Source organism: Uloborus diversus, chromosome 4, assembly GCF_026930045.1.
Source record: "Uloborus diversus isolate 005 chromosome 4, Udiv.v.3.1, whole genome shotgun sequence".
Lineage (NCBI taxonomy): Eukaryota > Metazoa > Arthropoda > Arachnida > Araneae > Uloboridae > Uloborus > Uloborus diversus.
The window spans coordinates 165,447,770-165,736,127 of record NC_072734.1 but is presented as its reverse complement, the minus strand read 5'-3'; the positions used below and the strand labels follow the sequence as shown (position 1 = coordinate 165,736,127).

The window sequence follows — 288,358 nt, the reverse complement described above, 5'->3', positions numbered from 1 at the left end:
AAGGGCGCAAAAGGCGGCCACATACGACTACTGCACACGCTTCACAAATCAAACTATTTCACACTGTGAACGAAGAAGATAGCACACTAGACAATGTGACGTGCAGCTATTCAGATGATGAATTACAAGCTAGCGAACCGTTACCGTCGAGCGAACTCATCTCCCCGTTTCCCGAGACTGATGAGACTACACAGCATATGAACGACGAAGTATATACATTCCGTAAGCAAAGAGCCAAGAAGTTGCCTAATCACTTGCAAGACTATATACTCTAGGTCGTGGACGACTAGATTGTAGGATGGCCGATTGTAAGCAAGAACTTGGGTTATTGAGAATGGCAACGATGGGAATTGGAATTACGATTTTTGTAAGACGTTGGATGTTTTTCGGAATTATCGGGTTTGAGAAAGAGATTTACGTTTGATGATTAAGTGATGTAACGTTTTTGATGTTTACGTTGTTATTGAATAAAAGCTCTTAAGTTTTACACAAGGTTGAATCCAGAAATTGTTCAAGGAGGAGGCGGTTGATTTTTTAACTTAACTCTACTACATATCTAATTTACATATTATTCGATGGGGGGGGGACATCATTTTCACTTAACACAACTAAATTATAGAGATTTATCCAAACAGGTCTGTGAACCGATTCCTTTACTTTTCGGTTGACAGAGTTATTCATCCGAAGGTGGTCTAAAATTGTTCTGTTTTGGAACGTTAATTTCGAAAAATTATCGGTGGAAAATTCACTGAACCGATTTCTTCCCCTAACAGTACCTCATATGTCTGCAATCACGTCATTAAGACTTGAATTTTGAAAAATACCAGAGGGAGGTCCTCTAATTTCTCCTCCTAACATCGCCAATGATCATTTGAAATTGCCTTTTTGAAACTTCAATTCCGGAAAGTTTCCGGAGGGTGATTCGACCCCCGCATTCCTTTCCTTAATGCCGTCAAAGACTGCTCACACTTGCGTTTTAGAACTTGAATTTGGAAAAATTGCGATGCAGGATGAATCAAGAGAGGGTCGATCGTCCCCATCGCCCGTCTCTTGTATCAGTCCTTGCATCAAACAAAAAATCTTGGAAAAATTCTCAAGTAATGTCAGTACCAGTCCTACTTCTTGGTCCATTTTTTAGAGCAATGAGCCAGTTTGTGTTTCTGTGGTGACAACTCCTTTATTTTAGCTGGTGTTGCATGTAATTTTTTCGCTGCCTTCTCCACGATCATATGTGCCCTTCTATAGGGGTACATGTGAACAACTGAAGACGTTTTTTAAAAATTCCATAAAATAGAGAAATAATTTTTTAAAAAATCTGGAAAAAAATCAGGGGACAAAGAAAAGAAGATATATATATATATATATATATATATATATATATATATATATATATATATATATATATATATATATATATATATATATATATATATATATATATATATATATATATAGAGCATTTTTGCGCTAAGAAATTGATAATATTTTTTTTAGAATTTAAGGAATGAAAAAAATTATTCACATGTGTGTCCCTCTTTTCCATGTATATGTTTATCAGGGCCGTAACCAGGTTTTTGTTCTGGGGAAGGGTTTACTAAGCACATTTATCGTGAAGTCTATATGATCGATTAACTTAAATTTCATTTGTATATTTTAATAATTTTTGTTACAGTAGGCGATTTAAATGAGGGGGGGAGGGAGGCTGCTTTAAGGGCATTAATATGAGCAAATGCAAAAAATTCTAAAATGCAACGCATCTATTGAATGAAAGAAAGAAATCTAATGTGTACACTACATAACTTCACTTCTATTAAATATTCCACGTCTTTTTAACTGTTGAGGATAATAGATGCGCGTACTCTTATACGCGCATTCGAAGTCATTATATTTTGGACAGTAATAATACATGTTAGATACAGAGTTTGGCGCTTTCAAATTTAAAGAATTTTGATGTTTTTGTCAGTGTTAATTACTTCAAATTTGAAAGAAAACGCTATTTTTTGTAAGAAAAGATGCATGCAATTAACACAATCAAAAGAAATACTGCAGATAAAGTATTGAGTTTGTATAATTCTTCAATAATAGTAATTTCATTTTTCAAGTGAAACCGAAAAATAATTTAAAATAAAATAGTAAATATATATATATATATATATATATATATATATATATATATATATATATATATATATATATATATATATATATATATATATATATATATATATATATATATATATATATATATATATATATATATATTTTTTTTTTTTTTTTGAAAAAAAAAAGGATTATTAAAAAGCATGTTCTGGAATAGTTTCGAAAAATTTGCACACCCATTAAATACGGCCCTGATATTTATATGTAATCAACTCTAGATAACTCGGAAGTCTCAAGGGACCAGGTAAAACCTTCGAGTTGTCTGAAGTTCCTTTTTCAGCCTTCTCAAGTGCAATTTTTATTTTATTTTCCTGGAATAGTGAATAATAGATTAACTCTAACAATTATTTCTTGGATAAAATTGTAGTTATTAGTATTACAAAAAAATATCTTAGCAGAGAAAACATTTTATTAAGACACTTCGAAAAAATAAGTTGTTTTTGATTGCTTACATTTTTTTATCCCATCTTAAAACGTAATTAAGTTTAAACACAATGGGGTTGTTTCCTTCAGTCAAAAGTACTTTTAGTCTCTGAAATTGATAGAATAAGCGGAAAAAAAAACATGGGACCAGAAAAAACTTTTATTTTCCCAACAGATATTTTTCATTTAATTACTTTTAATGTCCAATTTTGGAAATAAGGCGTGCTTTTTATGATGTCACAAGTGATGTACTTTGTTTTACTACTCAACTGGCACGCTGAATATTTATGCTTTGTTAAAGGGTTACGGTACCTCAAAAATGATCAAACGATGAAAAAAAAATATTACTTATTTCAAAATTTAAAAAAAATCCAAACACAGGAAAAAAGTTTCATTGCTTTAGTTCAAATATTTAAAAAGTTATGAATGGTTTAAGTTCATGCTCGCTATGTATTTTTATGCAAAAGAAAAATTTTAAATTGATTTTTCCCGATGATCATTTTTTTTTCATGTCATAAGAATCCCTAAGGCTTTTTTTTTTTCTATTAACGATATAGCTTTAAAGTAATATTTTTTGCAATTAGGATAATATATTTAACAGAATTGTGCATGGGATAAGCATTTTATAATTTAATCAAATGTTTAGAGCATGTTAAACTTTTAAAAAACATATTTAAAAAAAAATTACGATTTTTTACATAATTCATCACAGAAAATTTTCTAATAAACACAAAAGCAAATGAATGCACAGATTTTTAGAGATGATGATTGTGATCGTTTAGCAAAAAGTTTTTTCAATATTAGTTTAAAACAAAAAAGTCTTAGGGTTTTTAAAAAATTGAAATTTTTTAAATTTTTTGAATTAAAAAAAAGTAGACAATATTTTAAAATTTCGAAAGTAAATTATTCATTACGAAACAAGTATGCATGGTATGGTTTCGAAAAAAAATAAAATTTACTAAAATTTAAAAAAATGTTTGAAAGGTACTTTGACCCCTTAAAAAAAAGGTTGCCATCAAACATTAATACTAATTGCAATCATCATGAGCATTTTGAATGAAGGCTTTTCTGAAGCAAACAAAAAATTCATTGCAGTATCATTGCGCTATAATATTTTTACCTTTATTAATGCCAAAATATTGCACTCCGTGCTAATTGCATCAGTGAATGGCATTTCATTACGTGTGATGTCACGAGTAGAAGCGTACAAAATGAAATTGAATCAGCGCACTGATTAAAGTTTTTTTTTTTTTTTTTTAATGTTAAGCTTTCTCAAATCATTTAAAAATGGATAAAACCTATGTTTTTAATTGTGTTCTTTCAGAAAAAATTACTTTTAAAATTTCGAAAACTAGCCAATTCGATTTATCCACTTTTTCGAAATTTTTCAGTTACTGCAGAGTTATTTTCGTAAAATCGAATCCTTGCTGATTACTTTGAGGTGATAAGAAATCTTCCTAATCATCTTCATCAGAATCTGCACAAGCAAACTCTCAACGAACATTCACTTCGTAGAAAAAGGATTCACACGCGGTTACATTTTCTTCTATATTCAAGTTATATTTCGTTTCCACTCAGCCAACATCAACAAAAATTTCAAAATAACCCCATCGGTCACTACAGCTTCGATATTTATGAAACCAACCAACTCTTAGTGCAGCTATACCTAATGCTCCTGTTGTAGCCCCAAAAATATTTTTTCTTGACTTCAGTTTGAATTGCTTTGAAACGTTTTTTTGTCCCAAAAGCACAATTATTTTTTATATTTCAGAAAATAGAGATTACGTTTTAAATTTTTACGAAAGTTTTAAGTATTTCGAAGATTAGCCAGCAATGAAATTTTAGATCGTCAGCCACTACAAAAGTAGTTTAATTGGATACTTTTCATGTAATCCTGCACAACTGTGCACATTAAGGAACAATGCTGTAAATTAATTATCGGACTCATGCAAACTGACAACCAAATCAATGTTTTGACGGGGGGAAAACTTTTTATCTTCTTACTTTGGATGCATTGGTATGGTTAAACTGAAAACGAAACTTTCGTAAAAACTTCGACTTAAAACTAGTTTATTTGAGCTATAATTTGAAGCGGTATTGCGTTAAACTGGATTGGGTGGTTACCAAATGAGCTTGATCGCCTTTTGCGACGAACCTAGATTCAATTTGGGCAATGATGACAATCGTGTTTGTTTGTGGAGCACCCTTTTTGAAGGCTTAATAGGGCCTTCGCTTTTCAGCAGCACATTGTTGGAGTCAAAAAAGCGTTAGACTTCCAAAACTATTGTATGACTTTTCAGACTTTTCGAACCGATAATGGTAGTACCAAGGATCATGCTACCTTTTTTACCTCTACTGTTACTTCCACTACTCTTGAAATAGACTATAGCTTTGCTCATTTTCTTTTGTTTAGTCGATGCTTTTTACACTAACAATATTTCTCCAGTTTTTGTATTCGGAAGGAGTACAGTATTTGCCTAAGTACTTGCATGGTTCGCCACAACCGTACGCTGTACTAAAGCAAGTGCAGCGTATGGTTAGAGTAGTGTTTACATAGTCAGACATACTAAAGTTGATCATCTCTAACTATACCGTATTTGTATGTTAGCGATGCTAAAGTTGATCATCTCCAACGATACTACATTTATATAGTTAGAGATCATAAAGTTGATTATCTTTAACTATACCACATTTGTATGATTAGAGATACTAAAGTTTATCATCTCTAACTATGCCACATTAGTATTAAAGTTGATATACCAAAGATAATGACTAAATAATCAGTTTCTGCAGAAAAATCTTAAAACAGTGGTTTGTCAGAACGTATTCAGAAAGTATACAAACATTTTACGTCAAGGCATTTTTCTTTTTTTTTTCTTCAAAGGAATGAAATGCATCTGGAAATAATTAAAAGAACGTATTTCGGAGATAATATGCATTCTTATTGCAAATCATAATTACGTTTATCATCTAACTCGGATTAATATTAGAAACATTTTATGAGACTCTTTCTTAAAAACACCTCATAGAAGCTCAATTTCGTTAATAATTACGTCGGCATAACAGTTTATTTATTTGTGTATGGTCAAGTTGATGCATTTTGAAAAAGAAAGAAAAAGTAACTTTTTTAAGGGAAAACAATTATGTCAACAAAGGTTTAGAAATCATTATTTGATAGGAAGATAGTAATTGCATTACGTAAAAATTTATTTGGGTACGTAACATTGGCAACAAAAATTAGAAAAATCAAAATATAAGAAGTGTGTTGACATCCCTACTTCTACATTTTACTTCATATAACCAAGTTATTCTCACATATCCCGTTATAAATCGTCTGAAGAATCTTCAAGAAACGAATTTTGCGACGAAAAAAATCAACTTGAGCTCACTTTGAATTAAAAGACGTCTGATACTTAGTAAAATAAACACTTAATGCTTTTTCTTAAAAAATTGCAGACTCATAGGTTTGAATGACATTTTCCCAGAATTTATCAAATCGTCTATCATCGTTAGTGGTTTTAAAGTAAATACAGAAACAATATCTACCCTATTATCCAAAATAAAATAAATACATTTTAGCTGAATAAAGCAAAATACCGATATTAGCTGCTTCGTTAAAAAAAAAAAAAAACTGCTGATTTTGTCAGAGCGATAGTACTTAAGGAATATTCTGAGAACTCTTTTACTTAAAGATCGATATCATCTTCTATCAGCTAACTAAGTCTGGATACTATAATTTAAGGGAGATTTTTTGAGACGCATTTGGCAATTTTTATCATTTTTGTGTAAAATTTTTAATCATTTTTTTCATATTTCAACCCTATTTCGTAAAACTAAGATCAATGATAGGGGTCTTAACTACGCGGAGCTTTCTTTCTTAGCTGTCGATTTTTTTTTTTGAAAACTGTATTAGTACCAAAAAATGTGATTCAGTAATCTGATTATATTTCTGAGTGAAACACCCGGATATTTAGGGATAACTGGAGCACAGATTATATGCTTTTAACATTAAACATATCAATGCATAAAAATGGCAAAATTTTAAAATGAATGTATAATTATGGATTTTTTAATTGATTTTTCTTTTTTTAAGGAAAATTGAAAGAAAATATTTTCAAGAAAATCTAGAAGAACAAATTTTGGTTATTGTAGAAAAATTAATTAATGAGCATATCATTTTCAATATTAATAATTGCTTCAATATACCTTAAATGGCAGGCTGCCTTAATAACAAAATTCAGAAATAAAAAGGCAGAAAACTTTTAACTCTTAACTTTGGCAACTTTTCTATGTGTAGGAGATTAAACTATTAGTGCCCATTTTTAAAATGTTATTGCATATTTTAGGTATTTATTTCTCTTGCTAACACATTGAAGATGGCAACATGTAAAAAATTTTAATTAATGGAGGGTGGGGCACAGTTAGACAAGGCTTTTTTTAGATTTATAAATTACAATCGGTAAATGATGCTAGGTACACATGAATCTGCAGCAATTGGTCTTGTGGATACTAGGTTATGATGTTGTTGCTTGAGTTAACAATCAAATTATCGTTATTTTCCTGCGTTCAGACAAGCAACGTTTTTTTTTCAAACTCTCGCATGCATTGATTTATAACATTTTCTTCTATGAATAAAAATTAATCAATTGATCCCTGTCATTGTTCTACATATGCAGCTAATTATGATTAAAAACATTTAGGATAGGCTTTAAATGAATTCCTTAAACTGTTGAATTAGAAGAAAATGGTAGAGTGGGGTAATGAGAGAATCGTGGATGGAGCAGAGTGAGTCTGTCTTACTGTGTTTCATCCGAAATTTCGATTCGAAAGGAATGTTTTTTAAAATTTAATTCATAACTTAAAAGTTTTGAAGTTGCACTTTACAGGCACAAAAATTCTAAATAAACCACGATTCAATGAGAAATTCATTTGTAATAATCTTCTGATTCCAAGATGCATTTCAGATAAAGTAGATCATAATAATCCGCAAGGTACAAAAGAGCCCGCTTGCTCTAGTGTTGTCTTTGGTTCTTTGAGTTTCAGAGGATATTCAAAAACCGAGGAGGGAAAAGGTTGAGTAATGAAGAAAGAGCATCAAAAGGATAAAAGTATCATTGCAAGTGATACTCATGGAAAACAAATTTCAGAAGAAAAAAAACACAAAAACTAGAGAAATGAAAAAAAAAAGTCAAAAATATAGAAAAAAATGTAGGCTTAGTTGGCATAACTGATGAGGTAGAGAAAAAAATCAATGGGGGATATGATATTTTATGAGACTATAATGACATGTGCTAAAATCTAGCTTCTGGATTTGATGAGCTAGTTCGTGAGATACTTTAAAGGAGAATTTGTTCGGATAGAATTTGCATAATTTCTGTTGGAAATACTCTGATAGCTGATGACGATGCAGACTTGTACATTACATTTTTGTGCAAAAATAAGACCATTTTGACCGTTTTTATTTGACTATGTGTATCAGATGCTGCACACTTTCTGAATGCAACCATTAATTTGTTGGTAACTGCTCCTACGAAAATTAATGAGAAAAAGCGAAATTAACCCATTTTGTGGTCTAAAAATAAAATTTTTAATTAGATGTGCGATGAAACTTTTTTTTTCATTATGATTAAATTTTGGTTTTGAACGTCAAGATATTATGTTTCTCTCAACCCTATATGCTATCCTCTGTGCCTTGTATGCTGCCTCACTGTGCTCCTTATGCTGCCTCACTGTACCCAATGCATGGGGTACAGTGAGACAAAATTTTACGTCACAAATTTTTCTCAAAAACTTTATATGGTTATGAAATGTTTTGGATTTCAAAAGTTTGGATACATAAGCTGCATTACAAATCCACCTTAAAAATTTTCTCATTGAATCGAAGTTTCCAAATTCTATGAATTTCAAATTTTTCTTCTCAATGTGCCCCACCTTCCCCTATTGACAATCTGGCAACAGTTGTACCTTAGTAGGCTAGGAATTTCTTAAAGGTTTCTAAAAACAGTTCTAATTTCAGTTATATATAACTTGAACGTTTTAAACTGACTCTATCATATGCAGAAAAATCGCTCTTTCAATTGGCACCAATATTTTAAATTAATAAGAGTTTTTGCTACCGAATTCGTGAAAGAATGCTAATTCGGTTTTAATTAATAACTCTGGCAAACGTTCTACAACCCTGAAACCATGCCAAACGGAATGTTTGTCAAACATCAAATTTTCGATTTACTGTTTGATCTCTAACTCTTGAGAGTTCTGGAGGCAATCGACAGAAAAAACATTTAAATGCTATTCGTCTTTTACATTGTTGATTTAATTAAGTTTATTATAATTCGTTAAAAAGATGACACAAGTCTACCATCCTAACCAGGTAAATGACTGCTTGCCCTGATATTGCCGTCAAAATTGTGTCAGCGCCTGTTTCTGTGCAGGGTCACTTGAATTAAAATAAAATGTCTTGCTTCAATATCGAAGTCTACGCGAGGTGGTATTTCGATTTTTAAAAATAACTCTTTTCCTATTTCTTGAATTCAAAAAATATATAAACATATCCAGAATCTGCACAATTTTTCAATATTTTACAACCAAAAATTTTTTTTATTGCTGTTAGTTTCTTGGGTAAAAAGCTTTCAAAATATTGTTCAAAAAATATCCTTAAAACTACTTAATCAAAAAAACCATTTTTATGCCTGTTCTTTAATTTAACTAAGCATTTCCCATCAAAGTTTGTTTGGAGCAAATCTGTCTTTGTTCAGGATCCATGTTTGCCTTAAATTTCCTGCTTATGTTGATTTTTTTTTTGTTGAACTGGGCAAATTGCACAATAAATTACTCGGATAAAAAAGTAAAATTTAGGAATGAGGTGTCCTCAGCGAGATCTTTGAACAAAAAAAAAACTTTTGTTAGAATCTAACTTTCCATTTAAGAGTTATTGGGGGTGGGGAGAGGGGCAGAGAGACAGATGAACATTTTCCCATCGCAAAACAGTACTCCCAATTTTTAATTTGTCAATATTTATTTAATTTTGTATATTATTTCTTTCGAACATGTTTTTTCTTCTGTTGGAGTGATAGTTTTAAGATACATTAAGTCTTATTTCATGCGTTTTGGTTTCATTTTTAAAGAAATTAGGCTAAATAGACCGGGAAATGAGCAGCTGTGAGAATCAGTGAGATACTTTTAATAAATTAACATCTAATAGGAATGATTGACCTTTTTAGCATTTCTGGACGAGTATTTTTTGACTCAACGCACATTGGAAATTGTCGTTTATTACGAGTGCCTATTATAAATTAAACCTTTATCTTTTCTCATGAAATTGGAAAATCAATTTTCTATTTAAAGCAATACTTGTTCTGATTTTCTTCAATGTAATGCTTACGTCGCTGCAAAAATGGCATTGTAACGGAACTAAACAACAGTCATGAAAAGAATGCATTCCATACATATTCTAGCCACAGATCATTATATCAGTGAATAGCCGAAAATAAGAGATTGTTATATCTGGAAAATATTTTTTTTAATTTGTGGTTATGAGATACAGAATTTCGATGTCTTGATTTGAGATCATTTAATTTCTCAAAGATGAATTGGGGCACAAAATCTTGTGCGTTATGTCCTAGACTCTTTTCTTTCTACCCTAGCGTATTTCCTTTAACCCCCTAATGCAACATTCACACTACGTCCGCACATCCGTCACCGACGTATGCTTTTCTCCCTAAAACCAGTTTTCGACCGGCGTTGCCATGACAGCAAGCCGTATTGTACGGGACCTGTCGACGGGACGAGAAGCCAGATTTCTGACGGTCCGTAGAGTTGGGCGTCGCATTGCATTGGTCTCTACGAGATGAGCCCGCTCTCTCTATTGGATGAGAGACTGACATGTGACTTTTTCGCGTTCCGCAAAGTATGAATGCTTCTCCCTTTTCGGAAAACGTTACTCTGTCCGCTTTACGTGGCGAACGTGATGTGCGGCCGCTGTTTGAATGTTGCATTAGAGTTACCTTTGAGCGGTAGACGGAAACACCACATATATTCCCCCATGAGGTACATGTAAGTAGTACTATAACAATCATAATCGTACCATATACAATCAGTTTAGTAGCTTAAGAACTACACTTTCTATATCCGTGGCCTGTAGGTTGCATGCGACCCTCTGAATTCTCCAAATGTAATAAAAAAAATTAAAAAGAAAAATTCAATGAAACTCTGACTTCATGTGAAATACAAACAAAAGTGCAATTTACAAAAAAATTCTATCTTCAAAAAAAAAAAAAAAAAACGAGCTGATGTGTGCATCACATGACTTCCTTTTACTCCAATTTAATGTCATTTCCCCATTATTGGCAATTTTGATGTGATTCAATTGTTTACTATCTAAATATCACCAACAGTGGCCTGGCCAAATTGAAACCAAATTTAAAATTAAAAAAAAATTAAAATTAAAAACATCGCCAAATTTTTCGCCAAGTTGGCGACAAAACTTGGCGACCAAAAGACTGGCGATATATCGCCAAGTGTCCGACAAATTATAACACCACTTGAGTTTAAATCGAAATTAACAATGATTTCCCCATAAAAAGGGGCAAAAGACCCTCTTAGGAACATCTGAATGCAACCAAAAGGAAAGGTGCACAACTAGGCCCCACTAGGAGTCTTCGTACCAAATTTCAACTTTCTAGGAGATACCGTTTTTGAGTTATGCGAGATACATACGCACATACGCATATACGCACATACATACGTACATACAGACGTCACGAGAAAATTCGTTGTAATTAACTCGGGGGCTGTCAAAATGGATGTTTCGGATGTCTGTAGGTTCCTAGATATATATCCACGTATATGGTCGGGTCGAAAAAAAAACTCAACATTCATTCGGAGGTGAGAAAAATGGAAATTAAGGCCGATTTTTGAGTGAAAATTTTTTCGTGAATACAATACTTCCTTTTTCGTAAAAGGAAGTAAAAAATGTAAAGTGTTTCCATGCACCCAAGTGTATAGAATTTGTAGATAGAAGCACCTATATTGCTCGTCAATAATTGCTGGGAAGGTCAAATTCAAAAATAAACGCTACTAATGATGACACCTATACAGTTGTTCAGAAACACGGGGACCTCTCTGAATCTCTCCTACATGTTACCCAATCTGCCCTCACCAAGAGTTAAGTTTCCAAAATTACCATAAGTGCGCACAAGAGTTTGTTGTTTTTTACCTCAATTGATGTACCCATCTTTTCTTCGCATTTATTTAAAATCATTAATAAAAGCAGTAATTAGAAAGGCAAGCTATCATATATTCTAAGGCTTTCCTATTTTCCTACTACAATGGCCGCCGCTTATATCAATCACGCTTGTTCTAAACAGTTTTAGTTCCATGAAGCGGCTGATTCAATAAAGCAACTTGTTCAATAAAGCTGGGTTTTATTTAGCGATGTGCCGGATCGTTAAAAAAGTAAATCCGCGGATACGGACACGGATCATTAGTGTCAAGGATCCAAGGATTAGTAGTCATCCGTACCCACGGATACGGATCTGAAATTGTTTTTTTCCCCAACTGAACTGTCCAAGTGTAAAGTTTGTTACGGAAGGTATTCCCGTCAGAATAATGGCAATTTCTTCAAAAAATGCCAACTGCGGCAAAAATATAATCAAGACTATGATTTACTCTTTAAAGAAATCTCCGTTAAAATTGAGGGAGAGTTGGAAGGAATGGGCCAGCGCTGCATAAATGCTTAGATGGAGTGTGAAAAATTATTTCTAGCTTACTCGGTAGATGTAGGATACAGGAGAAAGAGTATAAAGCTTCTACTGGACAGGCTCGAAATAATTTTTCGCATTTTATTTCAGCATAAATGCAGCGCTGACCCATTCCACCGAACTTACTCCGACCGACGAAATACAGAGCCGGGAAAACCTTTACAAACAGTAAATAGAGAAATTAGTCTCACTATTTTTGAAGGATGCGGAGAAAAAACAAAAATGAAGAAAACAGAAACCCCAGATCAATAGCAAAAACTAATATTAAATTTAAAAAAAAAAAAAAAAAACATTTCCCAGAGAGCCGACCTCATATTAAGATGAATTTCGCGGGTCAGAACACACATTTGTTTACAAATATGAACTGGCAGCAGGTAAAAATGTTAAATCATTGATCTTTTTCTCCTTATCTTCCGACTATGAAATCACTACCAATCACATGTATAAAGGCTTAGAACTGCATTTAAAATTTACTTAAGATTATAGCTTCTACTGTATATAAGTTGGAAGTTTCAAATAAATATCAAACGCAGAAAACTTCGTTCTTTCTATTAGGGCCAACATTTTTAACGTACGAGTAAATATTTACAACCATAATTGTGAAAAATTTTAAGTCGCATTTTAATTAATATATCCGATAATTAAAGATCTACAAAAACGAGGCCAAGCTAAGAACACTTTCGATCAAGTCACCTTTTGAACAAAAAATGAACTATCAAAATCGGTTCATCTGTTTCGGAGCTACGATGCCACAAAAAGACACACTGATACACAGTTTTAAAACTTATTTCCCCTTCATTTTTGCAACGAGAGGGGGGGGGGTACAAATTGACTTCTGAAATAATACCGTATAATTAAAATAGGGAATAAAACCTAATTTAAACGGAATTTAAGAGTCTTTTATTCAAATATCTAAAAGTTTTTTAGAATAGAAATGATCGGTTTAAGATCCGTCAAAAAGTAACGGATACAGATCTTTATTTTCCCTCGGATATCCGCGGATACGAATATCCGGAACATCACTAGTTTTATTCCGTTTTTGACGATTTGATTCATTAAAGCAGTTGATTCAATTAACAGCTGACTCAATTAACCGGCGTCCACTGTAGCAATATTCTGTTACTTGAAGAAAAAAAAGCGTGAAATGAAACTTAAATCCACTTTCAAAGCATTCGTCACCAGAAAAAAAACCCCGAACTACATAAATTCTGAATGAATGAAAATCATGAACTAGTGTGCCAGTTAATTCAGCTCGATTTTCAGTGATGGATGAATGAATGATAAAATAACACATTTTCAGCCCGATAACGACCCGCAGGATTAAATCTGTCATCAGCGATCTTCTTATTTTTATCTAATGATGTATTAAACCCTCAAGTTCCAGCATTTCATCTCTAAACATTTTGAAATATGTTATGCAACGGATTTGAAATGCTTACGTTAACCCCAAATATTCACATATGAGCGATCTCTCAAAAGCGCTACGTAACGTTTAAGTTCTAATTTTGTCAGATCTGGTGATTTACTGCTTGTCACAATTTGGTGATGAAAAAAGTGAAGTTACATAAAGGAGATAAAGGATGGAGACCATGCAAGGGAAATGTGCTCTATGTGTATGATTCATGCATTAGAGCGTGTTCACATAGTGCATTTGCGATGCGATTTCTTTACATTAGAAACATCAATTGTGAGAATTAACTCATATTAGGGGAAATAACAAGCAATCTACGAGGGTGTAGAATTTTGTACTCTGTATGTATTGCAGGAGACGTGTCTTAAAACCAAACAGTTAACTCATATTGGTGAAATAACAAGCGATTTATGAGGGTGTTAATAGAATTTTGTACTCTGTATATGTTGCAGGAGACGTGTCTTAAAACAAATCAATTAACTCATATTGGTGAAATAACATGCGATCTACGAGAGCATTTATAGATATTTTTACTCCGTACGTGTTGCAGGAGACGTGTCTTAAAGCCAAGGATTTGACAACTCATATTGGTGAAATAAAAAGCGATCAACGAGAGCTTTTGTAGAATTTTGTGCTCCGTATCTGTTGCAAGAGACATGTTTAAAAACCAAACTATTAAATCGTATTGGTGAAATAACAAGCAATATACGAGAGCGTTTGTAGAATTTTGTACTGCGTATCTGTTGCAAGAGACAAGTCTTGAAACCAAATAAATTTATCAACGATATAATACATCTTTACTAATAATAAAGCTAATAATAATTTGGAGAGCAGGATGTCTGTCTTTCTGGATATCTGTCTGTTTGGATATCTGGATGTCTGTTTGGATATCAGGATGTCTGTCTGGATGCCGGGATGTCTGTCTGTTGCGCATGTAGGGTCAAGAGCGTTTGGTCGATTTTCTTCAAATTTGGCACAAAATTAGTTTGAAGAATAGGGGTTACCATATCGAAGCTTTTTTTTTTTTTTTTTCAAAAATTCAATTTTGTTCTTATTTCTATTCCAGTTTCAAGCTCCATTTTCACATAAATTTGATAATTTGGGGGATAAATATTTAATGCACGTTTTTGAATTTTAGTGCATTTAAAAACTTGGGATTTTTTGCATAAGATGAAGTTTGTTTACAGCTTTTACGACCATTAAACGAACCAAGAGAACTGTTTTTAGAAAACCAGAATCCGAGGCTTACCTCAAGCAACCCAAACGATTCTAAATGATGGAGCTCGAGAATTTTTTTTTAAATCAAAGATGAATAAAAGTCATTTTAGCAACTAAAATTTAAAATTTCTATTGAAGCTAAGATTTCGTCTTTTTGTAGCTTCCTTTTTTTTAACATTTAAAAAAAAAGTACGTAATTCCACATTAATATAAGCTTTTCTGCATTATTAAGAACGAACAAATTGAAATATTTTCACTACCAAATAAAAATCGTTGCGCTCCCCCCCCCCCCACCAATTTCAATGTTTAATTTATACTTTGAAAAGCATTAAAATAAAGTATGCGTATTTCGTTTTAAATTACTGAGTATCGGAAAAATTTATGATTTTGATTTTTAAGTTAGAAAATAATTAAAACTTTTGCATGGCCTCTGTATAGTTTTGTAAGCAACAAAATTTGTTTGTTTTTTTTCTTTTGTCTTACTTTTATACATTTAATAAAATAAAGCTTTTTTTATTATTTATTTATAAGATTCACAAAAAAACTCCTCATGCTCCACACAGTATATCATGAGGCTTGCAGATGTAAGTGATAAACAGCAATTGCAACATTGTAAAAACATAAGCTATGAAGATTAATGAAATAGAAATAAACAGTTTACAAATTTAAGTAATAACAAACCAGCGAAACTAATAGAATTACGGCATTTAAAATAACTTAAACAAAGATAAACCAGGAGGTACCATGACACAAAAATGAAAAGAACAAAAAGAAAACAAACGTTCGGAAGATTCCGAAACAAGAAGGACACAGCTTACAAATTTAAATGCGAATAAAATTACGAAAAGCATTAAGATTATGAAAGCTTTCAACAAATAAAGACAAAGGAGGTGGTCAACACCCCACCTGCTTTAAATTTTTCTTTGAAATTTTTCTTGGACCTGAGTAAATATTACAATATAATAAAATATGCTCAACAGCTTCAGCATCCTGTCCACAAGAACATAAATCATCACTTACCAAATTTAATATAAACAAATGACTTCTAAAATTTCCATGCCCTGTAAGATTTGTGCTAACTTAAAACCAGTAAAGAACTCATTAACGATGTTGTTTCCAAAATTTTAAAAAGATTTTTTCCTGAAAGAGCTTCCTCAAAAGCATTGGACTTAACCAGTTTTTAAATAATTTGAAAAATTTTAATATTTTTAAACAATTATTTTAATTGGTGCACAGATGGAAGTTCATTTTTTACGCTTCTGCACATGACATCACAAGTGATGAAATGCCTTTCATTGATGCCATTAGCGGACAGCGCAAATTATCATAAACTGGCGGCGCTGTTGATAGCAAAGCGTAAGCATTTTGCTCAGCAGTGGAGTAGCGCGCCGAAGTACATCACTTGCAAAGTCGAAAAGCCTACACCTTATTTCCAAAATTGGACAATTAAAAAAATATATATAAAAAATAACTGTTGGGAAAATAAAAGTTTTTTTTTTTTTTTTTTGGCTCCATGTTTTTTTTTTTTTTTTTTTGCTTATTTGTATTTTTATTTCGCTTATTTTATCAATTTCAGTGACTAAAAGTACTACTTTTGGCTGAAGGAAACAACAACATTGTGTAGCATCTGTTTATTACTGCTGATTCTAAAGTTAATATTTCTGTTCAAATACCAAGCCATTTTAATTTAGGTTAATTCCATTAACAAAATGTTCAAGTTGTCTTTAGTTTATACAGCTTACGTTTCTTTAGTGCTCAATTTATTATTCATTGAATCTGATAATATATTATACTCTATTTTCATGTAACCGAATTGTTGGAATGAATATAAATTCAAAAAAACAAAACCAACGTTTTTGAAATCCCCAAATGTAGAAGTTATACCGATTTTGTCCCGATGAAGGTCAAATTTCTACTTTCATTGGTTGTAAAATCGCGGAAATAATAGGACGTCGTGAAATGTGAGCATTTGATGACAATTTAGAGATATCTCGAAAAATGAGAAGGCGTGAAATGTTGCGTCAAATTCAAATGATGTGTCTTTTCCCCGCCACTGTGCAGAAAAGAGTAGTTGTCTGACTCAAAATTTAAATTTCCACCTCTTTGGATCTTTTTAAAACCCCAAAATTTCAATCATCTTTATAAGTTATCCAGCATCAGACCTGAAATTTCCACGTTGACATGGCCGTTAAAATGATGATGCATTTATGTAGCCTATGTTCCATTTTGCACCCCCCCCCCCCCCCCTACAATCGTATAAAAAAGTTCATGATGATCAGTTGAATAATTTAGGTGTAAAAGAACTACAAATAAACAAACATCTCGCATTTGCATCATTTACTAATAATAAAGCTGAAAGTCTCTCTGTTCGGAGGATGTCTGGATCTCTGTGACGCGCATAGCGCCTAGACCGTTCGGCCGATTTTCATGAAATTTGGCACAAAGTTAGTTTGTAGCATGGGGGTGTGCACCTCGGAGCGATTTTTTGAAAATTCGATGTGGTTCTTTTTCTATTCCATTTTTAAGAACAAAAATATCATAAGATGGACGAGTAAATTACGAAATTATCATAACGTGGAATCGTAACATGAGCACAAGCCAATTGGCGAGATACGAAATTATCATAACGTGGAAACTTAACATGGGTACAAGCCAATTGGCGAGAAATTTCACCATGCATTATTTGAAAATATACAGGCGAACCGAAAGATCTTTTAATTTTTCTATTACGGGCAAAGCTGTGCGTGTACCACTAGTTCATAATACACCGGTAAAGATTTGAATTGAAAATTGACATGCGGGGGGGTAGGGATGCAATAAAGAATGTAAAGCTTGTCATTTTTACTTTTTCGCCAATTCAAGGTAGTTATTGATGCAATTTAAACATTTCATAATCATAAACCGAAAAAATATGATTAGCATTTTCTTTTTCTGAATTCAACTGATTTAAAAAATATTATAAACTTCAATCCGCAAGTGATAAATCATGAAGTAAATTATTTCCCTCAAGATATTACAGCGATATTAATTGAAAGTAATCTATATAAATAAAACAAAGAATATATGTGTGTATGTTCTGTATACAAATCCACAGTTTACGTTAGATCTCGACCAAATTTGGCAGGGAAGTACTTGAGCACCCTAAGGGGCAAAGGGGGTGTGGGGGGGGGGGTTCAAAAGCGAAAAAAGAACCAAACCGTTCGAATTTAAATTTTAGAAACCGAAAAGGCCTTTTTCTATGTATGAGGGCGAAAAAATGGCTCTTAAAAATTAGAATAAAATATCCATAGAAACCTCCGATTAAAAAACAATTTTCAAGACTGGAAAAGAATCGAACGTATTTGTTAATACATTTCGAGATGTTCCGCGAACTTCCTAATGAATTCCGCCCAATCTTTTTCACATTCACTCTGCATGGAATTATTAACTACAACTTCAACAAAAAGGACGAACTGCAGCCATTTGCATATTTTCTTTACCTGCTTGAAATTTGGAACATTCTACTTAGTGTGGCATTTATTGATTACATATTTATAACAGAGCAAATGGATCTAGTGAATCTTTTTCTCATACTTTTATACTTTGCATCAAGGATTCTCCTTAAGATCATAATTTGTTTCCGTAGATATGAACTGAAGACGTTAGTTTCAAAATTATCAAAAATATATCATCTTACTTGTCCATCACATCCATTGAAACTAAAAAGAAACATCATTCTGAGCGTTGTTGTTCTTAATGTTATTACGACAATCAGAAGCATATATGAAACATTTGGTTCACCTTCAGCGCCATCTAGCCGTATTTATGGGCTTCTTTCCTCTCATTTCTTGCACAATATACAAGAAGTATTTACTATGTTCTTCTGCTGTGTATGTTACGTTTTCAAATTTACTTTAGAAAACTATGTCACTAGTATAGCCAGACATATAAATGAGCGAAAACAAAACATTAACAATCTGCTGCTTGTTTATAACAAAATTACAGACACCTTCTTCACTGCTAAGGGTGAATTTCAGAATTTAATATGTCTTGATCTAATCATAACATTTTTTGAAGTGTATACGCAATCATACAACATCATGTATGAAACATTTGAAGAAAGTTTCATAGAACGAGCACTTGCTAGTATAGCTTTTTTTCGATTGATAATAATGCAGTATTTTATTTTTTCACTAAACAATGCAGCTAAAGAAGTAGAATTTGCAGTCCACCACTTACTGTTAAACCAAAAAAATTGTATCAAGGTTTTACGTTTGTGCGAGAAAGTTCACAACCGATCTATTCAGTTCTGTATTTTAGGGAGCATATCATTGAAGAATAGTTTATTGTGCAATATTTTAGGAATTTTAATTTTGTATGGTATAAGGTTCACCACCTTTCACACCACTACATGCCAAGTTGGAATATCTGACTTATCTCAAAGCTTTAACATAAGCAAACACTTTTTTTCCTCTTGTTAAACTTTTTCCTGCAATTATACATTAAAAAGTACTTTTTCCGTAAAATTGCAGTGAAGCAATGTTTTGAAGGGACTGTATGAAAACGTACAATGAAAAAAACGTATACTAGGTATAGGTTAATGTATATTAGACTCTGCAAGGACCAATTTGAAAAACATATAATTGACAAAAACGTATAAAAGAGAAACGTAAAAACGGTGCTTCACATATTTCAATGTAAAGTTTTTCGCTAGAAAAAAAATTATAACGCTGTTGCGCTGAGTAAATAGAACGAGATGCAAACTGCTGAGTCCAAACCTTAGCCTCGTTCATTCACAGACCGGTTAGCTATCCCCTATGCCAAACAGGAAACGATAGGTCAGTGAGGATGGAGACATAGACTTCCGTGCTAAGTGCAAAAATAGTATCTGCAGCTGAGTTCAAAATAAGAAATTGCCGTTTAAAATAATGCGCCTTCATGTATTTGATTCAGATGCAACTTTTTCATTTTTTTTAAAGAAAATATTTTCCATTGACATATGACCAAAAAGCATTGTATTTAGATGAAGTAGGTGACAAAGAACCACCTGGTGACCGTAACTCAATTTTGAGAAAAATAACAGTTACGACTTTCGTGCTTAGCATGGCAGTATATGCCTTTTGCCATCAGTCATGTGGTGCACAAATTGGCGCTGCAATCATTTTATTTCAGTGCATTTTAGTATAAAAAAAATTTGCACTGCAAACGCTTCATTTTGTAGCACACTTAACCTGAAAATTTTCCTGAATTTTTAGCACTGTAGGTATAGGAATGTATCGAGTAAAGAGCGAAAATTTGAACTTAAGAGCTGAGTACTCGTAAGAAACTAAAAAACCGACATTTAAAATATAATTACCCTACTATTTTTATCTTGTTAGATTAAAGGATGTGTTTCTTTGCGTTATAAGGAGAAAGATCGAAATGATCTTCACGTTCAAGATTGTTATTTAAAGCTATTTATGTGCAACAAATAACCTTACTAAATTGTACTGAGTGCAAAAATTACTTAATTTGTAATTTAATTATTTTATGAGGAGATTCCGTCGCTCTTATTCAGAAGTTTCGCTGCAAATGCCGGATGTCGTGGACTCGATACTCACCGGTGCCCTGGGTGTTATTTCCTCTTCTTCTGCTGCAAGTCTTTCTTGTGTTGTCTTGTATGTAAATAAAGATAACCTATCGATGCAATGACACCCACTATTTTCATAGTGATTAATAAGTCAGGACGACTACCACATTATTTTATGATAGTTTCATACGTACATATCTGGCTACGACGCATCCTAGATGGGACCAGGCGAAGGGTTTACATAAGTTATCATGGGAAAATACTATATACGAAATTACTCAGATTAACACTAATTCAAACTCATTTAAGGATCGCCTACGAGTAATGCATATTTGATCTGATTTACATGTATACTACAAAGGCTGGCTTGTTTTGCTACGGACGGATTATATTGTGTTCATTAGTTTGTTAAAGTGTTCCGAAAAGGTGGTGCAGCAGCAAATTTTCTGTAACTACGCAGGCACTTAAAAAAGTAAAGTAACAAAAGCTCTCCTTTATATGAATAAAAATTGTACTGAAAGTAATGAAGATAAGAGTTTTCAAGCGGTGCCGGTGGGTATAGCAAGGTGTCCAATAACAGGACAAAATGTCAATTAGAAAATGGCTGCGGTGATTTCCATCTCTTTGGGCCTTAAAGTAGGAAACACTACAAGCGCAAATACTTGTGCAGTTGTACCACTGGATCTCGTTGCTCTTTTGATTGTTATCTGTAACGCGGAATATTTCATCACCCGTTGCATCCTAAGGAAGTTCTTTGCAGAAACGATAATCATATTTAATAAGGTCCACATCAGCAAGCCGCACAATGGAGATCAGTGTTAGACCAATCATGTCAGTGGATTTAATCAACTTGAAGTAAGCATTTCTCAGCTCCTCGCAGTTTAAGAAGTAATACTTTTCCAATGGCACTTTCAATATCGATCTGCTGTTAATTCGTCGTCTCCTAATGATGTCGTCCGGACGAAGGGTCACTCTGATCATCTCATTCAATACAACAAAACCTATTAATCCCCGTATGATTTCCTTACACTCTTGGTAAAACAAGTGTTTCACCCATGGTACGAATTATTCGTTTTGACATTTCATTAAACTAGAAACATCTAGTCTGACCTCTTGAGTCCTGTATGAATCTTTCCCGCGGGTGAAATACATCTACTTTCTTCTTTTTTCTACTAATCCGAAAATACAATGATACAACAAGTACCTTGTCGTGGTATACCTATGCGCTGGTGCATATCGGTTGAGCAGCAGTACTCCAAATAGGGAAAGTTATTAAAACTTATCAAAATTGAGGATAATTTTTAAACCTTATCACTAAAAGCTTTTTTTTTTTGCGATTTGACAATATTTTTGTTGTGAAAACTATTTTTGCAGTGCAGCTACTCGTGAGGTTTTGGACAATTGCTATGCATTTGTTTTGTGCTGCTCCTATAAACCGCACGAAAACAGGTTTGAGTGTATCAAAACTATCTTTTTTTAAAGAGAAAACACTTTCCCTAATTTCGCAGAACGTATCGTTGCCTCAAAGCAAGAGTAAGACATGTGCAAAAAGAGAGTTTCTAGTAAAATTCATTTGAAAGTTTGATGTTTTTTCAATGCTGAATATCTGATGTTGTAATACATTGATTTAAAAAAAAATTTGGGAACTCCCCTAGCTTTAGAGTACATTTTAAGGGGTGTACTGAAATATTCAATTAATCTTGTAGGAAAATAAATAAATTCACTTGTCCTACTGTTGCTCTTAATATTTCTGAAGACAACTAGAATATAAAAGCGAATAGAAACATATCCTAGTGTTTTGACTAAAAAAAATCATTTTCAATTAAGACACTGCTAAGATCTGGGTTGCGGAGTCTGAAAGAAAAGGACAGACTCCGACTCCGCGAACTTTGGAGCCTTTGACTCCAACTCCGACAGCACTGGTAGTTGCAGACTTTGAGGGAAAATGATCGACTCCGAGTCTTTGAATTTAAAACCTTCAATTCCTTTACCACAAAATGACCCCAACTCATTTACCACAAAATAAGCCCAACTCCGACTCCGCAGTCGTGGCTAAAATAAATATTGAGTTGTTGTTTTGCTGCTTCCAACTCATCAGTAATGTTGATTGAAAATAAGCAGTTTTGTGGTTGTGTTCAGAAATTTAAAAAAACCTAATGCTATTAAACATTTTTATTGGAAGTACACCCAAACTAGAAATTATTCTGAATCACAATTATTATTATTGTCATTAGTAGCAGATCCCATTAGAGAAGTAAAGAAGTATTGCTTCTTTAGAATCATATTTTGTTTGCGCACGGAAACCAGAACATTCTTCTTTTTGATTGTAATGGTTGTTTTTTTTTTTTTTTTTTGTATAAACTGGATTCGGTAGAACTTGTTCTCTTGCTTGAGTTTTTCTTCTAACGTCAATTATATGAGCATTATACTCTTTTTCAGGAAAAGAAGTCTTGTAAAATATTGAATTCGGAAGTCTCTTTTGTAAAATTGTTCAAAAAAAAAAAAAAAAAACAATTCAGACTGAGGAAACTTCAGAAATCACGTCAACAGATTTTCATTAAAAAAATCATCAAATTTAAACAATGCACCTCCCCCCCCCCCAAAAAAAAAACGCCATTCGAATTCAGATAATATTTTCCCAAAACCCTGATTAGAATAAGAACAGCAGTTCCGTAAAACCCTCATAAATAGAGCTAACAGTCATTATGAAGATTAGATCATAGATCAAGGACTACGATCATCATGAAATTTTTCAATAAAGTTAAAACCAAATTGTTATCTGCCTACTTCAGAAAAAACTATGAATCATGAAAAGAAAGAGAAAAAAGAATGATAAAGGAAAATGAAGAATGAAAGGAAAACTGACATTTATAAAAAAAAAAAAAAAAAAAAAAACTGTCAAGATGGCGCACTTTTTTGGATCGTCTGTAAAATGCATTTCCAGATATAAATCCTAAAGAATTAAAATTCGTTTTAAAACATTCATAAATCCAGAATTCGCGAAAAAAAATGAAAAAGAAAAATCAAATCATTTTTTCTATCGCCTTTGAAAAAACAAAATTACAGCTACATTAGAATTTTAGCTATTTGTTCACCTTCACAGTTATAACTCTAGAAGAAGAGGTTACAAACAGACACACTGACAAACAGGCAGAGAGACACAAGGAAAGATGCCCACATATTTTAATAGTATAGATTATGCATATAAAAATAGCCTTTTGAAGTGTTCCGCATTTTTTTACTAAAATATATCGTTTTAAATAAAATATTCACTAAACAGACACACAAAAAAATGAAAATCCCTATATAAAGTAAAATATTACTTTCTTTCCATCACTCACATTTCTATATGATAGTGAATAGAACCAACTCTGTTGAAAACTTTTCCAAAGAATTTCTTCTATAAAATCGTCCTTAGAGTTCTATAAAAAACTTTTCTAAAGAACTTTCTGATAGAAAATGTATAGACTTTTATACTGCAGTGGCAAGGTAAAGCAGGGCATCTGCAAAAAATGAGGTTTTGAGATAGTTGAAAAAAAAAACGTATTTTGAACTCCATGCTAACAATAGGAAAATGTTAGAATTCGATGTTTTTTTCGTGCTTTATTTTAGTGGAAACCAAATCAGCAAGCTTGTAAAATTAAGCTAAAGTACAATAGATGACAAAGATGAAAAAAAATTCACATTTTGCTCTTTACTTTCATAGAACTCTATAATAATGCTGTAATTGAACTAAGTATTCACCTTTTGATAATGGTGTCACCAACTGCGCATTTTTTTTTCACTCCTATTTTTAGAACGCAACAGAAGTTATAGATAGAAAATAAACTTCAAACATACTTTGCTTTAAATTGTGACAGTATTTCGATCAAATAGAGTTTTTCTGCTGCAGATCGGTAATTACTACTATACTATCATGCCTAACAGAGGAACAATACTGAAAAACTTCGGACAGCTTTTAAGAGCGTTTTATATTTAAAAATAAAATTATCACCAGCATGCTGAAAAAAAAAAACTATTAAACCATGAAAAAGAAGAAACTAAAGTTAGTGTGCGGTAATATGTTAGGGCAACATTTGCAAATTTAATACTGTGGTGCTCAGATTTTAGTGAAACAGAAGGGTTTCTGATTCAACATAGTGTTGCCCTAAACTAAGATGAATTTTGGAACTTCTGTAACACATAGTTATTATTTGCACATAACATATTTGAATGCATAAATTTTTTTCGAAAACTCCACTAAATAAAGGCACATTTGGTAATATTAACAAGTCCATAAACTCATTTTTTTTTTTTTTTTTGAAGATGTCTTACTGTTGCTCTGAGGCGACGGGATGTTTTTTTATTCTTTCTTCTAGCAATCTTTACAATTTTCTGCTGGACTAAGAGGATTTTTAAACCAAATTTTATTAGTTTTTTTTTCCTGTAAGAAACAAAACAATACTTATTACCACAAGTATTAAATGTTATTGTAGTTAGATGATTTAAATTTCTGCATATTTTGCAAAAGAAAAAAAATCTTTTTGTATTAATTTTACTTTTGCTTTAAATACTTCGTTTGAGTGGAACATTTTCAAACTATAGAGAATGTTGGAGCTTTACCAAATATTGTAATCACAAACAGGTCCTTGAGCAGCGAGCGATAAGGGATAGACGATGAATTTTTGTTCTCAACCTAGCCTTGATTTCCCCAAAGATGTTTCTCTATGCTATAGAAGATTTTTAAGTGGAAGTAATTTATCTGAAGGATTTATTTCTTTAAAAAGTAAATTATGAAAAGAGAAAAAAAAAGGCACTCTAATCTTCATAACTTTAAGAGCATCTTGAAATCTTAATGCGATACGAAGAGCCTGATATCAGAATATTCATACAGTAAAACCTGTGTAAGTTGACCACTTGCGGTGCAGCACTTTAGTGGTCAACTTAGACAGGTGGTCAACTTATGGAGGGTAGTAATGAAAACCTTTTTTTTTTTTTTTTTTGTCATTTCTTGTCCCACGCATTCTTTTTAACTAATTGGAATGTTTTAAACTCACTTTCATTGTTTAACATTACTTTAAAACAATAAGAGAAAATGTTATTTAAATATTTTTTGAGATTATTTACCAGAATGACTCGTAATGTATCATTCAAATTTAAAATTTCTGTGAATCGATCAAAAAAAAAAAAAATGCCTCATTACTAATGAAAAACAACTTACTTGATATTAACAATTTCTAAAAATTCATAAGTCAAAAGTTACTCAAATTCTTCATTTGATTTTTTCTTGAACATTTGTTAGCATGGTAATCTACTTTTCAACAAAATAACTCCTTATTAAAGTTTGGTGCATTTTCTGCGACCTAACATCAACCCAATGTGTTTTGATTGAAACATAAACATTCATAGGATTTTCTAAAATGTCTGGTTATTTATTTGAGGCATAACTGACGAAACCTTTAGCACAATCTAATGCTTTTGCCTAGTAGTCAACTTACAAAGGGTTTTTTGCAATACTCCAAATCAAAGCTGGTGTATATTAGTGGTCAAGATAGACAGGTGGTCAAGAAAGAGAGGTGGTCAAGTTACAGAGGTTTTCCTTCATTATATACGACAGGATAGGACTAATTCCGTTCCTGACAAAAGCGGTTAATTTAGACAAGTGGTCAACTTACAAAGGTGGTCAACTTTACAGGTTTTACTGTATACGGTTCTTAATCGGTGTATGGCTAGTAATGTATTTGGAATGGAATTAAAACCATAATTATGGACTTATTATGCTTTTTCACGTCATGTAGCAATGGGGTTGTTTCCTTCAGTCAAAAGTACTACCTACTTTTAGCGGGGCCGCCGTGAAAGTAACGGAGAGTAGCTCTGCTGCTTCTTCGGGCAAGGTACTGAGGAATGATGACTCATGCTAAGCGATGGAAGAAACGAAAACATTGACGATCTCTAGATATACGGCGCTTTCGCGTCAGGAAGAAAATGCTATTTGAAATACAAATTCATCAAGAGCACATATTAATTGATGACATTAACTCCTTTGGATCTAAAACCCTTTGCCTATCGACTGAATAAAAGCTTGTGCAATTGTGTAATTTTTAAAACAAATAACCACAAAATCTTCTTTCTGGTATGATGATAAGCTAATATATTCAATTTTTCTTTTTTTTTTCGGATCAATCAAAGTAACACATAGATTTAGAGAATACCAAACATTTTGTAGGTGGTAAAACATGAAACGTTATTTCAGTCAATAAACACGACAGTTATATTAAAATCAAGTTTATTGTCATGTACATAGAAAATTTACAAGTTTATAACAAACTTTTTTAAATTAAAGCTAAAACTTTACACTTCAGATGCACTAAATAATCTAGTTACTTTTTTATACCCCTTAAGGATAAAGAACCATGTCATATGTGTTGAGGAATAGATTAAGAAATGTGAGAATAGATTTCACACACCAATCAAATTCAATACAATGGCAAACCTTTCATTCCTGTGCACTATATAAATATCAAATTTTTTTGTCACTTTTAAAATCTAACTTTAACAAAATTGACTTTATTTTAGGAGAGTAGAATATAGCTTCGCACACTTCATTTCAAATAATAACAACAGTAAAAGTAAAGTATTACAATGAACAGCAGAAAGTTGTTTATAGATCTACAATAGAAATGTCAGCTTATCCCTGTAGAAAAACACAACAATTTTCAAGCATTAAATCTTTTTTTGATGCATAGCAAAAACAAAAAAGAAATAAAAAGTCAAATGAGTATTTAATGTAAAACAGCTCATTTTTAGCTCTATTTAACAGGGAGCTAATTAGTTTTGATCGATCAAAATTAAGTAGTCGCAAATGTAAATATATTAGACTTACAGTAGGTGTTATATCATGAAAGACTAGGCAAAAATACATTTAGATAAGGGCTTTTTTTTGCAATTATAAATACAAAAGTTATACAGCAATCATGCTTCTTCACATACCAGGAAACTAAAAAAAAAAGAAAAGAAAAGAAAATATTACAAAACCTCCTATGAAGGAAAAACTAAAGTTACAATGGGGTCGTTTCCAAAGTTTCAAAAGTTTTTTTTTTTTCTGAAAAAGCATGCTTAAAAACATAGAATCTGACCATTTTTTAAATAATTAGTTTAAGTTTAATATTTAAAAAAAAATACTTAAATCGGTGCGCTTTCATTGTTTATGCTTCTGTCGTGTGACGTCACAAATGATGAAATGCCATTTAGTGTTGCCATTCACGAGGCGAAATATTTGATTCGCATCTTTACTCACGTGTATTAGCAACGATATGGTTGATGGCAAGCGTAGAGCGCAATATTTAATTCGCTTCTTGATTATCATAACGTGGAAACGCGGTAGAAAGATGCGCCAAATTGCATCATTTGTGACGTCATCAAGACCACGTCTTTTTTTCTAAATCGGACATTTTAAAAAATTAATTAAAAAATAAATTTTGGGAAAATGAAAGTATTTGCTGGGTTTATGTTATTTTTTTTTTACTCATTCTTTCAATTTCAAAGACGAAAAGTAGTACTTTTGACTGAAGGAAACCCCGTTCAAATACGCTAGATAATAGAATGTCGTTTTTTTTCTTTTCATATCCCCTTTACACAGAAACAAATAAATAGAAATAAATAAAAGAATAAAAAACAACTTTATCGTTAAGTCGTTTAAGAAATACAGTACGTTTATAGCGTAGTCGAAGAATCGTATAAAAAATTCGCTATAGCTGTAATTTCATAATAGAAAGTTTCAGTAGAGCGTGAAGAAGGATTGAAGCTGTTAAGTTATAGCCTTAAATTTGCTATGTGCGGCTTCAATACAAACAAGAGCGAATGTATTAATATGGGAACAAACTGTATAAACAATTCAAATATTATTACAATAGCAAACCTTGTACTCCAGTGCGCTACTATTATTCAATAATATATTTTTTAATAACTAGCTGTGGAAAAAATAACTAATTTGTAGACCTGTTCTGGTACAACTCGAAGCATTGTATTTTAACTAAGTTTGTGAAACCAATAAAGAGTATATGGATAAAGAATCGTTATGCTTTTTTGGAAAGTCATTGCAGTATGTATATGGTCGAAATTGTGGGTTGTCGATTCGCTGGAGGTCAAAATCAAAATAAAAAACTCTTAACCAGTGCTAGTTTAACTTAATGTAATATTTAATATTAATTAAAATCAACTGTCAACCAAGTACTAGCTATCTTAGTTATTAAAGTTTGATTAGAACCAGTCGAGATTAACGGACCGATTTCATACACTATTTAATATTTAACAGCGAAAAACATAACTTAAACACTTCAACTACTAGAACGAATTGGTTCACTAGACATTTTTCACAAAAATTTATATCAAATGTCAATCATGTCTTAATTCGACACTATTTTATCAGAAACGAAAAACGAAAGTTTGAGAATAATTAATCGACAATCCACTATTGGCAACTACACTTAAGCCTATTATTGGAATTAATATAAATACAGATATAATATAATAACTTATCTGCATCAAATGAGTTAATGTCTTCAGTTGCCTGCGGATCTAGTGCACTCGAAATTACGAAAAATAAAATTTGAATCACATAATTTTTATCACATACTTCCCTATACAGCGTTAACAATCTCCGATGTAAACATCACGTTTTCCATTGCTTAGCGACACGGAACGCTAAAGCATCCTCTAGTAGCACCAGGCCCGAAGAAGCAGCAGAGCTGCTCTCCGTTACTTTCGCGGCGGCCCCGCTTTTAGTCACTGAAATTGATAGAATAAGCAAAATAATAATAATAATAATAATGACATGGACACAGATTTTTTTTTTTTTTTTAAACTTTCCCTGTCGTTTTCCTTTTTTTTCCATGTCCGATTTTGTAAATAAACCACGGTTATTATGATGTCAGAAATAATGTACTTTAGCACGTTACTCTATTGCTGCGCTGAATGTTTGCGCATTGTTGAAAAAAAAGGTAGCCATTAAACATGATAATACTAATAGCAATCATAATGATAATTTTGAATGAAGCTTTTTCTGAAGCAAACATGAATTTCATTAGTATGCGCTATAATATTTTTATCCTTATCTAAGGCCAAAATATTGTGCTCTACGATGATGGCATCAGTGAATGGCATCTCATCACTTGTGATGTCATGAGCAGAAGCGCAAAAATAAAATTGAATCTGCGCACCGATTATTTATTTCTTTATTTATTTTTTATTTATTTATTTTTTTCAATACTAAACTTTGTCCAATTATTTAAACAAATGGTTAAAAGCTATGTTTATAAGCATGTTCTTTCAGAGAAAAATACTTTTAAAATTCCGGAAACGAACCCATTCTTCACTTTTTATTAAATGTTAATTTCTTTTCTTTCTTTCTTTTTACTTCTTTCTACAAAAAAGGAAGTATTGTATTCGCGAAAAAATTTTCACTCAAAAATCGACCTGTATTACCATTTTGCTCACCCCTGAATGAATGTTGAGTTTTTTTTCGACTCGATCACACGTGGATAAGTGCCTAAGAACGTATAGACACGCGAAATAACCAGTTTGACGATTCCCGAGAAAAAAACATCGACATTTCTCGTGACGTCTGTATGTAGGTATGTATGTGAGTACGTGCGTATGTGCGTATTTATGTCGCATAACCCAAGAACGGAATGTCCTAGAAAGTTGAAATTTGGTACGCAGACTCCTAATAAGGTCTAGTTATGTACCTCTCTTTTTGGTTGCATTTGGATGCTCCAGAGGGGGTCTTTTGCCCTTTTTTGTGAGGAAATCATTGTTGATTTCGATGCAAACTCAAGTGGTGTTATAATTTGGCGGACTTGACGATATATACCGTCAGTCTTTTGGTCGCCAAGTTTTTTTCGCCAACTTGGCGACAAATTTGGCGATTTTTTTTAAAAATCTAGTTTCAATTTGGCCACTGTTGGTGATGTTTAGAGAGTAAACTATTGAATCACATTAAAACTGCCAATAATGAGAAAATGACATTAAATTGGAGTAAAAAGAAGTCATGTGATGCACACATCAGCTCGGTTTTTTTTTTTTTTTTTTTTTGGCTATTATTTCTTTTTCAAATCACAGAAAAATGGCTTAGATAAATACTGTTAAAATTTCGGAAAAAACCCAATTACCACAAAGGAAATTATCTTCAAATTCCCTTATATACGTTACCTACAGCCAGTTACTCGGACGCGGGCAAGTAAAGAGCAGGAACTGCAAATTTTTCGTTTTGCGTTTTTGTCATCTATATTACGTTAGCTTTTAAACTTGCTGACTTGGATTTCCTCTGAAAAAACAACCGTCTAATTCCAACCTTTCCCTATCGCTAGTGCTGAAAAATATTTACTTGTCCTTTTATTATACGAGTTCAACGCGCTGATCCAAATTCACAATTAATCATTGCGTCTTACGTAAAAGAGAAAGAAGCCACAAGTTCCGGATTCTTAATTTTCTATAACAGTATGGATAGAAAAATTTGGTTTTCGCTAAAAGTCTTACTTTTCAAAATTCAGTTGAAAGCAGTAAGAAGTTGTTGTATCTAAGATAATGAGGACATTCTTTTGTAACGGTTAGTGTTGAGGTGGAGTGTATGTAACCCCACTATTATACTTTTTGTGTGCTCCACAAAAGTTAGAAAATTAAAGTAGGAAAAATTCCAATAATTTTCATATTATTTATTTATGTAAATAAAATTGAAACGGTACAGCATGTGACACCTCTACAGATAAAAAGGCAGTCGAAACTCGTTATCAAGTCCCTCTTGAGACTGTCTACAGAAGTGTCGTCATAACCGGAGGGACGTATTAACCGGAATTGTTTTAAAATACATAATTAAACAATATGTCACAAAAAATTACAAATTTAACAAATTAATATTTTTATAATTGTATTAATTAGACTCAATCAACGCAGTTTTGACTTCTTGAGAGACAATTCTTAAGTAAGAAGGGAAAAAAAGTTTAATTCTAAAATACCTTACTCTAAAATGAAGTTTGGTTACTTTTTGAATAACAATTTAAGCAATTGTACTTCCAGTGAAATTGATTTTTGACTGAATGAAAAAAGGATTTCCCGCAATTAACCGCCATAATGTTATCGCTTTCCCTAATGGAAGAGACAATGTCCAACTACAGCTGATGGTATGGTTTTTCTCTTCTCCTGATACTTTCCAAGTTTGGTTTCAATATTCATCTGCATTGCATCTTTTTATATAGTCCTCCATGTCAAAGGCTTTAATAAGTCACTTTCAAAACATGTGTACACTCCGAGTCTTTCTTTAGGTGGCTTTCATGGGGTATATACACAAGTCTCTTATTACTTGACAGAAATCCCTACATTTTACTTTTAAAATGTTTTCTTTTTTTTTTACTGAATATACACTGGAATGCATAATTCAAGGTCGAAGTTGAAAAATCATCATATCAGCCGAAAAAAAAAGCAGAACAGACTGAAAGGCCAAATTGACTAGTGTTAGGTACCTTAACACATGTGAATACATTTAATTAGACATAGCGAGGGAGTGTCGGAGTGAGGTATATAACCCTGGCGGTGTGGGCTTAGCATCTTTGGGTGAGCGTTTGCACTTCGGGTGACGTTGAGCTTCTGCCTCAAAGTGAAATGTCGCTCAATCCATCTCTTAGACGACATCTGGACGATTTTGCCTGAGGTTGAATCATTGAATAGAATAAGGAATGTCGAACCATGACAATTGTGACTGTGGATTTCGGGATTGCTCAAAGCATTGTTTCACGACTTTAGAGAGCATTTCATACAACAAAAATGAGCGGCTCGATAGTGGTCGTCCACAAGCAACCAAGACAGTCCTAGAAATTGCTTTACAGGCAAGAAGGAACTAACCGCGGACAGCGGAAGAAATAGCAGAATACACGCAACAGACTATTGAGCGGCCAATATCACGTCTTACCGTGGTTAAGAGGGAGCACACTGTTGATCTGTTTACCCAATGACCAGTAGGGTGTGTTGTGTGTATTTGAAACCTGCGCATTGGACAAGGCATTCTATGCGGTGCCGGGAACTCTAAAGTGGGACAGATAACCAATGAATCTGTTACTATTTACGGATAAGGGTACATTTAATCTGGGTAGCAATTACGAACTCATATAGACCTGGAGAGAGCAGGGACCACGCAATAACAGCGCCAACGTCATCAAAACGGACCGGTCTAAAGGTCGCAGAGTTCTCTTTTGGGGAGGAGCCACGATCCGTAACCTTACAGAGCTTCACATCATTGGAACCTACTGTTGAAATACGGTTATCCTTCATTTTGTGGTTTTTTAGAAGTGTTATGGGTTCTCATTTCCTTTTCATGGAACCCCCCCCCCCTCACTTCCCATAACCCACGGTTACTGTCAAAGAGCTATTGAAGAATGTAAATACTGAACACTTTTGAATCGGCCGGCAAGATCTCCAGATATAAAACCAATTGAGAATGTATGGATCTTTCTATGGAGCAGCTTGGTAACAGTCAATTTACGGCTAGTAATGATTCCAAAGCTGCAATCGGCCCTACAAGAGGAATGGGCAGCAATGACTCAGCAACTCAATTGACAACAACCTATTCAGCATGATCAGACGATGTGAAACTTGCACAGAAATCAGAGGAGTTGATATCTTGCTGAACTCCTGCCACATGAATGTTTTGACTTTTAGTCGCATTGTGCTCTATGTTACTTTTTCATTTAAGTTTCTTTTTATGCAATGTGATTTTTTTTTTTTTGGAAATTGTTGCTTATATTACCCATGTTCATAAGTAGTGGGGATCGTATTGCATTATTTGCGTTGATTTAGAAAGCTTCTGATCAAAGGGTATTGATGAAACCGTCGCTCCCTTACTTTATTCTTACCAGGGTATTTCAATAGTTTAGAAAAATACGAGCCGGAATAAGCAACTCAAACTCTCGTGGTAAGGTGACCGGAGTTTCCCCAATAGGATCGTAAATATGACATAGAACGACATCCTAATAGGAATGTCGTGAAATCCGGAGTCACTTATTAAAATTATGTGCCATAAGTTCGGGATTGTGAAAAGGTGTCGTGACATCCAGAGCGTCGTGAAACCAGGGAATCGCTATAACGAGTTTTGACTCGCATGTAAACATTACACAACATTTGAATGCAAAAATTAGTGCGTACTTTCATATTCTGTAATGTTTTTTTAATGTTCTATCTCGGGACTAAGAACGTACTGTTAACATTGCTAAGGCTATCTAATCTTAACATCATGCCAAAAACCAATTTTCATTGATCAAAGCATATTATTTTGATTTCGTCATATTTTATAAACCATGACTCAAGCAAACTTCAAGCATAAAAAAATTTTGATTTCAACATATTTGATAAAACAGTACTCAATGAAACTGCAAGCACAAAAAAATGTTCATCAAAAAGTCAATAGATGTTTCCAAGCAATTAAAAAAACTTCATTTCCGAAGTTAAATACACTAAGTTTAAAGAACCTGAAGACCACGTGTATATTGGGTGATCGCATTTGCTAATACACACGATTTTTTTTTCTTTGCTATCAATGTCGTATCACATGCTCTATCTTTTCCCATCCATTGATATGCATATCATACTTCTCATGAATGTATAAATATGGCTGTGCTGCGTTATTTTCCTCGCGTTTTGCACATATGGTGAAAGCTCTGCAGGTCAATATACCGTAATCGTTTAACAATATTGCAAAGAGTAGAAAAAAATGTACTTTCTGTTGTTCGCTGACCTTAAGATTGGCCCTATCTTATCAAATGTTTGTATTAAATTGGTGACAAAAGACAAAAACCGTGATTAAACTTGAGAAGGTTTTCGACTTTCGATAAACAATCCTACTTTGATGTCTAACTCTTAACGTGGGTTAATGCTCCTCTCTCAGGTTCACTGAACCGATGTTTTGCTCATTTGCACACGGTAGAGCGAAACTTATTAATCAAAATGTGCACATAAAAGATCGAGGAAAGATACGAAGCACAAAATTATTCGGTTATTATCGTTGGACTAAAACAAACGCTTTAAACTCGGTTCAATTCAGAAAATCACATTTTAGACAACACGAGCTGAGTTTTCCACAATGGGGCATTGAAGAAAAGTTGCCGATATTTGTGTCTAGTTTCATAATGTATTTATTTGTAATCATAGTGCATTTTGTATTTTTGTATTATATTTTAATTAACATTCATCTTTCTGCTGTAAGTCTCTTTCTCTCTCTCAATGTTAATATAAGTTGTACCAGATTAAGGCATGAGAAAAGAGTTCACTATCTCATCACACTGAAATGTGGGGACGACAAATCTGTATCTAACGTTTTAAAAAATTCGGATAACTTCGCATTGTTCTATAACAAGATGACATTTTAAATATTAAAAAAAATCACAAAAAAATTATTTGTTTAATCTTGTTCTAGGCTTATAACTATATTTTATCTATTACTAGCTGCATCGCCCGGCTTTGCACGGTCTTCCTCAAAAATAAATATTATGTCAAGTGAAGCGTGTTCAACAATCAGGCTTGAGGAAAAAAAAAAACTGTAAAATTTTCCGACAGATTAAAGAAAAATAACCAAAAGAGGAAAAAATTTATAAGAGTTAGGCAGGTCAGATACATGTGACTTTTGATTTCGCTAAAAATTTTAGTGGTTTCTTCGAATGATTTTAGAAAACACGTATTTTTTCTTTTCTTCCAAAAAAATTTTTTGTGAACCACAACAACTCCGAAAGATGGCCCCGACTTAGGGCTTTTCTCAAATCGACATTTTTTAATATTCAATTATCTCTGCACATTGAGCATCAGCAAAAGTAATCGTTGTGATTACAACATGATATTTAGTGCCTCAAATGAAATCTATCGAAAATTTTATGTCTGACCTTCATGTGGACCCTGGGAGGCAGGCTTGGAGTCAATTATGAGATAATGTAATCGATTACGATTACAAGCTTGAGAAATCGGAGATTACGATTATAATCCTCAGTCAAAACGTAATTACGATTACAGCAATGATTATATTATTTAAAAAATGTAATCGATTACAATTATGATGTGCTGATTACGATTTTGATTAGGATTACAGACACGTGGAAGAAAAATACATATATATATTATTCTCATTACTCGGTAGCATTAACTACGTCATAGTTGAAAAATTATGTTTTTTGTTTGTGCATTTAAATACTACATAAATATTTTGACAATATATCCTGCATAGGTAACTAGATATCCCATACCTAAATGGTTCGCCCCATCATAACGCATATTGTGCATGATTTAAATATTCATTGTTATTTTTCATACAACCAAAATTTTAGAGGTTACGATTTCTAAAATTTACTTGCTATATTTCTACATTCTCTATTCTCTACCACTCAATATAATACTACTCAATTCAGCCCAATTATTGATGAAAAAAAACTATGTTTTTCTTTATGCAGGATTTGTAAAACATGCATAGTTTTAAAACACATTCAGATATAGTATAAATAAATAATATGAAAGTTAATGTTCAAAAGTAAATACTGCATTTAAAATAATCTTTTATTGCATTTCAATAGCACCAATGTTTCAAAACTGCCAGGTTTAATTCTCTGAGAAGTAAAATTTTCCAGCAATGCCGAACAAACGCTCAACTGGAGCAGATGATGCGTAAAGATGCAATTTTACTAAGCAATGGGTACACATGAATGTTTGATCCCCAGTATTTTAGGGAATCAATATTATGCCCATTTGGTGCGCTTTTTGGTTTCGTAAGCTTTTAGTTCGCTTTCAATTTTCTCTTTTATGAAAGACTTATCACTTTTGGAAGAGTGGGCAGGTTTTTCCAAAAATGCTAACAGTTCCTTTTTTTTTTTGGATGGCCGTGTTGGTGACACATCTTCTGTGAATGAAAGTAAAAAAACACCATGCAACTTTCTCGAACCGAAAACATATGCTAGTACTGCTCACATTGTTCTCTTTCCGAGGTGGTAGCTTCGCTTGTTTGTCTTTCATTGAGTGATGAAAAGGAAAAATGATGATCAATTCTTAAAACCCCGGGAGACAGAAACGTTCCTGCAGGGTCCCCGTCAACGACACCTACAGTGTACAAACGACTTACGATACGGCTCGTTTATAATCCTCATTTAAACAACCGTCATCTGTGCCTAAAGGCCCTCCTTTTTGCGTTTATATTGAAGTCTTATCTTCTTCTCTGTCCGGACCCCATATCTTTGCCATCTCCTTTATACCATTGTAGAATCTCAGCTAACAAGCTTTCACTTGCTGCAAGTCAGGATCAGGGCCATGGTCAAGATTACACGATTACAAAGCTAAATTACGATTATTGACTTTTCGTTTACAGAAACAGTTACGATTATGCAAGAAATAGTTGATTAAAATTACGATTACGAGATTATGAGTTGTCCGATTATGATTTTGATTACGCAAAAATGTAATCGATTACGCAGATTACGATTACGTAATCGGCGATTAATCCAAGCCTACTGGCAGGGGTGGCCAAACTGTGCCGAAGAAAGTGAAAATGTGTCATGTTTGAGTCCTCCTTTTTCCATGCACTGAGGTTCAGCCATAGTTTTTGCGAGTAATTAGTGTAATAATATAGATAAATTATTAAATAGGCTAATTAAATGCATGTTTAATGCTCACAGCTGCGAGAAAACAGCAGTTTTGTCATCGAAATAGAGGGGCCTGTATCTCGTTGCACTTAGGGTTAGTATAGAACTTGATGCCTGCATTTTAAACTAGAGTGTATGTTTTTTCTTAAACAAGGGACAGAACTACAGGCAATGGTTCTGTAAGCTCATAAAATGCACTTCAAGATGAGGAGATGGCATACGAGTTAACGACGCATCCAGTTAGATGTACTTAAGTTAAATGCTTTGTCTTGCATTCTTTTATTGTCCCACTAGTCAGAGGCAACCCTACCCTTGTTTTATAATGTCGTAATATTGTTTTCATCATAAGTAATAAAATATGACTCAGTAATTGTTTGTTATCATGGTAGTTTAGTGCAGAGAAAATAATTTTTGTCACTATAATGTGCACCCTAAAATGAAATAAGTCATTATCAAGCGAAAAAAGCTATCTTAATTAAAATATTTAACCCGTAACAGGGGAGGTGAAAAAGTAGGACGTAAAACGGGACGTGACGTCTCAGAGACCCTTCTATTTGAAAACTTTTAAAAAATCTTGTAATTTTGATATATTCCTCTAATTTTCCACAAATGTTCTTCCAACTTTCATTAGCAAGCAGAAAATATATTTTTGAATTTTTAATCGAAATATACCTTTTTCGAGGAAATTTTGCTAGAGTCTTAGGATTTTTCGAGAAAATCATATGCTGTAATAAATAACTATCAACTCGTAATAAAAACGAATCTATTATTCATTAATGATTTCATTTTAGTTCTTTAATATATGCAGAAATTTTAGTACCAGAAAATTGGTTATATCACGTTTGGGGAATTTTTGACAGCCCTTTAACTGTTAGTATTTTGCGTCGTATTTCGAGGAATAATTCAGCCTTTATTGTCCCTAGAACACCATTGCGTAACGTTTGTGAACTTTCAAACAACTCTCAACCTCACCTAGAATATTTTGCATCTCTTCCATATAACGCGGATAAGATTAAATGAACCTACGTATATCCGCGATTATAACGTTAAGAACCATGTCTACTACTGCCGAAAATTGTAATACTGAAGGGCAGTTTCATTCTCACAGACCGCTTCTAAGAATGCAAATGAAATATAACCAGATGCACTTGCCTAAAGATACTAACAAGCAACGGGGGTGTTCAAAGTCACAAAACAAAAAGCTATTGGGAAAAACCATTCAATTGGACTGAAACTGAAATAGGAGTGATCGGATGAACTTTTGAGCGGTTTGTGAGATTGTACCTCTCCTCTTAAGGGTTAAAAATATACCTAAAATACCTTCAAAAAAAGTGTTTTATATACATATACATAAATAACTTACGTTTTTACCGCAATAATAAGTTTTTTTTCACGTTGTTTCCAGTTATAATATTATAAAGTATGCGAGTATGCATAATCAGTCTATTTGCAAGTCTAACAGTTTTATGGTAAGTTTTTGATCATACTAGTTTTTTAAATAGTATCAGGAATATTTTATATGATATACTACATGGAACAAAGCAAGTGTAATGGCAGAATAATGGTTTAAAGGAAAACGTTTGAGAAATAAATATTTTTTTAAAAAGAAAGCAATTGTAATGGCAGAATAATGGTTTGAAGGAAAACGTTTGAGAAATAAATAGATTTTTTTTAAATAGAAGTATGGAGGAACACTGTATTTTTATGAAAAAGGTGATTGTGGATCTTCGAATAACTGAAAATTACAGGAAAAATTAAATTGTTCTTTCTTACCCAGAAAAGTTATTTTGTCCTTTTGAGTGCATTATAAAAAGTGCATAGTATTTAATTCTGTTATTTTATATGTTATACCTATGACAAAACTTTACTATTGATGCCAAAAACGAATACAGGCATCCCTCGTATAACACGGTACTTGTACAACACGGTTTCGATATTGCACAGTACCAAATTTGCGATTATTATAACACGGTTTCGATATTACATGGTACGAAGCTTGAATTCAATACTTCATAGTTTTGATAAAACACAAATGTTATATTTAAAAAAGATGGCATTTCATTTTTGCTTTACTTTCTGTTAATGCTTGATAACTGTAATAAGTTTTTACTTTGTTTTTATGATACTTGGTTTCGATATAACACGGTACACAGCCCTTGATTTATATTATTTCTAATCCTCGTATAACTCGGTTTCGATACAACACGAAACACGGTTTCGATACAACACGAAACACGGTTTCGATACAACACGATATATATTGACATGACTTTTACTATGTGGGTCATTCTTCAAAAAGTGTAACTTTTCTGTCACACGCCTTTTGCAGTAAAAATATTAAGGAACAATTCATTTAACAATGATTTTTAATTCATCTAAAATATATCTATTTAAACCTGCCAACAGTTTTTTAATAATAATTTTTATTTTAGTATATTTTTGGTCCACATCATGTGAATTCTCACCTCCGTGGCATGTCACACACCTTGTGTGGCTGTTTATGATGTTTAATATCTTGTTTAATTAAAAGTATATGCTTATTTATTTATTATTCCCTTCACAAGTGTCTCAAATACTAATCGTTTAAGAATATTTAATTTTTTAATATTGTGTTTTAGTTCGTCTTAGAAGGACAAGGAGGCGTGTCACACAATAAATTCTCACCTCCGTTACCTAAACACAAAAAGCCATTCCTCATTAACACGTGGCAGGAATGACATCAAATTTTATTTTCCATGATACAAGGGAGCTAGCTCCCTTGTTTATTTTCAATCATAGTTGAAGTTATAACATTTTGTCGAAAAACAAGAAGATTAATTTTGCTTTCGGGAGGGATCGTTCACAAATAATCCGTTCTTATCATGAATCACTCTGCAATGATAGCAGGGAAAGAGTTGCCAGTTTGCGAACGACCCCTCACCATTCATCGCCTATCCAAGAATTATAGAAATTCGGCTCATTAGATCGCTGATATTTTTTTTTTTTTAAAGATATTAAGGTGGAATTTTTTTTTAATGTGTAATAGGAAATATCTGAGCTTTGGATTATAAACGTTATAAATTGCTATCTTTCGCGCATGCGCAGTGAAAAATTAATTGCTTTAAACGCTCATATTTCATTAAATTTTCAATGTTTTAACTACAAATGTTGTTACTATGTTTCTCTAATATGCTGTCAAATATTCTGAAAGTTTAGTGACGTTTGACGAAATACTCTGCGTGATATGAGGCGAAAACCTTCAAAATAAACTTGCATTTTTGAAAGAAATGCTTTTATCTCCATGGGCATAAGAGATACTTTCACGAAAATATAAAAATAAATTATAAATAGGTTTTTAACTTTTTCTGAAATTTATAGCTTATTCCCAGCTGTTTATAATGAAAAATGATCAAAAGCCTCTTTATATTTTCTCAATTTGTTGCTGGTCCCCTAAATGAATAGCAGACTTTATTGTTATTAGAAAATAACACCTAGGGTATACTTTTTATTAAAAAAAAAACTACAGAGCAATTGGTCTTTTATTTCTCGAGAAATCCGTAAAAATGTGAATTTTTGAAAGTGTTCCAGTACTTTTGGTAATATAGTGTATATTTGATTAAAAACCTCCCTCTAGAAGGTATTTCTGGCTGCGCTAGTGTTTTAAATATTATGTTGCTTTTACGACAATTAAATGAATACAATCAGGAAAGTAGTTCTACAATGTTTTTGTTGTAGCACTAATTGTTGAAATTTATTCTTTTGGCGAAAGCAACAATCGAGATCTTAGAAGACCGACTGCTTGTTCGTTTACCCTACTATTTTTTTAACTTCTTCTGAAACTGTGGAAACATTTTATAACCGTTTAACCACTCTAAATTTGCAATAAAAACCAAGCATTTAAAACTTGCAAAAATGAAATAATTAATTTTTTTCTTTTTGATCAGTTAAAAGTAATACTGTTATTTTATATGGAAAAATATATTTAAAATTATTTAGTTATACAACGAAATTTAATTTATTTCCCCAAAATCGTTTAGCTAGTTTCTTTTGCCTCTGTGTTTTATTTTGAAGGTAATCAGGTCTCCAGCACTTAAACTTCATGTTGCCCAGCTTTAACTTTTTCATAAAACATGGATCAAAGGTCATCGAACAGAGTACAGGATTCGAATTCAAGATGGCGGATTACTTGTATCATAAGAGAGAAGTCCTATTTTTCACAACCCAGATTCTGCAGCGACGTCAAGAAAAGTTGCAACACTCTCACTTTTATCAAAAGGAATGTTTCTTTGCTAAACAAAGCAGAATGAGAAAAATATCACATGACTTCTAATTGAACTGCGTCATACAGTCTGTGATAGTTAGGAACTCACAAATGCAAAATCAACTACTTAAGCTTTTTTCAAAGAATCTTTCATTCTTTTAAGTTTTGCATAAATAGTACTTTCAAATCAGCACCGCAGCGGGGAGGGAGGGGGGGGTCGAACACACTTACGACTTTTGTTTTACCATATGTCTCAAATCCTAATGAAACAGTTTTTATCCATGTAACATTTAGGGCCTAATTTCTGACCCCCACTCCCCGGAAAGTAAATTGTGATTGCGTAAACGTGAAAAAGAAGCATTAGACTTTTAAACTTCCCTGTCAGTAATATTTTCAGCTATTCATTTTTAGTCAGTGGGGATACCGAAATTTTTTGTGGGGGGGGGGTAAGGGCGTCACAGCAATCTTATTGTGTGGACGTCTTTGTATTAACACATTTGAATTGGCCACATTACCCGAGGCAAAAGGTTCTCGGGATATCCCCACACCGTAAAACAATTTCGATCAATTGTTAATTGTACTTTTATTAATCTTTTCGTTTGAAAAGTTTAGTCGTTTATTGAAATACTAGAAAGTCGCCCATCACTGTATGACGGGTGAAAATTGCTTCTACATTTGAACGAAGCCATTGCCTGTTTGGTGATATTTTGATAGTTTAAAATTTAACCCTAACTCCAGTGGATTAACCCTAAACTCCAGTAGATAGCGTTCATCGTTTTCCGCTTTTTAGTTTCTTCGTTCTTCTGAAGTGACAGTCTTACTACTAAACAGTTTAGTTACCGGATCCAGTTCAGCCTTGCCAAAATAAAACTTTTCCCTGTACGTCAAACAGTACCAAAAAATATTATTAAATTATCACACTATGACGCCTCATTGTTGGTGATGTCAGGAGTGTTACTCGATTTGTGAATTCGCTGTTATATATATGAGGATGATGCGTAGACGGAACATGCAGCTGCAAAACTTTCTCTAAAAGCGATTAACTGAAGAATAATTTAATATGTGTGGCGCCTAAATGTTTTCCCCAACTCCTAAAAATATAGTTTTTGTTGGGGACTGTATACACCGGGAGGTAATAAAATAAGTATCAGTGTTTGGAGCTGTTAGTTGTACAGCTGTTGGAGTTGTCAGTAAATTGTTAATGATTTTCAGGATCTGTACAACAAGAATATTATTCATCAGGTTTAATGTTGTTAAAGGTTTCAAGTTTCATAGAAATTTAAGTCATTATTCGCTTCGAGTGGTACACTAAGCATGTATCTTGCTAATTTTTGTTCAATAACAATTTAGGCTCCCTCCAGTAATATTTTCTTTTACAGTTGAAAAATAAGAATGGTTAACAAATGCTGGGAAAAAGTTTTTTTTTTAAGTTTAATTCATTTAAAAAAAACTAGTTTTAAAATTTAAGTAGATGTTTTGTTCACCGATATTTTACTGTTTGGATTTTTTCAGTAATAAATGGCAACAAGGGTTGAATAAAATCAAGTTCCTCAGACTTTTTTTTTTTTTTTTTTGTGTATCCTTGTGTATAAAGGCCCGTGTCCGTGGAGTGAACGGGGTCTACTACCAACGAACAAAAAAGCTTTGAAATTTGCAACCGATAAAAATTGTCGAATTATATCACAAGTTGTACTTCTGGATACAAAATTTTTCCGATAGGTTATCCACAGTGACCAGTATAAATTGAAAAATAAATTCTGTCTGTGGGTACAGCAGCTTCCAATGCTAATAAATCAGCAACTTGATGTAAAAAAAAAATCAGTAATGTCAGTTCTTTTAAAACTTAAGCACTTCAGAAACTGAAATGCAAACAAAATTCACTATTTGTGACTGAGAAGCATTAACATAATAAATCATACTCTAGATAATAACTTATGCTTGAAAAAAATGGGGTGGCCTATACACGTAAAAGATTTACAAAATGATCAATTTTTATAAACCACTGATTTTTTCCCCACAATATTGATTACAAACTTGATATTGACAAAAAAAAATCTTGCCCATTTCTGGATAGCCGCCTAAGTTATTTACCATACATGTGTCATCCTGTCATGTCTTACATCCTGTACGGATTTTTCTCCTTATCAAACGGGGGAAAAAACGTATAAAATTTTTCCTCACACGAAAAAAAAAAAAAAAACTGTGCAATTTCTTTTATTCTAAATTATGTGAAAACGTTTTAATAGCTTCCCATACCACGCAGCTCAGTTCTCTAAACTTTCTTCATTTGTCCTGTCCAAAAGGTATAGTTAAAATTTTGAAGGAAAAAATACATTTCAAGTAGATACTAGATGGCAGCACTATGAACTACACATTTAAATTTTATTTTTAGTAGTTTATAATCAAAATATTCGATGGACGCAAACAAAAGATCATTTAGCACTAATTAAACTATAATTATGCAGGCTTTCGAGGGTAAACTTAGAACCACTAAACTCTCAACATAAATGCATATTATTTAGTAAGAACCAATGAGATGCCAACTATGCCTTACTGTGTAATTCATTTTTACTAATGAGTGAAAACAATATATTCTAGATTTTGTGTGTGTGTGTGTGTGTGTGTGAGCAATCACGAAGTGTGCTCTTTATGCTACTTTTTCATTCGAGTTTCTTCTTGAGCAATCACTAATTGCTTATTATATTCACTTCACCGAAGTTGATGTCGAACATTTATGTCTAATGAACTTGTCGTTTTGCCAGAGCAACTGACACGTCCACTTAACTGATAAGGGGATAAACAGGGTACCTTTTAATTAACCTACAACTTTAAATTGAAATAACTTCGCAGAGACTCGCTTCATGGCGCTGCTGATTAATGCAGCGGCGGAAGGCGCGAAAGGAAATTGTTTATTTGGTTTCACACCATTACGAAAATGTGTATGAGGAAATGCTGAGACAGTCGTTCCCCCCCCCCCCCCGATGGTTCTGGGTAAGGACACCGGTGCATATTGCCTCGTGCAGGATGGTGCCCCACCACATCAAACAGGCAGAGTGTGTGGGTTATTGCTTACCAATACCCGAACTACCATTCTGGTGCATTACATTGGCCACCGTATTCACCGGATAGGGATCCGTGCGACTTTTATCGTTGGATACAAGAAGACTTTGTGTACGAGAAGAAGCCGACTGGCCTCATAACCTCAAGAAGTCCGTAACTGACTCATTTGCAAGTGTTAAAAGAGAAACGCTTGAACGAGTTACTGATGACTTCTTGACTAGGTGGCGCCACGGTATCGCTTCTGAAGATTCTCATTTAAAAGAAAAATCTGATTGAATTTCCTTAACAATGTTTAATTCAATAAAAAAAGTTTCACAGTGCTATTTACAACGATTCTTGTGTTATTTCAGTATGAATTTGTAAGTTAATTAAAAGACACCCTGTATATTAATGTTGTGTTGAGTTAATTAACTACAATAAAGAAGCAGGGCTATGCAAAAATTGAAAGTATTTTATTTCAATAGATTAACATCGAGCTTTATTTTCTAGTTATTCTTCCAATATTATACATGTACGATTATTACACATAAAAGTTAATAACAAGACATGATTATCAGTAATATGTTCATAAAAAAATTACATATTTTTCCCCGGTTATTAAAAATTCCATAAAACGTTTTGAGTAAGTGCAAGTTGCTAGTATTTGCTTAGTGCCTCGAAACAGTTTATCATTCAAGATTAACCATCAGTTGTTCTTCAGTCATGATGCATTGCCGTGTTTTCAGCAGTAGTGTGTAAAAAAAGCGCTGGCGCAAATTATGGAAAGGGTAAAATCAATACTGAATTCTTGTTGCTATTAGAACGAATATATTATGAAATGCTTGACTCTGTAAAAGAGTGCGGCAAAATAAGCATAAGAAAATTACAATACGAAGGAGCACCGGTTAAGTGGCAGTATCGAGTAACTGAGTGTTTAGATATTAATTTGAATGATACAAAATAATTACAATAATAATCCTCAAAGAACTAGACATAGAATTGAGTTGTAAACTTTTTGAATTTCAGTAAAAGTAGGATTGAATGCGTAGGGGGCTAAACCTCAATGGAACCTCAATGGATGGAATTCAACGCCTAAAAATGAGAAAAAATATTCCCTTTTAGTGACCCATAAAAACATCATTGTTTTACCTCCTTTAAAATTTAAAAGACAAAAAAAAAAAAAGCTTTCTTTATCGTCTAGATACCTCTCGAGGTAATGGCAGCCCTTCTTCCGGTAGCCCCCTAACCATGGATTCTACAAGAACAATGTTTAGATAGGCTTTGTATTGTAGTTCAAAAGATATATATCCCCTTATAGAGCTTTTTTCTGAGAAAATATGAGTTATTTATTTTAATTCATTAACGTACGAAAAAAAAATATCGCCATTTTTTAAAACAACTGCTTCGAGTTTTGTGATACTTATGCCTTTTTTCTAAATGGACCTATTGTTGAAAAAAAATTAAAAATTCAATCATATTATTATTAGTATGGCTATTATATATTTATTGCTATTGCATTATTTTATTATTATTATACTAATATTATTGCAATTATATTATTATTATTATTATTATATTATTATTACTAAAATTTTTTATATTACTGTCATGAAATTTTTATTATTACATTATTATTAAATTATTTATTTTTATATTGTTAAAATATTATTATTATTATTATTATTATTTTATTATTTTTATATCATTATGTTATTATTTTTATATTATTATATTGCTATTAAATTATTATGTTATTATAATATTGTTATTAAACTATTCCAGTATTATTAAAATATTATTATTATTACTATTATAATAATTAATATTAATATTGCTATTGTTCTAGAAATCCAAAGGTGTAAAAAGTGAGCGAGGAGCAAATCAGTAAAAAGTTTAGCTCTGTCTTGGAAAAGTAAAGTGCAAAACCTGCAGAAATGAGTTTTTGAAAAATCTGAAGAAACGTGTTTTAGATTCTATGATAACAACAGGGAAATGCTGAATTTTGACTTAGTTTTCGTGTTTTTCTTTCAACAGAAACCAAACAAATTTGGACAATTAAGCTAGTACAATAGATGACAAATATGCAAAAAATGAAACATTTGTAAACACTGCACTTTACCTTCCCTCGACACAGCTAGCTTTTTTGCGTTTGACCAATAATTTAAAAATTGAGAGTAAAAATCAAACTATAATGCGGCATATCGGTATTTTAGTTCTTTAGAGATTCGGTTTTTAAGAAGTTCGGTTTGAAAAACATTTTGTTTCATCTCACCGCCTCAGGTTGCCTATACGTCACACACTTTAGGGCGCATGCGCCAGGCATCTTATTGATATCTGAAACATGCACACGTGACGTCAGAGTGACCCAACAAGTTGAGATAGAGCAAGACGTTTGATTAAGAACCGATTCTTAACTGACCCAAAAGTTTCGGCGATAACCGTTTCGAGCAACATTTTTACAACTAATTGACACATTACATTTTGATCAAATCATCAATATGCAGTATCAAAGGTTACAACTGATGGTTGGGTTTTACATAGTTTAATACAAAATTTTGATATTGCTTTTTTCACAAGCAATGTCATTTTGTTGTAGTGTATGTACAATGAATTCAATGTTGCACATACAAAGTTTTTATGTTCCAGAAAAAAAAAAAACACATTATGTGATATAATTTAACTAAAAATGAATATATACTTGATATTTTAATTCAGAAAACCTGAAAATGTCTGGTAAGGACCTATAAATGAAAAAAACAAAAGGCTTACATTGGCATTCATCAATTTATGAAAGTATTTTTCAAAAGCTAAGTATACGCAGTCAAACCCGCCTATAAGGAAATAAGGGAATCTATAATTGGGAGGATCCCACGGTAAAAATATAAAAAAGCAGGATCTCGTGGAAAAGATATCCTTGTAGCATTTACTTGTTATTATTATAAGCGTCAGTGTAACTGTCTCGGATATTATATGGTAACTAGTATTGTACATCTGCAGTACAGAATATTTTTACTTAAGGTGAGTTTACTATTTGACTTTTTAAGATATTTTACTATTTTTGGTTTCTTAAAATTAATATTGATAACAGAGCAAAGATGAAAATAAAAGATTAAAATATTTACAATGTTTTGATGAAATCTAAAGACATTCATCTCATTTTCACTTTTGAAAGCAAATATTTTTTTATCAATAAATCTAAAGTATTTTTTGCCGCTTTAACAAAACATTTCCCAAAATAAAAGGAGCTGCTTTTTACTTTCATTTGCTCATTCAAAATTAATAAATTTCTTCATTAGGACAGTTTAGCTCCATGCACAAAGTATTTCAAAAATCACAGTATATTTTCTTTACAAAATTTAGAAGTAGCAAATAAACAAGTTCGGAGGAAATTTTTTCTCTTCTACAAAGTGATTTGAACTAAACAAATAATGAGATGCGTTAGGAATATCACTACGGTTAGACACTAGTCTTAATATTTTCATGCTTAAATATTTGGGTGTTGTTGGTTAAAATGGACGGATAGCTCATTTTAGTAAGAATATTTTTAATACATTTTAAAATTCTAACTACTTACAGTTTTTAATTTCTTAAAAGTTAAGATAATTAACAGTTAAAAAAGAATAAAGTTGCAACGTTCTTAAAAATTTATTTAATGGTTTGAAATGAGTTTTCAATTGTTTTTATTTTGGAATGCATTGAAGTAAACAAAAAATTAAATGTATGAATAATGTAAGCGATTAGATGCGAGTGTAAAAATGTTTACGCTGAAACATTAGTATGATGTTGATTAAAATGGACGGGTAGCTCGTTTAATATGGAGGGATAGCTCGTTTAATAAGTTCTAAAATTGTAAATATATTTCAAAATTTATTTAAAATTTTAGAATTCAAAATGATTGTTATTAAAAGTAAAAAAAACATGATAATTTTATAGAATTCTTGAAAATCTTTATTATGATTTTAAATTGATTTTCTTTTAGAATGGATTGATATAAATAAGTAATTAGATGTATGTAGAATATAAGCGAATAGATGCGAGTGTAAATATGCTTATGCTGAAATTTTTGTATGATGTTGATTAAAATGGACGGATAGCTCACTTAAGTAAAAATATATTTTGAAATATCATGTAACTATCTGAGTAGAAGAAGGCTTAGTTAATTTATAAGTAAAAAGAAATTTGTTTTGAAAATATTTTAATGAGTTAAAATGAGTACTATTTGTGAATAACAATATACTTATTAAATCAAAAATATTAAAATGATACTATAGAAGACAAAATACTAAATGCTTCAAACAAGGTTTTCTAAAAAAAAAAAGCATGAATACATCTTCGTGACATTTTCTTTCTTCATTTTAATGACCGTAATTTTTCTTACTCTACAAAATTTGTGAACTAAAAATAGAAGATCTACATTTTTGGTTGCGAAACGAAAACGTATAAATTATACATCATAAGTTACAACAGATTTCGCTTTTCAATTTAATATACTATCATCGTTTCTACTGTTACTCGAACCTTTGGTACATTTATTATTTTTGCTTAAAAATGTTTTACTTGTTTTAATACCCATTTTTGCTCAAAAAATTATGCATAAATACGAATAAAAAGTTGATATGTCTTAAAATTTTTCAGTGTTCCATAATTTTACATTTTGAGGCAGTGACTGTTTTATGTTTATGTTCTTGGTCTTTAGTGTTTGCATTTTTCTTTTTTTTTTTTGTCAAACACTTTTAGCCACTGGAAACAATCAAAAATGATAACAAATTTACGTAAAATGAATTGAGTTCTGTTGTGTAAAACTTAGGATAGGGGATAGCCCAAGAAATGATAAACAGAACACACTACGGTCAATGAAAAGTTCGTTTTTTTTTCCTAATGGTTACAAAAGTTTTTTCTTACATAAATTTGTAACAGTAACTTTCCTCTCTGAAATTAAAAAAAAGGTTAAAAGAAAAGAAGAAATCGATTAAATAGAATGAGTAAAGGAAAACAATTTTGAAAAAATAAGAGAAATAATGTAAACAAGAAAACATTGAAAATAAAACAATAATAGTAAAAAGTATGAAATAGAAAAATGAGTATATTATATGAATGTTATAAAATGAAGAACCATCTATAAGACTTTGGTTTAAAGCAAAAATCCCATATATTTACTGACTAAAAATTTGTATGCTTTCTTAAAAAATAGACAAGTTTATGCAGAGGTTGCCCTACCCTTTTTCATTTAAATTCCCAAACATTATGAAGCAGAACCCCCAAAACAAGCATCACAGTTTTTGTTAAAAATAAGTTCACACTTGAATAAAAATACTGTTGCTCTCATGAAATAAGTGATAGTTCTAAATGATATTAATATTTTTTCAGTATGATAATGCGCGTAAGCGTTTATTTACAGGATAGAGTACCCCAATACAAATTTGTAAACAATTTCATAAACTAATAACACTTATTTAAAATGCTCAACACTCAAATAGATCTTTATTATTTGACCTCAAATAATGATGGTAAAGAAGCAAGCTGTGTATTTACAGCACGTACTTAAATGATACTGCAAGATATTCTCTCAAGTTAATGGAAGTTCTATTCATCATCATGAAATATACAAAGTACAAATGTGTCTCAAATGTTAGATGGACATCGTTAACATTACATAAGTTTATTATTTTAATTACAGGAGCTTTTCTCAAAGCAATCAAGTGTAACATTTTAAATTTCATACAACAATCACAGCACAAACAGCGTATAACTTCATAATTAAATTGCAAGGCAAACTTTCCTTTTTCAGTTATTTTCATGCAATTAAAAAAGTTTCTTAAAAAAGTTGCAAAAAAGCAGCACTTGATTTTGCTGCCTACATACCATTCAGCAAAGAACTTACAACCAAAACGATGCATTCAACCAATTATTTTTATTAATACTCGTAACTTAAAATATTCCTTCCACTCAATAGCAATTATTTAGAAGCAAATGTAACAATTAAATATATATGTGGCAATCACAAGGCATCATACTGTACATAACATGATGACTCAATAACTAAGTCTCTCTCAATCTTGATTTTTTTTTAAATCAGAAAATCTCTTCTTTCATTTTACAATATAAAAAGTTGCAAATCCCCTCGGGTTTGTCATCGATATATAACTTTTCAAAGAACTTAACTACAGCCAACGGCATTCAATCGAATATTTCACTAAATTACTGCTTAAAAAACTATCGATCTATTAATTAATTTTTTTCTTGTGGTGTCTCTCTTTTTTTTTTCGACAGTTTACACTTAACCATTGGTACAGTAGTAGTTATTTTGATATTAAAAAAGAAAAATTGAAAATCTATGTAAAATTTTGCTATATTATCCATTCTAAAAATGTATTCTGTAAACGTTTTAGTTAATTATGAGTACTCCTAATACTTAGAATTATTACTAAACATAGACCTTTGACCTTTATCAAGATACTCATAATATTAAATTTATGAAGTGCATATGGAACGAAACTTTGATTAAGAAATGTAATTAGTTTGAAATTCTGTAACAATAACAAACCATCAAAGATTTAAACATTTAATTAAAATTTTGACCTGAAATACATTGCTCTATAATATTGAGATAAAAGTTATTGAAATTAATTTCAGTTATTGAAAATTTTTCATTAATTGGATAATCGTTTGGTATTTTATCTAGATCAGAGCAACATATTTGATACATTTGATTTTCATATTTTTACCGTTATGCAAAACGAGATTTATCTTCAACTATTTTAACCTATGTGTAAAAGTAAAGCGGTTGTTTTATACTTAATACGATTAATAACGGTTGTAATAAGATTAATGTTTTCAAAAAATAAAAAGAGGCTTTGTTTTTAGCTTACTGAGTGAATTGAAGGACAATCCAGATTTAAAAGAAAACTAATATGTTTTCAGAAATATCGTATCGCACAGAAATTAGCTTTTCATGTAAATCGTAATGTTCATGCACTGGTAAATATAAGTGAAATATAATCCGTTCCCTTTTATCTTAACCTATGCATATTTTGTTTTTTGGGCATGTTAATTTTAGTTCAACGTGTTAATCTTTTGAACATTGAAATGGCTTAGAGAAAAACCACACAAATTATGTTTTAAGAAAACTATGTGTAAAAATATCAACTGACGTTTTGAATAAAACACCTTGATAAGGAGAATACCACAGTAACTTCATAGAGCAAACTCTTCAGTTAGATCATATATACTATTAAAAATTCACCAACACATCTGTCTTTTTAAGGACGCCCAACAGTACAAAAATTAAATAAAACTTACTACCAAACGGCACGATCTTGAGGGTCACAGATTTGGACAAAATTCTAGATATAGATCTATTCCCACTACGTATGAGCCCCGGTAAAGCGGTTTGACTGCAAAGTTCCTGGTTCGGCTGTATCGGGGGCCCAAAGTTGACAATTTGAGCCCAGAAATGCAATGGAGTTACCTTTAAAATTACCATTTTTATCCCTTTTTCTGCTACTGTTCTGCATTATGAGCCATTTGCTTGCTTACCTTTGAATTAAGGTGAATACTCATTTTTAAGAAGCGGTTCTGAATTTTAAATTGGCTTCTACTTTTAATTTCAATAATTTGAATACCAAATTAACTACGCTACAGGATTTTTGTTGTTTGCAAATGAAACTAATTATTTTCGTTTTATAGTTATCGTCTGCTAGTAAAAGTATTTACCGTTTACTAATAAAAACATTTACTTTAACTGGACATTTATCGTCTGCTATTCAAGATATTTCACATTGATAAGCAAAAAATGGGAGAGGAGAAAAAGCTCTGCTTTTCATTGCACATTGCACAAAAAAAATAAAAACACAAGATTATTTCGATTTTTCAAATAAATTAGATAATGTTCATAAACAAATACGTGTTCTCCCCCATACTCAATTTATAAACAAAGGATGCCAGATGTGTTGAGAGATCGAACATAGTGTCGAAGTCTGAAATTCCAGTGGAAACGCAATTGCATTTCTGGGGTCAAACTAGCAACTTTTAACCCTTGTTGCCAAACTAGAGCCTATGCAGTCAAACCGCATTACCTGGGCTCATATCCAGTGGGAATGGACCTATGTCTAGACTTTTGTTCAAATCCATGACCCTTAAGGTCGTGCCGTTTGGTCGTTAGAAAGAAGGAAAATCTTGTAATGCACGTGGCTAGTAAAGTATACAACTTGCAAAATAAAATAATTCAAGGCATCTGGGCTTTTCCATCATTTGAATAATTCACATGACTTCGCATCATATAAACTATTACATTCCTCACTCTGTGCTTGAATGATAGGAAAGAAAATGATAGGTAAAAGCATGAGAGTAATGCATATTTCTCTGAAATTATTTCACACGAAAGCTCTCGGCTCAAGAAGTATTCAAACCGCACTTATGAAATACTGCTGTCTCAGTCCGTTGCCTAGTGCTGCTTGCTCTTGGTTTCTTGTTAGCGTAACTTGTATTTTCTTCTTCAGAAGCTCTTCTCTTAGATTTCTAACATCTTTTTCTGCCATTGAGCGCAGCTATAAAGAAAAATTAATATATTTTAACGTTTTGAAACTGTAGGTATAATCAAAATTGCTGTTCAAATACTCGAGAGAATTAGGGCCTTTAAAAACAGTTTCACAGTTAATTTTTTTTTTTTTTTTTTTTTTTTTTTGAGCAATCACGATTGCTTATTGTTCTTACTTGACCGTCCTTGATGTTACGGTTCCTTTTTCAGCTTGAACCAGGGACCTCTGCAGCACCACCGCCTGTCGTCCTCCAGGCGCGGCTGTCCCCCGGTCCTGAGCTATCCACTTCTCTTGGTCGGAGGCGTCCATGTCCTACACACACGCACGCTCACACACATACAAACACACGACTTCACACACTCCTACACACACACATACACACACTCATGCCTACATACACACACACACACGAACGCCTACACACACACACACACACGAACGCCTACACGCACACGCGCGTACACACATGCATACATACACTTACACACACACGCACCCACACACATGCGCCTACACAAACACACACATGCGCCTACACAAACACACACGCGCATACATACGCTCGTGATTGCGAAAAACATAATTTGAATTCAAGATGCAAAAAACTCAAATTAATATTTTTTTTTCTTTTTTGTATTTAAAGAATATTTTTATAAGATCGGTTCGCGCTAAAAAGTATTCAATAAAATAAATGTATGATTTCTTGATCGCAACACCCAAAAAGGATTATTTCAGTTAATTCTAAGTTAACCGGTAATATTTAAATGAAAAATTAGGAGAAGCTGAAAGATAGACGGTATAAAGCTTTCCGAACAAAGCTGCATAACGCTTTTTTTCCGCAAATTTTTATTGGCTACTTTAGAGTTTCCCTAAATATTAAGATATTTAAATCAACTCCAGTTTTAGAGTGTTCCAACGAAGAAATCAGATACTTAATTTATTTCATGCTTTTAAGCACGACCAAGCTAATAGAAATAGACTTCAGATTAAAAAATATATATTTCTAATTTTAAATTTTTTTTTCCGATTTAAAATATATTTTATTTGAAACTTTTTGAGATTTAAAGAACACGTTCCCTTTCCTTGTTGAAAAAAGAAGAAGAAAATCTATTACCTCTCCTTATTTAAAAAAAAAAAAAAAAAAAAAAACGGTATTCACTTTGGTTGTAATATGAATTAATTGCGCATAAATAGAGAGTAACTTATGTTGTCCATACAATTATTACAAGTTCGTGTGCTCGAATTAAACAAAAATATAACAGGGAAAAAGCAAAAAAAAAAAAAAAAGCTTTTAAAATCCTTTCAAATCATACAGATTTTCGAAGCTTTCTTTGATTGAAGTCGAGTCCTCAGTTTAAAAGGTTTCGAATGCCGAAATTTCACAAATCTCTGCTTGATTAAGCTCAGTCTTCACATTTTTTTAAATATTTAGCACCGAAATTAACTTTATAATTACTACTATTTTTCATTGTTTTGACAATGGTTAAATTAACAGGCAATTTAACAAAGAAAGTAACTCAAGAAATATTCTTTAAAAAGGGTGTGATTTAATTTAATTTTGTTTTGCCCTTTTACTATTTAATTTAATGCACAACTTCACCGATGCCTTAATATGCTAATCAGCATTGAAAAGAAATCGCAAATATTAAAATATTGCATTATTGAGCACACAATATTTCCTTCATACAATGTTACCGACAATTTTTTTTCAATGTAGATGAAAACCTAACTACTTACTCCTTAAAATATTATCATAGTAGGAAAAAAATAAATATCTTTCGGCTGAAATTTACAGTGACCAATAAGCTCTCATACAACATTTTGAAAAAAGCTAAAAAATTATATGTGTTACTGTAGTCCCAATTCTTTTCAGGCAATTTAATATTAAGGCATATATAAGATATTACAAGTTTAAAAATGCTTCATTAGTTATATTTTTCTTCTACCAGGGATAAATGAAAAAACTTAAGGAAATTGTGTAAAACAAATTCGTCAAGAGAAAAAACCCGGGTAACATTTTCAGGGACATTATGAAGATGGATCGCATTTATATAACTGTCAGAAAGTATAATGAGATGTCATTTGTCAGTGAGAGAAGTTTTGACACACCGAGATCCACAGTTTTGTGTAAAAATCCAGAAAAAATCTAATATGATGACTAAGATACATACAACATCTCTAATAACTTATTTAGTTATATCACCTTAACTTCGGTGTGCAGTTTCAACCTCGTTGCTTCAACTCTTCTCGTAAGATCTTCAATTTCTTGTAGCAACCTTGCAATCATTATTTTGTAGCTCAGCTGGAAAGAAACATCATTCACACGAAATTAAAAACTTCGTTAAAAAAACCCCTAATTTAAAGCAACGATAATCTCAAACATTCCTTCACAGTAGGAAATAACCCACGCTTTGAAGCACAAATATACCGATTGCTGCATGCACGTGTTTCTCAGTTTCAACAAGCCTCCCCCCCCCCAGTGCAAAATTGGGAGATTTTCGGTGTAAAGGCTTCCGGTAAAAGACATCCGGTCTTGGATGTCTTTACAACCAAAAGCTCACAATTTTTGCATTGAACAAGAAGTTCCGTTTAGAACTAAACGAGCCTACTTTCCCGTATACCCATACTACTTTCTAGTACCTGATCAATATTCTCAAAAAACGAACAAATAAAATAGCAGCACCTTTATATAAAGCAGCTAATACACTTTTTCCATTAAAAATTTTTTTTAACTGCTTTCAAAACGAAAGAATAATAATTAAAATTAAAAACTCAATAAAATAAATACATCATATCAAAAAAAAATCGTTTCTTTTTCCCCTGCTACCAAAAATAAAAAATTTTAAATGAATTAATACACTTACCAAAATAAATAAAAACAGTAAAATGTCAACTTAAAGAAATAACTTTCAATGTCAAAAAAAAATCGTCTGCGCATAACTTTATGTAGAAACATAAATGATTTCGAGTTTATCTGCCGAAAACTGAATACCTAAATTAAAACTTTAGCATGAAAATAAAAACAAGTCATATCAACAATAATTATTTCACAGTTAAATCCATAGCTGTGGAGTCGGAGTCAATCTCATTTTGAGATAAAGGAGTCTGAGTCGAATATCCAAGAATCGGAGTCAGTCATTTGTCCTCCGTGTATAAATTTTTGCCAAAGCTACGAAGTCAGAGTCGAAGTCGGGAGTCGGAGTCTGATTAATTGTCGGGCACAGGAGTCGGATTCGGAGTCATGTGCCCCTAAATTCTCGGAGTCTGGAGTTTAGCGTCAAGAGCTATTTCCAACAAAATTTGTTTGAAAAAAATCCGCCTTCAAGTACGGAATCTACATTGACTTTCAGTTTCCCCGTAGGAGCTAATGTTAAGGGATTTGAACTTTTCAAAATTGAACGGAAAATTGTTCAAATCAAAAAGATATTTTATATACAAATTTTTCATCAAAAGCTTTTTCCTACAAAGTTTGTTTGAAGCAAATTCGCCTCACAGTTCGGAATTGCCTTGAATTTCCCTGCATGCGCTAATGTTAAGTTTTTTTGAACTGTTCAAAATTGAACAAAAAATAGTTCAAATAAAAAAATGAAATATAGGAATAAGGTGTCCTTGCCGAGATCTTTCGAACAAAAATTTTTTTTTCGAATCGGACTATTCACTCAAAAGTTATTAGGGGGGGGGGGGACAGAGACAGACCGACAGACATTTTTCCCCATCTCAATACCCTACTTTCCAATTTTTAATTTTTCTATATTTATTTAATTATTTCATTTATTTTTGACTTTTTTTTGTTTTTCGCGATATTTTTAAGATGCATTAAGCCTTCTCTCATGCTTTTTCTTCCTTTTCTGACTTTTACTGGGAAAGTAGGCTAAAAAGGGGTTCATTGAAACCCCGAAGCATGTGTATGCACTAATCTGTATGTTTGTGTTACGAATCGCTGGTTATGTTCTGTTACTTCTCGGCACAAAGGTGCTTATTTATATATTTTCTTTTATAGTAGCTAATCAATTTGTAGTACAGAACTAAATTGAACGTTGCATCCCCAGAAATGTAACCTACGCTTTAATATTAAATTATAAGCATACTTAATTTCATTTTTATTGTTTATTATATCTGTGAATGTAAAATGAATAAATATAAATAATGTAGGAATTCTTATTTTTTGTCCTATACCTTATTTTTCGTTTTATTTTTTTTAACTGCGTGAACAATTTTTTGACATGGGAATAAAACCGATACACTGGTTTTACACCGAAAAATAAGTGAAAAATTGAAGAATGAATTCCTAAAAAAAAGATCGCTTTTGTGATGACTTTTTTTTTTTTTTTTGAATTTTAGGAGGTAATACCCCGGATCAGTCTCCTAACTTGCCACAAATAAGGTAAAACCAGTAGTGATCAGTGCTTAAATAGTGGCTACTTCAAGGTTTATACTTGAAAAAAAGTGTTTCCGGTCTCTCAGTGGATCTAAAAGTGCATCTAGCGTGCAGGAGGTATTACGTCCTTCACGTTTAAATCCATTGGGAATCCTGGAATTCATTTTTTTCAAATGTAAACCTTGAAGTGGCTACAACTGAAGCACTAGCCACTACTGGCGTGTGTTTACTTAATTCCCGCTTTTGAACTTTTCACCTCTCTAGCCATTCAGAAGAATGCTAATGGTTAGTACAGTGGCCACCGCTTATATGAATCACGTTTCTTCTAAAGCGTTTTGATTCAATAAAGTGGCTTATTCGATAAAGCTGGATTTTGTTCTGTTTTTGACAATTTGATTCATTAAAGCATTGGATTCAATTAACCACAGATTGAATTAACCGGGGTCCACTGTACAATGATCCCTTTTCCTCCAAATAAAAAAATTGCTATGAAACTGTCGAAAACGGGAAAAATGGGGGATTCTTTTACCAAAAGACGGGGGAGGGAAAATGGATGAAGATGGCGGTTACGTCGAAGGTCCCAACATTTAAAATTTATCAAACAATGAAAATGTACAACACTATGAGCAAAAGGCCATGATTTAAAACTTTCGAATTTTAATTTAATATAGGTATATATTTTTTTTACTTCTCAAATTTTACAAGGTTTTTAACAATGTATTTCCTATGTTCATGCTTTATGAAACTTTCAGATCGATTTAGTAAAAATGCTGATTTTTATTGCTTGTACTCGAATACACCAAAAATCAATCGATGTCTGTGCTTTTAAGTTTCATTTGCTATAGTTCAAAGAAATAATAAAACCTTAAACAGTCGCTCAAAACGAAAAACTTCTGTCCAGATAGCCACTCGTAAATTTCTACATATTGGAACAACCTCTTTCTGAAAAACTTAATCTTGTCTTTGCAAATGTAATTTCATTATATTTGTAATGGTTTTTTTGCATAAACGTACTCATAGATGTTAGAAAAAAAAACCTTCCTGAAAATAAAAATCCCTGTGTTTGCAAATTCCAACAATTTTTCGGAAAGAACAAGTTTCGACAATTTTTCAGGAAGATGATTTTGCACGTCGGAAAAAAGATCTTAAGAAATTGAAGCTCTGGTCAGGAAAAAATAATGTTTTAAGCTTAGCAATATTTATACACATTGGAAAAAGATCACACTGAAAAATCCAAACTCAATCTGAAAATTTCATTTCAAATCAACACTATCTAAAAATGGCATTTCAAATTAGAGAGAGTTCCAAGATATGCAAAACTTTTTTTTTCAAAAGTCTGATTAACAAATAAAATGCATATTTTTAGATTAAGCTCCCAACATTATTATAATTATTAAAGTTTTAAATAGAATCATAGCAAATCTCAGATTGCAAGGCGCTACAAACTTAGTTACCTCCTTTAGAGTATTTTAGACCACACTTCATAAAGTAGGTCAATTGGCTTTGGTTGCTTGTCGTTGTTTTTTTCTCCAAAACCTGAGATTTCGTGCAGGTATTCTTACCTTATTGGAGGGCCTTTCTGTCTTGCCAGAAATTGTTAGAAGTGCCCAGACTCCTGCTTGGACTTTTGCCAGAAGCTCCCGGTGCAATTTCTCCAGTTCCTGTCGAAGCCTGGAACATTCTTCTTCTAAACGGGGCGTAATCTTCTTGGCTTCGAGATATCGTTTGCGCCACATTTCGCGGACTGAAAAGCGAAATGAAATAATCAAAATAAGGACATTTTAGGAAATATTGATCGAAAACCCCGCTCTAATGCTTTTGCATTTTCAATTTCAATATTAATTTTTTTAAAATTATATTTGGAAATATAGTAGTTAGAATTAAAAATCCAAATTTAAGTTATGATCGTTTTACTCTTATTGCGGATAACAGAATTTTTTTTAATGTGTTTATTTTAATTCTTAAATAGCATTTTATTATTTGGCGTCATACTGGTAATACAGTAGAAAAGCTTTGTTGCCTAAAATTTATCGGACTATTTCATTTTGAAACCTCAGCAGTGAAAGTATTTTTACTTTCTTGTTCAAAATGAAGGAAGCATTGTGATATTTGCGAAAAAAAATCCCATTAAAATTTCAGTCTAAATATTCATTCTAATCACCCATGAGTCAATTTTGACTAGTAACTTTGTGACTCTATGCACATTTATAGGTGGAAAATAGGCAAAAAGAAAAAAAAAAGCATTTTGGACATCACTTAGTTATTTGGAAGAATTTACCGATACGTCTGTTCGTGAGCTCGTGCGTATCTTGAGTAACACAAAGCGGGAAGTATTGGAAAGTTGAAATTTCGTATGTAGGACAGTGTAAAAAAAGTCTAGTTTTACATTTCCTTTGTGGTGAAATGAGATCTTCCAAAATGCTTTTTACTCTTTTTTTTTTGGGGGGGGGGGGAGTGTATCAAATCAAATCAATATTAATCTCAAATTATTTCTAGGATGAAATTATTTTTCTTCAAGGCATCGGTCAATCCATCTCAAAATAACATTTCGCACCCTATAAAAGATGTTGGCAACACGGGCTTCACTTTAACTTTTTGTTACTTTATTAAATGTCGTTAAAGAAGTTTTATAATCGCAAAAGATTCCAGGCTTCTGATTTCAATGAAGATATTTTTTTGTTAACAAAAGATATATAATAATAGGCGTAAGTCAAATTTAAAAAAAAAAATGATAAAGAGATAAAATTTTTTAATCAAATTAAATATGTTAGTTAAAATTATCAGCAAAATGTTTCAATAATTTTGGTAAAGAGGATGAGACTTCACACATTTCAAAGATAGGTTGTATGTCGAGTTTTTGGTTTTGTTTTGTTTATTAATTTCCTTAAAAATCGAAAGGAAATTATTTTGACAGTCGGAAAAATCTATTTATGAAAGACATAAGTAAAAATATAATAGAAATGTATACATTATATATTACGTAAGAATAAACTTAAAAAAACTTTTCGTTTCGTGGCAAAGCTTTTTTTTTATCATGCAAAAGTAGAGAAATATAATTTTAGATAAAAATAATGATTTTAATGGGATACAAGAAAGACACTTAACAAATTAAGCATGCCTAAAAACTTATTCTTATTTATTTTTCATGCCATTTGTGCACATTTTATTGCAATTAAAGTTGAACACTCAATAAATTAAACATGCCTAAGAGTAATTTTTCATGCCATTTGTTCTTATTTTACTTCAATCATATTTGGGTTTAATTTTAACAGGAAAAAAAATAAGGAATTTGCTTAAAGTATACAGCATGTGAAAAGACAAATGTAACATACTTCAAATAAAGTACATTGTTGATATATGGGACATTTGTTCAAAAAAATAATTTTAATTTAAAAAGTAATGCTTCTGGGTCATCTGAATAGGGAAATGCTTTATGGTTGCTAGTTTTAAAAATTGTATGTGAGAAAACGAAATTGGAAATCAAATCAGAGAGAGTTTCGCAATGCAACTGGACAATTCCAATGGAAATTCACGTGTTTAAGTCATATTGTTTTAACTTGAAGGTTGTTAATGCTTTAAAGTCCTTGTTTTTACTTGATTTTACAGAAATTATCGGAATTTATAATAGGTAAGACCTCAAAGCAACTCTCCATGCATTTTTTTTTTAATTCAAACTCTCGCTTAGTATTCAAAAGAGTAACATTGCAATACATTTGTAGGACATCAAGTCAAGCAATAATTCTTTATACTGCTTTTATTAAGAAAAAAAAAAGGTTTACAGATCAAAAGCAAAAAACAAAGAAAAAAGAATTTGACATGACCGATTTTCTTTTAATCTTCAGATTAATATAGCAATTACAGTGCTAAACAGAATCATTTATCCTTTTCAAAAATGTAATTTAATAATATGACACTTTTTTTAATCAGTTTTCTAGTGAACAGCTTGCTTTCAAACAGCATTGGTGTGCAAATTTCCTTTTTATAAAAAGTTTGCAAAGACTGAAAAGTTAATTTTCGTAACGATTACTTAATTTGAGTTTATATATTAATATTTAATTACATAACAATTCAAATTCATAGTTGACACAATGTAATGCTAATAAACATTCGATAACTTAGTAAAAGAGGCGATAAACCTTTTTAAATGACAATATCAATATAATAAATATCTTTAAAGTATCAAGTATCAAACATATTACATATAATCAAATGCAGGAGACAGTAAAACACTTACAACACTTCAATCTTAATGAATTTTGCTCATTCATTTGAATTTTTGAGTTTTGTTTAGAGTGTAGGTGTGGAAATGTGTGACATAATGTGCTGGATCATGTTTTGGTTAGAAAATAGAGTAGATTAATAAAATAAAAAATTCAAAGAAAAGAAAATTTAAATTTTTTTTTTTTAAATATATACTTTCCATATTGTGTTCTTACTTTTTGTGCGCTGTATACTAAAGTTTAAATGAACAAGATATAATGTTAAGGGAGGCATATTCTTATCACAATAGCAAGCATTAATTACAATAGCATGCTTTATTCAAAAAATAAAATTACAATCTGCTTCTTAGAACTATTTCAGGGCTTAACAAATTACTCATGTGTAGAACCGTGTATACGATACAAATTGCAGTGTTTTTAAGTACAAAGACAGCTATAACGTTTCAGAGTCGAAGTCTATTTGCACATAAATTAAGCATGATGAGGCACGTAGAGGTTATTAATTGCTCTTGATGAAGCTCTCAATGAAATGCTTTGCGGTAAATGCAAGTCTATTCCTAACTAAGTCCATAATGTTTTTTCAACTTCTAACTGCTAATTTGTGCCTACGTTAAAGTTTAGCAGCTGAAAGAATATGGTCACAGTTTAATTACCCATTTGTCAACAGAATGTAGAAATATGACCATATGGAAACGTTAAAAAAAAGAAACAAAATGTAATAAAGTACATAAACCACAACTAAGGAATTTGAATCACGGTTCAGTATAAAAAATCAGAAGTATGAACAGCTAAAGACGTCATGGAAATTCTGGAAAAGGTGCTGAAGATTAGATCTAAAAAAGAGCTGGAGAAAGTAGCAAATGAAACTATCACAATAGAAAAATAATAAAAAAACGAACAAGCAAAGAAGATGAGCAGAATTCCAAAAAAAGAAACAAATGAAGAGATGAAAAAAAGAAGAAAGTCAGAGGAGCCAAAGTAAAAAGTGGGTGAAGAGATCCTTAAACTTTTTTATATCTTCTGATTCAGATCCTAGGGAAACTAACGTTTACCACCCACCACAAAGTGATCTGGAATCGAAAGATCCAGAAGATGTGGATTATCTGACTTCAACAGAAACATATTAAAGCACAAATTTTTAAGTTACAAGAAAACAACCATCACAAGTATTTTTGTTTCATACACACCAAGCTGATGACGATGTTGTGTACCACCAATAAATGTTTAAGTTTTGTGAATTTAACGATATTTCAATGGTGTAAGCACTTATTGCGTCACTATTGCTCTACCAAAGCATGCTCAGGTGGAAACTAGAGCAAAAAGATTTTGCGTGTATATTGTGCTATTTTTTTAAAAACATTATATGGTTTAATATATACAGGATGTTCCGTTTCAACCTGCAAGACCTTTATTTTCGCAACAGTTAATCCAAGATAAATACTTCCAATTTCAAAAATGTTCAAAATCAGTTGCTGAGTTAAGATATTGAAAGTTTGAAGTGAAAATAACAATGAGTCAAAAAATACAAAATTTTAACTTTTTATACGGGCCCTAGATCTTCTAACTAATATTTAGAGAAATAATCTCAATTGAAAACTATTACTGACACAAAAAACCTGACGTTTGTGAGACCAAAACTCAAGGAGATATTAGAGTTTAAAGTTTTTAGGGACCATACAGAAGATGAGATTAGAACTTATCTCCCTTTCAGAAGAATGACTGGTTGTCGCAGTTAAAAAACCAAGTATTTATATTTTTCATTGCTATTCAAAAATTAATGCAAATGTTAAAAACACACTGAAAACCTCGAACAATTTGGAAAACCACACTCTATGCACACATATCATTTTAAACCATTGTAAACCGCTATATTTCCCCCCAAAAGGAGTTATTGACGGCGAGTGAAAAGTGGTGTAAGTCACTGAACGCTGCGTTTCATATCTCGGTGAATATTGGTCGTACCAATGTCAAACTTTTAGTGTTGGAATTATTTTTCAATGGAAATTCTTTCCCTAAATATAAGTTAGGGGACCTGGGGCCCGTATAAAAAGTTTAATTTTTGTTTTTTTTTTTGACTCATTTTTATTTTTGCTTCAAACTTTCAACATCTTAACTCAGCATCTGATTTTGAACATTTTTGCAATTGGAAGTATACATCTAGGACTAATGGTTGCGAAAATAAAGGTCCTGCAGGTTAAAACGGAACACCCTGTATAAGTACTCCAAATTATATTGACTTAATAACACTGCGGATAGTGCCTTTGGCGTTCTTTAGCATTGAAGAATAACAACTAACTCATATTAAACTATGTTATTTATTTTTTTTTTTATATTTGTGTCTGTCCTTTTGTCATTACGTTGTGTGCGTAACGTTATTGTTTGTACTTTTCGTTTATGTATGTACATGTGTGCTTGTTAATGAATCTTATCTTATATCCTATATCTTTAAAAAAAGTGGTTATAGTTCCTCCCCATGAGGTAAAGTTATCCCTTACTTTCATTTTTCGATATTATTGGTGAGGTAATTATGAAAACTCCTTTTAAGAGCCTAAAAACAACGTGGAAGGTTAGTTATTATTTATTTTGATTTTATTTATTTACTTTGTTACATTCTTATAGAGTCACCAAATCAACCTAAACTATAATTTTCCAATATGTATGTCAAGGTACATTGGGGTGCGACAGCAAAAGATTAGGGGGGCCACAGTGAACTTAAGATTATCAAATCTTGTTCAAAATAAAAAATAACGAAAAAAATAACTGCTGTAAATGCGATTAAAGTATTTTCATGAAATTTAAATACTAGATGTAATTTTTTTTTCTTCTTTAAACCAATTACTCCCAAATTTTTTCAAACTCTTGAAAAATATACAAGAAGTTTCTGTGTAGCTCTGTGTAGTTTATGTGTGTATGTTACTCATAGAATAGACACCATGCAATTAAAAAACATAGGATGCCGATAAATAATTAAATGCTTTTAAAATGAACGAAGAAAATGACTAGCCAAAATTAATTTGAACTTGCAAAATTTATTTGAAAAGTCTTGCAATGATATTGTTGGTGAAAGAAATAGAATTTTTTTCGTTGCACTTCATATTTGTTGTAAATTTTGTAAAATTACAAAGATGGAATAGATGAATTCTTACTGCCTACTAAAATGGACAGCCTGAAATAATATGGGCAGACAATTGTTTATTCTCTTATTACTATTATTATTCAGCTTATCATAAATATCACAGTGAAATAAATTACTAGTTTTAAAATTTTAAGCCTAAACAACTAAACAAAACATCTCTCAAAGTTTCACAAAATTTGATAAAAAAGCCAACCATACACATATTTCTTTTACTTTAAATGAAAACCTTTCGCAAAAAATAAAACTAAAATTACACTAATCCAGTGTAAATGAAGAATTAGTTGATTACATGAAATACACCGCCAGCTCAGTCATTTTCAGCCGAGTCTGAATAGTTAAACGTAAAAGATAAGCTTTTCTCCTTGTTTTAAATTGTTTTACTTGATCAATACATTTTTTTCCATTCGCGGTCTTGATACGCTACTGAAAAATCCAAAAAAGAAAAACGTTTTTGAAAAAATATTGTATGTGTGAAATAAAGTAGCTCCTTTTTTGAAGAAATAGAGTAGTATTTGTTGAAAAAAAATGGTTAGGATGAAAATGGAATGGTTGAAAATCTCTTTTAGATAGAAATGTTGTTTTGTTCGTATATCTTATGACTGGCCTAAAAAGCAACATTTTACTGGGCCAAACATTAGAAAAATTAGCAAAATCATTCCCAAGTGAATACTAAGAAAATGATTTGAAAAGCCCCGATTCATTTTAAGACACACCGATATGTATAAATACATGCACAGTCAAGAACGAAAAAATAACTGTCAAAAAAACTTCAAGGAGAAGAGCAGAGGAGAAAGAGCAAGAGAGAGGAGGAAGCACACACACACGAGGGGTAGAGAAAAGGGATGGGAAGATGTGGAGAAGAGTGTGCTTGCCTGCTGCCGATTCTGCTCTCCCACTGAATTTCGGTAGGTTGCTTAAGCAGGTGTGAGTCTCACCTTGTTCCCGCCGCTGGTGGGCGCGGCTCTGCAGCTGCTTGATGCGCCGGAGCAGCTCTTCCCGCTGCCGCTGCCGAAGCCGAGTCTCGCTGCGGACCTCGTTCAAGATCACCAGGAGACGCTCCTCTGTTGACAGACAACGAAACAAATGAGACAGTGTCACGATCTCCGTTTTTAGGTGCCTCGGGAGATTTATACTTTTTAGTGAGATGGGTTTGTCTCTTGTCAGGTGTAATTGAAATTGAAAAGATTTTTTTTCCCATCAAAAATACATTTATTATCAGTGGACACTTTTAAAGGAAGTCAGTTTTGGCGTATTTCCATCTGCCTGTGTAATATCAGTACCTCAAAAGCAGACTAACGTAAGAGGGCCATTCCATGAGACGGAACGGGGTATTTGGAGTAGTTTTGTCCCAAGATTTTGTGTCAAAAATACAAATAATACAAGCTAGAAATTTCATTTTTGATCGCAACAGTAAAGATTTGTCATAAGAACTATGTAAAATATCAAAAGTTTGTCAGTTTGAAGAAAATAATTGAACGCAATGCAATAAAATGCCTGTGACGGAACGGAACACAGACAGTCCCCGGTCTGTCACAGGCATTTTATTGCATATTCTTCAATTATTTTATTTAAAAACAATAACTTTTAATGATTTACTTAATTCTTATGACAAATCTTTACTGTTGCTATCAAAAATAACATTTCTAGCTTGTTTTATTTGTATTTATGTAACAAAATATTCTGAAAAAAGTACTCCAAACGTCCCGTTTCGTACATGGAATGAACTAAGTCACATTATCACTTCTTTTCAGCAGAACGTGAAAGCGTTTATCTGAAGAGGGTTGGTTCTAGTGCTGTAATAACACCAGTAAATAACATTAACGGAAATTTCTTAAGGTAGAATTTTGATGTTATTGCTCAGTGTGGAATAAGATGCTACATTAGAGGGGGAGCTGAAAAAAATCGAAATTCTGCAGAGCACTCAGGCGTACTATGGATAATGTATAAGTCTCGAACACAAATTACTCTAAATTTTCGTGACTTTGAGTTATGTGTTCCGTTCCAACAAAAGACCTGAATTTTAGAAATTTTTAGAAAAAACGAGCTGATGTGTGCATCACATGACTTCCTTTTACTCCAATTCAATGTCATTTTCTCATTATTGGCAGTTTTAATATGATTCAATAGTTTACTCTCTAAATATCACCAACAGTGACCAAATTAAAACCAGATTTAAAAAAAAAAAAATTCCAAAAAATCGCCAAATTTGTCCCCAAGTTGGCGACAAAACTTAGCGATCAAAAGACTGGCGATATATCGCCAAGTGTCCGCCAAATTATAACACCACTTGAGTTTGCATCAAAATTAACTAGGATTTCCCCTCAAAAAGGGGCAAAAGACCCCCTTTAGAGCATACGAATGCAACCAAAAAAAAGGTGCACAACTAGACCCCGCTAGGAGTCTACGTACAAAATTTCAACTTTCTAGGACATTCCGTTCTTGAGTTATGCGACATACATACACACATACGCACATACATACGTATATACAGACGTCACGAGGAAACTCGTTGTAATTAACTCGGGAATCGTCAACATGGATATTTCGGGTGTCTGTACGTTCCTACGCACATATCCACGTGTGGTCGACTTGAAAAAAAAACTCAAAATTCATTTGGGGGTGAGCAAAATGGAAATTAAGGCCGATTTTTGGGTGAAATTTTTTTCGCGAATACAATACTTCCTTTTTTGTAAAAGGAAGTAATAAAGAGAATATTTACAAAATCTTTTAAATCAGGCAAAACTTTCAGCCTTTGTGTGGGAATTTACTAACTTCCGAACACAAACTACTTCGAAACAATAACTCTATCAACTAAGTTAGCGCTGAAGATATTAACTCAGAGTCACAACTCAAATTCGTGTCAATTAGTGCTAGGAATCACAAATTTTTGGCAATTCTCGAATTGTAGCAATTCACAGAATCGAAATTCTGCAGAGGAGAATTTCGATTGTCCCACCCTATTTTACATACAATGCAGTGATAACCTGGAAATGGCCATTTTTGAACTCACGTTATTCTGGCCCTGAGTAACAGATATACTAGGTGTACCGGAAAGCGGTATCCGTTATACAAGAAGGAAGAAAAGGGTGCAATAATGGTGATATGATTTCCCTACCCATTTTTTTCTTACCAGCGTGGAGGCTATTTCTATTAAATCACGTTTTTGAGAAATGGCTTGGTTAAGAGGCTGTCGATAAGTAGTGTCCCACTTTTAGTCGACTCTTCCCCCCCCCCTAAACTTTGTCACAAAGTGTCAGACTTCACATTACCCCCCCCCCCCCTTCCCTTGTCATATGTCACGCTATATTACATTAAGATATTAACATAAGATTACATTTTGACCAGACTGTGATGTCACACTTCGTGTTGCCCGCTCCCTACCCCTTTCACAAACTGTCACAACTTCGTAATGCACCGTCTCCCGTCAAAGTACGACATCATTCGAGGGAATGAGGAGGAAAAGGATGTAAGTAGACAGTTTCAAGGTTTGAGCAAAATGCGTTTAAAGTTCCGGTTCTAGTTAGGCTGTCATTGAAAAGTTTTTCTAAATCCTGCTGTATAACAGCACCTACCAAGACTGCTAGTACCATCTCTTGCCACAAAACAGAGGAGAGGTTCACCTACTATATGTACTGGTTACCTCCAAATTAAAAATTTTTGCATTTACATTCCTTTGCTTCTCACTGCGTCAAATGTAGACCACCATTTTGGAAACAAACCCAAGTATTGCTGCTTTGAATCTCTTTTTCATTTTTTTGGTTTACTTCTTTCTCCGCTAAAACTTTTTGCAAATAGAAGAATAAGATATTGGAGGGTGCAAGGCTTCAAGAGGACGGTTGACGAGAAAGAATATCGTAGCCTACTTTTGCGATTTACTAACGAGTCGCCAAAACTTTATATGGTTATGAAAATTTTCGTGATGCAGTCTGATTTGACTTCTGATGAGCATCGCAGGTTTCTTATCAAATTCCCCAGACCTTGCACTCTCCAATTTTTACTTTTTAAATAAATTTCCTGAAAAGTTCAAAATTGCTTTGATCACTTTTCCCCCCAACTTCACATTATTTCGCATTGACATCAAAGTCATTCACACAAACAGAAATTAAGAAAGCCTGGCTATGCTCAACATTCTTGACATTTTACCCAAAGCATTCACCCCCCTCAGATGCTGATTTTATGGAGACTTTCATGTTTTGAGGAATTGGCGCAATTTGGTTATTGAGTCTGTTTTTTGGTCGAAGTTTTTATACATTTGGCATAGCACTTAACTTACTGAATTCTCTACAACTTTGCTTTTTATATTTATGTGTGTATATTTGGATTTCTCTTCAAATGTAATACTAGTTCATTTGCCTAGAGCCAGGGAGCTATGTAACAACTTTTAAACTATTTTATTTAGCTTTGTTGACGTTTAGACGTTTGTGTGTGGCTCATATAGATATTTGTTTTAGAATATTTTTTGTTTAGATTATTATTTTTTAAATCCTTTCTGGTTAGTTTTATTAATTCAAATAGTATTTCAATATTATTATTTTGACCTGTTTTCAGAACATATGAAAGGTTTTCATCCATGCTGGTATTTGTTCAAACTACTCTACCAACTTCTGGACAATTATTTTTCCTTGTAAACCGTTGAATATTTACTGGGAGCTTTTAATTCTATTTTGTCTCACTAATGTGATTGCTGCCTGGGTCCAAAGACTTGAGTTCCCTGAAAACCTTTTTGGGCTGAAAAAACTTTTAGGAAATCTCCTTTTCTTCCTTGCAATTTTGTGTATCAATAAAAAAAATAATAATATAGTGATGAATTCTAATATAGTAAACAATGAATTTTAAAAAATCGAGCAATTCTCGGAGAAGTGTTTCTTACAGGTGTATTTTATCTTAAGAGACTTCTATCGTTTGAAAAATAGTTTTGTTAGATCACTGAAATCTAAATTGGCTATTGCGTTTTAAACGCTTTTTTTTTTCTTAATCCATATCATTTACCCGGAACTTAAAAGGCTTTTTCTTTTCAATGTTTGAAAGATTTGGGAAACATAAAAGTACTGTTGCTGTGCATAGTTCCTAAATTCCAACTTAAAAACCTGATTTTGCCTGAACTGAAACGAAGTTCAAACATATGCAGTGATGTGGATAGGGTAAACGACTGGTGTGTAGGTAAATATTTTTGAGCATTTACTTTAAGCCTGGGAAAATATCCAAAGACTGGGTGTTTTGGAAAAAAAAAAGGAAAAGGTGAATAAATGATAAATTTTTGTCTAAATAAGAAATAAAATGTGTAACATTGATGTATATATAAATATATGTAGTGTACAGTTTATACTGTGTTTTATTGAAAATTGATGATATTATTAAAAAATAAATTCTGAATCGACTCATTTGCAGTCTAAAAAGTCGATAGTGGTTCAATTTTCCTTGCTTATTTTTAATCCAATGATGCAAGGAAATGGTCTGAAACATTCCAACTTACTTGATGATTTACCTTTTGCTTATAAAGGGCAGACGCATTTGAAATTAGACAGTGTTCAGCTGAAGACATTATTGAATTGTTCATCATAAGGTTGTAGAAAAATTAAGAGAACATGAGTTTACTAGTATAGTCGAGAAGTTTTTGAGGAACAAGTGTTGGATAAAATACTTTTAGCATTTTCCGTTACGGTTCACAATAAAAAAAGTTTTTAAGAAATCTGACACAGTAGCTAAGCTCGAATATCTATCCTATAATTGGAAGCAGCAACATTACGGAAGGGGACACAAAACAAAAGGAAATAAGAATTAGAAATGAATGAAACAGCTATTACACAAAAAAACTGAGCAATTATTTATAAGCACAGAATTTCTTAGCCTAAAAATAGCTATTTTGTGCAATTCAAAATCTAAGGAAATCTGAAATGTTTGAATGAATTCGTAGTTTTCTCTCAACGTGAGTAAAATCTTGTAATATGTTTTATTTATTACTTTCAGAAACATACTTTTTAAGTTCAGATGCAATATTTCTTGCCTTTACTTTATCTGCTTCTCTACTTTTTTAAATGTTATTTTAAGAATTTTTTAAACAGGACAGTTCCTGCAATGGTTTTAAGAACTTTTGAAATACCATCGCAATTCCATCTTTAACTCTTGCCATCATTGATTCTAGCTTCCTTTATATTGGTTTCCACTATCTTCGTATCTGGTTTCCACTCTTCCTTCCAAATTTAAAATCCAAACTTAACATTCTTTCACTTTGGATCGACCACAATTGCTCTTATTTTTAAAGTTGGCAATTAATTTTTACTAGAAAAGGGTAGATATTTAAATTAAGAATTGCATGAAAAATGCATGATGTTCTACATTATTTGTGTTTCCTCATTTATTATTATAGGTCTATAAAATTAAAAATTTGTAAAAATGTTTATTTTTTCTTTCCATTACTATATGTATATTTCAATATCAGTATATATAAATGTGGATGCTTTTTGTGAATAGAATTCACTTGGAAATAAATACAGTCGACTCCCGCTACAATGCGATTCGACTTACGCGAAATGGCTATAACGCGAGTTTTTAGCCAGTAATGAATTTTAGAGCTAACGCAAATTCCTCACCCGCATCACGAAAATTTTCGGAAAGAAGTATAAGCCTCGCCTTTTTTTTCATTCTAATTATTAAAGTGTATAAAATCTGATGGTGCTTTATCGCGCTGTTTCATCTAAAGTTTGTGAAGATGGAAAAAAAAGAGAGAAAGTTTCTGACAAATAAAGAAACGCTAAGATTTTCGATGTGGTTGAAAAACTAAAAAATGCGTTGAAGGCAGCACGACAATAAGTGTAAGTGAAACTTTCATACGCACATTTTAAAATCAAGAAAAAAGATATTCGTAAAAATGCAGAACTTAGTTTCAATGTTGAAACTCGCAGAGAAATGTCTAAGCAAAGTAAATATTATGAAAATGGAAGCTGCTTTTCTATTTTGGATTAAAGAGACCAGAAAGAGAGGTATTGTCCTAAATGGAAACGTTATACAAGAAAAGGCGAAGCAACTGTATTTAAAAATGAAAGAATAACGATCGGATCATGGTGCATAAATAATCATTTTCTTCCTTTTCAATTCATAAATATTATTACTGCATCTACTGTACAGTACTATTATAGTGCAGCGTTTTATTATTACTACATACTGTATGTTCCGTTCGGTTTTATTTTATGTCTCTCCCACCTATTAATTATTCATTTTGTGTATCTTTACAGTATTTTATGTTAAAAAATAGATATTTTTTTCTTTTTAAATACAGTAAACGTTCGGTTCTGTATGTAAGAAAGTGCACTGTTTTAGGAATGGTTTAAAGCAGTTTCAGGGCTTGCTATAAGGGTCTTTTAGAATTCGGTATGCTGAAAAAAATCGTATGCATACCTTTTTCTACAACGCGAAATTTCGACTTACGCGAGGAGCCTTGGAACGTATCCCTCGTCTAAGTCGGGACTCGACTGTACTCAGGTAAATACCCATTTTGGTATCTACCCGGGCATATATCCCCCTCAAAAATAAATACCCGGGTAATTTACATCACTGAACACATGTAGAAATGAAAATTACTAAGTTAAGCGTTTTGAGAAATCTTCAAAATCAAAATTAATGATATTAGCACAAAATAAAATGAAAACTGCAAATTGCTCATTTCATTTTTATATTGGGCTTCTGCCGTTGATTTTAATTTTCAACAGGCATTAATATTTTCAGCTACAGATTTTTAAATTAAAAAAATGGTATCTAAAACCTTAAAAAAGAACGTGTAAACAAGGACGGAAAAATTAGTTTTTTCTCTCATCTTTTCAAGCATACTACTATACGGAAAGAAAACATCACGTGTTAATACACGGGCATTTTAAATTCACGAATGTGTTTTGTAAGAATTAATATTTTTCTAATTATCTAATCCGCAAAAAAAAAAAAAAAAAAAAAAAAAAAAACCGCAAATTTAAAATAAGCAAAATTATTTTTTGTTTTAAACTTAGTGAAAGGACTCCATTCATGAAAAACACATTTTGAAGCCTTAAAATTACTACAAGAATCATCCTTATATTCTCATCTGCTTATCTTAATATGTATGTGACAATATCTTAATATGTATTATTTGAACTAGTTAAGATTATTTATTTATTTATTTATTTTGAATTTATCTTCGTTTTTAAGGTAATTGAACATTTTCTTACTCTTTTACCTTCACATTGTATGCAAACTTTTTTAAAGTAGTACTACTTAAATGGGAAAAAAGAAAGTTTTTCTTAAGTGCAAAACGTTAATTTAAGAGAAATGTTTTGCACATCATTTACAACTCCATTTTATGTCCAGCGAAAATACATACTGTTCTTGTTTTTTCATAATTTGGCTGCCAAAGGGATACAAAATTTTAATATTTTTTTTTTTTTTTTTGTAAATGATAAGAGTTTTGCAAAAATAACCTTGACAAAATCCGCACAGTCATAATATTGCTACACTGTATAAATTTAGCAACGTACTGAAGTTGTCATTCGTGCAGTAGGCGCAAAGCAATAAAGTGAAAAATCAATTTACCTGAAACCAATTCCGGAAGACATAGTTCGGGGGTTTGAGCTCTTATTATGCCACATATCCTTTTTCTAGCGCTACGATTTTGAGCTTGCTTTGCTGGATGGCGTATGATGGGCAGCGGGAAGATCGGAGTCGAATTCCGATCCGACCAGAGGTCGACATTCCCGAACACGCATCCTACCGAGTCGTAGGGCGGCGAGGCCGCTCGAGTCATGCCTCACGAGTGAGAGTGAATCGCTGCCCTCAGTAACCCACCGCCCTCATTTCTTCCTGTTATTGTTGATGAGGAGGCGGAGCCTACTTGCAGAAAATCGTTTCTTTTGCGGTTCACTCCTTTGTTTCATTCCTGTGGCCAGTAATTATTCTTCCTTCGCGGCTTCAGAAGGACCCGACAATGAGTTTTAAGGACTCGGGGCACGAACTTAATTTTGCACCCCAATCATCCTGTCACGTACTAAATAGTGTAGGAAAACCTATTTTAAAAATATACTTGCACTTTACTTCAACCAGGCTAAGTTTGGAGATACCTTAGATTCAAGTAAATACACACACACACACTTATCTATCGCAATGTATATTATCAAATGTGTATAGATATATATGTATGTATGTATATATATATATATATATATATATATATATGTATGATAACCTACATTGCAACTTTACTGTTACTTTAAATTTTATTTGTTTGCATGCGTCACGTGCGGCACATCCAAAGTCAACCTCTTGTAGTTTGCTGTACGCATTACTTAATATTTTTGCGGTATTAATATAACAATGAAAAAACAAACTGGAGGTTTTTGAAAGCTAACGTTCCAACGTAAAGGAAACATGTCTCAATTGTTAAGAAATAATAATTTAAACGTTGAAATAAATTATGTACATTCCTCTAAAACTGTCATTTTGTCCCGCACGTGAAGGCTACTATATTTCATAAAACAGAAATAATTTTAAAATCTAATGACGAAATATTTCGCTAAAGAAGTCACACGTACGTTTATGACTTCTTAAGCAACAAAATTTTGTTCATTACCTTTTAAACTTATAATTTTTAATGAAATGTAATCGTTACGTGCGGTACAAAATTACCATTTTCTGTGGAATGGCCCTTGATGTAACTACATCATCTAAAATGCCATCAGATCGGTCACCAAAGCTTTTGTCCACGATCTTCGCTTTTCTACTCGTATTTTAGAGTGAAGAGAAAAAATGATCTTCTCCCACTAATGAAATAACAGAGCCGCTTAGCGACTGCACTATACTTGAAAAAAAAAACACTGATAGTTTTTAGCTCAGAATTCCACAGACTAATGATAAATTTAACTAAATTTCAGTCAGAAATTTTAAAAAAAGAACTAAAACATAGAACAATGGGGTCGTTTCCAAAATTTTAAAAGTTTTTTTTTCAGAAAGAGCAGGTTTAAAAACATAGGATCTGACAATTTTTTAAATAATTTGACTAAGTTTAATAGTTTAAAAAAATTACTTTAGTCGGTGCACTTTCATTGTGTACACTTCTACTGATGACATCACAAATGATGAAATACCATTTACTGTTGCCATTCGCAGAACGTAATATTTAGTTTGCTTCTTTACTCACGTGTAGTGGCAACGATATGGTTGATAGCAAGCGTAGAGCGCAATATTTAATTCGCTTCCTGATTATTATAGCGTGGAATCGTGGCAGACAGATGCGTCAAAAGTCCATCATTTGCGACTTATGAAGACCACGCCTTGTTTGAAAAATCGGATTTAAAAAAAAAAAAAAAGTTAAAAACTAACTGTTTGGAAAATTAAAGTATTTTCTGGGTCCATGGTTTTTTCTTTTGCTTATTCTATCAATTTCAGTGACTAAAAGTGGTACTTTTCACTAAAGAAACAACTCCATTCTCTGAAGAAAGAAAAAATTACAAAATCTTCAAGACACTTGGAGATGTTGCAAAAACTGTTAAAAACTGCACAAAAACAGGGGGAAACTTTTAAATGTATTGTCTGGAGCGTGTCCATGAGGCAATGCAATTCAGTTAGTTCAGTTAGTTTTTACATTAGTCAAATTTTTAAACTATGGACTGACTTGTTATGAATGATGTTTTGTCATAGTGGTTTTTTACTTCAAAATCTAAAGATATCTACCGTAACGAATTACCAACCGAGAAAATGCTTTTTAATGGATTATTTACAATATTTATGAGGTGTCTTTTTTTTTTTTTTTTTTTTGTAATCAACTTAGAGAGTTCATAATGTTACCAAAATATTAACCCCAATTAAATATAGTAATCTGAAGCATTTATTCTTTCGTTTTCAACAAATTTTTTTTCCTGTTCTATTAGTCGATCTCATTAAATTTTACACTTATAATACATTTTTTACAAATTGAAGACAAAGAAATCCCGTTGCAACGAATACCAATACAACGAAATACCCGTTTCAACGATATACATTTCCAGTCCGAATGTAATTTTCCTTACGTAGTTAGAATTCAATTACAACGATATTTCCGTGACAACGAACAAAAATTTCGTCAGTTGAAGTTCGTTGTAACGAGATTTCTCTGTACTTGATTCAAGATTTCGCAAACATTCTATCATGAGACAATTTACTTCGTTTCCCAAATTTTCTGATTTAAATTTTTGTCTCTCGTCCTCATATGATTTCGTTCGGATGGACAAAAAATGTATTAGAGTCAATCCAAGAAAATGTCAACCCTTTTCAGCACGTGACGGTTCATATATTTCATTAAACACTAATAGTTTTAATGTGTCACGACGAAATTTTTTGCTTAAGAAATCACACATAAGTTGTAATTTGTTAAGCAGAAAGAATTTGCTCATTAATTTTTAAGGGTTTTTTTTTTTTTTTTTTTTTGTAAAATACATGAAGCGTCACGTGCGGGACAAAACGACCGTTTTCCGCGGAATGGCGCATTATATAATACTTATGTGGTAATTAAATATTTCTATTTTCCTAAAATTTAAGAATTCACGACTTTCGAATACATTACTACCATATCTATTCCATCCCTTAATCAGCTCGTTCAGTCGAAATACTGAAATTAGCATAATGAATAATTTTACCTGGTATTAATTGTGGCAGTTGAGGAGGGGTTGGTGTTCTAATTAATGCGCGCACTCTTTTTCGCCCGATTCGATTTTTACCAAATCTTGCTGGATGTCTGACAATTGGCAGTGGAAAGATAGGGGTTAAGTTCCGGTCTGTCCACAGATCAAAAGTTGCAACCCCTCTCAATGCAGCCGGAAGTTGAGGGGGGGTTCCCTGTCTGCTCGAAATGCCATTCCTACTTCGAAGACTGGACCGTTTAACGCTCTGCTGATGTGCAACTTTGTGGGCGGGGTGGGGCGTGGTTATGAAGGGAGCCAGCTTCTTATCAAGCCATCTGCGGTAAGCGCTGCGCACCTTTTCCTTTATAAAGAGTTCTCCAGCCTTTTTTGCCATTCGTATGATCTGGCATGGCCGGTAGGGTCGACGCAAGGGCAGATACACTGGCAGGAGATCATAACGTCGACAGGTGGACAAAAAATCATCGGTTGCACGATCTCCTACAACTGCTTGCCGTGCTTTGACGAATCGACTCAAGCGTCCACTGAAATAAGATGGAGGATAATAGACCGAACGATACGAACGACTAAAGCCAGTTCCATAAGGGATTCTTGCAGGGTGAGGTCGCAGTAGTTTTCGGTTGCCATGTTTTGTTCTCACATATCCTCCAATAGGTAGGCCACCATACATTTTACGGCGGTAGAACTTGGGCGCGTGGAGGATTCTATCTCTTGTGGCAAACATTTTGAAGCTTTAAACTCTTTTAGCCCGCTTTTGTTGAAAAGTGAAGTCGCCGCTTTGAATTCGTTGAAAGTGAACTGGAATCTCAAAATCGATACATTTCAAAAATAAGTTCAAATGCTTCACTTCAAAATACTGGATGAATATTTTTTCTCCCTTGCAATAGAAAATATGTAGCGTGAAGTAAGATATTTTGGACACAACACTCACTTCAGTTCACTTTTTAAAAATTTATGTGCATGAAGTATACATAATACTTACAAATTTAGACACACTATTTATCATTATCTTTTCATAGAAAAATACTAAGAAAAGCAAGCAAATGCTCTTTTTTTCTAGAACTTGATTTTTAACTCTAATTCTAGATAAGAAAAATTTTCAAAATACTTTTTTTTTTCAAAAATATGCAAAAATTTTGGCATCAAAATGTTTTAACTTATGAAGTTTAATGCTCACATTTCTGCTTCTGACGTAAAAATATGAACTACGAGCATTAAACAGCGATGTAAAAGATTTTTACTTGACTTTTACGAACAATATGATTTAAATTCACAAGCTTCCAGATATTTAATACTTCAAACGTATTTAAGTAAATCAAAAACTTCTTCACAGTCTTTCTCTGAAACTATATTTTAAAGCCTAGATTATCATTCGTCATATATCTGGCAAAGACATATGTAAATTCCACCTTTTAAAGTCAATCCATTCAGAACTCCATTTTCTAACGATTGTACAGCATAACAAAAATAGTGTCAATAAGATTATACAAAGAAATATAATCCCTTAAATTTTCACGAACCAAAGGTATTAATTAAATATTGATATACTGTATTAATTATATTTTCAAATGTAGCATGATACAATAAAAATATCGAAACAGTTCATCATTAATCACTTTAAAATTTCCATCGTCAGCGTAAGAAATCCTCAACATTTCTAAAACATAACTTTAGCACAAATAATACTGAACCAATTCAATAAGAAAATATATCTTCTGAGTTTCGCCTAATTTTCTCAATAACTCATTATCACAACTCATATTTGAAAATCCACAAAATATCACCAATAGCATGGGAGGAGAACAGGAGGGCAGCAATCCGTCGCATCAGCAACTTCGTTGTGAGCGATCTGAGATCAAACACCATCGTTTATAAATCCACCTGGCTTCGCGACACAAACACTCCCACATAACCCCCGCACTCCCAAGTCGTCTGCTCCGCTCAGTTCTATTGGGACGGAATGGAAATTTGCTTTTTCCGTTATTAAGAGTAGAGTTGGGCTGTGGCGGAGAAGGAAAAAGAACGATTATGGACTGTGTTGGAGGGAACGGAGGGCGGGGTCCTGTACGCAGATGACCTCGAACTGGAACCCGGGAGACTTTTCGGATGATCCAAGGTCGTTTCGGCGTTTGGCAAGGGTTATCAATGGTTTAGAGGCGTGGACGCGAAGTTGGACATGAAGTCCAAGGAAGGGTATATTTATGGTGCAGAATTAAAGGACGTTTTTCTTATTCATGTTCAAAAAAGAACACATCATTTTCAAAAGATACTCGAATAAAGTCTATGATTTAAATGGAATTTTAAGACGATTGAAAGACTTAATGGTGCTGTTAATTGAGAACTGGATAAAAAAAAGAGATAAAAAAAGATGGATCGCAAAATAATAGTAGTAAAAAATTAACCTTTCGCTAAATGCTTGAATTGATTATTTATTTTAAACAGAGAATTTTAGGTTTGCCCCCAGTTTCGCGGATAACTTAAAATCTCTTCCCTCCTCTAAATATTTCGAAAATGTGCATTGAAAGAAGGAAAAGGAAATTTCGTGTCCGCCAAACGGGGGACACCGAGTTTTAACTTGTATTAAATACTTAATAAATGATTTCTGGGAAGGAGAAAAACTTAAAATGAGAGATTTCACTTCGACTTCTAATTGAAAATGAAGGAAAATTGTAAAACGAAATAAGAAATAATAGTTTTGAAAGTTAAAAATTGAAATGTTTACACGAAACATTCCTTTAAAATGATTCGAAGAAATTTCTCAGATTCTAAATATATACATTCTTATTTTGTTAGATGAACTAAAGAGAAAAATATTGAGTAAAATATTGAAGAAAAAATGTATCGCAAATATAATATTCCTAAAAAACATTTTAAAGAAAAAAATCATTTACAATTTCTAAATTTAAAAAATACAATCAGTTGTGCTTTAAAAACAAAACGCACCATCGATTGCTTTTTAAAACACATTTTGATTTTTGTTCCACGAATATCTCATTTTTATCTTTTATTTTTTGTTTATATTTACTTGCGTACATATGTTTGACTCTGCAACGTTTAAAACGTAAAACAATATTAGCTCTTTCAACTTTAGACGAACAACTATCGAAATACGTAAAAGAAGTTGGTTCATGCAATTGTTTCTTTTTGTGTCTGTCATTAAACTTTAATTTTACATCTTTTTATACTTTTCTTCTCCCTCTTTCTTTCGACCTCCTGTTCTAATAAAAAATATAAACAAATCCCGATTCCTTTATTGGCTAATGATAAAAGATTTAATATACTTTCATCGGTAGATATTATCTCTTTTTATTTATTTTTAAACTATTATAAAAAGTTAAAAGGTAACACTACTAATAACACTGGTTTCTATTCTTCTACTGATTCCACTAATGGTGATGAATTAAAAGTTTGTGGTTATATTCCTCAGTTCTTAGTGATCCCGAAGTACGAGCGAAGGTTATTATAGAAATTTTTAATATTAAAATAAAGTTTCAGAAGCTAAGTCATACTTTGATTATGTAAAAACACCATGCTAAAGTACAGAAAAACTGTAGTCGGTTTTTACTGTGTAATATGTATGAAACTGGATAATATATAACGCATAATTTTTTGTTTCATATTTCGTGATTCTATTTAAACTTTGCATATTCTTGCATTCTTAATGTTTAAAATATCTGGCTTATAACTTGAAATATGCACTTGTAACTAAATCATGTAACAGTTTTTTTTAGTGGTAACAAATGTATTACTATGATAATTATATTTTATTTATGCATTTGTCTCTTATGGTTTATAAATGCTTGCAATAGTGTAATTTCTGTGTCTCTCTGTTGCTTCCTCTATTCGATTTTCGAATTTTAGCCTTTTTTTCTTGAAAGATATAAAAAAAATTTATATTAAAATTAATAATAACCTTTTTACGTTTCTTTTGATTAAAATCTATCAATCTAAATTTTTACTCGTGCTCAAATCCATGAATCTAAATTTTACTCATGTTCAAAACTATAAATTCAAATTTTCACTCATGCAAGTGCTGACACAGTATCTGTGAGGCAATTTTCCAAACTATTTTTTTCAATTTTGATAATGACACGAAGCTAATGACAGAAAACCCAAGAAATGTTCCCAGTGTTTGCATATCGTTAAGAATCATTTTCATCGACATATTTCACCAATTGTCACCATAGAACTAGGTTGATCGCATATATATCCTTCGCTTTTTCTTTCAAATCAACTTTTCCATTATATTTGGTGTTTCTTCTGAGAATTTCACCCCCACATGCATGATTAATTTATTTAATTTATCTCGGTGATTATGTCAAAAATGGGAAACGGTTCCTTCGCTTTCACGGAATTAATGAAATGAATGAATAAATGAACATGGAATAGCATTCTATTTCGCCCGCCCACGTAAATGATGATGTTTCATGAAAGATGAATTGTAACATACACAATCACATGAAAATTGCTTTGAACTACATAGAAATGTCATTTTTCGCCGATTTTGATTTCTTTTTAATGACGTACATCGACATGTATAATCATTTTCGCAATGTTTTTTCAGACGGTATTAGCATTTGGTGGGGGAAAAAAATGCATTTGTAATTTATTACTTTTAGTTCATCTTCAAGCGTAAAGCAAGCTGTCTATGCTTGTAATACGTATTTATTGTGTATTTTCTTTACATATATTTTTTGTTTTGTCAAAATAATGTAGAAAATTAAATTAAATCAAATTTAAAAAATGCTCAGTTTCTCTTTTTTTTTTCTTTTTTTTCTTTTAAACAAAGCAACAGACAATAAAGTGCAATTTATTAACAGATCTTGTTTGAACTAACTCATTTGGAGCTTTATAAATCAGTTTGAAAACAGTATATATCCTCTACCATTTATATTTTTTCATAGAAACAGCAACGTCATACTTTCAGCATCAATAACAGATTACATATATATTTTTTCTAGATTTTAAAGTTGCTATAAAGTTTTCCCGACTTCAAATCTATTTATTATTTAAATTATAAATTCAAAAAATAATTCAGTAGGTACTTGAAATGATTTGCTGAAATTAACAGAATGAATGGATTCTGTAAAAGCATTTTCTTTGCTGATGCTGAATTAATCAGAGAAAAAAAAAGAACTTTCACAGATACGCTACTTTGTTTAAGAGCAAAAAATAAGAGCGAAATGTACAAAGTGCATTTTTGAAATTAACAGGGCGAATGAATTTTGTAAAATGTTTTTCTTTACCAATAAAGTGTTAATGCAGACGAAACAAACTTTCCTTGCTAAGTTACCTAGTTTAGGAATCAAATATGACTTTAAACTGCGAGGCGTACAAAAACAATTTCAAAATTAACATAACGGATGAATTCTGTAAAATGTTTTTCTGTGCCAGTGCAATATTAATGCAGTGAAAACAAACCTTCTTGCGACGCCACCTAATTTACGAATAAAATATGATTTTAAATTGTGAGGCAACCAAAAGAAATTTAAAAATTAACTGAGCGAATGAGTTCTGTAAAATGTTTTTCCTTGCCAGTGCAGTATTAATGCAGGGAAAACAAGCCTTATTACGACGCCACCTAATTTAAGAATAAAATATAATTTCAAATAGTGAGGCAACCAAAAACAATTTAAAAATTAACTGAGCGAATGAGTTCTGTAAAATGTTTTTCCTTGCCAGTGCAGTATTAATGCAAAGAAAACAAACTGTCCTGCGACGTAAATTTACGAATAAAATATGACTTCAAATTGCGAGGCATACAAAGGCAATTTCGAAATAACGTAACGAATGAATTCTGCAAAATGTTTTTCCTTGCCAGTGCAGTATCAATGCAGAGAAAATAAATTTTTCTTGCTACGCTTCCTATTAAAAGAACAAAATAGAACTTCAAACTATAAAACGTTAAAACAAAAGTAACTTCGATTCCTGAAACTAATATGTGTGAGACCTTTTGAATTTCTCAACTTTATTTAAAGTTATAGCTTTGAGTGTAATGCACACTTCACTTTAAAATGTCATTCTCAGTGACCGAACACTTCTACAATTTACCAGATTTTTTTTAAAATTTGTTGTTGTTTTTGCTTATCCTCCAGTAGTCTGACGAAGTCAGGCGAGTCCATCAGAGTCTGAGAAAGTCGAGGCCCAAAAGAAGAGATGAATAAATGTTCTCTCTAGACAGTCCCAAACATTCGAGGATATGTTTAGGAGAGGTCTGCTCAGTTTTACGTTCAGTGCAGACCTCATAGATTTTATTGCCTTTGAAAAACGAGAGACCCTTTCTGTGACCGCTCGCTAGTCTTGAGATTGCAGTTCTAGAAGCTATGTCACAGTTAATGGTCCTACTTTTTTACTTGCGTACCAGTGATGGCAGGGAGGAATCATCCACGCATTCGATATTTCAGTATTTATTCTGGACTGATGTTCAATATAGGTGAGGGATGAAGAGAAAGGATAGTCTTGGTTGCAGCCCTCCTTGGTCAGTTCGTCCGTTCTCTTATTGCCGAAAATGTCTACATGAGAAGGAATCCATTGAAAAGAAATTTTATGAAACTCGGAAATGAGCTTGAATTTCTGAATTATAGAAATACTGGTTTGATCTTCTATTGCAATGCAGTTGCATAGGTGCTGAAGTGAGCTCCTTCTGGCCGAAAGGATCCAGAGATTTCCAAAATCATTGTCGTCAAGAACAGCTTCAAGACCTCTCTCAATTGCATTTAATTCACTTTTGAAACCAATGATGAATTAGGGTTACGAAGGCTGAAAGACAGTTCCCCTCCCCCCGTTTTTTCTTTGAATATTTTTTTTATTTCAACAACTTAAACATATTTTTAACATTTAACAAAACTGTTGTAAAAATAAATTATAAAATTGCGGGATTTGAATCGGAACAATTTAATATATGTTTTAACTAACAATTTATTTAAATAGTATTTGCCTTAACTCTTTTTCTTTACCTCAAACAGTTTTTATCTCCAATCTGAAACTATTTCAGTCTAAATAAGATTAATGTGGTTCAAGGAATAAGGTAGCTAACAAGTAACGACTTTCATAAATTAATACCATTTTTATTGCATCAAGGCAACGCAACCAGAAAAAAATCTCATATGTTTTAAATTTCGGCAGCAAAATTCATAAATCTTTGTCATAACAAACCGCTGTACCATAAAAACAAACGCAGGATGTTCCACAGCAGTAAAAACTGTTTTTCTCACTTGCATTAAGTCTCAGACTTTCTTCCGCTGACCTACATTTGACAGGATCTATTCGGAAATTTCTTTTCTTCCTTGCGTGTTTTGTTGAAGTTTCTTCGTGGCATACCTAATCTACAGACGATGACTAAGATGGTGGATGTGAATCACGCAATAAATCAGTTATATTCTTAATGACTCGAAATTTCTTAGATTATGGCGGAAAAGTCTTTTATTGTGTTTTCATCTCATTATTTAATTCAAAAATTAAGAATTAAAACTATAATCTTTGTTAATTTCAGCTAATTAAAACTTAAAACTTTTTTGCACCCACCTTTTATTCAAAGCTAGCCTACTTCATTCAAACCTTTATTCTAAACAAACCAATTGATTTATGGAAGATACCATCTAGTTTGTTTTTTTTTCCTTTTCTTTCTCCTCCTTTTAACAACCAACTGCATCAAATGAGCATTGAATATTAATTAAGGATTTAAATTTATGGAACGAACATTAAAAATGAAATTCAAATAATTGGCAATTAAAATTTGGATTCACCACTTTTTCAAGATTCGTTTTGAACTTTATTGAGTTTATTTTCTGAACAGTAAAAAGAATAGAACTTGTTTATTAAAAGGAGACTGCGATGAAAACATTTAACGAAAAAAAGCAAATATTTACGTGGCGTAGCTATAAATAAATTTTTAATTCTTACAACACCATTATAAGTTTAAATACAATAGGCATTTTTTTATTTCCGATTAAAATGCTTAAATTTGAAAGTATACCATGAACTGATGCATCCTCATATATATATATATATATATATATATATATATAGCGAATTCATTGATCGAGTAACGTTGATATCATCAGCAATGAAACTCGCGCCATGTCATGATAATTTGATAATATGTTTTGGTAATGTTTGACATGCAAGGAAATGCTTTATTTTGATGAGGCTGAACTGAATCCGGAAACTCAGCTGTTTTACTGGTAAGACTGTCCTTTTAGGAGAATAGAGAAACAAAAAAGTAGTTAACAATGATCGCTATCTATTGGAGTTTAGGATTAATCCACTAGAGTTAGGGTTACAATTTCAACTATCAAAATATCACCAACCAGATCATTGCTTCTACATTTGAACGAAGCCATTGCCTGTTTGGTGATATTTTAATACATGAAATTGTAAACTTAAATCCAGTGGATTAACCCTAAACTTCAATAGGTAGCGTTCATTGTTGACCATTCTTCCGTTTCTTCGTTCTCCTGAAATGACACAGTCTTAGCAGTAAAACAGTTAAGTTACCGGAACGACTTCAGCCTTGTCACAATGAAGCTTTCCCTGCATTTTAAACATTCATAAAACATATTATCATATTATCATGCCGTGGCGCGAGTTTCATTGTTAAAACTCGCTGGTTACTTAATCATTGCCTATTATTTATATGAGGATGGGTGTTCCCAAAATGAGTGTCGTGGCACACATGAATGGCAAGGTGCCCCGAAGTGATCACGGTATCAATAGATACGTAATGTAGAAAAAAACAAGCTTTTAAAAGACGCCAGCTATGACATTAAAGTTGTCATTTAACTATCAAGATAAAGCCATCTGGAAACAAATCTCACGTCTCACTCATAGAATACAAAACATTCAAATATCCTTTCGGGATACTACGGCAAGAGGAACATTTACTAATATAGGTCATTATTTTAAACAAGAAATAATAAATAAACTTTCTTCAATAATCGAGAATTGGTCATATAGAAATTTACCAAATCGGAGATTCGTTTCTAGACTGCTAAACACTGTTGAGTAAACGCATTCAAAGCACGTAATTAGGTGCGTGTTTAAAGCTAAAAAACACATTTTTATTTTTAGAAAATAAGTGCAATAGTGACTAAAGTCTTTAGTAATATATGGTTCCATAAAACTGGACAAAAGGCTGTACACGTCAATCTCGTTCTTTACTATGAAAACGCCTTGCATGAGAAAAATCGAGATGAGAATCGTAAATGTTTTGCTAAAATAGAAAAAAAATGCACAGGTTTTTAGAATTTAGAAGATTTGCGTGATAACGCAGTGTTAGGGTCATAATTACTGCAACTTCTTTTATACGTGATACGATTTGAATATTATTTCACAAGAAGTCTTATCAGGATGCAATATTGCAGGGCAGAGCATAACCTTGTCAAGCGAAAGATAAAGCTTTGGATGAAAAACACAGCTATTAAATCAAGTAACTCATAGCTGTTGGAAGTATAGAAGTAGAAATTGTAGATTATTGCGAAATAAATGATGGTTTTAACAAAAATTACCTTCGGTTGAGAAAAAAAAGCAATTTATCAAAAGTTTTCTGATAAATTTTTCATTAACTTCTTACTCTCTGGTTGGGTGTTACAAATTTAATGAGTTGCATAATAATATTAGTATTAAATGATTATCATTTATGTTACTTAATACGTATCCAATATTGAATTAAGTTTGAATACGTTGCACAGTAAAAAAGATCAATAACTAGGTTTTTTAAACGAAATTCAAAACTTTGTTTTTGTTTCCAAAATATCATCTTTCTATGCATAAGCTTATTAAGCTCTGATTTGATTCCAGGAGGTAAATATCATTTTAATAAATAATTAATTTTAAATTTAACGCTTTGACAGAAATAAAAAAGTGATGTGGTATGTGCCGATTCTTCCGGGAAGTAAAGTAAAGATTACCTAGATTACCTAAGAAGCTTCAGGAGCTATCTTTACTAATAATAAAGCTGAAAGTATGTATATCTGGATCTCTGGAACTCTATCTGTTACGCCCATAGCGCTTAGTCTGTTCGACCGATTTTCATGAAATATGGAAAAAAATTAATTCATAGCATAGAGGTGAGCACCTTGAAGCGATTTTTTGAAAATTGGATTTTGTTCTTTTTCTATTTTAATTTTAAGAACATTTTATCGAGCAAATTATCGTAACGTGGACGAGCAAACTACCATATGCGACCATGGGCGAGCAAATGAACATAGCAAATTAGCGAGAAATTCATCATTCATTATTTGTAAATATACAGGCGAACCAAATGACCTTTTAATTTTCTACTACGGGCAAAGTCGTGCGGGTACCACTAGTCATCTCATAAAAGTAATTTCTGATGTATCTTTTAGGCATTTTGCGCGTAGCATTCAGTTGATCAAGTGTAACGTTCATTTTGTTAATAGGAGGTTACAGGAAATTTTATGAACTAGTGCCTTGCCTAATATTCATTGCATTTTTTTTTCTTATTGGGCAATCAAGATTGCTCAGTATTCTTACTTTTGACGTTCCAATCATTTTCATAAAAAGTAGACACATAGTTTATAGCAAATTACGAGTAGTAATACGTTGCTAAAAATACCGCTAAGGAATTTTTAAAAAAATTATGAATCTGAAATTAAATAATATTATTTTATTATTACGTATATTTTACTCGTCCTACGCCAAACACTACCTATGGTTTTTTTTCTATCTAATGGGAAAATAATTTTGCTTATTTTTTTGAGAGTGTGGATGTAAAAAAAAACTGAAGTTTCACTTTTTTTTTGAGCAATCACGATTGCTTATTGTTCTCACTTGACTGTTTTGATGTCCTTTGATTTTATTTTCCCACCGCCACCCTCTGCAGCATCACCGTCGACCGGGTCCTCACGATGCTGCTCCTATAGCGAAAGCCTTCTCCAGGTTGAATCCATGTCCTACACACACGCGCATACATATACTACTACACACGCACGCACACATACAAACACACAAACACATACACCTACACACACGCACGCACACACATATACACACAAACACATACACACACATACACCTACATACACCTACACACACATACACAAACACATACACACAAATACATACAGACACCTACACACGCACACATACACAAACACATACACATACAAACAACTACCCAAATATTCATGCCTGCACACAGACACAAACACATATGCCTACACACTCATACACATACCCCCCCCCCCCCACACATACGCACACATTCATACACACAAGTACTTACGCACTTATGCCTGCACACAGACACAAACACACATGCCTACACACACATACCCCCCCCCCCCACACACACAAACACACACGCCTACATACACACTTTCGTGATTGCGAAAAACATAATTTGAATTCAAGATGTCAAAATTCAAATTATTATTTATTTATTTTTTGATCAATCACGATTGTTTATTGTTCTCATTTGACAGTCCTTGGCGTTGTGGTTCCTTTTTCAGCTTGGACCAGCAGCAGCACCGCCCACCGGCGGCGGCACGGCAGCTCTGGTGATAAGCACTGTCCCCCGGAGTCCACTTCTGCTTGGTGGTGGCGTTCATATCCTACACACGCATGCTCATACACCCTCGCCTACATGCGCGCGCCTTTACACACATACACAGGCCTCCGTACACACACTTAAGCCTACACACAAACAACTATACACACATAAACATCCAGGAGGAGGGACATACATGGAGGGGGGGGGCTAATTCTAGAAAAAAATAACTCTAATGAGTAGGGTCTTGTCGCCACTCGTGATTGCGAAAAACATAATTTGAATTCAAAGTTTCAGAATTCAAATTAGATTTAAGGAAGGGGGTCACGGTTTTTTATTTATTTATTTATTTATTTATTTTATTTATTTTATTTTTATTTTATTTTTATTTATTTATTTATTTATTTATTTTTTTGGTTTCCGATTAATCGTGTTGCATCTTTTCTTCTCCGCAAACATTATTTGTTGGCGTTTCGTTGAAGTCCGTAAACTGACGATCGAAAAAGTCCCTTTTTTAGCCTACTTTCACAGTAAAAGTCAGAGAAGGAAGAAAAAAAGCATGAAAGAAGGCTTAATGCATCTTAAAAATATCCCAAAAAACAAAAAAAAAGTCAAAAATAAATAAAATAGTTAGATAAATATTAAAAATTGGAAAGTAGGGTATTGAAATGGGGGAAAATGTCTGTCAGTCTGTCTGTCTGTCTGTTTGTCCCACACTCCCTAATAACTTTTGAATGAATAGTACGAATCGAACAAAAAAAATTTTGTTAGAAAGATCTCGGCGAGGACATCTCATTCCCATAATTCATTTTTTGATTTGAACAATTTTTCGTTCAATTTTGAACAGTTCAAAAAAAACGTAACATTAGCGATTACGGGGAAATTGAAACCAAAAATAAATCCTGAACTTAGAGCCGAAGTGGCTCCAAACAAACTTTGTAGGGAAAAGCTTTTGATGAAAAACCATGTATCGAAAATATCTTTTTGATTTGAACAAGTTTTCATTCAATTTTGAACAGTTCAAATCTCTTAACATTAGCAAGTACGGGGAAACTGAAAGCCAATATAGTTCCGAACTTAAAGGCGGATTTACTTCAAACAAATTTTGTTGGAAATAGCTCTTGATGACCTACTCCAGAATCCAACTCCGATAACTTTGGGGCTCCTGACTCCGACTCCTGCGCCCGAAAATTACTCGGACTCCGACACCCCGACTTTGAATCTGACTTCGTAGCTTTGGCAAAAATTTATGCACGGTTGAAAAATGACTGACTTCAACTCTTAAAAATTCAACTCTGACTCCGACTCCTGTATCAAAAAATAAGTCCAACTCTGACTTTGCAAAAATTGGTAGACTTGCGGACTTTTTGGGGAAATGACCGATTCCAACTCCGAGTCTTTGAATTTAAAACTTTCGGCTCTCGAATTTAACTCTTTTGTCCCAAAATCAGGTGGACTCTGACTCCGCAAGTGAAATAATTGTTTTTAATATGTTTTGATTTTATTTTCAAGCTAAAGTTTTAATTTATGTATCAGTTTTTGGCAGAGAAATTCGGAGTCCTTTATGTTTCTACATAAAGATATGCGCAGACGATTTTTTTTTTCGACAATGAAAATTATTTCTTTAAATTGACATTTTATTGTTTTTATTTATTTTTGAAAGTATATTAATTCATTCTTTAAAAAATTTTCGGCAACAGGGGAAAAACAAACGATTTTTTTTTTTTTTTTGATATGATGTATTTATTTTAATGAGCTTTTAATTTGAATTTTTTTTTCCTTTTTGAAAGCAGTTGAAGATTGTTTTTTTGATGGAAAAAATGTATTTAGCTGCTTTGTTTAAAAGGTGCTGCTATTTTATTTGTTCTTTTATTTATTTTTTACGTATCTAATTCTTTAGATGAGCGAGGCATACTTTATTTCTACAAATCAGCTTAAAATATTCAAAAAATATGTTTGAAATAATTCACGATTTTAGCTAATTTTGAGAATACTGATCAGATACGAGAAAGTCCATATTGGTATATGGGAAAGTAGGCCCGTTTAGTTCTAGACAGAACTTCTTGTTACATTTATTTATGATATTAATTTTCATTCAAATAACATAGTTTTTTTTTTTTTAATTTCATGTTTCATTTAATAGGCCGACTGTACACATTTTTTAGTGTACGGATTTTTTATTTATTTACTTATTATTATTTTTATTTATTTATTTATTTATTTATTTTTGATTACTTTGAGTATTATGTTATAACTTTAAAAACGCTCTGTATGTTTCATTTTGATTGTATAAATAAAATATCTAAAGAAATAGTTCCCAAAATTAACTCAAAACTCATTTTTTTTAAAGTTGTCGTATCAACTGTAGTACTATAGATCACTTAAGTTCGAAATTAAAAAAAAGAACATTCAAAAGATTTGTAAAAAATTAATAGAATTCTAAAAATGCAGTTCATGACTGTGCAAATTTCAATTTGCTAGAAACCAATTTAAATTTTACTTTCATTATCAATGGGGTTGTTTTCAAAAGTACTACTTTTATTCACTGAAATTTATAGAAAAAGCAAAAAAATAACATGGAGAGAGAAAACCTTTCATTTTCCCAACGCTTGATTTTTAAATATTTTTTTTAAATGTCCGATTTTTAAATTAAGGCGTGGTCTTTATGACGTCACAAATTATATACTTCGGCGCCTCTTTCTACCACGTTTCCACGTTACGATAATCAAGAAGCGAATTAAATATTGCACTTTACGCTTGCTATCAATCATATCGTTGCCAACATATGTGAGTAAAGACAAGAATTAAATATTGTGCTCTGTGAATGGCAACTGTGGAGGACAGTTCATCATTTGTGATGTCATCGGCAGAAGTGTAATCAATGAAAGCAGAACGAATAAAGCAATTTTTTTTAAATATTAAACTTAGTCAAATTATTTAAAAAATGGTCAAATACAGCATGCTCTTTAAGAAAAAAATACTTTTAAAATTTCGGAAACGACCCCATTGCACCATATTTCTTTGCAACAAAGTTCTGACATTCTTCATCTACTAGCCTATCAAAATATTGTTGTTATTGCACCTCACGCAAGTATTATTTATTCACATTAAAAATCTCCGCAAAGTCTTCCTCGGAAAATCAAATAGCAAAGCGAATATTAGCTGTTGACCGAAATCTCTCTTACTTGGGCGCGGTCATGTGATCGTCCTTGAGAGAGTATTGATCTGCAAGGTAAAAAGGTACGAAATTTTATTCTCGGGAGATCAACATGCAGACGATATTGAAACGTAACATTCCATCACTTTATCCGAAGCACTTAGTTAGCTCAAGGGAACCCACAGAGAAAAACGAGGTTCATCCCAATGCTAATGGGAAAGTTGGTTGGAATCCAGTTTTAGAATTGATTTTCGTCTTTTTTAGTTAATATTGTGCTTAATATGGATAAAAGGCTTTACTTCTTATATTTGAAAACTCTACTGCAAATGATAAAAAAACTGTAATTCAGTAAAAGTAATCTTAAAGAGAGAACTATATAAAGCATGATTTCAGGAATATTTGAATTATTAGGTACATAACTATCGGGATGACCTAATTTCTTGAGAAATTAATTCAACTTCTCACAAAACACTTTTAAAAGTTATTAATCATTAGTGCTGTGCGTCATAATATGTTATAGTCCAGTTAGTAATTAGTTAATTTGAGAAAATTAGCGTCGAGTTAATGTACAAGTATGGTGGAGGAAAAAACCTTCCTTCATTTTTTTTCTATGGTTTAACTTTGACGGTTTATTTTTTATTTATTTATTTTTTTTTTTTTTTTTTGTGATATGATTCAGTTTTGATCCTTCTGTCTGGTGAAATTTAATGTTTTCTTTTTCTTTACTTATTGCACTTTCCATCTTTCGTCTGATAGGTAAATTAGCTGGGGTTAATCATTTATATATTTATTTCACTTAACATTTTTCCGAAGGTCTTGTTAATTATTTTTCATGTTTTCCCGAGATTTTTTCTCTGCTGAGATTTATGAAATAAAAATGGCAATACTTTAAAAATTTCTTCAGCATTTAGAAGTAGCTCTTTCTACAGTTGAAACAAACGTTAGCATTATCAGAGACCATGATATTATTGCCAAGTGCTTTGTTTTCATCTGTAATGTTAGCGGCCGAAAAAAGGTTTGAGAACCAAATCATTATGATGTTCGTTTGCTAGCAACAATACTTTTATGCACCGAAAATCGTAAACAGACTGATGGAGGCGGTATAATGGTTTAAGGGGATGGTTTATAGGAGTTTTTACGTCATGGTTGCGGGAAAACCATGAAATCTTGAGTGAAGTCTGAACATTACTGAGACCATTCGCTGTCTTACATGAGCCTGCCTTCCCCATTGGGAGTAAACTCTTCCAGCAGGACAGCGAATCATATCACTAGCATGGAACAGTATGTGATTATACGAGGGCTGTTTTTTTTTTCAACTTCCGATCGTGCCGCTAGACGGCAGGGCGAGCGGCATCGGCCAGCAATGCGCGGCAGCCGACTGCGCACCTCTCCCACTACAACCTCACTCGTTTTCTGGGTTCTGGCGTCTGACGCCATTACCCGGTTTATCTAGCGACACATAAACATGGCTACCATGATAGAATCTCCCGTCAAGTCTCATTCACTTCTTGCAAGCTGAAGGGTTATCCGCACCAGAAATTCACTGTAGAATGAAACGAGTATACGGTGAAAGCTTTATGAGTGACAGTGCAGTGCGTGATTGGTGTAGGAAATTAAAAGATGGACGAGGTGACATTCATGATAAAGGGGGCCAAGGACGAAAGTCGGTCGCAAACAAAGACCTCGTTGATCGAGTTGACCAAACTGTAAGAAGCAATCGGGAGCTTTCGATTACGGATCTATCCGATCAGTTTCCTGAGACTTCAAGGTCAGCCCTATACACTATCGTAACTGACAAGTTAGGCTGCTAAAAACGCCGGGGAAAACCCATCTCAAATCATTGGCGGCAAACTTCTATGAAGAAGGTATTAAGAAGCTTGTACATAGTTATGAAAAATGCCTCAGTTTAAATGGCGATTATGTTGAAAAGTAACTAATAATGTACCTAACTTTTGATAATAAATTTATTTAATTACTCTCACTAGTTTTATTTTTATACCACATCGGAAGTTGATAAAAAAAACAGCCCTCGTAAAAATTCACGTGGCATTTGATAAGAGGGAGGGTTAGATGAAGTGTGACACTTGGTGACAAAAGGGATAGGTACGTTGATCAAAAATTTTGAAACAAAGTGTGGCATCAATTCTGGACAGCGCTTTATTCCCAAAAGCACATTAAGGGTGTCATGGATCCGCAGCTCAGAGCTCAAAATCCCTTCGCTCGCATTGTTTGGGAACCACATGTAACTTTTGTTTAAACATCTGGTGAAGTATTAAGCAGGAAATTACAGTCATTATATATATATATATATATATATATATATATATATATATATATATATATATATATATATATATATATATATATATATATATATATAAGCCAGGGCAAAGCTATAACTACATGTAAACTATGGCCAACTTACAAGGATTGATGATCCCTACGCCAATACAATTTGTATCTGTTTTATTTAAAACTACGAACCAGCGGGATATTTGGTGGTAGTCAGTATGCTTTGCCTCTTTAATAAATACTATAAAAATCTTTAATTTTTGTATTCGTTATTTATTTATTTACTTTTTTGTTTCTCAAAGCATTAACCGCAGATACTGAATTTAATGTGTTAACAAATATCGAGGGAACTCTTAACCTGTTATTTTTTGTTAGTTATTTATTTGTTTGCTTGTTTCTCAAAGCATCAGCCGCAGATACTGAATTGAATTTGTTGGCAAATATTGAGGGAACCCTTAATCTGTTAATTTTTGTAAGCAAAAATAAAATATAAACAACATAAAGATATAAACACAAAAAAACTGAAACACACCAAATACAACCGCCAGCTAACTTACTGAAAACTAAAAACTGAATTTAACTACTATTGTTTTTAAGGTATATTACTTTGTGCAAGCTTTAGCACTGCACTCATAAACACTAAGAATTCATAAACGCAATTCATTTCATTATTTCTTTCTACAACAATCACTTTGAAAGACGTCAGAAATTTGAATTATATTAAAATTCTGTGTTACAAGCCTTTACCTTGGTAAAAACATTCAGTGTATATGCTAACATCAGTGAAAGCTTGTACTGGAACTCCCAAAAATATGCACTAATGAATAGCATGTAAAACGACTGTACACTTTCTATGCATAAATTATCAGCAGCCAATGCTGATTCATTTATTTCCATGACAACTCGAAGGTTATCGATTTCAATAAAAGGCTATTCAGAAAAGCTCCTCTAAAACATGTGCTTTATTTGACTTTTAAAGTATACTTATTATAAATGCAACTGAAACAAAATTTTACTCAAAATTGATGGTTAATATGACTACAAACATTCAGCAACGTAACTTAATCTCATGAGGCAGACAAGTTAACGAAACACCTCAGCAGATCAACGCCATTTGCAATGTCAACAAAGTGAAAAAAATAGTTCTTTTTTTCGGCATCGCTCCAATTCCTTCGCTAAAAGATTCTTTGTAGCTTCAGAACACATTGCAGGTATGCTTCAATTAAAAAAAATGTGCTAAATAAGACTGGATTAGTCAAACCTTGCATCCAGTCGTTCTGAAGGTACAGAACTGAATTTGCATTAAAGACATCTACAGCTACTAAAGTAGGCATCTTCAAAAAAAATTTTGTAGGAACAATTCTCATATCTTACAAAAAGATATGAGTTGTTCTAACTTTCATTGTTTTGTTTAAACCATTTTGAGTACCACTTTGAAACTCTCTCACTGACTCAGATTGGCTACCTACCTAAGCAGTAAAATAAAAAAAAAAAAACTGTGTGGGGGAAAACGCATTTACGCGAAAATTGAAATGGAGTTGTTTCCATCAGCCAAAAGTAATTCCTTTCTTCAGTGATATTAACAGAATAAGCGAAAAAAATAACATGGACCCAGAAAATACTTTTATTTTTCCAACAGATTTATTTTCCCAATTTTTTAATTGATTTTTTTAAATGTCCGATTTTTCAAAAAAGGCGTGGTCTTGATGACGTCACAAATAATGCTCTTTAGCGCATCTTTCCACCGCATTCCCACGTTGTGATAATCAGGAAGCGAATTTCCGATTTCCGATTCCGAGTCACAACTGACTGCAACTGTATTTATGTCGAGGACTGCATACTAAGTGCCTTGCCTCCATCATTTTTTATACCGATAGATGGCAGCACCATCACCAGATCGTACAGTTAATGATGATTTAACACTAATCCAGGAGCTAATAGCTACCTGGTGCTAGCACCCCCAGAGGTATCGTTTCACTTGGAGGACATTGAGACCACGAGCATATTTAACGTCGCCCAGTCCCCTTTAATGACGACGGTGGGTGTTCGACCATCGAGGTTCGATCTCAGGACCCTCCGGCCCCGAATCCGACACTCTACCGATCGGGCTACCACGGCCCTAGGAAGCGAATTAAAATTGCTCTCTACGCTTGCTATCAACCATATCTTTGCCAATACACATGAGTAAAGATGCGAATCAAATATTTTGCGCTGTGAATGGCAACACGAAATGGCATTTCATCATTTGTGATGTCATCGGCAGAAGCTAAAACAATGAAGGCGCACCGATTTAAATAATTTTTTAAAATATTAAACCTAAACATATTATTTAAAAAATTACCAGACCCTATGTTTTTAAGCATGCTCTTTCAGAAAAAAATACTTTTAAAATTTTGGAAACGACCCCATTGGTCATACCTACTTTTGCTGCTATACGCTTGAAGTATAGTTCAGAATTAACTATTATAAGACATTTTTTCCTTACTTTATTGGAAACTGATAAGGATATATTATTATTTTAACTAAGATATAAAAAATGACACTACTGTCCCCTCAGGAAACCCTCAAGCATTTCTGGGGTTTAAGATCTTTCAAACAAAATATTATGATGAAAATAAATTTATTAGTAGACATTTCAAAACATTGCCTTAAAACTATTCTTCATGATTGACCCACTAAAAATTAAACAAATAATTCAAAAATGTAAGGATTTCATTTCCAGTTTTCAATTTTATTCTGAAAGAAATACATTTTAAAATCTAGTTTATTCATAATTTATAAACTTTTTTAACATAACCTGTACATTAGGGTGGTTCAAAAATACATGTAGTTCCTCCTAGATAACAGGACACCCCTCAATATTTTTATACTTGTGGATAGTAATATACTGGAAGAATTTTAGCTCCCTATTTCAACTGAAAGAGGGTGCTAAACCCCTTTCCCTTAACTTCATAAGTAGAGGGATAGGGGTTAAAAATTACATTGAACTGAAAATACAATGCTACATGTTATAATATACACGCGTAATATGCATATACATAGCAATAAAATAACTATTTATTAAAGACGGCTGGGGTAATTAAATATTTCTAAAATTGTGGTACTTTCTATGCTACGCTTAATTTTAAATTAAGGGGTCATTGAGTACCCTCTGAATATTTGATCAAGAAGCTAAAACTTTTACAGCATAATACTATTAGTAAGTCTAAAAAAATAGGGGGTGTCCTGAACTCTAGCTAAAAAAAATTTTTTTTTTTTTTGAACCACCCTAATGTACGTTTTTTTTCCAGACATTAATAATTAACTTTTTAATGAATAAAATATACAGTGTTCTACTTTTTTAAGGAACATTTGCAAAAACTATCAAGCGAATTCAATTTAATGACTTTGAAAAAGAACAATGAAACCAATTAGCCTCTAGAAGGAGAACGGGGCATACATAAAATTTTATCAAAGAAACAAAGTAAATTTTAAACTGCCTAACTATAAAGAAACTTAACTACTAGGATATTATTTCTTCAAACTGCTACGACGAAAGGAAAATATCCGATTCGATAATCAAGATTTCCGGTAGTCAATAAAAATACAACCTATGAATCATTAACTCTTTTTTCATTTGTAGCACCACAACACAAAAACTCAATCCTAATAGATTCGCATTCAAATCAAACAAAAGATTTTTTTTCAACATGAACATTTAACTTTTCTCGTTTACTAGGTTAATGATTTTACTGGGGATCATCCCGTGTCAAAACCTAAATTAGTTAGTCGGTCGTACCATCATGTCTCGGATATTGCTTATTTTCTTTTACAAAAAGAACATGAGAAAAGCTCTTTTTGGGGGGAGGAGTTTTTTTTTTCAGATTTTTTTTCAGTTAGCTTTGAAGAAGTTTTTCAAAAATTCGTTTTTTTCTCCGTTTTTCAGTCTCTTTTTTTGTGAGAATTTCGAAAAATCTCCATGATTTATTTATTTTCCAGGCCATTAAGCTGATTTAGGTTACAAATTAAAGATAATACTTTTTTCTTTCTATATAAGCTACAAAAAGTACCATATGGATAGCAGAATAGTGGCATTACACAAGTGAAGTCGGTTTTCATGTTTCTTTAATCGAATGATTTAAAAAGTCATATCTCCGGCGGCGCGGCGTATCAACTAACGTCTGTATTTGCGTCATGTATGAAAAATAATTATTGCTATGTTTGAAAAATTGGAACGGTGCTTTTTGTTTTGAAATAACAAAATAAAGTTTGTTTTTGAGAAAATTTACTTCTTAATTTAAGTTTTCTATACCTTTAAAACCCTTTTGAGCGTTAAAAATCCAACTAACTTTTGAGATTATTTAATTTTGGGATGCCGAAGAATATAAGGTAATTTATGTCAATCGTAAATCAAAATGTGTTCACTTTGGGAAAGACTTGAGCTACACCTGCATTACCGTCTTGGTAAAAAAAAAAAAAACATTTGCATAGAAAAGGTACTAAAGAAAAACAACAATAATAATAAGACAACTATAAAAAAAACTTTCTAAAAGCCTTATTTTACATCTTTCTCGACAGCAAGGGACAAAAAAAAACATTGAAACAATATTGAAAAGTCTTCATAATAGGGATATTTTTTTTTCATTATGCCCTATAATAAGCCTTCACTGTTACAATACTCACATAGTCCAAGTTTAGATTTCTCTGAGGAAGACATTTTTTTTTCTGATTGAAGTATATTTTGAAACATGTTGAAAATATATTTTAAAATATATCTGATTTTTGCCTATTTTGATGTAAAGTTAATGTGTCTCATCAGCCATCTTTTTAAAGAGACTACATCAGCTCAAACAGAAAGGAACGAAGGAAACTTTGAAAAAAGTAAAATAATTTTTAATTCTATTAAGAAATTTCACATTTTAAAAATAAATGCAGTCGGCATGAGAAGGCTTTTTATTCAACGTTTTAGTATCGGCAAAAGCTATGAGTCGATCCATTTTCAAAGTATGAGAAAAATGCGTACAATGGCCTACAAACTGGTGATTGCATTATTAAAAACCGTAAACAATTGCTTATACTCGTATTCTGTATCAGGTCAGGCACTTTTTACCCAAAAGAAAATTTGTCAATATTTTTCCTGAAAGTAGTCATAATAAATCAATTTTTCAGTTAATGAACTTTAACCAGATCATTTCGGTAACTATAAAGTCATTTCAAAACCATATGAAATCTCTGAACCCGTACTGATTTCCTTCTTAAAGTTAGAAAACGACCTGGTTTTGTACGTAGAATGAATAGGAAGTTGTTTACATTCTGTTCGTAATGCAAATAACACAGTTTTTAAGTCAATGTATGCATCAGTTTTCCTGTGCTTTGGAAGGCAGATCAATACATAACCTTTTTCGATTCCCAAACGGTAGGATAAGTCAAAAAACGTGATGCAGATGCTACGGGATACTCCGGAGAGATTATTTATTAAACCTAACAATTGGGGGAGAAAACATGAGAACTAAATTTAGATGATAAATGCCCCCCCCCCTTTACCTTACACGCGGTACGATGTATTGTTATCATTGAAAGAAAAAAATATTTGCTTCAAATTAATACCTAAATCAACTGTATTGACTGAAAAAAATTTAAAAATAGAGAGGTTTTTCATAAACTCATACCAAAAAGGCCACTCCCAACCATTGTGAAGAGATAAAATGGAGGGAGTGAAGACTTTCATTCACTTAGCAAAGACCCCACGTCATGTGATAGATTTTAAAGCAAAGCATTGGAAGAAATCAGGTTTCTCTCGTTAGTCACGCAAAACGTGTCAACCATTTGTTGTTGTTGAGCCACTTGACGTGGGGTCTTTGCCTCAGCTTTTGCTAAGCCAATGATTGGACTTGCTGCCTCCATTAAATAAATCCTGCTATGAGTTATAAACAGACATTAAAAATCGAAATTTTGAAACAAAACTCCAAATTTAATTTTTATTCAAGAAATCTAATTAAATTTATCGGTAGGTCAGCAGTCAAAGGATAAAAGTCACACACACACACACATACCATTATTTCGATCTTTCTATCCAGAAAAATAAAAGCTTTTAAACTAATTATGTGCATGAATATTTACTTACTGTCGTTGGAGTAGTCCCAAGCAGCCTCTCTGAGATCCCCCGTAGATGCTGCTGTCGAACTCCACTTCTCGAGCCTCCGCTGCCCACTTCGTCTTGGCTGGGATATGCTCCTCGACGTACCGTATCGTCTGACTGGAGATCCCCCTCCTACATAACCCACATTGTTCAACCCGTAGTCATTCGATCTGGAAATGTTCGAATGACTGTTCCTGTGTTCCATCCGCCTCAGGTAGACTCCCCTTGCTTCTTTTTGACGAAGTTTGGCCGCGCGCAAGGGATCGTTCCGGGGCATGTCGGACCTGCTGGGCCTCCTGTTGTATTGAGATATGTCGTCTGCAGGGGGAGCGTTCTGTTCCGAATAAACCCTGTAACTGTCGAATTCACCCGTGTCATCAACAGGTAAGGAAGTCAAATTGTGCTCGTGGAGTTCTGAAGATGGAGCTGGGGTTCCACTACTTTCCTCGCTGCTGCCCAGTTCTTTCACTTCGACCTCGATGGTGAATTTCCCGTTTCGGTTGACGAGGGTTCCTTCCTCCAAATCGTTTGGAGTGTTGGATTCTAAATTACTGTTTTGAGAGTCATCAGAAAGCCGGTAACTTTCGTTTTTTACTGTCGTTATGTTTGCGTCGTCGTTTTCTGAGTTGTTTTCCTCCTTCGCCTCGGTGTCAGATTGCACGTTCGACTCGCGAGACTCTTTTCCATTTTCAGAAATGTTTTCTAAAGCTTCACTGAAGTTTTCATGTCGCTCTGAAACTGAAAGAAAATAATTTGTCTGAATGAGATATCTTCTCATGAAATATTCTTTGTAGCGACTTAATTTCAATTAATTCAGAAGCTGTTCATCTGTTATAGGGATTCCTCACTTGCCGAATCGACTAACTCCATAAGACAAAAAGTAGAGAAATGTTATGAACAAGATGGTACTATCCATAGGAGTAAATAGACCCTCGTGTTACATTTTTTGCCATCACATGGTCAGAAGTGTACTGAACCAAAACTTGAATATAAATTCACATGCTAAGCGTTGATTAAGCACTATTAAAGCAGAAATGAGGATTTTTTTTTTTAAAGTGGAGTTAATCGATTTGCCAATTGAGGCTCGGATATATATGTCTCTGAGGAAACAGGTTCCTTTTTCTAGTATAAGAAAAAGGATATTCTCAAAAAATCTTTTAGAAGGCTTATGAACGAGCTCTCTGAAATAGCATGTGTCATCCATAAAATTACTGTTGAAGAAGTACAAATTAATATGGCCCGTTTGATAAAGTTAGCTATAATATTTGCCTTTTTTTTTTTTTTGGTCTATTAATGAAAAAAAAAAGACAATAAAGAAATTTTGAAATCATTATGAAATTCATTCTTGATGTGCAACAAATTTTATTCATGGATGGAACGCTTAGACAATATCCAAACATTTTATACTAGCTGCGTTGCCCGGCTTTGCCCGGTCTATTTCGAAAACAAAAATTGTGTCAAGTGACGTATATTCAACAATCAGGCATAAATAAAAGAAAAAAAAATCATCATGCAAAATTTCCCTTCCAAGCAATGACGACTGATATTAAAATACTTTTAAGAAATTAAAATAAAATGAGAAAGATGGATTTAAAAAGCGTAACCATGGAAACACAAAATAAAATGGTTAAAAACTTGAATAGAGAACAGATTTTTGAACTTCATTTAATTCGCTTGTAACTTTTTTCTAATGGAGATAGAGGGTTAAACTTCTGACCATAGGTCGAGTTAGATCTGGAGTAAAAAAGGTAGCTCTTTTCAATGGTGTTAAAAAAAAAAACTGTAGGACAATTCCTTCACTTTTTATTGATAAATTTAATGAAGAAAGTAGTGCCTAAATTTCAGCTAAGCCTAAGCAAATTCGAGATAAAAACGTAAATAACTCCCGCCGCAATTAAGTTAGAGCGTTGGAACAAATTGCGTAGAACGCGGAAAATTCTTCCTTTCCAACGATACATAATATTACTAATTGCGAGTAACTTTTCACCCCCATATACGGAAATTTATGTGAAAATTGGGCCTAAATTGGAATAAAAAAAGAACTATTGATCGAATTGTTTTCGAACTCGTCTGCAAACTCTCTCAGGACTTAAAGGAACAAATTGTGAAAATTTCAGCGAAATCGGCCGGGTAGTTCTCGAGTTTTGCGAGTTCAAACAAGCAGACGCTTTTTGGAGAATTCATTTTATACTATGTAGAGATTAACTTGTATTTTATACTAGCATTCCCGTACCCGGCATTGCTCGGGTAATGGAATTAGAAGATGTTAACAGTGCTTGGTGCACCTAGTTTCGAAAATCCCCTATAATAATTACTTATTACCTATAACTTTTTCTAATTTGGGGAGGATCCCGGGGCCCCTGGACTCCTTACATATATGCCCTTGTCCTTAACCGATCTTTAACTGTTACTAACGATCCTTTTAAAGTATTGATTATCTTTGCAAACACAGGCCATCCGCATTTTATTGTTATACCTATGTTTAAGCAAGAACTTCTTTGTATACAACATTTTTAGTTTTTTTTTCTGGTGCTAAAATTATTAAGCTGCTTGATGAACTGACTTTGGAGCAAGCTACATAACATTGGCCGTGTGAAAAAAGTCTTCTCTTAAATCGATCCCTGCTACTTTTAATGTCTGTCCTTGTGACTTATTAATGGTTATTGCAAAGCAAACTTTTACAGGAAACTGCACTCTTCTAAATTCAAAAGGATAGTCCGCCTGTGATGATGTTCTTAAAAACTTTGTTTCTAGTTTTGAAAAAACGAAAGCAAAAGACAGAAACATTATGATTTGACTTGAGAAAAGCCTCGAAGAATCACGTGAGAAACAAAAACAATATCAAATTTATAGTTCGCTACGACCAAAAGTTGAGATGAAGTACTGAATAATGATTTGAATGGAAGAAAGCCTTCGAAAATAAGGGATTTGAATTTCAATGACAGGTTTTAATTTCGCAGAAATTAAGGGGTTTTAATTCGGAACTCCAGCGCTCGAATACGCTACCTTGCGGTGATTTACAAAACTGCAAATGAAACTAAAACATTGCCACGTTGCGTTCCACGTGTGTCTGTTGACGTAAACACAGGCAGTTTGTTCTGAGTATTTATTAACGCAATCTATGTGTCTTAGTTTGCTTTCAGCTACAGAAATTAATTCGTCCCTTAGTAGTATTCTCGAGCTTCTCAAAATAATGTCAGTTTTCATTATTTCCTTAATAATTGGTGAAAGCGAAAATTCTGGATTAACAAACTTGGATAACGTTATACAAGGTAAAAAATTTTATTGTTTTGTATGAATTTGTAAGAATATGGGTTTTTTTTAATCTTAAATTAATTAAACTTACCATATTTTACAGCAGCATTTAGTTGGAATGGACAGTATGCAAAATATTTTCTTGAATATATTATCGTAGAACAAAATGAATAACCGAGAAAGAATTTACTTTATTCCTTTTATTCTCAGCTGAAAGGTTTCGCCAAATTTGTTTAGGGTTATAGTTTTAGTATAGTGCGAGCAAAGTAGCCTTGGCGAGATTTCGCGTGTTTAGTTAAACCATTTTTAATTTTTATCATGAGTGGAATAAAATGGTAGTAAGATTACAGAATTCGATAAGTGAAAAGAAATAATGGTCAATCAACTGAAAAGAAAACTACCACCATATATCCGTGAGAATTTCGTTGATGATTTGCATAACATGACACAATTAAATCGTAACTCAGAAATTAGAAAAATCGAAACAGAAAATTTTTAAATTAACCGATTCGGGAATTCGAGAGAAATAACTCAGCTACAAATGGAAAACAATAAGCGCTAGCCAAGCAAGGCAAAAAAGTATCATCTTCTTTCGATAACAATTTGTAATGTCATATTGAATTTTCTAGCATTAATTGTTATTCTTGTCAGGCCACAATTATTATTTAGTTTTATCAAGAATTGATAAATATCGAATTCAACATCGTGGAAATAGCTGCTTAGAACTACGAACTACGTAGTTTGCATTAATCTTTGACGTTTAGGAATGCTTCTTGAATTCTCATTTCTTTCTACGTGGGCCAGAATATCCACAAGACTTTGAAAATTAATTTAAAAAGAATAAAGCGAAAAAATCATACGTACGAACAAAAATCACAACACTTTTAGCATTTTCTTCGTTACCATGTGCGTTTGTTCTAGTTTTTAAGTCCGCCATTAGGCAGTGACTTCAGTGCCCCCTATAGTTCGTTGGAGTTGCGAATTAATTTCTCCCGAACTAATTGAGATTTCGAAAAATCCTTTCTTAGTGGTTACTTTCGTAATCATGCGGACATGTCTGCCAAATTTCAAGTCTGAAGCTTCAGCAGTTTCGGCTGTGCGTTGATATATATATATATATATATATATGTTATCTCAGGACATTGATTTTTATATATTACTAGCAAAAATACCCGGCGTTGCCTGGGTCAGTAATAATTATGAGAAAAAAAAATCGTTACTTGCTTTTGTTTTCTGTTTTAAGTGAAAGAATTTAAAACACATCTTTTTGACGTGATTTAAAATGGAGTTTCTTCCTTACCCATAAAACTAAAATAGCAATAAGTATAAAGAACAAAGTAGTATTGATTTAGAAACGAAAGCACTATATTTAAGCATATACAAATTTCCAAAACATGAAATTAATCTTCTCGTGTTTAAAAAGATTAATCTCTTGATACTTTTTTTTAAACGTGGAGTCTAAAACCTTCTCTGTATGGCTATTGAAGTACGAAGTTTTAAAAAAAATGTAGTCGCGCTCGTAATCCCCTTATACTTGCTTTAGTTATTTTGGGAAATTTCAATTATTGTGGGCTCTAAGTGCGATTTTACCGAATTTGCTTGAATCGTTTTGGGATACCTTTGATGATGCTCCCCCCCTTCTTTCCGTACTTTGTAAACCGATATGATATTAATTTTCGTTGAGATATTATCGCCAGGTGCTGAGATACTTTTGGTCACCATAAAATGGCGCTAAAGAGTTTCATCCGAAATGTTTCCAAAATAAGTAGTAAAATTTGGCGATTGTTTGACATTGTGCAAAAAGGAAAATTAATGGAAGTTTTTGTGCTGTTGATGGATTTGCCTAATTTAGTTGCTGGATTATTTTACAGTAAAAAAAGTTTTTAAAGATTCTTTGATTGAAGATATTTTGTTTACATGGTGAAAGCTGACAAACATTATTACGTAGTCTTCGGCTTCAAAAACAGCGACGTTGAAAAAAACTGCCAAATGCATCAGCTACGGAAATCTTTCTGCAAAATTTTTGGCGATCTGCTGATTGATTAGATAATGAGTAAGTGTTCAATCAGCATAAATAATAATAAAAACCATTAATTACATTAAAGTTCCGTTTAAATGGAAAATGATCAGCCAAATCATGTATTATTTGCCAATCTTGTGCAAAAAACTTACTTCAAGATTTGACTTGAGAAAAGCTTTGAACAGTCACGAAAAGAAAAGATAGCCAACAATACAACAATTGTCGCTATCGACAGGGAGTTGAGATGATACACTAAATACTGTATTGAGTTGAGGAAAGCCTTCGAACATGGAACTAAAAAGCTCATAACTCGTTTTTTATTCTACTAAGAAATTTCGAATAGGTGCCATCTTCGGCAGAAAAATCAGAGCTTTCGATGGACATATAATGTAAATATGTGCAAGTATTTTTTCATCCCTATATTAGAGAATTTATACGAAAATTGTATTTTATTGCCCCCCTAAGGTTGTTTTGCCCCCCATAACGGGACGAAAACTATCCTATGTGTTATTCTGATGCATATGCTATATTATTGTAAAGTTTCATAAAAATCCGTTCAGTAGTTTTTGCGTGAAAGAGTAACAAACATCCATACATCCATACAGACAAACTTTCGCATATATAATAGTAGTAAGAAGATAAAATATTATCACACGAAAAGTAATGTTACATAATCATATTTGGAAAAAAAAAACAAGTACATATGAAGCAGTGAGAAGCAAAAAGGTGTAAGTGGAAAAATTAAAAATTTGGAGACAACCAGTGCACATGGTAGGTGAACCTCTCCTCTGTCTTGGGGCAAGAGAGGGTACTAGTAGCCGCTATAGTTGCTGATATACAGCATGATTTAGAAAAAAAATGTCAATGAAAGCCTACCTAGGATGCTATCTTTAAACGCGTTTTACTCAAAACTTAAAAATGTAAACTTACATCCCTTTGCTTCTCACTGCTTCATATAATATAAAAAATTACTAAATATGTTATATTAGCGCTTATAGGTTATAAGTTAACTGTTCATTAGTTTAAACCATCAACTAATGTCATTCATAATCTGTGTGTTGTAAATTACACCTATTTTAAACCACTAATAGTAAATTATGACAGTATGAAAATTAATATTATAAACTAAGCAGGGTTAGTTTAATTACTTTATACTAGCCCTTAAAAGTTATGAATGACAGTAAAGAATTTTCATTAATAACCTACGTGCTATAAGTTACATTCTAAACTCCTTATTTTAAAACAGTTTGCAGCATGATTTTAACGGATTTAATCTGTAAAGGTTTTTATTTTTCACATCTTTTAGACACACCAAGATAAAGATGCTTAAAATGCGCAGACGTAGATAGAGAATTGCTTCCAACGATAAAGCAAATGTAAAACATCACAAAAAAATAATAATAAACAATTTTGAAGTTATAACAGAAAGCACAAGTACATCATGATTTTATGTATAAGAAACTACTGTTTGTAACAATGAATTGTAAATGCTGAATATTGAAAAGGAATTTTTTTAAAGTCCCTTAGATAAGAGTTTTCTGAGAAATAAGAAATATCGACTTTAAATAAGTTAAAATACAAGAAATATGAGGAAATATTTTGGAAACTATTTGCACAAAGATTGAGTATTGTATCAGTATAATTCAACTTTTATGAAATAATTATACGTTAATTGCTGTCTTTCTGTGTAGAACGAACGTTTACAACATAGTATTCCTTTTAGTAGTCAAATGTTATCGAGGGTTTCTATTTTAATCACATAACAAAAAAAATGTCATATGGTAAGTTTCTAGGTCTTCATAATAATTAACTTAAGTAATATTCATGATGGCAAAAAATAAAGAGAACTGTTAACCCATTAATTCTTCCATTAAGGAATGCGATTTATTTCTATCAGTTCTAGTTACTTTATTCGCAGGCTTGACACATTTTCTAAATGTATCTAGCACTTTCTCCTAATTATGTAGAACTTTATGATGGCAAAACAAAAGAAAAAGACCGATCGACTTTTATTACAACTTCACAAGCTTAGTGAAAATAAAAAAAAAAAATGTTATTGCTTAACTAAGTTCAAAAGAATTTTCAATTGGGCAACCATTATTTGTTTACATATTTTTCGCTTTTTTTATGTAATAATTAATTAATTATAGCTTGAACTATTAATAAAATACTTGGTTTGTATTTCTAACATTATGAATTCTGGAAAGAAAAATATTAACTACCTATATCTCTTATTTCAGCAAAAATTAATTAAGTAAAATACTTGCTTGTTTTTCCTTTTTTCACATTTTCAATTGATAAAACATAACCGCTATGTCTCCTTGTTACTTCGAAAACTCCATCTGAGAAACATGGAAATGTGGAACAAAATAAACGTTTCTGACGTCACCTATATCACTTTTTAACAAAGACGACTCTTGACAGAATCTTTGTAAATGGATTTAAATTATAAGTTTTAAAACTAACCGTGACGTACACTCAAATAAGTGTTTGAAAAGAAGTTCAAGTTATAGAATCTTGATTATAATTGTATCAGGGTCTCAGGGTCATATGCAAGGGGGTGGTTTATAGGGTTGAAACACCCCCAAATTTTGCATCCAAAAAAATATTTTCCATTACTTACTTTTTTTTTTTTTTTTGCTAGAAAGAAAACTATTATCATTACTACTTCAGTTTTACTTGAAAAATGAAATTAGTATTACCAAAAAATTTTATAATCTCATTGCTCATTTTTATAGTAGTTATTGAGAACATCATAAATAAAAACATGACGTTTTGGTTTATAAGATGTAATAAATCTCCCTCAATGTAAATAGTCTATTTCGACAAAAATTAATAGAATATACGATTGAAATCAAACTTGATTGAAAATTTGAAAATATAAATTTCTCAAAAAATATGCTTGGTAAAATCTCCTTCGATTTAGGGCCATAACCGAACTTTTGTTTCGAATTTTTTTTTTTTTTTAAATTATTGCTTCATTACAACATTTCTTTTGATTAAAAGAAGTTATATTTATCTTTTACTATTTTAAATAAAAAAAACCCAATTTATTTGGGAACAAAGCTGTGATAAGGAAAGGGTGAAAACCTGTTGGAAATGTTATTAGATCTCAAAAGTTCTTAAGATAATTTTTAAAAACCAGGAAAAAGGGAAAAAAATCACTTTGTCACGTACATTATTACTTTTGCAATTCGCCAAAGATTAATTAGGTTGAACGGGCATCTTTTAAAACTTAATCTCTAAGTTTTTATATCGAAAACTTTAAATTCAAAGTCCACTAAGTCTCTAGAATGTTGTATTTCACTCCAATATATTACAATATTTTTTTTTCGTAGTACAATTCGAATAAACACAAACTTTAATATGGCCTTGATTTTAAAACAATTGCTTATTTTACTTGAAGCAGGATATAAAAAAAAGCTTTGCAATCATGCTATTAATTACCATATTCTTCTGTCCTACCCTCTTGGCCATCAACATCTAGTGTATGATGATGAACTATATCTGGTTCTTCAGAGCTAGTCTCTTTTGCAAATGGTTCAGCTCCAGTGTTCGAAACCTCTCTTCCTTTTTCATCTAGTAATTTAACTGTAGTGCTTTCAATTTCAGCCAAACCGTTTTCGGAGCCACCAGTGTCTTCGAAACCAGCCGTTCCTCCTCGTAGATATTTTCTTGTGTGGACCGTATAGACACCATTAGGAACTGAAAAAAAAAGGAGTTTCGTTAGAAAAGTCTGATTTGTACAAAACGTAGAAACAAATTAGATGTGCATCTGAACAGTATCGATGATGTTATCGGCTACAATGCATAGGACTAACCATGAAATGTATAAATTTTTGTAAGTATTTCTTAAATAAGTTATTCATTATCATGGTAGAGATTCAAACAAAATGCTAGCAAGGAAATGCTGAAGGGCGATTCTCAAAAAATTGTCCTGTGCGTAACGCTAAGTTTTTTATTTTATTCAAGTAACTATTAATTAAATATAGGATTAACTGTTATGTTTTAATTGTATATTAAGGCATGTATTATTCCCCAACAGCATTATTTTTTGAAGGCTTTGGTTAGCTGGAAAAAATAAAAACTTAGCGTTACGCACGGGACATTTTTTTCGAGAATCGCTCTGCAACTAAATTTATTAAGGTTCAAATACATTAAGAAAGCTAAGGATACTTAAATGCAAATTTTGTGTTTCTTACGGTTCTTTATTTGATTATTGTGTAGTTTTTAAGCTGAATAGTGAAATAAGCTTTGCTTCGCTCGTAAAGGAGATTGGGGTTGGTTGAAACAAGGGTTTTTTACAACGGCAACGGTGGTTAAACAAATAATTCTGCAGGAAACTAAATGCTCATACCACAACAGAGAACACGTGCAACGCGCAAGTGACGCTAGCACTTTTAGAGAGAAGTCAGAGGAAGTGCTCTCAAAATTGCATGTTAGTAACGCTTTCATTTTCTAGCAAAATATTGATCTGCAATTTGGCTTCTTTATCTTTACTTATAATAAAGCTGAAAGTCTCTCTGTCTGGATGTCTGGATCTCTGTGACGCGCATAGCGCCTAGACCTTTCGGCCGATTTTCATGAAACTTGTACAAAGTTAGTTTGCAGCATGAGGGTGTGCACCTCGAAGCGATTTTTTGAAAATACGATTTTGTTCTTTTTCTATTTCAATTTTAAGAACATTTTCCGGAGAAAAATTATCATAAGATGAACGGGTAAATTACGAAATTATCATGACGTGGAATGGGAGAGCGAATGCACATAGCGAATTGGCGAGAAATTCATCATCCATTATTTGTAAATATACAGGCGAACCGAATGACCGTTTAATTATCTACTACGGGCAAAGCCGAGCGGGTACCACTAGTTAATAATACCATAGCCGACAGCCGGGTGTTAGTGTGATATTTACGCAGTAGATCGTAATACTCACTCGTAATCGCGCTAGATCGTATTCTTCCTGCGATATGTTTACACCCGTGGTGCTCAACCTACGGCGTAATACACTGCCGGAATAAATTATTGACCTCATAAAAATTTCTTTTTTTATTTTAAATAAAATTACATGTAACATTACAGAATTGATATAAAAGCATCGTTAGACATTTTTTTTTAGAATAAGAACTTATTCTAATGACAAGATTGTTTCTTTTTATTTCCCTAGCCATAATAGGTAGTTATGGGAAGAATAATAGAAATTTAAAATTTCATGATTAATTTTCTTTAGTTTATGTTTTTGCCGATTTTCATTAATTTTGAAAATTAATGAAACTTTCGATCACTGATGGATTGATTCCTGTTGTGTGACATTGAATTAACCTATTCTAACAAAGTGTTACTGTAGTACAAGATGTTTTTTTTTTCTTTTACATCTCTATGCACTCTTGTCCAGGTTTTCCATGATGAATAAATATTAAAGTCACGCGTTTTTATTTAATTTATAAGTTATACGGAATTTATTTTCATATTCTTCGACTTTCTTCTTAAAACCAATATTTTATAAAATAGAGGTTATAATTACGAATTTCAACACACTTTGAAAATTCACAGGTAAGCAACAAATTGTCGTATGAATATGCGGTAGGTGCCATTATACTTAACAGGTTTAAGCACTTTCTATGAAACCGAAATGAAAAAAGAAAAAAGTGTAATTATAAATAATCGCTACATCGTCACAGTAAGAAGACTAAATGCCATGTGAGATATTTAATCATTTTATTAAACAGAGAGCAATACCTTTCATTACTAGAGCTTAAAATACGTACCTTTTTGTGGACATGGGATGAACTTGAGTGCCGTGCCATTTAAATGTGGTTCGAGCAACATACGGTGCACACATTGAACTCTGGCAATGAAAGCTATTGCTTTCTGTTCAATAAAATGATTAAACACTTCTCCTGACTTTTTTTTTTCTTACGGTGACGATACTGCGATCTTACTTACAGTAAAACCCCTCCAATACGGACACTAACAGGACAAATCTTTTTGGCCGCAATAGAAGGGTGTTCACAGAACAGGGGTTTAATAATGTTATTTGCCTTGGAATCGAGGAAGTAAAAATTGTCCGCTTAAGAGGGGTTTCCGTCAAGAAGGGTCTTACTGTAATTACTTTTTTGTTTAAATTTTCATTTTTATTAATTTTTCCCCCTTTTATCTCTACTTTTTTTTTACAATGTCATAAAAAATTCTTTTACTTGTGATGTATCATGACGGAAACCACATATTCACACGACAGTTGGTTATTTTTCTTTATTTTTTTTTAAATGCGTCAAGGACTTTTAGGACATCCTATACACTAGGGTGGTTAAAAAAAACTTTTTTTCAGCTAGTGTCCAGGACACCCCCTATTTTTTTACACTTACTAATGGTATTATGCTGTAAAAGTTTTAGCTTCTTACTCAAATTTTAAGACAGTGCTCAATGACCCCTTAATTTAACATTCATAGAAAATATCATAGGAAATGCCACAAGTTTAGAAACATTTAATTTCTTCAGCTGTTCTTTTGTAAGTAATTATTTTATTGCAATGTATATGCATATTTCTAGTGTGTATTATAATATGTAGCATTGTTTTTTCAGTTCGATGTATTTTTTAAGCCCCCTCTCCGTACTAATGAAGTTTGGAAAAGGGGGTTGAGCGCCCTCTCTCGGTTGAAATAGGAAGCTAAAATGCTTCCAGTATATTATTATCCACAACTCTAAAAATATTGAGGGGTGTCCCGTTATCTGGGAGAAACTTTTTTTTTTTTTACATGTATTTTTGAACCACCTTACTGCACATGTGATTATTATATTGATGTTTCAGAACTTGTTCAATTGCTTACTTTTTCCATTCCGACTCTCGTGCCTTCTTTCCCTGGACAGATGATCTTTTGCTGCCGTTCCAGTGTCTGCCACGGTCCTCCTCGAATGATGTGAAGACAGCTGGGCTTTCAAGCACCGTGAATTGGCACGGATTCGTTCCATCAGCACCTTTCCCGGTTCCATTTCTTCCGCTTCATCTTCTGCGTCCGGTTCCGGACGCGGCCGGGTGTCTTTGATTGTTTCGGATTTTTTCGAAGATTTCCTCGTCTGGAATATGATTTAAAATAACTACGTGCAAATAAATTAGTTATGAGACAGTAACTAAGAGAGTAAGACCACAACTGGTCAAGCCAATGCAGTCCAATTTATTTCAAAAAATGTACACAAACTATAATTGATTCATTGAGAAGCAAAGGGATAAAAGTGAACATTTTCAAGTTTTGAGCAAAGCGGGTACTAAGTTGTGGCCCTAGGAAGACTTCCATTGAAAAGTTTTCTAAATCATGCTGCATAGCAGCGCCTACCAGGGCTACTAGTACTATCTCTTGCCCCAAGAGAGGGGAGAGGTTCACCTACTATTTTTAATGGTTATCTGCAAATTATCAATTTTGGGACTTACATCGCTTAGCTTCTCACTGCCTCAATTGAAAATTAATGAAAATATCACTCATGCAATTTCTAAGTTCTACACGCCGTTAAAAACAGTTTTTTTTTTCTTTTTTTTAAACAAACTAGAACTGTAACATTTGTATCCGTTTTTTTTAATAACAAAAAAACTTAAACATGCCCATAACTAGTCATTTATGCAAAATCTAAACCTTACTTAAACACGAAACTCACCCTTTGTGGAACATTTGTATTAGTATGTTCCCCGAGAGCCCGACTCCTCCTCAGACGTGTCGTTCGAGTCTCTGCCCACGTTGGTAGTTGGGTCCCTCCACGTTCTTTAGACGTTCCTCGCTTCTGCCGCCTAAGGGAAGAAAAATGAAGCCTTGAAGTCTGAATAAAGTTTCCAATGTGAAAGATTTTTTCTTTCTTTCATTCGTCTCTTTTCATTTTTTTAGAACACATACGAAACCAAATAGAATTCATTATGCAGCATGAATTTAATATATAGTACGTTCTTACAGAATAAGAAGTAATTTTGTAAAATTTATCTAATACACGAAACAATTCTTAAATTTTAATAACAGCAGAATGTATGCAAATGTTGGAAAAATTGTTCCGGGAAATATTTTTGAAAAAGTAAAACTGCAAAATGGTTACCCGCGGCATAAGATTTTCGCGCACACCAACAATACAACGATGCCATAAGCAGGGGTGCCCACCTCCCTAAGGGCAAGGGCGCACAACCCTCAATATGAGAAAATTACCCCTCAAAACAACCCCCCTAAAAATTTCAATAGCGCAGTCTTGTGGCACCCCTGATATAAGTTAAATCACTTATGAAATCGACACTTGAAAGTTTAACGAAAAAATAATGCCATAGCACAATAAATATAAACATTTGAAAAGAAATTATGCCAGTGTTTCTAAAAAAGCATAAAGTTATTAAATATCACTGGCAGAGGGTTATATACTTTTAAAACTTATAAACTATAATATACTTATGTTTTATGACTATTATTGTTACTTTAAATCTGTAGTGCAACTACTCACAGAAGCAAGAGATATTGAAGGGTATTAGTTAGGATTGATTACTATTTTTAACTTCAATTCAAATAAATACGAAGAAAATGTTTGTTTGTTTTTTTTATTAAGGGCATTTTTTTTTTAATTCCATTTATTTTTGTCATCCGTGTGCTAAAAACAAAAAGACAATATTCTTTGCTACCAGTACATGGTAATAAAATTCGCTGTAGTAGAGCTTCAATACGCCACGTTGTAATGATTTATGAAATTAGTAAAAGAGGTGAAAACATTTCAATTTTGATTGGACAATGCAAATGTCTCATTGGACAGCTCACATTCTACGTGCGTGGGTTGATCTTTAGGTTACCTCTTTCAGCGGCCATTAGCCTGAGACTGCCGCGCCTCCTATAGTTTATTTGAATTGCAAACAGCATGTGATTAAACAAAAGGAAAATTTAGCAAACGATAGATTAAAAATGTAGCAATAGCATAATTTTATTTCATTTTTTAAAGCAAGTTACTTTCAACTATCAGAATATATTACTCTATCTATAATTTATTGAACTGCTACAAATAAATCAAAATATACAAGACAAAACTGTCCTAATAAGAAAACAGCCGAGTCGTTAGCAAAAAAGCTTAGAACATATTCACTAATAACTTCATTAAGCTTCCTATTCTAAGAGAATGCTTTTGTCATTTACTTCAATACATTGAGATGCTCGAAGGCTTTTTATGCGAGCCTAATCACTATTAAATGCGGTCTTATATCTTTCCACTATCATACATTGTATTTTATTTTAAAATACCTCTCTCTCTTGAATTATTACAACCGCATCACACCTTGCCTAGGACGGTACTTAATTTCCCTAAAGTACCATTATTGCTCAAAAAACGAAAAAACCCATGATGACCATTTTGTTAACAGATCAAGCAAAACATTTAACTTGTTTTTGAGCGACAGAAGGGCATTAATAGTCTAGAGTTTACTTCGCAGTCCGCTAAGTACTTTCTATTTCTCTTCCACTAGAGACATCAACTAAATTGAATAAAAGCTCCTAGTTTGGGTCGTTAGTTTCTATAGAAACGGACGGAAACACAGGGCTTTTGTAAGAGGAGAGAAAAAAACTCAATAGAAAATGTGCGTGTGATGTATACTATCTCAAGGCTATTTTTATTCGTTTTCTTAGTTATTTCTTAAAACCAGGGGTGCCCACCTAGGGAAGTGGGGTCATGGCGCAGACTGCGTCATTGAAATTATTAGGGAGGTTGAGAGGTATTTTTCTCATTTCTTGGGGGGGGGGGGTTTCTTTGGGAGGGGTCCTTCACGATATTGAGGGGTGTGTGCCCTTGCCCTTAGGGAGGATGGGCACCTCTGTTAAAATTTAGACCTATTTTGAGGTTTGAGAATGAGATATGATTCCACCAGCTAAAGAAGTCATACACTGGTTGTTAAAGTTTTCATGACAAATATCCGAAATGTTGTGACCTTTTTTAAAGTAAAATAAGAAATAACAACTTCAAAGAGCACAAATTGCGGGTTACTGCAGACACATGTTTCGCCGTTGCAAGGAACGCCTTTTTCAGTGCAAAAAAATTAACTTATGGATGAAAAGACATCCGACGAAAGACAAGAGCCAGATAAGTAAGCAGCTTAAAAGGTAAAATTAGTGGATTAACCAAACACCAATGCATTCCTAATGGCTCTTTATTGGTTTATAATTTTTCTCATTGGTGTTTGGTTAATCCGCTATTTTTACCTTTTAAGATGCCTGTTTACCTGGCTCTTGGCTTTTGTCGTATGTCTTTTCATCCATAAGTCCATTTTTTTTGCAATGAAGAAGGCGTTCCTTATAACGCCTAAACACATGTCTACAGTAATCTCCAATTTCTGCTATTTCACGTTACATTCACGTCCTTATTTTGCTTTTCATGCAAAAAGATATTTATCTAACTTATGTTTTTATAGTTGTAAATATTTCATTTTTATTGAGGAAATACGGCATGATTATAAATTAAAAATAGCTGAGTTAAAATACTTAACACATTTATTGTTTAAAAAAAAATCCCTGCCCTAAAAAACTATTATTTGTGCATTGAATTTTATCTTTTATTTTGAAACTTTTTACAAAAAAAAAAAAAAAAAAAAAGAAAGAAAGAAAGAAAAAACACTATTCTATTGTGTAGTTGACTTAAAAGAAAAATATGTTTTGTAAGGTTAAAAAAATATTTACTTTAATCTGTGGTGACAAGAATAGCGCCGAGAAAAACTGCTGCGTTAAATTGTCAAGAGCATTTCTTGTTTAATAGAAAAAGAAAAATGTCATCTTACCAAGAATTTTTTTTTTTTTTTTTTTTTTTTTTTTAACATTCAAAATTTATCTTTCGCTTTGAATAGATAAAGTTTCACTCAAAACACGCTCTTCAAGTGACACTTTGGTGCTGTACCCAAATTACCTTGAAATCTCCATGTCTTCTCGAAAATCGCCATTAAAATAGAAAAATTTCTATATATACGACCGAAATTAAACTCATGAATGTGATTATATCTTAGTAAGATTTGTAGAAAAGCTGTAAGAAATGAGTTAAATATGAATGTTGCAATCGAAGAAGAGGATTTTATACTGCAGTGTAAAAGAATGTTATATTAATTCGCTGAAAGAATGATGAATGAAAAAAAATCTCAGAAAAAAATAAATAAATGGAAAACAACTCTGCACTATTATTGCTCTTTTTGAATAGGAGAAAGTTCCCCAACCCCCAATAAACACCCCCCCCCCCCCTGTACCACTTTCTTAGATCCTAACCGTAATTGTCTAACATCATATCTCGTCACGGAACAAAAAAAAAAAAGAACATAATAATCAACGTTGAGTTTAGTACAGCAAAGAATACAGCTGCTGAGGAAGACAAACTTTTAAGGAAGGTCAATTTTTTTTCTTACATATTTTTATTGCTCTGGAAAACAATGCAGCAGCATTTTTTAAATTTTTTTACTAGATCTTATGATAGAAATTTCAAAGGCAAGTTAGGTTTGATTCTTTTTTTAAGGAAAAGGTGATGGCAGGTATCAATTCTGCCTCCAAGAGCGATATAGGTTTAAATTCAACTTTGATAACAATCAGTCTTGACAATAAGTGCTGTTACAAATTCTGTAAATAGTAATTATTGTAGTACCGTAACCTGTAAATAGTTTCCCGTAATGAATATACAGCCTCTATACATTCGGCTGAAGTATATGGTACCCTATTTTTTCATTGATAAGATTTGTGAAAGAAAAGAAATAAGAAAGTGTGGGACGGTGTAGCATTTTCTGGAATAGTTGAGAGATCTCTTTCGGTGTATATAAAAAGCCGTTATGCATGATAAAGGGTTAGTTTCGATTGAGAATTTGTACTGAGAGTGGATTAGCTCTGTTTATTGCTAGGCATTTCGCTGTGTTGTTTTCGTATTTGGAAGTAAATACGTCTGTAACCGTTGAGTTTACGGTGTTGAGTGATATTTGCTTAATTGCTGATGATTAATTTAGCAGTTGTTAACGATTTCTCTTGTACATAGTGTAAATAAAGCTCCTGTGTTTGTATCAAGAACTGTGTCGTCCTTTCAAGAAAGTGGAAGTCGCACCGGATCCGTTACATTGCGAAGTTACGCCCAAACTGGTGCATCCAAAATTCATCCACCGCAAATCATTCGAGATTTTTTTGTTTTTTTTTTTCAAAGTTTTGAACTATCTTTGGGCAAGTTAAGAGAGTTCCCCACTCCGATGAATCGGAATTTATACGGAATGAATCATGAATTTTATTTTAATTAGTTTGGAGAAAATTGTGCTCATCAGAGCACTTTTTCATTTTAAAACTATTTTTTTCAAATGTATTATCTGCAATTTTTTGAAGACACTTCTTAGGAACTTTCTTCTGCTAATTCCCTCTACTCCAAAATCAAAAGTAATTCATGCTCATTTAAGAGTCATTCCATATAAAATAAGCAAGTTTTCAGAAAACTTTCGCGTCGTTTAGTTTTGGGAGTAAAGAATATTGGTGCATATGAGGGAGTGAGAAGCAAAGGGATGTAAGTGGCAAAATTAAAAATTTGGAAACAATCAGTACACATGGTAGGTGAACCTCTCCTCCGGCTTGGGGCAACTGATGGTACTAGTAGCACTGGTAGTTGCTGCTATACAGCATGATTTAGAAAAAAAATCAATGAAAGCCTACCTAGGAGCTAATTTTTAAACGCGTTTTACTCAAAACTTGAAAATGTCCACTTGCTGCCCTTTACTTCACACTGCCTCATATTACCTTCCAAATTTCATCAAAATCAAAAATGTACGGAACGGCCCGCCTGTGGATTTAATATAGAATGACCCGTGAATGACACGATAAAAAATATTAGACGAATAATCGTCTAAAAATAATTTAAAAAAAAATCTTATTATAATGTTGCTTTAATAAAAAACTGAAGCACAGAAAAGTGTTCAAATAAAATTTCTGTCTCGACTTCCGCACCATAAAAACACCTTCAGGTGAAGGATAAATACATGTATAAATGTTCAAAATTCCACACATGCTACACAATTGCCTAAAAAAAGTTGGCTATAATTGAGGCAAACCTAACCTGGCAGCATTATGAAAGATAGGCAGATCCTAAGCACAGCAATACGACGCTGCCAGGTTAGGTTTTCCCCAACTATACTTCTCGCTTTTGGGTTTTTTTTGTAAATCACTATTTCTTTAGATTTTGGGCCTCTTATTCTATCTAAATGAAATATTTATTTTTTCTCACACAGAAAACTTTCTTTCATTTTGTCTTCCGAGCAGGGTTTAATATTTAACACAAGAAATGCTTGAGCTTTTGTAATTATCAGAACCTATTATAAATGTGAAAGACCTTTGAATTTTGTTTGTTAAGAACTCAAATAAAATTGAAAACAATAGCAGGAGCTGAGCTGCCGTGAACTCTCACGCAAATTAAGCCCTGCTTTTGAGCATTGCTGCAGATCTCTTTTATTGAATTTCAGAAGGGAATTAATTTGAATTATTTAGCATTCTTCTCAAAAAAAAAAAAAAATCATTTGAAAATATTCTTATTTTGTATCCACCATCTGTTAAATGGATTATATACTTCAATAATCGTTAAAACGGAATGAAGTTCCGATTAAACTAAATTTCAATTTCACGAAATTATTCAAGGCAATTAGGCCTAAAAAATGTGGCAATACATCAATTCGGTTGATATTGGAGGCAACATTATTGTACTATTATAGAATCAAATCAAAGATGATAGCTAATAGCTGAAGAGTAACGAAAAATAGTTTCACCGCTCAACTTCCCGAGCTGTGCTGCCATCTCTTAGCAAACCTTTAAACCGTTATCAATTTTAAAATTAGGAAATTTTTAGCATAGCTTCGAATCGTAATACAACCAAACCTGTTTTTGTGCGGTATTTTTTTGTGCGATTTTTTTTTCTTTCTTTTCCTTTTCTTTTTTTTTCTTTTTTTTTTTTTTGCGTGTGTGTGTGCTGTGAATGAAAATTTCAATCCGATTAAGACTCAATTGACAAAGTTACCTTGAAAACGAACGATTTTTTATGCGATTTTTTTATGTGGTCCCTATCCACAACACAAAAACAGGTTTGGGTGTATTCGAAACTTTTATAATGACAGTAATTTCCATTAAATTTTACACTGCATTTAAATTTAGTTCAAAAAGCTAGCCCACAAAGTTATTAAAAATATTGCTTATAGAAACAACTACTAATAAAGTTATTTCATAATCACCAAACGTGATGCGAGTGAAAAAAAAATATTGTATATTAAACACTTTTCCAATCATTTTCTGATAGTCCTTCATAAAACATTGTAATAATGTTATGGGAACATCTGCTCTTTCTATTGGTGCTAAAAAAAGAAAATGGATTGTAGCAAATTTGAGTTAGAGCGCATTGAAAACCAGGTTCTTTTTGATGTGAAGATGATTTTGTTAGCCACTTTGACTGATAGTACTTTTTAATATTTAAGTTCTCCAACAGAAACACATTAACAGCAGCTTTTTTTTTTTTTTTTTTTTGGAAGTACAAGCTTTTGAATCAGTTTTGTCAGAAACTGATTCAAAAGCTTCAGGATTTATGGCAACTAAAATCCCGAAAAGAAATTCCTCACCGAGCTTTGCCAAGAGTTTAAACAAAAGCTAGTATTTTGTAGTAAGTTACCGCTCAGTTAACTGAGCTGGCGGTGTACTTTAAGTATTTCTGCCCTAGCCCTGGCTTTAGGGCGGTAACTTACTACAAAATACCATGGCTTTTTCATCAATCTTTGAGTTGAACCGCACCATTGCTGCGGTCGCTCATCTGGTTTGCTAATTCTGCATTAGCTACCAGTTTGTTTGGCTCTCTTGGCTCCCTTAAAAGGTTTTTCGCCTCCAGCTCATGTGATTCCTATTCCGGGTTGATGAGTGCTAAAAAGCACGAAACTGCAGTCCTTGGATGGAATAACTGAGCTGCCGGTGTATTTTAAGTATTTCTGCCTTAGCCCTGGCTTTAGGGCGGTAACTTACTACAAAATACCATGGCTTTGACATCAATCTTTGAGTTGAACCGCACCATTGCTGCGGTCGCTCATCTGGTTTGCTAATTCTGCATTAGCTACCAGTTTGTTTGGCTCTCTTGGCTCCCTTAAGAGATTTTTCGCCTTCAGCTCATGTGATTCCTATTTCGGGCTGATGAGGGAATAACTGAGCTGGCGGTGTATTTTAAAAGCTAGTAATCTTAAATTCATTAAAATGGTAAAAACAAAAGGTATTTTTCGCTTTTAAATTTTGAGATCTTCAATGTAATAAAAAAATTCTGTAACTTAGCTTAAACATAACAGTTCGTTTCACAAAGCTGCTGTGCCATTTTTGAGTCTTTATTTTGAAAGACTCCTGATCATCCCCATTTGGAATTCAAAGCTGAAAATTGCAAATATTAGTTTCAGTGGCATGGTTACATCACTATGAAATTTCATAAAAATCGGCGTTGGTCGGAGGGGACTACTAAATCACTTAACATGGATTGACTTTTGAGTTCTTTCAAGCACCGTTGGACGTAAAAAGCAGTAAATACTGCACTTTTAATACACTAATTTGTGTGATATAAATTAATTAGATTGGCCAAGGGACATTTTCGTGCTCATAACGGTTTTTTTTTTTCTTGAAAAGGTATCCAGAAAGTTTCGAGGCTGTACCAAGTGTTTTAGCCTACTTTGATAATTTTCTTATTCTGATAACTCAACCAGAAAATATGAAAAAATTTAACCTAAAACATTTATAACAACTGTTATCTGAATGAAACAACTACATATCATTCATTAGGTTTTTACCGTCATGCGCACAATGCTAGTTTGTACCAATGTCATGAATTTCTGAAATCGAAATTGTTCTTAAAAGTTCAAACAAAAAATATTTGAAATTCGTTGGAATCAGTTCAATATAGAAGAGGTTTTTTTTTTTTTGGGGGGGGGGGAGGGGGAGGGCGATGATTTTGAGTAGATGCAAATTTCTCTATGACCAAAACACAGTTCCAGACAGAAATGTGTCATTACCTGTTAAAACTCCCTCCTCTCGTCACCTGCCTGTAATCCTCGTTGACCACGTCCACGTTTTCCCTGGACAGTAGCAGTCCTTTTTCGATGCTGTGCTCCCGGATTCTTCTGGTGTACCGGACGTCCTCGGTGCTGTATCGGTGGTTGGCATGCTGGAGCGGCCGGATCCGGGGCATCTCCTGGCCCTTGGCGCCCGGTCTGGCCCGGTGGAAGGCGCTCGGGGACGAGAGGTCGTCTGCCGACATGGAAACTGTCATGGCGCCGGGGGGCATACAGGCCCGGATTTCATCGAGGTCCGGCCGCACGGGGACGTCCAAGAAATCGGCTAATTTGGGGAGAACGAGCTGCTCATCGGTCAAGCTCTCCGGGGTAGCTGAAAGGGGAAGATTAATGCTGTGAATGCTGTAAAAGTTTGCTCAATCACAGGAAAATACTTGGAGGACTCTTCCGATGCATGATTTATATGCAAGAAAAAAAAAACTATCTTGCATTTGGTAAAGATCGGCAAACTACTATCTCTAGTTTTGCCACTGACCATTGAGGCAGTGAGAAGCAAAGGGATGTAAGTGGAAAACCAAAAAAAATGGAGATAACCAGTACACATGGTAGGTGAACCTCTCTTCTGTCTTGGTACAAAAGATGGTACTAGTGGCCCTGGTAGTTGCTGCTATACAGCATGATTTAGGGGAAAAAAATCAATGAAAGCCTACCTAGGATGTTACTTTTAAACGCGTTTCACTCAAAACTTGAAAATGTCCATTTACATCCTTTTGTTTCTCACTGCCTCAATGGACGTCGTTTAGACATGAATTGACCGCAAGTTTTTCCACCTGAACGAAATGCAAATTTGAATTGCCTTCATCCAGTGATATTCTAGCATGTATGTTTTTAGCAAAAGAGGGTCTTTTAAAATGTCCTCCTCCTGTTGCAGATTTTCCGAGTACTTTTGGGCTTATGAAACTGGCCGAAGTAAAAGCTAGTCCAGGTAGGATTCGAATTTCTGAAAACATCCAAAATTATTGATTTGAAACAAGAAATCTTGAGAAACATTTTGTGTTATTCGTGAGAATCTTCACTGAACCCTGATGGCTCAACATGTCATGGGAAAGTTACTGAGATGTCGCAATAGTCACAGTGACATAACTTTGAAGACCTCACAGAAGTCATGATAAGACATATTCGTGACATGTTTCATGTGACTTCACGGCATCAATTAATTTTTACCAGTCACTTTGACAATTTGAAGATGTCACTACAATTTCCCTTTTTGACGTCGCAACGGAATTGCATTCATAAGTTGTTGCAACCTGTTGATGACTTTACTGTGACGTTTCCCCACCATTATATCCTACCACCAGGGTATTCTAAAAGGACCACCATGTCATTTTCGCATCAGGATTCCATTTCAGTCATTGTTTTATTAGGAAAGATCCCTTTAACTTTGAAATTTCTCAAAAATTCAGAGCGTGGTATTATTAGCGATAAAATGTGATGTTGTTCGGAGATCTTTTCACTAAAAGTAAACCAAAAAGGTTTTATACTACAAAATAGTAGATTACTGTATACACGCGTTTCGTTGTTTCAGGGAACCCCTACTTTAATGCAAAATATTGAGCTTTGGATGTAAAGACATCCGGTAAAAGCAACAAAAATGTACAACAGACAGCGTAAATAGTAAGTCTAGCAAAAAAAACTCACATTTAATGATTCACTGAGAGATAAAACTAAATTGAACTCCATGAGATACCTGACGATTGAAAGTACGTTTTAAAAACAAAACTTTACCTGTTTGTCTCGTTAAATTTAACTCCAAATTTGACGAGAAAAAGCAAATCTTTAGCAGTGGGGCACATAAAACATGCAAGATACAGTCGAATCTGCATAATGGAATAGCCAATTTGCCCCAAAAAATTATTCTAATAGGCGAGATATCCGATTATCCGGGATCAAATTAACAAATTACATTGGTTGGTTTGATATTTTTTAAACCGATAGGGCAGCAGCAGACCGTAGTGTCGCGGAAGGAGGAGGAAGTCATTTTCAATAATTCAAGATAAAACTAAATAACATTCTCAATGGTTTTAGATAGGATTGCCAAATCTTGAATATTCCCCAATTTATAAGAATTGCTTACTGTCAAGAATATTCTCATTTTCTTGTAAGTAGATGATATTTTGTGCTTCTGATTACAGCTTATCATTTTACGATGCATATATTCAAAATATTAAGAGAGGTATTTTAGGAAAATTCTCTGAGAAATTAGAAAAAGGAAACCTTGAAACAATTCCCATTATTTCAACCTTAATCACAAGGGAAGTATTATGAAGGATCTCAGAGCTAAGCAATGTAGCCTCAACAATTATGAATAATTACATTCCTGTCTCATTCAGAATTTTTTTTCGATTATATTGGTTAAGTAAGACATATCTTTTAATGTAAATTTAATTTGTTTTAGACTTAATTAGTCTAATAGATCACTGGTGACAAAAGGGGCATTGGTGAAATTTAAGGTTTTACTCAATACTAGTGGTAGCTGATCTGTAAGGTCGAGGTGGCCTGATCGGTATGGCGCCGGGCTCGTAGCTTAAGAGTTACGGTTTAAGGTCAGCAGGCCAAATATTCTTTGTGTTATCCACTGAAGATGACCGGGGCAAATAAAATATATCGTGGTTATTAAGTCCTCGACATAAATCAGTATCTATGGCTCTATGGGTTAAGGACGGATACAAGGGAGGGGCGATGGGGGCGATCGCCCCTCCCTTGAGGAACCTTGCACAGGCAATTTTTCTAAATTGAAGTCATAAAACGCAAAGTTAGGTTTTTTTTTGAAGACGATAAGGAAAGGAATGGAGTTCCAATCTCCCTCTGGGAAATTTTTCGACATTGAAGTTACAAAAAGACAATTTTAAATTGTCTTTCATGATGTTAAGGGGAAAGGTTTTTGAAGAATTTCAACGGAAATATTACGAAATTGAAGTTCTAAAACACAATTTTGGAATATCTCTTTCTGCGGAAAGTTAAAGAAATAGGTTCAGAGACCTCCTTGACTAAATTTCGATACTTCAGTTGCTTCTGGTGAAAATTCTGTGGCAGTCCCTCTTTCCCCCAAAGCACTATTAAAAACTCAACCGCCCCCTCCTTGAAACATTTCTAGATCCGTCCTTGCTATGGGTTTGCTGAACCAAGAATTGTTCGACTTTTGGTTAGGCTCTAAAATTCAAAATGTCGATAGATGGTGCTTCTATTCTTCGTGTGCTGTCTGAGATAATTCGGAAACAGTTTCTCATTGCCTTGAACCGACTAGCAACTGCTATTCAGGCTCGATAATCCAAGTGGTATTAGTAACAACAACAATAACAACTGATTTGCTCTGAAACACTACAATACGCGCATAATATTAGTGACGTTATGCTTAGTGGTTGACTTTTGCAACCCAAATAGTTAAAGTTTGAAATATTCTCTTCCGATAAAATTTTAACGATGTCTCGTTATACTTCATATCATTTATACGCCACTACACACTATTTATGAAAATTTATTTAGTGCAAGTTTTATGGCAAAGAATTGCATTACTTTTTCATTTTAAGTCAAAAACTTTTTTTTTATATTCAAATGTTTGAGATGTGCCAGTATTGTCGCCATTAAACGTAATTTAATGATGAAAGCAGAAATTACTTTTCGATTCCGCACACTTCTTCTTTTAATAACTTACCTCTATCGTGCGATCTTTGACTGTTGCTGTCCGCGAGACTCTCCTCGAGCCCACTGTCCTCCCCCTGAGACCAAGTGCTGGGGCCAGTGTAGTGGCCCTCCTTCAAGTACAGTTCCGGTTCTGGAGCCTGTAAAGCAAATGTACGCAATTTCAGCCATCATGAAAAGCAAAAGGCGAATGAAAGAAAGAAGCAAAAAATAGTGTTCATATCCTATTCGAAAACTTCGGGGGATTTTCTAACAGTTGCACGCAGCCTGTACACAACGTATACATAAGGTGCACACTACGTCAGTGACGTATCCAGAAATTAATCTTGGGACGTGCATATCTAACAGGTCGGAGAAAATGAAAAGGTATGTTTTATCCATTTTATTACTTCTACTATAAACTGCTCAAAGTTTGAAATTGTGGTTTTGAACTCATAAAAGTTACAAGGATAAAGATTGCTTATGAATTATAAAGAAACCATGCAGACAAAAGTTAATGCGAACCAGAGTCGGTAGAATTCAACTTGAAAAAAAGATTTTAAAAACTCACCGATTGAAAACAAAAGATTTGTTTTGATACGGTCGGCTTGTGAAATGATTATTTATAAGTTTGCGGAAGAGAGCGGAAAAATTGTTAAACTGCTCATGAAGTTGGATAAATCTCCAGCTTTGGTGTCATAAATTTAGTATTTACAAAAAAAAAATCAACCACAAAATAACGTGTAATAAACATTACAAGTAATGGGCATTCAAAATTTCAATTCTTTTTTGGTAAAAGAAAGTAAAAAGGTTGAGAAACCGAGACCACGTCCATTGGCTCCTCTCAAAAAAATCGTATTTAAAATATAGTGCTGCCATCTATGAACGAAATTTTTTTCTACACGATTGCAATAAGTGAAAATGTTTCAGCTCCTCGATAAGTATTTAGGCAACAATTACGCAAAGAATAATTTTTACTGAATAATTAATTTCTAATTTATTCAAGCAAGTAAAATGTAACTGATTACTTTGAAACCTGGAAATTGAAATCGAAATATAGACAACATTCACTTATTTTACTTCTGGCTATGGTAAAACGAATCTAGACGGAAGAAAATAAAACTTTGCTCTTTTGTACTTATATCACTTCCTTGAAATGCTTTTTATGATCGTGAATAACGGTTTCAGTTAAATTTTAAAACTTCAATTTAATTCATGGAATAAAAATGTAGAAGAATTTAATCACCATACCTTCTTATTTGTCGTGCAATGCAATGGACAATATTGCTCTATGATGCAGGAAGTTCAAATAAATCAAGGTCTGTACGTTAAGCATTTATCTCACTGTACTATATTTCGACCAGAAAAAGAAACTATGAGGCTACTCATATGTTTATCAAGTAATTATAAACTATTGTAAATGTAAATAGCAACATATTTGTAAATGAAGTCTGCAAGTTTTGTGCAATAAAATGTTTTTCTTTTCAATTTTACCTTTCTGCACAAATGTATATATTTATGTCGTAATGTAACTATGTTTATGATCATATTTTCAATAGTAAAAAAATTGCTTTTTGTGCTCATGTACATACTTTAGATGCAATACTTTCTTTAATTCATATTTTTAAAATCAGTTTCATATGAGAATAAAATTTCAACATGCAAAGCAAAAAATAAGCGTAAATGAATTTGTTTTCTAAAGTTGAAAAATTCGAAAGTAAAATGTTTCCTTAAAATCAGTCATGAAAATAAATATGTTAGTATTTTTAAAAAGTTGCGTTTACTTTAGGAAAAATTGGGTGTCGTTTATTAATTTCATTACGCAATTTCAAAAATTTGTTTTTATAAAGTAATATTTTCAAGAAAAAATACGGCTTTTTTTTTCCTGTTTGGAAGAGATTTTTTTTTTTTTTTTTTTTTTTTTTTTGAAGTTGAAATGGTTTTTGCTACTGAGGTTTATTGAGCAGCAAAAAACATAACCTGTAAAAACAGCAAAGAAAATTAGATTTTGAATTGTTATTCAGATATGCTTTGAAAAGCAGCTGAAATTAACATCTAAGGACTACTAAACGTAGGAGGTTAACTGCGATTCAAGCATTGTTTGATTTTAATGTAGGGGAATGTGGGGGCAAAGAAAAATAGCGGGGCAAGGTGAAATGGTGAAATATTTACTTTGATTTTAGTGCCACCTATCTGGTAATATTTTGACTATGAAGTAACAGATGTAGTCTATTTCAGTCAAAAAAAAAGCCTCTGATATTCAAATAATTTGATAATACAGGCAATTTTCAAAAATTGATACTCATATTGTAATATTTTGATGTAAGCCAGTAAGTATTTTTGTTATAGTTAAATGATAAAGTCATTCTTATAAACATTTGAAATATTAATTGAGATCTACAAATATTTGGTACAGTGAAATACACCGCCAGCTCAGTCTATTCCAGCCGAGGACAGCAGTTTCGTGCTTATTAGCACTCATCAGCCCAGCACTGGAAAGTGACTGAGCTGGAGATGGAAAACCTTTTATGGAAGCCAAGAGGGCCAAACAAACTGGTAGCTAATGTAGAATTAGCACAGACCAGCCGAGTGACCGAAGCAATGGTTCGGTTCAACTCGAAAATTGATGGCAAGGCATGGTATATTCAGCAAATTACCATACCCATTAGCCAGGGGTCCTCGGCTGGAAATGACTGAGCTGGCGGTGTATTTCATGTATTTCTGCTTTAGCCCTGGCTAATGAACGGTAATTTACTGAATTTGGTACAGTGTTCATTATTTTTAATATTAAGCTTATTTATTTTTTAAAAGCTTTGTACAGTAAGTCAAGTGCATGCGGGACAAAATGGATGAGGCAAAGTGAAATAGTTCATTTCATTTACTTATTCAATCCTTTATCAAATCTCATTCGTTATTTATTTATTAATTACTATTTCATTTACGTTCCTTCATTAAATTATTTCCATTTTTGTTCATTCGTTCACTTATTTTCTTATTAATTTACTATTTTATTCACTCATTTGTTTTTCCGCATAAATTCAAATATTTGCTTATTTATTCGTTCATTGTTTCATTTCCTTTTCATTTATTCATTTATCTTTTATTTACTCATTTCTTTGATCAAAAAAACTTTAATAATCGAATAGAAAATATTTCATTAGAATAATATCTTATTTTTCACTTTGCCCATGAAGAAAAGAAATGAGAAATGTTTTTTTTTTTTTGGAGACACACATTTACCTGCCAAAAATAAAAAATAAATTTTCAATACTTTCAAAAATATTGTTCTTTACCGTAATTTTCAAAATTAATTTTTGATTTGTTCCTTTTGTAAAAAGTAAGTTATTTTAACTATTTCACTTTGCCCCATTTTCCCTTACTAAATATTTCATTTTTTCAAATCTTTCTCTTCTTTCAGACAAAAAATTTCATGTAGTGATCGCTTAAAATAGAAATGAAATACACCACAGTTCAGTCCTCTCAAAAGTAAGAAATTTTGCGATAGATTCGGAGCAAATAACATACCTTTTTTCTTTTGTGATAACTTTATTACCTGAATGAATGAATTTGTGCCTGTAGGAGATAAATAAAATCCTTTTCCATACTACAAAATTATTTTACGAGACTGAAACATAAATCTTCATCTTTTTTTCATTGGAGTATCTCATTTTATCCAAAGTTATGTAATCTGGGAAATTGTAATTTACAGTGGAAAGTTCATAATAAGCTAAATGAATAAATATTTCGAATCTGTGCATCTAAACTGAATAAAATCAGAAAATACCTTGTTTTAAATAATTAGTGTATAACTAATTAAACGAATACTGGTATAACAATTTGTAAAATGCCAGATGAAGGAAGACAACTGGAATCCATACCATTAAAATCTGTTCGCGTCTGTTTGTCTGTCCATCTGAAGATTGAACTTCTCGAGAATCACTGCAAGCCAAGAGTCAAACCAGGTACCAATCGATTCAAAATTTTCCAAAGAAAACAATAAGATTAAGCTCTCGTAATTGTCTGACTTTAATTAGTGGAGATATTAATTAAAACGTTAATTAACATTACGTTATTCAGGAATTTTTATTTCTTTCCTGTTTCCATTTTGCATTAAGCAAATAAAATTCTAATAATTGTTTTAAAAAGGAATTTTTTGGCTGCAGTCAAAATCTTAAGACAACGTTTCCACTTAGAATTTTATTTGAAGTTAGTTTAATTAATTTTTATTCTGATATATGAATTCTAAAACTACTCTTTAAAGTTTTTTTTTTTTTTTTTGGTTTAGAAATTTATTGTAAACTAGCAAAAATACCCAGCGTTGCCTGGGTAAGTAATAATTTCGAACTTCTTCCTTACCCATAAACGTAAAATAGCAATAAGTATAAAGAACAAACGAGTCTTCATTTAGAAACGAAAGCAAGAATTTAAGCATATAAAAATTGAAGAATTTCCAAAACATGAACTAACAAAATAAAAAAGATCACTAAAAAAACCTCAGCTTTATTTAATTAAATAGTACACACACACACAAAAAGGAAAAAAAAGAAAGAAAAAAGCTCTCTATGTTTCCCTAAGTGTGCAAAAAGTAGAGTTTCCAATGTTTAAATGCCTTTAAACTCATGTTTGCTCCGGGGAAGCCATGATTCAAAATTTCATTTATAATTACTTTTAATATTGCTGTTGTTTGGCAACAAATTTTTGTAACAATGTGTTTTATATTTAATCATTTAATGGGGGTAATTACATGAAATTTACTGTATTTTCCATCATAACTTTTTTAAACTAAGTTTTTTAGGAATAAATTATAGCCAATGTTGCTCCCTGATAATGTAGCTATCTGTAGTGAAAAAATGGTTAAAATCTGTCCAGTAGTTTTGAAGTTTACCTCGAACATACATACATACATACAGAAGTAGCCATTTATGTATATAGAGAAATTAGCTTCGTTTCTCTTTTATTCTAAGCAATGATTTCTATTTCTTTCTGTAGCCATTTTACATTTGTGTTAATAAGTAGTATTTTAACAATTGTTTCAGTGGGACGGGCGTAATCAAAGCAACCAACTGGGTCGCTCTATTCGGACATAACCTTTATTTATCGTCTGCCCTTTTTTATTTTCTACCGCCTATGTTTTTAACTCTTTTCAGCACATGAAAGTTATTTCTTCAGTTATATTTATTTATTATAGTGTAAGTTTATCATTACCAGTCTCTTATTTTGGTAAATTTAGGATGTGCGATTAACTATGTTTATTTTCTTGGACTTTTTCCCTTCACGTGGGCCAGTTTTCGAATTATAATAACTCTCTTTTTCCTTTCTGTTTTTACTTCTGAAATACATTTTGTATAGTGAAAAGAACACGATAAATTAAGATTGTGTGGATTTCTTTAAATGAAACAGAGTTGAACAAAAAAGCTTGCTTTTAATTATTTTAGCTAAAGCTTAGTTGGAATCTCATGACTTGGTATTAAATTAATGCCTGTTGGTATTTTTTAAGTCCTGATGCATTAGTTTCACGTAATAAACCAAGCAATACGTGTCATTTTATGAAAAGATCTGATTGTTATTGTACATAAATATTTCAGATATAGTCTATCAGATGTAATTCAGTTTAACGTGAGCACAGATTATAGTTGATAATGCATATATTTTCATCTTTTGTGCTAATCGAAAATACTGATAATTTGTATATTTCATATCTATTATTAGCGTTAATGAGATTTTTGCCAAAAATATGTTTTACTGGTGTTTTGCAAACCCTGCATTACGCCCATTTATTTGTTCCTTAACGCGTTAGAAACTGATGTCAGAGTGCTACAAAAACATCAACAGGACATTTCTTTCATTTTAAGGGAGCCCGTGCAACGCCGGGCTCGCAGCTAGTATGTTTATAAAAAGCAGTGTGAATGTGTGATGTATAGAAATAAAAGTTCAGTTAGTTAAAGAAAACTTGTTTATCACTAGTATATTCTTGTACTAACATAAGTTTATCAAACTAAAAACCATTTATTTATTTTATATTTCAGACATACAGGAATATAAGAAATAAACAAGCAAAACTGTCTACAACAATGTTAAAAAACTTATCTGCTCATCTATAAGCTCAGTCCTTTTTTACATTAAAAAGTGGTTCCTTGTAACTCGAGAAGAACTTTCTGCATTTTTTTTTTTTTTTCAATTTGGGCAGTTGACGAGATAATATTATACATATATGTGAAGATAAACTTATTTAAAATCACCAAAACACTTACTTTTCGAGCTATGATTTAAAAACCATCAACAATTTGTTACCATAAATATTTGCATTAAATTATTTTGAGCAGCTACATAGATCAACATTCATTGTTTCCATACCTTTGAAATTGCAGGATTGTCCGCTCCATTAAGAAACTTAGAAATTATTTTAGTCTAATATCTAAACATAAACCATTTGCTATGCAACAGAAAGTTCTGAAACTGACGAATTTGGATAAATCATGTCATAAAAATGACGGTAATACATGTACTTATGTCTCTAATGAAGATATGAACGAATGCTCTCTTTTTAGTTACTATGCTTATTTGCCTAAAATTGAGACGATAATGAAATGAAACAAACGGTAGCTGAGGGCAGAAAATAATCAAATAACGAGCAACTGAAATCGTGGTACCAGTAGAAATTTACAGGGCACTGAACTTCTAGCTCTCGTGGATTGCATTTGTAATGAATTTCCTTGTCCGATTCACGGCTCAGCAGAACACATTAATAACATTCCAGCTGTCACGTGAAAGGGGAAGCAGTGATGACTTCGGGTAGGATTGTGTTGGGGCAGCCGAACCAATCGCAATGTATCGATTTGTTCGGTGGAATGACAGAGAGGAACCACTGAGATTGAAATCGTGTGAAAGAAAAGTTACGTTTGATAATATGTAGTTGTTGATTTTTTTGTTAACAAATTTTGACTAGAAAAAAGTAAGATGGTTGAGGAATTAAACTTTGACCTTATCCGAACATTTAATAATAATAATGATAATAATAATAATAATAACAGTAAAACAACAATAATAATACCAATAAAACAATAATAACAATAATAATAATAAATTAATAATAATAAATAATACATACTAAATGATGATCATAATAATAGTAATATTAATGATAATGATAAAAATCATGCAATAATAATAGTAATAATAATAATAACACTAGTAACAATAATATAATAGTATTAATGATTAAAAAAATGATGGATAATAAATTATCCATAATAAATAATACACGATAAATAGTAAAAAAATAACAACAATATCAATAATAAATGATAGATATTAAATAGTACATGATAAATAATAATAATAATAAGAAGATAACAATGTCAATAATAGATGACAGATAATAAATAATACATGATAAATATTCATAATAAAAATTGTTATTATTATTATTATTACTATTATTATTATGATAAGAATGATAATTAAAATATAAGGCCCAACAAAAGCTTCTAACAATCATAAAAAACAATTTGGCATCAGTGAAATAGAAAATTAAAATGATGTGTGCTATGTCTTCTATAATTCGGAAACGAATATTCTGTAACCAGACATTAGAAAAAGTTAAATGACAAAATCTCATTTCATCTAATTTACTGGACCTAAGCTCCCTCCTTTAAATTAAACATCAACGAACTATTGAATGCTTAATTTACTGGAAAACCTATTTTAAGGTACAATGCTACAAATTTCACAAAAACATTTAACGGCGTTTTTTCCATTTCTTTTAATAATAGTGTTTTACAAAATTATGTAATTTTACTTATTTGATATAATTTAAATGAAATCGACAATCTATAAATTTCAACCAAGTTTCAAAGACTACTTTGATAAGAAATATGAAACACGGTGGTTTACAAAGTTTTTCCAATATAAAATAAAATAATCAACACATTTTTAAAAAGTGGAATTAAAATGAACTTTACTAAAGCGAAGGGAAAATTTTTGGGTATCAGATAAAGGAAAAATTGAAAATTCCAAAATAGAACCAAAGTAGAATATCATATGTTCGACAAATATTGAGAGTCGGGAAGAGTTGTATTCTAATCAGGGGCATCTTTGCTTGTTCTTGATTCAACATTGCTTTTCTTCTGAAAATTCTATACCTGATCTGGGTGACAGCACCGAATATAGAGAACTTTTTTTCCCGCTACAACTATTGTGATTAAAGAAAAATTAACAATATTGAACGAAAAATGAAATACATCATAATGGGTTTAGGATTATTTCAGTTTAAAAGCTTAAACTAATAATTTCGCCGATGAATTTTAATTTTTTCAAAAATCCGGGAAAATAATTGTTTATACGCTCAGGCCATTATTATGGGGTACCAAAAAAGTTGCTGTTTGCATTTAATAAATCAATTACAATGGAACTCCAACTATCCGAGCTCCTACTATCCGAAATACTATCTAAATCGTTTTCAGAGTTTCAATTTAAAAAAAAAAATGGAGACATACTGCAATTCAAAAAATAATGATCCTGTCTATGCGCTGTTACCCACGTGGATTGCTTTCACCGAGTTATGAATTTCAATTTAAAGTAATGTACCTACATAATATACTAATGTGCAACACTTGTAAGTACGAAATAAATAAATACCTTTTTGCGGAAAAGTAAATGATAATCAACAACGTTTTCACGCACAAATTTAGCAGATTACTGCAGGCACGTGTTTCGAGGTTTCAGGGAAGCTCTTTTTCAATGTAAATAGGGAGCTTTTGGATTAAAAGATGCCCGGTAAAAGCAACGAGAATAATCAGTAGACAGACTGAATAGCAAAAATAGCAAATTAACAAAATAAAAAAGAAAAATGGAAATGAAAGCCGAAATTTATTACATGATTCATTTCGAGAAAAACCGTTAAACAGTAAATTTCATCAAAAATCCCATAATAAGAAAGTCTGCTGGCAAAATGAAACCGCTAATGAATAAATTTGCAATAAATTTATGTTAGAAAAAATTGCAAACATTTAATTGCAACATTTAGCAAAAGGCAAACAAACAACAGAACTAACAAACTAAAGCCAAAACCTGAAAATGTTTTGGAGACAGCAAAACAAATTGATAAATATTTGCGAAATAAAATGAGAAATGGAAAGACAAATAAAAATAATTAAGAAGAATTAAATTTTTACAATTTTTTCTAACATAAATGTATTGCTAATTTATTCGTTACTGATTTCATGTTGCCATCAGAATTTCTTATTATGATATTTTTGATGGAATTTACTGTTTTTCCTCGAAAAGAATCATGTAATAAATTTCGGCTCTCAATTCCATTTTGTCTTGTTTATTTCGTTATTTTATTATTTTTGCTATACACTGTCTACTGTTCATTCACGTTGCTTTTACCGAAAGTCTTTTCATCCAAAAGCACACTATTTGCATTGAAAAAGAGGTTCCCTGAAACCTCAAAACACGTGTATGCAGCAATCTACTAATTTTGTGAGTCAAAACGTTGTTGATTAGCATTTACTTGTAAGTACGTACTTTCTTCTTAGTACTTTCTTTAAAAAGGCTTTTTTTTCTCCCATTTTCTACATACTATATGCAGTAATTAATAAAAATACACCCCTTTTTTTTACAAAAAAAAATCCAATAATTTCGAATGGGATCCGGTTCAATTGATTCGATTAGTAGAGTACTTTAATTGCACTCTAAAGGAATGATATTCTTTTTCTGACTACCAGCGCATTCTATATGAGCCTATTTAAGGAATTTTTGATACCTCAAACTTACCATTTGACTCTTCCGCCGATCATTAGAAAAGAACCCAGCTCAGATGTAAAAGACGCACAAATTGAAAAAGACACTCAAAATCAAAAGGACCAGTGCACATACACAGCATCATTTCACTTTTACTTCACTTCACAAGTTTCCTTTTCTGACGAAAAAAAAAACTTTTTCTCCCAATATTACATATTTTGCTCGATATTGCGCCAACCCCCATATTGCGCGCATCTCCTACCTCATAATTATTATTTTAATCACATGCAATTAAATACACGAGCCTGCGATGAAGTTGTTGCCTACAAAGTTTGAATGTTTTGGGGATATTTCTAGCGTGCTGAAATCGAATTCGAAGACTAAAAGTTACCATCACGCACCATTTATTTTTTAAAGAGAGGGGGTGAGCAATGTTAATTCGATGCGAATAAAGCTTATTTCTGACATTTTTGAACGACCCAGTTAATCTATATTTATTTCTATAAGCACTACATAATCAGGTAACATTTGAAGAATATTCTATGTAATTTTCAAGAGTTTTAGAAAGAAATGAGTCATTGACGGCGACTCTCCGTGGACGTCTCAAAGAAATAAAAAAAAATTTCGATGCCCCTTATAACTCATCAATGGATCATTTAAATCAAAAGGCTAAAATGTTCTTATTGGTTAATAAGTTTCTGCACGTAACAAAGTCGATCTCGTTTTCTTTAATTGATTTTGCAAAATTTCACAACACTTAAAAATCCAAATGCCGATCGCTCGTCAAAAAGTTTTTAAATATCGTAATTTTAAAATTACATTAAAATTTCGAAAAATAATAATGAACGACGCTGCTTTGTTTCTGCAATCTGCAGAAACAAAATATTTCAGATGATCATTTCTGCATAAAAGTTCTTGAAATGTTCAGATTATTCCTGAAATCTGACTTTATTATGAAGTAATTCATTCAAATGTATGTTTATTCTTGAAATGTTACTTTATTATGTGGTAATTATAGAATGAAATATTTTTTTACTGTGTCCTCAAAACAAATTATCGAAATATATTTTTTGTTCTGCATTGAATTTATTTTATTCCTCCCCCCTTAAATTTATTTTATTTTCCTCGCAGCGTAAATTCTGTATCTTCAAAGAGCAACTACATAACTAAATTCAGCAAATTGTGTACATTAAAAATAAAATTATTTAAAAAAAAAACTTTCTTAATGCGTTTGTGAAGAAATTCATATAATTATACAATACATGTACACAGATTTTGAGAGTAAATCTGAAGTAGAGATGTAAACGGATTGAAATTTCGGATTCAGCATATCGACATCATTAAAACCATTTAAGATTCCACAAGCTAGGGGTTCTCAACCTGCCTGGATCTGCATTCCACCTAGAACATTGACGGCACGTCTCCTCCCCCACACCCACCGCCATATGAGGTCAATACAAATTGGACAATCTGAAAGTGGGCCCTGGAGACTAAATTAAATGAAAATACAGATAAGTTACACAAAATTTAGTATTACTACACATAAACTTCTTTTGAGCATGTTATTAAAACATGAAATCAAACAATTCAAACAGTTAGAAACGTCAATTAAAAAAGTATTGTATATCTATGCAGAGGTCGAAACGACATGTATTATATATTTCATTCTACATTGTTACACTTGAAGTTGCCCATGGAATTAATGCTTCATTATGAAATATTTAGAAATTTTTACATACATTAGACGATCATCAAATTGCATTGATTCTATACACTATTCTATACACTATTAACTGATTTGCTTCATCAAAAAATATCAAGAAACTAAAAGACACATTTTGCAATGCACAAAAACATACCAGTTTTAATGAGATCCTAACCGATCAAAGAGAGAAAATATTACTACCTTCCATTATGGACTGCAGTCCTTCAAGGAAAATAACTTCCGATCGCCAAGAGGAAGCTTTTCCTCAAAAGCGCAAATTCCTGTTAAGATCATATAGGTCACCGAACCTATCTACACCGATGTCTCGTATCGATTTTCCTCCAATAAAAGAAGCTCTGACATTCTTCGGAAAAGATTACCAAGAAAGCCCATCCTTAATTGATTCGTTTGGAACATTGACTCCCTTGTCAACTATCCGTAGCGAACGCATCACTAAAAATGGTTAATTTCCTAGCAACCAGATACACCAGGGCCACGGCCTGAATACAGGACCTCCCATGAATATTTTTGCAAACAGGTAAAACCGAAATCGATTGAGTTTTCTTCGAAACCTGATTTGACCAGAACTTGGTGACATTGACCTTCATCTATTAAAGAGGTGCGTAAACAAAATCGTTATTTGCAGCGGCGATTATCATTCGGCGACGTGCTGGGAAATGAGTGCGGCAAGTTTATGGCGGTTTTCCAAAACCTTTGTGATGTCAATCGTTTTAAAATTATTAGCTACTGTAACCTATCTTGATCTATTTGCGTAATTGCCGCAATAAATTTGTGGTATGTTTTGTAGTGATCGCTTTCTTTTTCAGCTTTTTAGCGTTTGCCTTTTTCGCTTTAGCAAATGCGTTAAGCAATAATTTTTCATAGTTAAAGCAAGTTCGCAGAAAAACTTCAAAAACCGAGGATTTTTTTTTCATTATGTTAAGCACACGCCTGAGTGTACATTCTTTTACAAAAAGTTCATATTTAATCCTTCAATGCCGCGTTAACGCATGTGGCAACATACCCAATTAACGCTTTCACACTACTGTAAGAGGAGAATTGAAGCTATATTGTTTTCTATGATTGAAATTGTTTTCACAGAACAGGGGATTATATCAATTTTTAACTTGAAAAAAGCAGCTCTAGTTCCGATGAAAATGAAAAAAAAAAGTTTTTTTCTTCAGCATTAGCTGCAACTGAACGTTTTGTTTAGTTTTGTAAGCTTAAAAACTCTTACTTTTATTTTTCTGAAAATTAAACATTTACTACATGAACAGACATTTCTGCCAATATTTTTCATTTTTCAATGACTTAAAAAAGTGCTGATTGTGTTTTCAGTTAAAGCTCAGTGTTGGCAAAAGGTTATTTGAACCACTTAATCTTACTTGAACTTTACTTAAATCAAAATATACTTTTTAAAGCCATTTTTCTGTGATTTAAAAAAGAAATAAGGGGAAAAAAACAAAAAAAGAAAGAAAATAAATATATACAAAAGAGTGATGAACTGTGATGGGTTAAATTAAAACCTATCGCTTCTTTGTTTCTGAAATATATGTCGCCCCCCCCCTCCCCCAAGTGAAGACATGCATCTCTAGCAGAAATTACTTGGAGTTTGTAGTAATGACTGTTTTAGAAGTAGAAAGGAAATATGGATCATAGTGTAATAGTTGAGAAAAATTACATTTTAAAAAAATTAACAAATTGGAAATATAATTTAAAAATTACAGTACATAATGAGCGAATTGAATATTTTAAAATATAGCTTGATCTTTTTCATTTTTATCAGCTTATTTCAACCTTAAAATGCAAGTGAAAAAATTTAACTTTGCCTCATGCCGTGGGGGAAAGTAATAGTTAGAATATTTTTCAATATTTAATTTATTTTTTTTCAGAAAAAAAAACGAGTGAGTACAAGACAAAATAAATTAAATAATAATTAATAAATGAACAAAAAATAAATAAGTTAATGACTGATTAAGTAAATGTATTAATAAATTAGTAAATGATGAATAATAAATAAGAAAAAAAGATGTTGAAGAATTTATTAATAAATGAATAAAGAGCAATGGCTATGTAAATAAATTCATAAATAAATGAATAAATAAATGAAATAACTATGTCCCGTTTACTTTGCCCCGCACGTACAAAAAAAATTGCACTGCACAACAAACATCAAAACATGTTTCATATTTAACGAACAAGTACTTTACTGAACATCTGTATGTTAAAATTAATATTTTAACTCGAAATAGCAAAATCAACCCATTTAGGAAGAACAAAGAAACACGAAATAATATTCTACACAATATTACATTTTCAGTATCAAACTTTGAAAATGGTTTGTATGGTTTGTATTATCATGTATTTTGATCTTCAAAGGTATTAACGTTTTTTTTTTTTTTTTAAAGATAAAATTATTTGCCGTCATTAAAAAGATTGAAATGATTTTCTCATTTTATTAAGCATTTCAGTATATACTCTAACTATAAAATTTTCTGAGGGACACTAAAGTTGAAAAACATCAGCATAATTTGAATTCTAAAACAGTTTGTTCAGTTTGAATTCTGAAACAAAATGAAAATTTTTAATTATTGCCAAATCAATCTGTAAGAGTAATAATAATAGTAATACCTATGACGATTATAACGGTAATAGTAAGAGTAATAGGAAATGTATTTACAAATGCCAAATACTTAATTTTTATCGCCCTTCAGCTATAAAGTATTTTAAACTTTTCAAGCATTATTTGGAATTTTCTGCGTGAGTGTTTTCCTCCTTCTTTCTTAGAATAAACATGAAATAATAGTAAAAATTTTAAATTTGATTCTAAAATATTAAAAAATTTCTCAAATAAGGATCGCATATTTTAGGGAAAACAATTAAATGCTAACCAAAGTACAATTAATTTACAATATTATCACCATTCGAAACTAAGAAGATTCTCTCAAGTCTATCAGAAATAACAAGCATTATAGTCAAAGACAAAGCAAGATTTTCAAACTAGTCCACCATGTTGTAGATGAGGTAGTTATAAAATAGTCCAGTCAAATTAGGTCATGACCCGGACATTCAAAAAAAAGAATGTGCACCTATACCAAGTTGTTCAGTATCATGAGGAGATAACGTACCAAAAAGTCCCAAGAGTTTGAGCATCGGGTTTGGGAGTTACAGGGGGGCAAAGAGGGGGCTCAAAATGCAGATTATTGATTTATTTCAGCTGTATCTCCAACACTATTCCTTTTCATGAAAGGGTAATTGAATAGAAGTTGAATATGGTATATATAACTAATATTACAAGTAATATTTTTTGCAAAGATCTGTCTTAGGAGGGGATTCCCCCCCCCTTTTGAGATATACATTGTACAAATGAAAAAGTTTCCTTGCTCGTGTTTTATTGTTTTTAAAATAACATTTTTTGAGTACATTCCCTTTGCTTCGCCTCCTCCCCCCTCCCTCCATGTTAAAGAAATGACGGGCTTGATCGGGTCAAAATACAAATTTTTGACGTGTTTCTCAGACATTTCAATGTCTACTTCTGCCAAATATTATACTAGATTAAATTGAATACAGGGAAGTTCTTTGGAAACATGATCCAGATTTAGGTTTCATGCGGTTTTTAGCTTAGTCTAGTTCCTCACCATGTGTTTCAATAATTTGAACGATTTGTTCAAAAATGTTTAGTTTTGATAATAGAAATACTTTACTTCCTTATCATTCAGTCTTCAAAATTTCAAAAAAGGTTTTAATTTCCTGGTTATTAATTGATTAAACCACATCTTTAACTCTTCATTGGCCGAGTTTATAAGACGCTGGATTTCGTATAAATGATGTTTAACTTCTTAGTTAGAATTTCATAATTTCAATAATGAGAAATATATGCTTGTGACAAAAACACATATAGTGTGTCACTTTTTTTCCGATTTTATTTCACGTTCAACATTTTCTGTCATTTTAGCTCATTTTTCTTTTGCTAACATTATAGTCATACATTCGGGACAAATTTTTTAGGACACGGAGGAATGTACCGCAATGCGGCTTTTTCAACAATTTAGTTTTGTTCTTCAATTTCGTTTGTAAGCAAAACTTTCACAGAAATACCTTAATTTGGAGACAAAAAAAGTTTTTACATTCTTTTAAAATAGTACGTTAATGGAAATGCAAAATCAAAAGTGAAAACCTACATTTTTCTTGAAGTAAACAGAAAATATATTTATGTTATGCCCCCAAGAAGAACGGAAACGGGTCGGATTGAAATGTAAAAAGATAGGAACAGACGTTAAACACACTTTGTCGTATTTTGTCTGTACAAGCGATACAAGAATTGATTATTCATCAGCATTCGATTGATTGTTATAGACTGAAATACTGAAAGATTATGAACGATCTCAATTAAAAACGTTGAGCGAAAATTTTACAATGAATTTCCGTAAAAGATCGAATTTAAGTCAAAAATTAGTGGCTACTTTTAGAAATGAAGCAGCACCTCTAGTGATATACTTGTTAGTATTTCAACCACAGGAAGGGAGAGGGGGGGGATATTTGCAAGTATAATCTTTGCTCTTGCTAAAAAAAAAGGTTTAAAAAAAATCAGATTCTTTGTCATTTCCTTTTTTAAATGAAAGTAAAATGTTTGTAATTTTTTCTTAAACCTTTTCAAAAACATAACATATTATACATTTGGCAGCAAAAATCTTAGTTTTTACTTTTGAAAATGTTGCAATTAAAAAAGCAATTCAAACTCGAAAAATGCCAAAAATTACGCTTGAAAAATCAAAACAAACATCGTTTAAATTAGTTCTTTCCTATGGTGCATTTACTTTTTTTCTGCACTCAACAGAGGTTATAGAAATAGGAACGGAAAAACTGCAAAGTGAAGAGAAAACAAATTATTTTTATAGAAGACTTTAAGCAGGCCCCGATTAATCTCTGAAGTGGGAAAGCTCCTTCTCATTTCAGGGCTTCACAAATTCTGTGTTTGAAATTTTTCTAAAAATTCCACGCACATTTAAATAAAATTCACTGTTGCTACAGGTGTTATTTTTAAAAGTGGCACAGCAAAATTCAGATGAATGTTTAACCTCTCTTCCTACCCGACAGATAGAATTTTTGTAAATTACATACCTTTTCACTGAAATTCTAAACAATAAAGGGTGGTTAGTTGATGAAACAGATTTGTCCTGTCACAAATTTGTTATGAAAGTGCATTGTAATAGTTTGGCCAAATTTGATCGAACCAGTTCTAATGTTTGCAGTACCTTTAAAAGCTGAATCTGGAATTTTTAAGCAGTTTTTCAGTAATTTTTTGGCTTCCTGAAAATTCTGGTTGGAGCTCTAGCTTTCTGAGCCTTTTGGGTAATCAAGCCCTGCGCTTAAGGTCTTACCTTTCAGATTTCAAAAACTACCCCTTTGCTATACATTCAACATTCATTCCGACATTCGATTCACACTGAGAGCCAAAAACAGACGTACAGAGCAGTACAATGCAAAACTGCAATCGTTAGACCACCAAATTTTCTTTCTGTTTTTGTTTTTCAAACTTTTACAACCGATGTGTGTGTGTGCTTTCGTTTCTATATTTTAAAACTTTGAGGATTCCTAATGATTATTTCTGTGAATAGTATATTGTTTTATTATTGAAAAGAATTTGTTTCAAATTTACAACTTGGTGACTCCTGTTAAGCTATTTTTATTAATTAAGATTCGCTAAAGTTCATAAGTAATACTATGTGTTGATTTTCTATAGTTCCTCAAATTTTTACTAAAAGTTTACAAAAACATTTTCAGCTTTTAAATTTGAAGTATTGGTTTTTATTTAGTTTCTTCAAGTTTTTTGGTTTCATAGGCCATGGAACCACCTAAGTGGTCTGAACCCCCCCCCCCCCCAACAGACCCCCCCGCATTGCTGGGTCAGCAAGTACATAGATTCGAGCCTGCGTACAGGAGAATTAAATCTCAATGCCATCTCTACGCCATTTTAACTTAAAACCGAAAAAAAAAACACTTCAAATATAGGATTACTATTAAGTTTCTTAGTATAACATCCATCGGCAAAAAATCTATGAAATTTCATATTCTATAGCACAGCTCTAAAAAATCCAAAGACTTCCACTCTTCCTTTCCAATCCACTTCGGAATTTATTTCTTATTCGATGAACAAATAAGTGTCAACGTTATTTTGGATTGAGATACGTATGATTAGGCTCATCATTTCATTTACTCATGGGAAGGGGGGTGGGGGGCAAGGGAATACGCTCGAAAAAGTCATAAAAAAACAATGAAATACCTGCAATGAAACTTTCGCAATTGTACAACGTATATATATAAAAATCCGAAGGGGGGAGGGGGGTCAATTCTCCCCTCCCTAAATGACGGATGTGTGTAAAACTAGTACTTGCAGTGTTTGTAATTTGTTAAATATTCAACTTTTATTCTATTACCCTTTCATGAAAACGAAGTGTTGGAAATACAGCTGAAATAAAACAATAATCTGCATTTTGAACCCCCTCTTTGCCCCCCCCCCCCCATAACTCCCAAACCCGACGCTCAAACTCTTGGGACTTTTTGGTACGTTATCTCCTCATGAAACTGAACAACTTGGTGTAGGTGCACATTATTTTTTTTTTTGAATGTCCGGGTTCGGCCCTTTTTCGACCTAATTTGACTGGACTAAAACCTTGATTGGAAAACTTCGTTTTAGGAAATGCGCCAATTTGTTTTACAAAGCTGTGATATTAGGTACAAAATCGGGGTTAATATTTCAAGTAAAAGTCTGACACTTTCTTCTTGAGCACATGATTATTTAATTCTCAAGCACTTAAGTTTAAGCATATAGACCAGCATATGTTAATCAGTAACTGCCTGTTAAAACCTATTTGTCACTTCTTTTTCTTTAGCACCAATAAGATTCTCGTCCTTTGTTACAATAATCCGAATATTACCAGCATCAAACAGTTCTCTTTTTGAACTGAACCAAGGTCAATAGCAATGGATTTTATTTTTTACGAGTATGAAATAGAGTTACATTCTTTTGTTTACCTAAGCGAATGTCGGTAAGTAATTACTAGAACTATTAAAGACTTTTTGTAGAGATTTCAGGATTTCACTAAATGATTTGCTTAATCTTAAGGTACAACTTTACGCTAAAAAATTCAATTCCGAAATAAAATTATTATTTCGGTTAGGACGGAAAACAGCAAATTTAATGTAATTTCCCCCATTAAATGTTTAAATATAAAACCCATTGCTACAAATTTTGTTGCCTTACAACAGCAATATTAATAGTAATCATAATAGAAATTTTGGATCAAGGATTCTCTGGAGCAAGCTAGAAATTTATCCGCTATCATTGCTTTCTTAGGGTTTTTATTCTGATCTATGCCAATAATCGAAAACGGGGCTAAGTAAAGACATATATTTGATTTTTATCACGAGTAACTTGTATGTTGTGATACATGAATTAGTTTCGCAAACCTTTAATATTTAAATGGTTCTAATTAAATTATTACACAAACAAATCCTTGAGGGGAACAAGGATTAATTTTTAGTGCCAAATACTTAAAGTTATAGTTTTTTTTCTTTTTAGTATCGAGCAATGATATGAAAAAAAAGAGGAATTTGTATGATGGTAACATTATTCTATTTCTGAAATACATTTACACTAAAAATAATAAAAGAACAGAATTTTTTTAAAAAAAAAAGCACTTTTCCAATGCGCTCAAAAGAACAAAATGAATTTTCTTACTTAAATATTGTCCTTTCTGACCCAGAAAAGTTATTTTGTCCTTTCGAGCGCATTATGAAAAGTGTTTAGTATTATTTTTATCACAATACCCCTAACATATTCTGAATGTTTCAAGAAAATTGAAAATCTCAACTGACAGATCCTATTTACTTTGTACTGTTTTAAAAAAGACTCAAGTTGCATATAAGAATAATATTTGCGTAATAAAATATTTTTTTCTGTGAGCCTAATAAGTTTTTTTATTGACCGATGAAGTTAACATACGTTTTTTTTTTTTTTCTATAAACCACAGGTCTGAATATGTAACCAAACGTTTAACTGTGAGAAAGGTTATTTGTTTGGGGGGGGGGGGGGATATTTTCTTAATAACACAACACCGCAAATCTAAATGGATCCACATATATTGCAATAATTGGAAATGTAAGCAAGCATTTGAGCTATGATGGTTTGTTGTTGTGTGCCAGCTAGGCTGGCAATTTGAGGTGCGCTGCTCCAATTTTCCAACTGTACCGTAATTTGGTGTAAGTCCGACTTCTACAGTTCACACTTGCCATAAGAACCCGTTTATAGGATAGGCAACCATTCTCAGCATAACAACACATTCACACAAAGAAAGGACAAGGACAGGAGAGAGAAAGTACGTCCATGCCCGAGCCGGGATTCAAACTCGGGACCTCCCCATCGCAGTCAGACTTCTCTGACCACTAGACAAGGCAGGCGACGATACTTTATTTAATATCTAAATTAAATTATCTTTAAGAATATCTATTGTGTAAAGGACTAATGTAATACTTCAATTTAATAAAATCAATCAAAAATTTGGAAAGAATAATAATCCCTTTTACATTTTAAGAGAATAATTTTCTCTTTTTCATTTCGTATATGTCAAATGATATAGTACCTATCAATGACGGAATTGTGAAGTACTTCCGACTTTAACAGCTCTCCCTGAGATCCAGTAGAATCATTTTTATTTCCAATTGATGATTTTTGGCACCACTCATTGATGACATCAATCCCAAACACCCGTGTAATGAATCGTAAATAGTTTTATTCCAAGAGGGTGAACATCCTCAATTTCAAGCGAAAATAAAATTAGAAATTTTTTAGTGTAGGATTTCTAAATTTGCTTAAAATTAAAAACTAAATAATTATAATCAACGTAAGAGAACTCAATCATACCAATGCTCTATTTTCTTATACATTCTCAAATTTTAACGAATTGAAGTTCCAATTAAATACATGAATCTAAATGCTATGAAAACCCCATGTTGTTCACTTTTACAAAAGAAACCCGTCTCAACTTTATTTCACATTTCATTTTATTTTATATTTTTTTCTTCCTAACTTGCATGCTTCTCCGGGAATTTCATGTTGCTTTTTTCCCTAATTTCTGCGTTGCTATTTTTCTTTTTTAGCTTTTGTAATTTTCTTTTGTAAGCTTTTGTAATTTTAAACTGAGTTGCAATACATATCTTAAGAATCTTAATACATTTTTTTGCCAAAGTTTTTCTTGACTTACTGTTCAAATACTTTTTTGGTGTCAGAAAGGCACTTCAATAATTCCAATAGGGGGTGATTGAAGAAAAAATATAGAAAACGAGAGAACAGAACAAGAGAGGTCAATTGAGAATCACACGCAATCATAAAAAAGCTTAACTTATTATCAAAAGCAAACAAGGAGAAAATATTTTTTATGCATTTAAAAATGCATTACTTAAATGAATGTTAGCAAATTGAGTTATTGTAAGTAAACTAATCTCTAATTTAATGGTTCCTTTTTTTAGATTATAATAAAAAAAAAATCAAAATTTTGTCTGAAAGTAAACAAAAAAGCTCACTTGAAAACGGAAAAATCTCAAAACTTCTATTAATTATTTAGTTCCTTTTACCATATATTACTCACAAACATAAAAACCATAGATAACAAAACAGCCCTACTTTTATGTGCCAAAATCTGGTTTCTACATTAGGGGAGGGTGGAGCACAATGAGACGTGTGTTACAATAATACAAAGCTATTTTTTTTTTTTTTTTTTTTTAGTTATAATCGGTAAACAATGTTAGGTACATATGAGTTTGCAGCAATTGGTAGTGTGGATTCTGGGATATGAAGCTGTTGCTTGAGCTTGTAATCAACTGATCGTTATATTTCTGGAAAACAAGGGGTTTTTTTTTTTTTTTTTTTTTGAGTAATCACATTGCGTATTGTTTACATTTGGCCTTTGAATGGCGTTCCTTTGATTTTATTTTTCCCCCGCCTCCCTCTACAGCACCACCATTAACCGGCCCCTCCCGATGCTGCTCCTATAATGAAAACCGTCTGCAGGTTGCGTCTATATCCTAAACACACACACACACACACACACGTGCGCACCCATACATACACACACAATCATGCCTGCACACAGACACAAACACACACATACATACATACACCTACAAACACACACGCCTACATACACACACACTCGTGATTGCGAAAAACGTAATTTGAATTCAAGATGTCAAAATTCAAATTAATTTTTCCTCTTTTTTTTCTTTTTTTTTTAAACTTTCGCACGCATTGATATATTAAAAAAAAATCATGAATAAAAATTAGCTATTTGAGCGTTTTCCACTTAGCAGTTAATTTTCATTCAAAATATTTAGGATAGATAGGCTTGAAACGAACTCCTTAAAATGTTGGATTCGAAGAAAAAGTTGAAATGGGGTACAGTTAGACAGTCGTGCAGGGTGAGACTGTCTCACCGTGCCTCAGCTTAAATTTTAATTCCAAAGGTTTTTTTTTAACATTTATTTTATGATTTAAGAGTTTTCAACTTGCTGGGTTTTTTTTTTTTTTTTTTTTTACTTTACATGTATTTTCATCTCATCAGAAATTCGAATCAAACCACGTAAGATGAAATTAGGAATATTTTCTGACGATTCCATGAGCAATTCATGATTCTAAGTGGCATTTCAGATAAAGCTGATTATACCAATCTGTAACCTATAGATAAAACTGATACAAAAAACCCCTCTTGCTCTACTGTAGCAGTGAGTGTTTTCTTTGGTCCATAGAGTTTCAGAGGATATCCAAAAACCGAAGGTTGAAGAAGAGGTTGAGTAATGAAGAAAGAGCATCAAGAGGGCAAAAGTATCTTTGCTAGTGATATTCACGGAAAACAAATTTTAAAAGAAGCAAACGCAAAAAGTAGAGAAATAAAAAACAAAAATGTCAAAAACATAGAAAAATGTAGGCTTATTTGACACAACTGATGAGGGAGGAAAAATAAAATGGGGGACCTGATAATTTGTCAGACTATATTGACAGGGGCGAAAATTTACCTTCTGGGTTTGAAGAACTAGATCGTGAGACACTTAAAGAAGAAATTAATTTGATAGAATTTGGTAACTGATAATGATGGAGACTTGTACATTTTTGTCACGCAAAAGTAAAACCATTTTGAGTGTTTTTATTTGACCATATGTACAAGATATTGCGTAGTTCCGAATAAAATATTAAATTGTTAACAGTAGCTCCTACGAAAAAAAATGATACAAACCAAAATATATACTTTTTTTTCGTGTTTTAATTTTTATTTGGCTTGAATTTTATATTTTTTGTCTCCACCCTCCCCTATTTATCATAAAAATTAGCCTCCAAATTATTGCATTTAATCCTTGAAATATGAGTAAATAATTAGTCCAAAACAGAGCATTTTGCTTTTATGTAAATAAAGGACTGTGATTTTTTGTGAAAACGAGGTTAAATTCATTCTCTTAATTCGCTTTTTAATAAGGTTCAGTTACATGCAACTGTCCAAGTTTTGCTTTGAAAAAGTTAGTATTGTTTAATTTCAGTTTCGATATACCGAAAAACGGCAAAAAGTTACTTCAAAATAGAATATAAAAAAGTACTAAACAAATACCAATTTTAGTATATTAAATTTAACGAGCTCTTAATTTATAAAACCATAAATATTGTAATTGCATTCATGCAATTCATAAAAAATATTTACTTCTCAATAGTAGCAAAAAACAAACAAAAACTTAAATTTAAAATTGTGTAAAAGATTAAAATAATAATGACATTGTTAAAATGTACAAATTTCGAATTTCAGGCACAGTTTCAAGGGACACCTGTTTCAATACAAGACTATTCTGCTTTTGTCAGATCTCTTTTCATCCATAACATCGTTTTCCTGCACTGAAAAAGAGGTTCTTTGTAACCAAACACGAAATACACGTCTATCATTCATAATGGTATTAGTGCAATTTGCCGCTGTTAGTAGTTACATTATTGAAGTAATTATTCAATAATAAAGAAAGAATTAAAAAAAGCAGAAAGGATTAACCGGTCATCAGAAAGGCTAGAAATTAGAACATAAAAATGTAACTAAACCATAATAAAAAACTAAAGTAGAAAAACATCTAATAGAGAATATTCAAACGTCAATGTAAAAAAATAGTTATCACGTAAATAATCGACAATGGTCCTTAACATTAGCAAAATAATAAAAAATAAAAGTTACAATATCAAATCCCAATTTTTCGTATGGGTGCTAGTCATTTTGCTGGTTCTAAATATGAGGAAAAAGCATTTATTAACAGTACAGAAGGTGACCAAATTATTGTACTCAAACAAACTTTTCGTTTTTAAAAACTCGTTTTTACTTTCTTCTATATCTAATATATAGAAGAAAGTATTGGATTCGTGCAAATTTTCGAATTTCGAATTTTGACGGATTCGAACGTTTTGAGGTGTGCTGAGTCCATTTCGACCATTTTTGGAAAATGTCTGTCTGTCTGTGTGTGTGTATGTATGTGTGTGTGTGTGTGTGTGTGTGTGTGTGTGTATGTATGTGTGTCACGTCTGTGTGTGACCAGTTTTTTGTGGCCGCTCTACAACAAAAACTACCGCATGAAATCGAACGAAATTTAGTACACATATGTGCCCCTATGTGAACTTGTGCCCATTAGTTTTTGGCGCGAATTCCTCCAAGGGGGGTGGAGCAATGGGACGTTTTTCGAGTTACGCGTGCTTGCTATTCCTCTGGAAGTTACTGGCGGAATCAAACAAAATTTGGTCCATATGTTGGTATTAACAGGAACAGGTGCTGATTCAATTTTGGTGTCAATAACTCAAACGGGGGTTGAGCTATAGAACGTTTTTTGTCGTCAATTGTGACTGCTGTATCTCAAGAAATAATGAACGGAATGAAAGAAAAATTTATCGGCAAGTAGCCCTTAGTGGGTATAAGAACTGATTTTATTTTTGTGTCAACAGCTAAAAAGGGGGTAGCGCAATCACCCGTTCTTTTTTTCCATTTTGAGTGCCCTATCTCAAGAAGTAATGCTACGTTCTGGTTGAAATTTGGGATATATGTGAATCCATATGTAAACAGGCTTTGGTTCTATTTTGACGCCGATCGCTCCAAGAGGTGTTGATTTTTTTTTTTTTTTTTTTTTTTTTTTTTTTTTTTTGCGAATAAAAATATTTTTATTAATGCAACAATAAGAAAGATAAATCGTAATAGATTGTCGTCTGCGTATTTCTCGTGATTTTAATTGTATGGAAATGATAGGAAATATTATCTCAATGATTTAAAATTTTTAACTGTTGCCATCTTATGTTTGTTAACAAATAAAATATTTGTAATTCATTCAAGCAAGGCTTTTAAAATAACTTTCAATTTTCGCTCTTTGCTTTGCTTTTGCAATAATTCACACATTGGGTCAAGTTTTTGCATGTGTAATTTTGTTTTTGTTGGGAATATTGCTTCCTCGTCAAGCATGGGGAGGGATCAGAAAAAAAAAAAAAAAAAAAAAGAAAAATATAGAAGAAAGTTTCGTGATGGCCACAACATACTAGTTTATTGTTGTTACATAGTTTCATTATTTGAATACAATTTACAGTTTATTTAAAAGTTTAAAGTTTATTCTGGGAGCACTTTACTTTTTGTTTCTTTTAATATTGTAAACATGATAGATGTCAGTGTCAGTGTCCGTTAAATTTTCAAGTTAAAAAATTCTTCTTGTGAGAGTGATTTTTCGAAAAAAATTAACGATTTTATGTATAATACTAGGTAACTCGAGTAGCCATATCAAGCATTGAAAGCATGCCACACCGCATCCAACCCGTGATAGCAGCAAAAGGCAGAGTTACTAAATATTAAATAATAGCTTTTTTTTATCTGTTTATCTTTACTAATAATAAAGATGAAAGTCTCTCTGTCCGGAGGATGTCTGGATGTCTGGATGTCTGTAGGATGTCTGGATGTCTGTAGGATGTCTGAGGGATGTCTGTAGGATGTCTGTGACGCGCATAGCGCCTAAACCGTTCGGCCGATTTTCATGAAATTTGGCACAAAGTTAGTATGTAGCATGGGGGTGTGCACCTCGAAGCGATTTTTCGAAAATTCGATGTGGTTCTTTTTCTATTCCAATTTTAAGAAAAAAAAAACTATCATAAATTACGAAATTATCATAACGTGGAACCGTAACATGGGCACAAGCCAATTGGCGAGATACGAAATTATCATAACGTGGAACTGTAACGTCGGTACAAGCCAATTGGCGAGAAAATTCACCATACATTATTTGTAAATATACAAGCGAACCAAAAGACCTTTAATTTTTCTATTACGGGCGAAGCCGTGCGGGTGCCACTAGTAGTATATATAGTGAATTGCAGCGGTAACGGAAGGACAGTTTTACAAAAAAATTGATGCATTTCTGTCTGTGAGTCATATCAAAATACATATTTTTCCAAACACTGATGCATAGACTTTTATACACATCACAGTAGGTTGCTAAAAAAAAGCCAAAGCCAAGAATATTTTGTTTGTACTTTTTTTTTAACCAAATTTAACAAACTTTAACGGAAGCACACATTTGCGACATGATTTTCACGCTATCATGCTCGCCCCAAATGTTCAGCCAAACTATAAAAGAGAAAATTTTATAAAAAATTAGGGCACATACGGGAGTGTTCAATCATTACAATTTCACCTTTAGTTTTAAAAAATAATTATTTTAAGCATATGAATTTTGTATTTGTTAAGGGTAACGGAAGAACAGAAATGGAAGGACAAGAAGTTCAAAACAATTAAACTTGGTAAATTTCAACTTGCAAACATTTATTCAGCTAATGCAGCAGTCTGACATAATATTATCTAATGCCTGAGCCAACTGTTACAATTTTGAATTCTTTAAATCTTCAATAATTTTATCATAACTCATAGAACATTTATCTTCTTTCTCAGCAAACACGAAGATCATTCCCACATTATTACGCATTTTCAAACATGATACTTCTCTTTTTTCATCTTCTATATGAATTACCTGTGCAATATTGCTCTTTGTTAATTTCTTTCCCTTCCATTCAACTAGCAAAACTTGTCCAAACGTTTATGAATCCTTTGGCATTTCTGATGATTTGGTGTTTTTGATTCAGCTGTATCTTCATTTTCAACATTATTTATTGACTTTCAAAGTCAGTCTGTTGACTTTGAAGTGAAATCTCCTTCAATTTGTTGAAGATTTACTATATTCAATAACATAATTTGTTATAGGATTCAAATGGCGCATATTTTGTGTGTCAGGATGAGAATGGATCTTTTAGGATCCTTTTTTTCTCCATCTTTTTGAAAGTTGATCTATGAATTAAGTGATCTCTTCGCAGTACTCTTAACGGTTAAATCAATGCTCTCAACAATCCTTTCCTGTGACTTGTGACAACAAATCTAAAAGCAGTTTCAATATTGTATTGTTCCAATATAAATTTCAAGTTTTTAAACAAATATTTCAGATTGAATTCGCTTGTCATATCCCAAACATGTCATACCAAAATGATTTTCACATGCTTAGGAGTATTTAAGTGTACTTTTCATGATTTTCATCACATACAATATAAGAAATAAAATCACAAAACAGTTTTTAATAAATTTAAATAAAAGAACACATAATTTTCATACAAATATTACTTATATATGTTTTAAATGTGACTACTAACTTTATATAATAGTTTGTTTTGTACTAGCATTCTATAGTTTTAGCCTGTACCAGCTTATAGTTAAATGTCCTTCCTTTACCGTATTTTTTGTCCTTCCGTTACCATTAAAAACCATATAAATTAAATCTATATTAAAATTTTAACTATGCCTCAATGACAAGGGACATAATTCTGCTTTGCATAAAAAACATTAGTTTCTATACTCAATAGGTTCTTGGTGAACTAAAGAGATGCAGTATTTTCATGGAAGGACATCAAATTGTCACCTTAGTAATTGACCTATTTCATCTTTGAAAAGAAAATTAAATTACTTACCAAAAAGTTTAACTAGACATACAAAAGACAAAAATTAACCTAATTATTATATGATGACAAGTTTTTTCGCTCTGTAGAGACACAAAGAAAAAACTTGATTTTTCCCTTGATTTTCTGGAAGTCATCAAACTATTTGAGAAAAACAAGTTAAGGGGCCCTAAAATGACCATTTTTATCAAAAAAAAGTTGTTTTTTATTTTATTATATATTTAAAAAGGATATATTTTTAGGACTACAAAATTGTTTAAATTTTGTATTTACGATAAATAGAAAAGGAGTTAGAGCCAATTAAGTACACCGGAAGTGATGTCGTATGAACCGGAAGTTGAACGAACTTAAAGACCCCAAAAATCCCCAAAATCAGGAAAATAGAAAAGTTTTAAAAAGAGTACACATGTTGACAAGTATATTCAAAAACTGCATAAGCTACAAACATCGAGAATTTCAGTCTCAAAAATTATTTAAAACATAGAGACAAAAATCTTGAAATGCGTTTTCTGAAAAACTATTTTTCTCGATATTTTCATTTGCGATAAATCTCATAACTTGAAAAGTGTTATACCTACTAATCCAATTTTTTCAAGTAATGGTTCCCACATTACTAGCTATGTTTTGAACTATAATCTAAGATCCACGACAGTATTTGAAAATTTTACGGATATTTAACCACGAAAAATAGAGGGTTTTTCGGAAGAAAATTTGTAAAATTCAATAGAATTATTTTGATACTGGCACAAAGCTCTCAGTTCAGAACACAGTTAATTAATGTAGCAACTTACATTAGATAGGATTTTTAAATATATTGAGTTGAAATAAGTTTGGAGTGGTTGGGCGGAACTACAAAATTGGCTTAATGTTTGCTCAAATTTCCTATTTTTAAAAAATTTATGAGAAAATAATAATTTTTTTGCTTATTTTCCAACTATGAAACTTTCTTCATTTAAAAAATATATATATACAGTTAGTCAATATCTGAATTTTTGAAAAAAGAGTAATCCGACCCCTTAAGAATCAAGAAACTCATTTATTTCAGAAGAGAATGAATAGTATATGGCAAGCGAAAGAAAATTAGTTTTTAAAATTCAAGTGTCATATGTCTCCTTTTTCCTGGAATTCACCATATCAGAAGGTACTTTTACGTTTAATATGTTTAACTCATATTTTAAATGAACTTTAAAATGGGCTCAAGTAATAAAACTTTGTAACAACAATAAAAAAAACAATAATAATACAAAAACGTTTGTTTGAGTATAATAATTTGACCGCCTTCTGTAGTTATAATTCGTGTGATACAATTACATAAATGGATCCTTTAACCTTTGACAAGATACAATTACGTTCGGTCATTAATGACACCAAAGTATTGCAACATTAGGATAAATCAACTGTGTGTGTTACTTTTGAACTTAAGTGCTTTTTGGATATGGGACTAAAAAAGTTCGACGTTTTTCTTTCTTTCTTTCGATTTTTCCTTTTTTTTATTAATTTTTTTTTTTTTTATAAAATCACATTTTAGAAAGAATTTATTCACATTTTTGTATGACTCCGGTGGGAGTGCAAAAATCTAAGTGATAGAGAATTACGACGAAAATCATCAGGATTTACTCCGATATCAAAGCATTGAGAAGAAACAAAATGGAGGGAGTGAAGACTTTCATTCCTTGAAGGAAAAACCCCAAGTCACGTGATAGATTTTAAAGAAAAGCATGGGAAGAAATCAGGTTTCTTTCGCTTGTTTCACGCAAAACGTGCCAACCATTCGTCGTTGTTGAGTCACGTGGCTTGAGCTATTTGCCCAAGCTTTTGCTTAGCCAATGATTGGACTCGCTCTCTCCATTTTAATTCCTGCTCTAAGTATCAAAGTGTAGCTGATAAACGTTAAAAACGAAAATCATAATTGCTTTCAGTAAAAAGGAAAGTAGAAAAAAGAAAATAAAAAAACATCGTATCTACACCAAAAAAAAAATACAAATATTCCAAAAGTGATTTTTTGATGATCAGTTAATTTTTGAATTAGAGAGTCACACGGGGTGACCGTAAATAATTTTCAAGAAGCAATGATTTTAATGATGCATTTTATAACTAGGTATTTGAGATTTTTAAATATCAAGAATCTGATAGTTAACTTAATGAAGGATAAATGAAATATTATTTTTAAGACCATCAAAAATTGAATAAGAATAGTTTTAGGTCGCTAATTAAGAAATTAAAAAAACAAAATTTTGAAAAAAAATAAGAAATAGTTAGCTGAGATTCCTATACTTTTTATGAAGAAACCATGGTTCAGCTAAACAGTATGACCAATGCATTGATTAATTTTAAATACCCGAAAATTAACAAAGAAAGAAAGATTAAAATAACTCGCAATCCACATAATATCTTTCACTAATTGGTTCATTAACTAAAGGTTGCAACAACTCTACTACGCTTCTAACTGACAGCTGAGCCAAAAAATATAAAAGGGTAAAATATTTGTTCAAAGCATATTTCTTATATCAATTACTTTTCTGTAATGTATCAATTTACAAACATTCAAGTGTTATATTAGCCCCTCTAGTTGATCTTTTAAATAAAATTCTCCTTTATTAAGCCTAAAGCTATTTGAGTAAAACATACAATTAGCTTTTCAAAAATTTACAACAGTAAAACAAAATATGGATAATTTATATAGTGACAACGTATGCAATTTTAATTTTGAAGGTAACTTGTTTTTTTATTTTGTTTACAAAAACATCAGTGATGTCAGTACATTACAACTGCAGTTTAGGATTCTGATTTCAAAGCTTTGCATTTTTAGCTACGCATACATCAAAAGTTAAAAGTTTAAGCATTTAAAAAAATCATCTGGAAAGATTTTGAAAACTCATGACAACTTTTTTTAAACTACAAAAGATGCTACTGTGAAAAGATGCTTTGCATTTTTGTGTAAAGCTACATTTTCCGTAAAAGAAAAAACGTTTACAACTTACTTTTAAATTTAGATTGGATATAATTCCACGAATATAATCTTATAATGCTACTGATACGTTTTATACGTTTTTCAATTTTCTCACTTATAACGGTACATCTCAGCCTCAACGACTTTAAAAACAATACCATTTAAATCAAAACTTATGCTATCAGAATGGTACAGTATTTATACCCAGGCGATTTAGTGTCCTTAAAATACATATATATATATATGCAATTTCAATTTAATAAAACGCTAAAACAATTGTCTCAGGAATATCACAATATTATGTCGCAATAATTATACTTTTCCTCACTTTAATGAATTGCATAATCAATAGTCAAAGTACTATTAATTGTAATTACTCATGCCTTTGACCTTACAGGAACTGAAAATATTTTAAATAATCAAAAATGAATATTTTTACATTTTGAAACACAAAGTTTCATTCATAAAGACTTGTCTACTATTTGCAATACATTTTTCTTTGAAGGCTTTTTAATTAAACTGAGAAAGGAGGACTGCCGAGTTATTTAAACATATAAATTTAGTTTTTAAGTAAAAACTGCTTTTGTCGGTTGTTTTGCTTATTTTGCTTATTGTGTTGCAGCACCTCATAACCATAATACCCAAATGAGAGTTTTTGTTTTACTATGGAATGCTTTACATTTTTCCATTCATATGAGAAATGCTACATGTTAAAATATCATTCCGTTTGGTTATATGGGTCATTTTTCAAAAAGTGTAACTTTTCTGTCACACGTCTCTTACAGTAAAACCTTTAAGGAACAATTTATTTAACAATGACTTTTTATTTCGTCAAAAATATATCTATTTAAACCTGCCAACAGTTTTTTTAATAATAATTTTTATTTTAGTATATTTTTGGTTCACAACATGTGAATTCTCACCTCCGTGGCATGTCACACACCTTGTGTGACTGTTTATGTTGTTTAATAACTAGTTTAATTAAAAGTATATACTTATGTATTGGTTATTCCTTTCACAAGTGTATCAAATACTAATTGTTAAAGTATATTTAATTTTTTAATATTGTGTTTTAGTTCGTTTCTGAAGGACAAGAAGTCATGTCACACAATAAATTCTCACCTTCGTTACCTAAACACAAAATGCCATTCCTCACTAACATGTGGCAGTAATGACATCAAATTTTATTTTACATGATACAAAGGATCCCCCTTGTTTATTTTCAGCCATAGTTGAAGTTGTGAGATTTTTGTCGCAAAACAAAAAGATAGATTTTGCTTCAAAAACTTAGTATGGTTATTCTGACTTCTCACCTCCGTGAATTTGAATTTTAGGGATGTAAATTAATGTAAAAAAATAACTGAACATGTTTTCATATGCTTAATATATGCAGATTGTTGCAATGAAAAAAAAAATTTTCCCTGAAAAATGTATCTGTTAGGCCTATATTAATGGAAAATTCCTCACCTCTGTGACAGACCTTATCAATGTTATTATTTCTAAAATGAATATAAATGATGGAGGAGAAATACATCAATAATAGGCATTCTACCAAAATTATAAATGGCCAGTATATCCTCAAATTTACTAAATACTATTTTTTAACATTCATTTGAAACTACTTAATGAAGCCGTACTTTAATTAAGAGAGCTTAATATTATGTTCCCACTAAACATTAAAATAGCTGATTGTTTGCGCAATTAACAAAATTACTACTTTGATATTAAATTGGCATCGATTAAAGTTTTTTTTTTTTTTTCTATTTCTATGAACAAGGCATTTTTATTTATTTATTTATTTTATTTATGAGTAAAATAATTACAACTTAGCTGGGCCATTGTTTATGGTTACTTCTAATAGGTAACACTTTCATGTAAGAACGAAAAAAAAAAGAAAACAAAAGGTTTCGAAATTGAAAAGTATTTGCTTTCAAAAGCTACTTTTTTTGAAGAATGACCTATATCCATAAATATATAAAAGAAAAATGTCTGCTTAAAATCAAATAATGATCGCTAATAGAATAATAACTTCAAAGCCTTAATAATTACTTATACAATCTCATTTACAAAATCGTTTTGTCAAGCATGTTAATGTTTATATATTATTAAAACTAAGATTAAACCTACAAACCTTGCAATGTATTGTTTACAAAAATATTTTAAATTTGCTCGTATAGCAAATTTTAGTCCTTAAGTTCAGTAACGGGTAAAGTAATTAAAAGCTTTTGATAATGGATGAAATATTTATTCGATTTAAGATTAAAACAATACATAATTACCAAAACCAAGTCGGAACGTATGGACGAATTGGAGATAGCATCAACACAAAAAACAGCATGCTTAAACTACTTTATACTCCTAAATAGCTTCGATTCGGTAAAATGATAATAAAATTTGGCAATTAAATTTAAAAGTAATAACAAATATGTGTTATATTAATTCTATGCCCAAATTTATGCACAAAGATCTACCTCTCAATAAAAGCAAATGATAAACAAACACAAAAATTACGTCATTTTAATATTATATATTTGTGTTCTTGAATGAGAAAGCGGATTATTCATGTAAATAAATTCACAGAAGTACTTACATTAAAACGTAACGGATGTTTTTAACCCATTTCTCTGGTATAAGACAGCAACAAATCCAAATTAATCTGCGTAACAGATACTTAATACGATTGAGTTAGAAGAGATGAGTTACAACCGTCAATTTCGAGTGAAACTCGCAGACGAAATCCCAAACGATCGACATCCAGTGCGCATGTCCTGCGCGCAATCTCCCGCCAACGCATGCCTACTTTCTAGTAGCTCCCTATTTACTTATTTATCAGGCGATTTCCTACGGTAAAGGAAACTTTTCTAGTTATAACTTTGCAATGATTACTCTTTTTTTCTTCCGAAATAAAGAAAAAATCTGGGAACTGGGATGAAAGCAATTGTAACACTTTTGTTCTGTGAAAGGAGAAGTAGAGAAACATGTGCTAATTTATGAATGAGTTTTGTATTAGAAGAGTTAGCTTTTTTTTTTTTTTTTCTAAACTGTTCTACTTATTTTTCGAACTGTTTTCTGGTCAACGGGGCGTTCTTAATAACTTGGGAAAATACATTACCTTGTCTAAACTAGACACCTTTTAGGGGGGTGATTCTTTTCAAAAATATGCTGGCTGTTAACTTAACCAGAGCTGTTGTGAACTAGAAGTATATTTATAAAAGAAACGGTTTAAACTACTTACTTATTTATGGGACCACATATAGATTAGAATGTTTCTTTGAAATATAATAAGTTTTACATCTTCTCATATATTATTTCTTTCTAGATTAATACATGTAAGGAAAACTGGAATAATTATTTATTTTCCAGTGGACAGTGGTAACTACTGTCACGGTTAGATTAATTCAGAAGAGGGCGCCGTTGATGTAAAATATAGTAAAATGAAATTGGCAACGACAAAGGATAAAAACAGATTGCATCGGTCGAAATGTGCTAGTTTCAGTTGTGTTTTGAAGGCGCAAGCCTAATTTTTACTAATCCTTTTCAATGTAGATAAATTTTAACTTGACTTACCTCATAGTGTTTTTTAACTTATTTGAATTCTACAATTTACAACTACTCCATTAGTAACCACTCTTTCGAAAAAAAAATTTTTTTTTGACTCGAAATGCCAGGCGATATACTTTTTAATTTTTTTAAAGTTAAAATAATACAAAATTTACTAGTCAATGTAATAAATGCATTTTTAATAAATTGGTTCACAAAGGCTTAATTTTGATTTCGGTGGAAAAGAGTTTACCAATTATCTATCACCTGTTGTAAATTTTAAGGTCATTAATTTCTTCTTTTAGGTGATGATCGGGTAGCAATTAACACAATATTTCTGGATCTTCCTTTTATTTTATTTTTGCCATCCTGTAGTCAGTCACAACCATGAGTTTTGGCCTTCAAAATTAAATATTTGAAGTTAATTACTACTAAACTGAACGACTTAACAGAATTTTTCTAATCATTGATATTATCATGACGTAGGAAAGTTACTATGATGACGATGAACAGTGGTATGTAAAAGGAAAAACCTTATGATAACAGCCTCTAGTATAACTATCTAATTATAACTACAATTAAACTGCTGAAAAACACTTAGCGTAGTTGTATTTACCTTCTTTATAGTAAGGCTCATCCAAAACTTATCCAACTTATTTTTCCACATCATAAAATATATTTTGTTAATTTACTTTTATATTTCTCCCTCAATCAGCTTATTCTTTTAATTATTTTAAATATATATTCTTTACTATACAGCAAAAAATAGTTATTTGAAAATTTCCTTTTGGTCTGAAAGGTAAACATTAGCTGCGGAAAGGATATCATTATTATTTCTTATTGTCAAGCGTAAAAAAAAAAGAAATATATTTTTACTGAAAGGCAAAGGATAATTTAACAAAATGAAAATTCGGAAATTTGAGAAACATTTAACCAACTGGCAAATTAGGAGATTTAAAACGTTATTTAATTACCTTCTATAAGTTGAGTGGTAGATTTCAATAAAAGTTTACTCATTAGATTTCAATTCAAAACCTCGAATTTCCAGCACATTTCCTCAATATAGTAGTTACCAAAAAGTTCACTAATTGTTACATTCATCCTAGTCATTAATAGCTAATAAACAACTATAATAAAATGAAATTTTAATCCGATAACTTGATATTATTTTCTTCTTGAATATAAACTATTACACTCAGCAAAAAACTCAGTTCCGAAAGAGTTTTTAATAAATATTTACAATATAATTACTTTATGTCGTGGAGGGTGGTATGATATGAGTGTGAATTGTCACCAGAAACAAATGTAAAACAAAAAAGGCATGTGAAATAGAAGAAAGAAACTGCATGATGTACGTATGTTTAAATACTGTTACTGCTCACATTTTTCTAAAATTATAAATCTTAAAGGAATTGACAAAGAAATAGTAAAATGGAATCAGGGGAAAAGCCATCCCAAAAATCACAGAAAGTGGATCAATTTCTCGACGTTGTTATAGAGGTAAGCAAGCCAATTTCCCTCCTACAATAACAAACAGAAATAGCAAATGTATTTTTTGAAAAATCAAGAATGATATATTTAATGGGTTGTATAGGTTGATTTTTCGAAGAACTAATCGAAACACAGGATGAGATCCAAGTGGTTCACTCGAAACAACTATAGATAATTTTTATAAACTGTAGATAGTCTATATTAACTAGCTAGTCTATATACAACAGTCGTTCTTAAAATATTCAGATATTTTAATGTAATAGAAAATTTTGATGTAAATTTTTTAATAAAACTACGTTATAGGATGGTCGTTTTTTAAACTGCTAAATCATTTAACTGATAAACATTTAAACAATTTCACAAAGTTTGTAATGTCCAATATGGATCATTCTCCAGAATTTACTACCACTTATTAATGAAAAACGGCATTTTCTCTTTGGGTAACGGAGGTAAGAATTTATTGTGTGACATGGTTCCTTATCCTACTAAAAAGAACTTAAAAACAATATTAAAAAACTAAATATACTTGAACAGTTAGTATTTGAAGCAGTTTTAAAAAAATAAATAAATATATATATATACCTTTAATTTTAAACAAGTTATTCAGCAATATAACCAGTCACACCAAGTGTGTGACATGCCATGGAGGTGAGAACTCCCATGTTGTATACCAAAAATATATTAAAATAAAAATTATCATCAAAAAATTGTTGGCAGATTTAAATAGAAATATGTTTGAAGAAATTAAAAAACATTGTTAAATGAACTGTTCCCTAAAGTTTTTACTGTAAAGGCCGTGTGACAGAAAAGCTTTTGAAAAAGACCCATGCAGCTTTTCTACTCATTCGTTAATCCATTTAAATATTAAACATTAAAATAATTTCAAAAGCATGTATTAAAATCTACTTTTGAGGTAGGTGCTTTTTGTACGCGTTCATTTAGCCATTTAAATAGTAGTCATTAAAAGAAAAAATCAAATATATTCTAAACATTTAAGAAAGAAAACTTAAGAGTTTGATGTAACGCATGCATAGGATGTTCTGTATATGTTTCATAAAATTGCTTTCTTAAACAAAAAATAACCATTTGAAACTTTATATAATACAACTAGGGGCACCCGCGCGGCTTTGCCCGTAGTAGAATATTAAAAGGTCTTTTGGTTCGCCTGTATATTAACAAATAATGTATGATGAATTTTTCGCCAATTTGCTTGCCCATGCTACGGCTCCACGTTATGATTACTTAGTAATTTATTCGTCAATTTTATGATAATTTTGCTCGGAAAAATGCTCTTAAAATTCGAATAGAAAAAGAACAAAATCGAATTTTCGAAAACTCGCTTCGATGTGCACACCCCCATGCTACAAACTATTCTGTGCCAAATTTCATGAAAATCGGTCGAACAGTCTAGGCGTTATGCGCGTCACAGAGATCCAGACAGACAGAGATCCGGACAGAGAGATATCCAGAGAGAGACTTTCAGCTTTATTATTAGTAAAAATTAAAAGAAAATTGAACTTTAAACTCTTTTCTTAAGTTGTTCAATAATATTCTGTGAAAAAAAAAAAAGAGCTCCGTCAGCGACAAAACAATTGAACGTACTTTTTAAATTACCTTACCCCTTCTTCCCATTCCTCATTACTTTCAGCAGCAAAAACAAAATTAATTAAAATGCGAAATAAATACATCGAATAACAATCTATCAACATAGAAGTTCGCTGAGATTGTGCCACAAGCAAATGTTTCCTGAGAGCCGATAAAATACACATCAGACGAAATGTATCATTAAGTAAAACTGCACAGAACGATTATTATAGTGTTTGAAGGAGATCTTGCTCCAAAAAGAAGGCTTGCGCTCTTGGGTGGGGAAAAAGCACTTACCTTCGGCGATAAAGATATCTCTCTATTTCAAATGAACAACATTATTATTTATTAGAATTTATGCTGCTTTATTCATACATTATTATTATGTTTGAAAAATAGGAGTTTAAAGCTGATTTTGTGTAGATCCACCACTCATAATTCGATTTAAAAACAAGCATTTATGAAGTATAACAATCAATAGTAATAAAGTAGAAAAATAATTATGTTCTTCAACTAAAATTGAAATGAAGGACATCATTATTTATTATTATTTTTCTGTTTCATTAGTATATGATTATTTTTTTTTCCAAAATGCATATTTTCTGAAATATAATTTTTTTTTTTTTTCAAATTTAGCTTTAAACTCACATAACATTGGCCAAATGTATTTCATTTGCTATAAAATAATATATTACTTCAAAAAATGTATGAACTATAATGAATGGTGATGAATTAATGTATAACTTAAAAACCATAGGTAGGGGAAGGGTGGGTACAGTGAGACACAAAAATTCGATTACATGGTTTATTATTAAAAAACACAGAAATCAGTTTCTTTTAAATGGTATAGTATTTGTCACTGTAATAAGTTTTATGAAAAAGGATTTAGAAAAATCTACGAATCCACACAAACGATTAAAAATAAAAATAAAAAGTAATTTTAAATGAATGAATTACCAACGTTTTAATGCACAAAAATTGAAAATTACTGCAGACACGTGTTTCGGGGTTACAAGGAACCTCCTTTCTCAATGCAAAGAAGTGTCAGCTTTTGTATGAAAAGTCATCCGAGGAAAAAGGCAATTAAAAGGCAGTTTAGTTATTCAAAGACAATTTTGTCTCACTTTTTCCCCACTACGTGGGGACATTGAGACACATATTTTTTGAATTAGCAAACTTAGAAAGAATTTAAATATGCCAGGAAAAATACGAATGATCGTTGTTGTTTTGTTTTGGTAAGAGCTATTGCCTTTGACAAAGTAAATTGCTTGTTGTCTTGAAACACAGTAGGTTCATCTACCACGTATTTATTTGGGACTGAGACAGAATGATTTAGATAATTCTGAATTTGTAAATTGGCATTAAGTGACTTCTTGTGACGTAGCATTTGATAAGAATGGTAATATCATTCTTCTGTTTTTAATTTCACAGAGTAGTTTGACTACTTTCTGTCTAGCTATTTGCGGAATCCAATAGTTCTGAAGTCATTCTTGAATGCCGAATGGAGTCGTTTCCAAAATTTTAAAAGTATTTTTTTCTAAAAGAGTATGCTTAAAAACATAGGATCTGACCATTTTTTAAATAATTTGTTTAAGTTTAATATTTTTAAAAAAAATACTTAAATCGGCACGCTTTCAATGTTTATGCTTCTGTCTGATGACATCACAAATGATGAAATGCCATTCACTGTTGTCATTCACAGAGAAAAATATATAATTCGCATCTTTACTCACGTGTATTGGCAACGATATAGTTGATAGCAAGCGTAGAGCGCAATTTTAATTCGCTTCTTGGTAGAAAGATGCGGCAAAGTGCATCATTTGTGACGTCATAAAGACCAAAATCGGACAGTTTAAAAAATTAATTGAAAAATAACTGTTGGGAAAATGAAAGAATTTTTTGGGCCCATGTTATTTATTTTGCTTATTCTATCAATTTCAGTGACAAAAAGTACTACTTTTGACTGAAGGAAACACCCTATTGATGATGTTGACATTTCTGGACATACACTTCAGTATTCTATGCATTATAATAAACTATAGAAACCTTGCAATGCTCTAAAATAAAAATGTTTAGTTCTTAAACATTGAGAAAAAAAAATTCTGGTTCAAAGTGGCATACTTTTATACAAAAAGGAGTTGATGTATGCACCACATTACTTTCTTTTACGCCAAGTTAATGATTTTAATCACTACTTTCAGAAAAACACCATAACCTTACCTCATTTGGGCGTGTCACTCACTGTATCGTAACTGCATGTGCTATTTTCAGAAAAATTGTGATTCAGTCCACAACTCAAAAACTACATAAAAACATCTTTTATTTTCTTAAGATATTAAAAGCGATTATAACTAAAACTTTGGTAAATAATACTAACGAAATTAAAGTTTATCATGTCCCTTCAAGTTTTCAAGATTCAAGAGATAAAGTTCAAAACAAGACAAAACTGAACTAGGAACACGAACTCAGAATTTTCAAATAACAAAAAAACAAATTAAACAGACAAGCAATATATATCAGTTTCCCAACTGCTTCACCTACAGTTAAAGTTACATAAAAGCTTAAACACTCACATTAAGGTATCTAAAAACATTTCAAATATCAACTTGTTTGTCGCGAATCGATGCAAAAAAGCGTTTTTATACAGATTTTGATTTCTAATGTTGACAATTTAAACGAGATTAATGGATAACTCTCTAAATATCGCCAATAGCGAAAAATTGAAACCAAATTCGAAAAGTATTTGTTTCGTCAATTTTATCGCCGACTCGGAGACCAAAACTTGGTGATCGAAAGTTTGGCGACATATTGCCAAATGTTCACTAAATTATAACATCACTAGTTTTCATCAAAATTTACACTGATTTTCCCCCGAAAAGGTGCAAAAGACCCTTTTGAAACATCCGAATGCAATCCAAAGGGGAAGCGCCCAACTAGACTCAACTAGGAATCTACATACCGAATTTCAAGTTTTTACGGCATACCGTTTTCGAGCTATGCAAGATACATACGCACATACATACATACGAATGTCGCGAGAAGACTCGTGGTAATTAACTCGGGGATCGTCAAAATGGATATTTTCATATGTTCTTAGATACATATGCACGAGCGGTCGGGCCGAAAAAACCTCTCAACATTCATTCGGAGATGAGCAAAATGGACATTTACAACGATATTTGAGCGAAAAAAATTTAGCGAATGCAATACTTTCTTTACTATGTAAAAAAGTCTGAGATGGTTCAAATTTAACCCAATTGCTGGGACTATTTTTAACCGGGGTAATAAGCCACTTCAACTGATTTTTGTATTTTATAATGCTTAATTTGGGAAAAATTAAAAATTGTTTAAGAATTTTACTGCAGTTTAATGCCAATTGATTAATGATACTATTAATGTATAAGTGGGGCAGTTAAGGGGGAAGAAGCATTGTAAGAAAGCTCTAAAGCGTTACAGATTATTTCTTGGAAACGTTTTGGGCTTTCGGGAGCTTCCAGCAGACTCCTGTGAAAAAACAAGTATCTTACAAAAACGTTTTCTCAATCGCTACAATCTTCATGAGCCCAGACTTCTCAATCTTGTAAAAAACATTTTAACTACAAATTTAAAAATATATTCATGTTTTCTAGTACGTGTTTCGCCTTCAGTTTAGCTACGGCCCTTTTAGATTGACTGAGCTTCAAACAAGGGAAAAACGCAGTCTCAAAATAGTGTAGCTTTGCAAAAATTGGCGGGAAACTTTTCTGGTTTATTGACAATTATGTTACAGGCAAAAATTAGTTACACTAGCTGCCCATTATCTTCCTGGAACGATTTGGAACATTTTTTCATAATAGTGTACAGAAATTGGGGATTGAAGCTATGTAACTGTACGACGTAACTGTACCGACGGTGATGTTGATTCGTAAAATATCGTCTGGCGCTTAAAAATTACATTTAGTAAGCTATGTTCCTTGATTTGAAAACAAAAATAATTCCTCTGATATTCAATTGTCTTCCAAGTTTTGAACCCAGAAATCAAAGTTCCGGTTTATTTTCTGCATTTTGCCTATATTTTATTATAACAGAAGAAAACGACTAACTTTAAGTATTTTAAATATTTTTATACTGCTGTAGAAGTAATACACAAAATTACGTGTCGAATGTAAAAGGGCACTAAATGCAATACAATTTCCAACAAAACGTGATATAATGTTTTTTGGACTGAAGTAAGTCGCTGGACCAGAACTAGAGATGAAAAATAATTTTTTCCTATCAGAGTAAAAAACCGAAAAAGAAATTTCGGACATTGATAATGTTCATTTCTTTCCATTCAAGTAGCAATAAAAACACATTTCCTTCTGTAGTTTCTTTTGTTAAGTAAGTTATTAAGTGTTTTATTGCGTGCTCTGTTTCTTTGAAAGAAACTTCAGAAATAAAGATTTTTTAATAGTTTTGATACATTTAATTTATTTAGCTCTGTCACTTTTATCAACAAACCGCAATATTCATTGATTTTTAAAAGCAAATTATGCACTTAAAGTCTAACTTTTTGTCGTATGAAATCTAAAAATATTAGAAATGCTACATAAAAATGATTATTTGGAGAACAGTGACTTTCTATCGCTGCTGAGAAAAAATAATTTTGCAATACTGCCAAAGAAATGTAGAAATGAAAAATAAATTTATAATTTAGTGAAATGTTTAAATAAGTAAATGAGGTTCAATAAGCGTTCGTCCAAAAAGCATGCCTCAAAGCTTTGATACGGAAGAGAGTTCGTAAAGTTATGACAGTTACTGACAAGGGTGATAGAACAAAAAATGTAATAACACACTAATTTCTGCTTTAAATAGAAGTATTACAAATCAGCATATGAAATCCTTTTTTTTTCGTATGTTTATTTTTGAAAGTCACAAAAACACGGTTTTCTTCTGATGATTTTGTTTTGTATTCTCATTGATTTCATTTTGTATCGATAAACATCGATGCTGCTTAAACTGAAAATTATGTAATAATTGAAAGTTAAGGGGCAAAGGAAATATTTCAGGACCTTTTTTTTTAAAGGAAAATGCGGTCATTTATTCAAATTTCGAAAATTATAACAGAGAAAATAAAAGAAATAAAAGAAAAATTAATTTGAATTTTGACGTCTTGAATTCAAATTATGTTTTTCGCAATCACAACTGTGTGTGAGTATGTAGGTGGTGTGCTTGTGTCCAGACATGAGTGTGTGAATATGTGTGTAGGTGTGTAGGTATGCGTGTGTTTGTGTCTGTGTGCATGCATGAGTGTGTGTGTATGTATGCGTGTGTGTTTGTGTCTGTGTGCAGGCATGAGTGTGTGTGTGTGAATTATGTGTGTGTAGGTGTGTGTATGTATGCGTGTGCGTGTAGGTATGTACGTGTATGTGCATGTGAGTAGGTGTGTGTATGTATCCGTGTGTGCTCGTGTCTGTGTGCAGGTACGAGTGTGTGGGTATGTGTGTGTGTGTAGGTATGTGCGTGTGAGTAGGTATGTGTATGAATGCGTGTGTGTTTGTGTCTTTGTGCAGGTATGAGTGTGTGGGTTTGTGTGTGTAGGTGTGTGTGTATGCGTGTGTTTATGCGTGTGTATGTATGTGCGTGTATGTAGGATATGGACGCAACCCGGTTTTCGCTAGAGGAGCAGCATCGGGGGGGGGGGGGTCGATGGTAGTGCTGCAGAGAGAGCCGGGGGGGGGGAGGGAATAAAATCATAGGAATTCAAAACAGTGAAATGAGAACAATAAGCAATGTAATTGCTCAAAAGATGCAACTGAACCAAAACTAGACTTCAGCTAATTTTTGGCTTCTGGTCACTTCTTGCGCCGAAATGGAGAGGCGTCAATTCTTTTAGATTGAAGGCAAATAATACTCATATCCCCCTCTTCCCCGCCTCATATAATGCATGACATATGAAAAGATGGAAATAAGTGGTATAGTATGACATTTTGTGACAAAAGAAGGATGGGGGGGGGGGGTTCTAAAAATTAAAAACAAATGTGACATCATTTATGAACGTCCTAAAGAGTTAAACTTAAGAAGTAACTCATAATAATGCTCATAGTTTGACAAAAAAGAAATTACCTAATTAAAGAACATGTTCTACACAGCTTAGGAACCTTACTAATAACGCGAAGAGAGGATTTGGTTTTATGAGAAAACTTTTGCGCATCTAACCTCTTGAAAACATTATATTTGAAAAACATTCACGACGTCATCTAAATATTTGGATCAAAAAAGTAGATACTCCTATTTAAAAAAAGCAGTTTTACCCAGTTATTAATACTTCCATTTTTATAAATTTCTCATTTGTTACCCAAAATACTTCACAGTCTCCGAATAAGATAGATTCTTATTTCGTTGTGTGAATTTTATGAAGAATATATACTGTTGGTCTTGTTTCAACCACTCAGGTATCCGAGCCCGAGTAGACAATGCTACCCGGTTCAAGGCAGAGAGGTACGGCCTCCGTTCACAGAGTCCCACTAAGGTGGAAGTCCGGTTTAGCTCAGATAGATGGAAGCACAATCTATCGCCATTTCGATAATTTTGATCCAAACCAGAAGCTGAACAATTCCTGGTTCAGCATCCCCAGAGGTATTGACTCACTTGGAGGACTTCATGACCACGACATATCTAACATGCCCCAGTCATCATCAGTGAACATGGAAGATATTCGACAGGCTAGTATCGAACTCGGAACCCTACAGTTTCAGAGCCTGACACCTTACTGATCAGGGCAACATTTCCCACGAAAAAAAAAGGCGACTTCTATGCTATGCAATGCAATTAAATTTTGAAGATTTCCAGAGAAATTATTTTAACAATTCCTTTTGTTCAGCAATTGACGTACTATCTCATGCGATAAATCCAATGCAGAGCCCCCAAAAAAATTATCACTCAAATATTGTTAATGGAAACCTTAATCATATAGTTCATGCTATAAAACCAGAATTTAATTGATAAATCGTGTGGGATATCCGTTACACATATTTCAAAGTCATATTTCCAAAAATAAAGAATATAGAGAGAGAAATGCCGCACAAAATTAATAAGAGTATAGGATCTATTATTCTTAGCTATACATTCTTTTAAATATTTTCTCATAAATTGAGAAGGTTAAAAAGGTTTTTAATTTTTTGAAAATGACCAGTGCCAATATTCATTAGTTTTAACCGCGAATAACTTGAATTTGGCACGATGAATTAGCGCGCTGTGACTGAGCGTTTAGTACATGTAAAAAAACTACTCATGTATTTAAGTAATTAGTCTCTGCCTAGAAAAAAAAATCAAATGTTAATCGAAATTTATTAATCAAATTCACAAGGGAATGGGCACGGTTTTCAGAGTCTTCGCAGTTTTGGTAACTTTACAATTTACTTATATTTCATTATTGCTACAATTTTTCATAAATAAAGTGAAACAATTTCATTTTGTCCTTTGACAAACATATACTAGTGAAGTCATGACATGGCAAGTAGAGAGGTAGATACATAATTATTTTTAGAATTAGTTCATTGTTTTCCTTCGGCTAACTTTACAGATTATCTTCTTGGGCTTATTTCGAAAACAAAAGTTGTATTAGATAAAATAACAGAATTAAAAAAAAAAATACTAAGCATTTTTCATAATGCACTCAAAAGGACAAAATACCTTTTCTGGGTCAGACAGAACAATTTAAGAATTTCTGCAGTTTTCGAAAATTCCAAGAAAATGATACCACAAGCGAAGAAAAGTGCGACTTCTTGTCATTTCAAACCAAACTTTCCTAATAAGAAAAATATGCATGTTTCAACACTCAAAGTTATGATTGAAAGCTAGATAATGATAAGAAATTCTCTTCATGACTTGAGCCGTACTTTTCTTAGTTTGTGGTGTCATTTTCTTGGAATTTTCGAAAATTGCTGGAATTCTTAAATTGTCCTGTCTGACCCAGAAAAGGTATTTTGTCCTTTTGAGTGCATTGTGAAAAGTGTTTAGTATTTTTTTTTTTTTTAAATCTGTTATTTTATCCTTTTTAATGTAAATGTATTTCAGAAATAGAATAATTTTACCCTCACGAAACTTCCCCTTATTTTTTCATATAAATGCTCGGTACTAAAAGGGAAAAAACCTATATATGTGTTTAAAACTTTAAGCAGTTGGCACTAAAATTTAATCCTTGTTCCTCTCTGGATTTATGCTTGCTAATTTCATGCGTGCTTCAGGGAAGCCTTGATTCAAAATTTTCATTATGATTGTTTTTAACGTTACTGTTGCAAGGCAACAAAATTTGTAATAATGGGTTTTATATTTAAACATTTAATAGGGAAATTACATGAAATTTGATGTTTTCTATCCCAACTGAAGTAATAATTTTATTCTAGAATTTTAATTTTTTCAGCTCTAAGTTATACCTTAATGGTAAGCAAATCACTTAGTGAAATCTCGAAGTCTCTAAAAGGTCTAGTTGCAGAGATAGAAGCAAAAACAGGCTTCAGATTTCTCCATGACAATCACGGCAAGTACAATAAAAGTGCTTAAAAAAAAGCAACTCAAATAAATACCTTTGTGGTAAAAAAAAATAATAATGGCCCAATTAGGGATGCCAAAGCACAATTTTTTCAAAAATATTGCATACACGTTTTTCGGTGTTACAAAGAACCCATTTTTATTGCAAAATAATTTTAACCTTTCGTTGCTAAGCAGCACAGAAGCTAAAACACATAGGGTGGCCCAAAGCGTGTAGGCATTCGTATGCCACCGCATGGTGTGCAAGCGGTGATGCATACATATGTCGTGTTTACCCGAATACCCCCGAGTTTCTGTCAGTGTCAGAGGAGTAGCGGTGAAGCAGCATGACGTAACCAGACATAAAATACAGAAAATGATACATTTCTTTAAAAAAACTGAAGATATCTAACTTGTGATTAGTCAAAGACCAGCTTATTATTTTTATTTTTAATAATATTAAGTTATTCTGACACCATGCACCGACAAACAACGATAATCATTTCGTTTGTTTCTTTTTAAAAATTAAGGTTACAATTATTGAAACAAAAAACGTACTTTTGGGCAAAGTGCGGTAGAGCAAAGCGGGTATACTCGCTTTCTATATGTTTTGTTAACAAATGTACTGACTTAGAAATTTTATTAAAAGAAGATTAATATATAACTTTTTAAAAATGTATTTCTAATGACCGCAATTAGCTATTGATTTAATCAATTATTTCTTTATGCTTTATAAACAAATGTACTGTTTTATATTTTTAATTTACATTCGATAAGTATAACTTTATTCATTTTTTATAATGGCAGTTAGCTAGTCAATTGGTTTAACTATTTATTACTTCATATTTGATTGACCAATGTACAAATTCACAATTAGTTCAGCAAACCCGCTTTACCCGAACGGCTTACCCGCTTTAGGCCCCCTAGTAGGGCAAAACAGGTTTTTCGAAGGTTTGTAATAATTTTTAATAAATAAATATTGAGTTTGAAATAATGCAAGAATCACTTTTTATTTTGAAGTTCAAGACCCCCTCCTAGGAAATAAAACAAAAATTATTACGATAAAAAGCCAAAAACTACAATTTTCGATCGTTCTTCGTTAACCTACACGTATTGGGCCAACCTCCGCTAAATTCTATAGTTTTTTGGAAGATTTTTATACCGTTAACGCTGTTTTCTTTTAAAAAGCAGAACTTTATTTATTTTTTAATTAGTTTAATTATTACGATAGTAATAGCATTCTTTCCAAGACGTTTGTGGAGAACTGTCACAAAGGCTGAAGTGAAATGACTTGCACGTTTTCCATAAACAGCAGGACTAACTCACCTCGCAGCAGTTTCAGCAGACTTTTTGCTTCAGTTCCTCTGGCTGCAGGAATGAAATAGTGTTTCTTTTGTGTTTTCATTTTAACCCGTCCTTATCGCTTATCTAAGGTTTATTTTCCAACAAAACAATTTTGTTTGCAAATGTTCCTCTATCTGTTTGTCAATGTTTACTTATGAAAGACACTTATACAAAAAAAATAGTAGGTATCAAAGAATTCCATTTTTCACTGCACCGGATCATTTAGAGGTAGAACGCAGTTAAATATATAGTACACCCAAACCTGTTTTTGTTCGGTGGATAGGGTCCGCATAAAAAAAGTCGCACAAAATATATTCGCCCAAAGCTTCACGAGTAACTATAAAAAGTTGTTTTCGCAACGCAGTTAAAAAATACTTTTTTTATGTGGTGGATAGGGGCCGCATAAAAAAAAGTCTCACGTAGAAAATAACCTAAAACTTATCTAAATATCTTTAAACGAAATCAAAATAAACGAAGTAATGATAATTTTGCCGAATCGTCAGATAAAATTTCTCAAAAAATAAATTTTTGGGAGGTCACAGTGACCTCCCCAAAAATTTATTTTTGTGGATTCCCTGTCGTCACTTGAAGATACTACTTCGCACTCGTTTTATGAATAATTTCGTCAATTGGGTCCGAATCTGATTGAAATTTTCATATACCGCACAAAAATATTGTACAAAAAAAGACCGCACAAAAAGAGGTTTGGGTGTAAACGATTATTCTAATCAAGAAACTGCTTTGACGCGAAACAAAGTTGTTAAAAGACAGCTCAAACTTTTTCGTCATCTTAGTTCTTGAATTAATAACAGTTTTTGGTTTAAAGAATCATTTTCTCTGGGCGCCTTTATTAATACTCCCCTAAAACCATTCAATGAAAATTAGCTATCAACTGATTTATTAGAGAGCTATTAGTAACTAACTTTCTGACGTCAAATGCTGTGCGTGATGACGTATCATTTAACATCTAGCAGCGGATATTTTACGTCGTTTACTGTCTGTTAAGTAATGAATATGAAAGCTATTTAAAGTCAAGAAATAGCAAGGAAAATTTTTACGAAGTAGCGAATGTTCTTATTTGTGCACTGGTTCAAAAAGAGTACTGAATACTATTAAAAAGTACATGTCTTTCAAGGAAGACTGGTCTTCAACCTTGTTTTTAATGAGAAAAATTTAATAATAATGTGAATTATAAGGGTTTCTACAAAACTCAATGTGCTTTATATCAGAACTAGCAAAAATACCCGGCGTTGCCTGGGTTAGCAATATTTATGAGAAACAATCGTTACTTGCATTTGTTTTCTGTTTTAAGTGAAAGAACTTAAAACACACCTTTTTGACGTAATTTAAAATCTAGCTTCTTCCTTACTCATAAAACTAAAGCAGCAGTAAGTAAAAAGAGCAAAATAGTATTCATTTAGAAACGAAAACACGAAATTTAAGCGTATACAAATTTGAAGAATTTCCGAAATATGAAATTAAACTTCACATGTTTAAAAAGATTTATCGGTTAATACTTTTTTTTTACATGAAGTCTTACCTTCTCTGTATGTCTATTGAAGAACGAACTGTTTAAAAAAATGTAGCCGCGCGCCCATGATCCCCTTAAACTTGCCTTAGTTCTTTTGGAAAATTTCAATTATTGTGGGTTGTTGGTGCGATTTAAAATGTTACCGAATTTGCGGGAATCGTTTTGGGATACCTTGGATAATGCTCCCCCTCCTTACTTTGTAAAACGGTATGTTACTAATTTTTGTTAAAGAGATATTGTCGCCATATGCTAAAATACTTTCGGTCACCATAAAATGGCGCTAAATAATTTCATCCGTAATGTTTCCAAAATAAGTAGTAAAATTTGGCGTTGGTTTAAATTTGTGCACAAAGTCACATTAATGGAAGTTTTTGTGCTGTTTATGGATTTTCCTAATTTAGTTGCTGGATTATTTTACAGTATAAAAAGTTTTTAAAGATTCTTTGATTGGCGATATTTTGTTTACATTCTGAAAGCTGACAAAAATTATTACATAGTCTTTGGCTTCAAAAACTTCGACAGTTGAAAAAACTGCCAAATGCATCCGCTACTGAAATATTTCTACATAAATTTTGGCGAGGTTTCTGCTCTTAGATTGGATAATGATTAAGTGTCCAATCAGCACAAATAATTATAAAAAAAAACCAGTAATTACAATTGAAGTTCCGTTTAAATGGAAAATAATCAACCAAATCTAATTATTATTAGCCAATCTTGGGGAAAAAACGTTAATTTAAGATTTGACTTGAGAAAAGCCTCAAACAGTCAGACGAAACACAAAAATATTCAACAATTCTAGCTTTGAACTGGGAGTTGAGATGATACACTAAAAAATGAATTGTATTGAGGAAAGCCCTCGAACATGGAACAAAAAAAGCCCATAACTCGTTTTTCATACAACTTAGAACTTTCTAACAGATGCCATCTTCAGCAGAAAAATAAGCGCTTTTGATGGACACATAATTTTAATATGTGCACGTATTTTTTAATCGTCATATTGGGGCATTTATGCGAAAATTTGGACAAATCAGAATAAAAAAGGAACTATTAATCGGATTTTTATCGAACTGGTCTACAAACCTCCCCAGTACCAAAAAGAACAAACGGTGAAAGTTTCAGCCAAATCTGCCGGGTAGTTTCTGAGATCTTAGAGAACAAATTTACCAAAGTCCATTTTTATATATATAGATTAATGCTATTTTATGCATTGTAAACAGTGAAGCTATTGTTTATTCAAAACATTGAGTAAGTTTATTACGATGGAAAAGTTTATACATACTATTTGAAAATTTAATTAGTAGATATATGTTTTGAGCTTTGCAGCGTTAAAATAAGAAATAAAAACATCAAAAAGCACAAATTTCTGATTACTGCATACACGGGTTTCGGCGTTACAAGAAACGTCTTTTTCAATGTAAAAGAAATGAACGCGAAAAGTATTCCGACATCCGATGATGAAAAGACATCCGACAAATTCTTTCGGCTATTTGATTTTGTCGGATATCTTTTCATCCATAAGCTCATTTCTTTTGCATTGAAAAGGGCGTTCCCTGTAACGCCGAAACACGCGTCTGCACTAATCTGCAATTTGTGCTTTTTGAAGTTATTATTATTTTTTTTTTCTTTTTACTTTTATGCACAAAGGTATTTATTTGACTTATTACATCATTAGTTTAGCTGCCATTTTTAGTTAGCTTGTAGTATTTGGTCATTTTTTTTATTTGCATATTACTAGCATTTTACAAAGTGTTTAGTAGCTTGCTTAAGTCTACGTCATGAAAAAATAAACTTTAATAGTCAAAGTTTTAAAAAAATACAGTTATATTTTGTCGAAATCAATTTTCCCACATCCGGTTAAAAGAGAAAGGCAGTAGTACAGCATGCGATGTTTCACCATTTTGAGTCAAAAGCTTTCCCACGTACATGTAAAAGAAATCAAAATTTACAATGGAAAAATGTTTGAACTACACATATTTAACTAATTTTATATTTTCATTCCTTCTTAAATATGATAAAATTTCAAAACATTGAAAAAATGGTTGTGAAAATTCGTAAATTAGCCACTTCTTTCCTAGTATGGAAAAAAACTAAACTTATTCCACTCCCCACATATTTCTTCACCGAAAAATCCAATCTGGATTTTGACCACATTATCTCAGCCTGAGATGCTAAAGATATTATTATCAGAAAATTCTGCGCAAGTAATAAAAAGAGACGGAATAAGTAATAATGACTATCTTGAAATAAAAACTTCATTACCCCTATCTCGACGACTAGGAAGTCCACTGTAACCTCAATTCCTGACAAAGGGTTTTCTTTCCGTGCGAAAGAACTCTTTTCAAGCCAGTTGTGTTTCCAAAAGCCAAATTAGCGGAGCCTCGCGTGACTAAGTAATCACGTGGTTTCTTTTGTGGACAGAGAAGGTAAGAGAAAACTTATAAGATATTGGAAGCGAAAATATAGACCAGAAAACAATTTATAAAGTGCAACGGAAAGAAATATCGTTAAAAGGTCATTTAGTATTTCTTAATAAAACACTGATATTGATGCACGTACTGAAATTATTGAGACTTTTGATTGAAATTAAATCGAAAATAAATTAATTTAGTATCAAAAAATGAGCTGTTTTCAAAATAACAGATTTCGCTTCGATTAATTATATTTTTCTAATTTTTTAAGCATAAATTTTTTTTAAACTTCAATACCTCATCTACACTAAAGTGATTTATTTAAAGGATTCACTGTCTTGATAAATAGGATTTAACTAGCGATGGATCTGTTATTGTGTGTAGTTAAAGTGAAAGAAGTTATTTACAACTGCTTAACTTTATCCGTAAAAACTTATTCACTCAAACTTAAAACAAAGGAAAAAAATCACTTACTTTCGTACTCAAATATGAGGCAGTGAGAAGCAAAAGGATGTAAGTGACAAAAATAAAAATTTGGAGATAACCAGTACACATGGTAGGTGAACCTCTCCTCTGTCTTTGGGGCATTAGATGGTACTAGTAGCCCTGGTAGTTACTGCTCTACAGCATGATTTAGAAAAACATTTCAATGAAAGCCTACCTAGGATATTATCTTTAAACGCATTTTACTCAAAACTTGAAAATGTCCACTTACATCCCTTTGCTTCTCACTGCTTCATATTTAAAAATAGAAATTATCTTTTTCATATGCTTGCTTGACATTGTAGGATTTATTATAGCAAGGGTTCTCAACTTTGGGGGTGCGCCTCCCCCCCCCCCGGGGGGTCGTACAAGGATTTCAAAGTGGACATGAATGTATTCCAAAACTCAAGTAAAAAGTAAACTAACAATAATTTATTCCATAAGTTAGCGCCCGGTGGCCAGGGATAAGGCAGAAATACATGAAGTACACCGCCAACTCAGTCAATTCCAGCCGAGGACTGCAATTTCGTTCTTATTAGCACTCATCAGCCCCGCATAGGCATCTATGCCGGCATAGGCATCTATACCGGGCTGATGAGTGCTAATAAGCACGAAATTGCAGTCCTCGGCAGAAATTGACTGAGCTGGCGGTGTACTTCATGTAACAATAATTTACTCTATTTCGAGGTCACATGTAAATATTTTCAACATTAATGCCGTTTCACGAAGTTATTAGTTCAGTTTTTCTCCCCATTTACCCCGTGAATCTCTATTTACAGTATTTGCAGGCATAAATTCAAAATATGGAACAAGGAGCATGAACCTCAAAAGTGACCTCTGCAGCTCTTTTTCAACAAGTTAAAACCTTATATTCAGAAACTTGTCAAGAGCAAACAGTGGTAATCCTCCTATTGGTGTTTTGAAAGTGACTGGTATTACAGGCCCACCTCACCTAGATCTTAGATTACTTTAAATTTATTTGTATTTAGTTTTTTGATCCCATGCTTTCCAATAAGAAACTATATATATATATATATATATATATATATATATATATATATATATATATATATATATATATATATATATATATATATATATATATATATATATATATATTCTTTTAATAACCGGCTTCAGCTATTCCAAACACAGTTTGGGCAAACCTTACCTAGCAGCGTCGTATTGCTGTGATTTGGATCTGCCTAACCTTAAAAATACTGCAAGGTTGGGTTTTCCCAGACTATAGATTCAGTTTCAATTTTTGATCGTACTTTTGTATCGACCACATCTATTAGTCTGGAGACTGGAAGGTTGAAAACCACTGTATGATATTATGCAGTTGCAACTGGAGAAGTAGTTTACAATAAAAGGCAGTCTGTTCAATTTTATCTGTAAATAATAAGCTTTTGTTAACATTGTAAAAGAAAAAAAAATGCAGTAAAAGCTTCTCTGCACCAACCGAGTAACAAAACTTAAATTTATCTCACATTTCAAAAATATATTAAGAACGACTCAAACTTTAAGCAAAACAAAAATGTCACTGTATTTAGATATAAAATTTGTAGAAGTAAGAATTTTTATTTTCAAGTCTATCATTATCAGCGTTGGATTTGTTACTGTTCACAGTCAGAAGAAAAGAAGGCCATTTGTAATAAAAGGCCATCGGTTCAATCCTTTCTGTAAATCGGCTTTTGTTACAGTGACACATTTTCAAAGGAGAAAAAGACATTAGGAACTTTTCTGTCTAACCGAGAAACGGAACTTACCTTAAATCTCCCGCATTTCAGGGGCGTGTTAACCGAGTCTCAAATTCAAAGGAAGAAGTTTCGGCCAGAACTAATCGAGCCTACTTTCTCGTATACTAATATCCACTTTCTAGTATCTAAAAGCAATGCTCTGTAAAGTAGCTGAGACTTCAAATTAGGTTAAACGTACCTTTTTAACATTTTAAGCTCATTTCTAGAAACAAAATATGCCTTACTTATCTGATTAAATAAATGCGTAAAAAATACATAAGCGAAAAAATATAATAGCACATTTTAAACTACAGAGTTGGTATATTTTTTTCCATTAAAAAAAAATCTTTAACCGCTTTCAAAAAGAAAAAAAAAAAAGAATTGACACTACAAAGCTCATCAAAATAAATGCGTTATATTTAATAAAAAAAAAAGTCTTTTTTCAAAGCTCATTCTTCCTTGAAAAATAAAGGCCTCAGACTTTATTTTTCTTCCGTTGCTAAAAAATAATTTTTACAAAAATAAATAAACTTTAGAAAGATTTTGGAGTTCAGGAATTGGAATCGAAGTCTTAGGCCTTTAAAACTAAGAGTGGGAGTTGGTCATTTTCCCTCCGAGTCTATATTTCTGCCAATACTGCAGAGTCAGAGTCGGACAGATTTTGAGGTACAAGAGTTGAAATTGAAGTCGATGACCTTAAAATTCTAAGAATCGTAGTCTAGTTGTTCATAATTTTCCCACACCGACTTCAGAATCTTGGTAAAAACATTTGCGCTTTGAATTCAGTTAATTTTTACTTAGTCATATTTATCTCTCACTCGCGTCAATGTTAAATCTACAAAATATTGTATTTGGATTCTTATTAATAGCTATTTTTCTTTACTTTGAAACCAAAAATTGAGAACCATATTCAGAATCTGCACGATATTTTCTATTTTTTTGGTGCCAAAAGCTATTTTTTCGCATTGTAGTTACTGCTAAAAAATTCGAAGTTGTTCAAAATGCCCTTAGAAGAGCAAAATAATAATAATAATAATAATAAAAATTTGTCCTATACATGTTTCTCATCGAGAGCTCTTCATAACAAAGCTTGTTTGAAGCAAATCTGCCTATATGTTCGGGATCTATATTAACCTTAAGTTTTCTCCGTAGGCACTAATTTCAAGAGATTTGAACTGCTCAAAATTGAGCGAAAAATTGTTCAAATAAAAAAGTGAAATATGGAAATGAGGTATCCTCGCGGAGAAAAAGAACGTTTGTTCGTAACTAACCGTATATTTGAAAGTTATTGGGGGGGGGAGAGACACAAAAGGTATATATTGTATCCATTTTAAAACTCCAATTCCAATTTTTAATTTTTCGATATTCATTTAATTATTTTATTTATGTTGACTCTTTTTTTAGCTGTATTTTTTAGTTACACTAAGCCTTCTTTTATGCTCCCCCCCCCTCCTTTTTTTTTACTTTTAAGCGAAAGTAGACTATTAAAAGAAAGATATCACTCATTTTGGGTACACTGTATGTAAAAATTCGAATTTTTATTTTTAAATTTGTGCTTGATATCGTTGGATTGTACGCAGTCAGAGCTACAGATGTCATTTACAATTCAAGGCAATCTGTTCAATTTTATCTGTAAATGAGCTCTTATTACAGCAATATTTTGTGAAAGGAGAAAAAGACGTCAAAAACTTTTCTGTCAAACGGCTAACGAAACTTAGTTATCTCCCACATTTCAAAGATAAGTAAACGAAATCTCTAACTCAACTCAAAACAAAACAAAAACAGTCTTTTTGGATAAAAAATACGAATTTATACTTTTAAATTTATGTTTGATACCTTTAGTTTTGATGTAGTATATACACTGTCGGAACGAAAGCGATTTGTTTGGTTTTATCTTTAAATTAGCTTTTATTGCAGCAAAATATGGCCAAAGGTGGAAAAATATTTTTTTCTGCCAAACCGAGAATCGAAGCAGGTTAAATCATCTATATTTCACAGATATATAAACTAAGCCACATTTTCAAACTGAAAACAAAACACAGAAATCAATGGTTTTTTTTTTTTTTTTTTTTTTTTTTTCAAAGAAAGCAAAAATAAGAATTTGCATCTTTTAGATACATGTATACTAACTGTACTTGGTTTCTCTTCAATCCTTATTTTATTTAATGGGAATTACTACAAACTAATATCAATTAAACAACTTTCAGTTACATTTTCTAATTCAAAACTTTTGAAATATTTTTCATAACTAGAATTAAATTAACAAGGTTTATGGTTATCAATTAAACATTTAATTATTTTATGCATAATGTCTATGTATTGTGTGAATATTTATGAAAAGTACATTTTTCAATGCTAGTTTTAATCTTTTTTTTTTCTTCTTCTTCTTCTTTTTCTATATCCCACTTGAAGTTTTCTTGCTTTCTGTTGCATTAGATTTTTTTTTTCAGTTCACTATATCGTATTGCCAATTCTCTTTCCCGATATTTCGCTGCAAAAGGTGTTTGCAATAAATTATCAAATACAGGAGATTTTAAATTGTTTTTACGGAATACGAGGGTTAGGTTACCCATCCAAAAGACTAGTAATTACATGAGAATATTAAGTCACTTTACAGTATCAGGCAGAAAAGATTAAAGTAGACAAGGATCCCGAGAGATGAAGCAATCGCCTCTGACGTCATTTTGTATCTGCCTACGTAGCACACCTCCTAATACTAAGACCCCTATATTGGGTGTTCCGCTTTAACCTGCAAGACCTCTATTTTCGTAACCGTTAGTCTTAGATGCATACTTCCAATTGCAAAAATGTTCAAAATCAAATTCAGGATTAAGATTTTAAAAGTTTGAAGCAAACATAAAAAGGAGTCAAAAGATACAAAATTTAACTTTTTATACGGGCCCCAGGTCCCCTAACTTATATTCAGGGAAATAATTCCCGTTGAAAAATAATTCCAACCCCAAAAGTTTGACATTTGTACGACCAATATTCACCGAGCTATGAAACGCATTGTTTTGTGACTTACACCACTTTTCACTTGCCGTCAATAACCTCTTTTGAGGAAAATATAGCGGTTAACAAGGGTTTAAAATTATATGTGTGCATAGAGTGTGATTTTTTAAATTTTTTGAGACTTTTAGTGTGTTTTTGTGTATCACGGCATAACATTTGCATTTATTTTTGAATAGCTATGAAAAATATCAATACCTTGTTTTTTTTTACTTTGACATCCTATCATTGTTCTTAAAGGGCGATAGGTTCCAATCTCATCTTCTGTATGGTCCCTTAAAACTTTGAATTGGAATATCTACTTGAGTTTTGGTCGCACAAATGTCAAGTGTTTGTGTCAGCAATAGTTTTCAATGGAAATTATTTCTCTAAATATTAATTAGGGGACCTAGGGCCCGTATAAAAAGTTAAATTTTCCATTTTTTGACCAATTTTTATTTTTGCTTCAAACTTTCAATATATTAACTCTGCAACTGATTTTGAACATTTTTGAAATTGGAAGTATAAATCTAGAACTAACGGTTGCGAAAATAAAGGTATTGCAGGTTAAAACGGAACACCCTGTATATCTATATAGCGGCTCTGCCTAAGACTATTTAGAATTTTCTGCATGTAAATTTCCTGTAAGAAGAAGCAACATTTTTTTCTTAATTCGTACCGGATAAAGGCAATAAGTGCAAACGTTGCCCCTTACAACTGGCACAACATCACAGGTGTCACCAGTGGAATGACTCGCGTAGTCGACATTTTGAGCACTTACTGTGAGTTTTTCACTAAACAATAAATCTGATTTTGCAACTTTTTGTGTTGTTAATTCGCTCCCCCAACACTGTTGTAAGTTCAGATATTAGCATTCCAGTGCTAATATTCTGCTTCTATGCCTCTCAGAATGGAATGCGGCCCAATATGTAATTATTTGGTCGTCTAGATATGTACTATCACACCTCTTAATTTGCGAAAACGATATATAATTACCCTGTATATTGTACAAATTAAAAAAATATAGTTACATCTTCTCTAATAATTTATTTTATTGTAATAGCTACAAAATGCTATTTCAAATTCAAGAAATAACTTTACAAAGTGTAACATTCTTAAATTCTTACTTGAAGTCAACCAATTGCTAAACATCCCAATTAACAGATTCCGTTAAGAAAATGAAAAATCGAAAATGTTTCAAATCCAAAAACAGTCTTCTGAGCATTAATTTTATTAATTTTAGCCCCAAAAAGGATTAATGAAGATTAAGTAATAGTGAAATAAAGCGCATTTCTAAGACTGAAAGCAACTGATAAAGCAAAATGAAGCATGTTTTTTGACGAGGAATTTATTGTCCTCGAGCGTCCATTCTCGAGACATACATTCCTGAAGTTTACTAATCAGACATGAGAAATTGATGCAAGTGGCTTGACAGAGACACTGAAAAACAGTATTTAAGAAATATTATTGTTTAGATTAGCGAAAACAATGTTTTTCCTTCTTCTTTTCCTTTCATTCCTTTTTTTTCGCGGGGGGGAGGGGGGGGGACTTTACTTTGCGGACCGTTAAAAATGTATTTTTTTACGAATCGGTGAGGTTTCCCCCCTCCTCACTCCCCTCCATTTGTTGCGGGAAAAGAAAACTTTTGTCTCGAGGACGTTAAACACTTTTGAAAAAAACTTCTGAACGGCTGAGGGGTTTTTTCTTTTTTATAAAATAATAATAATAACAATAATAAATGAGCTAATAATTTTTCAGTAAAACTTTACTTGTTGTTAAAGAACTGTTACAAAAAATTTATAAATGCTATGAATATGATGAGTAATTATCGTAATATGATACATTAGTAATAAACATTACTGAAAAATCCTAGAAACCTACTAAACCTTATCACAAAATTCACGTAAAGGATGTGGCATAGGAATGCCACATCCTTTACGTGATTACCCTCCTTATGATGGTGTTATCTCTTTTTTCTTTTCTTTTATTTTTTACATGGATGAGCAAAATCTTTGAGGATGGGGTCAAGTATTTCTGTGGCCCGGTACCGGTGCGCTGTATCACCGGTTGAGAATCACTGGTTTAAGTTAATTCCATTCTCGAGGCATAAAATTACCTCGATGCATTGGAATTATTTCATTCTCGAGATGAAAAATATCTCGTTGTGTCGGCTTAGTTCCACTTAAGGTATAAATAATCAATTGCATTCTCAGGATAAAAATTATCCAGATACATCGGATTAATTCCCTTTTCTTAGCACAAATTCCTGAAATTTGCTAATTTAGAGATGATAAATCGTCAGAAGTGTTTCAAATTGAGGAAGTTTAATGTTAGGATTACAACTAAAAGAAAAAACATGTTTAGACGCACTAATATAAAAAATAAAAGTTTAAAAAAAAGAAAGAAAAATGCTGTTTATAAATACGACCATAGGTATGGAATATTTTTCTCGTATTTCGACAAGGTTATGTCTCGCTCCTACCAACCAGTACCTTTTCGTCCCTTTTTTCCGCTCAAACTTCAAAAGAAACGTTTCGAGAACGGACGGACGAGGGCAAATGGTTTGTAGGCGAGATAACATCGTTAGTTTATGCTCTCTATATTGAACACCATTTAAATGATTACACTAGTGACATGGTTTCCTTGTAAGGATCATTACTCATTTTCACAGAGGAATTCAATTTTCCTAAGTCTATTAATACGCAAAGAATTTTAAGAGATAGCTGCATGCCTGAAAAGGTTTTAGAAGTGACTGGCCCGCATTGGTTATTCCGGGGAAAAAAAAGTACCATTAAAACTTCTGCAACTTTGACAACTAAAGCCCTAGATCGTAACTTAAATAGCGACACGTCCGCCATCTTGGGGCTAAGTGCCGCTTTCTTCACATGTTTGCTGTAATGAAATAACGTGTTTTGCTTCTTCATTGTGGTGCGTCTTGATTGAGGATTAACATAAGAATTTGTATGAAGCCACCATCAAGAAGCAAAACAACACTACTTCACTATAGTAGAAATAGGAAGAAAGCACCGCTCAGCCGCAAGATGGCGGACGTGTGGCTACTTATTCTACTTATGAACAGCAAAATCTAATGTCAGATTTTGACAAACTTTGTTTTATGCTAGAAATATGTCCACGAAGTAGTAAGCTTTTGGGCGCATTAACAACAAATGTGAGGTAGATCCCTTGTATTCCAGTTTAGGGGTGGAAATGGTTGCATCTACTAGTTTTCAGCGGTGCCAGTTTTTGAAGATGTGTGTAAGCCTCTAAACTAGTCACTTTGAAATGAGCGAAACGCGCACACATTTTTTCTTTTCCCCCCTCATTCAGATAGATTCGTCTTAACTGGATACTTGCCAATTTCCTACAATCCGTGGGTAGACTTTGTGCATCAAAAGAGACAACAGTGAGCAACGTAAATCAAGCAAAAATTAGCTAACCGCTTGCAAACTTGTTTTCTTGAATGACTTTTTATCCTGAAGCTCACATTTCGCTGCATTGAAACCGGAGTTCTTTGAACCTTGAACCGTGTCTGCAATCAGTTTTTAAATTTGTGCTTGATTGCATTATTTAATATTGTTACTAATCATTTGAACCGTTAGAAATTTCGCTGGGTTCTCGCCCAAAAGTTAGCCAGAAAATAATTTTTAAGTTTTACAGTCACCTTTTGTAAAACTGATATCTTTGACAATGGGTGTTTCTCCCAAAGTGCACAAGGAAGCACGAGAAATTCAGGGATTAGAACTAAAATTATCTTTTTTCTCTATTGACAACCTTACGGCTAGATCTAAAATCTACCCAACTAAACTAGAAAACGCAATGGGGTCGTTTCCAAAATTTTAAAAGTATTTTTTTTCTGAAAAAGTATGCTTAAACGCATAGGATCTGACCATTTTTTAAATAATCTGTTCAAGTTTCATCTTTTTTTAAAAATTACTTTAATCGGTGCGCTTTCATTGTTTACGCTTCTGCCCATGACATCACAAATGATGAAATGCCATTCACTGTTGCCATTCACAGAGCACAATATTCAATTCGCATCTTTATTCACGTGTATTGACAGCGATGTGGTTAATAGCAAGCGTAGAGCGCAATATTTGATTCGCTTCTTAATTATCATAACGTTGAAACGCTGTAGAAACATGCACCAAAGTGCACCATTTGTGACGTCATAAAGACCACGCCTTGCTTGAAAAATCGGACATTTTAAAAAATTAATTTAAAAAAAAAACACTGTTGAGAAAATGAAGGTATTTTCTGGGCCCATGTTATTTTTTTTTAAATTAATTAATTTATTTATTTATTTTATTTTATTTTATTTTATTTTAATTTCAGTGACTAAAAGTAGTACTTTTGACTGAAGGAAACAACCCCATTGTAGAGTTCTCATTTAACGTACAATTTAAGTACGCTCGCAATAGATCAAAACTTTTTTTAACATCGCTCCAGAAAAACAACAAAACGTTTTCAAATCAATTCGTCAGACATAAAAAAAGAACAAATTATTAAATCAGCCCTTCCCTTTGTTCCCTGATTTAAATTGGTGTCTCAGGAAGGCAAATCTTCTCGTTACTTAACGAAAAGTAAGTAACATGTCATTTGAGTAGATAATGACTTCCGTGTACTTCGTGGGTTTAATTAAAACCAACTATACAAATGTTGGTGGTTATTAATATCTCAGTAGCATGACTTCGCTACTTTATTTCACTCTACTAATGAACTTTTCTAATAGCATTAGACTATATTTTCGTTATGCGTATTTGCAAGAAATTTTTTTGCCATTTATCTTAATAATCGTTCAATTAGGTTGATACTGTCAATTAAACAAAATCAGTAAGATTTTTTATGTTAAGATATTGGATCTGTTTGGTTAAACAGTATGAATATAACAAAAACCGATATTTATTTAGGATATAAAGCGAAAGCAACTTTTATGCTCTAAACATTTAAACACGAAAAGAATATTTTTTAAAACTGAATTCCCCCCCCCCCTCCCCCACTTTTGAGAAAAAAATGATTTGATGAATATATCTGATAAATTCAGTATCTTCTCAGCATGAGTTTTTGAAGATTTAGCTTATAACATTTTCCAGCGTAAAAAATTTTCCTTGAAAATTGTGCAACTGCTACTTGAACAACTTTGCCACTTGTTATAAGGTGAAACATTTTATCACCGTTTAGAGTTCTGGAAAGAATACTTCTGGTACATTCAGCTCTCGTGATTTAACGTGCATTAAAACAATTAATTATAAATCTTTACAAAAAATACCATTTTATGCAGAATCTTCCTTCGTGTACAAATGTAGGATGCATCCATTTTTTACAACATGGTGCTATTGAAAATAACAATGCAAGGTGAAACTTTAATTTTCTCATTTGGTGCTGATGACCAAAACTTGTGAACTCAAGCACCATCCTTTACAGCATTAAATCAATTCCATCGTTCAGTGGAACATACTACCATTTATTTATTTATTGTACAGCATGACTATATTGAAGATTATTCCAAGATTTATCATAAAATGTGATAAACTTCGCATTAGATGAAAGATAAACTACAACGCTAAAAAGCAATTTCGCAAAGCAATGAGGGAATGTGTTTCGGCGTTACAAGACACTCCTTTTATTTACATCTTTTTGCATTGAAAAATGAGATTCTTTTAAATCCGAAACACGTGTCCGCGTGTCCACAAGTTTTTCAATTTGTGCTTTGATAACGGTGTTGTTTGTATTTTTTTTTTTTTTTTTTAGTATTATTTTATGTTTTTAGATTTTAGATTCTATGCGAAAAACTTTAAGGTCAATAAGAAGATTACTTAGGAGTATTTTTACGCTTTTATAGCTTGGCGATGCGTTTTCACTCAGCTTGGCGATTAATTCACTTTATACCTTGGGGGAAAAAAAGAAAATTTTCAGATCACCACTAAGTTTGCTTTCCTTTTTTTAATTTTACATATTAATGAAGCTTTAAATATTTATTCATGACAGGACATGTTTGTTTCGTTGAATATTTTACATTTTAATGGAGCATTTAAAGATGGTTTATTTAATTAGCGAATGATTTTAATTGGATATTTCACGCTATTAAATAACTTTTTTTAATTTCGCAGATTATTATACTTTTAATGGCATAGTTCAACTATTGGGGATTTTTTTTTCACTTTTATGGAACCTTCATTTTTATAAAAGTCCATCAAAAAGTCAAAATAATGTATTGTTTCGCCAAACAAGTGTTTCCTAGGAAACATTTGCCCAGCTTGGCGACAATGAATAAATTGAAAACTATTGCAAAGACAAAAACATGCGAAGAGACTTACCTACAACGGAAAAGTACTAATTTAACCCTACATAATTTGAGACCGAAGAGGCTGTTCATAAATGATTTCACACAATTTCCCTCCATTTTTGACACTCCCCCCCCCCCCCCGCCTTTGTCACATATCATGATATTTTTACTAACATATTCCAATAAAAAAAAGACAAAATGTCACACATTTTGTTACCCCACCCCTCACTTTTTCACGAACTGTCACAATGTCACCAACCCCTCCCCCTCTCTCCTAACCGTGATATCACTTGTGTACAGCCCCTGAGTAACAAATGATTTTTAACAAATAGTCATGGTTTATCTAAACAGCAGTAAAAGAGCAAAACAGCATGAGTAAGGTACTCACATAGGGGGGAATGTAGTTCTTCACTTTCATTTCCATTTCCTGCTTTGGACGAACCTGTGAATGAAAGTTGCCACTTACTTAATAGCAATACCTTTACAACTGCAAAATCTAATGGGAAATAGTCAATAGAAGAAAAACAAATGTAGCTAAGTAAAAATAACTTTCATGCTTCGTTCACAATGATATGAGTCAAAAACTATTTCAGGTGATGCAAATGACTGTCTGGAAAATGAAGCCTTATTTATGTGGATCGATTTTATTACTTGACTTGAAGCAGGAAAATATCTATATTTTGTTCTCGATATCCGTTGTTTAGTATACCGAAAATTTTAATTATTTACATTGTTTTTCTTTTTATGAGAATGAAGAACAAGCAGGGGTCTCTCTCTCCCCCTCTCTCTCTCATTATCTTTGCAGTCTTTGATCAAAAAATTTATCAAGTTCTAAATGACATTCAAATTCCTTTAAGTTATATGTTTAGGGGAAAAAAGAAGAAACAATAAATCATTTTTATATTGGCTTAAAATTAGATGAGCAAAGCTTCTTCTTACAGGTTACTCCAAAAACAAGATATTTTTTACTTAAATACATTACAGATGTAAATAATGGTTGTATTACTTAAGAGTTTCAGATTAAAAACACAATAACAGAACTAACAAACAAAACTGAATAACCAAGAACACACAAAGCGATTTGAAAAATATATTGAAGTTCCAACAGGAAGGCTTCTGAAACGAAAATCAAAACTCCAACAGCATTAAAATCACCAAAAAGCGATACATTTTTAATTTCTTAAAGTGTTATTAAGAAATCATTTTAAAACAAACTGCATCAACTGACTGATCAATTTCATGTAACCAAGTCTTTATATACTTCATGCTTAATCCTTTGTTTGTGTCTCCGTAACATAATAAAATATGATGGGAGGAAAATATTAATCACATTTACGGGTTAATATGAAAATAATTAATACTTAATAATGACACAAAGCACTAATAATATTAATATACAAACTTTGATTGAATGCATCATAACAAAAGGCAAAGAGCATCATAACATGAGGCAAAGAGAAAAAAACTACAATTTGTGATCATACTCTTTAACAGTTATAAGTTTCAGCATTAAAATATAAACACGTCAAACTTACCCAAAACTCCCACGGTGAGTGTGATCACGCACTCGCTTAATACGCAAATGAATATAAGTATTAAGAAACTTTTGAAAAACCCGGAATTACTCCCATATATCATTAGGGGGAAATTCTAAGATTTTCCATCAGTGCCCCAGAAAGAAGAAAACTGGTGGAGAAATTGTGGTCTCTATGCGTGATCGCCAAACTCTTTATTAAGTAATTTGAAATATGATCACCTTTTCATAATCATGCTTCAAGTAAAAAATTAAAGCTTGAAAAGGTTTGTATTTTTCTTGTTTTTGCATCTAAGGGTGAAGAATTGAAGTTTTCATAAGACAGAATGAGGGCACATTTAGTGCGCATGAGAAATGCGCATGGGTGTTACTAAGGAAGTAAAATCAAGTTTCCATCAGCACGGAACTGAGAAAAATTAGCTAGAGGAATTAATATTCTTACCATGCAATCATTTCATCTTTTGTGCCTATTTTGAAATAAAACTGATTTTGTTTTCTTCTATTGGCCATTGTCATTACATGCCATGTAGCAAAACTTTTGTGGAAATTGTATTGAAACATGAAAGTGTATTGCTAACTTAGACGGCTTTTTGGTGTATCCGCTATAAAAATATAATTAAAGTGGTTTTAAGAGGCTGAGAAAAAATTGATTTCTAGTATTTCTATGAATATGTGCAGAAAATAGTCTAACAAAAGCTTGTTTTCATTGTAGGGAAATTTTGTTTTGGAACACATTTTTGAATCAGTATTATTATTGCTGTTTTATTTTAAAGTTAAAATGTAAAATAGACTTCAATTTAATATGCAATAATAAATTGATTCATATTTGTTTTGTTTTTTCCTCTGCAGAAAAATTCTGGTTTAAGAAAGGAAACAAAATGCATCCGATTTTTTAAAAAGAAATTGCTCGATTTTTATAATACATAACTTGTTACTTCTTCACATGGCCTGTAGTCAGCGCTCAATTTATCTGCTATAAAAATGATGGTACGTAGAAAGAGTTTTCGACCCTTAATTTTTATTCCTCTTTTGTACTCATTTTGAAATTTGATTAGGTAGTAATAATTAGCTTCTTATGCTACATTTCCGATATTGCTATATAAATGTTTCAGTCTTTTTCATAACTAATAAACAGCACTTTGGACCTAAATCTCTTTGAAAAGTCACAAATTTGAAAGCAATTTCAACTACTAGTTCAAGAAAAAGAAGTAGTTTAACAAATAGTCGAACTAGTACAAACTAAAACTAGTTAAACTTCAAGTGAACTACTGATTTATCACTAGTTAACTACACCTTGAAACTAGTTCTAGTTAAAGAGTTACAATCACATTTAATGATATAGATTTAGAGATTTTTTTCTTCCATTTAAATACATTAAAATCTTATGAGCAAGTATTACAGATTTATTTGATTTTAAATTTATATTAAGAGCAACAAAATAAGAAATTATTTTAAATATTTGAATTTTTTACCTGTGTAAAGTTCCTACCAACAGATCTAAGGAAAACGTAGTTCTGTGGTACAGATTCAATTCCGAGTTGCCTGTCCATTTCTTTTCTTAAATCAGAGAGAAATGTTTGAGGCAAAACCCTATAAGAACAATCACAAAAAATTAAGTGAAGTACGGAGCTTAATGCAATGTACTTCAAACGACACTTTTGTATTCACAATTGCATACATTTTTAAATAATTATAAAAGACATTTAACTATAGTAGAGCACACATATTGCATTTGTTCACAAAAACTAAATAAACTTACATTTCAATGGGTAATAATCATATTCAAAACAAAAAACTATCTACGGTGAAACCTGTATATAACAATACTGTCTGTAAAAATAAACCTGTCTATAACGATATTTATCTTGGTCTCAGAAAAATATCAGCATGAATAATCGAACTGTCTATAACGATAACTTGTCTGCAACAATATTTTTTTAGGTCCCAACAGTATCGTTGTAGGCAGGTTTTACTGTATATAACTGAAGAGGTTCTTTTAAAAAAGAACCATTTCAGTTTTTGTTAAAGAAGTTCTCTTTTTGTCGTTCTCTGAATATTTGGATTATTTTGGAGTGAAGCACGTTCGATTAAGCTGCAATTTTTATTCTAATAGGAAGTCTGATGGCCAGCCTTGGTTTTTATTATAAACCTTGTTCCATAAACCAAAAGGGTAAAGAACAGTTATAAAGAAAATTTTAGAAAAAGAAATGGAATTTTTTTCACTTTTAAATTAATTTCTTTAAAAATATAAGTCTTCATATTTTCAAGTTCTAAAGAGATCGTTTAATTATATTTCTTAATTGGAACTAAAACTATTATGTCAAGGATATCGCGAAAATTTCTTCTATATCTCTCTTATGAATTCTTCGCTCTTAAGTATAATCGCCACTATTAATCGTTGCTCAGAATCAAGAGTGAAAAATTAAAACCATTTTAAAAACCTTGCTGAAGTTAATTACTAGCATTTTATTAGTTAACAAGTAGAATAGGTTAACATATAAGCATTTTCAATCATTGAGATTTCTTCGATACTCTGCAACAATTAAATCGCGTGAAAGAGAAATAGAGTTTCACTTGAAATTTTCTAGCAGTGGTTGAAACTCCAGTTGTTTGTTAACTTGGAAGTTATCAACGAATTCCACTATAATCAGAAAAAAGCGTTCTTCGGATTGGTACTAATATTTTTAATGTGTGAGTGCTTTTACCACCAAAATCACGAAAGAATGTCAATTCGGTTTTTAATTTGTTAATATCTCCGGTGATTAAAACTTTTTTCAAAAAGAAAACCGAGTTTATAGGAATTCTTGGCAAATTTCAGATTTTTTGACATTTTGCTTTATTTCTAACTGCTAACTGTTCTTGAAGCAACTGCAAGTAAAAACTTTTGAATGTAAGTTCATCTCTCATATTGTTGATTTCATTAAGCTCACGCAAACAATGACAAATCAACCCTTTCTGGGGCATTTACCTCTAAAATTGAATCAGTGCCTGTTTCCGTGTAGTTTCACTTGTATACCAGATTTCATCTGAATCCTCGAATTACTTCTTGAAATATAGTAGTCAAATTGTAACAGAAAGAACGTTCGATTGCAACCTTTTGGTGCAAAAAAAAAAAACAATACTGAACAAATCCTCCTTGCATTTCAAGCTTTATCTGAATCCTACATATACGTTTTGAGATAGAGCAGTCACAAATGATAAGAATAAGCGTTCGATTGCTCCACCTTCATTTGAGCTATTGACTCTTGAATCAGCACCTGTACACTTTAAGGTCTATCAAAAGACAATTTTTACTTCTTTTTACAAAAAAGGAAGTATTGTATTCGCAAAACAAATTTCATTCAAAAATTGACTTTAATTTCCATTTTACTCACCCCGAATGAATATTGAGTTTTTTTTCGACTCGACCACACGTGGATAAGTGTCTAAGAACATATAGACACGCGAAATATCCATTATGACGATTCCCGAGTTAGTTATAACGAATTTTCTCGTGACGTATGTATGTACGTATGTATGTATGTATGTGCGTATGTGCGTATGCAGGGGCGCCGACTTGCAAACATTATTGGGGGGGGGCTGGACGTCACCGGTGGTCCAGGAGGTATGTAATCCCGCGGAACCTACCCCTTCCCCCTCCCCGCCCCTTTTTCCAAAAAAAAAGTTCAGATTTTTGAACCTTGAAAATGCCAATTTACATATTTTCTGGTGAATATGATTTATACAAACAAACATTATGTGGCATGGCGTTTTCAAAGTCAATCCAAGAATTGGTATACAAATTTTCTGGTTCAATTAGATCATGTCAATTGCTTTCAGTGAGGGAATTTTTACAGTTCTATTTTGGGGGAAGTCGTGCAGAGACGTTGCTAGGCATTGATATAAGGTAGGACACTTGACTTACATGGAGGGGCACTCTCAGTGGCTCCGACCTACAAAAAATATTGGGAGAGGGGGGGGGGCATACCACGGGTCTAACCCCGGGAAGATTTCTAAATTGGAGATAGGAAAAGTAAGTTTTATAGTTTTTTAAGCATTTTAGATTAATATATTATCAACATTAGAACCCCGAAAACTCTACTCTTGCTAACTCAACACATGTTTTGACTTTGAAAAACGAAAAAAAAAAAAAGAAAAAAACACGTACGGTATTTTCTTAAAAAGTTAATTTAATCTATAGTATAATAATTTTGTTTTTGCACTATTACAGTACAGTGAATCTATAAAAAGATTGAAATTATATTTAAATAAATCTTAAACTATCATTAAAAAAATAAAGCATAAAGTATTGCTGTTCCACTTTGATTAATAAGTTAAATAGCTAATTAAAACTTGCTTTGAATAATGCTCAGAGTTCATTAAATAAAAATAATATCCCAAAGTTAATTTGTTTAATATCTTTATCTTTACTAATAATAAAGCTCAAAGTCTCTCTGTCTGGATATTGGGATCTCTGTGATGCACTCAGCGCCTAAACCGTTGGGCCGATTTTAATGAAATTTGACACAAAACTTCTTTGTAGCATAGAAGTGTGCACTTCGAAGCGATTTTTTGAAAATTCGATGTTGTTCTTTTTCTATTCCAATTTTAAGAAGATTTTAACGAGCAAATTATCATAACGTGAAATAGAAAATTACGAATTTATCATAACGAGAAACCGTAACATAGGCGAGCAAATGGACATAGCAAATCGGCGAGAAGTTCATTATTCATTATTTGTAAATATACAGGGGAACCAAACGACCTTTTAATTTACGACAACAGGCAAAGCCTTGCGGGTACCACTAGTAGTTAATAAAGTTAATATAGTATGTAAATAGCTGGTTTTTATAGGGTCTCATACCCTAAAAATATAAAAGTATTTGAAAATAACTAATACAGTACGATAGTAATACGGTAATAAAATAGCACTAATACTTCGAAATTTTAAATCTAACGTTCTGTATGTAGTTAATTTTCTATTTTACAGATATTTTTAAAATTGCTTTAAATACCATTGTTAGGGCTGTCTTTAGAAAGGTGCAAATGTCAACTGCCCGACTAGATTACTGAATTTGAAGTCGTTAACGACTGATCGAATACCCAATTCATCCAAAATATCTCGGTGGTTATGAAGGACAGCCAAGTTGTTCGCTCGCTTCTGCTACATTGTTGATCGAACAGACTTGATCCACAGGTTCGCACACTGGGACAAATTCTAAGTGCTCGCAGCACCGTAACACAATCATTATTCACACCACTCGTTCTCAGTTAACCTGTTTTTTACCATAATGATTAGTACCTGGACGACCGAGACTCGCTCGGCTTTAAAAGAATTATTTTTTGTCAACTCATGTTTTTTTAAGGTTCAATACTTTTACAAATCTACTTGAAAAGCTTCACCTTAACGAAATATTAAGCACTCGACCTTCTTATAACACTAAAGTACCAAACGAAGAAGATTCTGAATGTAATTAAATCAATATTTTGCTTTAAACTATCTGTTACATTTGCTTCCACTATACAATTTTTCTTGTCAGTAATTAAAATATTTTGACCTTGGAGCCAGTTTTGCTATGGTGAAATCGGTTTTGCGTTTCACGATTTTATCCCAATCGAGATTTTCTTTTTGAACAAGTACTTTTAGTGTAGTTCGTCACTTTACGCCAGAAAATGCTACATACAGCATGATATCCATCAAAACTTTTGATCCACAAATCTATTCCATCAAATGATAACAACTGTCTTAACAAAACATAAACAGTCTCAAGACATACGTTTCTTCGAAATAAAATTTAGATGCGTGATTTAAAAAACATGTTAAACTATTTGAAGTGTAGAAAGAAAATAAATAAATAAAATAAAATAGGACGGTCAAGCAATAGTTTCACTTAAAAAAGAAAAAAGCCTTACATCGACTTACATAATGCTTTTGAATTTGTTTTCAGCCAAGTGTGTTTGAAATTAGCCAAAGGGGCCAATATCAGCCAAGCCTGGCAACCCTACGCAAGTTTAAAACTTTAAAGCGAGAAGAGACAAATTTTCACTGTTATGGTTGCAAATTGTGTGCATGATGCGTCAATTCACAGTTTACTTCAAGGCTTAACTCAATTATACTTTGTATTAAAAAACCTTTTTTTGTAAAAAATCGCGTTTTTACAGAAAAAACACTGATGTAGATCAACTTAGAATGCTAATTTACAATTAAATCCAAAATTTCATCCAAATCGTTAGAGCCGTTTCCGAGATACGAAATATATACATACCCACAAGAATTGCTCGTTTAAAGATATAAGATTTGTTTAAACTCATTACTGAATGTATTTTACAAGGTACCTTCGAACAAGGAAAATAAAATATATTAAGACAAATTTGTGAGAATAGAAAGCATTAAATACCTAATAATTTTCCTAAATTATTGGGAGGGCTCTGTCCCCTCAAAAAATTTTTTGAGGGGGCTCGGGCCCCCTCTGGCCCCATGGAGTCGGCGCCATTGTGCGTATGTATGTCGCATAACTCAAGAACGGTAAGTCCTAGAAAGTTGAAATTTGGTACGCGGTCTTCTAGTGGGGTCTAGTTGTATACCTCCCCTTTTGGTTGCATACGGGTGTTTCTAAAAGGGTCTTTTACCCCTTTTGGGGGGGGAATCATTGTTGATTTCGATGTAAACTTAAGTCCTGTAATTATTTGGCGGACACTTGGCGATATATCGCCAGTCTTTTGGTCGCCAAGTTTTGTCGCCAACTTGGTCGACAAATTTGGATTTTTTGAGCAATCACGATTGCTTATTGTTCTCACTTGACTGTTTCTGGCGTCCTATCATTTTATTTTCCCACCATGTCCCATTTATCCATGTCCTACACACACGCGCATACATACACAGCTGCACACGCACACGCACGCACGCACCTACACACATACATCTACACACATATACACCTACACACATGCACAAACACATACACACACGCATAAATACAGACACCTACACACACACCTATACACACATACACATAACTACCCACACATTCATGCCTGCACACAGACACAAACACATATGCCTACACACAAATACACATACCCCCCCCCCCACGCATTCATACACACAACTACCCATACACACGCATACATACAGACACCTACACACACACCTACACACATACGCACAACAACCCACACATTCATGCCTGCACGCATTCACACACGCACGCATATACACACACACACACACACACACACACAAACACATACACACACCTACACACATACATCTACACACATATACACCTACACACATATACACCTACACACACATACACACAACTACCCACACATTTAAGCCTGCACACAGACGCAAACACATATGCCTACACACAAATACACATACCCCCCCCCCCACGCATTCATACACACAACTACCCACGCACTTATGCCAGCTCACAGACACAAACACACATGCCTACGCACACATACACATACCCCCTACACACAAACACATATACCCCCCACACACACAAACACACGCCTGCATACACACTCTCGTGATTGCGAAAAACATAATTTGAATTCAAGATGTCAAAATTCAAATTAATTTTTTTTATTTAATTTTTTTTTCAGTTGGTTAAATCTGTTTCAATTTGGCCACTGTTGGTGATATTTAGAGAGTAGACTATTGAATCACATTACAATTGCCAGTAATGGGGAAATAACATTAAATTGGAGTAAAAGGAAGTCATGTGATGCACACATCAGCTCGTTTTTCTTCCTGAATCCACCCGTTACTCTCTGATTACCACCCACACGTACCAAAGAAAACGTTTAATTGCTCCACCCCCTGGAGGCATTATCACTAAAATATAATCAACATACATTATATATATATATATATATATATATATATATATATATATATATATATATATATATATATATATATATATATATATATATATATATATATATATATATATATATATATGCCGTAGTTTCTGAGCTAGAACGGCCACAAAAACTGGACATGCACACACAAACAGACAATTTTCAAAAATGGTCTAAACCTATTCAGTGCACCTCAAAACGTGTAATTCCTTCAAAATTCCTTCCATATATCTGTACTTCAGAGCCGAACTGAAGTATGTCCAAAAACTGCGATTTTCCATTTATTAGATTAGTGCATTGTATGTAGAAACCTAGTCCGCATCGACTATGTAAACGTAAATCTTCAAGAAAAAAACTCCTTGTCAATTTTTAATAGAGTTAAAAGAGCGCACGTCCCATCCTTTGCATGTGCCAGAAAAAAGTTTTTCCTCTCTAATGCAAAATTACCATAATGGGACTTACATCCGTCTGGCTCTGAGGCACAGATATTAGAAATAGAAGAAAGTAATAACACATCAATAGGAAAGTTAAGTTAAAAATGTAATTCACAAAAACCCCCAACCCAAATGAATCGTAGCTAAGAACACTCTCCACCAAGTCACCTTTTAAGCACTAAAACCTATATCGAAATCGCACTAAAACCTATATCGAAATCGCACTAAAACCTATATCGAAATCGCACTAAAACCTATATCGAAATCGCACTAAAACCTATATCGAAATCGCACTAAAACCTATATCGAAATCGCACTAAAACCTATATCAAAATCGCACTAAAACCTGTATCAAAATCGCACCAAAACCTATAATCTTTTTTTTTTTTTCCATTCAAGTGTTTTCCTGCTTTTGCCTCTTAGAACGAATATTTTCACAAGCATCATCTGAAGAAAGTTTGAATCTTCTTTCTCGTTTGCAGCTAAGAGAAATCTGCAAGAAGAGCAAGGAAACTGTGTCTCATATATTTTTCTGAGAATCAATTGATATTCTCATTCGAGGTTTCAGTTTTCATACTTTCAGGAATTGAAAAAATGCGTAAAACTTATTAGCAATTTCGAAACCCATCACTAAAATTTCAAATTCAGTAAATTACACTTTTGAAAAACTAGAGAAAGTGTATTACATATTCCAATACCGCTGGAGTAACCTGAATGCAATGTTGGAACACTTCTGTAAGTTTAGCAATGCATTCAAAAATTTTAAGTTACTAAAAGTGCACTCCAAAGAAGAAAGCAATGAAAAATCTGACAATTATATACTAGAAAGTCGCCCGCCATGGAATGACGGGTGAAAATTTGCTTCTACATTTGAACGCAGCAATTGCCTGTTTGGTGATATTTTGGTAGTTTAAGTTTTGAACCTAACTCCAGTGGATTAACCCTTAACTCCAATGGATTAACCCTCAACTCCAGTAGATTGCGGTCATTGTTGACCATTTTTACGTTTTTTTATTGTCCTAAAATGACAGTTGTACCAGTAAAACAGTTAAAATACCGGATCGAATTCAGCCTTGTCACAATAAAGCCTTTCCCTGCATGCTAAACATTACCAAAACATATTATATCAAATTATCATGCCGTGGCGCGAGTTTCATTGTTGAAGCACGCGGCTTACTCGATCATCGGCTACTATTTATATGAGGATTTGGCACGACTTTAAAAGGGGCGACAGAAACTTGTATGAAACACAAGATGACTTGCATGACAAGGCAGTAAGTGAAGCTGCTGACGTTTTTTTTTATTCTCTTTAAAGTGAGAGGTACAATTAGCGAAGTTATCCAAACAATTTTACTGAGACTGGAACTTGGTGAAATGGCGAATTCAAGTTGTAGTCACCCCTTGTTACCCCTTGCTGTAATGAATCAAATTCATTGATACAATGACCAACGTTAATGAAGCAACAAGTGGGTATTATCAATGCGAATTATACAGGGAAAGCCAACAGTCATAACAGATTGATGCTGCTCCCTAGCAAATATTCTCACAAGTTTTTGAGCATCAGTCGAGCTTCTGTCTAGCATGCAGAAAGAATAATCCGTTTTTTACCACGTCGAATAAATTTTGAGTTGAACGTTTTGAAGCTTATTGTGAATAAATAATACTTAGTTAAGAAAGAACAAATATATAAATACTAGCAAAAATACCCGGCGTTGCCTGGGTTAGCAATAATTATGAGAAACAATCGTTACTTGCATTTGTTTTCTGTTTTAAGTGAAAGAACTTAAAACACACCTTTTTGACGTGACTTAAAATCTGGCTTCTTCCTTACTCATAAAACTAAAGTAGCAGTAAGTAAAAAGGGTAAAATAGTATTCATTTAGAAACGAAAACATGAAATTTAAGCGTATACAAATTTGAAGAATTTCCGAAATATGAAATTAAACTTCACATGTTTAAAAAGAATAATCAGTTAATACTTTTTTTTTTTTTTTTTTACATTGAGTCTTACCTTCTCTGTATGTATATTGAAGATCGAACTGTTTAAAAAAATGTAGCCGCGCGCTCGTGATCCCCTTAAACTTGCTTTAGTTATTTTGGAAAATTTCAGTTATTGTGGGTTCTTGGTGCGATTTAAAATATTACCGAATTTGCGGGAATCGTTTTGGGATAGCTTGGATAATGCTCCCCCTCCTTAATTTGAAAAACGGTATGTTACTAATTTTTGTTAAAGAGATATTATCGCCATATGCTAAGATACTTTTGGTCACCATAAAATGGCGCTAAACAATTTCATCCGTAATGTTTCCAAAATAAGTAGTAAAATTTGGCGATGGTTTGAATTTGTGCACAAAGTCATATTAATGGAAGTTTTTGTGCTGTTTATGGATTTGCCTAATTTAGTAGCTGGATTATTTTATAGTAAAAAAAGTTTTTAAAGATTCTTTGATTGGCGATATTTTGTTTACATTCTGAAAGCCGACAAACATTATTACATAGTCTTTGGCTTCAAAAACTTCGACAGTTGAAAAAACTGCCAAATGCATTCGCTACTGAAATCAACGTGCATAAATTTTGGCGAGGTTTCTGCTGTTAGATTGGATAATGATTAAAAAATCCAATCAGCACAAATAATTAAAAGGAACCCATTAATTACACTAAAGTTCCGTTTAAATGTAAAATATTCAACCAAATATATAGTTATTATTAGCCAATCTTGGGGGAAAAAACGTTAATTTAAGATTTGACTTGGGAAAAGCCTCAAACAGTCAGACGAAACACAAAAACAATCAACAATTCTAACTATGAACTGGGAGTTGAGATAATACACTAAATAATGAATTGGAATGAGGAAAGCCTTCGAACATGGAACAAAAAAGGCCCATAACTCGTTTTTCATCCAACTTAGAACTTTCTAACAGATGCCATCTTCAGCAGAAAAATGAGCGCTTTCGATGGACACATAATTTTAATATGTGAACGTATTTTTTAATCGTCATTTTGGGGCATTTATACGAAAATTTGGACAAATTAGAATAAAAAAGGAACTATCAATCGGATTTTTATCGAACTGGTCTACAAACCTCCCCAGTACCAAAAAGAACAAACGGTGAAAGTTTCAGCCAAATCTGCCAGGTAGTTTCTGAGATCTTAGGGAACAAATTTACCAAAGTCCATTTTTATATATATAGATTAACAGAGTTTTATCCTCTTTGTGAATTGTATTTGTATGAGCTGAAATGTTATTATTATTATTTTTTTTATACATTAAAAATAAATTCAAATTTGGCAACGGGACAAGTTTACACGTTGACGTCTGAGCATTTTTAAGCACGTACTTACTGTGTCTTACTTTTCAATGTGCTCTGATGCTTTTTTCGCTCCGAACTGTCTCAAAACTTTCGAGTATTTTCAGGCTATTTAGTTTTGAAAATCACCATTTAATGTTTAATTGAGTTACAAATTCGTATCTTATAGCTTACAATCATATAGTGCTGTCTTCATGCCCCTTCAGTTTTTACTTTATACACTAATCAGTCTGTAAAAAATGTGTTTTACTTTAGTGATGGTAAGACATTATGTTCAAAACACTAACAGAACAGCGTTAGGTGTCGAAATAAATATGCATAAACGTGCCCCGTGTCCTGGGCAAGTTTACGCAACCGACTTGGACTCAAAAATATTTTTTTAAAGGTTAAAAACACTAACTGAGTAACAACTGAATATGCCAATTTGGACGCTATTAACTGCTTCATAAAGCCACAATGTCTAAAATTTCCTAAGTCAAAACATAAAATTTAGAAAATTCATTGAAAAAAATCCGCGTATACGTGCCCCGGTCAAACACATATCCAACAGACATCGTTTTTGTCCAAAATTTGCAGTTCTTGATTAAAAAAAAACCCAGCGAAAGAAAATAAAGATCTATATCAAAAGGTGATGAATTCAAAGCGGATCTTTTTATAAATGTGCACAATTATTTAATTTCAGTAAAACCAATTGCAGTGGAACCACAGCACCTGTTTTCATCAAGCGTGTTATTTTTAGAGCAAAAATCCTTTACCATCCCATACGAGCGACACACTTTTGCTTACCAAACGATAATTGCTAATGAGGGTCTGACTTTGTAGTGCTTTACAATTGCTGTGCAGAATTCAAGAGGACTATTAATTCAAGTCACAAAAGCAGTCCTTCTTAAAAATACATTTTTTTTCTGTTCGATATTAAAAAAAATAATAATTTTTTTGAAGAATAAAATCAATCCCGCGAGATCACGGGATCCCGCTGGATTGGCTCCTTACAATCCAGATATCCCGCGGGACTGAATCCGGACTTTTTTGAACTATAAATGATGCAAGCATTATAAAAGGCTTAGCTTTTGATCAACACTTACACCTAAAACATAAATAAAATTGTTATTTTAAATAGTGTAGTTAACGTTTTAATTCCGGAAGTTATTATAGTTTTGTTGAAAATGAACAAGAATTATTCTTGAATTTAGTATACTCTATTATCCTTATAAAAAGGGTGCGTTTGGTTGCTATTTAACTATCATATCTCCTGTGTAAGTGAGATTTTACGCTTCAAGAGAAATTCTGGAACACATCTATGTACACAGACAGCTGTCACAGTAGCTTCAAGAGGCGGAATTTCTCTTTAGTGAAAAATTGATTTGGGTGTGGTCATTGGAGTCGGGTAAATGAGCTGGCGGAGTTGACCTATTTAGGTCCCGGCCGGAGACAGGAAGTAACGCCGATGAATCTCGCGTTTGAAACGCTAGGGTGGGTGCACATTGGAAGCCCGATTACGAATTAATACGTTCGATATTTACGGAAGTAAGTATTATGTGAACAGGAGCTCACAACTCGTGTTAAAGAGAGAAAAATCACAACTGAATTTACATTTCTGCAATTATGGTTTTGTGATTTACATGCATTCTGTAATGAGAGATTTCAAAAAAAGTATCTTAACGGTGAAAATAAGAATGATGAAATTAACGTTTGTAACTAAAATTAAGAATTTAAAAAAAGAACCGGCTGAGCCGCAAATGTAGAATCAAGAAGAAAATATGAAAATCCTTTTGAAAACCTTATGCTATTAAAAATCATTTACAAGCATTTTATTTATTAGCAAATATAAACTGGCAACAGGTAAACATTTTAAATCATTGCGTTTTCTTTCCTTATTCGCAACTCCAACGAACTATAGGGGGCACTGAAGTCACTGTCTAATGGCGGACTTAAAAACTGAAACAAACGTACATGGTAACGAAGAAAAAGCTAAAAGTGTTGTGATTTTTGTTCGTACGTATGATTTTTTCGCTTTATTCTTTTTAAATTAATTTTCAAAGTCTTGTGGATATTCTGGCCCACGTAGAAAGAAATGGAATTCAAGAAGCATTACTAAACGTCAAAGATTAATGCAAACTACGTAGTTCGTAGTTCTAAGCAGCTATTTCCACGATGTTGAATTCGATATTTATCAATTCCTGATAAAACTAAATAATAATTGTGGCCTGACAAGAATAACAATTAGTGCTAGAAAATTCAACATGACATTACAAATTGTTATCGAAAGAAGATGATACGTTTTTGCCTTGTTTGGCTAGCGCTTATTGATTTCCATTTGTAGCTGAGTTATTTCTCTCGAATTCCCGAATCGGTTAATTTAAAAATTTTCTGTTTCGATTTTTCTAATTTCTGAGTTACGATTTAATTGTGTCATGTTATGCAAATCATCAACAAAATTCTCACGGATATATGGTGGTAGTTTTCTTTTCAGTTGATTGACCATTATTTCTTTTCACTTATCGAATTCTGTAATCTTACTACCATTTTATTCCACTCATGATAAAAATTAAAAATGGTTTAACTAAAAACGCGAAATCTCGCCAAGGCTACTTTGCTCGCACAATACTAAAACTATAACCCTAAACAAATTTGGCGAAACCTTTCAGCTGAGAATAAAAGGAATTCTCGGTTATTCATTTTGTTCTACGATAATATATTCAAGAAAATATTTTGCATACTGTCCATTCCAACTAAATGCTGCTGTAAAATATGGTAAGTTCAATTAATTTAAGATTAAAAAAACCCCATATTCTTACAAATTCATACAAAACAATAAAATATTTTACCTTGTATAACGTTATCCAAGTTTGTTAATCCAGAATTTTCGCTTTCACCAATTATTAAGGAAATAATGAAAACTAACATTATTTTGAGGAGCTCGAGAATACTACTAAGGGACGAATTAATTTCTGTAGCCGAAAGCAAACTAAGACACATCGATTGCGTTAATAAATACTCAGAACAAACTGCCTGTGTTTACGTCAACAGACACACGTGGAACGCAACGTGGCAATGTTTTAGTTTCATTTGCAGTTTTGTAAATCACCGCAAGGTAGCGTATTCGAGCGCTGGAGTTCCGAATTGGCCAACAATGAATAAAGGTTTAGCCGTATTTAAATTTGGCCCAAGAAACGGTACAATTCGAATTCTATGAAACACGGAAGTTCAAACACCTTCTATCAGACATGGAAAAAAATAATATATTTTGATACTAAATTTTTAAGTTTTTAAATATGTTTTCACTGCAAAAATCGTGAAAAACCTTTAAGATGATTTTTATTAATATCTTCGTTAATTAATGGCATCTGAAGACGCAACCTAAAAACACTCTCGCTCAACTCTCCTTTCGAACATTTTTTCCCCCAAAATCGGTCCATCCGTTTAGGCGCTAGAGTGCCACAGGCAGACACACAGATACACAGACACGGCAAACTTATAACCCCTTCCTTTGTGTGTCGGGAGTTTATAAAAACTAAGATTTGTAACTGAATGTAGACGCTTGTTTCGTGGCGGAAGAAGTGAGTGTAAGGACCCTGGTATGGGGGAAAGAACATCCGAGAAAAGCCGCTGGCGACTTTTGTCTAGAGTTCATCTGTACTAATGAAATCATTTACAGTTGTGATTACTTAACAGTACCTTTAAGTCCTATACAATTACATCCGGGAAACGTCATTTATTTCATGCGCATTCTGGGCTCTCGCATTTTAGACGTCATGCATTTCAAATGCCATTGCGCACTGCCACTTTCGTGACATTATCATCTCAGCATTTGGCGACAATATCTCCCAGACGAAATTTTGTGACGTACTGTTTTTAACGTAACTAAGGTGAAAATTTCTGTTCAATTGATTACAGTCATTTGGACATCAATTGTCACCCGCTGAAGGCGACCTTGAGTGACCGCGGTTGGCGAGCGAAACGAGCAGAGGCGGAGACCTCTAGCACGTATTACAACTAAGGTAACCGTATGCTACCACCGAACTATAATACTACTCTTACACATTGATGGGCAAAGACATTAAATAATTTACTTGTATATAACAAATTCTATAAATTGTTACATTAAAACCTGAAGAAGACAGCCTTCAGTTTTTAGTTATTGCTTTTAATTTGACACAATGATCTAATTAAATTCAAAACATGAACTCAAGTAAATTACTTTTGACTCCTTTATAGCCTCTTTACGTCATTATTTGATCGTTCTGACGTAAGAGAACTTTAAAGTGCAGTCAGATATATATTAGCCTTGACGTAGAAGTGTGATCAATATGATGCAGTTATCATTGCTAGCACGTTCTTGCAACATTTGAAAGAACTTGAACCACTTATTCAAAAGTTGTTGAATGTGAAAGTTGAAACAAGTCATTCTAATTACATTTAGATTGATTGAACAACATGGAATCTTCTGGACCCTCACAGCCACCTAAAAAAGTGCAGGAAAAGAAGAGAAAAAATCATCCCCCAACGTCAGAAATGGTGATAAATGCGATTCGATGGCTGAAAGATAGAAAAGGAACGTCTGCCGTTGCCATTCGGAAGTTCACTGAAAGCCATTACAAAGTGGATATGAAGTACATAAAACCACACTTGCGAAAATTCTTGAATAAAGCCGTGGAATCGGGCATTCTAGAGCGCACCAGTGGGGCTGGAGCAAACGGCAGATTCAAACTGGTAAAGCCAACCGAATCTAAGCAAAGTATCATGAAGATGGCTGTGCCAAAGAAAGATGGCGGTGGAAAAAACATGAAAGAAGTCATAAGCTAAGTTGTCCAGAGCATTCTTCTTCATATAAAGTTCTTGGTGTTATTAAATGCAATACAAGAAACATGTTTCTAAAAGTAAAACCTTTAAGAGCATAATAATTTTTCGTGGTGAAAATCTGAAACCCTGGAAGAAATAACTCTAAAATGATATTTAAAGAAAATTCTTATAAAATCGCATGAAAAATCTTTTTAATTTCTGGAAATGCCTTTCGTCGTCTTCTCTCAATGTATTTTTATCAGCTGAACTATTTACCATACTTTGAACTCTAATTTTTATAAAATGATTAAAATTTCTTGATCCTGTAAAATCAGGTGCACCTTTGAAATTCTGTAGGAAACTAAGTAAATTGTTAAATACAAATCAATTTTAGTTAGTGGTATATAAAGATCTTGGGTTAAGTCAAGTAAATAACTAGAAATGGTATTTGCACTATTGAAAATCGACTTCAAGTTTTATGCTAATTGTCATAAAGCTTGAAGTCATAACATGTCAAATTGACCAAATATTTTCCCTTTGCTGAAATTGCTGATGCTAATTTCGCTCCATATGCATTATTTTTACACTTTAATGGAACATTTTATTGTTTCTAATGATTTTATATATTCATTTGTCAAATTATTTTTTGTTTTGATTGAGCTTTTAATGTTAGTTCATGTTTGTTTGTTTTTTAATTCGATTGATTGTATTCATTTTTACATTTAATATATTTGTTTATATTGTTTTCATTTTAGTGGAATATTGCATTATTTTAATGGAAACTTCCCTGTTTTAAATGAGCTATTTTACTTTTTAATGCAAAAATTAATTACTCCGGAGGTTATCCTTCATGTTATGGAGACTTTTTGTTTTGCTTAATCACCTGTTTTGTTTAAAAAATTTAAATTAAATTTAAAATTTCCGCAACAATATTTTCGGCAACATTTGACAAGAAAATAAGTACAGTGTTTCAATTAGTTTGAAACGTGCCAAGTGTTCTGTTCTGAAAGATTTCGATAACAGAGATTCTTGGCAAATTTCCTAATTGTCGCCAAATACTTCGACGACAAAGACCTCGAGCTAATGTTTGAACCTTGCTGATATTGCCAGAATAAATCGATTACTAACCAAAACTTAGTGATAGACCAGAATCCAAATTTTCTGAGTATCACCAAAATTTTCCCAATGTTTTACTTTATTAAAACAATTTGGAGAATTGGAGTAATAACGGTTTGGGGGGAATTATCATAACACGGAACATGCAAAATTGACGGAACAATCTCCCAACATTCACGTAGCTGCTGCCATTTTTTGCTCTTCACACTTTAGTTCTGTATTTTTTAAGGAACTTTTCATGTTAGTAATCTATTTGTTTCATTTATCACCTTTATTTTTTTATTCTTATGCAAATTTTAATCTTATTTAACATATTGTTTCGTTTATAAAAGTCAAACAGAAAATTTTAAATTCCAACAATACTAATTTAGTCAAAATTTCACAAGCACATAAGCGCTTGTTTTTGAATAGTTTGGCGAAAAATTTTGAAAACGTTCCAAGTGTTCCACGTTAAAATTATTCCTTCAAGAGTTTTTTAAGGGCATTTTTGTATAATTTTTGGAAAGATTTCGATAATCGAGAACGTTGCTATATATCTAAATTAAAGTCAATTTTTGGCTCCAACGCCTGCGCGAGAGGTATTTTTCGTTGCAAATCTAAACAAAGAGAATGAAACATCTATTCACAGAGGGTTACTATAAAGTAACAGGTTTACCAAAATAAAATTATTTACGCCAAAAATGAAACGACCGTGCCAGATTCCCAATCATCGAAATGTCTCCTTATTTTTTAATTCTTATGTGCACTGAAAAAAATAGTTCAATTATGGTATCGTACCCAAGAAATACTTCATTAACTAATTTTCATAGTAACTTTTTCAATTGTCTCCAAATTTTGCTACGATAAAGAGCAGACGTAACAATAATTGGTTATTGTTTATATCGCCAGAATGGAATGAGTGTGAGGAATTTTTAAAATCCATTCGCTGCTGCTACGCCAAAAGTTCCATTAAAATGACAAAATTATTCCGCCAAATTAATGAATTAGCCCGCAAAAACCATTACAAAAATCCGTTGAAACTGTAAATAATCCCCCAAATAAATAGAAAAAAGTCATCAAATATCATTGAAGCGCCATTTCATATAAAATAGCCAAATCAATTATTTACCACCAATCTCGCCAAGAGACCAACTAGTTGACTTGCGAGCAAAGACTTGTGAGGGATACGGTAACATAGTCGCTTAGCGAATTGGTGACAAATAGAAGGGCTTTTAATATTGTTTACTAGGTTGCTGATCTCGAAGGATTCCATTTTTGGAGTACTGCTGCACCAAATACCTACCCTGCGAAGAACGTGTTCATTTATTCCGAGCTTTCTAAAGTCCTGTGGTTGGTCTCAGCAGTTACCTAGAGTGCTAAGTTTCTGGAGCTTTTAATAAAAAAGAGATGACGGCACTTGGACTCGCGCAAGGTGAGAAATGACACTGGTAATTTAGCTTAACCAAAAGTTTAACCAAATAGATGATCAACATGCCGCATAACCGTATGACATTAAACTATTGAAAATCAACCGAATGGAGCCGGTTTTCAACCTAAGACCTTGGACGTACGATGCCAGTGCCTAACCATTGCGCCACAGAACCGGATTAATAAATAAAATACAGATTTGTACGACCGTGTAAGAATGCTAATTTTCTATTTTAGTGCTTTCGCATGCCTTTGTAAACTCCAAAAATACCTCTTTGACAGTAATTTTATTTATTTCCTTATTAAAAAGACACTTCTATGATCCGTACCTCAAAAGCAAAGCATTTAAAAGGGACCTATGCTTACACATGTTCAGATTTTTTCAATTAAAAAATATGCAGATATATTCAACTCTTTTTATCATTGAAATATATTTAATTAAAATAGAAATTGGATAATATACCAAAATATGGAAACTTACAAAATAAAAATAAATGCAATAAAGCATATTAGCTGTTATAAATAGAGTAAATGAAACATAAAAACTTCGCTTTATGTGCTTTCCGCTAACAGTTAACCTAGTGCTTATCATAAAATCCGTGATAAACAACAGAAATTTCATTGAACTTCAGCCATAACACAGACAATTCAACTATATTACGGCTTAACATTCACTCGGAAAGTGTCATCAAAATACAATTTCTCCACTAATTTGACATAGGGTTTAAGTATAATTTTATTGGAGTTCTGCTTTCGAAAAGCATATTAAAAGAGAGACACCTCGCGTATGTTTAGTATTTTTATGACAACTGCTGTTCTAGAAAAGTGTCGTAAATGAAGTTATTAAATTTAAGTACCATACATAAAGTGATGAGATTTTTTGCAGTCATTAATAAGAATTACGATCTCTGAAATGAGATGAGATAGTAAAGGGTCTTCGAGGATGGAAAAAAAAAGAAGTTCAGTTAAAATGCTTCCATGTAGTGATATGGGTCTTCTAAATTAGCAATGGAAAACTTTAAGAGAATTTCATCAATATAGCTCATTGAGTCATTTAACCCAGTAAAAGGCTATGATTTTCAACTATAGTTTTTTGTTGCGCCTGATATTCGAATTTCGTAGCGTTTCGTTTTGCCAATCACTATGAGGAACTTCGGGCCATGATTAGGCCTCCGGTCTACCCCCCCCCCCCCCCACTTCCGAAACCGACACCTCGACTACTGATTGGTTCGTCTAATTTTAGTAATTTATCTTTTAGGCAGGGTGCACTTCCCACCCCACTCCTACGTGCAATGTGTACCCGCCTCAATATCACTGAGACTCCCCGAAAAGCAAGAGCCCCCCCCCCCCAAGAAATGAAAAAAAATCCATCAAAACAGCCCCCTAAAAAATTTAATGGTGCAGTCTGCGCCCCCCCCCCCAAGTGGGCACCCCTGTTTCAGGAGATGTGATTGAAATTAAAAAATAAGTATTTTGACATAAGTATTTGTAATGTTTTTGAGCTTTTGTTAAAGAAAAAAAATACAAGTGTTCTACTGATTACACCCGTAGCGATTTTTGAGTTCCTTCATATTTAAGTTACAGGGCCCAGGCCCGGAGGTTCTTGCGGCTATCGGGCTTTGCTAGTCATTCAGTCACTTTATAGTTTTGTCTCTAGATGACAAATGGAAGAGAATGGAAATCTAGCTCTCTAGATTTCCATTCGTTTAAAAAAATATATATATTTGACTAGAAAAATATATTAAACAATTTTGACAGTTCTCATGTTTCAGTTTAAGAAAATTTCTTGCCCCTAAAAGCGTTGAGAAATTTTTAGTTTTAAAGGATGTTTCAGTGTTCTGTAACTGTGGGATGCGTAAATTACGTTGCATGAAATTTTTTTTATCTATGTTGTGCGGTTGGATTTAAAAACTTCGAGAACATTAGATATTTCAATCCGAATAAAGGTACTCTAAGGGTTTATTACTAAAACTTTAAAGAACATTAAGTTTCTGCACAAAATGCAGCACAATAAATTACATTAATGTTAATATTTAAAGGCTAACTATCAATGAAGGGATTAAAATAATGAGAACTGAATGGTAAATTTAAATATTAGAATTTGAGTGTTAGAAAAATGAATATGAAAACTGCTGTGTTTTTGTCTTCGCGTTGGGGGGAGTGGAGTTTCAATATTTGTCTAAAGTTATGAACCGTTTTAATGAAACTATTTTCTACTGAAAGAGGAACGCAATTTTTATTTTGTTCTAATCGTAATGTGATATTTTAATTGATTCTTCTTAGCAGAGGCTTTAACCTTTAAACATTTGCGAACCAAATAAGATTGAGAAGCAATCTTCGGAGGTTGGGGACCAGTAGCGAGCAGGGAGCGGAGTCCCCTAGTAATAAACAAAGAAACAGGAATAGGAGAAAATAAACTCGGTAAAAAGTGTCAAGAAAAGAAATAGTTGCAGTCGAGGAAAAAAAACTTGTGCTTAAACCGCCGTCAAGCAATACTGTACAGGGGCCAAAATTGATAACTAGGTGTAACGGTCTGGTTCGATAAGACACAATTTGTCGTTAGTGAACAATGTGTCGTATAGTGAACTGTACAAAGTTACAGTACAGAACAAATCTTCTTTACTAATAATAAAGCTGAAAGTCCCTCTGTCCGGAGGATGTCTGGATGTGTGTAGGATGTCTGTGACGCGCATAGCGCCTAGACCGTTCGGCCGATTTTCATGAAATTTGGCACAAAGTTAGTATGTAGCATGAAGTGTGCACCTCGAAGCGATTTTTCGAAAATTCGATGTGGTTCTTTTTCTATTCCAATTTTAAGAAAAAATAATCATAAGATGGACGAGTAAATTACGAAATTATCATAACGTGGAACCGTAAGATGGGTACAAGCCAACTGGCGAGAAAATTCACCATACATTATTTGTAAATTTACAGGCGAACCAAAAGATCTTGTTAATTTTTCTATTACGGGCAAAGCCGTTCGGGTATCATTAGTTACTAATAATAAAGCTGAAAGTCTCTCTGTCTGGATATCGGGATCTTTGTCTGGATGTCTGTGACGCGCATAACGCCTAGACCGTTCGGCCGATTTTCATGAAATTTGGCACAGAATTAGTTTGTAGCATGGGGGTCTGCACCTCGAAGCGATTTTCCAAAAATTCGATTTAGTTCTTTTTATATTCTAATTTTACGAAAATTTTACCGACAAAATTAACACAATGTGGACGAGTAAATTAGCAAATTATCATAACCTGGAACAGTAACATGGGCAGGCAAATGAACATAGCAAATTGGCAAGAAACTCATCATCTATTATTTGTAAATATACAGCCGAACCAAATGACCTTTTTATTTTCTACTACGGGCAAAGCCGTGCGGATACCACTAGTCTTTATCTTCTTTACTAATAATAAAGCTGAATGTCTCTCTGTCCGGAGGATGTCTGGATGTCTGGATGTCTGTAGGATATCTGTAGGATGTCTGTAGGATGTCTGTGACGCGCATAGCGCCTAAACCGTTCGGCCGATTTTCATGAAATTTGGCACGAAGTTAGTATGTAGCATGGGGGTGTGCACCTCGAAGCGATTTTTCGAAAATTCGATGTGGTTCTTTTTTTATTCCAATTTTAAGAAAAAAAACTATCATAAATTACGAAATTATCATGACGTGGAACCGTAACAGGGGCACAAGCCAATTGGCGAGATACGAAATTATCATAACGTGGAACTGTAACGTCGGTACAAGCCAATTGGCGAGAAAATTCACCATACATTATTTGTAAATACACAGGCGAACCAAAAGACCTTTAATTTTTCTATTACGGGCGAAGCCGTGCGAGTGCCACTAGTTTAAAATAACTTTCAATTTTTGCTCTTTGCTTTGCTTTTGCAATAATTCAGACATTGGGATGGTCGTCTAGTGTACAATAAAAACGTGATTAATTATATCGGTACTTAATGTAACTATCATATTGAATCAAATTTTATCCATCAGTTATTTGAATTTAAAGTGAATAATGTGAATTCTAAGGAAAGGATGTCAGATGGCCACTACTGACTCATGCATGTGGCTACGACTGAAAATCTCAGATTTTGGAGTGGCCACTATTGGATCAAATTTGAAGTTTGAGAAAAAATGGATAAAAATTTGAAAGAATTGAAATTCTCGCATTTTTAGAAAATGGGACGATTTAGGAAGAATTGGGCTATAATACGACCATTGAGTTTTAAAATTGGAATTAGTATTGTAGACCCACAGTTTAAAAGAGACATAAAATATGCTTAACTGTGGCCACTACTAGTGCGTTACCTTACATGAGCAAATTAAATGCTGAACTTAAAGAGCAAAACTGGTAAAAGTGTGAGCCAAATTTTAAGCTTTTTTATTCCACAACTATCCAATTAAGTTTTTTCTAAATTGACTGTATCTCAACAAAGAATAATCACTATGTTTGTTGCTTGTACTAATAATAAAGCTGAAAGTCTCTCTGTCCGGAGGATGTCTGTAGGATGTCTGTGACGCGCATAGCGCTTAGACCGTTCGGCCGATTTTCATGAAACTTGGCACAAAGTTAGTTTGTAGCATGGGGGCGAGCACCTCGAAGCGATTTTTTGAAAATTCGATTTTGTTCTTTTTCTATTCCAATTTTAAGAAAAAAAACTATCATTAATGACGAAATTATCATAACGTGGAACCGTAACATGGGCACAAGCCAATTGGCGAGATATGAAATTATCATAACGTGGAACTGTAAAGTGGGTACAAGCCAATTGGCGAGAAAATTCACCATACATTATTTGTAAATATACAGGCGAACCAAAAGACCATTTAATTTTTCTATTGCGGACAAAGCCGTGCGGGTGCCACTAGTTGTTAATAAAGTGGAAGGAATTATTAATAAAGACTGAAGAACCACAGTTTTTAAGTAACTGCTTCCGTTGCCACCTCTTAGAGGGCTCGAACGAGGGTAGGGGAGAACAAGGCGGGAAACTGGCCTGCCCCCTCTCTTTCAAAAGTAAAGGGACTTTGCCCCTCCACTTCTCTATGTTCACGATTAACGATCGACCGAAAAATAGTAAAACTCATCGATTCATGTGTTTGAAATGAAAAGAAATGACTTATTATAAGTGTGTGTTTTATAGTTTTTTCAAGTTATCTTTACTAATAACAAAGCTGAAAGCAAACTACCGTAACACGGGCAAGCAAATAGCCATAACAAATTAGCGAGAAATTCATCATTCATTATTTGTAAATATACAGGCGAACCAAATAACCTTTTAATTTTCTGCTACGGGCAAAGCCGTGCGGGTATCGGTAGTTATTTCATAAAAAGTAAAATGGAGATTTGAATTGGAAGGAGAGAGTCTACTGTTGACATTCGTCCCAATTTATGAGCTCGCGCACCGAATTTTTTAATGAAGGTCACATAATGCCGTTATAACTCAAGTAGTCATTTGAAAAAAATCGGCTTTAGGGGCGTCGCCCACCTTGCCTGTTCTACTCTTTCACACTTCTTTTGACGCCTTTCTAATATTTTTTTTATTTTATTGTATCTTATTTTTATTTATTTTTTTGAGCAATCACGATTGCTTATTGTTCTCATTTGACTGTTTTGATGTCCTATCATTTTATTTTCCCACCGCCACCCTCCGCACCATCACCGTCGACCGGGTCCTCACGATGCTGCTCCTATAGCGAAAACCGTCTCCAGGTTGCGTCCATGTCCTACGCACACGCGCATGCACACACACACACATACACCTACACACACATACACAAACACATACACACAACTACCCACACATTCATGCCTGCACACAGACTCAAACACATATGCCTACACACATACACATACCCCCCCCCCACACACACACATTCATACACACAACTACCCACACACTTATGCCAGCACACAGAGACAAACACACATGCCTACACACATAAAAACACACACACACACACACATACATACACATACCCCTACACACAAAGACACATACCCCCCCACACACAAACACACACGCCTACATACACACACTCGTGATTGCGAAAAACATAATTTGAATTCAAGATGTCAAAATTCAAATCAATTAAATTTATTTTATTTATTTATTTATTTATTTGGTGCAGCAGACGCGTATGTAAGCCAAGGCATACCGGCAAGAAGAAAGAACCCATACAAATTATTTTTTCTAGAGCCACTGTTGTCATTTTTATATCAAAGCAAATAAGCTGAACATTTAATATCAAAAATTTCACGGAGGTAAGCATATCATTTAGTAACTCCATTAACAATAGAGCGAATGATAGCAGAAACACCAATGTATTAAAAGCTGCCAATGGTAGCTCTGATAGGTTCGGTTTTCCAACGCGATACTACTACTATTACTACTATTTACTCTAAGCTTCTGTATAATTCGATCCTTGCACACACATGTAGATTTTTTCTTTCCCCCCCCCCCCCCCCCCCCCTTCACTCCCTTACTTCTCGCTGTATAACGCCCATTGTGCACCATAGAATTTTCAATTTCTCAAGTGCAGATACATTTTCGTTTTTTACGGATGTTTTTCTTTTTTGTTGGTTACCCTAATTGCTTGGAAATGCACCATTTCTTTGCACTCTCTCTACTGAAAGCTTTTTCTAATACTAAATAAATTTTCATGTTTGTCTATGCATGGAAAAACCTCTCATAAAAAGTTCGAAAGAAGTAGGAAACGAATACGGTTTTCTGTATAAAATCATTTTGATTGTTGAAAACACCCTCAAAAAATTTTTTTTAATAATTTGGGAGGAAGAGGTAAAAAATATTTCCAGTTTCAAACATTTTACGAATTTTCCACAAAAGATTTTTATCTTAAACATGTTAGTGAAAAAACTACTCGTACACAGAATTCGAGCACAAACACGTTATACTTATGCTGAATCTCAAAATGAAATTGCGTTTGAAATGCAAAGAGATCTTTGTAAGCTTTCTGATTCCAGAAGAGCATTGTACAAAATCACAAGTTTGCAGTAATCGTTATACACATAGTGATCGGAAAGTAGTAGTACTTTTATTACGTCAGTTATGGTTGAATGTTTGTTATGCGCAGTTACCTTCAAGGCTTAAGAGTCATAAACATCGGTAGAACACCGTCGATGTCGTAACACAGTTGAATTCTGCACCATAATCTCTCAGGTGTCTTGCGGGGTTTCACCTCTACGAGAACATGGCGCAGAATTCAGCTGTGTTACGACATGGACAGTTTTCTATCGATGTCTCATAAAACTTCAAGCTAGGTGTTCATAACACCGTTCACCCATAACGGACATAATGTTGAAAATTTATACGGGGCATGCTCACTTTCTTAATCTGTCTCTACATTTGTTTAGTCTCAAAAAATATCAATATTTCATTTTAAGTACGGTTCAGTAGAATATTAAATGAAAAAACTATGCATCTATTTGATAAGAATAATTTTTAAACGCCAAATCTCTATTTTAAAGATTATAATTGCATTTCTAAATTCTCATTCATCTACTAAATATGTTGGGAATAAATCGAAACATTTAGCTCCTACGCGTGTAAGTTGAAAACTTCAAAAAATTCTCCATAATTAATTAAGAAATATTGGTAATAGATATAAGATTTTAAAGGAATAACAAACTTTATTCTGAAGATTAAGCTTCATAACATTCTACTGTTAAAAGGAAGTTTATTTAAGTGTATTGGAAAAATATATCTCAACCTGCGGGAAACATTTCTTTATCATTCATAAATAACTTTAACTCCCACTTAAACTCTTAATTTTCTTCTCCTTTTTTTTTTTTTTTTTTCTTAAATGATATTAGAAATATTTCCTAAAAATAACAGTGAAATGTTTCGCGTTTAATTTTTCAGGACTCGATTAGAAAGCTCAAAATCTATGAAAGTCGTCAATAGATGGCAGCACCACAATACAATTCCTTGGTTTTAAAATTTATTTCGTTTAGAGAAAACGGATTTTTGACATATTGGTCATCATTCTCCAAACACCTGACGTTTTCCAATCACAAATTCTTTAAAAATGAAATTCTTAAAAATTTTAAACATTCATACTTACTCTCTGTTATAAACTAAAAAGAGAAAAATAGAGGGCACTTTACACCCCTCAAAAGAGGGGGTCAAATTTTCACACACCACGAGAGTGACAAAAAGGGTTTCATTTGTCAAAAATTTAGCAACAGTAAGGAAGAAATATTTGAAGTCAAAATCAAAAAGTATGTTTTTATACTTGATAGAACAAAATCTACTTAAAACCTACCTTAACGGATACTCCCATATAGCAAACATTTCATTGTGTCCAAGTCCCTTTATATAGTTTGCTCCATATTATTCACTCGGATTATTTTATACTGTTGACAACAGGCAGTTATTTTAACAAAAAAAATCCGACTACAGTAAAATTCTTAACTAACAAATTAATAAACATTTTCACAATAAGTTGTATTGTTTGTTAATTCTAATTCCCTAATTTTGAAAAGTATTAACTCTTTCTAGAAAGTTGTTCTCTAATTTTTCTACGGCAGGAATTTAAAGTATATTTACTTAGCTATTCGTGCAACACTAACATTTAAAAACGTATAACCGAGCGATCTCTTTCTGAAAGATTCGTCTGAACAACAACAAATAAATAAATAAAATAAATAGAATTGTTCTACTGATGCATTATTAGTTATACAGCTTCATTCCTAGCTAATTTTTTATCAGGTAATCTCATTTTCTAAGTAATATATTGGAAATAAAACCTTCTATTCCACTGGATGTATTACCAGCGCTTTATAAATAATGCTAGGAGGCGAGTGACTTTTTTTGCACCAGGAGAGTGTTTTTTCTATAAGCAAAGCCGGTTACATAGGTCCAGAATTAAAATTAAGGTAAATATTGTTATTTTTCTTTTATAGCCTCTTAATCCAATGACACACTACCAGTAGAATTAAAGTTTTCTTTTATTTGAAACAGAAATGTTGTCCAGGAGAGTTGTCACAAAAATGTTACATACTCCAATTTTGAACTTCAAAATTTTAACAAGAACAGCAGGAAGATTATATTAACAAAATACTCTAGAAATTCAGCAAAATGGTGAAAATAAACAGTTTTATTTCAGCAGATTAAAAAATCCTTTTTTTTTTTTTTTTTTTTAAATCTATTGTAACTGAACTCATCCCTAGGCCAGGAGGAGTGACATGAAAACCTTGGGACAAACTTTAAAATGATGTACGTATACCTTGATTATTTGAATACTAAAATAAGTTAAAGCAATATTATTTTACATCTTTAAGTATGCATAATTTAGTACTACAAGTTGAATTTGTAGAATGTTGATATAAAATTTTAAATAGCTTAAGTATATTTCGCAACAGATTGCAACACGCCAGAAGAGTAACTTTTAGTTTATTCAGAAATTTTCATTGGAAAAAAATAAATAAGTTATTGCTTTAATAAGAATAGAATAACATCGGAAAAGTTATTTCAAACTATTAGAAGAAAGCTTTCTGGGTCAAACAATTCTTGTGTTATGCTTCTGGCACATGATATTGTTAGGAGTTTGGAGAATCACACCTGTAGTAATATTTTGCAAATGATCTTGGCAAGCGATGATCAAGCTTTTTGAAAAGAGTACCCCCCATCAAGAAAATTTAATTTTTTTTTCTCACTATTGAGTTAAAAATATAAGAGTGAAAAAAAAATTTAGACCCTGATTGAAAAGATCATTCTTATTCAAATAATGCATTTTTTTTCCTACGCCCGTCTAAGTAGTGAAGATTTGAAAAATAGTTAAAAATTGTACAATGCATCAAACAAAAGTACAACCACATGTTTTGTGTTTTGATAAACATTTTCAAAGTTCCAATAAATTAGATTTTGAATAAACTAAAACGAATAACCGGAAATATTTAATTCTAAATAACTACTAAAACGTCAGTTGCTAATGTTGCTTTTGAATTTGTATATTGTTTACTAAATCATCAATTAATACTGGAATTAGTTTTTGAAGATGCTGGCAAAATTAAGTCTTTTAGATGCGGATCAATTAATCTTAAATATTATCTTATTTTATTATTTTCATAATAGGAAAACATAAGTCAAAAACCTGTTTTGAACCAAGTCTATAACAATATCAGACATCCAAATCCTGTAGGTTTAAAAATAATTGTGGGTACAAATTTTCGAAATTCAGTGTAATTTTTATCATTTACATTTAACCCAAATTCTGGATATTTGCATTTTAATGTACAGTAATCTCCGCCTAATGTGATCAGTTTAGTACACAATGATTTTGATAACAGTGATGATTGATAGCATTAACCGAATCACCATATTAGATAAGTTTACTGATTTCAGCCACGCATAATGTATTTCAAAATAAAAGGGAAAAAGCTTATAATTATGATGTATTGAAACAGAGAAGGTATTCATAGTTAAAATTTAAAAAAATCAATTGTTGGTTAGATAATTTTTTAATCGACTTCAAAAAGGAGGCGGTTATCAGTTCATATCGTATGTATGTTTTTTTTTCTTTTTTTTTGTCCACTCATAGCATCTCACCTAGTGAACCGATTTTGATTATTCTTTTTTTAATGGATAGGGGATGGCTCAACTTAGGTCCCATTACTTTGTTTGACCGTATTTGTTCTTTAGGAAAAAAGTTATGGGCAAAAAACAGTAAATTTTATGCAATTTCCCTATTAAATGATTAATGATATTGTAGTGAAGTTCGCACTTTTCATCCATGGATAACGGTGGCTTAGTGGTAGAATTCTCGCCTCCCACACGAGCGACCCGGGTTCAAATCCCGACTAAGACACAGTGAATTTTACTAAAATTTCGTTTCTACTGTTTCCCTCATTTTCTCGAATGTTCTATTAATTTCTGTATCTTTCCAAGTCTGGAAAGTTCCAGCACTTTCTCAAGTTGTATATAAGGAGATGTAACGTTCATTCGTGGTTCTGAATAAAGATCTCGAGTTGAGACTAACGAGTATTCGCTTCATTTGGCTTTCACATTGTCTTCGCTATCTTCATCTACGCGACAATATGAAACTCATTGTTATAAAAGTTCGGTGCCATATAACAGTAACATTAATAGTAATTGTAATGATAATTTTGAATAAAGGCTTTTCTAAAGCAATACAGTGATATAGAGCCGAACTTCTTACAAGGTAACTTCTTACTTTTACTGAAATATCTACATTTACACTAAAAAGAATGAAATAAAAAAATTTTGAAAAAAAAAATAGAACCAACTTCAAAATTGCTCTAAAAAGTGAAAAATAATTTTATTCTTTAAACACCATCGATAATACTTTTAAACATAATTTTTGAAATTGGCGCAAAAACAAAAAGTAAAATCCAGTGTAACCATGCTTCGTTCATATTTTTATCAAAAAATCATCCAAAGTTAGGAACGAAACATTTATATCGTTACTCAAATATGCATGTGGTAGTGAAGAAACTGGACCTGGTTAAATTTATACTTGTAGTTGAGTTATGGCTGTGAATGATTTTATCGATCGTTTTTGCGCCAACTTCAAAAATTATGTTTAAAAGTATTATCGATGGTGTTTAAAGAATAAAATTATTTTTCACTTTTTAGAGCAATTTTGAAGTCGGTTCTATTTTTTTTTTCTTCAAAATTTTTTTTAGAAATTCATTCATAAATTGCTCGTAATTAAAGCTTTATTAAGTCACCGAAACAGTGTTGTACTCCATGTTTCAGCACTTTCAATGCATTCCTCATTTCAGCATTTGTGGCGCTCAGCAGAACGTGGCTCAAACGCTTGAAATATCGTAACCGAAGGATTTTCTGTCCTTTTTAGCCTACTTTCCCAGTAAAAGTCAGAAAAAGAAGAAAAAAAGCATGAAAGAAGGCTTAATGCATCTTAAAAATGTCGCGAAAAACAAAAAAAAAAAAAAAATCAAAAATAAATAAAATAATTAAATAAATATCGAAAAATTAAAAATTGGAAAGTAGGGTATTGAGATGGGGAAAAATGTCTGTCGGTCGGTCTGTCTGTCTGCCCCCCCCCCTAATAACTTTTGAATGAATAGTCCGATTCGAACCAAACTTTTTTTTGTTCGAAAGATCTCGGCGAGGACACCTCATTCCCATATTTCACTTTTTGATTTGAACTTTTTTTTGTTCAATTTTGAACAGTTCAAAAAAACTTAACATTAGCGCCTACGGGGAAACTGAAAGTCAATGTAGATTCCGTACTTGAAAGCGGATTTATTTCAAACAAATTTTGTTGGAAATAGCTATTGACGCCAATTTCCAGACTCCGACTCCGAGAATTTAGAGGCACCTGACTCCGACTCCTGTGCCGACAATTAATCGGACTCCGACTCCCCGACTTCGACTTCGTAGCTTTGGCAAAAATTTATACACGGAGGACAAATGACTGACTCCGATTCTTGGATATTCGTCTCCGATTCTTTTATCCCAAAATGAGATTGACTCCGACTCCGCAGCTATGGTTTTCACTGTGAAATAATTATTGTTGATATGATTTGTTTTTATTTTTACGCTAAAGTTTTAATTTAGGTATTCAGTTTTCGGCGAATAAACTCGAAGTCATTTATGTTTCTACATAACGATATGCGCAGACGGTTTTTTTTTTTTTTTTTTTTTTTTTTTTGACAATGAAAAATATTTCTTTAAGTTGACATTTTGTTGTTTTTTGAAAGCTGTTAAAGAATTTTTTTAAGGGAAAAAAAGTGTATAGCTGCTTTGTTTAAAAGGTGCTGCTTATTTTTTTTTTTTTTTTTTTTTTTTTTACGCATCTATTTTTTTTTAGATGTGTGAGGAATACTTTTTTCCTAGAAATTAGCAAAAATATGTTTGAAACAATTTGCGATTTTAGCTATTTTTGAGAATATTGATCAGGTACTAGAAAGTAGTATGGGTATACGGGAAAGTAGGCTCGTATAATAAAGTAAGACAAAACAACGTAAGTAGAAGCACAAATTTGTAAATTACAGCAGACACGTGTTTCGGCGTTACAGGGAACGCCTTTTTCAATGCAAAAAATAATGAGCTTATGGATGAAAAGACATCCGACAAAAGCCAAGAGATACAGATACAGATACAGATCATAAATATTTTGAGTCAGAGCGAAGCTCTTTTACTCTGTATGAAAGATAAGATGTGATGGAGTTGACATTAGTTAGGTCATGAGGGGAGGGGGGAGGAGGAAAAACAAGAAAAAAGGAATCGTTTCAGGGCCACACTATATACATATTTACATATTTACAACATGAGATAAGACAGTGTAATAGAAGAATAATGAAAATCCGGATAAATAGGAAATACTAGGATAAATAGTTGAGAATAAGAATGAAGTATGAAGTTGAGAATAAGTATGAAGTATAATACAAAAATTTACATGAACGAAGTCATGAGATGGAGAAAAGCAACCTGCCAGACCAACCTGGCAGTAGATAAGCATGCAGCTTAAAAGATAAAAACAGCGGATTAGCCAAACACCAATGACAACGTTATAAACCGATCAGGAACCAATAGGAATGCAAGCAAAGGCCAAGAGCTTTCTCTTAGGTACGCACCCAGAAAGAAAGAATTAAATTGGACAAAGATTAAGCCGAAGCTTAAACAAAAAAGAAAAGAAATTGTCAGTAACCGTGAACAGCAAGAAAGGAAAAGCTGAATGGAAAACCATGAAATAAAATAAACAGAAACAAAAAATATTCGGAAAAAGGAAAAATAAAGATAAATAGAAGAAAATTGCTGTTCACGGTTACTGACAATTTCTTTTCTTTTTGTTTAAGCTTCGGCTTAATCTTTGTCCAATTGAATTCTTTCTTTCTGGGTGCGTACCTAAGAGAAAACTCTTGGCCTTTGCTTGCATTCCTATTGGTTCCTGATTGGTTTATAACGTTGTCATTGGTGTTTGGCTAATCCGCTGTTTTTATCTTTTAAGCTGCATGCTTATCTGCTCTTGGCTTTTGTCGGATGTCTTTTCATCCATAAGCTCATTATTTTTTGCATTGAAAAAAGGCGTTCCCTGTAACGCCGAAACACGTGTCTGCTGTAATTTACAAATTTGTGCTTCTACTTTCGTTGTTTTGTCTTACTTTACTGTTCAGCACAAAGGTATTTATTTACCTTAGGCTCGTATAGTTCTAGACGGAACTTCTTGTTTTACTTCCTTTTGCAAAAAAAGGAAGTATTGTATTCGCGAAAGAAATTTCACTCAAAAATCGGCCTTAACTTTCATTTTGCTCACCCCCGAATTGATGTTGAGTTTTTTTTCAACCCGATCACATGCGGATAAGTGCCTAAGAACGTATAGACACCCGAAATATTCATTTTGACATTCCCAGAGTTAATTACAACGAGTTTGTTCGTGACGTCCGTATGTGCGTATGTATGTCGCATAACTCACACAAGAACGGTATGTCCTAGAAAGTTGAAATTAGGTACGTAGACTCCTAGTAGGGTCTAGTTGTGCACCTCCCTTTTAGGTTGCATTCGGATGTTCCAAAGGGTGTCTTTTACACCTTTTTTGGGGGAAATCATTGATAATTTCGATGCAAACTCAAGTGGTGTTATAATTTGGCAAACACTTGGCGATACATCGCCAAGCTTTTGGTCGCCACGTTTTCTCGCCAACTTGACAACAAATTTCGTGATTTTTTTTTTTTAATTTGGTTTCATTTTGGCCACTATTGGCGATATTTAGAGAGTTAACTATTGAATCACATTAAAATTGCCAATAATGGGGAAATGACATTAAATTGGTGAAAAAGGAAGTCATGTGATGCACACATCAGCTCGTTTTTTTTTTTTTTCTTTTTTTTTTTGGTTTTCTGATTAATATTTTTGAAAAGCCTTATGCGAAGCAGTTTCTGAGCATTGCAAAAGATATTTAAAAGGAGGAGGAAATTTTAAATGTCTGCGAGAAATAGGGTAAACTCAACAATGACCATGATCAATTTCCAATTCGTTGGCTCATCTACATTGGCTCTGCAGCCTCATCTACATTTTAACATGAAACTAGTAAAAAGCAGTTACAATTCGCGTTTCACTCCCCTTGGAACACTGGAAGAAACTTTATCTGATGCAAAAAAGTCCGGTTTTGTTCTTTTCCTATTCCATTTTTAAGAGCATTTTTTGGCATATACACTTCACGGCATTTATAACATGGACGAGCAAATTACCATAACGTGGGCGAGCAAATGAACACACCAACTTGGGGAGAAATTCATCATCCATTATTTGTAAATATACAGGCGAACCAAATGACCTTTTAATTTTCTACTACGGGCAAAGCCGTGCGGGTACTGCTATTATAAATAAGACCATCATCTTTCAATTAACTAATCAGTTCGAAACTCATTTGAAGCAGTCTAAATCTAGTTTTGATTAAAATGCTAAACAACGCTTAGAACGGACTGTTTACGCTATTGATTATTGACCATTTTTGGCATCAAACTTTTACTTCGTTCGTCACGAAAACATCAATATCATTATTCTCCCGAAAGTGGAGAATGGAGTTGAAAGGAAATGGCACGGATAAATGACGCAACTCGAAAAGTTATTGACCTTTTGTCACGCACCCAGAATATAAAACAAAAAATAAAAGCAGAAATATACTTGACAGCTCAACATTAGGAGCATTGTTTCGCTCCCGATCATCGAGACAAAACTAAAAATATTTAACATCGTGAAAATTACGATTCGAAGAGTTTAAAAGTGAAACAATGTAAAAACCCGCGTAGAATATAATTTATGACAAAAAGGTTTTTTTTTTTTTCTTTACGAACCAATTTTTTTGCAACCAAGGATTGCAGCCATGTTTTGAAACATAGTCCTTATTTTATTAGTTTACTAGCGGCGTCGCACGGCTTTGCATGGTCTACATCAAAAATAAAAGTTATGTCAAGTGACGCATGTTGAACAATTAAGCTTTAATAATAGAAAAAACAAGTACTGTAAAATTTCCCGTCAAAACAATGATTTTTAAATAACGTTAACGGTAAATCTAAAAGTCCCGAATAAATTAAACGCAACCCTCCATTAATAAAACTAAAATCTTTGATTATGTTCTGCTGGCAGTACTGAAAAAATATATAAATGGCAAAAAAGAATAACAATGGGAAATTTTCACCTCAAAACAAAAGCAAGAATTTATTTGCGCACAGTCGAGAAAAAAAATGGCAACAGATCTTTCTTTCAAAGATTTGTATTCAATCTAATTGAAAGTGAGCTCACGGTAGACGATAAATTTACGATTTAATATTGATGTTCCATTACTTAAAACCGCTTATAACTTTTCTTCTGGTGATTTTACAGCCTTTATTTATTTCTTTACTTTTTTTTTCAAATTCAAAAGGATTGCTCAGCGGTATTTTTCGCGGGCTTTTGAATGAGAATAAAATCAATTCAAAATGAACTGAAATCATTCTTGAAGAAAAAGCCACCAAATGCCATTTTTGCTCCTAAAATTAAAATTTTAACGATTCAGCACTTTTTTGCCGTTTGAAAACACCTCTACGTTCCTTCTCGGATGCCCAAATACCTCCCTGTCAAATTTGGTTGAGATCCGACGTAAGCTGTGGATTTGCGTAAATAATGTACATATGTCGTCGCCTCAGAGCAACAGTAAAATAACTTAGTGTTGTTTCTGGGATTAGATATCTTACTGTTCCTCTGAAGCGACGATATAGTATTTTTTTTTCTATTTATATAGATTTTTTTTATGATATATCACTTTTCCTTTCAAATTGCTCTGCTGTGTAATTGATTACTTCATGGTTCTGAAGGTATAAACTTTGCCTTCATTTCAGACTATTTTTTTTTATCCATAGTAGAAATAACAAAAAAAAAAGAATATCGATAAATCGAAGTACTTGAAAAGTACCCTAATACATGAAACAGTCCTCAAATAGTAAACTAACTATCCGTTAAAAGAAATATGCAGTGGCATAAAAAAAAACTAACAGAAAATAAAACATATTGTAAAAAAAATTGTACTGTTAAAAAATATAAGTTGTGACAAAGAAATTGTGAAAGAAAAACTTTAGTTTAAAGTGTACAAAATGAAAATGAAAAATACTTTCTAAATGAAAAATATTTGTTGTAAGATATTCTTAAGTTAGATATGATTTAAGGAGTAATCAATCATAATTAATGTATCTAAACGCTTAAAATCAAATTATGCTCTAAACAATTTACAGAAATAGTAAAAAGACAGAACAAGTATGCCCAATCTGAAATAAATGCTAAAAAAGCTATATTAAATGAATATAAACACACTATAATTTTACATGCGAAAAAAACGGACGATTACATTTATTACCAGGAACATAATTTTTCTCCTCATTTATCCCCCTATCCCCCCTCCCTCCCCCTATCATTCGTCACAAGAGTTAAAAATATCTTGCAAAAGCTCCAGTAAAATCTTCTAAAATTTAATTTTCAAGCAATGGCAATGTGTCTTGTGACTCGCTATCTACCAATTAAAAAAATAATGAAATAAAACACAATGAGAGTACGGTAAAAGAAAAATAATAATAAGAGATCTTCATGGCTTAAAACAATAATAAAATATAATTCTGAATAAACGGTCGCAAAAACGTAAAATTAAGTTTTCATTTCATGTCTTTGAAATTTAACTAATCATAATAGATCACAACCAAAATTTATTAGTCATTCATTATTTACCAAGAAGTTCCGTCCAGAACTAAACGAGCCTACTTTATTTACACCAACATCGGCTTTCTAGTGTCTAATCAATATTCTCTAAATTAGGTGAGACTGCAAATTAAGTCAAACATTCCTTTTTAACATTTTAAGCTGATTTCTCGAAACAAAATATGCCTCATTCTTCTTTTGAAATACATACGTAAAAAATAAATAAACGAACAAAAAAGTAGTAACAACTTTTAAACAAAGCAGCTAATATATTTTTTTCCATTAAAAAAAATCTTTAATCGCTTTCAAAAAGAAAAAAAAGAATAACTCACCATAAGCATATTAATGTAAATATGTTACATAAAAAAATGACGTTTTTTGTGCCTCGTTGCCAAAAACTAATTCAAAAAGTGAATAAATATACTTTAAAAAATAAATAAAAACAAAAAATGCAAAATTTTAAAAAAATAATAATTTTCATCACCAAAAAGAGAAAAAAATCGTCTGCGCAGCTTCTTATGTTAAAACATAAAGGATTCTGCACTTCACTTTATCAGCCGTTCCCAAAACATAATAGGGTCAGACGGGGCAATTATGGGTCAAAAAACCATACCATCTTAATATTTTCTTAAGTATGAAAGATAAAAATGATTTAATTTGGCATGGAATAAGCTTAAATAATTTGGAAATTATTCAAATAATCCCTTTACCTGAAATTGTATTATTATTTATTTTATTTAAGTTAAATGAGTGACTAAGAATTACCCCGAATCGGGGGAATTATGGGTCACACATGGGGTAAATATGGGTCACCCCCATTTTTTAAGGTACTCAATGTCAAAAGTAATTAGCTAGACTGAATTTTCATTTCCTAGCCCACAAAGAGATTTTTTAATGATTAAAAGTTTTATATTAAAGAAATAACACATTATAATTGAATTAATTTGATGTTACTCTTGCTAGTCAACTATACAATTGATTACTGCTCTTTGCTCTAAGCCCACGATTGAAAAAAAAACTTTAATATTTGTATGCTACCCTCATCAATCATGTTGCTATCAACTGCATAATTTTTTTTTTCTTGAATTTCAATTAACTAGACTGATATAATGTACTTATTTCAAATTACTTCTAAAAATGTCTCGCTTGGACAAACTAAAATTTCCGACACCTTGTTTCCGAAAATTCATTTTTGCTTTTTCCTTGTCCAAAATTTAAAATAGTTTCCCATTATAAAATATTTCGCTATCATCATACACAACAAAGTATATCTGATGTTCAAGTACAGAATGAATTCGTTTGTAGCCTCAGTATCTTTTAACATTTTTAAAAGAGGAATGTTTCTGAAATTGTGTTATTGCAAATTCATCTCTCTTTTTCTGGTTCTAATAAACAATTCCAAAATAAGCTTATTTTACATTTCGAGCCTCTAGATCAGCATGTTGAGTTACTTTTTTTTTTGCAAGCAATGTTTTTCTCGATGACTGCATTTGTGCATTTGATTTCTCTTCTGCTTATTTTTCTCTTGCACTTAAATGATACAAGAGATATTTCTTAGAACTGTCGAATTTTGTCTCCTCATTTGGTACTCTAGCGATTCATATTAATTTGTTGTTTATTTTGGTACTTGATGTGTGAAATGATTGCATACTGACATAGTTTATCCTCAAAGCTAGAATTGGTTTGCTAATCAAAAGTCATGATACTTCAGCAGCAATTGAAAATGATATATATCATCCAATGTTGCGCTTGGAGCGCTAAAATTTCTTTCTGAGAGAGAGTTTGGCACAGAAAAGGATAATTTGAATTTAATACTAATATTATTTACACAGAAATAAATAAGTAAAACATCTAAAATATCAGAAAATATACCGACCCAGGATTACCCCGGCGACCCAGAATTACCCCACTAAATTGGGGTCTACTTTTATCAGTCTACTTTTAATTCTACTTTTTTGTAAAAAGAAGAAAAAATGTATGTAGGATGAAAAGCTTAGACAATTTGCTACTGAAAAACACCACCAACAAAATTGTTCCTTCAAAAGTATTTCATCGACACGAATCTTGAAAAAAAATCGCAATTTTTCGAACCAATCTTTTTTAAAGATGTTTTTATAGAAGTGTGAAAATTCTTTTTTTTTTCTCTTATTTACTGCACTGTTGCATTGGTTTTGACCTTGATATAGGAAAATTGAATATATAAGGATGACTTAGCATAATTTAAATTTTTTGTAAAAACATTTTTTAACAGTAAAAAGTTGGTGACCATTATATACCTTGGAAAGAGAGTGAGCCATAATTCCCCCGAATGACCCTACATAAAAACCTTAGAGTGTGGATATAAAAAAAAAACATATCAACAATAATTATTTCACAGTAAAAACCAGAGCTACGGAGTCTGCGTCGATCTGATTTTGGGGTCAAGGAATCAAGATCGGGAGTCGAAGTTTTTAAATTCAAACACTCGGAGTCGGTCATTTTCCGTCAAAGTCCGTAACTCTGTGAATTATTGCAGAGCTGGAGTCGGACTTCTTTTGGAATTTAGAAGTCGGAGTCGGAGCCGAAGACTTTAAAATTCCAAGAATCAGAGTCATTCAATTTCCCTCCGTGTCCAAATTTCTGCTAAATTTTAAATCAGAGTTGGAATACGACTAATTTTGCGATACAGGGATCGGAGTCAGAGTCTATACGGCTCTAAGTTTCTAGGAGTCAAAGTCGAGAGTTAGTCATTAAGAGCTATTTTAAACAAAGTTTTTTAAGCAAATTTGCCGTTAAGTTTAGGATCTATATTGACTTTTAGTTTCTCTGTAAGCTCTAATGTTGAGGGGTTTGAACTGTTCAAAATTGTTCAAATCAAAAAGATGTTTTCTATACATGTTCTTCACCAAGAGCTTTTTCCAACAAAGTTTGATTGAAGCAGATTTGTCTCTAAATTAGAGAGAGATTTATATTTGCCTTGAATTTCCCAGTAGGAACTAATGTTTAGTTTTTTGAACTGTTCAAAATTGAACGAAAAATTGTTCAAAAATATGGGAATGAGGTGTCTTTCCTGAGATCTTTCAAACAAAATACGTTGGTTCGAATCGGACAATTCACTCGAAAGGTATTAGGAGGGGGGACAGACAGATAGACCAACAGACAAACCGACAGTCAAATATTTCCTCATCTCAATATCCTACTTTCAAAAAAAAAAAAAAATTCGATATTTATTGAACTATTTCATTTATTTTTGACTTTATTTTTTTTTGGACATTTTTTAGTTGCACTAAGCCTTATTTCATGTTTTTTTTTCTCCTTTCTTTTGTTTTAATAGGAGGTTAAAAAGTAAGAAGTATCAACATAGTGAAATTCCCTTTTTATACACGTAATTTCTGCTGTTATTCGTGTTCTAAGAATTGAAATGAAAATATTTCCTTACTAAAAGAACTATGAGCTTTATGTTGAAAGCCTTTTCATAGTTAAATCATCCCTTTGAAAATAATGCTACAGAAAAAATATAATCACCACATTGAGTTTGTAAGTCTTAGCTCGTTCTATTTGAAACGAAAAACAAAAACAAAGATACAACCATTCTTGCACTATTTTTAATAAATAAATACAACCATTATTTGATTAATTCTGCGGCTGTTCAAATGAAAAAAATTGGAACAAACCGTCATTAAAAAAAAAAAAATCGGTCAGTAATCGATAGACAAGGCGAATAAATACGGAAGTTTCCACTTAGCACCATTTTTAGCAACTTCTCTTGTTAGCAAAATGGTTCCCCTTTACTTTTTCCCCATCGATGACATACCCGAACAATCGATATTTTTCTTTTGATGACGAGTTTTGTCTACTCAAGTACATTACGCGTCTACTAAGATAAAATCATTGAAAATATTTTTCGTAGAAAAAATGTTTTCCGAAGAATTTTAGAGCCAACGTATGCAAATAACAAGTGTGTAAAAAGCAGGGCTGTGGAGTCGGAGTCGGAGTCGAAGAGTCGGAGTCGGACTGATTTTGGGGTAAAGGAGTCGGAGTCGGAGTTGTTAGAAAACTTGCCGACTCCGACTTCGGGTTTCTATTTTTCTTTCCCTTTCACTGACTCTCCTTGCATTTTTTAAAAACTGACTACCAATTGGTTCAATTACATGTATAAAAAGATACTAATGAGAAAATAACTGCCATTATGGCAATCAGCTAGCCTGAATGCTTACCGAACTTACTGTAGCCGTCCTCTAGTTTGCTTGCTTTTTAACTTAACTAATAGCGACTGTCAGCAAACGGTTTTGTTGCCTAACATTTTCAAGTAATCACTTTCAAATAAAAATAGAAATATAGTGTTTTGTTCGATCTTAGTTATAAAATAGCGAAAGAAACGTAACAAATTAATAAGTCGAGGCCCGTAGCTAAGGTTGAAACGTTTAAGGGTATCGACAAATTCAAAAACGTTCTGGCGCGAAAGCACGAATCCAAAAGATCCGATGAAAAATAATCTAATGTTTTTTTCTTTATTAAGACTATTTCTATGAGCTTGGTTCTCACTAAAAAGTATGGAACAAAATAAGTGTAAATGATTTCTTGATTGCAACACTCAATAATTGCAGTTAATCTTAAAATCTTAATATTAAGGTTAATTCTAAAGCAGACAATAAAATTTAAATTAAAAATTTAGCGAAGAAGAAATATAGGTATAGTAAAAGCTATTCGTACAAATTTGTATACCGGCCGCATTTTGTGTAAAATTAGCTCCTGATGTATATGTGCCCTATTTTCGTTGAAATTTGATTGATGAAATATAATTTAAAATATATTCGCGAAAATTTTCAGAATTAAAGTATTTATAAACTCTGAAATTAACTTTGGGTGTCATCTACCTAATGGGTGTCACCCAGGGAAAACCACCCCCTCTCAAGAACTTGGATTTAGAAAAAAAAAAGCTTTTTTTCTCTCAAGTTACAGCTTTCAAAAATTGAAAGCACACGATTTGATCAATATCTATTTGTTAAACATTAAAGGGGGGCAAATTGCAGATAATCCTTTTCAAATTTTTTAAAAGGGATTTTTAAGTCATCTCACTTCTTAACTCGTAACTGTTGGAAAATTTGATTTTTAAATTGAATTTCTAACGTTGTATGCGTCTTGGGTTTACAATAAAAAACAAAATGCGAAATTTTCATGAAAAGGAATCAATATTTCAATCTCTGTTTAGAGGTTTTCCCCCTTCCCCTGAAGGGAGAGAGGGAGTTGAAAAAATACAATTAAAAAAAAATTTAATCCGGAGTCGGAGTCGGGCGTTTCAAAATCCAGGAGTCGGAGTCGGGGTCGGAGTCGGCCATTTTCCTTTCGACTCCGCAGCCCTGGTAAAAAGAATGGGGTCGTTTCCACAATTTTAAAAGTATTTTTTTCTGAAAGAGCATGCTTAAAAACACAGGATCTGACCATTTTTTAAATAATTTGTTTAAGTTTAATATTTTTAAAAAATTGCTTAAATCGAAGCACTTTCATTGTTTACACTTCTACCGGCTGACATCACAAATGATGAAATGCCATTCAGTGTTGCCATTCACAGAACAAAATCTTTCATTCGCATCTTTACTCACGTGTATTGGCAACGATATGGTTGATATCAGGCGTAGAGCGCAATTTTATTCGCTTCTTGATTATCATAACATGGAGACGTGGTGAACGATGCGGCAAAGTGCGTCATTTGTGACGTCATAAAGGTCACGCCTTGTTTGAAAAATCGGATAGTTTAAAAAATTAACTAAAAAATAACGGTTGGGAAAATAAAAGTATTTTCTGGGTCCAAGTTGTTTTTTTTTTTTGAGAGAGAGAGAGCAATCACGATTGTTTATTGTTCTCATTTGACTGTTTTGATGTCCTTTGATTTTATTTTCCCACCGCCACCCTCTGCACCATCACCGTCGACCGGGTCCTCGCGATGCTGCTCTTATAGCGAAAGCTGTCTCCAGGTTGCATCCATGTCCTACACACACGCGCATACATACACAACTACACACACACACACACACACACGCATACATACACAACTACACACACACGCATACATACACAACTACACACACACGCATACATACACAACTACACACACACGCACACATACATACATACACACAAACACATACACCCACACACACATACACATACACGCACACACACAAAAACATACACACAACTACCCACACATTCATTCCTGCACACAGACACAAACACATATGCCTACACACATACACATACCCCCCCACACACACATTCATACACACAACTACCCACACACTTATGTCAACACACAGACACAAACACATATGACTACACACACATACCCCCCCCCCCCACATGCACACACATTCATACACACAACTACTCACACACTTATGCCTGCACACCGACACAAACACACATGCCTACACACATACACATACCCCTACACACATACACATACCCCTACACACAACACACATACCCCCCCCCCCCACACAAACACACACGCCTACATACACACACTCGTGATTGCGAAAAACATAATTTAAATTCAAGATGTAAAAGTTCAGATTTTTTTTTTTTCTTTTTCTTTTTCTTTTTTTTTTTTTTTTTTTTTTTGGCTTATTCTATCAATTTCAGTGATTAGTAGTACTACTTTTGACTGAAGGAAACCACCCCATTGACCAAAATATCATTTTAAATTTGTTCAATGAGTTTTCTTACTTAATTTTGTATGTTCGGAAATCCAAACTGAATACGGAGATATTTTTAATGTTTCTGCAAGCGGGAAAACACTCCGCGGACGTACATGCTCTGAAAACCGGAAATACACCTCAAAATTTTTGTTTTGCGCATTTTCACGCTTTCTATTTTAAATTTAGCATCGTAAAATTTTTTGTAAGAATTTTAGGGCATTGCATTTGAATGCTGTATTTATTTTTAGGTGCAAAATGTCAAACTTGCCATTTCTCCAGGACCTGATTAACGCATGGTCCTGCGGGTCCATAACGTACGGGGAACTGTACATAATGGGGCTGTTACTCTCAGTCAAAAGTACTACTTTTAGCCACTGAAATCCACATATATATATATAATAGCCAATGATCGAGTAACCCGCGAGTTTCAACAATGAAACTCGAGCCGCATCATGATAATTTGATAATATGTTTTGGTAATGTTTAACATGCAGGGAAAGGATTTATTGTGACAAGGCTGAACTCGATCCGGTAACTTAACTGTTTTACTGGTAAGACTGTGTCATTTCAGCAGAATGAAGAAACGAAAAAATGGTCCACAATGAACGCTACCTACTGGAGTTTAGTGTTAATCCATTGCAATTTCAACTATCACCAAACAGGTAATGGCTTCGTTCAAATGTAGAAGATTAGAAGCAATTTTCACCCGTCATACCTTGATGAGCGAATTTCTAGTTGATAGAATAAGCAAAAAAAAAAAAATAGTAATAATAACATGGAGCCAGTAAAAACTTTTATTCTAACAACAGTTTTTTTTAATTTATTTTTTTAATTGTCCGATTTTAAAAATAAGGCGTGGTCTTTATGACATCGCAAGTGATGTACTTTGGCGCGCTACTCCATTACCGCTCTAAATATTAACGCTTTGCTGTCAACCGTGTTGCCAGGTTATGAAAATTTGCGCTAATGTAATGCATTAACTGTGCACTAATGGCATCAGTGAATGGTATTTCGTCACTTGTGATGTCATGTGCAGAAGCGTAAAAAATGAATTTTAATCTGCGCACTGATAAAAATAATTTTCGAAAATATTAAACTTTGACAATTTTTTTTAAATGGTTAAATTCTATGTTTTTAAGCATGCTCTTTCAGAAAAAATACTTTTAAAATTTTGGAAACAACCCCATTTTAGGGGCACAAAGTTATGGTAAATGTCTTTCGTTCTTTCCTTTTAGTGAAACAAATACTGCGCAGATTTTTCATTAGAGGAGCACGCACCAAATTTTACCAGGACTTGGGCATCATTTTGGCTTGATGACCTGCACCTCTCTTTTACTTCATCCTTAGAAAACGAGTGTTTATGGAACTAAATACTGTTGGGCTATTGCACGTCACGTGCGAGACAATCAGGCTCTATAATTGCACCAACATTTTTTTATACATCTTAAAATTTTAATTAAACAAGAGTAGAGCACTTTATTCTTTTGATGAAAAGATAAACCTAACGCAGATTTTCAGTATTCAATACTAGTGGTACCCGCACGGCTTTGCCAGTAGTTGAAAATTAATAGGTCATTCGGTTCGCATGTGTATTTCCAAATAATGGATAATGAATTTCTCGCCAATTGGCTATGTTCATTCGCTCTTCCATTCCACATCATGATAATTTCGTAATTTACTCGTCCATCTTATGATAATTTTGCTCTGGAAAATGTTCTTAAAATTGAAATAGAAAAAGAACGAAATGGAATTTTTGAAAAATCGCTTCGAGGTGCACACCCCCATGCTACAAACTAACTTTGTGGCAAATTTCATGAAAATCGGCCGAACGGTCTAGGCGCTATACGCGTCACAGAGATCCAGACATTTTACAAACATCCTACAAAGATCCTCTAGACAGAGAGACTTTGAGGTTTATTATTAGTAAAGATCAAGATGATTGTTGTGTTGTTATTTAAAATTTTATTTATTTGCATGCATCACGTGCAAGACATCTAAAATTAATCTTTTTTAATTTGCTGCACGAATCAACATTTCTTAGTTTTAAATCTACTGTTCAGTAATAAAGTCAGAAGCTTAGTCCCTTAGCTGTTAAAGCCAATATGGTTCTAAAGTAAATAAATGTTGTTGTACGTGAATATCTATGTATCTATCTGCATCATCGCTACTCCTGGTGAAAGACAGAAAACTGAGAATCGAACCGCGTATCGATAGATTTGTAATTTTTCTGGCCACATGTTAAGCTATGTGGCATAGCTGTGCGACTTAAACTAGCTCTTTTTTCTGCTTAAAGCTTTAGTGTTTGAATAGTCCGGAATCGAATAACTCTAGAACTGCACCGCGAAAAAAATAACACACTATGTATTTAATAATTAATGTACCGACGCAGGCGATGCGTTTTTTTTTTTTTTTTTGATGCGATATTTTTTTTTTCTTTCCCTTTGAAGGAATTTAATTTACGTATCGAAAACATCATTTAAATTTCTTTCGCTAATCGAAGCCAAAGGCAGTACAGCACCGATGGCGCTGTACTTTAGTACTTCGGGAGAACGAAGTTGTACACCAACCCCACCGCAGGCGGCGAGGCCGAGGCCTACACCTCAGGTGGCTAATCTAGCCGCCTTGGCGACTAGTAAATGAATTAAGTTTTGAATATATTTGGTATAATTAAATCAAAACAAAAAAAAAAGAAAAGAACAATACAGTTATTCAGGTTATCTTTGAGCCAATCTGGATAAATTTGAGCCATTTCTTATTTTTTTTTTTAAATTCGAGTGGGCTTCAAAAAGTAAGGTAACAAGCCCATACAGCATAAAAATTTATTCAGAAATGACAAAAATATATACACTGTAATCAGGCTAAGGTACATATTACTTCTCTACTTAGTCACCATACTTATCGGGGTACTGGAAAGTTGCCCGTCAAGGTATGACGGGTGAAAATTCCTTCTACATTTGAACGAAGCAATTGCCTGTTTGGTAATATTTTGATAGTTGAAATCTTAACCCTAACTCCAGTGGAAGAACCCTAAACTCTAGTAGATAGCGTTCATAGTAGACCGCTTTCTCGTTTCTTCATTCCCCTGAAATAACACAGGCTTACCTGTAAAACAATTAAATTACCGGATTCAGTTCAGCCTTGTCACAATAAAGCCTTTCCCTGCCATGTTAAGCATTAAGAAAACACAATATCAAATTATCATGCCTTAGCACGGGTTTCATTGCTGAAGCACGCGCGTTGCTCCATCATCGGCTATTATATATATGAGGATTTGCTTCAGCGATGCACCAAACCATCGAAACCGGCATAGAAGAAACCATTAGAACCGCCGAATCGGTTCCGAAATGCTGACCTTCCCAAGTGCTACTTTACTCCACTTGGTCTCGGAAGAACAAATTGGTCGACCGCTTTATCTAGTGGTCGGAGGAGTCTGACTGCGATGAGGAGGTCCCGGGTTCGAATCCCGGATCGGTCATGAATGTACAAACTCTCTTCTGCCCTTGTTCTTCCTTTGTGTGGAAGTGTTGTTGTGCTGTGAATGGTTGCCTGCTCTGTAAACGGGTCCTTATGGCATGTGTGTACTGTGGAAGTCGGACTTCACACCAAATTATGGTACAGTTGGAAAAGTGAAGCAGCGCACCCCAAATTGCAAGCCTAGGTGGCACAAGACGTTAACAACAACATCAGAACAACTTGTTGCGGGGTCGGAACTGCAAGGAGGGTGGTCTAATACCTCCAACCAAATAAGGCTGTAACAAATTGCGCGTAGCTTCGGTTGTATATGCGGTTGGGTATTGTCGTGCAACAACAAAATGCCTACTGTGTGCAGTCCTTGTCGTTTATGGTGAATTGTCTCTCGCAATCCACCCATTCTGGCACAATAATGGGCAGCTTCCACGTGACTGTGTTTTCGTCAACGCTGCCCTCAAAGGCCAACTGACTTTGTCCTGTTAATGGACACCATGCTCCGGCACCATTTGAAAACTACGGATCATGTTTGTTATCTTTAGCATGATTTTTATTCATACAGAGAATCTGCACGCCCGCCAGAGATCATATTACCTTACTTTTTGAAACATTTATGCAGTACAGTATGTTTTTAAATTATACGGAGCAGAAATCTTATTTTATGAAATCGCCCGAATAATGCATCCCTGGGATTTTATATTGAAGCCCAGTAGCTCAGTGGCTTTGCGCTTGCACGCCACTGGTCCAGGTTCTATCCCGGGTCGAGCATGGTTGACTCAGCCGTTCATCCCTTCAGTGGGTCGATAAAATGAGTACCAAGCGTGCTTGGGAACTAAACCCTGGGGGTTCCGCGTTCGGCTGACCACTTAACCGGAGCATCTGCCTTGAAACCCAGAGCCCTTCGTCAGAAAGACTGAGATGGGCACAGTAAGCCTTGGCCCCCATGGGCTGTCGTGCCACTGGGTTTGGTTTTAGGACTTTATATTTCTTTTTTTATTTGACGTAGAAAATAAACTAGAAGTGGCGCAAATTTATCTGGACTAGTTCAAAGATGCTCTAAATGAATGTATATTTATATAATTCTTTTCAAGGTCTCCTTTTACAACTTTGTAGGGATGACCTTTTTTCCTTAATGCTCTTCTAATACACCGAAAAGTGCGAAAGGGCTTTTTTTTTATTGGTAAGACATTTAATATCGCATTTATGATTTATCTTAAACCGTTAGAAGAAACCTATTACAACATATGATCTTTTTCCTTAAGTACACATGGGACATCCTCTCAACCTTACTGTAAATACAACACAGCATTGCGTGACATACTGTGCGTATTTGAAATTTTAATGTCCTAAGTCGCTATCGAATCTTCTAAAACAGCTTACTGCCCAACAGAGGCTAAAATCCCGCGCTAAAGTTTTTGTTGTGAAAGTAGCGTCTCCTTGGTTACATTGAAGAAGCCTTTTTCTCCAAGCGTCGGCTCCAGCTATACAATAGTTAAGCCGTTCTTTGAAATTGGGCGCAGTACCCTATGAATACAAAATGCTCCCCGAGGAGCTAACGAAGAAAAATAAAGCCCGTTTTAGTTTGCTTAAGGTCATCATGTCTGTGGATCTCGGCGAATCTGAGCCAGCTTTAGAATTCTGGCGAATTATATTCGAAACATTAATAGGACCATTTCATAGATTAGTACATAATTAGGTTTGAATTTAATTCTATTTTTACGGTTCCACGTTTCTGTTTGAATAAAAAATTGATATTCATATTAATTAAAGAATACAGACGATCGTTTACACTTTGTGGAAACGATTTTTTTCGTTTGCAATTTGAGATAAAAATTTAACAACTTTAGAATAATCATCTGCTTATATTTTGTTTTGCTTAGAATTTTTTGAAAATGGCTCTTAAAATTTATGCTCGTAGATAGCTCGTAAGTACGAAACTGCGCTTTCGAGGAGAAATAAACGTAGAAACAAGATATAACGCAGGGGAAAAATCGTAATTGCTGAATTTCTCTGATATACAGTGACTCCCAAAAGTGTTCGTACACCTTGAAATTTTGTAGTAAAACCAAAATAACGCAAAACTGAATTCGAATATGAAGTCCATTTTTTTTTCACACCATTCCTGTGCCATTGTGAATAAAACCCAGTAGTTTTTTTTGGAATATTGCCAGATTTTATTTTTGAAATTTGTCAAAAAACGAAGAGACAGAGAAAAAATACGCCACAAAAGTCATCGTACACTGAAATAGTTTCGAATAAATTCATAATTAAAATTATCATATGTGGTTTTTTTATTATTTTTGCATTGTAATGATACTGTAAAGTCATTTGACTTTAATTTTTAGTGTTTTTATTCCCTAATATTCTGCTTATTATTTTAAAATGGCAGGTATGCGTAAAAAACAACAAACACGATTCGAAATTTGGTTTCTTCCCTCACAGTAGCCGTAAATTGATTTGAAATGTCTCTAAATTGGTTAATTTATACCATTCTATAGTGAAGGGTTTGATAAAATGCTTCAAAGACAAGAATCGGATCGAAAACAAGGTAAGAAAAGGTCAACTGGCAAAGTTAACAAAGCGTGATCGGAGGTTTACAGTAAAAAAAAATATGAAAAATACACATTTCAGAACTGCAAAAGTTTCTACAGAATTGAATGAAACATTTTACGTTTAATTTTTACCTAAAATTGTTCGAAAAGTTCTCGGATTAGCTAGATTAAATGGGACCTCTTCCCGCAGAAATTTTCTTGTTCGTGCGAAAAACAGTAAGCTTACACTTTCCGTCGTAAAATCAATGTTAAATAAGCTCAATACGTTTTGGAACAACGTCTTATTTATAGACGAAAATAAATTCAACATTTTGGGTTAAATTGTTGAATAATTGTAAATGAAAGAAAAAAAAGAGGAATTTAATCTTAAGAACTTAATTGGATCGGTTAATCAGAACGGTGAAGATGTTCTTGTGTGAGGGTGCATCTCAGCATCAGGACTTGGAAATTTGGAATTTTTTGATGAAATAATGAATTATGCTGTTCATTTAAATATTTTAAAAAGCAATTTAAAACTATTACCCCAAAATTTGGTAATCGGAAACAACTTTGTTTTTTATCAAGATAACGATAAGAAGCACACGTTCGCGTTTGGTGCCTCAAAATTTGTCCTTAAGCTTGGAAATATCTCCTCAATCGCTAGATTTAGACTTAATGGAACATATTTGGAGATATCTGGTGACTAGATTACGAAAATACACCATTGAAACGAAAAGCGAACTAGAAACAGTAAGACTCGTAGTGCGGCTGAACACTTACTCAGAAATAGCACAAAAAAAGAAAGAAAGAAACAATGAAATCTATTCCCAGACGTTTAAAAGCTGTTGTTGTTACTGCATGATATCCCACTAAATAATAACTTAGTAAAAAGTTAGATTATTTACTAATTTTTGACATTTTTTCAAAGTGTACGAAGACTTTTGTGAGATAAAATTTCCGTAACTTTTTGGTTTTTGATTTTTAAAAAATTAAGTTTTAATGTTTTATTAAAAATTTTTGTGTAGTTTTGTTAAAAATAGATCATAGATCTTATAATAAAATACCTATTCCGAAATATTAATTCTAGCCAATGGATAAGGGCCTATTTCATTGAAAGTCGTAGGTGTACGAACACTTTTGGGAGCCACTGTATCCCCGAATCTGTCAGCTCAAAGATCCCGTTGCATTGAAACTAGGAATACCTTCTATCTTTGTAACTTGATAGGATCTTTCTCGTTGGGTTTCTTGTTTCTACCAATGGCTTTTATGGCAACCATCACTTTCAAGACGTCAAAATTAAAATGAATGCCAGGGGCTGGATGCTGGATGTTTTGTGCTGGATACTGTTTTCGCGTAAAAAGGATTGTGTAACGTCGAGAAGATTGTTTATAAATAATTCGATTCGGAGGCACATGGACGCCTGCAGTATAAGCGTAAAAAAAAAAAATGTCGTTAATATATACACTGGTGGAAAATTGTTAAGGACGGATGGCAATAGCAGCGTTAAGAACCACAAAATGGAAGGCAAATAAATATGGAAATTAGCATAAGTGTGGGGTACGGTTAGACGGGTTGTGCGTGTGCAAATTTTAGATTCACAACGATGCTCGTCTCGTGACAGCGCTGATAAGGGACATAAAGGATTTGGTGAGTGACGACCATTGTTATTCAAAGGCAGAATTTGACGGAAAAGAATCACTTGACGAACTTAAATTTTTTGGTATGCCTCCCTACGTCCCTTAGTTGATTTTACGGGTGGTAGTGTTGCTGTCAAGTTTGAAGAAGGGCAAAAAAGTATCAGTTATTACCAGGGAGTTCGACGTTAGCCGCAGGGTTATTTCGAAGGATTGGAAATCATTTCAGATAAATGGAGTGTGTATCAAATGTCACAGGGGAGGGCGTGTACTCGATACAACATCAGCAAACGATTGGAACATAGTGCTAGCAACAGAAATGAACCGGCGCAACACAGCTACTAAGGTAGCAAAGCCGTTTCCTGCTGTTACTAGCAAGCAAATATCCCGAAAACTGTTGCCAGACGTTTGCAAGCAGTAGGACTACACGCCCAAAAGCTTGATTTGTTATACTCCTTTGTCTACAAGTCATCGTTTCGCCGTTTGTAATGATGTCGTCAGCATCACAACTGGAGAGAAGTCGATTGAGCTGTGTACTATTCTGAGATGACAGCAGGTTCAGTCTGTCGTCTAATTAAAAACAACTTATCTGGCGTGAGAGTGGTACTGAATACAGGCCAGAAAACATAAAAGAAAAGGACAAATATCCTACTAGTGGTGTCATGGTGTGGACTGGGATCATGATCAATGGCCGTACGTCGCTCATGTGCTGCCAAAAAGACTACGGCTGCCCAGCGATACATTAATGTTGTTTTGCTACCTCATGTTTACATGTTCTGTGGTGCTGTGGGCTATAAATTCGTTTTCATGGATGACAACGCAACAGCCGCTGTCCAGGAGTGTCTAAGGAGCAAGAAAATTCAACCCATTGGATGGCCAGCATTCTTCAGATCTGATTTCCATTGAAAATGTTTGGAATGCTTTGTGGAGCAGTCTGGCTAGTCGACAACACCCTCCAATAAGCAAGGACACCCTCATCCATGGCTGATAGAGGAACGGGATAAATTACCCCAATAGTAGCTGGATATTGTTGTGCAAAGCAGCAAACGAAGTGTAGAAGCTTTCATTGCTCTCAATGGAGGCCATATCCCATATTGACATTGTGTGCCGGAACGCATATAAACGGTAATAACATTTTTTCACTTTTACGTATTCAGCCCAAAATGACCGTTTCGTCCTTTCAACACTTTTCAACGCCTTCTGGATTTCAGAGCACAATAAATGATCGTCATTGTAATGTTCTGGTGTTTTGACATTAGTTTATTTCACGTGGCATCAAATTACACTCACTTTTTTGAGCGCTACATAGCCCATTGTGATCCGTCCTTAGCAATTCTCCACCGGGGGCAATACATACAGGTTCGACGGATGGGTGCGCTCGACCATTTTTAATTTTTTTGAAACTCATATCCCTAAAAGATGCATATGAAAAATGTTTGAAACCACTTTTATTTTTCCTCTAAACTGAACCTTTGATTTTTTAGACGTCTTCAAAAGTGGTTTTCGTAGTCGAAAATGGGACTTAAAACCTTTGCATTTTGGCCAAAATCTATTTGAATTACATTTATAGCAGTTAATTTTAGGCTTTGATGTTAAAGTGCATAAGATGATAGTCGTACATACTACATACTGAGTTACGTGGCTGTAACTTAATAATTAAAATAATGGCAACGGATTGAAGTTCAAGGTCAAATGCAAAAATTTTACTCATTTCAAAGGGGATAATTCGCGTAGGGGACGGAAACACAAAATGAAATACAGAAAACACTAATCACTGAAACCATATTTATAAGAATATGTAACTGTTGCTGTGTGTTTTTTTAAACTTTATAGATTACAGCTCCTCAAAAGTCGGGAAAATGAAATTTTTAGACCCCTGTAAACCAAAAGGGGATGGAATTAAGAATAAAATTTCTTGACCAACTGAATATTCCATTCAAGTACTATACATGTTATATACATTGTTTTGTGTACTATGAAAAATAATAGTTTAAAAACTAAAAAAAAAAAAAAACACGCTTTCGTAGCAAAATGAACTAAAAAGTGAAAAATAATCTTTGGATGATAGTAGTTGACCAATCACTTAATTTTAATGTAATACAAAAGAGCGTGGGGTGCTGTCTATTTACATTTTTGCTTGGACAACAAATGAAAGAAATTCAAGACAACTGATAAGAAGACCCCCACGCTTTTTTGTATTACATTAAAATTAAGTGATTGGTCAACTACTATCATCCAAAGATTATTTTTCACTTTTTAGTTCATTTTGCTACGAACGCGTGTTTTTTTTTTTTTTTTTTTTAGTTTTTTAAACTATTATTTTATTTTTCTGTTTTTTACTCTTATGTTGGAGAATTATCAGGCAACGAAATGATTTATAAAACGAGTGCGACGTAATATCTTAAAGTTAAGACAAGGGCACCCTGATGGGAAGCTACTGTGAGTCATCGATGTATGTTTGCGGAAATCATATTTATATTACTTTGAAAATTTGAGATGCATTTGAATAAAAGTTTTGTTCAACAATGGTCTGATCAGCAAAGAATTTCCAGTTGAAGGCTCACCTAAATTTTGGCATGAAATTAGTTAAAAACAATTATATTTCATGTTCTAATTACCTTGGAACATTGGGACGAATTTTGTCTGATGCAGAAAAATTAAAGGTTTTTGCAGATATTTTTAAATAATTTTTGCGAGCATTTTTTAATGTATTTTTTTTAATTTTTCCTTTTTCACATAGTTGGATTAATGCCAAAATATTGATTAAAATTTGAAGAAACTAACAATTAAAAGAGTTAATTGATTAATTTGTTTATAGAATATTGCATTGTCATCGGGTCTGAGGTCGCGTGCCAAATTTCAAAAGAATCCGATCGCAGGAAGTGGGCGAAATTTGAGCTGCAAGATTCCGTTACAAGATACATACATACATACATACATACATACATACATACATACAGGTGAAGCTAATAAAAGCGTGTTAATAAAAAGATACAGCTCTTTGAAATTGAGCAATTTTGCTAGTTAGTTCACACACTAAAACAGAAATAAAAAGTGTGAAAAAACTTCATTTGAGTAAAGTATTTCAGTACGCCATATACTGTGTCACCATCTAGTACTACTGTGTGAGTTCATTTTCTTAAAACTACACTGAAGCAAGAAATGAAAAACGCACTTTTTTTCCTTTCAACTGTGTAGTTTGCATGTGCTTAGGCAAGTTACATAAGTTAATGTACCAAGAGTATGTTTGCATGTATTGAAAATTTGTGTGTAGATTATCAGTCTAATCTATAAATTAGCTACTTAAGCCGTCAATCAAGTGTGAACTACTCATTCATGTCCAAATATTTCTACCTTATCAAATTAAAATAATTATTTTTATACTTACAATATGTTTTTTCAGTATAATATATTATATAGAGCACAACATACGTAATTTACGAAGATGCAATGACGTTTTCACACTTTTTATTTCTGTTTTAGTGTGAATTAACTAGCAAAATTGCTCAATTTGAAAGACCTATATCTTTTTTACAAACAAAATACACAAAACAATATATATAACATGTATAGTACTTGAATGGAATATTCAGTTGACCAAGAAATTTTATTCTTAATTCCATCCCCTTTTGGTTTACAGGGGTCTAAAAATGTCACTTTTGTCATTTTTCCGACTTTTGAGGAGCTGTAATCTATAAAGAGTAAAAAAAAACCGCACAGCAACAGTTGCATCGTTTTAATTATTAAGTTACAGCCACGTAACTCAGCATGTACGACTACCATCTTATGCACGTTGATATCAAAGCGTAAAATTAACTGCTATAAATGTAATTCAAATAGATTTTGGCCAAAATGCAAAGGTCTAAAAGTCCCATTTTTGACTACGAAAACCACTTTTGATGACTTCTAAAAAAATCAAAGGTTCAGTTTAGAAGAAAAACAAAAGTGGTTTTAAACATCTTTCATATGCAGCTTTTAGGGATATGAGTTTCAAAACGAGCTGATGAGTGCATCACATGACTTCCTTTTACTCCAATTTAATGTCATTTCCCCATTACTGGCAATTTTAATGTGATTCAATAGTTTACTCTCTAAATATCACCAACAGTGGCCAAATTGAAACAAATAAAAAAAAAAAAAATCCGCCAAATTTGTCGCCAAGTTGGCGACAAAAGACTGGCGGTATATCGCCAAGTGTCCGATAAATTATAACACCACTTGAGTTTACATCGAAACTAACAATGATTTTTCCCCCCAAAAAGGGGGCAAAAGACCCCGTTAGAAAGATTCGAATGCAACCAAAAGGGGAGGTGCACAACTAGACTCCACTAGGAGTTTACGTACCAAATTTCAACTTTCTAGGACATTCCGTTCTTGACTTATGCGACATACATACGCACATACGCACATACAGACGTCACGTAATTAACCCGGGTATCGTCATTATGGATATTTCGCGTGTCTATACGTTCTTAGACACTTATCCACGTGTGGTCGAGTGGAAAAAAAAAACTCAATATTCATTCGGGGGTGAGTAAAATGGAAATTAAGGTCAATTTTTGAGTGAAATTTTTTTCGCGAATACAATACTTCCTTTTTTGTAAAAGGAAGTAAAAATTAAAAATGGTCGAGCGCACCCATCCGTCGAACCTGTATGAATTGATCTCCAGTGTATTTCGATTCCGAGGCACATGGACACTTGTATTATAAACATAGAAAATAAAATCAAGTGACGCGGACGTCATTCAACGGTCAAGTGAAAACGATAAGCAATTCGTGATTGCTCAACGTCTATTTGAAAAAAAAAAAAAAAAAAAACATGAAGCTGCTGAAAAGCGGAAGTTTGTGGCAACTCTTTAAAACATGGGTCGTTTCAAAGTAGTGTAATAAGAGCTAATTTCAAATGCACAGGCGATGTAATGTAATAGGCGAAAATGGCCGAACAAAATAGCTTCCGTAATGTACAGAAAAAATCTCAAAGGGATTCATGATAGTTAGAGAAACGGACTTAGGGTAAAAATTACTCAAAAAGAGTGGAGTAAACTTATCTGACAGCGCTAAAAAAATGTCAACTATCCTTACTCGACTAATCAAGCTAGGGCTATTGTAAGAAATCCTGGCTATCAGAGAGAAACAAATTGCCAAAAAAAAAGCGGCATTTATATATAAAAATTGCCTATCACTATCGTTTCCATAAAGTGTGAAAGACCCTCTGTACATAATTCTCGTTTTTGTTAATAAAAGACAGTAGTATATGCTTTGAATACAGTTGAAAGGTTGTTTTGGTTTCTAATGGGGTTTTCATATTAGCTCCGGACCAATTGCGAACCTAGTGCAGTCCCCGGAGATTAGCAACCATTCTTTCATGTGACACCACTATCAGTGGATGACATTATCAAATGACACCGAGGTTCCCGTGATGTGGAGGCACCTGAGTTCTCTTCGATGCGAAACTAAACAGGAATTTAATTCAATCGAGAGTGCCTAAACCAGATCTCATCAAAAACAACCCTGTTGTAAAAATTTCCCCGCCAAGAAAACCTTTAACCTTTCCGCACAAAAAAGAAAACCTGCATTCTAAACCCAAAAGCCTTCAGCCATAAAAAGTTATGATATCTAGTTTGCCCGCAAATTTCTTCCGAACTATCATCCTCCCTCTTCTCCTTTTTCATCACAGCTACTTCCATTAGAACCTCCTCCCACCTTCAACTCCTCAGAGATATGGATAGATCTTTTAAATTGTTTACCTTGTTTGGCGGGAAGCTTTTCAAAGTGAAGTGGTTGCTTGGTGAGCAAAAAGCTTCCCGCCAAACAAGATAAACAATTTAAAAGATCTATCCATATTTCTGAGGAGTTGAAGGTGGGAGGAGGTTCTAATGGAAGTAGCTGTGATGAAAAAGGAGAAGAGGGAGGATGATAGTTCGGAAGAAATTTGCGGGCAAACTAGATATCATAACTTTTTATAGCTGAGGGTTTTTGGATTTAGAATGCAGGTTTTCTTTTTTGTGCGGAAAGGTTAAAGGTTTTCTTGGCGGGGAAATTTTTACAACAGGGTTGTTTTTGATGAGCATCTTTTTGCATTGATATTATTACTTTGTGTGTATTTTTAGAATTGGGAACATCAAGTCAAAAAATTTTCAATTGAAACAACGTTGTTTTGTGTTTTTAAGGAACAATAATGGCTAGCCTAATTTTACGTCAAGTTATTTTCTGACTATTAAGATTCTATATTCATTTTGCGAGAATTGGTCGGTTTAAATTTTATTACAATTCTTGTATCCTCTCTCTGTTGCAAAGAAAATTTCTTGGATAATAAAATACTATATTTTAAATTATATTGCTTTCGAGTATTTTACAACTTCGCAATAAATTCTATTACAGTTTCTTTATTTGACAGATTATTCAACATTTTCATGAAGGTTTGTTTAAATGTTTTACAGCTTGAGGGCAATTTTAATCTAGCTTTTCACTTTTTGTTTAATTACATTGTTTTTTAAATTGTGGATTATTTTACGTTTTATGGGATAATTTTAATTGTTTGGTGATTTATCTTTTTCTTGATAGAAGTCTTTGTCTTGTTTAATACCTAGTTTTGTTTAAAAGTTAATTTAAAAAACGAAGTAACGCATGTTATCACCAAGCAAAAAAAAAAAAAAAAAAAAAAAACTAAGTCATTGAATATTTTAAATTTGAATGTGTCAGAAGATCTATACAACTTTACTCGATGTCAAATCGCGGATATCCCAAATTTGCCACAGCGAATGCGCATGTTGCGCGCGGACTAAGCTCATTAAAAGTCTTGCTTAAATTAATTGCAAAAAATTTTTCAGCTAACAAATTACTGCAAAGCACGGATATCCACACACGTATTTCATATATTTTCAATTCATTATGTATTGTTTGTGAAAAATCCATTAATTTAGAAAATAAGCAAACCAATTAAAAAGTGCTATTTTTCACTTTCAATTAAAAAGTTATATGTGCCATATTCATATGCGTACAGTTTCATATAATTTGTCACGTAAAATATTGTAATGGTTTAACCCCAGTTTCGCGCCGATATTTAAAATTTCTTTCCTCCATAAATATATCAAAACTAAAAAACAGGAAAAAAAGAAATTTTGTATCGGCGAAACTGGGGGAGGGGGGAGGAGAGCATTCTTATCTCACTCATTAATTTGTTTCTCTGCTTAAGTTTAAACAAACAACATAGAATCTGAAAACAGAAAGCCCAATTAGCTAAGTCTGCGCGCATGCGCAGTCGCTGTGGCAAATTTGTGATATCCACGATTTAACGTCTAGTTGCAACTGTTGGATAGGTTTTAGTCTTGATTGAATTTCATTTCTTAAGACAACTTTGGAATAACTGTTAGATCTGTTCTAACCTTGCAATTGCAGTTCGAGATAAACAAACCCTATGAGCTGAGAGTAAGTACATAAGAATTTATGGAAAATTAGTGATTTTCAAACTTTAATTACTCCGGCCCATGATGTCCCTGGGGGTTGAATTTTTGTATATGTACTCAATGGCCCCCCAAGAATATGTATACAAAAAATCATTACTGTAGCCCCCCGGGGGACTGTGATAGAACCCCGGGAAGGTACAATTTGGAGGGTAAAAACGAGGAGGGAAGGGGAGGGGGGTTAAATGGCACAAAAGGCACATCAGTAGGGCACAAGGAATGTGTGTGCGAAATTTCAGCTTGATTCCTTTTTTCGTCTGGGCTGTAGCCCTGTCAAAGAAAGCGAAAACTTTTTGGAACAGCGATTTTATAACTTTAATACCTCCTCCCCCTGATGGTCTAGGGGATTGTATTTTGGTTTACAGCGTCAGGGGCCACTAGAAATTGAGTGTACCAAAAATCATCTCCGGGGGTCTTCGTGGGGCTGAGATACAGTGGGGTGAAAACCCAAAAAACCCCAATTCGTTCTGTCGCGTAATCTTGTTCTTGGACGCTTTATTTTCTTTCGTCTTTGACGGTGGATTTGTTTCTGTTGGCTGCTGACGTTTGGTTTCCTTGGCGGGGCAGGACGCTCCCGCGTCCCGTGATAAGTACTCAAGGGATCTTTAACATTCAACATAATCATAAGACATGGACGTTGATGATTTTGCGTATTTTGAAAATCCACCGACTGGATCCGCATTTGAACCCTCGACCTTGCGCGTTAAAGCCAACACGCGATCACTACGCAACCTTGTCGACATAACATTTAAACGAAAGTAATAGACTTTGCGGGAACAAAAATGTAAGGTAGAATTCACAAACAAGGTATCTCATGAGTTTCTAAGATTTCAATAACAGTATCATAAAGCGTAAGGGTAAGAGTTGGGATAATTATAATATTCAGGGAGGCAATCCAATTATGCTTACAAAGAGAAGATTTAGTACCAGAATCAGTAACTAACAAAACATTTACTAACTAATAATACGTAAGTTACGTAACTAGCAAAACTCTCCCGCATACCTTCAAGATTAATTGCGAGTGTTACATACGAATAAAATACGTTGTCAGTTGATTTTACTAAAAAAAGTTTATTCACAAATATAATTATTGTCTCAAAAAGTTTTGTAACAAATATTATTCTTTATACACTTGATCTAGCATACCTATGACACTAAAAATACTTAAGCATATTCTTTTGAAAATTGCTACTTTTTATTCGATTGTAACTGTATATTCATTAATCATTTGGATCATAATTAAGAAAAGAAAGAGCAAAAGTATGATTAAGAATCATTACGATATCCAAAGGTTCTGAGTGCTAAAATAAAGATTGCGTGACAACATAAGAACAAAATTTCGATAACATAACTACCGATTACTTAAGATTCTTAACTGTACGTTATGATATCAGTGATTAAGTGGTAACAAAGGATCTAACATGATTCTTCCAATAAAAATTCTCCAAAACGATGTCTCAGCTATTAAAAAAACCTAATGCTCAAAATATATTTCATCCCCCCCTTCCCACTATTTTAATGAGGCACATGCAGTTAAAGTAAGGTCCTATTAAATGGGGAGCGTTTCTTTAGAATAAATGACTCCCAAAAGCACTTGTCTAATCCACGGGCGGATACAGACAACAAACTACCATTTTAGGGGGGGGTGTCATGCTGAATAATGCCCCCCCTCCCTCTAATTCACCAGAACGAACCTACGTTTTTGGGAACTAAAAATTTCTGAATCTACTTATGTGTAAATAAAAAGAAGAAAATCGGCAAGGAATATGGCTCCTAAAAGGGCACAAACGTTATTAATTCATTTCATAAGCAATGAAAAGAAGTAGTATTTCAAATATTTACTGTTAAGAATAATTTATGAATTGAAAAGAACATTTAATTTATTAATTAACACTTTATTAATCAACATTTAAGTTAATAAAGTGCTTCAATAGGCGGATAATATTGTCGACGGTTTAGAGGTTCGTGACCCCCCTGACCCTCCCCTGGTACCCGCGCCTGGTCTAATCTTCGCACCTATAACTCAAATTCAACATTTATCGCTGACATAACAGTTTCCCATATTGGTTGCCAAACAACTGCTATGAATAGTTTGATAGACAATCGTTATGAATCAGTGAAATTATTTTATTTTGTTCAATATTTCAAATCATTGAACTGACAAAGATTTTTTCAATTAACATTCGATTAGCGTTCCTGATGCGTGAATAAGGTAGTACTATCATGGTAGTTCGACTAGTGTAAGAACACACACTACAGTGAAAGAACAGTTCGTAATGAGGTTTCACAAGTTTTCTGCAGTATGAAATGGCAACGATTTCAATGCACTCAAACAGGAAACGGCTAGAAAATTTTGTATTTTGTCCACTGGTTAGCCGTGTTCATTTTCTGTGCTGCTGTGTGCACTCTCTTTCATTTAATACCCCCCTCCTCCGCCGTGCAAAAAAAACTGAAGCGGAAACATTTATTTTTTACACCTGGAATGCTTCCCCCCCCCCTCTTCCTTTCTTTTCACGTTTTTTTTTTATTTTTAACTGTATACTACAGTACGTTACCGCCCTATAGCCAGGGCTAAGGCAAAACACATGAAATACACCGCCAGCTCAGTCATTCCAGTTTCGTGCTTATTAGCACTCATCAGCCCGGCATAGAAGTGACTGCGCTGGAGGTGGAAAACGTCTTAAAGAAGAAAAGAGTGCCAAGCAAACTGGTAGCTAATATAAAATTATAAATAATCAGACTGGTCTGGTCTGTGCATTTATTGCACACGATATTTTTTTCATTTTTAACATTACCTTAAAATCAATGTGTAGTTGCTGTGTTACTTTTTCCAGTGGGCTTTCATGCATCTTGAAAACAAGAGCTAATAAAAAAAATCCTCTACCATATTCGTTTTTATCGACCCAAAATTAGTAGGAATTGACTATTTAAAACCAAGATACAGACAGAAAGTTATTTTTTGTTGACTATTGTTATTAATGTTCACTGTTTTTCTGTTACACTTGAGCACCAGAAGCTACCGCTTGTAATTCAAAGTTTCTTATCGCAACATTTTAAAAATGAACAAGGTAAGGAAAATCATAAAATGAAAACAATTCTACCGTAATAACTATGAAGTGTAAGGACCACAACAATATTTTTTATAACTCACCAAAATAGAACTCGTTTAGTCAAAAAGGAAATTTTTCTACTTCTAACGTAGCATTAGTAATGTAATAAATGTAGAAAAACATTATAATCCTCATGATCGCTTGTATCCAAATCTTTTCTGGCCCTTTATTATTTAACCAAAAAATTAAACATGATTAAAATTAAGCAAATAGGGAAAGTTGGGTAATGACGCTTAGTAGTTCGAAAAATTAATTCAAATTTCAAGAGTAAAACTTGCAGGGACTTACAGGATTTTTTGAGTTAATGAAAACAACTAAATTGCTCATCAAAAATAGCTAGTAAGAAGAAGTACACATAATTAAATGTTTTTACTAACATTCCACGTGACAAATAAAACTAGGTGAAACCAGTTACTTCTGCAGACCTGCTGGTGAGATAAAAAAAACTGATAAGATTACTAAACTTTTTATTTAAAAAAAACAACACTTTTTTACACACATTTATTTGGAAATATGCGAAACCCTCCAAATGTCTTTTACATGTTACCAAGTTTTCACTCTTTTAACAGTTTTAGTTTCAAAAACTACCACAATCATGGTAATAGAGATTTTTTCCATTTACCATTTGCTTCCCTTTGCCCCAAGCGGACCTTACTTCCTTAGCATGTTAATTTTAGTAGCTTTTAAATACATCATTTCCAAAACCGAACTCAGTGGCATTCATTAGTAGGCCAGGCCCATGGGGGCCAAGACCTACTATGCCCATCTAAGTCTTCCTGCCCAAGGGCTCTGGGGTGCTCGGCAGATGTTCCAGTTAGGTGGTCGAACGAACGCAGAACCCCCAGGGTTTAGTTCCCTAGCACGTTTGGTACGCATTTTATCGACCCACTGAAGGAAAGAACGGCTGAGTCGACCATGCCCGACCCGGAAACAGAACCCGGGCCTGTGGCGTGAAATACATCAATTATCTATGATATTATTTGAAAATATGATTCTCTAAAAATGTACTAAAGTTCAAATTTTTATCAGCTATTTGGATTCTAATGTTTCACGAAAAGCGCCAAAGAGAAACATACATTACGTGCCCAAGTAGTACACTTACCCAAAATAATCTTACCTAAGTGTCACTCCCTGGTCAGAATAAAACTTTAAATTCATTTAAAGTTTTATTCTGAACGCATTTAAATGCAGTTAAAGTTAATGAAAATTTTAAAATATTCAACAGAGGAATAAAAACTTATAACGGGAGAAAATTTACCACAAAATCGCATTATTAGGATATTACAAGGAGTAATATATTCATTTATTGTAAATTTGAATTACGGAAATTTAAGTAATGATTGAAACTATTTATGTAAAACATTTTGATATTCATTAGGAAAACAAACTAACGTCGACAAGATTTAGGATTTTACAAAAAAAATATTTTGGTCCATTCCAGCGTCACGTGTGAGACAATCCGACTCGATAATTTCACCAACATTTTGTTATAGATCTTTATATTTTAATTAAACAGGAGTAAGCACATTTTTTAATCTTTACATTCGATACAAAGATGCTTAAGTACTACTGAATATACTAAGATACTACTGAAAGACAACAACTTAAATTTGTTTTCAAATCTTAAAATAAACAATTTCGACTTTTTAATCACTACTTGAATTTTTGTTGTTAAAATTTGAAATAAAATAATATATTTCACCTTGTAATGTCTCTATAACCTTCATTTAGCAGTAAATTTTATCCCCTTAAAAGTGCTTGTTGTTGATTCAAAAAAAAAAAAACGGGTACAATATTTTTAAATGTCCTGTCAATGTGGCAAGTTTTACTCCGAGCGGTGAGTGAAACTTGATTAGGGTAACTTGTTAACTGTATAAACAATTTTAAATGGTTGACAATGTTGTGACGACTATTTTGAAACGTTTACGGACCATTTAAATGTTGCATGTGTACTACCTGAGGGGATTATGTTAACAGAGAGTCGAAGTGAAGACTTTAAAACAGCTTTATGAAACGAAATCAAAAATGAAAATGTACTGCTTATAACTCACTATGACTGTTTTAATTGTATACTGAATAAATTAATGATGTAATCAATTTGAACAGATCATTTAATTTTATCTTCTAAGATGTTATCAAAATGGAAAATGTTCATGCAATAACATGACGCAATTCATTTTGAAAGCAATGTGTCTAAAAATAATTAGAATGCATATGCTTCCAGAAAATACATCGCTCATTTTCGGGGATTTTTCAATCGTTAGAAAAATTTCATAGTTTGCGACATTTCTTTCTTCGGTGGGGAAACTCGAGTTCAAATCTCTCGAAATTTTCTTCAATTTGACGAAAAGTTTAATCGTAGCACTTATCACAAAACCATTTTTTCAAATACGACAGAATTTTCGTGAGATTTGAGAATGCATATCTGATTGTGTAATCATCTCTAAAAACATCAATTTCGACAAAATCCATCATAACCACCAAAAAAAAAAAAAAATGCACAAATAATTTATAACCTAAATATGAATAAAAAATCTCAATATAGCACTTAAATAAAAAATTTAATATTTTTTAAACATGCCGTTGATAAATCATGAATAAATAAGGCATAAAGTTAGAAATTGGCAGCATTCATTAAGGGGGTTGATTTAATCAGTTGAAATAAATAATATAGAGTTGAAATTCATAGGTTGTTTATTAACTAAGCACAAAAATGTACAACAACATTCTGATACAATAATCACTAAAACAAATTGTTTAAATTCGTTTAATGTTCAAAATATTCTCAGTCGCTTACCTCATTTTTAAGTATTGGCCACTTCATTTTTTAAACTCTGGGAAATGCTTAACAAAGTTTCTTTTGCACTTCAGTGAAAATAATTCGAGGCATAAACACAGATTTCTATAGACAAGAGTTTGCCAGGTAAAGTGTAAGTCACAACGCAAGTAATGATTTCAGTTCACTCTTTTAAATCTTGGAAAATTGACTGTTGAACATTTCTGGTGAACAAATTCAATGTTTGCTTCAAATAAAAGTTCAACCAATTTCCGCAATTAAAATTAATATTTTCTTTTTTCAAATAAATATCTAAATTAACATTCGCACATACCTAAAAAAAATTCCATCTGCACTTGAAAAAAAATAATAACAATCTTGATTTGTGTGTTACAAATGTAAGCAATTTTCTGGCATTTGAAATAACCATACGATCTCGCAAAAAGTTCAACAAAAATGAATCACAAAACCAATATTAGCTTATTAAGAATTCCGGAATACTTCAAGTCGCTTCCGCCCAATAGCAAAACAGAAGCATTTCCGTAAACATTAGCTCAAGCAGTGATGCCATTCAGTTTTTCCCAAAAATAAAATATATTTTCGAAAGTGTACATTCCACGAAACTCCTTCCATTAGCCCTCAAACTTCGAAGACTGGCCATTCACGTGATGTGGCTGGACTTGCAAGTTCAATGAACGCAGGGTCCTTGATCCCTAAGTCACTCTCAGACACCTAGGGCTGGTGGTGAACAAGAAAAAAAAAATAATACGAAAAAATAAAACAATCCAAATATCCATTCTGAAAATTGCTAAAATCTAAGATCAATCGATAAACGGCAAGCCCTAGTACATATGCCTCGTGGTTTTGCTTGGGCAACCTTTGCTTTTACCATAATTAGAGCAGCTTCGAAGGGAATCACTCGGGGTTTATCGTTAATGAAAGTTTGCTAAAAGAAACTTAAACGCATTTATTACCAACCATTAAGCACTAATGTGGTTACTGTTGCTATATAGGAATATTTTTACGGGGAATAAGGTCGATTAAACCACAAAAATGCAATGTAAGCCACTGGGTCATGTTAACCTTGCATAAGTGCAGTCCTAACTATTTTTACTAAGCCATTACGCGAGCAAGTATGTTTCATAATTTTGAAGAAGAATCAATAACTATGCTTTTGCAAAAAAAAATTTGTTGTGTTTTAACATTCATTTACTTTTGTATAAAAAGTAATCAGAATGAATATTGAAAAGCTGTATTGCTAAATTCCACACGAAACTAGTTTAATTATGAGATATTACTTTTTCAGTGATGTGTTGATCCATTGGGTTGGGTTTTTTTTATTATTATTTCACCCCCCCCCCCCTCCTCCAAACCTGACGCAGCATTGTAAAGATCCTCCCAATTAAAAAAAATCATACATCAATTAAAAGGTTTTTACTGCCGTGTGTAAAACGCAATAGCATAGTTTTTATCAATGTCATATGACTTTCTGAAAATGAAATTACGCTTAAATGTTCATTCGTTAGTTGGTCTACCTACAACAAGCATATAAAGTTATTACACTAATTGTTGTTCATTTATCAGTCCTTTTATGCATTACCTGAATCTTTAGGTTAAAGCGTTAGGTTTCGCGTAAAAAGAGCCATTTTGGGTCCAAAACGTAAATTTTGAATCAAAAAAGAACTATTCATCGATTTCTTTTTCGAATTGGTCAATAAACCTTCCCATTGCTAATCTAGACAAACCGTGAAAACTTCACCGGCATCAGTTCGGTAGTTTTCGAGTTTACGCCGGACATAGAAAGTTGGGGCTTGTGTTTTATATCTATGAAGGTATGTGTGAATATAATTGCTGCAGGCATACTTAACTGCTGATACATCTATTTAGTATTATGTGAATGAGTATTATTTTACCTACGTTCCTTTTAAAACAAAGCGCAAAAGAAAGAGAGACGGAGAGAAAAAAGGTGGGGGAAAAGCAACTTTCAAAAAATATAATTGAGGTGAACAAGGAAAGTAAGATTAATCTCCCGTGACGAAAAAGCTGACAACAAAAGGAAATATCAAAAGCAAGTTAATTAATTTAGCAAGTAATTTTGAATGAAAAATATTTAAACAGAGATTTTAAGTTTAGGTTGTCAGAATGTATGCCTTCCTTTCTCCTCAACGCACCCGCAACTTTTGAGAGATTTATCATATTAAGGCAAAATATTTTTTTTTAATATTTTACAGATCTTTAGTAGAAATATTTCGTGTGTAATGTTTGTTTGCTTCCTTTAAGCACCTTTTTGTTAAGTTTAAAAAACCTTTAACTCTTTACTGAACTATTAATCCGGATCTAAAAGGCGGATTTTCCTCTGGGGAACTTTTTTGAAAAACTTAACTCTAGAATAAGTGCAGTTATAATTAAACTACCAGCTACTTTTGAGCAGTTAAAAAATTTCTAACAATCGAATCTAAAAATGAAGTTTAAATCTTTTAGTCTAAGAAACAATAAAAAGCTTCTAATTTTTTTTTTTTTTTTTTATTAGGATTTTTTTAAATTTTAATAAATAGATAAATAAAAAGAATTGAAATTGTAGATTGAAATTGTAATCGCTTAACTCGTTCTTAATTTTATTCGTATTAAATAAAAAAAAATGTGAGTAAAAAAGAAAGAACTGTTCTTTTGTATGCTCAATGATTAGATCAACGATTCGTTGATTGACTAAATGAACAGATTAAACGCACGAATAAACATTCAACATGTTTTGTATTTCGAAAAAAAAAAGAATCTAAGCGTTGTTACCCGCATTATATGATTGTGTGGAGATGGGAGAAAGTATTAGAGTCTTCAAAAGTTTGTTTTTGATTATTCACTAATATTTTATGGGATGCTGACACAGTTTGACCGTTTTCGGAAATTATTCTCTGTGCGTGAGAGTCTGTATGTGAGAAAAAAAATTTGTGGGATCACTAACTAAAAAATTATGCAAGAAATAGAATAAAACTCTCTGCAGAGATGAACTCAGGAAGGAACTGATTCTTATTAGATTTTGATATGAACTGTTCAAAGGTGTTGACTCATTAAACCGTTTGTCTTGTTAAGCGAAATTGCTTTATCGAAAAAAGAAAATAAATAAAGAAAAAAATATTAATTTGAACTTTGACATCTTGAATTCAAATTATGTTTTACGCAATCACGAGTGTGTGTGTGTGTATGTAAGCGTGTATGTTTGTGCGTGGGGGGGGGTATGTTTGTTTGTGTGTGGAGGGTATGTGTATGTGTGTAGGCATGTGTGTTTTTATGTGTGTGTGTGTGTGGGTAGTTGTGTGTATGCGTAGGTGTGTGTATGTGTATATGTGTAGGCATGTGTGTTTTTATGTGTGTGTGGGGGGGGTAGTTGTGTGTATGCGTAGGTGTGTGTGTTTATGTGTATGTGTAGGTGTCTGTATGCATGCGTGTGTGTATGTGTTTGTGTGTGTAAGTGTATGTGTAAGTGTAGGCATGTAAGTGACGCAACCTGGAGACTGTTTTCGCTAGAGGAGCAGCATCGTGATGCCGGTCGACGGTAGTGCTGCAGAGGGAGGTGGGGGAAAAATAAAATCATAGGAATTCAAAACAGTCAAGTGAGACAATAAGCAATGTGATTTCTCAAAAACAATCAGGTAAAATTTGGTACTTGAATGGTTCCCGATAAAAACTGGCGCTGAGTCATTATTGGTGTCAGTAGCTTAAAGGAAATTTGCGGCATATAATGATTTGAAAGTCTGAATAAAGGTTTAATATACGTGCAAAAAAAATATATGCGATTCCAAGGACTTAATAATTAAAATACGTAATTATTGAGCAAAACTTTCTATATTTCATTCTTAATTTTCGTACTTGACTTTGGCAATAATTAAGCAGTAATACAAGTTGCTTATTTGAAATAAAAGACTGCAATTTAGATACTGCTCTAACTTCCAAGATTTTATGGCATAAACACCGTTTTTAAGTTTACTTTTTTTATCCGTTGAATTTCAAAATTTTATATTGGAGGCACATTTGATGTTAAAGTGAAACATATGTAAGTTGACTACTTGCGGTCTAGTGGTCAACTTAGACAGGCGGTCAAGTTATGGAGGTTGATGTATATGATGTAGAACTAATTGTGTATCTGAAAAATGCGGTCAACTTAGACAGGTTGTCAACTTAAAAGGATGGTCAACTTTATAGATTTTACTGCATTTAGTTTTGAATATTCATTTTTCTATGTTAATTTTGCTCATATAATTATATATAAATACAAAAAATTGCCATGGTTCGAATTTTTTTTAAAAAAGAAGAGCATAAAATTTGAAAAAAAAAATAGCAAATTTAATAGAAAGTATCTTGTTGCTTCCTTGGTCATAAAGATATGGTTTGTTCTAAAATAATCGTTTTAACTGATGGAAAGAAAGTTTTGAAATAACAGGGAGTGATAACTCGTATCTGAAAATCAAGTTTGTTTACGGAAACGTAAATTTGTTTCGTTTTTCTTTTTTGTTTACTTTACGGTAGTAAAACATAAACTTAGATTCGCTCCTAGATTTTTTCTATATTCCTAAGTAAAAGAATACCTTGAATGCCACTGCTTAAACAAAGAAGTAGGTTAATCATAATAAGCACAAAAGGTATTGCAAAAAAAATCGAACTTTTTGCCCCAAATTTTAGTAACACAAATAGCCCCGTCACGAATAAAGTCAGCTGTCCCCGAACGCGAAAAAATTAAAGAAACTAATAACCTTAAAATCGCTCCCGAAATTCCACAGAAATCATTATGTTGATGGCATCATTTATGCGACGGCATTTCAGAGAGATCAGAGACTCCACCTTCCAAGAAGCGATATTGATTTCACACGAGGTCAGTAGACTGTTCTATTTCGGATTTAATAGCATTACGGTTAAATAACAAGAATAGTTCCGAGTATATTAAACGTGTATAAGAACAGTTGTACTTCTCACAATCGAACACGCATATGACACAGCATGAACTCAATCATCGAGATTGTGAATTTGAAACGTGTTCTATATATTTCAATCTTTTTGACGTTTCTAAATAGCTCTTTCGTGGCTATTCTAAGGTATTCCAGGTGTTGGTTAAATCGTATTTAGTCTACTCTGCAGTTTTTGTGTTTGTGGTACTTCGTAGAATTTTATCGAGTTATTCTGATTAGTATCGCTTGTGGTCGCAATTCGAATATCATGATTAGTGTCTATTTCAATCCGACTCGACAGCGTTCGCCTCTGAGCAATAACCCAAATTTGTTTACTTTTAGGCAGAAATGTAGGTTTATACTTTAAAATAGCATTTCTCTCGATTGGCGTGAAAATTTAAAGCATTCTAGCTAGGACATTTTCGTCCCCAAAAAATTGAATTCCTGTGAAAATTTTACTTAAATGAAATTAAAAAAAATTAAATTATATTAATTTGAATTTTTGGCATCTTGAATTCAAATTATGTTTTTCGCAATCACGAGCGTGTGTGTGTGAGTGTATGTATGCATGTGTGTAATTGTGTATGCAGTGCTGTGCGTGTACGTGCGTGCGCGTGTAGGTGTTCGTGTGTGTGTGTAGGCGTTCGTTTGTGTGTGTATGTAGGCGTGTGTGTTTGTGTCTGTGTGCAGGCATGAGTGTGTATATGTGTGTGTATGTGTGTGTAGGAGTGTGTGTACGTGTAGGTGTGTGTATGTATGCGTGTGTGTCAGGGGCGCCGACTTGCAAAAATCATTGGGGGGGCTGGCCCAGTCATCACCGGGGGTTTAGGGGGTTATGTAATCCCATGGAGGTTCCCCCCCCCCAAATAAAGGTCGATTGTTGTGCCTTGAAAATGCCAATTTACATATTTTCTGGTGTGTATAATTTAAAAAACAAACAGTATGTGGCATGGCGTTTTCAAAGTAAAACAATCCAAAAATTGGTATACAAATTTTTCTGGTTCAACTAGATCATGTCACTTGTCTTAGTAAGAGACATTTTTTTGTTCTATTTTATGGGGAGTCATGCAGTGCCGTAGCTAGGCATGGAAAAGGTAGGGCGCTTGACTTGCATTGAAGGGCACTGCCAGAGACGCCGACTTAAAAAAATATCGGGGGAAAGGGGGCATGCCGCAGGAAATTTTCTAAATTTGAGATGAAAAATAGTGAGTTTTAAAGTTTTTTAAAATCATATAATCAGCATTAGAGCCTCGAAAACTCGACAAGCCCGACACATATTTTTTGGCTTCGAAAAACGGAAGAAATAAATACAAACACACACAGTATTTTTGTAAAAAGGAAATTTAATTTACGCATGCTTTTTAAGACCCGTTGTTTTTACATTAGTGACATCGGCTAACATATTCAAGTGTAAACGCAGTCTCTCAATGTCTAGGTCATTTTTGAAAAACTCAGTTGATTTTTCAAAATGTTCTCTACTCTGTCACCTCTGTTTAATAAAAGCAAGCACTCTTGTTCAACTGCAATGACCTGTGTGCGTCCAGTTGATGTAAATCGCCCAATAATGCAAAATTGCACCATTTTACAAACCTCAATGTATATTGCCTTGTAGTACAGTCAACTCCCGTCTTACGCGAGGGATGCATTCCAAGACCTCTCGCGTAGGTCGAATTTTCGCGTTGTGGAAAAGGGTATGTGTAAAATTTTTTATAAACGTACCCAATTATTTTAGACACTTGTAAAAAAACCCTCAAACTGTTAAAAACCATCTCTTAACTAACTGTACATTACTGTCTCTTACATAAAGAACTGAATGTTTACTTGTATTTAAAAAAAAAACGTTTTATTCAACATAAAATACTGCTACGATGTACAAAATCAATGATTAATGGGAAAGAAAGAAAAAATAAACCGGTATACGGCAGACACAGTATATAGTAAGAAAAGCAAATGCATCTTTAGTTGTACTGTACAGTCGATCAATTAATGATATTCGTACACAATACATGAGCAGTTTCCATTTTCATAAATTTTTGCAAGACACTACTCGGTGAATTTTTACGGATTTCCTTTTCTTGACTTATAATTGTATATACGGAAGAATCACTCATACCTAATTCTCGTGCTACCTTCAACGCATTTTTTAGTTGACCATCAGTTTTTCAAGAAGCTCTAGCTTTTCTTTAATTGTCATGAAACTTTCTCTTTTTATCTTCACAAACTTTAGATGAAACAGCGCTCTTAGGTGTCATTATATTTCATTAACTTTCGCATTTAAAATGAAAAGGGAACTTCTACTCTCAGCGATGGTAAAAGGATAAAGATACATTCATGAAAAAAAATTTTTTAGTACCCAATAACAAAGCTGATACGAACACACCACGATTCCCTTCCGAGAATTTTCGTGTTGCGGTCAGGAATTCGCGTTAGGTCTGAATACTGGAGAAAAAATCGTGTTATAGCTATTTCGCATAAGTAGCGCGAGTCAAATGTTTTCCTTTGGGATTTTGAAAGTGTGCGGTGAGCTGCCTTCATTGTTTTCATACTTCTTTGGTACACGTCGATTCCGAGGAAGGGAAGGATCATCATTTTGTGAAGGTTTTCTTTTAAATACGATTCCCAAAAGTATTCAAAACTTATCACGCCTCTCATATTATATACAAATCAAACTCTCATATATATTTTTTCAGATCAGCAACACTTAGGTGAGCGCGCCGCAGCGCTGCCCACCGGCAACAGACTTGTCCCGTAAGTTCGCGCACTGGGACAAATTTTTACAGTACTCGCAGCACTGTAACACTATCATCATTCGCACCACTCGTTTTCAGTTAACCTGCTTACACAACCGTAATAATTATTTGTTTTAACTCATTACTGAATATATTTTACAAGGTAAACTATCTTCAAACAAGGAAAATAAAAGATAAATTTATGAGTTTAGAAAGCATAATGTAACTTATAATTTTCTTGATTTATTGGGGGGGCTCTACCCCTCAAAAAGCTCGGGCCCCCTCAAGCCCCATGGAGTCGGCGCCACTGGTGTGTGTGTAGGATATGGACGCAACCTAGACACGGTTTTCGCAAGAGGAGCAGCATCGTGAGGCGGCCGGTCGACGGTGATGCTGCAGAGGGTGCTGGCGGGAAAATAAAATCAGCTTAACGCCAAAAACATTCAAATGAGAACAATAAGCAATCGTGATTGCTCAAAAAGACAACAAAATTTAACTACTGTGAGCGTTTGCCCTTGTCTGGCTCGGGCAAAAGTTACCAGATAATTTACACATGCCCATAACTGACACGGGCGAAAGTTACCGCAGAATTTGCACATGCCCATATATGAGAGGGGCAAAAGCTACCAGATAATTTGCACATGACCATATTTGTGAGGTGAAAAAGCTACCAGATAATTTGCACATGCCCATATCTGAGAGGGGTAAAAGCTACCAGATCATTTGCACATGACCATATCTATAAATTAATATAATTTAATTCAGTAAAAGCTACCAGATAATTCGCACATGCCCATATCTGACACTGGGCGAAAGTTACTGGATAATTTGCAGATGCTCGTATCTGACGTGGATTACTTGCACATGCCCGTATCTGACGCGGATAATTTGAACATTCTCATATTTAACATGGGTGAAGGTTATCGGATAATTTGCGCATGCCCGTATTTGACACGAGTGTTGTTAAAAAGAGGGGCAGCTCTTGTGTGTGTATGTGATGTTGACGCAATAATATAAGGACATGAAAATATACTTCAAATGTATTTTACGCAACTGTAATGTGTGTTAACGAAATATTTTAGAAAGCGAAGAACTATATTGTACTATAACTACTGTGATACATTGAAAATACTGAGTTTCTTTTAATGACTATTTTTTACCAATTTTTAACTGAAAGAACCGTAATCAAGCCAAATGGCATAGGAAGACTCATAGGTCATCGATTACTAGTTAAATGATTTTCGTTCCTCTGTTCCGATGCATTTCTATCGTGCCATTCAAACTCTTTTATACCAATATGAGGTCACTTAGTAAAGACAACCAATGTTTGAAAAGATTTTACTTCCCGAAAATAAACTATCATAATCTGTCATTTATGAACTCCAAAGATTTTGAAAACAAGTAGATCCGGGTACTTCACAGAGGTGCATCAAGTTCTTCCTTGTAAATAATTCGTGAATCTTGGGCTTTTAAACATAACTGTAGGTTGGATGTTGGATCGCTTTTTATTTATTTATTTATTTATTTTTTACCGAAATTTCTTGTAGTGGAAACGTTGTGTTATTGATATCCAATGTTTGCAAAAAAAAAAAAAAACTTTGAAATCAAAATATATCTAGATCTCCACCAAGACCTTGAAATTTTGCCAAATATGTGAAAAAATTAATTAATATTTAAAATGTTTTATGGGGGGGGGTTTAAATCACGTGAAGCGGAAATTGTTTCACGGCAACATTTTTTACTTATAAAAAGAAAGCACTAATAATGAATGATATTTAAGTTCTCCTCTGGGCCGGTGAAATTTGTATTGATTCGCACAATATTAAACGAAGTACTTTGTTTGCTGTTGTAAGCCACCTTCATGAGAGAATTTCTTGGTGATTTTATGGACGGGTCTTTTAGGCAATTTTCAGAACATCTCACTTCCTTACAGCATACATAAATACTTTTATTCAGTACTAAATGCATCTACTTTTACTGAAGATCCACAGAGATTTTTTTCTAAACTTCGCAATTTGTAGTTGCCAGTATTGACTATTGGCCCATCCGATCTGATTGCAAATAACTTCAGCTTAGACAACTGACTTGTTTTCAAATAATTCTAAAGTTCTGGGCAGTACTTCATTAGCCCTACTATTTTCTGGGGATAATTGACTTGCTCTTCGGCACTTGTAATAACACTACGTGCTACTCCACTTAAATTCTTCTGTATGAAATGCTATCTTCTTTAAAAATTGCAAGGGTTTAGTCCTTTGTCTTATCGAAACACATAGCCAGCAACTTTGTTTCATCTTTTACGAAATCATTTTTCGAATTCAAGTAAACTTCCTTCTTTTGAAATTTTGTTTTACCTGTATCGATCATTATAGTGAAGTAAGTATTCCTGCCCTAGGATGTCAAGACCTTGAAGGGCAGCGCATTTAGTCCACGAGCTCATTTCCTTTGAATTGAACGAGAAGTTCTGTCTAGAACTAGACGAGCCTACTTTCCCGTACATCCATACTACTTTCTAGTACCTGATCAATATACTCAAAAATAGCTAAAATCGCGAATTTTTTCAAACATATTTTAAAAATACTTTAAACTGATTTCTAGAAATAAAATATTCCTCACTCATCTAAAAAAAATCGATGCGTAAAAAAAAAAGCAGCAATTTTTAAACAAAGCAGCTAATACACTTTTTTCCAATAAAAAAATCTTTAACAGCTTTCAAAACGAAAAAATTATAATTAAAATTCATAAGCTCATTAAAATAAATACATCATATCAAAATAATAAAAATATCGTTTCTTTTTCCCCTATTCGCATCTTGACTCACGTGTATTGGCAACGATATGATTGATAGCATGAGTAATGCGCACAATTTTAATTCGCTTCTTGATTATCATAACGTGGAAACGTGGTAGAAAGATGCGCCAAAGAGCATCATTTGTGACGTCATCAAGACCACGCCTTGTTTGAACAATCGGACATTTTAAAACAAATTTCCCTATTGTAAGTATTGAACTCATAACGCGTTTCTTCGAATATCTCGGAAGCTCATCTCTGAAGATATTGCCGTTTACCTGCCCACGGGCAGTATTGTACTTTAGCCTTACTGTACAAGCTTGCTTATTTAGTTTTCGCTTAAAGCAAGAAAAATGCGTGAAATTTAACATTTCCTTATGGTTAGTATTGGATCTAAAACGCATTTCTTCAAACATCTCGCGTTCAGTCGCGCAAACATCAGTTCTTCATACTAAGAAAATAGCAAAAAATTACCTCACAAATCCAACTGAAATGGTATGATCCACAGCTTGATTTTTGGCCAGTTTTCGCTTCTCGAGCCATTTTTCCTTTGGTACTAAATAAAGATGTAATTCCACAAGCTGCATGAAAAGAAAACGCATAACTTTAACTTTTTTTTTTTTTGGTAAAATAATCCTCATAAATTTAATCAAATAAAATGCAAACTTCATGGAAGTTTTTTTTTTTTTTTTTTTCACGAATAAAATTATTCAAAAATCAGAATTGGTACACATTTTAAAATTTTCTTTAAAATAATATTCAATTGATTTCAGTTTTTTTTTTTTTTTTTTTTTTTTTTTGATTAAAACAAAAGCAATTGCTTAGCGTTTAAGGTTTACATGAAACATAAGAGCATACTTTTCTCCATACACTTTTTACAACTGTCTACAAAGTTTTGCTTAGAGCGGCAATTTCAAGATTATCTGAGATGCAGATTTTCCAGGACATATGCTTTAAAAAACACCAACAATTTTGATTATTTTTTCTAAATAAAGATTTATCAAAAGTATTAACATACATACATATTGCATATACTCAGGTTAAGTTTGCTTGGGAACTCAAAGGACTTCAGCTCCTGCACTGATTTTTAGTTTCATGTCAATATTTACTCATTAGACAGAACTCAAACTTTTTACGCAGTAAAATAATTTCTGAAGACTATATATAAGGCTTCCTCACTTTTTAAATTAGAAACTAGCTGCGTGCCCGGCGTTGCACGGGCTACCTAAAAAATGTAAGAGCAGTCCAGTTGATGCTTTTGTAGTACACTGACACTAGTTTCTAACGCGTTAAGGAATAAATAAATGCGCGTAAAGCAAGGTTTGCAAAACACCAGTAAAACATATTTTTGCCAAAACACCTCATCAACGTTAATAATCGTTATCAATGATACAAGTTATGAGTACATTTTCAGTCAGCACAAAAGGGGAAAATATATGCATTATCAACTATAATCTTTACTCACGTTAAACTGAATTACATCTGATAGACTATATCGGAAATATTTATGCACAATAACAATCCGCTTTTTACATAAAATAGTCTACTACCCGGCGTTGCCCGGGTGTTTATTAATGCAACATACCACTCAGATAAATATTTGGATGGATTCTATCCACATGGTCGTACAAGAATTACATCAATCCGTTTTCCAGGTACAAACCCTCAAAGAACTTAAATAACTTGTAAATCACTCATTTACTTTACGACGTGCACGGTCCTCCTCGAAAATGAAAGTTATGTCATGTGACGCGTATTTAACAATCAGGCTTGAACCAAAAAAAAAAGTCACTGAAATTTTGCGGCAGATTGCGGAAAACCCCAAAAAGTAAACATTTTAAATCCCCTGATTACAGGAAAAGCCTCAAAATAAAAACAAGAATTTTACCTGTTCATATTCGAGAAAAAAAATGGCAACAGATCTTTCATCTCAATGATTTTCTTCACCCGCTATACATTTTAATAAAAGCATTGTTATGGAAAGTTGAGATGAAGCACTGAATAATAATTTGAATGGAGGAAAGCCTTCGAAAAATAGGGATTTGATTTTGAAATCTAAGAGTCATAATTAATAGTTTTTAATTGCTATCTCCGCTAATTATTATCGGAGGATTATGTTAAATAGCCAAACATGAAGACGGGAAGATGACGAATCCATCGATACCTGGTTCGATGGTCAGTTCACTGTCGTTCGGGAGAAGAAGCTTGGACATAGATAGATAGATAGATAGATACTCAGATTTTATATGTATAAGATTGAGCCCTCCATATACCATTGATATAACCATTTATATAGTTTTTAAAACCGAATCTAAACACAGAAGTGAAAACTAACAGACAGTTGTAAAAAGTGTGTTGCATGTTTTTTTTTAATACAGAACAATCTCCCGTCAGCAGACATCAGTGCCACAAGAATATTTATCTGCAAAACAGAGGTGTCGCAAAACCGGGAATGTTTTTTAATTTTTGCAATATGGCTCAGTAAACCGTTATTAATCCGGACTTCGCTTAATCCGGACAGCGATTTAAATGTACATACGGTATAAATAAAGGGCGATTTAGCGCAGTACTGTATTTCTGAGGTCTTTTTTTTTTTTTTTTTTTTTTGATGATGTATATTATGGTAGTTTTCGCTTATGCAGTTTTACATTTCATTCTCTTGAATTCAACATACAATTTTCACTGTGTACAATAGTTTGTTTTTGCATCTTGCTCAATTTATATGTTATTTTGTTTAATTTGTACCCGAAAAAATGAGGTTCTACTGTATTTAAATTTTGTATGCATAGCATTACACTTCATTAGTATTCTTTCTTTTGTTTTTTCAAAGATACACACTCAAACCTGTTTTTGTGTGGTGGAAAAGGACCGCATAAAATACACTTAGGAACATTGAAAATAGCGCCCGAAGAAGGGAACATTGGATTGAAGTGAAATTTAATGTACAGAATAATATAGGTGAGAGAGACACTTGATTCCCAAAATCTAGACAATTAAACAAATACATGCTCAGAAATGAGATAAATGCAGTGCTTAATAGTGCGTTGGACCTTCTTTTGCTGCAACACAAGCCGCAACACGGCCCTGCATTGAGCTAATTAAACGTCTGATGTTGTCCTGAGGAAGATGGACCCAGAAATTTTGAACACACTTCTAAATTTTGCACAGAGTAGCACAGCGGCATCAGCCGTTTCAGGTGATCCCATACATGCTTTATAGGGGACAAATGGGGGGAGCGGGCTGGCCATGGAAGACTCTCAAAAGGACCTAAGAAGTCTTGAGTAACTCTATCTGTATGCGGCCGCGCATTATCTTGCTGGATAATTACCCGTGGGAGATCATTTAGAAACGGTCCTACATGTGGTTACAGAATTTCATTAACATAACTTTGACTTAAGGTTCCACGTACCACAACTAGAGTGGACCGACTATCATAGGCTTAGACCCCCAGACCATTATGCGTGCCGTGCGGGCAGTGTGCCGTGCGATAGAATGGGTGGAATGGTACCTTTTAACAGGGCGCCTTCACACCCGTGCGCGGTTATCATCTGACCCCAAAATGAACCGGGATTCATCGACGAACACCACCTTTTGCCAGTTAAATGACACCCCACATCGCTCTGGCTTCGCACCATTGTAAACGGAGTTGCCTATGTTTTGGTGTTAAAGGGAGTACACGAAAAGGACGCTTCGGCAGCAGATTCACTTCCGCTAGACGTCTAAAAATGGTTTGGGGAACAACTGCTACCCCTACATTTGCATGTATGGTGGAACGAGTCACTGTGGGATCCACAAGCGCTTGCCGGACAATCCTCTCTCCTCGTCGTCTTCCCGGTCGTTCCAGACCCGGTTTTTCGCACGTAAGTACTATTTCGTGTCTACTGCATGCAACACTTTCTAACGGAACACTTTGAACAATCCACCTGGGCAGCAACATGGCTCGTCGACCGGCCCCCAATTTTCATGCCGATGATCAAACCTCTCACAAACTCGCTTAACTGTAAGAAATGTTTTCTAAATGGTCTACCTGGCATCCTTCACGCATTAAGGTTCTCCAACAATCGGGATGTAATCGTAACATTTATGAATCTTAAATTATGCACTGGTTTATATAGCACCTTTTTCCAGATTGCACCGATACTGTGGGTAACTGATCATGCGCATTGATATATACCAAACCTGAATCGTTTTCATATCAGATGTCACTCTTCTTATATGCAAAGTTTCGCGATTGTACCTATCTTATTTCTTGGGGCGCTATTTTCAATGTTTCTGAGTGTAATCGTTCGTTTTATGAATAAATTCGTCCGTTTTATAGATAATTTCGTCTATTGAGTCCCAATCCGATTGAAATTTTCATACACCGCACAAAAAAAGTTCGCACAAAAAAAAAAAAAAAAAAACGCACAAGATAAATTGCACAAAAAAGACCGCACAAAAACAGGTTTGAGTGTATAAATTAAATAATCTCACTAACTTCTCATTCAAAGTCATAATCCAATCAGACATGATGCTAGTGATAATTCACTCTTTTATGTTTTTTCAGTTTTGCATTCAGAGATTCATTGATTTTTTTCTAAAAATAACTGTTCTAGCAATAGAATGCTATCTTTTTGGACAGCTAACAGCAATAAATATTGTTCAGAAATGAAATTAACTGACTTAACGTCTTGTGATTTATAATTGATTTCACTTCCTTAAATCAGCTTTCCTCAACCTGAGGGGCGGGGGGGCGTAGATGAATTTCAAGGGAAGCGTGAATGCATAGAGGATAAAATAAAAAGAAAACAATGATTAATTCCATTTTGTGGTCCTACAAATAATAATGAACAGTGCCAGCTCTCTCATTATTATTGCGAAAACGATTGATGGCAGGGCCGGCACGCCAATCTCACATAAATTCTAGATTACCTCCAAAAAAAAGTATTTTTTTATTTTATTCTTGGTTTTCATATATTCCTGTAATAATATGTGCAAAATCAAGTTTTGTGTAGTAATGATGACTTTTGTACGTGGTGTACTTGTATCAACTTCATATGGTGGGGAGAGGGCGAAGGGGGGACGCGATCTCATGTCAGTGTTCAAAGGGGGGGGGGGAATATCCTGAACGGATGAGAACCCCTGCCTTACAGTACTCTTAAAAGATCATCTAACCGGCAAACAATATCAAAACTGGATTTATAATCGCGATATAACAGTAAAAACTAAAATAGTTGCATTTATTTATTTATTTTTAATGTCCGTTCTGCAGAGGGCTACGGAGTCGGAGTCAGATTGATTTTGAGGCAAAAGAGTTCGAGTCGGGAGTCAAAGGTAATAATCAATTTTCTCTCAGACTCCCTCCTGTGCAGTTGCAGTCGGAATCCCACTGATTTTCGGGTAAATTTGTCGGAGTCAAAGGCTCTAAAAATTCCGGAGTCGGAGCAGAAGTAGGTCATTTTTCTTCCGACTCAACAGTCTTTGATCTGCATAGCTCCATGCCTTTTTCTACAACTGAATACAGTTTTTCTTACATTAATTAAACAAACGTAAAGAAAACCGTTTTACAGAGTGAAGTATAGACGCGATAGGAGAATTGAAACAATGATTTTAAAAAATCTATCTGGAAAAAATTCTTGGCCAGCTATAGAAAACATCTTACACAACAGCACATGGAAGAATTAAAGTGGAAGACTGATTAACATTGTTTGTACTTTAGATTCACGTGAAGTTGAAATTTTCATTTTGAAATTCGGCAGAAAAATGTTTATCCTAGCAATTCTAAAATTATCCCTCTACCAAAATAATAATAAGTTTATATTCACTTAATTAATTTTTGTGTCAGTTAATTTTTATACCAGTTTCATTCTGTAGTCACTGCTTTCCTAGCAATTATTTGGCTACAAAAAACTTAGTACTAGGATAATTAAATACAATAGTATCTATGCAAATATTTTTCACGTGTTCTCAAAAAATAAGTAATATTGAAAACGGAAACATAAAAATTTATCCAGCTGACATACAAGCTTAACAACCTTATTTATGGTCGCAATGACGAAAAAGTTGGGAAACAGCAACAGTCATTAAAATTAAAATTTTAGTGAAAGATAAAGTACTTTATAAATTTGTTGTTCTTAAGAAGACATTTTAAAAATGAATTTTAATCTTCTTAAACATACCAAATTAGGTAGATAGCAAAAAAGAGATTAATAAACAACAAAATTAAATAATTAAATCAATTTAGTGTATGTAATTCGGAGAGAGAGAGAGAGAGAGGATAAATAACTTTAATTGCTTTTTGTTGATAATAATAACACTAAATGGTTTCAATAAAGAACAACAAACGCATTCTTTAAAAGTCACTGACAATTACTACGAAAAAAAAAAATAATGATAATTGTTATTATCATTGCTATCACCATGAAAACGTAGTTATCAAGGAAAAATTATTTATTTTTTTAAGTTGAGTTTTCGTTAATGAAATGCTTTTTTAAAACAAATTTGAAATTCGTAAAATATTCCAAATGATATGATCCAATGTACGTTTTGCCGTCTTCTCCGCAGTTCAAATTTGATAAAATTGAAAATCTTCCGAAAAGCCGAGCATATTTTTGCCACCAAAACTACGAAAGAATGCTAATTCAATTTTTGATTATTATGTCCGTTAATTAAAGTCGTACAAAGATAGGACCTGGCTTAATAGGAAACCTAGAAACTTTCAAATTTTCTGATACCTTGTTAAACCCCTGGCGGCCGTTTTTGAGTCGATTGTACGTGAAATATTTAAATTTCATTTATCTCTTACATTGTTTATTTATTAAGGCTCACTACAACTCGCTCAAATGATGACAAAAATAAACCTCCTTAGAGTGTTTGCCGCCAAAAACAAATCAGCATCTGTTTTCGTTTAGGTTCACTTGTATACCAAATTTTGTCTGAATCCTCTCATTGTTGCTGGAGACCTAGCAATCACACCTAAATCGAAAGAACTTTCAATTGATCGCCTTTCTCAGATGTACCAGCATACCAAATTTGGTCTGAATCTTTGCACTTCAGGACATATAGCAGCTACAAGTACAATAATTCTGACTTCAAGCTTTGAATCAGTAAAGAAATAATGCGTTTAAAAAACGGACTGTAACCCGATTGCTACTCAACAAAATATTGATCCTTAAAACTAGATTTACAATATAAACTTTACATGACAAAAATGAATCACAGCAATGTTTATATATATCATGATCATTCACATCAATGTTATTATTTCATTGTTTTCAATAAAAGTATTGAGTTGAAATTTTTGATTTACTGAAACTTTCGAACAAGCGTTTTACTTTTTACCCGACTGCGCGTGCGCGACTCAAAGGAGGGTAATGTGTTTATGAGTCAATAAATGTATGTATGTTTGTTCCTATGTGGCGTTGTAGAGTCTAAACGCCTTGGACGATTTTGATGATTCTTACGTCAATCGATTTGTCTTAACTTTGGGAGTGTCACTAAACACATGACAGTAATCAAAATTCACCATATCAACAACCTGTCGCCATATTGTCTGTTCGGGGTCATGTCGCACGCTACTAGCGTGCTACTCAGCATGCGACAAATTCAGGCAGTGTTTTCACTGCCTGAATTACTCTAAGTCTACTAGTTCATTTTCATCTCTAACGTGTTGTATTTATTTTTGTCGTGATTCAGGGTACTGAGTTTCGCGACGTGTGCTCGCGCATTTTCGCTAAAAGTCAAGTATATGTAGCTTTAAGCCGAGTTAGGACCCTAGAGGGACTAATAATCAGTAGTTTAGACCACCATAAGTTACTTAATAATCCTCACGATAATAAACTTTCACAATAAAAGGATAAGATTGCAAAATTTGCGTCTTATGATTATAATAACTAAGTCAATAAAAATTAACGAAAAAGTGTAAAATAAAAAATATTTATCAAATAAAAACAAAAAACCCGACTGCGTAAAAACCAAAAACACTAAAAAGAAAAATATATAAGCCCAGTAGTTAAGAATTTTATTAAGTACATCTGAATAACTACACCATTGAAATAGTTTTATACTCAACTAGTGGTGCCCACACGGCTTTTCCCGTAGTAGAAAATTAAAAGGTCGTTTGGTTCACCTGTATATTTACAAATAATGGATGTTGAATTTCTCGCCAATTGGCTATGTTCATTTGCTCACCCGTTTTACGGTTCCACGTTATGATAATTTCGTAATTTAATCTTCCACGTTGTTATAATTTGGTCGGTAAAATTTTCTTAAAATTACAATATAAAAAGAACAAAATCGAATTTTTGAAAAATCACTTCGAGGTGTACACCCCCATGCTACAAACTATGTACCAAATTTCATGAAAATTCGCCGAACGTTTAGTCACTGTGCGCGTCACAGAGATCCAGACATCCCGACAGAGAGACTTTGCGCTTTATTATTAGTAACGATTTACACATTAGACGAATCATAAATTCAAAACCAGAATAGAAGGATCAACAGTCGGGGTCCATTTAAATTTTATGGAGTTCCTTGGTTGGTAAAAAAGGAATGGGCCCCGACTGTTGATCCTTCTGTTCTGCTTTTGAATTTATGATTTGTCTTATGTGTGCATCGATTATAAAACTATTTCAATGGTGTAGTTATTCAGTAGTACTTAATAAAATTCTAAACTACTGGGTTTATATTTTTTCTTTTCTTTTTTTTTTGGATTTACGCAGTTGGGTTTTTTGTTTTTATTTAATAATTATTGTCATATGAGGTAGTGAGAAGTAAAGGGATGCAAGTGGCAAAATTAAAAATTTGGAGATACACATGGTAGGTGAACCTATCATCTGTCTTGGGGCAAGAGATTGTACTAGTAGCCCTGGTAGGTGCTGCTGTACAGCATGACTTGGAAAAAAATTTCAATGACAGCCTACCTAGGAGCTAATCTTTAAACGCGTTTTACTCAAAACTTAAAATAATCCACTTGAATCCCTTTGCTTCTCACTGCCTCATATGAACTAAGGATTGAAGAATTATAGGCAATAATTGTTTTTGTTTTTTATTGTGAAGCATATTATTTTTAAGTTTTTTATTTATTTATTTATTTATTTATTTATTTATTTTTTTTTTTTTTTTTTTGTAAAAAACATCTTGATCAGTTCCTGGTTTGAACAAACATTTTGAGTGGTGCTGACCAGGTTTTAAGAGAATAGCTACTTAAAGTTGAAAAAAAAATACTTCATACCTATAAATGCTTTATTACAGACCTGAAAGATGTGTGTTGTAAATAAAATATTGGAAGGTGGACACAACATGCTTTTGCTGTTTTTCACTTTTTCACTTAGCAACGCAATGAGCACAAGAACAATCAACAAGTAACCCCCCCCCCACACACACACACACAAATACAGCGCGCTCAAGAGAATCAACAACTTGAGGTTTTTTTTTTTTTTTTTTTTTTTTGGCATAGTAGGTTTTAAAATATGTTTTAAAACAGATAGATAAAGGTGAAAATAAATCTTACAGTAATAATTAAGTCAATATGTTTTCTCTTTCTATATAAATAAACAAAGTACGTAAATAAACATAAACAGAAATCGTATTTTCAAAAACAGATTTTCTTTAAACATTAACCTGGTTTCGTAAGCTCTAAGAATATAATTCCTAAGATATTTAAAATTGAAGCCAGTAGTATAAAAACAAAACTAGACGTAAAAATAACACGATTTCTGCTGCTTAAAATTTAAAAAATCGAAGCTATTTTTCTCAAATTCAGGAAATACGCTCAATTGTTTCCCAAAATGAATCAATTTAATCAAACCCCATTGTAACTCTTAAAGCACAATTAAAAGCAACTTGACAATCGCACTTAGATATCAAGCGGATAACAATAAAAAGAAAAACACAAATTAAGTTCTTTTACTTATGTTTGCTTTAGTTCTTTCCTTACCTTTAAAAAATCAAAAGAAAAGAAAAACTATATCATCAATTTCTGCCATCAACAATCAAGAGAATCACATACCTGTTCAGACGGCGGCCTTTCATTTTCTTGAAAATCAAGTATCAAATCAGGGTTGACAGGGTTAACGTCCACCATTTTTTCTAGCTCCATTCAATTTGAGAATCTTAGATTGAAAAACGCAGTTACACAGTTATCACGTGTATTAAGGCAAGATATTGCGTGTTAATCTAGCGAAAGGGAACGACCAAAACATTCAAATCGAAGGGCAACACTTTTAGGTCGTAAACGCGCCGGGGCTTTTAGCAGTGCCATCTGTTACAAAAAAAGGGCATTACTTCAGCCCTGGTCGTCTCATTTAGAAAATCGAAACGGTCGGGTAGGTGGGGGAAAATACTTCAAAGTTACAACAAAGATGAATTTTGAAAAAGAGTTGCAATAGTAAAATTTTTCTACAAAAAAAAGGGGGAGGGGGGGTAATATAAAAAGAAAAATCAATCAAGTCACAGAGAGAGATATATCTCGAGAATTATATTTTATAAACCTCACTTGTCGCCAATTTTTACGGAAAACACGGTCATTTTGTCCCGCACGTGAATCTTTATACATTTCATTAAAAATAATAATTTTAAAAAAATAATTTGAATTTTGACATTTTGAATTCAAATCATATTTTTTGCAATCACGAGTGTGTGTGTATGTAGGCGTGTGTGTTTGTGTGTGTATGTTTGTATTTGTGTGTGTATATATGTGTGTAGGCGTGTGTGTTTGTGTGTGTGCTGGCATGAGTGTGTGGGTATGTCTGTGTGTGCGTGTGGATACGGACGCAACATGGAGACGGTTTTCGCTAGAGGAGCAGCATCGGGAGGGTCCGGTCGACGGTGGTGCTGCAGAGGGAGGCGGGGGGGAAATAAAATCATAGGAATTCAAAACAGTCAAACGAGAACAATAAGCAATGTGATTGCTCAAAAAGATACTGAAAAAAATTTTGTTGCTTCAGAAATCCCGAACATATGTGTGACTCCTTAAGTGCAAAATTTTGTCATTACCTTTTAAGTTTATTTATTTTTTATGAAATATAGGAACAGTCACGTGCCGAACAAAATGACCGTTTTCAGTATAATAGCCATATTCACTTTTTTCTTTCAAAGGTTTAAATTATTATTTCTTAACTGTTGAGATATGTTTCCTTTACGTTGGAACCTTAGCTTTCAAAGCCAACGATTTGTTTCTTCATTGCTATATTAATAGAGCAAAAATGTTAAGTAATGCATAATATGGCAAACTGCAAGAGTTTAATTTTGAATGCCCCGCACGTGACGTAAGAAAACAAATTAAATTTTCAGTAACAAAGTTATTTAATAAAAATAATACTGTTTCAGGAGTATCTCTGTGTCAAATGAGGCAGGGCAAATGAGGGGGGTCAAATGAGGCAAAGGGGTGTAAGTGGCAAAATTAAAAATTTGGAGATAACCAGTACACATGGTAGGTGAACCTCTCTTCCGTCTTGGAGCAAGAGATGGTACTAGTAAAGAAAATGCTAAGGCAACTATCTAAAAACATAAATTAACTATATTTGGATTCTACACACGAAAGGGGCTTTCAAATTGCCCTTGCTATTCGAACTGCCACGAGACGACCAACATCAACAAAAATCGAGCTATCGAATGCCACGAATCCACGATCCATTAACAGAAAGACATCTAACTAAATTGAACCGACAATTGGGAAATTTGCATATCGAAAGCGCCCTCTTGCGCACAGGTATACTTGAGGATTTTTATTTAGATTTTCCACAACTAGTAGCCATGATAGTTGCTACTATACAACATGATTCAGAAAAAAATTTCAATGAAAGCCTACCTAGGATGTTATCTTTAAAAGCGTTTAACTCAAAACTTGAAAATGTCCACTTACATCCCTTTGCTTCTCGCTGCCTCAAATGTAAAGATAAAAAATTTGCTTATTCCTGCTTAATTACTATATTATGATCTATAACAAAATGTTGGTGGAATTATCGAGTCGGATTGTCTTGCACGTGACGGTGGAATGGCCCTCTTTCATAAATCAGGGTGGCGACAGGAACTGTAAAAAAAAAAGTTCCCCGACTTTTCCTGATTTCCCTGATTTACGCTACCAATGATAATGGTTTCCTTTATTTGCCCTACTTGAAAACTATTGCACATTAAATAAAATGCAGTGTTTAAAACGATTTAAGCTGCTAATTAAAGATATATTTTGAAAAGATGCTCCCTTTTTTTAGTAAAAACAGTACATTAATTTATCTACAGCGAAATATTTTAGGAAATCCAAAACAAACTCTTTACTTCCAGTAACCAGTAAGCATCAGAATTCTAAGAAATTATAAAAGCCATTCTTAAAGACGGTAATCATGATAAAACTAAAAAGTTTATATGGAAATAATTTTGAACTAAATATTCAAGCAGTATAATTATTGCTGCAAGAATAACTAGTGATAGTGAAAGCATAGAAGTAGTGTAGTTATACTCAGGAGCGGATCTAGATGGGAGCCATGGAGGCCATGGTCTCTTCCAAAAGCCTTGTGGTTGCAGGAGTTTTGAAAAAAAAAGGAAAGAAAATATTATGAGAAAATGACAAAAATCAAAACATGTGTTTTACTTTAAAAGAAATTTAGGCAATACAAAAAAAAAGCCTAAATTTGCGTTTTTATGAATTTAATTTCAAAATTTTTCCGAAGGGAGCCCAATTTTCCCATGCTCCTCCACAAATGCCACAAAAGATACCCGAAAATTGCATTTTAGGAATTCAATTTGGAAATTTTTTCAACCGAGATTGGCTTTCCTACCCTTATCCCTAATTTCCGTAAAAGCGTCTTAAATGGCCTTTTGGGGACTTCAATTACAAACAATTTCCGAAAGCCCCCCCCCCCCCCAATATCGCAATGATAAGTTTAAAATGAGATTTGGGGGGGGAGAGCTTATGAAGTTCCATCCCCTTCTGTAATACGTTCAAAGATAATTTAATTTTTGGACCCTCAATGACAAAATGTTTTCAAGAAGGGGAGATTCCAAGAACTCTCCCTTTAATGTCAGCAAACGTTGCCTTAGTTGAATGAAATTTAATACACAGCTGAGTGGTAATGGTACAAATAAATGATTACATTTTCAAACCAAACAAACAATAAAAAGAGATAGAAATTAGTATTTTGTGTGGCTACCACGCGCCGCAATAAGAGCTGCTACACGACTCGGCATGTTGTGAAGCAAAGTTTGAATATCTGCCTGCGGAAGAGCATTCCATATTGTTTGTATGCGCAACCAAAGTTTGTCTGTCGAATCAACAGGACGAGGATCACGAGAGAGACGCCGCCCAACGAAGTCCACTGTGGCGTTCGATAATGCACGCCGGAATGTGCCGTTCACCGGCATAGCGCCTGACACGAATTCGGCCTTCATGGTTCCAGAAATTGAAGCGGGATTCGTCAGAAAAGACGACCTGCTGCCAATCAGCACGCCAGCTCCTATGCACATTGGCCCATTGTAGCCGCAGGTGGCGATGGTTTTGCGTGAGGAATCCTGTATAAAGGAATCCCTGCGCTTAACCTACGCTGCAGCAGACGTCTCCGAATTGATGAAGGGCACAATGAAACACCTGTAGCTGTTGACCACTGTGATGCCAATTGTCTAGAAGAAGCTGTGCGGTCCATCAGCGCCATATGCACCAGGTGTCTGTCATCGCGATTTGACGTCACATTTAGGGGTTCACTCCCGGATTTCCGAGCTGTCCGACCCTCGTCCGTCCACTGCTTTCAAACACGTATGATTGTGCTGCTGTTACACTGCACACGAGCGGCTACTGCACGATAAGACAATCCAGCTTCACGAAGGTCGACTATTCTGCTTCGTTCAAACTCCGAAATTTGCTCTAATTTCGCTTTCTTTCGTCGAAGAGGCATAGTAAAGATTCAGTTAAGGTTTACTCTAACATATAACCACCGATAATCATACACGCCTTGCTACAGCCGTCTATTTATATTCGGTTCGATCCGCCGTTCAGAGGGCACTGCTCAGCATAGGCATGCACTACCGGTCTGCTATTCTAATCATTTGCATATCATGCCCTACTTTACATTTCCTGCAATTTACAGCTCACTCGCGTAAGTCCTTCGTGGTGTTGCAATTTTCACAAACAGGAGTGTATAAAATCCATTTTTAAAGAAAATGCCATAAAACAATTGTACTTTATTTACTCTTTGTTAAAGAAAGTACCATAAAACATTAATATTAATCAGGGGTGACCAAATAAGGGTAGGGGTCTTTTTACAGGGGCTCTTGCTTTGGGGAAGTCCCTCCCCCCTAAATATTTCCCCTATATTAATCATTAGTAGTCACACTATATTAATCATCAGTAATCACAAATTTTGAATAAAGGATCCTCTGAAGCAAACCGGAAATTCATTTAGTATCATTGCTTTTGTAGTATTTTGATCTTCATATGTACAACATCACAGTAGATAATCTGTTTCTAGTGTGGTGTTGATCTATAACGGGGCCAAGTAAAGAGAAATATGACTTTTTTCACGAGTTACGTGACACGTATTATTGTGAAATATAAAAGAGTTGGAAAAACTACTGATATTTAAATGGTTCTAACTAAATTAGCGCACAAATAAATTCTGTCAAGCATATGAAATGTTATGCGCATTAAGATTTTTTCTTTTTTAACCGACTTCAAAAAAGATCTCAATTCGTCAGAATCTTTTTATATATATCCCCCGTAAACTCAAACACGCACACCCCAATTTGGAAAATCTTTTTTTTTTTCTCTCTCTCGTTTGAAAAGGTATATACTTCCCAAGTGATCCCATGATCATTAGGTCAGTATCTGAAGATAGCATCCTTGAAAAATCAAGAAAACTCTTCAAATTCTACGGACAAAGTTAAAGCGATTTCTGTTGTTTTTTAGTGACTCGTGAATTCTTTTCGGAAAGCATACTTTGATAAATCAAACTCATGATGAAGACAATTTTCGTTGTAAGTAATTGCGCATTCGTAAAAACCTTTCTTCACAGTCTTCGGAAGTCTCCGAGACGATGTGCTATATTTATTTCTCTATTTTGCACATCTTAGCTGTTTTCAGACTTCTGTGCTCGACGCTTTCTCACTCGAGATGTGCATAAGGAGTGTATCACATAATGTACCCTACGTACTTATTTTATATTTACACCACTAAAAAGCAAAAAATAAATATTTTTCAAATAAAAAAAGAACCGACTTTAAAAAACAAAGACGAACAAAAAAATTAAAAAATAATAGGTCATACTTACATACGATTTCCTACCCAATCGTATAAATCAAATGTATTTTACAATTCCAGTACGAAAATCAACTAAACTAAACACCCAATTATAAAATAAACACTTTTTTAAATTACTAAACTACTTTACGATGAATTATTTTAATACCTAACTAATTATATACGATCTCTTAATTTTTAACAGCCATTTGAAGTCGGGGCCTCCTATAAACTACAACCTAACATTATAGTACAGTGCAATTAGACACAAACCTCAACATCCAAAGTAAAAGTTCCCCTCCAAGTCCAAATTGCTCTACACACTCCATATATTGTTTGGTAAAAAGTTACACCGTTTTCAGCGTCGGGTTTTGGGGGAGGGGGGAAGAAGTTGGTAAATTAGTAGTTTTTATCAGTTTTTCGGAAATATTTGGAAAACTATGGCATTTAGCGCAAAAAGTGCGATATACAAAATAATCTACAGTAAATTACGAACAAAATGGTTCTAAGCATTATTTTGTTGAGTGAACGGTTCCAGAGTTGAGTAACGGCGGGCGTAAAAGTAGAAAATTTTCGCATTTTAAAGATTTTTTTGAAAAATGAAATTCTAACTACTACGTAAACAGAAAAAAACTAAACAATTTTATTAAATAGTAATATTGTACAATCGTATTGTAGTCTAAAAGAACCTTAGAGGCACAACATGAGTTAGAAACGCTGAAATACTGGGAACGAGAACCGGTTAACTGAAAGCGCGGCGCTGGTCTGTCAGTCGTATCCAGGGTTTCCAACTTAAAGGTTTGACCCCTAAGTACAGGAGGAAAATTTTAGAATGGAGTTTTTTGGGAGATAAGAAATACTTTCTGGGTAAATTTTGAGGTTTTTATCAGGCAAAATGAGGTTTTATTTTTTTCTAAGAAATTGAAAAGAAAAAGGCATGAGGTAAGAACACGACTCAACTGAAACAAAAATTTTAAAAAGGTTTCAATAAAAAAAATAAAAAATAAATAAAAAAAACACGCTTAATATGCAAAAGTGTACATTGCATACCATCATAGTGCCCATAGTACAGAATAATATGACGAACAGTTGTTCGATTTTATTAATTTTTTCTCGATTAAATTACATTGTATGACTTTACATGACAGTTTTGGTCTGGAGTGACATGACCATTGAGCAGCTTTTGATGAGATCCATGAGTAGCATTGGTGAATTGACCGGAAGTAGAAGAATTACAGCGACAACTTTTGGAACTAGGGATCATGCCGGCCATAGGCGGATTTATGCCGAAATATTTGGGGGTGCAACAATAAGAGGGATATGGGGAGGGGAGAGGGGAGGCATTTTCGGAATAACAAGGCAGTGGCGAAATCAGAAAATGATTTTAGGGTGGGACACACTTTTAAGCCTAAAAAACGCGATGTAAACCATTTTTAGTAAGATTAGGAGATGGGCAATTCTTAACATTTCAAACTGCAGAAAAAGTCTTAAACGAAAGTCGATATTAGAAGCAATGGGTGAATCCAGCTACTGGTTTGGAATGGGATTCACGCTCCAGAAAAAAATTTGAAATAGTAGTTTTGAAAACGCAGTTTTACAGTTCTTGGTGATATTTTAGGGGTAAGAAAGGTACGTGTGGATCCAAGGCTATTTTTAGAAATTTTAGTCTTATAAATGTGATTATAGTCCATATTTATAGTTATAGTTTGGGTTAGGAATGAGACTCATAGACTGTCTCCAATCGATTTTTTGAAAAGCAGATAGAAATCCAGCCTCCCCTCCCCCACGCTACCTCTTTAACTTTTCATAATTGAAGTTCCAAAAATGCTACGGAGGACAGTTTTTGATGCTGTTTCCGAACGAAGTGTTCTGGAGTTCTCCCCTGGAAAATTTTCGAAATTGAAGTCCTAAAAATGAAGTTCTTCTGCAATGCTCCATGGAATTAAAAAAAAAAAAAGGATTCTCCCAAATATTTCGAAATAGTAGTTTTCAAAACCAAAATATTCTCTTTGATGATATTAGAGAAAGGAGGCCGGAGGCCCTTGTTTGAATATTTTTCAATATTACAGTCTTAAACACATGAGTGTAGGACCATATTAGGTAACGTTAGGGACACGGCAGTTTTTCAAAACTGAAGCTCCAAAAACGCAATTTTAAACTATTTTCTATGTATTTAGGTGATTAGAAGAGCTTCCTTGGAAATTTTGCGAAAGTGAAGCTCAAGAAACGAAATTTGAGGTACTCTGTAATAACTTTGGCTGGAGAAAGGGCTTTGGAGAAGAAAAATTTTGAAGACTAATAGAAAAAATGAAAACGAAATATTTAAAAATGAAAAAAAGGGAAGGGGAGATATGAAAGAAAGAGGATTGTTCGAGGAGGGGGAGGAGGCACACAATTCGCCGCCAATAATCTGAAACTGTTGAAAGATTAAAATGTCAATATTTCTTTTTGAAAGAAATTAAGATTTTTTTCCTCAACCTTTTTTTTTTTTTTTTTTTTTCGTAAAATAACTGCGTTTTCCCAAAATGAGATCTTTTCTTCTCTTCAATAATAAAGAATATTTTTTTAAAAACATCTACTCAGCATTTTATGGGGAGGGTCATTAGTCCTGTGCCCCCCCCCTCACTGCAGCAAAATGTCCGGGAGCCCTCCTTCAAAAAGTTTTGAAAATTTACCTTAAAAATGTTGGTTTTTAGTTGATTTCGGATTACATTTTATTGATAAAGTTTTTTTTTTTTTTTTTTTTGGACTTGATCAGCTATAGTTGTTTCAAAACAGAAGAATTGGTATTGATATATGAACATATACTCAATTACAGAACATGCAATTATTTCTATACAATAACACAGCCCTTAACAATAAATTGTTTGAGAAGTTTCTTTATTTGCATAAAATTATTTATTAGTTTTTTTTCTTTTCCAAATGGATAAAGTTACTTTAATTCTTAATATGAGCACAGTTATGTTTTTCTTGCACTAGCGACATGTGGTGATATACTGGATTCAAAAAAAATAAATTTACTAGTATAGCAGCTATAAATCCCCCCCCCCCCCCCCAACTGCGTTTCTGAGTAAAATATACTAAACTAATTTTTTTCAAAATCTAACCAAAAATTTTGGAGGTGCGGCGCACCCCCTGGCACCCCCGTAAATCCGCCTATGATGCCGGCTTGTTCTCGCGTGTGTGAAGCAACTGTGCGTAGCGTCTCTTCAGAGCAGCACATGGAGCTACGAGAAGCAAGACAGAAAAAAAAAATTGGAAGGACTAGCAAACTGTTATTTTTTGGCTTGAGGAACACAATCCGCTTTCAAAAACACCCGATCTCTCATCCTTACCAACTGAAGTTGCAGTAGATGAAAACGTGAACTGTGATAAAGCACTTGATGTTGGACTACTAGCTTTAAAAGAGATTGAGAACAAAACATTCAGTGAGATACACATGAAAAAAAAGTTTGATTTTCAGTCTCTAGCCTTTATTACCAAATCTATGACAATTAACAACACCGCTGTTTGTGTGAACCCTAATACTCTCTTACATCGGATGGTGTGCATTGTAAGAAGTGATGAGAGACTGCAAGAAATATTTCAATTTGAATTATGTGCATACCCTCCATCCTTGTTCGACAGATCTGGCTTGATGTGGAAGGGGAACATATCTTCAATTGTGTCTGTTTTGGTTCCAGATTCAAATGAATCATCATTCATCCCAGATTTAGAGAAAGTGTCCTACATCATTGATGGAGGTCACCTCCTTCATCGTGTTGTCTGGCGACAACCAGCTACTTTCAGATAGATTTAAAAGCAATGCATAGATTACATTATTGCTCATTATGAACCAGCAACTGTTGTTTTTGATGGATATGAGCAAGGAACCACAAGAGATGAAGAACACTTACGCAGATCACGTTCGATCACTAACATTGAAGTGAAAGTTGAAGCCTTAATTGATGTAACTATCAATCAAAGTGAATTTCTTGCCAAAGCTAAGAACAAAATGGGCCTTATTTCTCTCTTTACAATGCACTTGCAAAGAGATGATGGCACAGTTCATGAAGCACCGGATAACGCTGACTTATTAATAGTGTTAACATCGATTGATAAAGCTAAGAATGGAGTTGAAGCTTGTATGATTGGTGATGACACGGACTTACAAGTCTTGTTGACTGTTCACACCCAATCAGAAAACAAATTGAAAATGGTTGTACCAAAGAAAGGCAATCAGCAGAAAAAGGGTGTACACTATTTCTGACATTGAGCGAGGCATTGGAAATATGAAAAGTGTACTCATAGCAATATACGCCTTCACAGAATGTGACTTTGTATCACCTATCTACAAGAAGGAAAAAATTTCACTGTGTAGGAAAGTGCAAGCCAACAACGCTCTTCCTACGAAGCTTCTTGTTTTTAACGAACTCAAAGCGCACCCTAGTGCGGTGAATGCCGCAAGAAAGCATTTCCTTCTTGCCAGAGGCGTAGTTAGACCCGACTTTCGGGGGGGGGGGGGTTTCTTCTTATATATATATATATATATATATATATATATATATATAATGTGTGTGTGTGTGTAAATATTTTTAGTATTAAAAAAATAAGAGGGAGGTGAATCTTACATAATTTGGAATGGTGGTACCACAATTACGATACTTGTGTCAAACAAAACAAAAGCAAAGAATTTTTTATTTTTTTAATGTTATGGAAAATTCAACTTTTTTTTTTCTTTTCCCTCCATTTAATTTAAAGTGAAATTTTCTTGCAACGTCTTGTCAAAACCAGTCTATCCAAATCAGGGGGAAATCAAATATCTGATGAGCGTGTTCCGTTCATTTCAGTGTGACTGCTTAATTTAGAGGCTAACACACATCTACAAAAGCTGGCATCCCTGAAAGCTAATAGATAATTCCATTTCCGCCTGTAAACTGGATGTTTGACTTTCAATCTCATCGGTGGTCAGACTATAAAGATATATCTATAAAGATATTTATTTTTAATTTTATTAGCTGCTTTAGAATTTACATAAATATCTATTGGAGAGAGCAACAGCAATTTTTGGGTATTATAAACAGAAGTCTTTTTTATTTTCTACTTTTTAATCCGAACCAAGCTAATAGAAATAATCTAGATTCATCTCGTTTTTAAACATTTTTATTCATGTAATGCTATGCAGTTTTTCTTTTGAATTAAAATAAAATTACCTTCAGAAGGGTCCGATGGGACTAACGCTGCTTTGCAGACTGTACTTCGTTTTCTTCAGACGACGTTAACTTTCTCTTTTTAGAGCAATCCTTTTCGTCATTTTAATTTTTTTCTTTGAGTTGAAAAAAACTTGTTATCGGTCTTATTCGTTTCATTATGCAACAACTTTCACTTAGAATGTACTACTTTAAACAGACTGTACGTTTCCAAAAGAATACGCAGTAAATACTGGTTGAAGAATCAATGTGATTGCAATGGATACTCTGGTTAGCAAAGGTAGTTTTGACTATGACCTATGACACACACGAGACCAGACCAACAAAAACCTCTATCGTCTCGAATTCCGGTTATGCTATCATTTTCGGATTCGAAGCTCAATGATCTTCAAAGCAGCAAACAAAAACATTTTCTTCAACTCAGAAACAGAGGAATTGTCTTCAAGAGCTGAGGAGGCAGTAAAAATGCGTTCCACGAATAGGCTTTCCAGGAAGATTAACCAAAGGACAGTCGTTTCGCGCACTTTCTTGGAAGAAGAGTTAAGGGGTGGAATTCACAGGTTTGGCATGTTAAGATGAACATTAAAGTTCATGGTTAAAGGTCATTCAAGTTAAAAGCCATTTCGCTCTGTTATCTGAATTAGTACTGTTCTTTGGTTGCTCTCTTTCTTAAAATTGTGATTCCTTAGAAAACCGAAATGATAGGAGTGAAAAGAAAGTATAAGTTTTTTTTCCAAGTGATGAGAAAAGGAAAATCGTAGACTACTGGCCAAGTTAGATTTGCTGTAATTGCTAACCTCAAGAGGATAAATAATGAATCAAAAAAAAAAAAAAAAAAAAAAAGAAAAAAATCAGGGACCAAAAAGCAATAAAAGACTTTTCTTGAAAAAGATATGCTTAAAGTTTCTTTTACTGTCAAAATGATTCCTTAAACTCGCAATAAAGCACTTAATAATGTAATAATAGAATAAATACCTAACAAACTAATAAAGAGGAATTTTAATCAAGAGCCCATGTTGTCTTTAGTATCGATTTCAAATTTTCACCATCATATTTCAAATTTATGTAAAAAATTTCTTAAAGTCTCCGTAATTCAAAACCTCTTTATCTCGATTTTTTTTAATGTGAAATTCGAAATATACAGATTCGACAGTATGCAATATTCCCACTGCGCGGCTCATAAAATTAAACATATTTAACAATTTGCAGAATCTATGACAAAGAAAAGCTGCCTATACGTGGATTTAACAAACAATCTCATTTCTAAAGCGAAGTGTGAAATTTCAATCAATTATCAAAAAATTGTTGCAGCAGAGGGAGGCGTCTTACTTGAGGGTCACTCATGGAGCAGATTTTCAATGGCATTGGGGGGGGGGGGGGGTCGAGCGAAGTGAATTTTTGACCTTTGTTACACAGAAAAAATTTGCAGTGATTTTTTTCTTTTTTTTTTTCTTTTTCTTCCCTCTTCTTTTTCTCTTTTTTTTTGAGACTAACGTTTCGGGGGGGGGTGTCCCCAAACCCCCCCCTTAGCTACGCCCCTGCTTCTTGCGATGTTTGGAGCCACGAATACTGAAGATCTAGATAACTTTCGCTACCAGTGTTACTTGCAGGCTATTGCAAAGCAGCCCATACATTCATTGTTCAAGTTGGCTGCTCTACCCTCCACTTCAGCAGCTTCCAAGCAGCATTCATATAGAACCTACCACCAGGTCCAGCAGTGGCTGAATGAGAAAAAGAATCCACTCCATTGGGGGTGAAAGAAAATTGGTGAATACCTGAGACCAATTACAACAATGTGTTCTGCAGCTCCCCAGGAACTACTTCCACTCATAAAGTGCATTTGCAAAGACGAATGCTTCCGTAACTGCGAGTGCAGAAATAGCTGGTCTAAACAGCTCAAGCATGTGCAGTAATTGCTCAGACTTAGGATGTAACTAGCAAAAATACCCAGCGTTGCCTGGGTCAGAAATAAATGTAAGAAACAATCGCTACTTCCTTTCGTTTTCTGTTTTAACTGAAAGAACTCAAAACATATCACTTTGACGTGATTAAAATCGAGCTTCTTCCTTACCCATTAAAGTAAAATAGCAATAAGTATAAAGAACGAACGAATATTCATTTAGAAACGAAAGCACGAATTTAAGCATATAAAAATTTGAAGAATTTATAAAATATGAACTAACAAAAACAAAGATCACTGAAAAAAACCGTGCGCTTTATTTAATTAAATAGTACACACTCAAAAGAAAAAAAAAAGCTCTCTACTATGTTTCTTTAAGGATGCAATAAGTATAGTTTCCAAATGTTTAAACGACTTTAAACTCATGTCTGCTCCGGAGAAGCCTTGATTCAAAAATTTCATTATGATTACTTTTATTATTGCTGTTGTTAGGCAACGAATTTTTGTAACAATGGGTTTTATATTCGCAACTTCAAAGCTCGAATACGCTACCTTGCGGTGATTACCAATACTAAGGAAAAAGGTAAAACATTCCATTCCACGAGTTTTCTTTGGGGTAAATTTCCGGCTTCAAGCAGTTTGTGGTGTAATGTAATTTCAGAAGAATAAAAAAGAAGGCTTCGCACAAATACGATGAAAAAGTACTGTCATTCACTAAGCGTCAAAGCAAGTTATAAGTTATGGCGTTTGTTTGTTTCACCTTTTTTCATCCGCCATTAGACAGTGGCTGCTGCGCCCCAATAATTTATTGGAGCTGCGAATTTAATTATTTAATGGGGAAATGATATGAAATTTACTGTTTTCCACCATAACCTTTTACAACTAAGTTTTTTAGCGATAAATTACAGCCTAAGTTGCTCTCTCATAATGTATCTATCTATAGTGAAAAAATGGTTAAAATCCGTCCAGTAGTTTTGAAGTTTACACCGGACAGATATTAGCCCTTTATGTATAAAGATGAGGATGCAATTCCTAAGAAAGCAATGTCATGCTTGCTCCAGAGAGGCCTTGATTCAAAATTTACATTATGATTACTTTTAATATTGCTGTTGTTAGGCAACGAATTTTCGAAACAATGTGTTTAATCTTTAATCATTTGATGTGGAAATTACATGACATTTACTGTTTTCGATCACGACGTTCTTAGACTAAGTTTTTTAGCGATAAATTATAGCCTAAGTTGTTCCCCGATTATGTAGCTATCTATGGTGAAAAAATGGTTAAAATCCCTCCAGTAGTTTTGAAGTTTACCCCGGACATCCGGACAGAGATTAGCCCTTTATGTATAAAAATAACAGGCTCACTAATATCATAGACAAAGATCTAGAAGAGGACGGTGCTATGATTGAAGAGGACTGAATGCTGATGAATACATTTACGTCAATATATCAGATTTAACGTCCTACAGTTTTATTAAATATTACTATTGAACTCAGTTTACGAACTTCAAAAAGTTCAATGAAATATGGTTGCAATATACAGGCAAATACGCCTATTTTCTAAAGAAAAACTTCATAAGCTGCACTTATAAAAATGTTATTAAAAACGATATAATTATAAATCATAATAGTTGTACAGGTGATATTTTTATATTTTAAAATCATCTATGTTGGAAATATATTCATTTTTAATGCGGCATTGTCCAGAGAAGTTTGGGTTTCCCCGTGCTGCAGATTTATATAGTCTACGCCCATGAAAACCTCTTTTCCCTTAAAAGTAGTCCCTTGAGTAGGTGGTGAGGTTGTAGTTCTTTCAAGGGTTTATCACAAACGTAACACCGGCCCCTAAAATCGCAATTGGCTTTTACGAAACACAATTCATACAAAAAATTAGTTTCTTTAGTGATAAAGAATATTTTTTTCCGAAAAATCTAAAAAAATCCGAACATTTTCTAGTTCTACACCCTCTGTAACTCTGGAACCATTCACTTAAAGAAATAATGCTTAGGACCATTTTGTTCGCAATTTAGTGCAGATTATTTTGTATATTGTACTTTTCGCGCTAAATACCATAGTTTTCTAAATATTTCCAAAAAACTGATAAAAACTACTAATTTACCAACTTCTTCCCCCCCCCCTCCCCCAAAACCCGACGCTGAAAACGGTGTAACTTTTTACCAAACAATATATGAACTGTATAGAACAATTTGGAGTTGGAGGGAAACTTTTACTTTGATGTTGAGGTTACTCCGTTTTTTGGGCTATTTGCACCGTACTATTACTGAGTAGGTTAGTTTTAAAGACTTTCACGTTTCGTAAAATTAGTGTTTAACTCAGGACTTCGTGGGCTGTCAGTTACGTTAGGTAGTAGAGTCATTCCATGTCAAGTGACCTCAAGTGGAATTGACTAATAGTGATTTTGCAACTGTTATAAGTCAGAAATTGTTTTTTATTTATCTTTTAAAAAGATACTTTGCAAATGAAATATTATCGAAAAGGAAAATAATCTTGTTCTGTCTGATGAATCAATCTGCTTCCAGAACAGGATATTTTTCTGTTTCTGTCATATTTTTAAATACCAAAAGAAATTTTAAGAAGAGAATTAAAAAACTATTTCTGACTAATAATAGCTGAAAACTTCCACGGCATTCACCATTCTTTATTTATTGTAGAACGAAATTTTCTCGCTAGCGACATGCAGTATTTCAAGTTCATTTTGTTTTACGCTTATCTGAAGGAACACCATCGGAAAGAAAAACTACTTTTATAGGACAAAATATGTTCTTTCTAATGGTACCAACGAAAAGAGGATGCAAGATGACAAACTTGAGCAATTCAAATTCATAAAAATACTAGAACGTATTGACAACCAAATGTATTTAAGCCCCTAAAATTTCAGGCTTCCAGTGTGATAAAATACATGGAAAATCGTTACAACAGACAGAATTTCGAGCTCATTTTATTGTTCCTTAAACGATAGAACGACATTGAAGAAAAAACTTATTTTGAAAGGAAAAAAATCTTCTTTTTCTAATGGTTTTAATGAAAAGAAGATGCAAGGCGATAAAATTGAGATATAGCGCTTTGAAAATAGGCTCTTTTTCACTTGAACGGTTTTGATAGCTACTTTGTATGTCAA

At 33.0% G+C, this 288,358-nt stretch overlaps 1 protein-coding gene across 1 annotated transcript; it reads right to left on the bottom strand.

Annotated features, from left to right (window-relative positions):
• Positions 1-51,935: 51,935 nt before the first annotated feature.
• On the bottom strand, positions 51,936-272,992 carry LOC129221134 (uncharacterized). The gene is made up of 14 exons (XM_054855579.1): positions 272,918-272,992; positions 263,404-263,510; positions 189,711-189,828; positions 187,093-187,146; positions 124,417-124,543; positions 120,705-121,077; positions 112,326-112,466; positions 111,517-111,758; positions 108,137-108,394; positions 99,400-100,152; positions 65,641-65,766; positions 58,912-59,093; positions 55,175-55,273; positions 51,936-52,980 (listed from the first exon to the last, which is right to left on the bottom strand). The coding sequence occupies exons 1-14, from the start codon at positions 272,990-272,992 to the stop codon at positions 52,837-52,839; spliced, it is 2,799 nt and encodes a 932-aa protein (XP_054711554.1). The 3' UTR covers positions 51,936-52,836.
• Positions 272,993-288,358: the final 15,366 nt, after the last annotated feature.

Coding starts and splice junctions, on each gene's coding strand:
- LOC129221134 (XM_054855579.1), bottom strand. CDS start 272,992: ATGGTGGACGTTAACCCTGTCAACCCTGATTTGATACTTGATTTTCAA. Junction 124,544..187,092: donor AGAACTACATTCCCCCCTAT/GTGAGTACCTTA, acceptor TTTGCTTTACAG/GCTCCAGAACCGGAACTGTA. Junction 55,274..58,911: donor CAGAAAGGCCCTCCAATAAG/GTAAGAATACCT, acceptor GTTTCTTTCCAG/CTGAGCTACAAAATAATGAT.